The 288358-nt window shown below is 40.7% G+C and overlaps 3 protein-coding genes across 17 annotated transcripts; 2 read left to right on the plus strand and 1 right to left on the minus strand.

The window, feature by feature from the left end:
• Window positions 1–82485: 82485 nt before the first annotated feature.
• On the plus strand, window positions 82486–147822 carry ARMC2 (armadillo repeat containing 2). 7 transcript variants are annotated; one of them, XR_008972626.1, is made up of 20 exons: window positions 82492–82559; window positions 87243–87464; window positions 88800–88872; window positions 91618–91786; window positions 93026–93233; window positions 96443–96493; window positions 106582–106652; window positions 109930–110022; window positions 111030–111205; window positions 112560–112662; window positions 115168–115388; window positions 119701–119846; window positions 122008–122107; window positions 134307–134628; window positions 136167–136289; window positions 138158–138271; window positions 139599–139731; window positions 141920–142077; window positions 146404–146632; window positions 147590–147822. XR_008972626.1 is itself a non-coding variant. In XM_057413146.1 (19 exons), the coding sequence occupies exons 2-19, from the start codon at window positions 87247–87249 to the stop codon at window positions 146538–146540; spliced, it is 2616 nt and encodes an 871-aa protein (XP_057269129.1). In that variant the 5' UTR covers window positions 82492–82559; window positions 87243–87246; the 3' UTR covers window positions 146541–146725. The 7 variants fall into 7 exon arrangements, 6 of the variants coding, with proteins under 6 accessions (XP_057269134.1, XP_057269129.1, XP_057269130.1 ...); XM_057413146.1 differs by lacking the exon at window positions 147590–147822 and having other exon boundaries at window positions 146404–146725; XM_057413147.1 differs by lacking the exon at window positions 147590–147822 and having other exon boundaries at window positions 111033–111205; window positions 146404–146725.
• A 1695-nt stretch (window positions 147823–149517) lies between these two features.
• SESN1 (sestrin 1) lies at window positions 149518–228420 on the minus strand. Of its 7 annotated transcripts, none has more exons than XM_057413155.1 (11): window positions 227875–228420; window positions 158672–158737; window positions 157559–157759; window positions 156329–156511; window positions 155347–155589; window positions 153956–154103; window positions 153009–153121; window positions 152582–152772; window positions 152188–152332; window positions 151019–151072; window positions 149518–150637 (listed from the first exon to the last, which is right to left on the minus strand). In XM_057413155.1, exons 1-11 carry the CDS (start codon window positions 228154–228156, stop codon window positions 150551–150553), a joined length of 1713 nt encoding a protein of 570 aa, XP_057269138.1. In that variant the 5' UTR covers window positions 228157–228420; the 3' UTR covers window positions 149518–150550. The 7 variants fall into 7 exon arrangements, with proteins under 7 accessions (XP_057269138.1, XP_057269145.1, XP_057269140.1 ...); XM_057413162.1 differs by lacking the exon at window positions 227875–228420 and adding an exon at window positions 165730–165751; XM_057413157.1 differs by lacking the exon at window positions 227875–228420 and adding an exon at window positions 165332–165563.
• A 10813-nt stretch (window positions 228421–239233) lies between these two features.
• CEP57L1 (centrosomal protein 57 like 1) lies at window positions 239234–252845 on the plus strand. 3 transcript variants are annotated; one of them, XM_057413230.1, is made up of 12 exons: window positions 239234–239434; window positions 240322–240449; window positions 241435–241579; window positions 243109–243288; window positions 243870–243991; window positions 244403–244519; window positions 244811–244885; window positions 246691–246789; window positions 247527–247604; window positions 247707–247936; window positions 250291–250435; window positions 252425–252845. In XM_057413230.1, exons 3-12 carry the CDS (start codon window positions 241438–241440, stop codon window positions 252575–252577), a joined length of 1341 nt encoding a protein of 446 aa, XP_057269213.1. In that variant the 5' UTR covers window positions 239234–239434; window positions 240322–240449; window positions 241435–241437; the 3' UTR covers window positions 252578–252845. The 3 variants fall into 3 exon arrangements, with proteins under 3 accessions (XP_057269213.1, XP_057269214.1, XP_057269212.1); XM_057413231.1 differs by lacking the exons at window positions 239234–239434; window positions 252425–252845 and adding an exon at window positions 251131–251285 and having other exon boundaries at window positions 240165–240449; XM_057413229.1 differs by lacking the exons at window positions 239234–239434; window positions 240322–240449 and having other exon boundaries at window positions 241393–241579.
• The last annotated feature ends 35513 nt before the right edge of the window (window positions 252846–288358 follow it).

Consider the following 288358-nt stretch of genomic DNA (forward strand, 5'->3'; position numbering starts at 1 on the left):
CCAGCCTTTCCAAGCCTCTGCTGTGAACAGCAGGCCTGGTGTCTGGGCAGCCTCTCATGTCACATTTGTTGTTTCAGTAGGAAATTCATACTTCACCAGCTCTTATTTTAAAATCTCTGTATGCTCCTCTTACTTAAGGCTATCCAGGCTTGTACACCACTGACTAGTTCATGGATGAATGTCCTAGAGAAAAGCCAGTACTTAGAAAGCAATTCATAAAAGACATAAAATAATAAACCCCCACACTTAGTCCTTTTACTCATTAAATGAAACCCATTGTCATTCACACTTCTCTTGAGAATCACACTTGCAATATCAAACTGTGTTATCAGCCTCAGTGTGCATCTGTTAAGCAGAATTTATGGTGAGGCTGTCTCATTTGTGCAGAAGTTTTGCTATGCGCTGTCACTCAGCCTAGCAGACTCCTATGGAAAAGCCACAATTTAAGTCAAAACTCTACTGTGCCTGAATGCTTATAAAATTACAGGGCCTTCCAGAGCTAGAAGATATTGAAGTCTCTTCCTAGGGAAGGCAGCTGCCCTTCAAGTGTCTGCTCTGAATCTTCTGCCCCTAGGACTACAGCTGGAAGGGGAAAGTAGCACAGGGGAAGAAGGTCGGGGTGGATGTACAGGGGGTCTTCACTTCGCAGCTGAGCTTGCTCTGCAGTCCAGGTAAGGTGGGCTACCTTCTTGTCACCAAAGGGTCAGTGCTAACTAGATTACCACAGAACAGGAGCGGTTATGTGGGAATGTACCCTGGAGTAATACAGGGTATTGCTTCCCTTTATCTCCTCAGTAACTAGTACTTCAGGGTGAGCACAATTCACTCTGTTTTTCACTAGAGGACATCCTGGGGACGAGTCATCTGCAGATAGTGCCCTGAATTGCTGGGGCTTGAGGGACTTGGCTGAATCTGTTGACACATTTCCAGCCTCTTAAAGCTCCTGCCTGGATAGCTTTGTTTTTCCAGAGCCCCTTCACCTGACCTTGCCAAAGCTGTGTTCCTTTCCTGAGACAGGGCCTCAGGGACAATGACATAATGTTTGCTGCTAGTGGGAGCCTCTCCTGGTTTGGTTTACCCACACAAATGCATGTGTGGGGAGCAGGGGGGCTGCTCCCAGCTTACCCGTCTCATGGCCCATGCATCTGAGTGGGCTTCTGTGATTCCCTGTGTGTACAGAGAGAATGTCAAGAGATCTGAACATACAGGAATGGCAAATAAGGTGTCACATGAAAAAGGCCTAACAAGATGCTGTCCTTTAAATGATAGGTTGCTGGGGGGGCTCCTGAGCCGCTCCTTCATGCCCTTCAATCATTCTTCGATCCATGTCTGAAGTCGCCAGTGTTTCTCATTGCTGTCAGCAATTGTCTGTCTTTGTAACTTTTGATCCCCGTGAGCCTTTCTTTGAAGTCTTTTACCCTTTTTCTTTTTTTCATTCTCTGACTCCTTCACATTCTCTGTTTTTCCAAGGCCACGTATTGAAATGTTTGTGGGGTCAGGAATGTCACTTGTGGATATGATTATTTTTAATGATGTTTTTATACAAGCAGGAAACCCAGGTAACAGTTCTCTGACAACAGCTCATTGCCAGTACAACTCACTCCATTCCAGCTACGCTGGCAAGAAGCACTCTTTATTTTGCTGCTTCAAGCTACCTCTGAGTCCGCAGGCACAGTTTGCTGGTCTGGCTGTGCCAGCCAGCTTTTCCTAACACAGGCTAAACCTTGAACATTGCTTCATGTGGAATAGCGAGGTTGCAGCCAATGTGAACTGGTGGCTGCGTTCAAAGGTCTGCTAAGGTCGGGAGACGCAGAGCTGAGAGTAAGTACAAATGGCTTGTGGACCTATTACCAAGTACAGCTGCTCAAAGGGACATGAGCGCACCACTTCAGAGCAAACCACTACAGCCAAAGGAACGGGTAAAAAAATGATTGCTCTTTTTAAAGTGTTCCTCTTTGTTCATGCTCTGCCGAGGCTTTCTGGGAGATAGGTATTGTGAAGTATGTTCATACAGCCTAGATGCAGCCTAGAACAACCACCTGCAGAGCTGGTTGTGGTGCCTGCCCTCTGTCAGTGCTGGTGCTTGGGAGCTGTCATACTTCCCTGGGCCTTAATCACTGAATAGTTTGGGTTGAAGTGGTCTTACAGTTCATCTGGTTCCAACCTCCCTCTGCAAAATAGAACTGAAAAACTCTTGCTAATTTTTCCTCTTGAAAGTTAACAGAATTTGAACATTTTATGCTGATCACCACATCCCTAAGCTGGCAAAGGACTTGTCTGTTTCTTCTCCTCTGTAATTGACAGTCCTCTGTGGACACATGTTCAGCATTTCAAGACTATCTTAAAGGTCAAATTTATGATGCGGGCAGATTGGATGAGCTCATGGTTGAGGAAAGACCACCTAAAGGTGACTTGTCTAACATACCTGTGCACACACACAGAGCACACGCACATGTCCCTTTGGTCTAGCTTTGTCACAGACATCACCCATGTGCCAAGAGTCTCAGGACGAAGATGTACCAGAAGCATTATCAGTGGGTTGAATTTGGCACCTGGAACATAAGATAATAGTGAGGGTCTGACCAAAGGCGATGTGTTCAGAAATGGATAGAGCAGAATTTCATTCTTCTGTTCCCCCCACCAAACTGCTGAAACACCTCATTTGTGTTTCTGCAGTTCACTCCCAACTCCAGTGTACCCAGGCATGAGTCTGTGCCGCACCAGAGAACATTTAGAGACCCCTACATCTCACTGCACATGTCTGTGTATCAGCAATGGCTGATGACTGTACCTGAAACAAACCCTGGGGACCCTTGCGCCCCACACATGGGACAGTCATCTGCAAATGATGGCGCATAACCCCCATGTACCCCCAGGCATGTACTCAGCTTCTTCACACAAAATTGATGTATGAAACTGTCATGGTTTAAACCCAGTCAGGTAATTCGTTCGCTCACTTCCCCAACTTTCTTGCCCTCCCCCTGCTCTTGGAGGGATGGAGAGGAGAATCAAAAGAATGCAACTCCCACGGGTTGAGATAAGAACAGTTTAGTAACTAAGGTATAACACAAATCACTACTGCTACCACCAATGATAATAATGATAAAGGAAATAACAAGGGAACAGAATACAGCACCTCACCATCCGCTGACCGATAACTCGCCCCCCAAGCCCGACCAAGCTCCGACCGATACCTCCTCCAACCCTGCAGTCTCCCAGCCCTTCCGGCTAACTCCCAGTTACATCCTGGGCATGACGTGCTGTGGTATGGAATAGCTCTTTGGTCAGTTTGGGTCAGGTGTCCTGTCTCTGCTTCCTCCCGGCTTCCCCTCCTCCCTGGCAGAGCATGAGGCTCACAAAGTCCTTGGCCAAACCAAAACATCTCTATCAGCTCTGTTCCCGAGCCAAAAGTCAAAACACTGCACTGAACCAGCTACCAAGGAGGAGAAACATGACTGCTACTGCTGAACCCAGGACAGAAACTCAAACTGTGATAAAGCTGTAGGCACAGGTGAAGGTGTGAACTGAGTAGGGGAGGTGCATAACTTCCCCCAGTTAAAATCAGTACTTTCAGTGTCATCCTCTCCACCCTATTTGGTAGCACGTTACAGAATGCACTCTCCTGTTGGGAAACGGTGATCAGCCGAAAGTCCCTTTCCCCTGGGGATTTCTCTGCTGTGTCCCACAGACTTTTTGGCTGAGTGCCACTTTCCAGCCCGTGCACCCTCCTCCTGCCGTAACCTCAAGTGGTGCCCACAGGAGAGGAATTTGGAGGCAGAAACTGGTTTTCCACCGAGACGCCTCAGCAATTATCGGTTCTCGCACACACGTTCCCAGAGCAGGACCTGCTCCCTATCTGCTCACCCATCCTCCTCCCAGGAGCCTAATCTCATGCCACACTTGTCCCCCTGGTCCCCGCAGGGCCAGCCCCACCCAGACCATGGAAACCCCAAAGCTGTCAGCAGCCTCTGCCTGCTGGGGGGTCATGCATCGCCACGGCTGGCAAGGGCCAGCAAGGCCCTTGTGTGGGGCAGGGAGTGACACCATGTGCTGGCACAGGGAGCTGGGAGGGAAAACCAGCCATCCAGTAGACAAGTGCTAAGGAGCGATGGACGCCCCAAGAGGGTGTGAGTGGCAGCACTGGAAAAGGTTCTGTGGGTGCTGAGCTAGAAACTGTCTGAGCTCCTGCTGCAGTGTTACAGCACTGGGGCAGCCCTGAAGGCTGGATCCAGCCTGAAGAAGAGCAGCAAGAGTGAGCAGGGTCAGCAAAAATGGGGACCTATTGGAGAAGGACGATTTTCTTTGTTAGAATAGGTTGAGAGGGGACACAAACTGCCCTTTACGTGGAAGATTGCTAACCAAAACCCTTCCTGCCCACTGAGGAGAGGACATGGCTGTGTTTAATCTCCAACAAATGTTCTCTTAGCTACAAGGGTAATTAGCACATTTCCTAGAAGTGTGAACTTTTCTCCATTAAGGGTGGTTTTGGGAGCAAAATGTTTCCCTGGAATTTCCTTGGGCCTGGCTCAGAGCAGGAGGATGCTCTCCTGAGGTCCCTTCTCACTCTATGCTCCTTGGAGTGTTAAAACAGCTTTAAAAATAAAACAAAAGCACAAAGGTGTCTGCCCTTTCCTACCTGAGGCACAGGTCTCTTTGTGCAGTAGAAAATTGCTCTCTTTCCTCCCGGTTTGAGTGTAGCAGCTATTGAGCAATGTTGTCCCAGTGTCTTGGCACATGAACCAGGGTGTGCCCCAGACCCTGAGAGGTATTGATGCAGTGAAACCGCCTGCTAGGTGTCTGCTGTTTGTTCCTTCTGCTCTCAAAAAGCGTCTCCCTTTGCCCCCAGGGAAGCTGTGTGTTGTCCTGATTTGTCCTCTAGGTGCCATAGATGTTGCTCTTGCCCATTCCTGGTGAGACTCAAAGGAGTGCTCTCTGCAAACCAGTGCAGAAAGCACTCCTCTTGAAGTACCACACGCTTTGACATCTGTCGGCCCGTCTTGTGGCTGGATGCCTGCAAGGCGAGGTCTGAAGGACCAGAAGTATAAATACAGGTGAAAAGGCAGATGTTTCTGCAGTGGTCAAGTTCATTTCAGAGTAGCCAGTTTCCCCTGCTGAGGGCATGTGTTGGCCTTCCCGGCAGGGACGAGAAACTCGATCAGAAAAAGATGTGAGCATCAAAGCCCCATTGACCATGAGCAGCAGAGCTGGCATAGGCAGAGATGTGGGATGCATGGCAGGAAGAAGCAGCTTTGGGTGAGCACTTGCTTATGAGTAAACCCAGGAGATGGAGAAAGTCACAGCCTGAAGCCATTTGGGGTGTCCCTGTTGCTGCTGCCAGGCCACCAAGGCTGGTGTCTGGGAGGAAGTCCCACTGGGGCTGGAGGAGCCAGACAGCCCATGCTGGCAACCATGGGCAAGACTTGGGCACCTGAGTGCTTGTGTGATGGGCTGTGCCGGAGGACAGTGGGGATGCTCATCGGTGGGATCAGCCTCCTCTCCTGCTGGCAAAGAAGAGCAGCCACTGCCTCCTTGCCCTGGAGGCAATAGAGCTGCTGGCAATGGAGCCAGCAGCCCCACACACATACCCACAACAGGGTCCCAGCATAGTCAGCCAGTAACTCATACTGGACTTGGGCTCCCAGACAGAAACAACAAACCACTGTGTGTTTGATGTTTACGTTAGATGTTTATTTTACAGTTCATTTCACAATCCGTTTCTCTTCTCCCTTTGCCAGGAGTTGATTTATGGTGCTGCAGATCCTATCTGCCTGCCCTGCCCAAAGCCTGGACTTGGAGAAAAACCTTGTAGGAAGGGTCTTTCTTTGTCATTGTTGCTGCTTTGTTTACAACTGCCTTTACCTGAGAGTTAGACTAGAGTGGTTTCTTCCAAATAGCCAGAAATTATTCTCGTACTTCCTTGTGCTTGTGTTGGTGTTTTGAGGGATGGGTGGCTCCGGGTCTCTGAAGAAAACAAGAGCAAAGCATCACGGGCAAGAGGCTGTCCTGAGCTCCCCTCTGGCTCATTTCTCCCCTGGCTGGACTGGTGAGGTGTTGAGGACTCCCGGCACGCTGTGGGACTGCAGACTCTGTGCCCCATCTGCTGTGCCCTCCCTATGACGAGAGGCCCTACCTGGCCATGGGACAAGGTCCTGGGCTGTCAGGATGGTCAGTGACTGCAGGAGATAGCTGGTCCCTGCCTGAGTCATAAGGGACTGTAGGGCTGCTGGGGTTAACTGGGATTACTTGCTCCATGGCACATTTAAATTTTGATTTTTGTGCTGCCATGTCTGAGTGGTCCTGAGGGAGGTGGTTTAGCCTCACTGGTTTAGTCAGGGCTTTTGCTCCACAGCTGAATGTCCAAAAGAGATGTGCTGCATTTTAGAGAGTGAATAAGAGATCAGACGTGAATATCTGGTGGGAAATCCCTGGGTAAAACTTGGCCTTGCTTACTGGCTGCGTGCTTTGGAGAAGGATTCACTGCTTCCTCGTACAGAGCTGGGTGCTCCCCATGAATAACTGGACCCAACCTAAAAGCAGAAGGAAGTGTATTTAAAAAAACAGAGGTGTGGTAACGACACTGTCGCGTTTTAAGTGCGTTGTGTAAGCCATGAGGTGTGCGTGGCTCCTGAAGAGCCTGCTCCCAGTCACGGCCAAAGCACTCCTTGAAAACAATGATAAAATCCTAAGAAGCTGACTGGCTACAGGGTTTGTTCCTGTTCCCCATGGAAATGATACTCACCTCAAGCAAATGTGTGTTTCTGTGTACTGAATTCTCATGTGATGGACACGGTGGCTTCTGTACAGCCAATGCAAAAGTTATGAAAGGAGATTTCTTTCCTTCCAGTTTTCCTTATCACCGCTGTTTGCCCTGACTATGGCAATGTGAACAGCTAGCAAGAAAACACAAGTTTCATGTACAGGGCACTGAGGATCTGTGATTGCCTAAATTAATAGCTAAAGAAGTGTCTCCCCACAAACTTGTTCAGCAATTCACACCTTTCAAATTGCAGTTGTACCAAGCGGGGGGTTTAATCTTAAGAAATTGCTTTCATGTCCAACTCGGTGCAAACTAGAGTCTAAAAGAAGGGAGCTGATTTGGCAATGCATGCTGTCGAGCTCTAGTTTGTTGGTCTGAATTTAGCCTATTCCTGCACTGATAACAGTTCTTAAAGGCAAGATAAAAATACCTTCTTTTTTTCTCCTTTCCTACAAAAAGCATATGTACTTTTCTTTAACCGTGGAATGATCCTTTCTTATCTGTAATAATTCTGAAGCCACTGGAGAATGATGTTGGAAATAGAGAAACGAAATGGTTTTGTGCGCTTTTGTGCACACGAGGATTAAGTACTTAAAAGGCAGATCCGCTACATTTCACCATTTTATATGTCAATAACACATCCAAACAGTACATTAAAGAATAACAATCCAACTCTGTGAGTATAAAAATTGACCCTAGATTGGCCAAAATTGTATCTGATGAGCCCAAATAGAACCTAAACCATTTGCATCAATACTGTGAAGCTAGCATTGGGTTTGGGGGTTTCTTTTCCTCTCATTGAAAATGAGCGGTTTAGGACAGGCGGCAAGGCTCACGCTGCTTGGCAGCCTGTGTGGAGACATTCCTAAAAGCCTGTAAGCAAGTCAGAGGTAGAACTGAAAAGCTGAGGGGCAGGAGCGCAACAGAGGGCAAGGACAATTTCTGCAGGGTGATCAGGAGGTGCATTTTGTAAGAGAGAAACCTTCTCCCTGGATAACTGTCATAGCGAGCACCCTTGAACCGCACCTTGTAGCCTCTGTCTTGCAACAGAAGTTATGCAGAGATTTTGTCTCCCTATCTGAACTGTTTCCCCTGCAAGAGGGCCATGAAACCTCAAGGGAAAGACCCAGCCCCTGGGCACTCCTGCTGACACCTCCTTGCCTGTCTGTTGTCCCCCACAGGGTACCCTGGCATTGCAGAGGTGCTGTGGGTACCCCAGCCTTGCAGCGTCACCACGGACAGCCCAACACTTCAGAGGTGCCATGGGTACCCTGACATTGCAGGGGTACCATGGGTGCTCCCCAGAATTGCCCGTAACTTCTCACGCCTGTGTAAACTCTGCCCAAGAGGCATTGGTGAAACATGGGCTTCCTCCTTGCAAGCCTGCCTTCATGAGGAGCAGAAGTGGAGAGGCTGTCCCTGTCACCTCCTGCCAGCCTTTACCCAACCAAACTCAAGATCCCAAGGGAAAAGACTTCACTGGTATTTTGCAACATCCTTCCTCTGGTTTCGCTGAACTTATTTCTTGGCCTGTTCTCTAAGGTCAGGCATAATATCACAAGGACACCCTGGTCCCATCCTCCTCTGCTTCTCAGGAGAAAATAAGAAGGGTTGCAAACAGATTTGAGAACACTTGTTTATATTATTTTGTAATTTCTTGGCAATCTTCAATGAAGTACAGCAGCCCATGAACTGAAAGTAACCCAAGGAAAGCAATTAGTAAAAGGCTTGAAGATTGAAACATGGCAAATGTAACTGCTGGAAACAATGGAGACATAGCTGCTGGGGTCTGGGTTTCTTTAGTTTGTAAGTCAAATTTAGTGCCCGGTCAGTGTGTCCAGCTCCCACGTCCTGAACAGTTTGGCTCCTGCAGCCCTGCTCCTTGCAGTAGGCTCTGTAGGTTTGGGTGTGCAGTTTTTTCCCACAACAGTTCTCGTGGTTCATGAGGAAGGGTTTGCTAGCACTTTATTCCACCACACCTCCCAGGAATGCAGTATATGATTAAGGCAAATCTGCAATGTATCTTTAGAGCAGTTCGTACTTAGCGGTGCAACGTGTGTAATATTTATGCAGATAAAGATTCCCCTAAATGTATGGGCTAGACACAGGACACGAGCGCAGGGCTCTCCCAGCATCACCATAGGAAGGTACCCAGCGTGACATCAACAGGGCAGCCAGCAGCCACATCCCAGGGAAGGGCAGCTTCGTGCTATATTGGCATCTCAGGGGTCTGCCACAGGGTAAACCATGAGAGCTGTGGACCACAGACATGCAGAGCAGATGTAATGGAGCAAACCGCTGGCATAAAAAGAGCTGCTGCTCTTTATTCGGCATCCAGAAATGGCCTCTGAAATCAGGAAGGGACGGATCAGAGATCTGTGGAGTGCTACTTTTTCTTGCTGATTGCAGGGGACTGCTCTAATAGGACTGCTGAATGTTGATGAGGGCTGTTATAGTGAGAGAAGCCAACTGATAGGATAAGACATGTATTTTTGTGTCCTGTTTCAAGCCATTTAATACCGTTAGGTGGGGGTGGGGTGAACAGGAGCAAAAGTTGGGTTAAAAGATGCCCTTTATATTAAAGGAACCTACCTGAACTCACTTCCTGTAGCTTAAATGAGAAACTGGGTTAAATTAGTTCTGATAAAGCATTAACGGCATGAGTTATCTTCACAGACAGGAAAAGTACAAATTTCTACCACAATTCTGCCCATGCACCCTTTTGGATTTGGGGTGGTTTTTTGTATGGCCTCCCATAGGACTGCACTTAAGGCTTTTCCCAAATAATAGCATCAATTGTAAGAAGCTGCATGAGGATTCTGCATTCCTGCTAACCCAGGGATGGGGATGCCAAACTTGATTCATTGTGGATGATTTGATTCACCTTTTATTGAGTCTGCGGAAGACTATTGAACCGACTCAGACACCCTTTCTGTGTTTCAAAGACCAGAGGTGTTTTTTTACCTGGTCCCTCCCTCCCTCCCCTTTCCCTCAGAGTGCAGAAAGCTGCACTTACAGGCAGCTTTCAAGGCTGTCAGCCCTCACTAACAGCCAGGACTTGTTGGGGCGCAGAGTGGAGGAGCTGAATTGCACTTGGACCAGAATGAAAGCCATTTCAAACGATGCCACTCAACCCCCTGGGGCTGGGACCTCCCCTCATCTCTGGATGTGCACGCTCAGAGGCCAGGATTCAGCCCTGTAGCCCATCATTCAGGTTGTAATCAGTTGCTCCTCTGCTGTGGGGAACAAATACTCATGCATGTGTGTGTGTGTATATATATATATATATATATATAAGTAGCTATCTCAAATATATATATATATATAACACATATATGTATTTCCATGTCCTCTGCCAGCACACTGACACCCCTGGTCATGCCTCCCTGCGCAAATCAGGAAAGGGTAACATTTGCATGAAAACTCTCAGGGACTGGGTGATCACAGAGATCCTCAGGTCCTGCCAAGCTTGACCAAAACCAGCCAATGGTTTCAAAAGGTTCTATACGGGGAGCATCTGAGCTTATGTGGCCTGAACCTGTAGAGAACCGAGCTCGAGCAAATCCTGAGCTGAAGATGAAATTTCTTCACTTGTCTCCTGTTCCAAGCAGCTCTTGAGAGGGGACCTGGGCTTTTCCATGGCCGTTTTTAAGCCCTCCGAGAAGCCTAACCTTGCAAGTACTTGAATATGCTTGCAAGCTGGTGTTTTCCCCCAAGAGGCTATGGTAGCATTAGCATGTGGCATTATCTAGTGAAGAGCATGCAGAGGCATTGCTGAAGGAGAAAGGCATCGTATGTGATTTCTTGTCGGTAAACCTCAGGGACTTCCATTAGAAGGCAGTGACTTGTTCTTAAAATGTTACTGTGCTGAGGTGGCTTCCTTTCGTAGGACTCATCTCCTGGCTCTGATGTACCTGGATCTGCCTTTGATCCTGGGTGTACTGGTGGGTGCTTCACGATGTCAGACTTGTCTCCGGAAGGAAAGGGCTGCCTCTGGCACTGCAGGCAGCTCTGCCCCCTACGATTTCAGGAGTTAGCTCATTTTTACACTACTGCACTATGTCTATGGGGGGGAGGAGGATTTTTCCTCCTTTAGGGGAGATTCTGGGACTTTCTGTGGCATGAGGGCTGGCAGCTTTCTGTCTTGGCTTGCAGGGTTGTTAGTGTTATTAATGGTCATAAAGTTATTGCACCCTTTCCTAATATCGGTTGACTTTGGATTTGGAGCCAGTGCTACCCTTTACATGTTAGCATTTCACAAGGACTTCAGATGTTGGCAGTGAGAGCCGCTATGAACTAATCTGGGCAGCAAGTTACGGTGCTGCTTCACTTAAGCTTTTCCACGTGTTAACTTGAGGATCAGCTTCTATGTGGCTCCACTGTGTGTAAATGTGAGAATTCATTTTTTCCCCTGCGCTTGTTGTGACTGAGCTTGAAAAATTGGTTCCTCTGGAAGCCACTCTAGTTTAGGTTTTGCTAAAGTGAACTTTTATTTCCAGACAAGTGGAGTACTGGGCTGAGATTAACCTTTGTGATTCATTCCTTCCGCTTGCAGCCACTTCTCCCTGTTGGCATGAGGCTGAGGTGACACGAAGTAGAGGTGATTCCCTTCAAAGAAAAAGCAAAGAGTTCTTCTAAGAAGGCCCAAAATACCTATGACCTGAAAGCTCCTTCAGGAATCAATTTATGGTGCACGTCTGGGGGAGGGAATATCAGGTAGATGTAACCCGTACATCTTCACCTGTGAATATCTCCTTTTGTGATCCTTCACCCAGAACTGTATTTTACTATTACAACTGAAGACATGTATTTAATTGCTGTGGTGCCTATAAGAAACTACAGGCTCCTCTGAAGTCCTCTGAAGCTGTGAAATGTTTCACAATGTCTGAAGAGGTAATTTGCATTGAGAATCAATATGCTAATTGTTGTGTCAACACTTACAGTTTTGGCGTGTTTCTCGGCTTCTTGTCCCAGGGTATACAGCCGCGTACAGTCCCAGCTCATCTGCAAGATGTAAGATGTGCCTTGGGCCTGCGGCAGTCACAAGATTTGTTAAAAGAGATGCAAACTGAAGAACACCGGCACAGTTTGTACTGTCTTATCCAGCCTAGCTTCATTCTGTCAGGGAACATCAATTAAATCAGATTAAGAAATTAGGGAGCTTTTGTCTAGCCAGTAAGTTAAATAAATATTGATTAAATAAAATGATCATTAAACAGATGAGTCGAAATAACTACCATACCAATCCGTGTGGTTTATATAACGTCAAGTGGTGTTGGATTACAAGTGTCAAATATGGGCCCAAAGATGTTCTCCTTTTTCATTGTATTTATTCTGGAGATGGTTGTGCCCTGAGTCAGGGACCAGGAATAGCCGTGCCGGGCACTGCGCTACCTCACAACAAAAAAGGTGAACTTTGCCTCTTGGCTTCTTCTGCATCCTGAAGGCTGTTTGGGACACTGGGGCAGGGCACACAGGAGGAGCAGGAGAAACAGGTGGACAGTACGGCTTTTAACATCGCGGCTCCCAGCATGGAACGGCATAAACACAGGATGCACGCTACGTGTGGCTGCGGTATGCCAGGCCGCAGAGTTTTTGCTGTATAATACTCTGTGACAGGGCTGAGAACCATCCAGGAGGTCAGCCAAAATGGTCCTGGGAGCAACCAGAAAACATCCGCTCTCTGCTAGACTTGTTAGCTGCTCAGTGGTAACCAATAACTAAGTTGCATAGGAAGAATTATAACGCTAACTTGGATTATGCTTCCAGCCTTTTTAAAGTGCCTGCTTTAAGGGCTATGTATACATGTGGAAGGCCACTGAAATGAAAAGGTGCTGTGGGTTGGGATAAGTAGCTATGTAGGGAGAATGTGTTTCTTTACCCACCCTCAGTGTCCCTGGCCACTGCAAGCTTTCTGGCAGATTGCTTTGCATCTGGTTGTTGCCCCCTCACCTGGGAAAAAGGCTGCTGGATTATTGCTTTTCCAGACAGCCGCTAACCCAGAAGCACACAACCAAGTCTGAGCCCTCACTGGGCTCAGAGATGCTTATCAAGCGCTGTTACACATCCCCACAGCAACAAAATGGCTCCCAAACCCACCATCTGTATGTCCTCCTTGGGATACACATGTATCTACTGTGGATCCCAGTCACGGAGGTGCAGAGACTGACTGGTGGTGGGGTGGGTGATGCTGGGTCAGTCACACACCCTCTCCAGGTTTGGTCCAGCACAAGAAGAATAGTTATTCATTCTCTCTACTGCAAAGGTAAAAAGCAGAAGCTAGGAAGGGGTTATGATCTATTGGTATTTACAAATAATTTTCAGATAAAATTTCTGTAAGTGTCTGTGATGAAGAACTAGGAAGAAAAGTGTTTGTAAACAGCGCTACTGCATGCCTCAGGCAACCTTCAAAGCCTTTGTTTTTATTCCCACAAGTAGCTCTAGTTTTACTGTACCAAGGCTGTCAAGGACCTTCAGAGCCTGATGACAGCCTTTTCATTTGAACAAGCACATTTTTGGATGGGTTTTCTCCTAAAAGGTGAGAGACGACACACATGCAGGGTAAAGCGAACCTAGAGATGTCCTGCCCTGCTGCTGGCTCATCTCCTGGGCTCTTTTCTGTTTTGTTTTGGGTTTGTTTTGCTAGCAAATTTCAGGGCTACATGTGTTAGGCTTATGTTCTAACACCTTCCCCAGTATTTTTGCTTTGAATGTCAGCTTTTCGTTTCCCATGCTAGCTACTATCAGATAACTGAGCTCAACAGAGGTTTCTTTCATTAGCTGTAACTTAGTAGAAGAGCACTGAACTCTGGGTGTTCCTGACAATTCCCACTCGAAACATCACAGTGCTTTCGCTTATTTACCTGCAGTAATTAACCTCAGCCTCCCCGTTCCCCCTGGTGAGCAGTTCTGCCTGCGGGACACTTCCAGCAGCCGCTCTTGCAGGTGGGCACAAAGGCTCACAAAGCAGAAATGCCTTCTGGCCCCAGGGGTGTCAATAGGTCTGCTCAGCTATGCCAAGTGTAGTCATGCATTTTAAGTTTCTTCCTGAACAGGGGTCTTGACTCTTGTGCCATTTTAATGGAACAAAGAGGTCGGATTATTTATAGGTCGGTCGCCTTTGTGTGCGTGCAGCTAGCGATGCCTTCAGTGCTCCAGTTCCTGGGACTCTTTTTCCCTCCGGCTCTTAAGTCTCAGCTATTCTCTCCTAATGCAATAACAGTAATTATCCTATCACTGGCCACTGCAGCACCCTCCATTAGCGCCCGCCTCACCTAGTGTGCAGCGCAGGCTGGGAGCCAGGTAAAGCCTGTGTAATTTATAGCTCATCAGAGAAGCCAACCAGCCCACGGTCTTCCTGTTTTGTAAAGAGACAGACCTATCACCTAGACACTGCTGTGATGGGTGCGCTCAGAAGGCAGGAAGATAAAAGTAGTGCACAAGCAAGCTCTGGCCCCATCTCTGTTTGTGTTCTCTGTTGTTTCATCCAGGCATGCAGTCAAGCAAAATCAATGCAACCAGAAGACAATATTGACGTGGTTTTTGCTCCCCAGTAGACCCATGACATTTCGCAATGTAATTGTTGTTTCATATTTGGCTGCTGAGCGCAGAACTAGAGACGTAGAGCTGGCCCTGCTAAGTTTTCATCTAAGGCCAGGATTCAGCACAAGGATGACCTCTTACATGTTTTATTTGATTGCTGTCCTATAGCATCCTATAGGGCATGCTGGATGGTGCACAGACTGACTTCACAGCTTCTTCAGGCCTTAGACATTTTGAGGGTACCTATAGCTGCTTTGGGCTGAAATTGCCACCTAATCCTCTGCTACATGGCTTGATCTCAAAATTGCAGAAAAGGGACCAAATGAGGGGAAAAACAAGCTGCTCTGAAGGGACAGGGCAGTTTGGCTCCCGTCTTTCTGCCACCAAACCGCTTGGCCTGGGGCACCCTGGGGCCATCTGAAAACAACACCCTGATTGTGTTTTTGCCTAACATCCTGCTTTTTTTTATGGCGAAATTCTATTTCACTCTCCTCACCTAGGAAAGTGCTGTGCCAGGCAAGGAGCTGCCTGTAGGGGACTTTTGTGCATCCAACCCCCCCTCGCCCCAAACCGAGCGTGGACACTCTGTTGAGTTGTTGGTGACTCGAACCATCAGCAGGCATCCTGACAGTCCAGCTTCCCATCTCAGGCACCAAAGAACTGCCAAAGATACTTTCAAAAATGTAACCAAAAAGAAAACCAGACTCTATAAATAAAAGGCTGGACGGGGCTTTGAGCAATCTGGTCTAGTAGAAGTTGTCCAGGCACATCACAGGGGGGTTGCAACTAGATATTATCTTTAAGGTCCCTTCCAACTGAAACCATTCTACGGTTCTATGAAATCCTCCCTCATGACAGCACTTGTGAAGTGTCTGCTCTTGGAAGGAAAAGTTATTTTTCTTTAGCTGCTAAGCCGACCCATTCAGCAGGATTTGGAGGGCAGAACTAATTGATGTGGTTAGATGAAATGAGAGCAGATCTTGAGAGAATCACTGCTGACGCAGATCCCAGCCTCATGCAGGCAAGGCCAGATAGTCCTTTATGCAGAGGATGCAACATGAACCTATCTGCACTGGAGAGATTGGTCAAGGAAAATCTTCTCCAACACCATTTGGGCTTGGTAGCTCTAGGCAGTGAGGAGTATTTTCCACCATGCCTTAGAATTCTTTGGGTTGATAACCATGCATTTTCCAGCATTAGAGTTCCTGGCAATGTTTCACTGAGAAGATCTTACACTTATGATAGTCACACATGGCCTCTGAAAGTCAGCAGGAGCAAAGCTGCAGGGTCAGAAATATACTTTGTCTTTGTTCCTTTAACTGCTGCTCGTGTTTTTGACTGAGATAAGAACTCTTGGAAATTATTCATGTCTTCATTCAGTGCTTTGGCGATCTGAGGAGACTGCATTACTTGATTATGCTTCAAGTTAGCACTGCTAGGGCACAAATATTCTTGGATTTGACAACCAACAAATGTCTTCATCAGTGAACTTGTACAAGGTGATGTTGTTTTGATGTGCAATTAAGTTACGAGGGATCTAGTCACAGAGCAGAGCTTTGAACTGAGTAGCTTTCACTGTTTGAAGCAAATAGGGGAATAAACACAAATACATTTGCATCTGAGACTGTTTGCCAGAGGGCAAACTGATCAAGTGGGTGATACTCCTCAGCAAAGCTGGCTCAAGTGAAGAAGGTGGAGGCATGAGTGCAGGGGAAGTACAGACATGCAGGTGAGGGGTCCCACACCCTGCCTGCTCACTCCATGTGTCCATGGATCTGAGTTCTCTGGTTAGTCCTGAGGAGCTTTGGGAAGGCTGTTAGGAAGACACAAGGGTTCACAGGTTGCAGAAATAGGACCAGATCATTTAGAGGCTAAGAAATGCCAGTGTAGCTGTCAAAAGCAAACCTGAGCTGACACTTGCAAAGTATTCCAGAGAAAAAAAAATGGGAAAAAAATTCTTCAAACCTTAATGTAAGAAAGCAAGAAAAATAGAGTCAGGCTGCTGCGCAGTAAATGAGATTAAAGATAATCTAGGCATGGACTACAATCAAAGGAGCATTTTACCTCTGTTCTCCTTTAAGGAAGACAAATCCTAGGGGCAAAAGCAGGCTGGTTAATGGGAACAGGGATATGGAAATGGAATTGCTACTGTGCTCAAAGAGCAGACTGCATTCCTCTTGGGGGGCAGGTCATGTCTGTCCAGGAGTTCTGGGAAGACCAGCGTGTGAGGTGGCTGGTCTAATAGCAACTATGCTCCTATACATCCACCAAGTCAGTGAGGGACCCCATGGCTGCAGAATATCCATTGCAATGCGTTTGGTTGTGCAGGGTTAAAAAATAATCCAGCCATCCATTGTCCTTGTAGCTCCGACCTCACTGGTATGCAGGGCTTTGGAACATGCCTTGAAGGTTAATTAAATATGCAAAGGCACATCAAAATGGGATGAAATGCAACTAAAGCTGCATCCTGCCAGACTAACCTGATGGTTCTCTTTGATAAAACAATTATTTTTCCAGACAGGTAATATCTGCCAGATTTCCTTTATCTCGACTACTATAATGTACTTGCTATGATGTCAAATGTGAAACTGATGTTGCTGGAGACAAAATAGATTAGCAGAGGAATTGCGTTGTTGGTAAGAAGAGGAGACAATGAGTGCTGAGGATGGAGATCTCAGGCCAGGAAGAGTTCTCTAGGAGAGCTCTTCAAACAGGAGTTCTGGGACCAGTTTTGTTTTAATGTTTGCATTAATGGCACACTCCTGACCCACGCGAGCATTGCTCTAATGAAATGTGCTGCACAAAGCTGTGACGCATTGCTGGCATGGAGGTGGTTTGCAGGCCAGGCAGAACGAGTGGGGCACCTCAAGAATGGCTGTAATAAAGGGAGGATGACATTCAAGTAAAAGACAAAGAGTCTTGGAGGTGAAAACCAGTGTCAGAGGTGACTTTTGTTATTAACAGGGAGTGAGTCAGTTGGGAAAATAATTGAGGGAAAAGAAAAATCAGCATTAAATAGTCACAGAAGAGTTGTGTGCTGCCAGCTTGATCCTTATGTTGCATCTATTTCCAGTTGAGATGAGAAAATATTAGTGCCAGCATACATGCCCCAGATCAACTCCCCTTACCTGCCCCTCCTTTTGGGAAAGATGCATTAGCAGCAGAGCAGCTGCAGAGGAGAGCTACAAGGGAGACCAGGGAACCAGAGACCCTCTCTTCCAGGATGCCACAGGAAGGTCCTGGAGCATATGTGTGTGGTGATGGGGATGGAGTTCAACAGAGCAAGTACTGTCCTGCAGTCTTGGGTTTAAGTATCCAAACACCACCTGCATGGGGCTACTGTCGCCTGAAGCCAGCCCACAGCCCTCGGCTAGCTGAGAGCACACTCACATTTTGTTTTGTTCGGATTAGGGGCAAAAGCAACCCCTTGGGGCAAGCGGCATAGGTTGGGTTGGGTAGAGGCTGGACCAGCTCAGTGGTCTCCCAGAGCTTTAGCGCCCCATGAAGCTGTGGTGCAACGTCTCACACTCTGCCTAGGGAGTTACCAGCCCTTCCGCCAGCACCTCGTGCTGCAGGCTGGCTCAGCCCGTGCCAGTGATGGCGTGCCATGAGGAACGGTTCCAGTTGCACGCAATTACTTTTGCTTTAATATTTTTCCCCAAAGCTTGGAAAAGCAACTGGAAGATGAATAAAAACAACGGCCTGTCTGCGCAATTCACAGCCAGAGCGATAAACTGCACATTGCTCTGCCCAGCAATTACCAGAAGTTTTTCTGCATGTGTTGTGGTGAAGGGAATTCTCAGGAGAGCCCCAGAGGAAGGCTGAACAGACAGGTATGAACAGAGTCCAACTGTCTGGCCATGCCTTAAGCCAGTCAGACATGGAGCAACCTGGGCCTGGAAGCTGCGTTGCCACCTTTGCTGAAGACGCTGTTGGAGAGATGCTGTTGCTGGGGCCTGTCAGATAAGGCCCAGCAAGTTGCTAAGAGTAATGGTTTCCACCTGAGTTTGTCACCCCAATGCTCAGGTCAGCAAAGGGAGCAGAGGTGCTTGGGGCTGTTGAGACTGGGCTGCGGGGCTGTGCCCTCTGTGGAGGGATTGCACGGCTACATTTCTGAACTTCTTTGGCTTCCCTAGGAGCTAATATTGTCTCTATTACTGATGCTTTTCTAAAGAGAGGGGTGAGAGGGAAAGCAGAATGTGAGAGCAGAGTAAATAAGAAAGAGAAGAGCTGGGTGCCCGTGCAAAACCGCAAGAATTGAAAGTGAAGGGTCTTAAAATTTGTGCAAGGCTCACCCAGCATCTGCAGGTTTGGCAAAGCAGCCAGGAGAGCTCCTGTTCCTCTTGTGAGAGCAGCCGGGAGCAGGGCAGGGCTTTCCCACCGGGAGCCCTGGCAGCCTGTTGATAAACACGTTGGTGTCGAGGAGCTAAGTCAAATACAATTATTAAACTGATTATTCATATTGCATTCTGCTCGCTGTGGGAAGATACTCCTTTTGGGGTTAGGTTTATGGGCCACACAGATTGTCACAGTGAATCTAATTAGCAAAAGAAATCCAAATGGAACAATGACTGGTAATTGTTGTTAATGATGCAAGCGTATTATACCAGCGAAAATGAAACTTTGGGTTGCAAGCGGCACTGAAAGGCAAATGAACATTGGCAGTTGTACGCTGTAAGTCCCTACCTCACTGATGTCAAGTGTGGTTAAGATGAGCTCCCACATACACAACAGCAGTGACTTGCCAAATGCTTCCCCGTGGCCACTGGAATAAAGTGATGCAGGAAATTAATGACCTGCAGAGTTTTTTTAGGAGAGGTGGTCTGGAACTGGTGAACCGGCTGAAAGCTATCCCCTGCTTTGCTTTCACCAAAGCAAACCTCAGCTGCTTCCAGAGCTGGATTGAAAAACAGGATCCTTTTCACTTGCACAGTCTCTGGATTGTGCCTCCTGCCTGGGAGTCAGACCATCCCAGGCTCCCCAGCTGTTGGTGCTGCTCTTGGCATGCCACTCCAGCTCCACCAAGCAAGTGTGGGGCGGGACGCCATCCAAATATTTTGGATTAAATTTGGATCGTGAATTATGCAATGCACAGAGACACACACACACAGAACCTACATTGTTCTGCTGCCGGAGGTGGGCATGCAGACCTCCCAGCCGTATGGCAAGCTGTGCGTCTGAATTCATTGGAAAGATGTGGTCGAGCGGCCCTCAACTAGAGTGCTGATGGCTGGTACTCTCAGTCTGCGGAAACTGCCATGCTTTAGCAGTCAGTGGAACTGGGACAGCTCATAGCAGTTGTGGATTTGATCCAGCACTGAGCTTCAGCTCTCACATGGGATGGCCCTGGTCCCATGCCTTGCTTCTCTCTTTCTAGCTTTCAGAATATTTTCGACTGGTCTTCAGTTAAAGTCCTATCTATTCCTCTGTTTTTTTGTGTATGATGGGTTTGTAAGAGGTGAATTGCATAGAAATGTTGTTGGGAAAGGTGGTTCAAGCTATATCATTTTGTTTTCAGATATTAAACACAAGTTAGCTGGATTTTTTTGGCAATACTATAAATGTAACTCTGATGGGAAGCCTGGACAGTTGAAACGCTTTCTGCTTATTCATCCTTCCAAATGTGTGTGGGCAAGACAACCTGGTACAGACAGAAATGCAGACTCCTCCTTACATTGTTTTACATTTTCTGTGGCATAAAAGAGGAGACTTATAAAAGCCAAGTGTGGGAAGGAAAGCGGAAGGAAGAATGTGAGAGTTTTAAGATCATGGCACCAGCTAAAACCTCTGTGCCTGCAGACCACTGCACCCTTGACCAGAATGTGCCAGCTGGCTGTTAAATATCACTTCATTGATGCAGTGTTGGAGCTTTGGAGATGAAGCTGAGCACTCAGCTAAAATGAAAATGCTTTCATTTAAAAAGAAACAAAAAGTTTATACTAACAGTTGTAGAACTTGAATAAAAACAAATAAAAGAGCTGGCAAAACCTAATGCAGATACTTTTGCTTGAAATAGCATTAAAGAGTGGTCTGAGACAGCTGGTTTCTTATAAAAAACTTCAAAATTTTAACAATAATTTTTATTTCTCTTAAATAGGTTTATCAGCATTTTTAAAAACAGAGAGAAAAGAAACCTTTCTTCTGTGCAGTCCTCCTCCTCCTGATGAAGGTTTGAGTCATTATAATGAGTCCATTGATAGGCATGCAGTTTTGCCAAGGACGCATAAGGTTAAAAATTGAAAAGCTGTGAAAGTACTCAGTACATGTAATATATATTAAAGACTTTTATTCGAGTTTTTCCAATGACTGGCATAGAAGCTTTTTTCATATATCCAAATTCATACATAGAAAAGTATTTTCCACAGCTAACAGTGTCATCATAACTTCTTTTTTGTCTCTTAAAAATAACGATGAGGTTTGACTTTTTCTATGCTTCTATTTTTACAGGAGCATAAATGGTGATTTTTTTTTTTCTATTTCTCTTTGCTATTCAGATGTGCCAAGGAATTAAAAAAAAAAAAAAAATTTGCCATTAAAAACAAAATTCCTACAGTGTCAGGCACCCCTTGTTTTAAACATCAGGAGTGGATTGTTTCTTTGTAAATTATTAGAATAAAAGAATGCATAAATCCAAATTCTCCATTTCTGAAGATTTTCAAAACTCACTTGAACAAAGCACTGAAGAGCCTGAACTAGTGTAGAAGCTGGTGCAGCTCCAAGCAGGGTGTTGTACCACATAAGTGCCAGAGGTCCATTCCAACCCAAACTATGCCATGATACTGAAATCAAATTTTTGCAAATTTCAGTATATTCCTTCTAGTCTTATTTGATTCCAGAGTTCTTCCAGTGAAGATCTGAATGCTTTTTTGTTGTCATCAAAACCTGGGTCAGAGTTCATTTATTTCTTCATTATTTTCAGTTACAATAAATAAACCTGTTACCTTTAACTGGAAGGCTAAGGAATGATTAAAAGTTACAAAGAAACCTCTTGGTATCCCTTTAACAAGACTGAACAAATGCTCAAGAGAAATCTTCACAAACCATTTTGCTAATTCATTTACAAGTGTTGTGTAAGATGGCATAACAGAACCAGCAAGATATCTCTGATCGTATTATAACCAAGCTTTATTCTGTAACAGCTTCAATATACTAACAAAAACCTTATGTCTTTATTGCCAAAAACCAGCACACTGTGTCTAACTTAAATTGCCTGGTGTTTTAAATATACTTTCACAGGCAAATCTCTGTAAAACAAGTTTCTCACATATATGCTTTGAAATTATCAATGAATGGAACATTTAAGAATACAAAAATGGGCAAAGTGTGACAGTATGGGCTCCCCAGTACAGAGCAAGACTTTTTTGCAATAACTTAACACACTATACCTCACATACAGTCCCTTAAATACCCAAGAAGATTGTCTTATTTATTCTAGAATCCATGAACCTGCACAGGTGGAATAGTTTATTTTGTTAAGCCATAATCTTCCAAGCCTTAGCATGGCAGCTGTGGGTTTTCAGGAACTAGAACTAACCCACCTGTGACTCTAGTGATGGAGAGTGGCTCTCAGTAGCACAAAGACTCAATATCAGAAGCTTAAAGGGCAAAAATGGCAGTTACATTTGTCGATTTAAACAGCATCATCACTTTTTTTCCTTGATGTACACTTGATGCTATTCTAAGGTGTTGTCCAATGTCAGTGTCTACTCCTCCTTTTTGTCCGCATTACTTCTTCTCCATTCATTTGCTTCCCAAAGGGTTGATGTTTTGTCTTGTCTATTAATACAGAACTAGAGGAGGCAGCAGCAGGAGGTGAAAAAACAGCAGCTATCCAGGTGGATGTGAGAAAATATTCTCCCAGCCTGTGAACATGGAAGCATGAGAGGAGATATGCATCAGAGCAGGATGAGGTTTACAGCATCCAAATTACACCTGTGCTGTTGGACATTCATTCACCTCCTGAAAAATACTGATGAAGAAAAAACCCAAAATGTTTTAACCTCATCTCCTTAGTGCAATAAACCTTCTTAACCTTACAAAATGTGATTATCAAAGAAGAAAGAATTCCACCTACTTTACTTATTATGTATAATTTACATACTACCCCATCCTTCCAGTGCATGTTAGTAATATTTAAAGGACACAGAAATATGATAATAACAAGTCCTATGCTGGCTGATATATTATGATATGAAATGCATCCCATTAGTCACTTTGTATCTGAAAGGCAGGAAAATATCTACCTAGCAACAGTGAGGCTTTTAGGATTAAAAAAAATATTTGGCAGGCAGTAGGCGTGTTAAACTACGCCAGGGAGAACTCAACCGGAGGCTTCTGAAGACAACAGGAGAATAAATAAGTTGCCACCAGTGTTGCCCACCACAGAGCTGGAAGACAGTTCAAAGCTCTCTGACCTGAAAGAGCAGAAGACAAGTGAAAGGCAGCCCAGTGGAAGCTGTGTGTGGAGATCTCTGGGAGGAAGCATTGCCCTCCAAAACTGCAGAGAAATGTAGCAGCAGACACTACAGCTCACCTGATCCCCACTGTCCCATTATGCAGGCCACAAAGATGCCACCTCAATTTTGTAGCTTAGAAAACAGATCCACTACCAGAAAGGCTCTATTAATTATGGTGGTAGTGAGAGAGATGGAGAGGTTCTTGCCAAGTCTTTTCTTTTTTACCTCTTACGTAAGAACATAGCTGGTGCAAGAGATGTTACCACTGGAAAACAGAGCAAGCAGAACACTTTCATTTTGGACACAAAGCAAGCCAGACAAAGGAAAGAAACTTTCCATGTTTGTTTATATCATTAACTACCCAGAGGGTTTTTTTTTCTGTAATTTATCCAGACACAGCAATGCTCTCAATGGGCCAGGCAAAACCTTTTTCCAAGAGGACCATGTTTCAATCACATTAAAATTTCCATTCAATTCCATTTTTTGGAGGAGGAGCTCTTTTAGCAGAACAGGAGTAAGCAACCAGCAACCTCCCTGCATAGCTCAAGAGCAGCACACTGAAAATAGGCAGCAATACTTCACTTCCCAGGTGCACCCAAGTCCAGGACCAGGGATTTCAGAAGGCAGCCAGGGAACTTCTACAGGCTTTGGGGAAGATCCGAAATCTTCTGTCTCAGAAGGATGTGTGCTTCAGCCTCACAGCACATTCACAGAAAGTCACCCTAAAATGAAGATTGGGAAATTGCTTTTCCACCTGTGAAGTGACACTGCTTTGATATCTGACCATGATGGGTAAAATGAGCAAATGAATACAAGTGAGCATAGTGAATGCACGTGACTCCTCAGTCTGGTTTCTGGAGGGAGCTGGTTTACTTACAGGACAATATTTCTGCTGCACAGAGAAGACCAGCATAGGAAGGAGGCCTGAGGAAGGACAAGGCTTGTCAGCCCCCACCTTGTTGAAGAGGCAGGCAGGCCACAGGAGTCAATGTTCCTGCCTTCTCCCTACGAGCCGTTACATGGACATTGCTGGACATCTCTGGCTGTTTGTCTGGAGGAATGGATCACATCCTCAGCTGGGACTCACCAACAAGATGTTTGCCTTATTTTATTAGTGGTGAGTGACAATATTTGTGTCAAAACTTCAGGAAAGACTATACACTGCCCAAGACAGCAGAAGGGTAGCTCTGAGCTGACTGTTCAGCAAAGAAACACCATCCGTGCCTCCTGCAGCTTGTCCCCCAAATGCCTTCCAGCACAAACAGCTCCGTGGTCTCCCATGAAGGGTGCCAGCAAGCACAACAGTGCTGGGCAGTGGAAAGAGGCTTGCTGCTGGTTATCTAAGAAGCCTTCAGACGCTTTGTTCCTTATTCCCACCTACTGGAGATGGTGCTGACGCTGATAAACTTCTGCCTGGAGTAAAAGTCTTCCCACCCTTTATGTTAAATGGAGCCCGCTTTACTCTAGTTTGGGGACAAGCCATAAGCCATAATTTGAGGACAGCTAAAATTGCTGTGAACTTCCCTTCTGCTTAGCTCAGTCTTTGTGTTTCCTATCATGAATTAGGTAGGGCAAACGCAGCCAGACAAAACAAGGGCTGAAACCTGCCATGAGAGCTCAGCCCCATCACACAACCAGTGCCTGAGGCTGGAATTCGATCATGGGGAAGCTAATAATAACAACACACAGCAAAGAACAGAGTACTTTGCTGCTGTTGCTGAAAGCATGAAAAATACCATCTTAATTTAGAGACTTATTATGGCATATTATGGCAGGGCATGCTGATAAATGTGGAGTGAGGTAGAAGTGCTACGCTACTGTATGTGCTCTTATTGCAATAATAACATAAAAAAAAAATAATAACCCAACATTCTGAAAATCACAGAATTTCACAGAATGGTTGAGGCTGGAAGGGACCACCAGGGGTCATCTAGTCCAACCTCCCTGCCCAAGCAGGGTCACCTTGAGCACATTGCTCAGGACTGTGTCCAGGCAGCTCATAAATATCTCCAGGCAAGGAGACTCCGCAACCTCTCTGAACAACCTTCTCCAATTATCAGTCACCCTCACAGCAAAGAGCTTCCTCATGTTCAGGTGGAACTTCCTGTGTTTTAGTTTATGCCAGTTGCCTCTCATCCTATTGCCTGGCATGACCAAGAGGAGGCTGACCAAAGCATAGTTTGAAAAAAAAGAAAGGATGTTCTACTGTTTATTCAACAATAAAAGCTAAAAGCTGTGATATACACAAAATATTCTCTCTTTAAAGTGACCAAAAATAAACTAAAATGAATCATTACTTTTCTGCCTCTGAAAACCTGTTAAATGTCCCTGTGGCCTGCAGAATATTCCACACAAGTACTTTAAATCTTTTTCAGATTTTTCATTGTACTTGACATGTCCTTTTTATCAAATTTCATTCTTAAAAAATAACAAAGCTCACAGTCAAAGAAACACGGGCACTTCAAAAGCCTGGTGGTACTCCATAGCTTTCATTTAGGACATTGCAGGCAGCTTGGTTAGGATGCAGTGCTTGCATAGGGGTACCAGAGGTGGGAGCACACATGTGGGGCCCACCACTTGCTCTTGTGCTGCTCTGGCTGGGAAAGCAGAGGTGGGCTGCAGACCTGCTGGGGAGTCTGCTGGTTAAAGGAAGATTTCAGATTCAGAAGGGCTGGAATTCTTTGCTCCTCGCTGCCCTCAGCTACCTACCAGACCAGAAACAGGAGAGATGGAGAAACTTAGGCATACCCTGGAGTTGCTGTTGGCTGATATCCCTCAGAACCATCACCTGTACTCTGTAGGCACAGGCACCCCAGTGCCAAGCTGTAATCAGGCTGTTCTTTGCTCTTCCACAGCATCTCCTGTAGCACCATGTAAACCACCATGGTACATGAGCAGGCTGCACCACCACCGCTACCAGAACAGTCAGAGCCTTCCACATGCATCCTTGGAGGTCACCTGTATTTCATTTAACAGGAGCTTATAATTACTATCCAGTAGGAGGGTTTCTTAGCAAAATACTAGATAAATCCTAAATTTGACTGGAAGGTGATCAGCCCTTTCTGTTTGCAGTTACTTGGTAGAGAGATTATTCTCAGGAGTTATAAACCATTCTCCAGCAAGGAAGGAATGTTTTGGATTTCCAGCATTAATGCTTGTAAGAAATCATTTGGCTGTCACTAACATTATGTAAATAGATGGTTCATGTTTATACTCTACAAAACGCATTTACAAGAAAAAGGCTGACTAATTCAGAGGTCACCTTGTAATTCAAGGTTAGTACTCAACAGGGGTGTTTTTAGCCCCCAAAGGCTAAATTAAAACATGCTGTAACCTACCTTTATGTAGTTACTGATATAAAGAGGGTGGAAGCAGTTTTGCTATCAAACATAATGCCACTCTCTAAGGAGTGAAATAAAACATCCCACAGAAGCTTTTGCACAAGGACATGCACATGAGGACTCCCTGACCTAGAAAGTGTGAAGTGCTCAAGTACATGAAAGTCACCTTTCAGTGACCTGTCACTGTCACGATCTTGATTTCACGGGAACACATTGAAATAAAAAGCCATTTAATCAACAAATCATCCTCTTCATTAGGAAGAGTAATTGGCCACAGGGAAAAAAAAGTGATCAGCATGATGATATTTGATTCTCTTTCAGATGTTTGGATACCCCAGTCACGGTGAAGGAGGTGCGGCCCATTGACTCCCCTAGACCCACAGTAGGTGGTGATATTGAAGATGGCTGCCAAATTTCTGAAAACTGTCAGGTGCCAACATTTGTACCAACATTTATTCTCCCTTCCAACCATTTGTTTGTCATGACTTGAAAATTACCTGGCGTTTACAGGCTCACTTCAAACTGAAATAAAAACTGAAGCCCACTCTTTATTAGCTTCTCAAGTAAAACTTGAAATTCACCCAGTATCTTCCTAAAATGTTTTGCCTGGAGAGAGTGGGAGCATTCACCTGAAAACCTGAGCAGAATGTCAGTGATTCGACTCAACTGCAGGGCAGCTGAGTACAGTGTTTCTGTTCAGCCCCATAAGCACTCTCCCAAAGAGTTTGAGGTATGAGGTCTGTCTGGCCCCATCTCTCAATCCGCCTACGTCTGAGAGATGTTTGGCCCAGGTCTGGGAATGCAGGTCAGGGAGATAAAAGCCCAAGAAGATGCGGTGTTTGTCAAGTGGTGGGACTGCAGCATGCAGGCAATGTGCCCCCATGCAGCCAGCCAGACCAGGAGCTTCCCGACTCCTCAGCCACTGAGCTATGGCCCTTTTGGGGTCATGTAGCCTCCCTCATAGATCCCAAACAACACGTCTAGCACTTGCTGCTGCAGAAGAAAACCTTTGGTTTATGAATGGAGGATTCAGTTGTGCAGCATTCTTCCGCAGAGCCAGCCAGCTCAGAGAGTTGATTTTTTCTGGCAAAATTGTTGTGATTATCTGAAGTAATCTGCTAACTTTGCAGAATAAAATACAAGTTGAATAATGAAATAAACAAATGTTTGCACTTCATTGCCCCAGTAACAACAGTAATACTCATATATCACAGTGGCTGACATGCATAACACAGACTACTAGTGCTGCAAGGAAATACAAACAGCTAACTATAGGATGTGTCTTCAATTCAGAGAAGACCAGGAAATAAAGAGGATTCATTTATTTAACTGCTGCAGGCAGGGACAGCATGGGCATAGGGTTGCTGTATATGGGGCTGGGTTTGCCATGCTGGTTGCATGCTCCCACCCAGGTCCAAAAGGCTCCCTGCCCCGCATGGGACTGGAAGGGCAGTGAGAGAATCAAGCATGTGTCTACAGCCTGTAGCCAGTGCAGGGTGGATGAGACAAATGAGTCTCCCAAATGAGTCTCTGGGTATTTGTGCTACCTGTAGATGCACCTTGCCCAAGGTAGAAATAACACCCGCGGCTCTCGGTTTAAGGAATTCTCTCTTATTTCCCGAATCCTCTTTTATTTCAGGCATTACATCCACATGGTACCTTTAAACCCAAAAGCTCCTAATTTTATTTACAAACTGGGCCATGACCAAAATGCAAAAGGATATATTTTAAATATAAGCCCAGACGAGAGGTGGTGATATGAGAAGTACTGCAGTTAGGTTCATTTCATGTGCAAAGCTTTAAAATCTAAAAATGGTGACCACACACTTTAGTAATGGGCTCAGTACTACCTGTAGGTCTGGCACAGTGTGCAGGGGTGTACTGACCCATCAGAGAGTGGGAATAATCAGGATTATTATAAGCTGACATTGAGTCTATGTAAGTTTGATCTATTGCATTGCATCTGTACCTGGATTCTGACCATGACTGTAGTGGTAACACGCCTTCTGAGAGGCAAGATATGCAGTCTGAAAAGAAAAAGCTTTAGGTTTTTGCATTAAGTGGAGGAATGGTTTTGAATGGATCAGCCAAGATAGCAATAATTGCCACAAGGCTTAATGTAGTTTGTGCAGAAAATGTTTCTCAATTGCTTATGGTTGATTGTCAGATGTAAGAGCAGACAAATCGAGCAGCTTGTGAAAATAATCTCAACATAGCTTCCAACAACAGAAGTTGAACTTTTTTGTTGCTAAGAAATGTGAAATTATAAAAAACAGTAATACCAGTTGCTGCAGAACCAACAAAAGCATAAAATATCATTAGATGCAATCATTCATTATGTATCATCTGATTAAAAGAACTTGCTAAGTAGCATTTTCCAAGGTTTGCCCTTAGATAAAATGATACATTTTGGCAGAAAAGGTCTTCTGTATTGACACGTACAAAGTGGAGCTCTTTGCAAATTGAGAAAACAGTTTTAAAAACTTTGCTGAAAAGAGCATATTTTCCCCGCTGTTCACTAGAGACTCGAGTCATATTAAAACACTTCCAAAGGCTTTCATTATCTGAAAAGGGACTGATCAGTTGTTCTTCTGGGCTTTTTCAATATGGTAATAACACAATGTTAGCAAGTTTGGAAAAAAAAACCAACCTAGAATGCAACCAAATTATTTGATTTCAAAACTACCTGTATCTGGAGATGCCAGCATTAACTTTGGGAGATGCTACTTTCCAAACAGAGAAACATGAAAAATAAGAATGAGTGATTGCTGCCAGCTAACTGTTGAAAACATATATATTGCATACATCCATAATAGATGATCATTTAATCTTCATTTAATCTTGAGGGTTCTGCATAGCTTTCAATCACTTAGGGGTTTTCTTCATCTCTCTAAATGTCAGAATTACCACCAGCAATCCAAGGCATGCCCTCACATGACAGTTTATCCCTACACCCCAAAGTTGAAAGTAAAATGTTTTCCAGCTAATAAAAGTTATTTTTGTCCAGTAGTTAAGAATTGGTCAATTGCCATTTTAAAATTCCTTAAGGATGAGAAAGACAGTGATGAAGGAAAGATGTTTTCAGTGACTGAATATTCCTTATCTTCATCTCATGCTGTGCTAAAAGTTTGACTGTTCTAATTTTAAAGCTATCTAATCTTTTATGTGCTAAAGCATATGAAATCATGCATTATCAGAAGTACGAATTACAAGAAGGGTTCATTTATTTGGTGTTATATATAACTTTTATCTAAAATGCATGTGGTTAAAAATTTTTCATTTAGTAATATTCATTAAGTCTGAAACTTTTCTTTCAGAGAACAAAATTGCTTTAACCTGGTTCAGATATTTTATCTGGGGGAAAAAAGTTACTTTTTTACAAAGTCTATAAGCATTAGTGAATGCTTTGATGCTTGACAGTGAGTTGGATGTGAATCCTGTGTATAAAGAATGTTCATTACTGGGAGATCCATTCAAGTGAGTGTACAGGCCTCAGGAGCCTCACACTGGGAAACAGTTACATATTCTTTCTTCAGAAATGCAAGTTTTTCAGCTTCTTAGAACATGTGGAATGTGTTATATTCATTTCACTGTTTCATCTGAGCGAGGCATGTATGAATATTTTGTTTGTATACACATGGTTGGAAAGGTTGCAGAAATTTATTAAAGGCAAACTCCACTTAGGTTGAGCTTACAATTTAAAGTGTTTTTAATTGTAGAAGAAGTAGTTTCATCAATTGATTTTTTAAAGCTGTGCTTAAATGCTAAAATGATGCTTATCAGTTTACCGATAAACTGAAGGTTAGCAGAGTGGAAAGCCGCACTTGAGAGCAGTGGACATTTCCACCTTGAAGAAAATCAGACAACACTTGAAAGGCAAAATGGCATTTCCCTGAAGTGTTGCTTAAAATAACATTCTGAACTCCTACCCAACCACCCTGCCCAGAAATGATGCTTTCAGGACAGATGATTTGTTCTACAATGAAAACACAGTTCAAGTCTGCACCCATGCTTTTAGTTAAGGCCTAGGACTTGGGAGTTTGGTTTTTGTTTTCAAGTGTCACTAAATCTTTCTCCCTGCCCCTCCACTGCTAGATTAATTATTTTCTGTGCAAAGGCCCTTCTTTCAAAGTCCTCCATTATTCTGTTTGACCATACTGGGGAACTTATCCAAGTCAACAGAAAGGCAGCCTTTATCACAGAGAGGCTGTTCATGAAGTGGATAGTTTCATACATTACTGGGGGAGAATTGCCTTAACGTTGCCTATTCATGCCAGGTGCATCCACTTACATGGCTCAAAACACTGCTACCACCACATCCTCCGCTGCCAAGACCATTATGTACTTTGAGTGATGGAGCAAGAAGCAGGACTTAGATCTTCTTTGCTGGGAAGTGCAGGGAGAGAGAAGTGATCTTTGTCTCAACCAGAAAAAACAAACCTGCTGTAGGGAGCCTTTTAACTCTCTGCAGGTCTGCAACTGTGAGAGCTTCGGAAGATGGGGAGGAAAACAACATGAGTTTAGAGTAAGACTCTGCTCTGCATCACTGCCCAGAGATACTGTAAAGAGGACAAAGGGAAACTGGGATATAAATAGAGAATGACATTTTCCTTGCATTGTCCACAATGAATACATTTGTACATGAACAAAATCGTTGGAACGAGACAACATGCATGCCTGATGTCGAAGAAAAGCCTGTTTGTGCTTAGTACATTGGAGACATTGTTCGAAAATAGTTCATCCTTTTGTAAATATTGCCTCGGTATTGGTGCCAGGGTCACTGCTGCTTTGCGCTAGCAGCTGAGTGACTATCAGTCATGCACATGCTGCTGGGAGAAATTTTAATACGGGCACCACATTTAAAAGGAGAAAATTATCCTCCTAAGGACTGTCCCATTCACTTGTAGCTAATACTCCCTGCTTTCCTCTGGTTCCTGTTTCTTCCAAACTTACTTGCCCTGGTTTTCCTTATACCTAAAGGGTCCCTGGGAAATAAAACTTGCTCTATTCCTCAGGTGCTGCTTGTATGTGCACAAAAAACAAATGTCCTTTCCAAACAAAACCCTGATCGGTGGAAGCTTTGCCTTTGTTTTTCATCTGTACTGATGCAGCTACAGCAGGTCCAGGCTATGCTCCCTCCTTGTGCAAAGCGGCTGATGTCAGCTGAGCGGCGCCGAGTTGAAGATCTTGGCTCTTTGGTTTGTTTGCTTGTTTTCTGGAAAGACATTTATGTGGCAATGCTTTATTTTTTCTCCAGAAGTTTTGAGAATCCAGCAAAACAAATACTTGCATCACATGCAAAACAAAACTTGTGAATTAATAAAATATGTTCTGCACTCACTGAAAGCCTCCTTGTATCCCTGAGCAGAAGGCAAATCTGATGAACAAAATACTTTTGTATTCATCCCCACACCCAGCTTTTTTGGCATGAAATATAGAAAAAAAACAACCCAGAGTTCATTAACATACTGAGATAATGGACCACAACTTGTCTTTAAGTATGCTTGTGCAGCTCCACTGTTACTAGTAAGAACAAACGGGTGCAAATGAGGCAGAAATTAACCATCAAATAAAAAAAACATCTTCCAGTGATGTATCACATCAAAACACTTGTGATCCCAATAAATCAGGCAGCCTCCCTTTAGTCAGTAGGAAAAAATGGGCTTTCTGGAGCACAACTCCCATGACCTACTTCAGATCCCTAGTTCAGGGTGAGATGACCTGGTGCTTATTTCTCTCACACAAATATAAGGGGAGTTCAGAGAAGAAGAGGCATGCTCTGTGGGTGTTTAAAGGTGAGTGTGGTGAATCCAAAGATTTTTGTTAACAGGTCTATATGAAGAGCTTTTAGCAGCAGCTATGGCCTTGGATGAATACTTAAATAAAATTGAGAATAATACTAAGAGAAGAACAGTTGCTACAGACAAGAATGTGCCTGTTGAGATTTCCAACAGACCATGGTTAGTCTGGCAGGTAATTCTTACTGCTAGGCTATGAGTTTAAAAAGCATTTAACGAATACGTTGGGTTTGGCAATCCAGGAATCATGCAGGTGGGAAGGACCACGACGGACCATGACGGATGGCAGAGTTAGTCTGGTCTTGGATGTGCCACCTGAGACCTGGTTTCAGAAAAGGCATTGGAAATGGAAAGGTTTTAACTGAATAGTCTTTGAGTGAACAGGTGACTCCTGGTTGTAGGTGGCCTTGGCCTCTTCTTAAACCCCAGCTATCCACACCCAATGGGGCTGGGTTAACAATAATACAAAACAGAATTTTATAGAATTTGATTCAAATAATATTATCATTTTTCATATTTTCTTGTTGTCCAAAAAGCGAAGTTAACACTCTTATATTAAATTTGCATACATTTTGTCTCATTTTAGATATGCCATGCTGCCCTCATTTCCCTGCTTGATTAGGAATGGGCTTTTATTTCCTGAAAACCACCTGCTCCAGAAAGGAAATGAATGTATTTGTAAACTGAAGATACTGTTCCACATCAACATAATCTGCAATATGAAACTACAGAAATTGCAGGACCCTCCAGTATTCCATACTCGCAGGCAAATACAGTTATCCCTGTGATACTGACAAATAAATCCTGGGAAAGTGAACTACTGACTTGCCCAGAAAGTAGTCAATGGAAGAGCTGAAAATTATACCTTTAAAAAGTGCTATGATGTTCAGGCAATTTTCAAAACGTTTCTCTGCCTTAAAGAAGGTATAGTTCAAGTTCAAATGAGATGTGGTAGGAGCTATTGTACCAGGCTTATGCAGCATCTGACGATAATGATGCCACACATCCTGAAGATTACTATATTCTGCCACTCTGCTTTTATCTCTGCAGCCATGCTGCAAGGTTAAAAAGTGGCACCCTTCAGATCAGGCCTCTAGATTTTGCAGTTGGCAGTGGGAGTTTCATTATGCTCCCAGACAGAACAGGGACATGGTGAGTATTTGTATTTCAGCAAGCATCGCACCCAGTTTGAAGTCGTGTTGCACTCACCCACCTTCACCTGGGCAAAAGGGCCAGGTGCTCAATCTGCTCCCAGTTGGTGGGACAGGGCTCAGGGGACACAAGTCCTGCTCTGCTGCTGGCCTGCTGTGTGATGGCAGACAGCTTCTCCAAGAGCTCTCTGGCAGGAAAAAGACCACGGCATAGATGGGCACCACAGGAACCTCAGTTTCTGAGGAAGTACATATGCTTCAGTTCAATGACTGCTTTTGTGCATTTGACCTCTGCCTGGGTTTACGGCTCAGATGTGCCCTTCTGGGCATCCACTGCTCAGGTAGACTTTGTCATATTACCACTTTCATTGCAGTTGCTTAACTGATTGCTGTTCCCTAAACCCAAGAAAAATAATCTATAGGTCAAGGATGAATGTCCAAAGACTCTAGTAATCAATTAATAGAAAATATATTTAATATCTAATAATAATGATTTACTGGAAATTAATCCACCATATGTTGCTTCAGGCTTTCCTGATAAATACCTTAATGCAGTCAATTTTCATGTCTTCTAATTCAGGTCTGCCAGGAGCTATTTGAAGTTTGCGGAATATTTGATAATTGTCTGCAAAACAGTTGCATCTGTTTAATTTTTGTTTTCCAGAAGCAATGCCATACACCACCACCCCCATATTCCCCCCCCCCCCCCCCCCCCCCGACAAAAACATACATGTGCTTTCACACGTATAAGCTTCAACTAACAATGGTGATAAGTATAGAGCTGGAAGAAAAGGAGACCACTAAAATTCATATTTTGTGTGTGTGTGTGTGGGGTCATTATTATTACAAAAACCCTTTCTACTTTCACTGCAGTAGCTGATGAATGGATTTTTTTCTTTTCTGTTCTAGATTGGTTATGAACTTTTCTGAACTAAGTTATTGAGAAGGCTACTCAAAGCTAACTACACTACCCAAACAGCTTGTGTTTGAGCTTTGAAACACCTTGGGTACTCATTTCAGTGTAGTTCCCTGCACGTTTTCCAGCACTGTAACGGGGCCAGGATTCCATCCTACCTGGGTCAATGGTTCAAAAAGTATAAGAAAATCTAGGGGTCAAAGGAAAACAAAATGTTCTTGTAGTAAAATTAGGTTGACTAGAAATGTGAATTTAAATGAGAACTAGAATCCATTTCTCTAGCCAATCACTGTTGTGATTGACTTTCATATATGATAGAATTCGGCAGACATTTAAAGTAAAATTTGCATATTTGTGTATTTGTATATTTTATTTGTATATTATTTAAGTAAAATTTGTATGTATATATATATAAAGGAGTAAAAAAGTTCCTCCATTCCAGCAGAAAACCACACATCAAAAAGTTTTAGAACCGTGGATCGATTACTCAAAGAAATAGAGGACCAAGTAGTCAAGGAGACAGTACACTAATGCTAAGTAGGCATAGTTCTCTTCCCTAGTTGTGCTCTGCAATGGGTACAGAGCCTTGACTTTGCACCATATTTCTGGTAAGAAGAAAGGAAGTTAATCTGTATCTTCACAGGACAGAATAATAACAAAACATTGTGATACAATAGAGTTATTTCAAAATACAGTTTCTCTCAGTATTGTGCGGTTTCTTCATAGACCGTAAATAGGGAGTTAAATATAAATATTCAAGAGAAAGTACTGTCAACAAAGGAACATCCTACACCTTCAGAGTGATTTAAAGTAAATGTATTAATAGGATTCTAGCAGTAGCCTATACTACAAAGTTTTACTACTGTCTAGATGACAATCTGACATCACAAATGCCATATATTATTAACTATAATTTGCTTTTATCACCCAGGTGCCCCACTTCAGACCAGGGACCTTTCCTCTAGGCACTGTAAAAAATCATTAGAAATGTGTCTGGAGAGATTAAGATGAGTATCTGGCTACATCTTAGCCCTGATTGCAAAAGAGCACACTGTCAAGCATCCTAATAACATATTTACTGATGTTCAATTAGATGCTAGAGAATAAAATTGATCACCATGCTTGAAAATATTTGCTGCTGCCTTAAAGTGGTGAAAAGTGTTACCATCCATCATTTATATGGCAGACCCACTGGCTGAGCACCAGTTCCCACAATCGCTCTTCATGCCTTGCAGAGGAGCTGGTAAGTGCGTCCAGTCCTGCTTCCCTGTCGTCTTCAGTTTTCCACATGTACCTGGGCAGCACTGATGGGGAAGGCTGTTGGAGTCAGAAACAAAAGCCTTTAAAAAAAAAATATCCCTTCCGTGTCCATTTGGTTAGTGACCGCAATGTTTTTTAACCAGTTCTCTCAAGTCAAGGCAAGCTCCATCTTGTCCTGAGCAGCTTTCTGCACATGATTACATTTCACATTTCCTGAGGACAGGTGACCCAGATCACAAATGATACTGTCTGGAAAGCAGATACTGATAATCCTGCATATGCACTTGCTACACCCTGCACCTGCATCTGCTTCTTTCCCAGCTGCATCCCTCCAGTGCCCCACAGGGTCATCCTGTGACCTTCGGAGATCCTCCTGTCTGTCTTGGAGAGTCTCACTTGTAAACTCCCATCTGTAGCTGAAACTCTTCCTAGTTCCTTAGTGTGCAGACATGGGCTTTAATTAATTTTCACTTGCTTTTATTAATGCATTGGACACCACCATCCACTTCCAGTCTTCTATACTGACACCGACTCCCAGCTCTTGCCTTGTTAGCAGGTTTCAACCCGTACAGCTGATACATGGATTGTGTTGTTGGTACAGGTCACTCATAAATATATTAAATAACCCTGATCTCTGAGGTACTCCTGGTTGCTTCATTTAGGAAACCATGTCAACAGTCTGCCATCACATCTCATCTGCCCAGTGTTTTCTGTGTGTGTCTAACAACCCCGCTCTCTCCTGCTTACTAATGATTTTTAGTGCAGCATTGTAACAACTGCTTTACCATTATTAATAGATTTGATCTAGGAGGACAAAAGAGGGAAAGAGAGGTGAAAATAAGGGTCAAACTATAATCAGATTATTCTACATACTCATATTCTACAGACTCATCATCATCACTCCTTAGCAGTGACTCATCTTCATCACTCCAGCAGTGCCAGGGCTACCCTCTTACATTGTCTCTTTTCTTCTTGGCCTTTCTGAAGGTAGGGGAGAACCCTGTGAACTGTTGTTTTCTTTTGGTACAGTGAGTTTTGTTTGTTTGTCTGATACTGGCTTTCTAACTTTGATTTTGTAATGTTTTCTAAACAAACACGTTGCTATACATTTATGTTAAAGGCAGCCAGGCCAAAGAAACATGTACAAGATTTGGATAAGTGTTACAAAAGTTTTAATAACACCATAATCAGGTTGGGTTTTTTAAAATGTTGTTCCTATCCCTTTCGTTGTAACTCCTAAGGTTTTGCTTGCTTTTGAACCACTGCCAAGCAGAACATTGATGCTTTTGTGGAAACGTCTATTACAGCCCCATGACACTGCTCCAGAAGGGTACAGCCAGCTGTGACCCCATCATTTCCCCCTGTGTATCACAGTGCAGTTGTCTACACTGAGATTCTGCTGTTATATGTTGCTTAGTCACCCAGCTTCATGGTGTATTCCCTTGTCCTGCCTTTGTGTTGACAGTAATCTCTGCAACTTTCATTCATGCCCCTTCTCAGAACATTTCTGAGCACACTGGTCGAGGAACTCTGCTATTTGTCTCCCATCACCATGAATAGTGAGCATTCAGTTCTGTCTTTTGGTTCCTCTCTTTTCATACGTCGTTTGTCCACATGAGAAGCTGCCTCTTTGCCCATGTAGCTTAATTTCTTTGAGAGCCTCTCCCCATACAGAGGGACTTGAAGCATTGCTTCCCTTCACAAAAGCTGCCTGTTTCTTGCCCTAAGTCACACTTACTCATTTGTTCACTAACTCTTTTCTTAACTAGTTCACCTGGCTTGGCCATCAGGCCTAATGGTCTGTAGTTACCCGTATCTTTCTCTAGAGCCATTGCTAAAAATTAGCACCACGTGAGCCAGTAAATTTTCCCTCCAACTCATTTTTTACATAGAAAATAGTGTTTTTACATATATAACCTGTCAGATAGGCATTCTTTTCTATTTATTTTCTTCATTTGGGTATAGCTTCAGCTTGTTAAAGAATGCCGTGTAACTTGTAGCAACGTTAACCAAGTTGTTTAGCTATGTTCACTTTCTTTTTAAGACTTTATAAACCCTCCAAGATATAACCAGCCCTTGGTGGACTGGTTAAGAAGTGAAGTGTGAAAATTCTGGAAGAGTAAATTGCAGGATTTAAAGGCTTTTATGTCTATGGTCTTCTCATCTGCATACTAAAGTCTCCAAGAAAATCCATGTTTCCCTACCATCTCTGTGAATGAGCTTTTCCGTGAATCCTTTAGATGGAGGTGAAATGGCAAAAAAAAAACAACAAAATCAAAAGCCACCACCAACAAAGGACATTTTTAAAAGCCACCAAACCCTACTTTTCTACATCAAGGAAATGAGTTGACCAAACCTGACTGGACTTCAGGAAATCATTTATTCATATGCTGCTTGGAAAGCAAAACAAACAAACGAAACCTAAGACACCAATTACTAAAATAACTCTTAATATGAATAAATGTTTGCAAAGTAGTTTTGAAGGGGAAGTCTCCAGCTAGAGAAAAGTAGATAGTGGACTTCCTTAAAGAATTATTCTAGACAGACCTTACTCCTTATTTTCACAGACTACCTTAACCTAGGAATGATCAACCAATGACACAAAGGTATTGTTTGCACAAAGTGGGGCTGGAATATCGAATAACAAAAGACTCTAAAGTGATTTGACATGATGGGCTTGACTCACTATCCTGGAACTCAGCATACACCAAATCTAGTAAAAGTTCTTCAGTATGGTATTTTCACTATAAACCTCAGTGATCAGGTTTCTACAGAAGTAAAATATATCAAATAAAATTAGTATATAAGAATACCACAATACAAATTTTATACAGCAAGTTCTGAGGGAAGACAAAAAAAAAGAAAGAAAAATAGGGTTTTGCTTATTTAATTAGAGACAGTCGTTGTGTTACTTAACTTCCAGAAACACAACCACTGAAATCCTCTAGATTCTTCTCTAAAAAGCGAAATTAAAATCTTATTTTTCCATGTTATTCAAGAGTGCCCCACAACTCTCAGAAATCCTGCTCTCCCGCTAGTTTCACAGGAACAACCTGCAAACTGCAGATTAACCTACAGGATCAATGGAAACAATATAATGTGTCACCGAGTCCATCTCCTCTGTTGATCCTGGAAAAATAGTTCAGAATTTGGTCTCTTGCTCCCAGAGCTGTCAAACGAAGCCAGTGCAGGACAGGGAGTCAGAAGTCCTGTGCAACTTTCTGAAGGCTTACCTGAAATAACACACCGTGTTGTGCCTGAGGTAACATAATACAAGAGACAACTCTGTTCCATGAGCCAAACTTGCTCACCTGTAAAGCCCTGTGCCGTATCATGTGCGTGTGCCAGCTCACGTCCGTAGTTGTGCAAAACATAGTGATTGCTGAACAAATCTGGACATGCCAGAAAATTCACGGGAAGCCCATGCCTTGAATGAAACTGATGACACCCTTATGAAAAAGCCTTTTGACAGCTCTGTCATGCAATACCAGTGTAACAGTGCAAGGGTCAAGGTCATAAACTAGGAACAAATAAAAAGAACTTGTGCTATCAGCATCCACAAAAAAAGGAAGTTGGGTGTTTCGCTCAGGCCTCAAGGCCGTGAGATGGTCATAGCAGGTAGCTCTGAATATCAAAATAAAAATTTATAAAAAGCAAAATATTAGTTGCTGTGTATCTGGCAGGGATGGGAAGGCATTAATGCCACCAGGAGAAGCCCTGGTGACGACTTATCTGGAGTATGGTATCTCCTTCTAACTCTGCACATTAAAAGAGATTTACTGAAATCGAAAAAGGTGCAAAGGAGGGTTAGAAGAATGGTGAGGAAAAAGCACCCTCATGTACAACAGGTACAGCACGGGTGTTTTGGCTGAACAGAAGCTGAGCAGGTTTCAGCAGTAACTCATGAAAGCTCAAGGGGTGACAGATTGGAAAGGACTTTACACTGGGAGGGAGAAATGGTGTTTATACTGAAGTCAGAGACCTCGCAGAACATAAAGGGTTCAGCTGGTCATGATACACATTATCTGAAATCTTTAACCATTCAGAGGAATGCAAAATGAGGAGCAACCTCATGACAAGGGTATCCTCAAGATGGAGCCTGGTATCTCTGCACAAAAGTTGAACAGTGCGACACAGCTGCCTGCAGTAGCTGGGATCAGGCCTGATGGCTGAGGCGGTCCTCTCGCCTACATCAAGGTCAGAGCTGACGAGGAAAAGCTCTGATTTTCAAAATGCATTATCAAATTTACACATTTGTCACCAGTCAGTTTATCACCACCTGCTATCTTCTATTCAGTAGTGTTACACAAGAGTATAAATTAACATGGAGTGCAATCCTCCTAATTATTACAGTTGGGGAACAAACGGGCTGTGCATATGCAAGTGTCTAATTAGTCATGTCGTGGTTGCATGTGTGTGGAAATACCCTGTTTAACTATGAAATCATGCTGCCTGCTTTGGCTTATACAATGATGTGTGTTGCTGTGACTCTTGCATAAGGAGAATTAAGCCTCCTGTTTTAATAATACTGCTCAATTCTGGGCCCTTAATCTTGCATCACAGTGAAACACAGTAGCAGCAACACATAATTGTATATTTTTCCAATTTTCCATTTTGTAAAATGGTAGCTCCTGACCTCTGCTAAATGTGTACAGTGGCCTACCTTGACATAATATTAATCTTAACTGAAAAGAGTTCCAGTGTAGCTGTAATAGTAAAAAATAATATGACCTTACCTACTCAGGAAATTCAGTTTTCAGCCTCTTTTCTCAGAACACCACTATCATCTTAATACATCACGTGTGTAGCCTCACAAGATCTGTTTGTTTTAGACCGAGATGACTTGGCCTTATTAGCTCCTTCTATCCCCTTCAGTTTTGGTGGGGTCCCAAGTGCCTCCTTGGCCGTATTACAAAAGGAAATTCCCATAAACTGTATAAAGCCCTAAAAAAGCTGAGGGCAAAACTGTGTGAATCTCTGCTCTCACAGACAGAGTTCTCCCCTCGTGCAGCGCTGCTGTGGGTTCAATGGCAGCTCTGCAAAGGGAAAGAGAAACACAGCCCACAGGTTTTGCTCACTCTCCGTGTCTGAAACCTCTCCCAGACTACCTGTTTTGTATTTGCTCCGTGTTTAAGGGAGTTTATTGCTGGGCTTTCCAGGACAGACTGATATCCCTGTAGTGCTTGTGTAATTTACAGTTAATGGGTGCCAAAACAAAAATGCAGTTTGGAGGATGGGGTGCAGTACAGGGTCATGTTCTCTAGTGAAATACTTGCCTTTCTGCTCAATTTGTAGGTGCACTTGCTCACTTCTGAATTGCCACTGCTTCAGTAAGATGAAAATCAGCACTGGACACATAAAAAATTATTTGCATGGTTTTAAAAATACCTGGATCTTTTCTCCAGATTATGACAATTCCTTTTGCTTATATACATAGCAATTCAGATTCCTCCTAATTACTAATTAATTTTAGGGTTGATTTTATCTGCTTTTCCCTCTCCAAACACACAGACGTGCATATACTTACGTACATGCACATACGCATACCCCATCAAAATTATTTCAGCCCAAGTATGAATGCCGTGAACCGAAAGTTTGGCATCCGTACTACAGTGAAAGCTGACTGCCACCTATGGGTAAGAGCTCATGTTAACATACTTAGGTAAAATTTTAATATTATTCTTTATCATTAATTCAATTTGTAATTATCTAGCAGGACAGAGTTTTGATTTGTTCGCTATATAGTTTGTCAACAACCACTGTGTATCCTCGGAAAGCTGGGTATTAAACCCAAATCTCTTACAAAGGAGCATCAGCTTTACGATGAGTAAAAAAAATGGGGTATGACGTTCCTATTTTTCTTATTCTAAATAAGGAATACACAGAAGTACCTTAATTCCCTGTGCAAATAAAAAAGACTCAGTGCTACACAGCAAGGTGCATTGTATTACATAATGCTGTATTTAATGATTACTATAAAGTTCAGCCATCTCAAGGTTTTAATATTTTGCTTGCTGCTTTCTTTTACTAAACACATACAAATAGCTTGGCTATGCAGCCTCATGAAAATGTGTAATAATCAGTATTTCATAGTAATTTACTATTCAAAATTTTTCATTTTTCAGAGTAAAATGAAAGCTAACTGGGGGAAGGAAGACAGTAGAAAAATACATGGCTTGATTATGTAAGCCTCAATTTTTCTGATTATCAGTCTATGTAGCATTTACTTAAAAAACTCAAAAGGAAGTACAAATTGAAAAGCCAAACTTATTGTATCAGAAATAAGTGTCCTGATTCAGCTTTCAGGTACTTAAAGGCAAACAGTCTGACAGTTCTGAATACTTGACTACCGAAGAGAAAAATGCTAGATTACAGCTGTTACAGCATAGTAAACTGCATTACAATGGACACTGCTATCTATTTTTCAGAAATGCCATAGGTAAAAATGCTGGAAGTCTAACAGATTAATGCCTATATTTCAGTTCGGAAAAAAATCATCTTGCTCCAGTAAACAGAAGCTCATTGTAGCCATTGTATTTCTCCTTTCTGGGACAGGGTCATAATATTTCTGAAGGAAAAGAGACAGAAATAAATTTACAAAAGGGAAAATAACATTAAAAAGCAACTAATACAAACTAAAATGAGTCTGATATTCATTTTTTTAAACCCCCTTTTTCAAGTAATCTTATTCTTGGGCCTTCTTATTCACACTCTATAAAATATGATAATCAGCCCATCTAAAAAATCTGAAGCAAATATTACACTAGTGCTTACCTTGTGCATTTTCACTAGGTTTATATTACTAAACTTATGCTACAGACTTATGAAATACTGTAAAAGCAGTCAGTAAATGACACTTCAGTATTAGAGGTTATCACATCAACATCTATGATTTCATGCTTGCTCCAATAGCATCGGTACCCTTTATAATCTATGTAATTCAGATGTTTATGGTAAAATATTGGTGCTTTGTAGACAAAAGCATCTTGTAGTTGAAGTAACTCTGCTTCACAGCAATATATTTGTGATGTATTTTCCTTCTTACGTCTGAACTGACATATTTTTAACACCACAAAAAATGGCATTCTCCAATTTACTTCCTTGTGTCCACTTTGGCTATTGAATCAAGCTGTCAACTGCCCAGTAGCATTTCCCATATTGAAAATAACCTTGTATTTTCAAACCACAGTTTAAAGTTAACCCATTTAGTCTCCTTGGATGGGAGCTTCATATTGTACAGAAATTACTCCTTATCATGTTTGATGAATCCAGCTTAAAATAAAACATGAGAACTGCATGAACATCTGTGACAAATGACTTGTCTCAGCCATTCTGCTCTTTCTTACTTAATCTCCCACTGGAGTACAATTTAGTAGGTATGCTGTTTTACAGTGCAGATCTCTTGCCACCACCATACTGCTTGCAAAAGAAATAAAAAAAAATATTTTCCATGTGTCATACTAAAACCTAAAGAGAACATAGTTGAACCTTTCAAAATAATTACAAGTATTTGTAACTATTACAAAAGGGGAATAAATAAGCTAATATGCTCAAATTTACAAAAGCAACAAAAAGGTAAAAAAAATGTAAAAATACAATAGAAGATCAATAAACTAATAGATCTACTAGTGCAATATGAATCAAACCCCTCCTTTCCTGGTGACACATCACTGAGCTACTACTTGTACACTTCTACAAGCATAAAATGAGAGAAAAAAAAAAATCTTATTTTTTCAGAATATCAGATTTTGAGATATTCCTGTTTCAGTATCTTTAAAACTGCGGCCTTGTTAAAGGACAGGGTACTTGGAAAGATCTGCATGATTTGGAAAACCGAGACAGGTTTCTCCTGATTTTTTTTTCCACCGATGAGCTGTGTTTGATAGAGGAAAAGTAAAAGAACAAAACCACAAATCACACAGTGCACCAAATTCTCTAAAGTGCTTGTTGTTAATTTTATGTCTTTACAAAAAAGACGGGGAAAATTCCACTTCCCAAGTAAATAAATACAGAACATCGTAACAACTTTAAAAGATGATTCTTTCTGTTCTATATAGACGTCTCATAAATTTCACTTCAATGCTGCTTATACTGTATCATGTATATTTTACTTTAAATAATAGTACTTAATGCCTATATGGATTTTTTTTAATCTAATAGCTTTTCTAGAATGGTCACAGATTTTCTACTATGCTATGTATTTTTTCAGTACTTATTCACATGCCTGCATTTTCCAATGGACGTTCACAATATTACTGCATTCTGGTCTATTCCACCGTGTTTTGACTCTGGAGAAGTGCGTTCAGATACTCATAATGTAATATGTTTATAGAAACAACTAAACAAAAAAACAGATTACCTTGCAATATACTGGAATGAATGGGACTTTCTTCTAATGGGGGGAAAACTATTTGTTCATAATAATTTAGTTTACAGTTGAGAGAGGGAGCAACGCACCTGGAACTGACTCACTGTAAACTCCAGAAATACAAGGAGCTTCACAAAAAGTCCATGGTTACCTTGTTTTTTAAGTAACCATGCAAGGCTGACATCTACTAACAGTAGCAAGGACTTGCATAACGAGGTCTTGAAGGAAGCACTATCCATGCTGGAGTGATTTAAAGAGAACGAAGGCACGTATTTCTTTATGATGCATTATGTAACAACACAGAGGGCAATCCGAGGCATTCAAAAAAATACAGGACCCACATTTCAGCTTATACTTGTTTGTCACATGAATATTTCCTAGTGCTTATACTCTGAGGCTTGTAAAACACCTAACTTAGGAACATTATCCAGTACAAATGAGTTTGAAATGATTTAATGACATATTTTGTGGTTTGCACATCTTTAGACAAATATAATAGGTCCCACAATTAATTTTCTTCAAACTTCTGCAAATCATGAAGTCTCAGATAAAATAAAATTATCAAAATCAGTGATAGCTGGACCTTCTGGTTCACATTAGTGTGAAGAGAAAACTGCTGCTGAGCTGACACATTGATAGATTACGAGTTCTGCTGAAAAACAGCTAAAAATGGTGATTCAATCTTGTCACTACTATATAAGAATAACAGAAGTGGAGATGGTACTCATGATATCATGTCTTTTATCAAAACCCTAAAGGGTTCTGGTACATCGGACACATTCTCTTCCTGAGAGCTTCTGGCTCTAAAAAATACCAGTGCAAGTAAATGAAAATAAATTGGCCTATTAAAAGAAAAAAAAAGGATTAGCTTGTGCACTAAATCTATTTAAACATGAAAATAAAGATCGGATTGTGAAAATACAATCGTTTAAGGGTTTTTTTCCTCTTCCTCCTTTTTTTTTTTTTCACAATAGAGCTACAGAGATATTGGCCTTGTAATGATGAAATGGAGAGCTAGGAGGATTATGAAACACAAGTAACATGAAGGGCAAATCTGACTGGAAGAGAGGGAGAATATTCCAGTTATTTAAAATTTAGCTAGATTAGCTCCTTAACTAACTTAAATCAACACAAAATCAGTAAGGTTATATAGGTTCACCCAAGACCCATCTAGCTTGTAAGATAATGCAGACCATCATCTCCTGTTAATAAACACAAACACATGGGGAGCATCATCTTTTCTAAACAGCTCCTTAATTTTTAGATATGCAAAACAGAACTTTTGAAAGAGGCATCTTAAGTACTTCTGCTATTCTAGGCCTGGTCCTCTGCTTGTGCTGAAGTCAGGTTTAAACACTGACTTCAGTCTGTCAGTGCTTGGTACTTCCCTGTGCTGCCTGCAAAGCACCACAGAAGAAGGCTCAAGATGGAGGGAACGGGGCCTTGGTGGTTTGTGCCTTCCTCCCACGGACATCACCAAATGCTCCTGGTGCTTACTTCCAATTCATCCAAGGAGTTCTGCAACAACAGAAGGCGAAACAAGGCTGCACAGTTCTCATCCTTCACTGAGAGGGGTAACAGGTAAGGAGAAGGAGGGAAGAGTAAGGGGGGGGGGGGGTGGTGGTGGTGTTGGGGGATGTGTTCTTATGACAAGCTTCCCTCTCCCAAAGGGAAAAACCTTGATACAAACTTCATCACATCACATAGGTAAGCACCTCAGATTGCTGGTAACTCGGTGGTTTTGTTTCAGGGAATGGTAAAGTACTCTTTTTACTTTTGCTTTTAGCAGGGCTTCTATAGTAAGTACTTGCAGCTTCTCCTACAATAATTAATGTTTCACGTTGCATAGGAATTTTTTATCTAAAAAAATCTACCCAGCAAAACTGTGACTTAAGCTTTGCTCTTAATTTGAGGATAAATGGGGAAGAGGGGAAGAAAAGCAGCAAGGCAGGAAGTTCATCACCTTGTTCTAAAACATAGGCAGAAACCGAGATTAAATCCAAGAGATGCCTCAATCCTGCTCTGTTTTGCCTGCAGTTCTTACACACACGTTTGCCTTTTGAGTATGCATGCCGACATCTTCAGGATATTCAGGCAACATATTAACACATTGTGGATAAGGGAAAGAAACAAGTCAGAAATATTTGGAGGGTGTGAAGCAGTAAACAGTAACCATGTAGAAATGTTTTAAGCAATCCCGTTACAGCTTGATGGCACAGTGGAAGCTCTTTTCAAGCTTGTAAGCTTGGCAGCAAAAGAAACGAGTTAATTTTTCAGATTTTGGAATGTAACTGAATTTTGGTTGCTCCACAGTGCTATGCAGCTCTTAAGCATAAATGCTGTTACAGATGAAAGTCTGCTTTTAGGACAGGCCCCGCAGTGACAGGCTGCGGCATGGCAGGGAGAGACCCAGGTAATTCTGGCGATGCTCGACCCAGCAGGTATCCAACTCGCCTCACTTAGGGATCTCATTTTCGTCACACTAATCTCGCCACCGCACAAGGCACAGGAGAAGAGGCTATTCCATCCCCCGTGCAGCGCCAGGCCCAATATCCGCATATTAATTTTTTATTTATTTATTTTCCCTCTCCAAACAGCACATCTACACAGCAGTCTTTACCTATTTGCCCGAGCCGTGGCTGCCACGCAACCTATCTTTGCGGGCGGCCGCAGACCCTGAGTTCACCGGAGCGTTGCCGAAGAGGAAACCCCCGTCCCCGGCTCCTGGCGAGCAGCTCTCCCTCGGCGGCGGCGGCGGGGCGGCGGGCAGCGTCCATTGCGGCTCGGCGGGGAGCAAACATCCACAGGCTCCGGCTGCGTGCGGGGCACCCAGCTCCTCTCCGTCTCTTTGCCTCCCACCCCTAACACCGCCACTACCATCACCAGGTGCTTTTCTCTCTCACACCGTCTTCATGCCTGTGCCGTCCATACCCGCCAAGCCCCCGCAGCCCGGCGAGTCCCCCGGCCCGTCTCTCCCTTTCTAAGCATTTCCCAGGGAAGCAGAGCAGCGGAGCGGACCTCCTCTCTGCCCGATGCCTGCCCTGCATTCCACCTCCCCTGGAGCCCTTAAAACAAAGGCGAAAATCGCTACTTTCCACGCTCCCCCCTCTCCCCGCCGCGCTACGCGGCTGGCTGCAGCAGCTAGCCTAGCAGGGATGAAAACCAAGGCGGGGGTTAAGGAAAGGAAGCGCACCCAGCCCGCCCCACGGCCGATCGCCATGCCCGGCCCGCGGCAGGATGCAGCACTACCCGCACACCTGACAGCGCTCCGCACCGCGATGTATTTCCCTCCCTTAGCGACAGGGGAGGTGCGCGGCGGCAGCGGCACTGCCATTGGCGGAGGGGAGAGGCACCGCGCGGCCATAGGCTGCCGCCGCCGCCAATGGGGTGCGCTGTATCCGGGAGGCAGGGGGCTGCGGTGCTATTTAAATCCATCTCGGTGATGTCAGCGCGGCCGGCGGTTGGCGGTGGCGCGGGGAGGTGCGGGGAGGGGGGAGCGGGGCGGTTGGCAGTGGAGTGGCGGGGGCCGCCGCGCCTGTCAGGCCGCGTTAAACACAGGGCGAGAGGTGAGCGGCCCTGCCGAAACATCCCCGCGATACGGGGTTCGGCAGCCCGCTGAGCCGGAGCAGTACGCTCGCTCCGTGGCTCTGAGCGCCTGGAGTGTGTGGGTTAATTTCGGGGTGTTGGCATGCGCACGCTGAGGCAGGGCACAGGCAGGTGGGCTTGCTAGTTGTGGAATTTTATGCGAAGCCACCTCTTAAAGAGGAGGCAAAAGGGCTGCTTTCTGCATTAAGAATACTTCTGCAACTGCTTGTGGGAGGGGTTACCTCGCAGTACCTTCCTACGCTGCTCTGATTCACGTCTAGGGCCTCCCCATGGATTGCAAAAGCAATTAAATGCGTTGAATTTCATCCTTTGCGCAGTGCCTTCAGGAAGACACGGCTTACCGCTTGGTGTGCTGGAGCTGCCTGGCTTTGACCCTGAGGGAGTGCCACAGAAGGTAAATCCCCAACGGGTGGCACAGGTTTAAAGGTGAATATTTGGTCCACAAAGCATGCCAATAGTAGGTACAAATATCTGGCTAATTTTCCTTCTGCATTTCTGATTGTAGTACAGCAGGTCATGTCCAAGTTATCAGATTAGCATTGACAAGTCCAAGGAGGGCTTTCAGATACTAAAACTTGATAGATGTTTCTGGCCACAAGTGGTCTGTTTTCTATTGTCTCCCCAGCACAGTAGTCAGATAGAGTCAAAATGTTGTAATGTTACAACAGAAGAAGATAAACGAACCCAAAATCCAAATGCACCAGTCTATCTTGGTAGAAAATGTAATTTGCTGTGCTCTTCAGTTTGCTGGGGACCTGTCCTGGAGCTCAACATGTTGAGCTGAATGAAGGCTGACAAGCGGGATTAAAGTCAACTTGTTTGACCTGAGGTATGTAGTCATCCTGCCTGCAGCCCAATGCCCAGTACCAACATGCAGGCATCTCCCATCGTACAGTGGTGTGTCACTCGTGATGGGAGTGCACACAAACATCAGATAACAGACTTCAAGTTTTTCTCAGTTTGCAGATGGATGTGTGCCATTACCATAGGTTTTGGTCTGTATCTGCAGGCGTTTTGGTTGCCAAAAGGTGTGTATTCAGTTATATGGCTGCAGAAGGACATACGGTGTGGTGATCTGTGGAGGTGGTTCCCTAAAAACAATGCTGGGATATGGTAAGCTGAACACGCAGGATTTTACTGATCTGCATGTTTCTGGTGTCAGGGAAGATTTATCATGAGGAAATTGGGACTGGAAACCAGGAAGAAGGAGGTTGCTGACAACCAGGGGACTGAAGGTCTCAACAGCTTCCCAGCAGGACAGGAGCAAACAATCTATGCTGTTTCGTGGTGGAGTTTCATAAACTCACAGTCACAATAAGTATGAGAAGGCAGATTTGACCTAGTACTTAGCAATTAAAGCTGGAGTGAGGAGCTGGTACCCCCAAGGAAGAATGAAAAGCCCTGACTAATGTGTGAAGGAGCTGCCATTGAAATGATGATTCATCATGGTGGCAGGATGTGGCAACAGAGGTAGCAGACATCAGAGGAAGGCTGACTGTGGAGGTAGCTTCTGAGTGGGGAGGGGAAGGCATGTCATAACTTTGGGTCCTCAAGGTGAATGTGATTTTCTTTTAAGGATGTTCTTTCACTGAGAGTCGGATGAAAGAATCGGAAAGCCCCTATCGGAAACTGATTCTGTGCCTTTTCAGTCCCGTTGGCATTTTCTTGCTTTGTCCAATTTGGAAAGCTGCTTGGAATAAAGACAACATCAGTACACTCAGTATGTTGTTCATGTATTGTATTTGTCTATTAATGCCACACTCCAGATTTTCTGAGTTGCTCGCAAGGGTCAGAAAGTATTTTTTTTGTTATTTTGATTGAAATTCATCTGAATCTGGCTGTGTTACTTCTAGGGTGAATTTAAGTGTCAGCTTCCTCTGAATTATCAGATCAGTATTAGCAAGAGATTAAAAGCTGGCCAGAGGTGTTTGTGGTGGACCTGCTCCGGACATGCTCACATGCTTGGAACTCAGTCTGGAGAAGAGAAGGCTCAGGGGACCTTAAAGCAGCCTTCCAGTACCTAAAGGGGCTAGCAAGAAACCTGAAGAGGAGCTTTTTCAAGAGCATGTATTGATAGGATAAGGGAGGAATGGCTTTAAACTGACAAAGGGCAGATTTAAATTAGATAGCAGGAAGAAGTTCTTCGCTCTGAGGGTGGTGAGGCACTGGCACAGGTTGCCCAGAGAAGTTGTGGATGCCTTATCTGCAGTGTTCAAGGACAGGTTGGATGGGGCTTTGAGCAACCTGGTCCAGTGGAAGGTGTCCCTGCCTGGGGCAGGGGGCTTGGAACTAGAGGATCTTTAGAGTCCCTTCCAGCCAAAAACCATTCTATGGTTCTATAATCTTATGATCAGATTTGTATTGAGAAGAAAATTTTTCACCCAAATGCAATTTAGGCCATTGGATTTTGGGTGAAAAAGGAAAGTGGGAGGCATTCGCTCTCCTCTGCAAGATGGAACGTGATTTGCCTTGTAAAGTGAATGTGAGTATTTTGCGACAGGAACTGCTGGAATGGACCTTGGCCATTTGGTCCTTGGCTTGGAGTGATACAAACCTGAAGTTTGTTTTGGGTTGTATTAATATATGTGAGTGGAAGAAGGAAGGTCACTGAATCTTTCTGGATTTCATAGCTATGGCATAAACTTACTGGGATAGAAAGGAATGTGAATAGTTCATCTGGCCCATCCTGTGATTTTACTACCATAAAGCAAGATGCAATCTCCTTATCTCTTTTCTGGTAAATATCCCAGTTATGCAAAGATCTTCAGGGACAGGGTTTTATAATCTCCTCAGGCATCTCTTCTAGTGCTCCACTTCCCTTAGCGTAGGACAGTTTTCTGTTGCCTCCAATTAGAAACTCCTTAGGTGCAGTTTAAGCCCATTACTTCTTGCTGTATCCATGTAGAGAACGGATCTTTCCCTTTTTACCATAGAATTTATGTATTTTGAAGACTGTGAGCATGTGTACCTTCAGTCTTCTCTCTTTTTTGCAGCTAACCAACTTCTTAATCTGTTCAATATTTGATCATCAGTAATTTTTTCTAGTTGTCTTCATGAGACCCTGGGAGACTGCAGTCCCTGATCCCTTCTCATTTTCAGTCCAATGTATCTGTTTAAGAAATGTCCGGAGAAAAAAGGCAAGTAGTGATGTCAACATTTCCTCATAGTCCTTTTTTTTTTTTTTTTTCTCCTAAACAACCATGCTGAATGAGCAACATTAGTGTCAGGTGAAATTTACAGCCTCTAGGAAAGGAGTACACACTGCAGAAGAAGATGGATGGATGGTGCTGAAGTGGTGACACCAGCTCGAAAGAGGGACATAAGGACAGCTGGCTGCTAAACGGATTTGTGCAGCTCCAATGAAAAAGAAAAAGCAAACCCCAGCAAAACCCAGACTTTAAGATGATTAAGGAGAGGGGATGCTGAATGATTAACAATAAAATGTTACTGTAAATGACACTCATTGGAAATTATGGTGTGTTACAGCACCTCAACTCCAGAGTTTCACAGAGTGTGCAAAGATTGCTGCTAAAGCTGAGTAAACTGAGGCACAGTGAAACTCGGAGACAAGTGAATGACTTGGAAGTTTAGACAAAGTGGAACTGGAAATCCCCTCCCAGTCTTGACACTGCTGCTTCCTGGCCAGTCTTTAGAAATCCTTTTTGTTTCAGGCTAGTGGTACATGATACTATGGTTTGTTTGTTGTGGTTTTTTGTTGCTAAGAACACATTTTGCACAAGGGTCTGTCTGTAATACTGTGTAGGTTTCAGCTGAATCATCATTGATAAAAATCTATTTTAAATGTTCTGGTCAGGCCTAGTGAAGCTTTTCAGTTTTTAAACGTGTTTCATGTCAAAAATCCCTCTGTTAAATAATTAGCAAGTGCTGTAAGCATTACTGCATATTTTATATTTCATCTGCCTGGAAGAAATGGACAGTTCTGTTGCTACAGTTTAACTGCAATTTATTTTGTGATACTCTCTCTGCTGGAAGAGAGATTTCATAGTTTGTTTGTTTTACATCTGATTATTCAAAGAATGGGGATGGACAGAAAACGTGTTTAACCACAACTTTTCTTCTACTTCAAGTCTCAGCAGACATTTGAGTTTATAAAGAAAAAATCTGAACAAGCTGAGAATGTGAAAACCAGACAGTGAGTGGTTCGACAGCACAGAGGATTGATGTGCTGGCTCTTATTTTCTTGGCTGGCTATTGGCTATATAGTTTATTTATTTTACCTTTGACATAGCCTTAGTCCACATTTCAGTGTAAATTTTTCTCACGTGGCAAAAAAAAAATAATCATCACTGCAGCTGCTATTGCATGAACTAGTCTTAGGTACCAATGGGCACTCCTTGTGTTTAAAATAAAGAATTTGGCACAAAAAGCTGTTCAGATTTAACTTTTTCCTCACAGAAATGGATTTACAAATGATTCCTTTTATGAAATAAAAGATAAGATCATCTTTGAATTAATTTTGATGATCGGGTCTTTGTTCCTAAGGTTCTTTGAAGAATAGTTTGTGTCAGAAGCATGTCCCTGGCTCTTCTGTGGGCAATTCTGTACGTCTAGGTGCTACACCATCAGGCCTTGCAAGCTACACAGGATGGTAACTGTCTCTTCTGTTTTCCTAGAGAGTTGTTTTGTCCTGCCTTCAAGACAAAGTTTTGTAATTGGCAGCACCATTCCTGAAGGAATAAAATGCTTCAATCTTTATGCGTGTTGGACCTAACAGCCCTCCTGGCAGTCAGTGGGAGGCTTCAGTATGCCAAAAAAAATGCAGACATGGGCTCTTCAGCCTGAAGAGATTGCCCTAGATTAGAGAGTACAGACAAATGTTGATTAAGTAAATGTGCCTACAACACATGAAAGTTCTCCTAGAGTATGAGCTAACTTCCAAACTTTCTACTCTGGTGTAGCACCAGTAGCTCAGAGCTCTAAGCAGTCCTCTGTTCAATTTCACAGCCAATGCTTAGGTAGCGGATCTACTTTGTTTTCTAAGATATGTGATATAGAAGGCCACATCAGCTTCTTCCACAGTGTTGCCTAGTGAGCACTTGCAACAGGCATCTTGTGAAGCCTTTGGAAAAAGTCTCTTCCAGCTTGCCAGAGACAAACATGTAGGATGCTGGTGACTGTCTGGGATTATAAAAAGGATGGTTGCACTAGTACTCAGTGGTCAGTTAAGGGCCAGAACAGGATAACGAGGATTGCAGGGAAACGATCAAGAACTTGAATAAAGCTAGTTCTCCGTTCTGGCAATCAAACGGGGGAAATGTGTGTTTTCTTGCAGCCCTGCTGAGGCTTGTAAAAGTTCTTCCATCTCTAAAATATTACTAAGACTGATGCCAATGAAAATAACACACAGAAACATTTTCAACTTTTATGCCACTCATTTGCAATTCAAGTATGGTGAACTCCTGTGTGCTGATGTGTAGGGAGCAGAATAGAACAGACCAATCTATGAAGTCTGAAGGGATTATTTACCATCACTGAGACTTGAAGGATTTTTAAATGTTATTGATCAGTATTCCTAAAACAGACTGAATTGTAGCTTTCCTGTTGTGATAAAACTGTATGACTAACATTTTGAGTATTTTGTCTATTAGTAGCTTGGGACCACATCTCAAAAGGCAGGGGACACCAAAGAAGGCAATAAAAATGTGTTCAAAATAGCCCAGGGAGGCATTTTATGTATTATTTCCTAGGTACAGTATTTCTAAGGCAGTATAAAATTTCATTATTTCATGAAACTTATCTATACATATGTAACAAAGTCTGGTTTATTAAGTATTGAGCTGTTTGGGCAACTACTCTTAGATTTGAGATGATCATTCTAGTAGGTAATGCTAATCTCCGCACAATTTTCCATAAAGAGCAGGGAACTTGAGAGGAATGGCCTTTTATAAACCCATATAATGAAGGGGGAAGCTTGTCAGCTGAATTTCATGTATATGGAGTATTTTTGTTTTTAAAAGCTAGCTCTCACATTTCAGAGTTGCGTTCCTTTTCTCCCCAGTCCTGAAGAACAGCCTATTCAGTAGCTAGCATGAAATTTTAAGTCTGGTGATGACTGTTCCAGTAAATACCAGCATGACATTAAATGGAAGTTCTTGCCTAAAATATCTGCAATAAAGCCTAGATCCTATAGATATATATATATGTATGTGTTGGTACTAGAGTATGATCTAGGCAGAGTTTAAGCACCACATTCCAAAAAAACAAATCCACTTAAACCACTTGTCACCTCTTCATCATCTGAGCATATGCAGACACCTACCATCTTTGTGACACTGTTTCAATCCTATGTGGAATGGCTTAATGAAGACAGATGCATTTTTAGCATACATGGAGTTTACAGAGTTCAGCACAGAGCTATTTCCAGTCAAGAATGCAAACCAGCAGAGATGGCTATTGTCCACCTCTTGTCTCATGGTCACCAATAGAGGCCTTGCTGAGGAAATGAGACTTTCAGCGCTCTCAGTCAATTCTTGCTTGCTAAATAAGAAATATCACCCTAGTGGCACAAGTGGAATCATGATAGAGCCTCTTACATAGTCTTCAGAGTTGATTTTCATTCTCTGCCATGCTTGCATGGGACTTTTCTATAACCACTTAAAATGCTCTATTTCTCTGGTTTCTGTGAAATTCCTGGTTTGGAGTAAGAAAAGGGGTAATTTTAACACAAGAACTGAACTCTGACTTCTGAGTAGACAGACAGAGTGCTATTACCTTAGGTCTTTAATTTCTGAGATAAAAAATATACACCTTCTCTCTGGTACACATACTCCAACTTCTCTTGCATCCTTTGAATAATTATTCTGTTAGGAGTTGTAAGTTACACAGTGCTTTTCAATTTATACAATTCAGCATGCAGATCTGCGTATCAAATTTATGGGCTGAAATGGAATCACCAGCCATTCACAAGGCAACACCTGTAAGAAGAAGCACGCACAGGGCATTTCTTGTCCTGAGCAACACAGAACACTGAGCAGCTACTGGGTTAACTTGTTAATGCAAATCTAAAGCCCCTGGTGTGAATCCGGTATTACTTATCTGTTTAAGAGCTGTGTCCGTGTGTTTGGTTGGTATCATGTTTTGGTTTTGTTTTTCCAAGGGAATCGTAACTCATTTGCACAAACAATTCTAGTCCATAATGAATATACATACTAGGATTTATAACAGATAAATTAAAGGATATGTGCTCAAGAGACAGCAAAGCATGCAGCAGTAGAAAGGATAAGAAGTACCCTTTTCATGTTGTCTGATAAGAATGATCACTTAGAGCAGAATATAATTTTCATTTCTAAGTTATCCAAATACCCGCATTAAAAAAGGAAGACAAAGAGAGAAAACAGGCATTTATGGACACACTGGTCTCACAAATGCTTTGGTATCCTGCTTTTGTACAATGCATTCGATATCTGGTAGGTAACATACAGCACCAAAGTGCACAGCATTCATAAAGATGTCATTAAAGAATGTGACAGTCTAGGCTACAGGATAAAATAAGAAAAAGCATGGTCCCACTTAATCATTTGCTTGAATCTTGCATGACTTTTTCCAGGGTAAATAAAATAAAGACTGTTAAGCAGAAACCGTGTCTGATGGCAAGTCAGCTGCTGCTCAAAAAAAAGAAATGAAGCTCTGCATGGTGTCCTCAAAAACATGAGAGCCAGGAAGAAGTTGTCATCTGCTGCAGAGAGCTGAGGGCACATGTTACTCTTTAATTTAGGTAAATTTAATTTACCAGTAAATCAGCTATGATAAGATGTTGGGGAGAGATAACCATGTTGTAGGTGTGGGTGGTAATAACATGCACAGCAAAACAAGCTGGTTGGGTATGTGGAGAAACGTGTTGCTGGAAAATCTTGTAAGACTTCATACTAGCTGCAGTATCGTATATTAACTTGTGTCACATGCTGTTGATCAGGCAGAATTCAAATGCTAACTTCTATTTTCTGCTAACCCTAACTTCTACTTTCTGCCTGTTATGACTATGCAGTGCTGTTTCATGGCAATTCAGAGGTTATTTGAAGGACTCTGAGGAAGGGAGTCTGAATGGCATGCAGCACTGGAATGGACACAGCAACAGCTGGAAGGTGCAAGGATTCATAGGAGCAGAAGGCAATGGAGAGAGGCAGAAGTGAACAAGATTGGACTGCAAAGATGGAACAGAAGTATATCATTATGGTATAGTTTAAGACCCTACCTAGGGATGCTAGGACCTGTGGGAAGCTGTAGTTTATCAGTGCTCTTTGCTTAGCATGGCAGACCTGCTTATCTAATCATTTTCTGTAGTATTTCTAGAATATAAGTAATGTGCAAGCTGTACTGCAATGTGGACACAGCAATACAGGCAGTTCAGCTGCTGGGATCTGCAAATGCTGATGCCTGTGATCCCCCTGATTTGGTATGTGGCTGGCAGGACAGGAGGAAGCTTAGTAAAGGAGAACCATGGTATACTTGGTTCTGTAGTTCAAACAGCTATAGCTGTCAAACAATAGTGTTGCTTGTTTGGGAGTTAGCTTGAGTTAAAGCTTTTCAGACCTGCTTGCCTAGGGCAAGCCTCCAGGGTGGAATGCTCTTAGGAATTTGCAGCTTAAAGCTCCTTGGCAGCAGTTGCCATTTTTCAGCTTCTATGGCAGTGGAGCAGGTTCCTGAGAGTCAGAAGGGAAATCTCGGAGAGTATTTGTGAGAAATCTGGGAGATGTGTGTGGGGATGGGGAGGGAATCTGGGAGAAGCCAGAAGGGTGTTGTGTGTCTGTGGCAGACGTGGTAGGATGGGGAGACTGTACTCAGACTCTTTTCCACTTCTCAGCCTGCCCTGTTTCTTCCTCCCAGGGGTGGCTCCTCATGTTCTTGGAGTTTCAGATTGTTTCCAAAGTCTATAACTGTCTCCTTCCCACCTTATAGCTGCCTTCCTCTACCAACTCAATTCTGCCTAGAAAAAAAAAACTCCTCATGGCTTTGTTGTAGCCTCTATTCTCTGCTGATAAGAGGACGATGCTGGTGTGACTCCTGTTACAAAACAAAGAGGGGGCAGAAGGTGGGTGAAGATTATTTAGGCCAGAATAGCAGGTTCTATCTCCCATAGCACAGGCAAAGGCAGTTTTCAGCTGCCCCTACCTTGTCTTGGACTACTGAGCTGACATCACTCAAGCAGTCATGCTGATGTTAAAGGCCCACAGTTTGACCTTCATTATGTTGTTACGTAGTTGTAAGGGATGTAGCTTTTGTTAGGTAAAGCATGACAGGGGAAGTTTTATGAAGAAAGCATAACTGGTGGAAATAACAGAACTAACCTAATACAATAATACTTGCCCAGTGACTTGCTACACCCATCATCAAGCAACACTTTAGAGCACATTACCAACCAGTAAAGATCAGCCAACTTGGATGGTGGTCTCTACGTCAGCCTGAAGGACAATAACACAGCCCTGCCTTCAAGGACACCTGACCATGGAGGACTTTCAGGAACATCTGAGACCAAGCTCATATAGTTGGAACCAGCACACTTAGCACTACCCCTCCTGACTGGTGACAACCACCAGTCCTGTCAGCAAAGAAAGGGGAAGCAGAGATAACCACTTTTCTGTAAATTTGTAGTGCTCTTTGCATTATTAATCACTCTTTCACAGAAGTAATGAATATCCACACTCCTTCACGCACATCCAGTTATATATAATAATTAAAGCATGCATTTAGCTCATCCTGACCTAAACCACAAGATGCCAAAGTGTTTTGAGTCAGTTTAAGCCTGCCTTGTAAGTTTCTAAACCAAGATCAATTAATGGTATGTATTTCCTGCACACTCTCTCCAAGCTCCTCTCCCAGTGTCTGCCCTTCAAAGTTTGTTTTCCCAGTGCAGTGATAATCAGACAGGATCATAGCTCAGTGGGGAGTGATCTGGTGGGCACAGTATTCTCTTTTGTCTCTACACCTTCGAGTGGATGTAGAGGTTACATGTATGCAACTTTGTGTCTAGCTAAAATGAGCAAGGCTAACTGAGTCTGTATGGATGGAGTAAAAACATTTTCCTCTTTATTCCAGATCTGATTTCTACCCAAAATAATTTCTTGGCCAGTTGACCTATCCACCCCACTGTCCTCTGTTTCCTCACATAAATAAACCACAGTTCTCTGTGTTTCTTGCAAGCTATGCTGGCTTAGATGACTAATCATCTCTTTATTCAGGTGTTGCCTTTGGTCTCCTCAGGGTCCTCATATCCCTGCAGTGTGTAAAACTGGCTGATTCTTCCCCTAAGTTATCCCTAAAATAGTTCAGTCTTCTCAAATAATTTAAACTTATCTGGACCTTTTCCATCACATAGCTTTACTAAGGAAAGACAGTTTCAATGGTATGAGAAGCCTTTGGTTCCCTCTCCTGGTTTTCAAGGTAGCTGGTTCCTATCTTAGCCAATGCTTGCATACTGCTTTCCCTATATGAGTTTCAACTCATGCTCCAAAATGCTTTCTTCCTCACTAGTCTTGAAGTCTAAGTAGTCCTTCACAAGCATGTATAGTAGACCACTTTAAACGTTATCTTTTTTTGCAGACACTCTCCAAATCTGCCTGTCACGATAGGAATCTAGTTGCAGACATTCTGGGATTTATAATTACCATCATAGCCACTCCTTCATAAATACCATCTCTCTCTCTCTCTGCATTCACCTCTAGTTTTCCTAATAATTAGATTGCAAAATCTCTGTGACCAAGAATGTTGTCATTTTGCTCAGTATTTAGAGAAACATCTAATGCCATTGGCTTATCATTCATGACTGAATTCCTAGATATTACAGAAATACATATATTTTTTACTTTATGTATTCATTTTAAAATAACGTGATTTTAGAGAGTATTTTAAGAGATTTTAATAGAATATTCCTGAGAGAAAAATCAAACTTACTGATTCAGGATTCTATTCATCAGAATTTTTCTCCATTGCTCAAATTGCCATGGAGTCCCTCCTCTTACATTGTAAAACCAGCACTTTTAGTGTTTATCTGGACCCTCACCTAAGACCATAAACTGGATCAACCTTCACTGCAGGAATGCTGTGATACCAGGGCAGAGCAGTTTCAAAACCTCAGTAACTCTGTATTCTTTCAGGTACTTAAAGTAATAGATTTTCTTAGCTGTATAATCTCACCAGATTCTTAAAGAACACCATCTGGCTGGGCCATCACAAAGTCCAAGAATACCCTCCCCCTCCCAAAAAATGCAAGATTTTTTTTGTGGCATAATCATTGAATGTATTTTTACAATTAAGGAATTTAATAAGGTATTTGAAGATGAAAGACAAGACAATTAAGAAAACAGATTGTGGGATTTTCCTCTCTGGAAATATTTGAAAATCCCAGACGTGATTGGAATGTGGAACTTGAGCAATGCTTGTCCTTTGTTCCCCCAGCTCAGGAGTACCATTCTTAGAATCTTAGAATCATAGAAGAGTTAGGGTTGGAAAGGACCTTAAGATCATCTAGGTCCACCCCCCCTGCCATGGTCAGGGACACCTCACACTAAACCATGCCACCCAAGGCCTCATCCAACCTGGCCTTGAACACTGCCAGGGATGAAGCATTCACAACTTCCCTGGGCAGCCCATTCCAGTGCCTCATCAGCCTTACAGTGAAGAACTTCCTCCTTATATCCAATCTAAACATCCCCTGTTTAAGTTTTAACCCGTTACCCCTTATCCTGTCACTACAGTCCCTAATGAAGAGTCCCTCACAGTATCCTTATAGGCCCCCTTCAGATATGAGGTCTCCATGTAGCTTTCTCTTCTCCAGGCTGAACAGCCCCAACTTTCTCAGCCTCTCTTCCTACGGGAGGTGCTCCAGTCCCCTGATCATCCTCGTGGCCCTTCTCTGGACTTGTTCCAACAGTTCCATGTCCTTTTTATGTTGAGGACACCAGAACTGCACACAATACTCCAAGTGAGGTCTCACAAGAGCAGAGTAGAGGGGCAGGATCACCTCCTTGGTCCTTCTGATCACGCTCCTTTTGATGCAGCCCAGGATATGGTTGGCTTTCTGGGCTGTGAGCGCACACTGAAGCTGGCTCATGTTCATTTTCTCATTGACCAACACCCCCAAGTCCTTCTCTGCAGGGCTGCTCTGAATCACTTCTTTGCCCAACCTGTAGCTGTGCCTGCGATTGCTCCGACCCAGGTGTAGTTCTTCCAGCACTAGAGCCAAAATCACAATACAGATCTCTGGATGTACCATGGGAATAACAGGGCAGGATACAGAAATTAAATTTTTACTTTTGACCAAGTCCCACTCTGTTTAGTGCTTTCCTGAATTAGGACCATTACTAGCAGTAGGTTTGATGATAAAGATGACCTTTCTCATCAACCTTCTTTCTACTGAACTATGGCTTTCCTGTATCCTGCAAGCCTGTAAGTCACAGCCCAAGCTTTAGTCATGCTGCATCAGCGGCCTGGCTTATATTAATAGATGAGAAAAGAGCTCAATGTGTAGAGGAACCTAAGGCTCCATTAAAGTCTTATTGTGTGTTACTGCACATTTAAGATGATCTGCAATGCTCATCTGGATGAGATATTCTACATCCTACATATGTGTTGGCTTGTTTTACCAACGAAAACCCATTTTATTTTTGTGTACTCTCATTATTTTCCATCAAAGAAATTTTGTTAGTATACTTAAGTTTCTGATAAGGTAAGAGACAAAATCTGTGGGTCAGTAACTGTTTGAAAGCTATGCAGAAATGGATAAAAGTACAATATTTTATCTTTTCGCCACAGAGATTTGTTACAGTTTCACTGGTGCTGGTCTTTTTTTACTAATTGATATTGAAAAGGTGAAGAATATGGTGAGGTTGACACTAAGTTCTTTAGATACTAAAATAAAATCCAGCTGTAAAGTGTTGCAGAAGGACCCCACAGAAAAGTTGAATGAAAAAAGAGCTGACAAAATTAGGTTTATTTAAGAAAATCCCAACTTTTCAATAGACCAATGGTTTCTAAACTGACATTTGCCATTCAAGAAAGAGGCCGTGGAATCATTTTGACCAGTTTGATTAAAATAGTCACAGTTGAAAGGCAAACCCCAAAGAAAGAAATCAAGAATAAACAGAAAATATTGATATAGCACTGTACTTTTCCCTCTCTCTTACTTCTCTAGGTTACAAGACAGAGCAAGAGGAATGATCAAAGGTGTGGAACTTTTCCATATGAGGAATGAAAAGTAAGCAGACTAAGATGTTTCTGTTTGGAGAAAGGGTAACTGAGGGGCTACTATGAAATAAACCTATGAAAATGGTGACTGGTATTAGGGCAGTCAGGGAGCAATCATGTATGGCTTCTCACAACAGAAGAACTGAGTGGAGTCTATAGAATTCTCATTTGGCAGGTTCAAAACACAAGGAAGTAACTTTTCCTGTAATGTACAATTGGATGTAGAATACATATACTGTTATGGTAACAAAAATGGGAATGGGTTAAAAAAGGAGTCCGAGCAATCTAAGAGGCCTATCAAAGACTATTATACAGTGGTCTAGAAAGAAATCCCTGGCTTGGTATTATTGGGAGCTACAGAATATGCCCTAGAAAGAATCAATTTAGACGTCTAATAAGCTTTTCATAAGCACCTACAATTAGCCACAGCGGGAAAGAGGGAACCAAGCTACAAAGACCTTTGGTCTGTCCAAGTACAGACATCTCAACTTTTATTTTTCAAACAGAATAAATGAATTTAATGAGGCTTCTAATATCAACCACATAATGTGAGGTTAGCATAGGTAAAGGATATTTCAGATATTATATTTAGCTCCATATTGCCTTGATAACAGCAATGGTATATCCAAAGGGCATTACTGGGCATCCTTCAAGGGGCACTGGTCATATGCCACGAAGGCAACAAGCCTACATATGAGTCCAGAGCTCTTTCTCCTGGTAAACACCATGCCATATGTTTTTATCAGGCACTAATTTGGAGGAGAATTAATCTTTATATAGTTATGATGTTAGAGTGCCCTAGTTATGTCAAAGTAGAGAGCTGGGGGCTCCTTTATTTATACAAATATTGCTGAACATTTAATTTCAGATTCTCAATTTGATGGATAATAAAAAATGACTACCCACCAAACCTGTAGCATTAAATGGAGACTGTATTTTTGACAGATCATCAGAGAGGGGTTAATACTACTGGAATTGATTTGTTTCTCTGCAATGCCTCCTTAAAAACAGCTTCCTCTGAAAGCATTTTTCTATTTTATTGAGAAAAGGAAATATGATATTAGAAATCAATGGTTTTAAAGGGTAATTTAAAGAAATCTAATCTTGGCAGATGCTGAAATATTTTCAATTTACAACAAACAGTATTTCTGTCATCCATTCAGCTTTTTAAAATTAGACCATTACTCCTTGATAAGTTAATTACAAAACAGAAAGAGACTCAACCAATATAAAAAAAGTATTAATGAAAGTATAGAGCACACATCTAAAAGCTGCTTTTACTGATTTATTGTTGAAATTTTATTTTTTATATGAAAGACCTTGTCTCCAATGTCTTAAGTCATAGGAAAAAATGCTCAATTTTTCACCCAATCACAACTAATTTTTTACACTGGTACACTGATGGACTATTGTTTTCCTGTGCTACCATCCATTATAAAAAGTGACAGCATCATAATTGAAATTATTTAAAATATGGTGCATTTAGATAATGTGCTACTTCGGTATAAATATGACTACATAGGAAATGCTGCTACTGGAAATTGCTAGGATGACTACCAAAATGGAATTATTGCTCAGCAGGCCATATTCCTCTGGGGGTAGGAAATGAAAAATATCAGAAATTCCTTCAAAATGCAAAATGAGAAAAGAATAGAAGGAACATTTTTTGTTGTGTCTAAGGCCTGGTCATCTTTAGTCAAATTTTTACACCAGATATCCAGTATCAAATGCTACAGTTGTGCACTGCACAGGCACTTAGGCTCCATGCAGAAATGGAAAACATAGAAACTGTTTCAACTGGGTTGAAGTATCTCCAGGCCTATCAGCTGAATCCTGGTCTCATTGAAATCCTTGACAAGCCTTTCAGTCCAATGAAGTTACAATTTCACCCCAAGGATTTTGGGTAAACACAAGAAAAAAAAATCACACACACAAAAAAGAAAAATTAAAAAAAAATGCATTGGGTAATCCACTTCATAAAATCTGCCCAAGGATGTCTCTGTAACTGCGCTGCATGGCTGCATTTTCTGCTTCTTATAGTAAGAACCAGCCAAAGTGCCCAGTGGAAATCCTTCCTGGTTATGTCTGAGGTCCCAAGTGTTCCTGATCCAAAGTCATGGCAGGTATCAGTCTAATAATTTAACAGTATGAATAGTGGCAAACCAGAATCCAGACTAAATGCCCTGCCTCTGATTAGTTTATCAGTATAGAAATTGTACCACAGAGTGACCTGGCTTCGCAACCTTTTTGGGAGCCCATCACTTGGCAATGAGTGATGACTGGTAAACCCACTTCAACTAAAATACTGTTTAGCCTCAAACAAGTGGAATAAAATATAATGGAAGAGGAAAAGGTGTTAAGCCTTAACTAAAATATCGATACATATCTTCCTTACCCCAAAATGTTAGTGTCCTAAAGTGAAGAGGCAGGTTTAGCCTTTTCAGATACTGTACAGTTTCATATAAACACCACTCCCATAACATAGATTGGTTATCTCTGCCATTATTTTCTGTAGTTCCACAACAGCTGGCACATATAACAGAGGCTGATAATATCACCTTGCAGCTATTTAATTGCATACATAGTCCCATAACAGCCTCCTGACATTTCATGAGGAATGATCTTAGCTCCAGTCAGTGTTTAATTTTCCGGCCCATATTTCAGCAAAATGTATTTCAGCCCAATATATCAATCTCTGAGTGCTGCCACGCTGCACATCTTTCCATCTTGACCAAAGCCAGATCTACAACATCATCTACATCAGGTTGCTGATTTTATTTTCAACACTTACAATGGCTCAGTTGGTCAAGAAGTGCTCAGAGTTTCACGTAGACAAGGCTGTGTGACCCCAACAAGGGCAAGCCAAGATCGTGATAATGGCGGCTGCTGCTGCTGCATTGGCTGTGTTATAGTTAGAACAGACTGGAATGGAATGGACAAGACTAGAGTAACTATTTCAGTTGGAAGGAACCTACAGTGATCATTGAGTCCAACTACCTAATCAATTCAGGGTTGACCAAAAGTTTAAACATGTTATTAAGGGCATTGTCCAAATGCCTTTTAAACACTGGCAAGCTTGGGGCATCAATTGCCTTTCTAGGAAGCCTATTCCACTGTTTGACCACACTGTCACAGAGAAATGCTTCCTAATGTCAAGTTTGACCTTCCCCTGGTGCAGCTTTGGGCCATTCCCATGCATTTTATCACTGGGTACCAGGAGAAGAGCTCAGCACCTCCCTCTCCACTTCCCCTCCTCAGGAGGCTGTAGAGAGCAATGAGGTTGCCCCTCAACCTCCTTTTCTCCAAACTAGACAAGCCCAAAGTCCTCAGCTGCTCCTCATAGGACATTCCTTCCAGACCTGTCACCAGCTTTGTTGCTCATCTCTGGATGCATTTTGACTACCTTCACCTCCTCCTTTATTGGTGGGGCCAGAAATGCACACAATATTCCAGGTGAGGCCATACCAACACTGAAGGCAGTGGGATAATCTATTTTGACTGGCTGCTTATACTGTGTTTGATGCCTGTCAAGATGTGGTTTGCTCTCTTGGCTGCCAGGGCACACTGCTGCCCCATATTGAGCCTGCTGTCGACCAGCAATCCCAAATCCCTTTCTGCAGGGCTTCTTCCCAGACACTCTGCTCCCATTTTATACCTGTGCCCGGCATTACTCCATCCTAGATAGAGTATGGCATTTGGACTTGTTAAATTTCATCTCATTAAACATAGCCCAGTGTTCCAATTTATCTAGATCCCTTTGCAAGGCTCCTTGACAAGAGAGTCAACAGCACATCCCAGTTTGGTACTATCGGCAAACTTGCTAATGGTGCATTCATGCATTCAAACACCTGCATCCAGATCACTGATAAATATAATGAACAGAACTAACCATGGAACTGAACCCTGAAAAATACCACTGGTGACTGATCACTAGTCAGATGTAGCCCCACTAAATTCCACACCAGGTAACATCAAAAGAAATTTTAAAGAAAAAATGTTTGCAATTTCTATACTTCAAAGACAGAAAAAAAAAAAAGCATAGGATACAGTAAAAAAAACCCCTTCAGTATATACTGTGGTGATAATTTTTTAACTACATGTGAAGTCTCCTTTACACAAGGTTTTATATATTACTCCTCACATCAGTACTATCTCAGACATAACCACCACCTAAAAAATGCAATATTACTCACCTTCCTAAACATGGAGCAAAATTGAGGCAGACAATGGCCTTCATCTCTATCCCCCTCTCCCTTTTGATGAACAGCAATACAGGTACCGCTGTAAAGTTTGTAACTTTATACTGTTAAATGAGAATAAACAAGGGAAGCAATTATGTCCACTATAAGGAAGTATATGAGTATAATGTCCAGAATCATCTCCAGATCCAGGATTTATCTTAGATACAAGGAAGAAATTCTTTATTGTGAGGGTGCTGAGGCACTGGAACAGGTTGCCCAGAGAAGTGGTGAATGCTCCATCCCTGGCAGTGTTCAAGGCCAGGTTGGACAGAGCATTTGGCAACATGGTCTAGACAAGGTGTCCCTGCCCATGGCAGTGGATCTAGATGATCTTAAGGTCCTATCCAACCCTAACCATTCTGTGATTCTATGATTGACAGTCTGACCATTTCTTTAAAAGTTGTATAGTAGGTGAACATCTTTTACCATGTTCTCCTGTAGTCATGCAGGTAACTAAGTAGCATATCCCAGGTGAGTCCAGGGAGCCCTTAAAATTAACTCCCTGAGCCTCACAATGGTGCTGTAATTTCGTTTCTTATTAGTTTTATTTGTTTATTGCGGACACAAAGTAATAATGTTTACCCCTCCTACCTAGAGAGAAAACCTGTCTGGTGATATTTATTTTCACCTTACAAAGTGACGCAGTCTAAGTACCCTGAAGAACAGGCATGTTAGCTCTGCAGTTTTGATTTGGCCTTCTTCCAGGTTAGACCATTTCTTAAACATCACTAATTACCACTGTAGAACATTTTGTATTTTGATATAAATGAAATCACTTTATTTAAGTGCAAACTTTAATTTTCACAGAGGAAAAATGGAAGTCAGAAGTTCTGCATGAAAAATAAATATAAGCTATACTGAAAATTGAACTTCGAATCATTATCCATTCATTCACATTAATGTGCAAAATAGGGAAATTACTGTTAGCATGATGGCAGAGTTCTGAACCCAGGTTTCAGTTCTGTCACCTCCTTATGGCTTTTCAGCAGGAGTTTCTTGAGTTGCTCCACCATGTTAGGGCAATGTGTAAGGTCAAGTGGGGAGTGTCACTGAAGACCCGTCTTAGGGATTGTGTCTGGCCTGGGAGAATGCAGTCTCCCAAGTTAAGTCCATTATCATAGACTGCATTTGACTCTTGTGGTATTTATCATAGTTATTCATGCACAAACTCAAAAGGTCAAGTGACTCTCACGACATTCTCAGCTTTCATTTGAAGAAAAATGTGTCCCTAGCCTTGTACTTGTGTCCCTAGCCTTGTACTTCTGAAGAAAAGATACAAAGGTTTAAGGAGTAGAAGAATACTTAAAAAACAAACATCAAAAGACACAATAAACATGAAGAATTTTTTATCTGAAATTATGATCTGGGGGACAAATTCATGATTTTTGAATGTCAGGGATAGGAAAGATTAGAATGGACAATAGCCCTGATGGACAGGGTAGAGCAGTTGACATAATCTTACCTGGACTTGTGCAAAGCGTTCAACACTGTCCCGCATGACATCCTTGTATCCAAATTGGAGAGACATCAATTTGACAGTTGGACCACTCGGTGGATAAAGAACTGGCTGGATGGCCGCACACAAAGAGTTGCGGTCAATGGCTCAATGTCTGGCTGGAGACCAGTAACGAGTGGTGTTCTTCAGGGATTGATGTTGGGACCGGTCTTGTTCAACACCTTTGTCGCTGACATGGACAGTGGGATTGAGTGCGCCCTCAGCAAGTTTGCCAATGACACCAAGCTGTGTGGTTTGGTTGATACGCTGGAGGGAAGGAATGCCATCCAGAGGGAGCTTGACACACTTGTGAGGTGGGCTGATGCCAAACTCATGGAGTTTAACCATGACGAGTGCAAGGTCCTACACCTGAGTCGGAGCAATCCCAGGCACAGCTACAGGTTGGTCAGAGAAGAGATTCAGAGCAGCCCTGCAGAGAAGGTCTTGGGGGTGTTGGTCGATGAGAAAATGAACATGAAGCAGGTTCAGTGTGTGCTTGCAGCCCAGGAAGCCAACTGTATCCTGGGCTGCATCAAAAGGAGTGTGACCGGAAGGACCAAGGAGGTGATCCTGCCCCTCTACTCTGCTCTCGTGAGACCTCACCTGGAGTAATGTGGGCAGTTCTGATGTCCTCAACATAAAAAGGACATGGAACTGTTGGAACAAGTCCAGAGAAGGGCCACGAGGATGATCAGGGGACTGGAGCACATCCTGTATGAAGACAGGCTGAGGAAGTTGGGGCTGTTCAGCCTGGAGAAGAGAAGGCTGCGTGGAGACCTCATAGCAGCCTTCCAGTATCTGAAGGGGGCCTATAGGGATGCTGGGGAGGGACTCTTCATTAGGGACTGTAGTGATAGGACAAGGGGTAATGGGTTAAAACTTAAACAGGGGAAGTTTAGATTGGATATAAGGAGGAAGTTCTTTCCTGTCAGGGTGGTGAGGCACTGGAATGGGTTGCCCAGGGAGGTTGTGAATGCTCCATCTTTGGCAGTGTTCAAGGCCAAGTTGGACAGAACCTTGGGTGACCTGGGTTAGTGTGAGGTGTCCCTGCCCATGGCAGGGGGGTTGGAACTAGATGATCTTAAGGTCCTTTCCAACCCCAACTATTCTATGATTCTATGACAGAAAAAGGTGGGCAGGAGTCTTCCAAAATACTATTTGCCACATGTTTAAATCATGGGATGATATTTTATTGCTGTTGATGAAAAAGAAAATAAGAAACCAGTCAAGGCAAGAAGAAGAATCCATGCAGTATTGTAGGCTATGATCTTTCTGGTTGTTATCTCTCTTTAGTCAGTCAGAATTTTACTTACCAGTAACTTGACCCTTGTTGCAAAGTACATCCACAAAAGCCACACCTGTTCATGTAGCACAGAATTTCTCTTCCACAAGGGCCTTGAGACCTGCTTCAGGGCTGGCACCTCCTACCAACTGAATGTGTTTATTTTTAAAATGAAACCAGATTTTACATAAAATATGATGGGGCTCTGCTGACTACAGTTTGATTAACAACGATCATTGTTAATTAATGATGATTAACAATAGCCAGGCCTGAAATGGGGGAGGAATCGCTCTGCTGCCTGCACGGTCTGCAATAACCCAGAGGATCTCTGTCTGCCAGCCTTTGCTGGAGGAAGGTTTCAATCCTCACATCCAACTGGAATGAAGGTGACACAGTGGGGAATCAAAACTGTGGTTGCACATCCCACTTCTGGCTTTGAATTATTGCATTGGCATTCAAGAGATGGGACAGTCTTCATCTTCTACTGTATGTATTCTAATAAATCCTTACTGTGTGATGATGGGGGGTATTACTATTATTTAATTTTTTAATTCCTGTGCTTGTGGGGTTTTTTGTTTTGTTTTTTTTTGGGTTTTTTTTGTTTGTTTGTTTGTTGTTTGTTTGGTTTTGGTTTTGTTTTTGTTTTTTAATAGAGTCCACATTTAATTTGCAGTTTGAACTTCCTGGGACTACAAAATGTATTATTTTATTAGCACTTGACATCGCTGCTAGAGTAGGAAGAGAGAACTTCTCTATTGAACTTGATGGCTCCAAAATTCCCTTTTGATTAGCTAGCCAGTGGTCAGATTTTCAAGAGAAGGGCACAGTTGCTTCAGAAATGATGTCTATTGGTTTTTCATAAATATCGTTCATAAGCCTGACAGGAAAAACCTCAATATCTGGGAAGAACTGTCTTCTAAAATTCCAAAAATTAGAAAATTTGCTCTAAGTGACCAATACATTCTTATTTTTCACCTTGAACCCAGCTGTGGTTTAGCTTCATTTGTTTGCTTCATCTGTAATGCCCTGGAGTCCAGTCATGGCTAGTTCTTCACAATGTCAGATGATGTATTAACACACTAGCAGAATGATGCTTCATCCCAGAGATGACATAGAATTGCTGTTAAACACAGTCCTAAAGATGACTAGACACCTGAGGAAGTAGAAGTGTTGGTCAATATACTACATCACCATAAAACATGATAGGCTGGCTTTAGCTTGGCAGTAAGTTATCTTTTGTCACATATTTGTAGTTTCACCTGTAAGGTATTTCCATCGCATATTTCTTAATGTTATGTTGTTCTGCTTGTATCACAGCTGAAGACTGTTAAGAAGCATTTATAAGCCTACTGAACAAAACTTCTTGTATTTTTCCCTTGTGTGGGCTTGCTCCAGGAGCAGTGAGTATAGAGCTGAAAGGAAGAAAAGCAGTGTTTAAAAAAGTGGTGGGATAAAGAAGTTAGCTAAAAGAAATACCAGAGATTTAAACCCCTCCCACCTAGAAATGCTGTTTCTTGTACCTTCAGTTTCCTCTGCTTCTCACAGTCTAGCCTACCAGATATGCTTGCCTTTCAAAGTTACGTTGGTTTTGGAATGAAGGTGTCAGCAGCTGCAAGACCCCAGAGGGTGTGATTATCTTATTTCCTGTCTGTTGACTATGTTTAAACATATGCCAAACTGGAAAGGTAATATTTCTAGTGTGACTCTGGAGTACACTTAATGATAGTCTTGTTAGTGACTGACCTCCTGTACCTACAGAGATTAAACATCTTGGACAAATTTTCATTGCTTGAATCTGCGCCAAATCCTTTTAATGCGTGAAGGACTTGATCTCTTTTAAACCAGCAGTATAGAGCAAACAAGGTTCTGTCATTTGATGCCCAGAGACCTGCTTGATTTTTGCAGTAAAGAAACAGAAATTCATAATCATTGTGGGAATAGCAAAAGAACATGTATCTGCACACATCTTTGTTGATAATCTAATCTGATTGCAAAGTGCATCCTGCCTGGGCCAGGCTGAGTGACAGTGCAGCAGGCAGTGGCACCACAGTCATGCTACCTTGCATAATGAAAATACTTTATCTGAGTTCAATCTGTCTATGCATCAGAAGCATAACCTCAGCTTTCAAAATAAGGGATATACTTTTAAAGTATTTATACTGTGGAAATTAAAGTAAATTAGACCATGTTGTAGTGTTGGTTTTAGCAACTTGCACTTACTCTATTTCCATCAAATTTAGACTTAAATGTAGCTGAAAAACCTTACTAGATCTATAACAGGGCTATTTTTAGGGCCCTTTTTATGCAACACTGACTTAGCATTTCATGGCATCTGCCAATGCTGGCCTTTCTGATTATATTGAACCTTGCTGAATGGGAATTTTTGTATCATTTATGAGCACTTCTTTGCTCTGCCTGTATTCTGTATGTTCTTCTCGGGGATGATGACAGGTGATGTCTCAAAAGATGAGTAAACCTCCACTACATACCGTCTGCCTACAGTAAGTTCTCTAGATGTTCTACATGAGGTTCTCCAGGAAAATTCATCATGGCATGTTACCTACTTTATTTATCCATGCCACCTGATACACCTACTATAAATAGCTGACTTAGATGACTGAGTCTTTTCCTCTCACATGTGTCAGTCTGCAGAATTCTGTAACTGATTTTACAAAACTGAAGACTCATAAGATCAGTGGGCTGCATTCCACTACTAACAAAATACAAAATTGTATCCTCTAGGAATATTGTGATGATTTAAAAAATCCTAAGGATAAACGTCATTTAGAAGGAAAAAGAAAGGGGAGGGATTCCATCCCCCTTTCACACTTATTTCCTCTTCTTCACCATATTTCCTTTTATCACTTCTATACTTAGGTAATCTTTCTGTCACAAAATTAATTTTGTGCATCTTTTTTTTTTTCTTCTTTACTTTTGCGTAGTTGTTGTGGCTTAACCCAGCAGGCAGCTAAAAACCACACAGCCACTCACTTCTTCCCCTCTCATTGGGATGGGGGACAGAATTGGGGAAAAAAAGTAAAGTTTGTGGGTTGAGATAAAGGCAGTCTAATGGGACAGAAAACGAAGGGGGAGGGAAATAATAATAGAATTAGAATATATTCTATATAGAATATAGAACACATAGAATATAGAAACAAGTGATGCACAATGCAATTGCTCACCTCCTGCTGACTGTCACCCCCAGCCAGTCCCTGAGCAGCAGCCCCTGCCTGGCTTTACCAGACTGTATATGCTGAGCATGACACCACATGGTATGGAATATCTCTTTGGTCAGTTAGGGTCAGCTGTCCTAGCTGAGTCTCCTCCCAGCTTCTTGTGCCCTCCAGCCTACCTGCTGGCAGGGCAGCATGAGAAGCTGAAAAGTTCCTGACCCCTGCTTAGCAACAACTAGAAGACTGGTGTGTTATCAACATTGTTCTCATCCTAAATCCAAAACACAGCACTGTACCAGCTACTAAAAAGAAAATTAACTATCCCAGCCAAAACCAGCCCAATATTCTATGTTACATTACCACTATGTGAGAGACTATTTCTACTTATTTCCAGGTATTTTCTGTATTTTTATTATTAATGAGAATGAAAATGGAACCAAATTCAGCATCAACCAATGGCTGATCAGCGATCTTAGCACTGGTGGTAAGAATGGGCACATAACAATTCAATTTTGAAGGAGAGGTTGACTATTACAAAATTTTGTGCACACCCTGGACTTTCCTAGATACCTTAAGTAGAAAAAGTAGATGACTGAATGTAACCTAGCTTCTCACCACTAGAATGGTTTTCCTTACATTATGACTGAAGGCTGTGCTGACAGGAGGCCACATTAAAGCTTGCAAAACCTGAGCTTGTGGTTTAACATTGGCAGTCAATCCCCTGCACACTATGACAGAAATGATGGCCCAGATTGTAGTTTGCTGGGCAGATATGCATAGGGACAAGGACAAAATTAAAAATAATTCACCCAACCCTTCCTTTCTGTGCTCAGGGGCAGGCTGTAGAACACAAGAAGTGTTGAAAAACAGTGGCTGTAAAAATCCAAACCAGCCCAACCTATCTTTGGAGGTGGTGCTGAGCAGGCCAGCAGGGTGCAAAAGGAGGTGGGCTTGGCACAAGTATGAAGAGAGCACATGTACAACAGTCACAAGGTCATGCAAATACTACTCAAATACCTATGAATATCTGAGCTTCAGCTGCTGCCAGAAAGGGTTTTTCGTCACTGTAATTCTACAGGTAGAATTATATTTTCACATATAAGATAGAATCATGCCCCACATGGAGGTTCATGTTTCAAGATAACAAAGAATGTCTTCTTCCTTAGTTCATTTATCATGGAATAGAAGTGTCCACTCAGGGAGCTTTACATTCATAAATATATTGCTAGATTTTTACTGGTTCATTTTCAGTGTAGGCAAGTCCTAAAACCACTAGTTGATAAGAAAACTTGAGGAAGAACAGGAATTGATGCTGAGATGTCCTGGGGATGTTACCTTCTTACGTAGAATCCATTGCTGTGTAGGGATGAATCTGGACATTACACAAAATACTGTCAGCAATGAAACACAGTGTTTAGCAATTTAGGAAAGACATGCGAGGCAATAGAAAAGAATCCAGAAAAGCAATAAAAATGGTAGACACATGGTTGTGTGTTTCACAAACACTGAGCTCTCTTAAAATAACACGGAAGGAAGAAAGAAAAGCCAGAAAATTATATATCAGCAGTACTATTTCTAAAAATAATGGTTTTCAAACTTTTCCATGAGGCATTAACAGCTCTTTAAGGGATAATCTTTATTGCTTTGTAATGTACAAAGCAATAAACAGCTGCCTAGATTGATTAATAGCCAAAGCAAAGTTGAGGCATGTAATCAATCTAAAAAGCCATTTATTGTGAGTATACTACAAAGCAATAGAGATTATTGCTGTTGCACAACAAACCATAACAGAGAAACACACACACACACACACACACACACACACACACGAAGCGAAAACAGTTGTTTTCTGTTCAAGGCTCACAGTGCTACACTGCCTCTTTTCTCAGCTTTCAAATGCCAATCCCTTTGAATAAGGCAGGCAACTGGCCTTACAGCAAGCAATCTGCAGGCAAAACTAATACCCTAAGAACTTCAGTGTTACCTGAGGGAGAAATAATATTTGGGTTTTTTTTTAGTTTCTATAATTAGAAATACAAAATTCCACATGTATTAATCTTGTCCTCAGAACTGGTACTGCTATCCGTATTACCAAGTAAAACAAAGAACTGGCTCACCAATTGAAAAAATACTTAAATTTATGCTAACGCAGAGCTTGTTTAGAAATGAAGGCTGTTTACTTTTGCTTTTTTTTATGAATGGCTACTAAATCACTTCAAAGTTTTCAAGAAATACTGAATGGGACAAGTGGGTCTGAGCTCCAGCTATTTCGGGCAACTGCCTCACCCCATTCTTTTTACACAACTTTAATACAGCTCTTAATATATTTCAGGTTTTGCCTCCTCCAGTGTTCCAGGGAGGCTGTTTCAGAATTCTATGTCTCCAGTGGTTTTAAACCTTTAAAAAATTTTGCTTTTACAGGTCAGATAATGCCTATTTGTTCCTGAATCAACACTGTCTTCTAGCGTAAACTGGTCTTTATCTTCTTTAAAGGGATTATACAGAGAGAGCCTCTCACCCTTCACTTTGGCAGAAAAAACTGTGCCACTGTAGCCTCATGCCACAGCAGGCTTGTGTCTTGATCATTCTCATCTAGCACCCATCCTTGTCTTAATTCCTCTCACCTGAACACAGATGATCTAGATGGCACTGACTTCCAGAGGGGCTCTCAGCACTGCCTTCTCCAGCCATGCTCACCTACTGGAAATAATCTTACCCAGTAAACCTAAGGTTCAAATTCGCCTTTTTCACATTCCCTTAGCATATGAAGCCAGTGGTCAAATTGCACTTCCAGGCACAACTTGCATATTTCTGTTTCTGAACTGACGACCTTGCAACTTATAACAGAAATTTGTGTTAGTTCACAAGGGCACACACTTGCTATTTACACTATTAAGTTTCATTCCATTTCTATTACTCTAGTTCTCAAGGTTATTCAGGTTTTCCCGTATCACATTGCCATCCCCTTCCATACTAATCATGTCTCCCATTTTCTTGTCATCAGCAGATTTCATTAGAAAACTCCTTCTTCCTATTTTAAGGTAATGAATAAGAATACACCAGTATCCTTGAGCATAGTAAAATATCATTCAATGCCAGGTATCACAATAGCAGGAAGTGCATTCTTCAATTTCACATTTGCAGGAAATACAATTCAGCTGAGTGAAAAATTAGATTTCATATCCTAGTAGATGTAAACTTTCCAACCTCTTGCCTTTGCAAATGTGAACTATTTCATACCTGAAATACTACCTTAAATTTAATAACACCTACTTAAAATATCAGAATAAGAATTTTCGTAATTCTAAGTATGGGATATTGTATTCCATAATTCCATACCTCTTTACAGCTAAAATTTGGACTGTACAAATTGTACCCATGGTGTAGTGATCACTTTGCTGGTTTCTAAGCATGTAACTCTGGTACTTAAAATATTTGTTTTAAAGTTATTTATACCTTAGCAGTCAATTTTACCCTCTAGCCACTTTCATATTTAATTTCTTTTCACATTCATACTATTCCAGCAAATAACAGCCTTCCTGGAGCAGACGATCCCCACACTTAATATCACATTCTCTGTGAATTCCTGTTCTATGTGGGTCTGAAAGATCACATGTCCTCATTTTCCCACTTTGGGCTGCCATACCATTCTTCTCACAGGGTACACTGGGCCCAGATTCATGACCTTCTTAGCCCTTCTCTACTTCTTATCACTTTTTCCAGCTGGAGAGTTCACTATCAGCAAAATCAATGAAAATCTCTCAATAATGATCAGCGATATTTCTTTTTTCCTGTTAGCATTTTATTTGCAAAATGATTGTCACTGCTGTACATGATCTTTTGTCAAAAATGTTGAAGTTCCACTTACAGCAGCCAAACTGATGTTTGTACTTGTCTCACTACATGTGTCTAGTGCTACATTTGTGTTGCTGATCAATTTAAAAAGAGTGGAAGAGTATTTTTTTTTTCCAACAGAGTGTAGACAGAGTCCTGTTATCATTTAGCAGAAAATGACCTAGAGTGGTGCCAAGCTGACAACAATCGAGGTCCGTGTCCGTCTCCCCCCCCCCCCCCCCCCGCCCCCGCACCGGGGCTCTCCCCTTCCCCGCTCCCGGAGGAACGGGGAGGAGGATCGAGAGAGTGCAACTCCTACGGGTTGAGACAAGAACAGTCCAGCAACAAATCACCACCGCTACTATCAGCTAAAACAATGATAAGGGAAAATAACAAGGGAAGAGAATACGATACCACCGGCCAAGAAAGCGAGTTCCACCCGGAAGCCCCTGTCCTTCCGGGTAACTCCCAGTTACCCCCCACCCCGGGCATGACGTGCTGTGGTATGGAATACCTCCCCGGCTAGCCCGGGTCAGGCGCCCCGTCTCTGCTTCCTCACGGCTTCCCCTCCTCCCTGGCAGAGCATGAGCCTCACAGAGTCCTTGGTCAGGGTAAACATCACTTAGCAACAACCGAAAACATCGGCTTCACCAGCACTGTTCTCAAGCTAGAAGTCAAAACACAGCACTGCACCAGTTAACACAAAGGAAAAACATGACTGCTACTGCTGAACCCAGGACAGCATAGCACTGCAGAGATGGGACTGCTGGTGGTAAGGCAGGAGTAAGCCAAGTAAGACAGATGGATGCACAGCAGCCTAGTGAGAAGCGCTGTGTAACATCAGTGTAACTGGACCTATGAGGAAGAAGACCCCTGCAGATCAACGGTTGAATATCAAGAGTTTGTCCTAGCAGAACTTCTGGCAGTAAAACTGCATTGTTCGAACAAGGCCAGCAGCAGAAGCATACAGAGGAGATACGGGTTACAACCTGCACTGGCCTGGGTGTTGGTGAGAAGAAGGGCAGCTGGGCTCTCCCCTTACCTCTTGCACTGCTGTCACTGTGCAAGCAGCCACCGGGATGCCTGCTCATGAGGTGCCCTGAGGCTGTGTACCACTGTTACTGCTGCTTCTGGCCTTGTTTGAACTAGAAAGTTTTACTGGCAGAAGTTCTGCTGGCATGTGCTACCAACATAGCTGTTTCGGCAGGATGTGTTCACATTTGGCTGGTTTTTCAAGATGCAGTATGTCCTCGGAGCATCGGGCTTTTATCAGCAAAAGAAGTCTGGCATTATGGGAGGCTAGCCCTGAATACCTTGTGTCATGTTTGGTAGATTGCCTTCTGTTAATTTATTGCCGCATACTGTGGAGCAGCCATTGTATACTGTGAGGTACAATGTCACATCACAAAGTCTGTGTCAATACTGGGTCAGATTTTAAAAAACTTCTATCTTTCGCAATAACCTATTTTTGTATGTATTGTTCTTCCACATTGCAGATTTCTCACTGCCAGAAACCTGGAGTATATCAAACAGCAGAGCTCTTTTGTTCATTTAGGGCAGATGAAAGGATTGTTTCATATCTAAAGAGCAACCTAAAATATTGGGTACTGTGGACAAGTGCAACATAGAGACAATGAATGGTAGCTAACTATTTGCAGTAAGTATTTGCTAAACTACAAGAACAAATTGTAGTTTTCAGTCATACTGTGAACAATTTCAGAGTTGAATGTCAAGTTTGTGTTAACCTCATAACTCATTCACCCTAAGTCACGAGCTCTTTGAAAGGAGACAGTGGAGGAATAGGTGGTGCCAGCTTTTCGAAAAGCTGTTCCGATCTGGGCATTTTGGCATTATTTTGGCTGCTCAGTCTCCAGTGAGCTACACAAAATTAAGTATTTCCTGCTGCATGGTCTTTTCGTGCTGGGCAATGTACTGGAAATATGAGATACACCTGACACAATCAGCTTTGCTAACTGTGGTGGAACAGCAAATAAGGTTTGTGTCCAATTTGGTCCCACCTTGTTTTGAATACAAAAAATGAAAGCAGTGCTTTTCCATGGTGATCTCTAGACAGTATGTTACATGAATGTTGTTTGGGAGAAAGCCCATACTTCTCTCCCCATCTACACTGTTGTCATTAACAGAGTTACAAAGCCATCAACTCTGGCAACAGAGATGAGGCAGCTCTGGTTGGAAAGGTGTTTGTAAAAACAAAACCCCTGTAACTGAAAAAAAAAACAAACCAGAAATAGCCACCCAACCAGAAAAATCTAATTTAGTGGTCTCCTACAAAAAACAATGAAAGGTCTCAGCAAGTACCTTTTTTTTGCTGAGCAAAGTTTCATCCCCTTGCCTGAATTCAGCACAAAGCAGTGCTTTAGTGCTTTTTTTCCAATGACATTTCCAAATATTACACACAAATGCATTCCTTCTATCATATATGTAGAACAGATAGATGGAAAATACATAGAGCTTGGAGACCATATGCATGCATGGAACCCAGCGGCCTGAACTGCATAACCACATGTGTAATGTGAGTTCCCAAACAATGAGTCTGACATGTTATGGACATGCAGCACCTCTGGTCTGCAGGCAGTCTGTATACATACAGTAAGTAAATGTGTTCTGGACAGGTCCAGTTTATCACATATTCACAGATACTCTGCTTAGCACATGCAAAGAAGGTCTGGCAGGACTGTATGCACTGTGCTGCACATGGACTGAGACTGCTGTTTTAGATTTCCTGGATGTAAGTCAGGAGTTCAAATTTCTATAGTGCTATTTATTCACTCATTTGGTTCCACTGTCTCTAAAAATCATCTAAAGTAATTTGGGTTTCTTCCAATGATAATGCATGTTATTGGTTTAAAGCAATATGATGAATGTGCTCACTCACTGCTTTGCAGTAGCTTTGTTTATGCTCTGTGAAAGTTTTGGTTTCGACTTTGACTTTTGGCAAATACTGATATTTCAGTACTCTTAATATACTCTTAATATTTGCTCCCCCAGCAGTTGGTCAATACAGTTTGATAAGAGAATGTGGCAGGAGGAAAAGTCAAAGAACGCCTATGCTAAAGAAATCTTGAGAAAGTAAGATCGCTATGTTAATACACCAGCCCTATTACAGTGAATTCCCTTCCTCAATTAGCTATGTGTGTTCAGTGAGCTCCCTAAGGGGTTCTGTATCTCAGTAGTTTTGACTCCATCCCCGTCTGTTCCTCAAAATCTCTTTTGATTAAGCCAGTTCTTGGCATCCTTCATAGGCTTATGTGAATGATAAGAACAGTATACCAGCTCAGTATGTTCCCTGCAATGAACACACAACCATCAAAAGGTGTATATAACAAACCAGTCCTAAAAGAAACACCTTGGACCTCTAAACTTAAGGTTGTGTCCTGCGAGAAAATAAACTGCCTTTTCTTCTTTACCTGGCATTGGGCCTTATCTCTGCTTTTACACTTTATATTGGATTGTGGCCTCCATGAGCTTCACATTTTCCTTCCATACCTATTTTTTATTGTTTCCCCAAGCATCCCTTCCAGGTCTGCCTGTAGAAATTTGGGTTTTAGATTGAGTAGCAGCACCAAAGTTATGTGGAATCCTGTCTGTCTAGTCCAGTCAAAAGGCAGACCAGAAGAAAAGCAGGCATTCTGCTAACATGCCAGGGATTTCCAGTCACTCACAGAGGCAGCAGAATTAACAGGAATTCAATGAAAGCAGTCATTGATGTAGGGACAATTGCATAGTGGGTGTGCGGTTGGTAGATTGCTTACAATGCTTAGTTGGTACAAGAAGTCCTTGCATGCTGTGTGTCAGCACAAACGTACCAACTGAAGGGTATTTCACTTAGGAAGCCGGCACAACTACATCGGGAAATCTTGGGGGGGGGGACTGAACAGTGAGGATGAAGGGAATCAAGAGCTGGTCAGAGTGAAGGTAAGGTGCAGAGTTTGCAGGATGCTGGCACAGTGACCACATCACACTGAGCAATGCAAGCCAGACATGTCAATTTCCAAAATCTTAAATTTCAGCCAAATCCAAATAAGATTTTAAGGAATAAAAAAAAAAAAAAAAAAAAAAAAAAAAAAGAAATCTATCACACAATATTTAAGGTTGGAAGGGACCTCTGGAGATCATCTAATCCAACCCCCTTGCTCAAAGCAGTCAACTAGAGCAGGTCACTTAGGGAGTTTTTCAACCAGATTTTGAATACCTCCAAAGATGGAGACCTCTATGAGCAACCTGTTCCAGTGTTTGACCACCCTTACCATAGAAATTTGTTCTGTTTAAATGGAGTTTCTTGTATTTCCATTTGTGCCTACTGCCTCCTGTCCTATCACTGGGCACCACCAAGAAGTCTGACTCCATCTTCGTTGCACCCTTCAGATACTTATACACACAGGTAAGATCCCATCCAGAGCCTTCTTTTCTGAGCTAAACAGTCCCAGCTCTTTCGGCCTTTCCTCATACTAAAGACAGTCCAGTCCTTTAGTCGTCTTCGTGGTCCTTCACTGGGCTTACTCCGGCATGTCTGTGTCTTTGTTGTACTGGTAAGCCCACGACTGGATCCAGTACTCCAGCTGTGTCCTCATCAGTGCTGCACAAAAAAAAGGATCAGTTCCTTCCACCTGCTGGCAATGGTCTTCCTAATGCAGCCCAGGAAGCTGTTGGCCACCTTTGAACATTGCTGGCTTGTGTTCAACTTGGCGTCAACTGGGAAACCCAGGTCTTTTTCCGCCAAGCTCCTTTCCAGCCAATTGGCCCTTCATGTGTACTGGTGCATGGGGTTATTCCTCCCCAGGTGCAGGGCATTACATTTCCCTTTGCTGAGGTTCTGAAGATCCCTCTTGGCCCAGTTTTCCAGCCTGCCAAGGTCCCTCTGAACGGCAGCTCAACAATCTGGGGTAACAGCTACTCCACCCAGTTTTGCATCATAAGCAATCTTGCTGAGGGTGCACACTGCTGATGACCGGCCTCCAGCTGCATTTCGTGCTGCTAATCTCAACCCTTTGAGCTCTGCAGTTTGGCCCAATTTCATTCAGCTCACTACCCACTTAAATGGACAATACTCCACCAGTTTGTCTGTGAGGATTTAATGGGAGACAGTCAAAAGCCTTACCTAATATAAACAGCATATACCGCTCTCCCATAACCCACCAACTGGTCATCTCATCATATACCAGTGCTCTTTTCCTGTCACAGATTTCCCTGCTGCAAGTAGTGGAGATCTTCATAAACCTGTCTGATTGAAACTTATTAGGCCATCTAGTACAGGAGCTGTTTCTAACTGCCATAAAATGAACTACTTCACCTGCCTTTGTAATGAGCTATGAGTGATATGAAACACAGAGTTTATTTAACAGCATGTACCAGATGGTTTATGCAAAGCTGAACATGACAGGAACGTTTTTGTCCAGATTGGGGGTGGGACTGTTGTTTCATTTTGAAAAAAGAGGAAAGAAATAGGGAGAAATGGGGATTGCACTGCCATTTGTGTTGATGAAATTGCACTGGAGGCTGCTCTTACAGGTCAGCAGCAAGAAGCAGCAAGTATAAATGAACACTTGGCAGGCAAAGTGTTTAACACTGTTAACTAATTCTGAATTGCACTGAAATATAGGCCTTGTATGCTTAGATATCCAAATAAGTTTCATTTTGAGACAGATTTAAGTTCGCTAAACTGAAAATAGAGACTGGATAGCAGCACAAAATCCCTTTCATGATTTTCAAATCTGAAAAATAATCTGAATGAATATGACATAACTGAGTACTTTGTGTTATTTCATTAGTTAGACAGAACTGCTCAGAACACACTGCTTTCACATCAGCAATCTCTTGAGCTAACACTGCTTGCCTAGACCAAATCAGTTTATGTGTTTTGATGATACTTCCATTCTAAAGCAGTGTTATTGCAAACAAGGAGATTTAATTAAGTACCTGGATTTAAAATAGGTGCCAAGAGAGTTCATGCAATAAAAAGCCCATGAGAAAAGGGATTTAAGTGAGAAAGTTGTAACAGTTGAGACATAGCAGAGAAGCTGCAGAAAAAAAAATATTTGCTATAATTGCTAAAGCTCAGAAAATGAATAAAAAATTAACTCTTCAATTTGATGACCTAGAAAATAGAGGAGAAATAATGTGCATATGAAAAGGATTAAAGAAGATGCCAAGAAGGAAGGCTTAGTGGGTTTAACTGGGTGGATTTAAAATTTGTTTAAAGTATGATGAGATGATAACAGTTAAAAGAGCTCCAAACTGGCTTTACCAGGAAATAGATCTACACATTTTTCTGTGAAACTTTGCTTGTATTACCTCAATAGAAGAAAGGTTCAGAAGAAAACAACAGAGAATGAGCTGTGACTGATCTGAAAATAGCGTGCATGCACATGAACACACATTCTCTTGGCTTTTGAGGAAGAATGTACAAAGAAAAGCAAGTACAATACTAACAGGGTTTTCATTACTTCTGAGGTATTGAGGTATTGAACTTGGCTGCAGAAGAAAGAGGGCTAGATGTCTAATAATTAGAGATAATGTAGAAGCTAGCAGAGATAATGGCATGTGTTATGTAAACTGGGTAGGGTTACTGCTATCATAATGCCTGTCAAAATCAAAAGAGGAACTGTAAGAGGACATTTTTCTAGAAGAAAGGGGCATAACAGATGTATAACAGCATTTAGAAAGACAAATTAAATTTAAAACATTCATGCAGTTCTTGTCTAACAAACATGAGGAAGTAAAAGTTATGATGTTTGTAAGCAATTAGCAAAAGGAACTTCAAATCAGAAATATATGTATATTTACATATAAATATATACACAAGATGAATTTATTCTGAGAGTGCTTTCAGATATATCTTAAGTATGTTATAAAGGAACCACAGAAGAAGGTTGTTCAGATGGAGCTGTATTTGTTGTGGTTTTCTACTATTCACAAAAGGCAATAACCACCCTCCTATAGCAGTTTTTAGATACATTTCGAAATGCATTCAGAGATGGTGAACAAAGACTGTCCTTGTCAGTCATGAACAACTCACTTGCTACAACAGACCCATCTTGCTTGTTGCTACACGTCTGGAGATTTCCTGACACAGGCCACGATCACATTCCCCATCCCTGTGGTGGAAGGCATGCAAGGGAGCAGTTCAGCAAGTGTCTGGTGCACCTGGGCAATGGAGGCCAAATCCTGGAGGTGGCTGCATCTTTGGTAGGACCTTGCCCAGAAGGCACCTTGGGGGAGACACTGCAGGTGACCCCCTTGTGCCATACCAACAAAGTTCTCCAGCCTGTGGGACTGATTTGGGTGGAACACTGCTACGAACATTGTGAAAATGGCCTCCCAGAGAACAGAAGGGGAGCAGGAGATGCGATAGCACTTGCGGCCTGGTAGGAAGCCATCAGGATGAGGGATCTGGCCCTCAATGCCTGATCAGCGGACCCAGGGAAGAGGTTTTGTGCCAGCTGCTACACTGTACCCAGCTCATAGAATGGCTTGTGTTGGAAGGGACTTTAAAGATCATCTAGTTTCAATCCCCTGCCATGAGCAGGGGCAGCTTTCACTAGAGCTGGTTGCTCAAAAGTTCCTTCCAACCTGGCCTTGAACACTGCCAGGGGTGGGGCAGCCACAGCTTCTTTGGGCAACCTGTGCCAGTGCCTCACTGTCCCCCGGTTTTGTTTTACTGTGATAAACTTTCAACGTCACTGTGTACACTCCATAAATCACACCCCAGAAAGAGGGTATCATGACAGGCCACATTCAGCATTTCAGAGAAACTGTTGTCATCCTTAACCTGGGCCTTTGCCACCTGCTTCTACACCCCAAACGTGAGCCAGGACAGGACAGGACAGGGGAAGTGCCCTCCACCTGAAAGCCATCGTTCCACAGGTCAAGGCTGCAGCAGGACCGCTCGCACATCCAACGGTGACAACCACAGCGACACCGCTTCAAGGCCAGCACAACTCCACGCAACCCGCCCTGGCCTGCACCGAGCTGCGCATGCGCACGCGCCTTCAGGTGCCTGCGCAGGCGCCCTCGCGTCTCCGGACTCCCCGACCCCGGCCCTGCAGGTGTGGCTAAGGGGAGCGAGCGGCACTTACTGGTACCGGCGCCGCGGGAAGGCCGCGGTCTCTCTCGGCGGAGGTGAGTGAGGGACTCGCTCGGCCCCGGCGCGCCGCCGGGTAGGGCCGTTCTTCGCCCTCGGCTCGGCGGCCATGGTGTGTACTGTTGCCATGGGAACAGCGAGTGCTGGTGCCACCGGGCGCGTCGAGGCGGGTGAGGGGTAGCAGGGTCCCGCCGCTGGGGAGGACGTGTCGGCGGGACCGTTAGGCAGCAGGTTCCGCGGCCAGCGCTCGGTGCCGGCGGCAACCCTGGCCTGCAGTGCGCTGCCCTGCCCTGCCCGCCAGTAATGCTCGTCCTCGGGGGTGCCCCCTCGCCGCTGGGCGCCGAGGCCCCGGCTAGGGCGTGCGGCAAGTAGGCCGGAGGAGGAGAACCTGCGTTCCGTTTACCGGCAGCTTGCTATCCACCGCGTCGGGGAGAGTTGTTTGCCGGCCTTGGTTTGGTTACTCCGCAAAGCCCCAGTCAGCTTGAGCTCCACGGTGCTGCTTACTTGGAACATGGTATCTAAGGGCCGAAAACCTTGCTCTGTTTACTGGGGGCTGTAGGCTCAATTTCTCATTACTTTGTCCTCATTTCTTTTGATAGTGATTTCTCTGCTGCAAAATTTCACCATACTGAAAGCGTGACTGGTAGCTCACTGATGTTTAAAATTGTGTCTAATAATACCCATTCTTAGTTCACTCTTACTAAACCTGTGTTTGGGTGCTAACTTTTCTAGTGATTTGCTTGGGAAGACAAAAGCTGGGTTCAGATGTTGGTGAGCAGAGTGTTCAGGGCTCGAGTGCAGGGTTTCTCCTCAGTGTACATAGTGATTGCAAGTATACCCATTCTGTGCAGTAGCAATTAAGTGACACTGGTTTTGCGATGGGAGATAGGATGGCAGAGTCAGTGTGGTGCCACATAAAGCCGTGCTTCTTTCATGTGCTGGTGGGCCCCAGGTAAGTGTTCAATGGGTGCAGCATCTCACTAGGACTAATTCCATGTTCTCTCATCCTGTACCCCTTTCTACTGCTTTCAAGTCTTCCTGTACAGTGAAAACCAGTCCTCTGGAGTAAACAACTGGGGAAGAAAAGACAAGAACTTAAGTATGGGTTTTCTGACACTGTTGTAATATTCTGCCTTCCAGTTGAGTCAGAGAAGAGCCGTTCATGTGCACGAGTTAAAAGGTACCTGAGGAACAGTGACAGCAGTGGGTGACAAGATCTGTGTGTACCAGTTATGCTGTTCCCATTGACACTGTGACATTCCCTTTATCTGTCCCTGCTATGACTGGGGAGCAAAATGGGAACAATAATGGGTTTTCAAGAAGAGCACTAATAATTAGAATTATTTCTGATTTGTAATTGGGATACTTTATTTATTTAAAGGATAGAGTTTGGGAAAAAAAAACAGAAATTCTTGCAAATAGATACAAAGGTAGAACTAGGCTTGTATAAACAATGAAAGCCAAGGGTAAAACCAGATTGTAACACTGGGCAGCCAGTTCAGTAGTTTCCCTTCCACTCTTGTGCTGCTTCTTCATCCTGTACTTCTACTTTCTGCTTGTTGTACTCGTTTGTTGCACCTTAATTTAAAATGGTCTTTGGCATTGTGATTGAATGATTCGGGTCCTTATGCTCATCAAAGTCAAGAAAGCTTCTGGTGACTGGAGGGTTTTTCCTGTATGGACAGATCTAGGTGGTAGTTTTCTAGGAGCAGAACTGGTGTGATATAGCTGAAGGGGCTTCCTCAAAGCTTCTGGGGTGTGGGACGCTGGAGAGCAGATGAAGCTTCTTTCTTGAGGGCTGCTGCAGCAGAGCAATTGCTTGATGCTTGAATGAGTCAGCCTTAGGCCTACAAGAAAGATGCAGAAGGACTTACGAGAGCAAGTAGGAATAGAACAAGGGATAACGGTTCTAAATTGAAAAAGGGTAGATTTAGATTAGTTATTAGGGTGAAATTCTTTATTGTGAGGGTGGTGAGGCACTGGCACAGGTTGCTCAGAGAAGCTGTGGCTGCTCCATCCCTGACAGTGTTCAAGGCCAGGCTGGGTGGGGCTTTGAGCAAGCTGGTCTAGTGGAAGGTGTCCCTGCTCATGGCAGGGGGTTGCAACTATTTGAGCTTTAAGTTGCATTCGAGCCCAAACCATTCTGTGGTTTCAAAACAGTACAGATTTTCTTTCTCTAGCTGTCTTTTGAGAAAGAGACAGTGGTTGCACAGTGATGGCAGAGCAGCCAGACTCATTCAGATAAAAAAAATTACTTACGGATCCTTCATGTCTGCAAGAAAGAGTAAGCTTTCTTGCCCTATCATGTACATCTACACACACATTTTGTGACACTGCTGACTTGTTATTCTGTGTTCTGTTACATTTTCTGGCTAATAATTATGGGATATCTATTAATGATATATTTGTATCGTATCACTACTTCAATTCCGAGCGTGTCTAATACCCCTTTACGCCGAAATGACGAGGTGTTAATGCTCTCATCGGTTCGGCGCTGTCTCAAGCTCTGCTCGGTGCCGCCCCCAAGTGACAGCTCCCGCCCCACTCTGCTCTCGGTGTCGGGAGCCGGAGGCTGTTCTCCGCCAGCGCCGGGGAAGGCCGCTCCGCGCCTCTCCACTCAAGTATCAATGCAGCAGTGGGCTCAGTCCAGCATCCGAACTAAGCCATAGGTTCCCTTTGCGACTTTAATTGTTAAAACTTTGGTTTTAATGGATTGGAAGGGTGACTAACAGTGCCCAAATAGAAGGACTTCACTAATTAAGCTCATAGCAAAGCTCTCGTGACAGTTAAATAGGTAAGAGATGAAAGCTTCAACAAAAAGTTATTATAATGGAAGCTTGATCTTAACTGTGGCAAATAAATGTACTTCTAGGATAGAAAATTTGCAGTGGATAGCAGAATTAACAAAACCTTATGCTGATTGTATCAGTGATGTGTCAGAAACACATCCTATGTCTCAGGTTGTTTCTTAGTTTAACTGTTAGGTACATATATGTAAATCCCATAAAAATATATGTTTCAGTGTCAGAGCACAGAGATTTTAAGAACAGGGTCCTTCAGAGATTAAATGTAAGATAGTTGATTACTTGAGAAGATTTATTTTAAATTTTAGCAAGGTGGATGGAAATACATAGACCAGAAAATAATATTTGTAAGTTAATTTAAATTTATGCTTTGTAGAATCATGTTAACTATGGTTTAGTGTTTATTCATAGCTGTTGTTTCTACATCTGCTTGATACTAATAGTGTCACATATATGGCCTATGCAGAAGACCTTTCACGTAAAGGTTGAAATCTTGACTCCCGGTAGCTGGGAGAATAGGGAATAGAAACCTACCTTCCCTGTTCGGTGAGGAATGGCTGTGTAATTGCTCCAGACAGACTGCTGCAGTGGAATTCCTTACTTAGCTCTTCTGAATCATGTTGTAACAGAGAGAAGAGTGTGGAGCATAGGGAGCCAAATTCAGTCACAGAGATGTATTAATGGTAATCAGAAAGATTAAAAACACTTGACAGGCTCAGGCTCCTGATCTGTTCCTGTGTTTTGTAATTGTGCACCTTTTAGTGAGAGAGGTTGGTGCACTGCTTCTTAGCTTCCAATTTTATCTTGTGTAGTTCAGCTGAAGGTGTTCGGTTGTGTATTAATTGAAGAAACTGTGCCAGAATGTACAGGCTCTCAAAGAAAATAGGAGAGGCAATTGGACATGTGAAAATGCAGAACAAGAAGAAGTGAACGAAGAAACTAGAGAAATAGGATTTTTTATTTTTTTTTTCCTCCATAGTTTAGAAATAACTGAGATATTGGTGTCTGATCTACTGTCGGTTCATTGTCATAAATTATGTGAGAGAATAGAAATTACCAGATGGTCTGAGTCACAGACAGTGCAGAGACATATTTTTCTTTTTAGGTAAGTTTGAAAAGCACAAGAGGAATTTTGAATGGTTTAAGGCTCATGATGAATTTTCTGTAAAATGACAAGGATGGTATCTGCAGAGAACTGCACCAAGATAGTGATTGATTTTGGAGGGCTCCGGGGACAATGAAGCAAGTATTTCACTGCCCACTGCATTTGCTAGAAGATGCAGCAGGACAGAACACTGATTGAAAGTTTGGGTTGACAATTTATCTTATTTTAGTGTTAAGTTCATTTGCATGTGCTTGAGGGTAGGTTGGGGAGGCATTTCTTTCAGATTGGATTGCTTATTCTTCCTTGTCTCTGCTTATTGGTTGCTGATAACTGTGCTTCTGTTACTGAGAATAATACCTCTTTGATTTATTAGGAAACATCTTGGCCAGGTCAATAACTTATATTTGATTTCCTAAGTTCATTGGACAGGAAGTGTCTCTTTACAGCGTATTACTGAATTCGTGTTGTGGCTATGATGGTTTATAAGTAATCAGGTGTTAAGAAACAGATTTTCTGTAGTATTGGAAAGTACTGCATTTGGCCCAAAAAGCACTGTGGTACTGAGTGTGGTGTACTTCAGCTTCCTCTAAAAAATTGAAGGTCCTCCATGTCAGATGCTTTCTGCTCTTCAGTGTTTTCCTACAGAACTGAGAAATAGTGCAGGACTGTCTAGAATTTTGCTATAGTAGCCTTTTTAACTACACTGTGGGAACATGACCTTTGATGAATTAATAGTTTGTCATTTTGAAGTAGCATTATATTCGGTGCCTTCCATATATGCTGTAGTGTTCTTCCTGTGCACTACTTTGCAGAGGAATGCAAGCTTCAAAGAATAAAAATACAGAAGAGGCAGAACCATTCTACAAGCTTTCAGTGCCAAAGGAGAAGACTAGTTCTGAGATTATAAGTGAAGCCAGAAATTTTCTACGAACACTGAGAACTCGGAGACCATTTACACCTACAGAAGAACAAAGGAGACTTTTTGGATCTGGATCCTCACGAGCTCCTCAAAATAGACCCCCTTCAGTTTTTAGGTACTGTGGCTTTTAAGATTTTTTTTTTTCCAAATATGCTTTAACAACAAGAGATTTGATTCTGTAATTATGTTTCCGGTGAATTTTTTCCCCTGTATTAATTCATATTGCTAATCCTTCGCCACCTTCTAATGATCCTTACTGTTGGTGTTAATCTACATGTCCAGGAAGTTCCTGTGGATTAGAGATACCAGAGGCAGACTTTACAGTAGTTTTGTATGTAAAGAGTAGTATAGGAAAGTAGTACCTCACTTTTTTCTTAAGACAATGTAGGCTTTTCATATATATGCTTCAGTTTTTTCCCTGTGAAAAAAAAAGAAACTGAGAAAGCTTGCTTGTTTCCACATAAACTGTATGCTAGATCTTTTTTTTCAGAGCTTTCTCAGGTATTTTTAGTCATAAATTGTAGGTCTTGAAGTTTGAAATGCTCATTTTTAATCATAATTTATACTACTTCAGAATTATTTGTGTGGCATTTTGTTAAGTACTATAATTCACAGAGCTCAATAAATATGTCTCATGTGACAAAAGAGAAAAAAGTTGTATATTGGGCTTTTAAAATCCATTTTCCCAGTTAGTTTTTTAGCTCCTGTATATGCCAATTCTGTAGTGACTGTAGGGAGGAGATAGGAACTGTATTCATAATGTTAGGTGTCAGGCATGCCAGAAAGGGTACTGAAACGTGTTGGAAAAGCCGTACAAGTAAGTCAGTGTCCATGCTGTTTTCATGGCAGCATGACTTCAGGCACACAATGTATTGGATACTCCTTACTGCATCATGTTGTGTCCTCAGAGGAGGCGAGAGCCTGAGAGTGACTTGATGTTTGTTGGTGACCAGGTAATGAGATCCCTCCGGCTGCCATCCATGATTATTCTGCCTGTGCTTCTCATGTGTACAGGAAGGAGCATGCTTGTGCCTACACAAACGTGTGATTTCTGCCCTGTGGTGTTCTGCAGCTTGTGTCAGATACCTTGGGCACTAACCACAGTTAGTTTGTGGGTGGGTTTAGGCTTGTATGTTGTAGATGTGTATGAAGTAAGCTGTGTGATGGCAGGTGTGCAAGCGATCTTTTAATTCTTCTCTCTTGGTGCTGCTGGATTCCCACATATCAAAGTTAAATAGAATTCATGGAAAAAGAGTGATAAAGTGCTCTGTCAGTCTTCCTTTCTTCTTCCTTTTCACCATATTCATTGGAAAATACAAGAAGCAAGTAATAAAATACAAACAAAAAAATAAAAACCAACCAACCAAAAAACCCCACCAGATCCAAAATCCCCAAAACACAAAATGTTGGCTCTGCTTTATTCATATTATGTTTAATTTCTTTACACTAGTCTTCATGCATCCAGTTTTGATTTGGCTGAATCAAGACCACTGTCTGGTGTTCGTCTTAGCCCACTGAAACATGTAAGTACTTGTTCCAGAGTTTGAGGATTACAGGTGAGAGAAAACGAGACAAATAGAGAACTCTCAACTAGTTTATTAATATAGGAAAATATAGAGATAGTAAAGGATACGGTCAAGGATACTTCTGATGTTTGGTTATCTTACGAACCCCAAGGACCCTGTTAAGACGATCAGGAAACCAGCTCAGAGAATCGTCATTGCAGTGCGAGGAGACAGGCTCAACCTTAGCGGCTGTCCCTGCGGAGGCAACATTGACCTGGGTGGTATGAAGTTCTGCCTCCCCCACATCGCATGAGGCTCGGGCTTTTATACTGACAAAAATGCACTCTTGTTCTGACGCAGGGGGCCAGCCTAAGATGGAAGAAGTGTCCAGCAATATCTAGAAAGGTCTCCAAGGGTCGAGACATTTCCAGGGATTTCTAAAGTGGAACTTTCCGGGTAGGAACCAAAGCTGGCCTTTCCAGGGAGCAGCCAAAGCAGGACTCTCCGGGGAGGAGCCAAAGTGGACAAACAGTACTCTTCTATCTTTGTGTGTTTCACGATGGACCATTACCTATTGTCCCTGACACAGTACTCTAGAAATAACTCGGGAAATACTGACATAAAAATACATTAATTTGTAGCGTAAGGAAAAGATACAGTTTAAATAGGTTGGGAGGAGTGGAAGGCTGTTGTAATGTTAGTCTGAGACTTCAAAAGTCAGTTTTGACTTTTTTTCCCCCAAAAGAAATCTGAAAATAATTAAAAACTATTTAAATATCTCTGTATTGCGTTATATTTCTAAGTGACATCAACAAGAATCAGAAGATGGATACTTGAGTCAGCTTTCTTTGTGTAAGATTACTGAAATAGAAAAAGGTCATGAGCATCAACATGAGCCAGCAACGTACCCTTGCTATTAAAAAGATGGCTAATGGTATTCTGGGCTGCATTAGGAGGAGTGTTGCCAGTGAGTTGCCACACCTGGAGTGCTGGATTCAATTCTGGGCTCCCCATTAAAAGAGAGACATATAGCTACTGGAGAAAATCCAATGAAGGGCCACAAAGACAATGAGAAAAGATGATGAAAGGCCTGGACCGAGGCTGGGAAAGCTGGCAACATACAGCCTGGAAAAGAGAAGGCACAGGGGGATCTTATCCATGTATATCCAAAGGGAGAGTGCAAAAAAAACAACCAACAAAAAATGGAGGGGGGAAGGGGAACAGAGGTAGTGTTTTTTTTCAATGCCAGAACCAGGGGCACGAACTGAAACACAGGAGGTACCCTTCAAACTTCAGGAAACACTTTTTCCGCCATGCGGGTGACAAAGCACTGACACAGGTTGCTCAGAGATCTTCAAATCTTCCTGGATGTGGTCCTGAGCGATGGGCTCTGGGTGTCCTACCTGAGCAGGGGGGTTGGGCAAGGTAACATTCAGAAATCCCTTCCCGTCTCAACTATGCTGTGGTTCTGTGATCAATGACTTGAAAGTAACTAGATTGATTGTGCTTTCTATTTGACTTACACATCTATAAAAGGTAATGATTGTAGTATATTTAAAAACAAATAGAAGTACTTGTAAAATTTTTCCCCCTCTGTGAAAAATTTGTTTTTTTTTTTCCAATTTATAAACATATCTTCTGTTTCAATTTTTTTCTATTTAATATTTAAATATGAGATTGAGTCATGATCATTTGTTTAGTACCTGAGAGACCAGAGCGTGCTAAAACAGGTAAGTATGCTTGCTGCATATATTGTTTCTTCAAGATAATATTCTTTAGGAGATTAGGGAGGGGAAATCTAAGAAATGTTATATTTCAATAATTTTGATAAGGTAACATGTTTATGTGAATCAAACTTAAAAATTATGACCATACTTAGATTAAATGTATCTGCAGTTGTATTTAATAACTGGTGTTAAGTTTTCATTTATCTTGTGCATGATAGTGGAAGAGTATCTGTTAATACCAATGCAAAACCTGCCTTTTCTACTTTACCAATGGAGAGAAGTTAGTACATTGTAAATGAAAAGCTTGTGTTAGTCACGGTGGCTGTTTGCTCACCTTTTTCTCACCTGTTTGCTAATGGGGAGAGCTCTGGAGGATTGGACTGGAGACTTTTGAATGGATCCTTTATTGTAAGGAAATTGGTAGACAGCCTTGATCTTAGAGGGCAATGTCTTCATTTAGGGCACAAGAAGTGTTCTGTACCACAGGTTCAGGGCCTTGCCACATCCTCAAATGCAAGGTACTGACATAAATAAAGCTGGAACTTGCATGTGTCTGGATCTGCATGATTTGTTTTAGTGTGATAGGAAGTGGTACATGTGATATGAACGCATTTGAAGTGTTTTTGAAATACTTGTTTAATGCTCAAAACTGAATCATGAAGAACAAATATGCCTCTAGAATTGGTCTTTGGCACAACATTTTTTAGTTTTTTTTTTTTTTACAAATAATCATACTGCAGATGATGCTAAATGAGTATTTATGAGGAAAATAAATGATCCTGAGTTTCAGTTGCTCTACTCAGTCTAGTTTTTGTTTGTTTTCTGCCCCTTCCTGAATATTTGCTTTTTAATGGCTTTCTGTGGTGATAAAAGGTAGTGGAATCTATATGAAAATTTATTAATGAGCAAATCTATGGACTTCTATCTATCCTATTCTGAATTTAATTTTTTTGTGTAAATAATTTGCATTTTTTGCTTATATGAAAGTGAAATTATCTGTGCTTTTATTAAAACATTGTCTTTATCTTTGCCACAGAAACCGGTATTAGTCACTTCTGCAAAAGATGAAGATTCTTCCATTTCCTTTCCAAAAACTCTTGCTGATGCTGCAGAGATCAGAAAAGTCAGCAATGCTCGGGCACACTTATTTAGAAGAACTTCTTGGGGAAACTTCCTTTTGGCTAAAACGGTGCCTCCTGATCAGAGTAAGAACATTTTAATATATATTATTTCCTAGAAAAATAACTGTGTGATGGGTTTTAATATTGTTACTTACATGAATTATTCTATTAAATGACCTGCATGTCCTTTCAGAGTAAATTTAAAAATTACTTACCTGGCTTTAAGGCAGTTTTGAAAATATGATTTAATAAATTATACTGGCTTTCACTTCTGAAAGTGAGTTGAAAGCTACACGTGCCTTTTTTTTCCTACAGGTTTCTAAGTAATGGAATTTTTACTGGAAGTTTTCTTCAATGGGTAAAATTAACATTAACTGCTGAAATGTTTAAAGAGATAATGAGATGGCATCCTCTAAGGAGATTCCCTGATGGATTATTGAGTATAAAGGAGGAGTAAAAAGAAATTATATGTCTTGACACACTTCCAACTACATTGCATTTGTTGTTAAGAGTTTCATTAGTGGAGACTTAATAAAGGTCACAAAACATGGACTTTAAAAGTAATTTTTTGCAGATGGAAATGTCTTGACATCTCCGTTTCCTGCACATTGGCTCATTGTAAAACATGTTGGAAATCTGTTTTTAATGAAGACTTATTTGTAATGATGACAATTCTTACATGGCTTGGGATTGTTACTTTACATGATAAACTGAATATCTCACTTTTTACCTTACTGCAAAATAAGTCTTACACAAAAAGTACTAAATTTTACCTCATTATTGTGTACATATTCTATAGATGTGTATTTAGTAGTTTATGCAGTTTATCGTAGATGTAGTTTAATCCATTAGCCTGGATAAGTTGATGTTACTGTTTATGTAAGGTTTTTTGGGCATGTTCTTGTCACGTGTAGATACCAAGGTGCAATATTAACAGCTACTTTTTGAGTGAGTTCCTTCATAATATTTAGATCCTGAAATATAATCACTTTTTTCACATGGTACAATCCACTTATCTCTAAAAGGAAAATAAAAAAAAATGATTAAAGATAAAAATGTTAAAACACAAAATGGAATGCCTATGGCAGAGGGGTTGGAACTAGATGATCTTAAGGTCCTTTCCAACCCTAACTATTCTATGATTCTATGGAAAGACTTAATGACTTTATACTTCGCTCTAATTATTCTTAAGCTTTCTCACTTTTTAAACTGATACAAGCACGTTTAATGTAACATGCCAAACAGCAGTTCATTTTAGCTCTGTCTTGTGTATTTATTGTGTATGAATACTTCTACAAAATGTATTCTCTTTGGCTATTTCAGAGGAAGAGAAGCTAGATTCTGAACAACCAGCTATGATGAATAATCTTTGCAGGACTAATAATGACTGCTTAGCAGAGCAAAGGTCAAACACACCATGGAATGGTGAAAGCAGACAATTAATTTGTAATGAGCATGTCAGCGGATTGGAGAGTAGAGACTTCTTAAAAGGGACAGCTGGAAAACTTTTGTTTCAAATGAGAGGAGAAAGGTCAGTATTGATTGAGTATATTAATGTGCGCCTTCCACACAACCCTCTTCCTATATATTTAACTTTTTAAGTATCAAAATGTTTAAAATTGATGGAATTTGAAGGTAGCACTATTCATGCATTACAACAAAACTATGTTTAGGTTATTAATAAAAAAAAAATCTTTACACTTCTGTTCTTAAGAAGTTTCTACACTCAAAAGACTTGATTTGTCCAAAAATTGCTGGTAGTAAGTTGCATGATGTGAAATAACTTTGTTTGATCATTAACGTTGCGAAACTAAATTGTCTCATAATTGCATATAGAATGCTCAAGTTTAAATTCAGTGTGCTTGCTTTTACAGTTCAAGCCTCTTTTTTAAAGGTATATACACTTTTCCTTTAGCTCCACAGATGAGTAGAGCTGTGTTTTCAGTTCTAGTATTGGGGAAATACGTGATCATACACAAAAATCAGGCTTAAACTCATTGCCAATACAGACAGATTTTTTTTTTTTTTGGCTTTGAATTTTTTTAGTTCAATTTTATTTTTATGACCAAACAGGCATAAGAGATTGATGAGATGCATGCACATGCCTGATTCTGAACCTAGATCAATACATCCATTCTGTAATTCATAACTGAGTCTTTTTTTTTTCCCTTTTTTTTTTTTTCCCCCCTTTTTTTTTTTTTCCCCTCTTTTGATTCAGATCTGAATTCTCGCACAGGAAGAAATAGCCCGTGGCACTATGTTCAGCAGGTGTATCAGTTGCTGCATTATTAGTTGAATGAACAACTGTTTTGTGCTAATAACATAGACAGAACTAAGAGTCTACAACAAAGAATAAATGACAGTTTATTTTCAAAACGCATCCTATAAACACTTGGTCAATGTTAAATGTAAATATTTGCCCACAGATATTTTCTTTCTAGAATGTATATATGCTTAGGAAAAACTTATTTACCTGGGCATTTTAAACACCTTTGATATTAATGAGTAGATTCTTAGCTTTATAAAATGAAATGCCTTTCATTTGCTAGCTTGTTGATAGTATCGTATAGCTTAGAGGATGTTGTCCATTGAGGCTGTTATAGCAAATGATACATAGCAGAGCTATCATAGCACTCTTCTTGTATATTAAACTGAAAGAGGATTTAAGAAAAGACTGGAGACTTGTAGGAGCAAAGAAATAGTTTCATGAGTATGGAGGGAGGGAAAATGAGACAATAAACCCAGCAATGAAAAACGTGGGTGAAGGACATGTTTCTCTACTGACATATTCTTAGGAACAGGCGGAGAAAAAAAGAGAAAGGCCTATTAGCAAAAAGACTGCTTGTTGCAACATGAGGTTTTCTAGGACATTTTCTGTTCTCTTTCTCTGTGTAAGAGGAGTTTTAGAAAATATGAGTGGAAAGGGGAAAATGATGTATTTTCAATTTTATATTCTTCAAGTACCGTTATGCATATTTGAAGAATATTTTGTCAAGCTTAGTTTTGCATAACTTCTGTTGGCTTAATTTCTTTTTGACCTGTTTACTTACTTTTCAGACTCTTAAGATGATAGCTAAAATAATAATGATTCTAACCATAAAAGATGGATTGTTAATGCATGTAGCATATTATGTCCATGTTTGAACTAGGAAGAATACTTCTGTAAGTAGGTGGATCTCCCTTCAATTAGTTCTCAAATTACTGGCCTTAAGATAATATTTTCCAATCCTGTTCTGACTAGTTTTCTCAAAATAGAAGAGCAACGTACTATTCTTCCCTCTTCTTGTGCTGTATGCAAGATCTATGTTTTTGAATGGTGCTTTACCTTCTCCTGCAAGTTGTGCATGCTTTCTGTGGACTTGAGACGGAGATTATTTTTGTCAGTGTTGCCTGTGCTGCTTTATACCCTTGTGCCAAATATCACTAGCAACATTTAGGTGTTCATATGGCTTAGACTACCAGACATACCTGCAGTGCTGCAGTATGCACAAAAATAAACAAAATGCTTTCCCTTTAGACAAAAATCCTTCATCTGTATCAGCCCAAGTATTTAATGCCATCGTATGATGGAATGGCTCTAGGTAATCTCAACTGCCCTCATACATTCTAGCTCATTGCTAAGACTTATGCCAATAGACACGTTGGTTTGGTATTCACATATGATACTAGTCAGGCAGATGCTGATCTGTATCCTTTTCTGAGTTCAGAGATGCCATTTGTCATCTGACAGGGTAGTTGAAGGATACCACAAACCTATCCTTCAGTATAGTTCACTGAGTTTGGTCTCGTAGGAGTTGTATATAAAAGGTTCCAGTACCACAGAGGTGTTATTGCAGTAACAGTTTCGTCATTCTTTCTCAATATAACATATTTACAGGTACTGGATGATTGCTCTGATTAGGTTGCTTCTATGTCATAAATACTTGAGGCATCTTGTATGAAATTTAAAGATATTTCTATTTAAAGTACATTGTATTCAGGAGTAATAGAATGAAGGCTTAAAGGAATGTGAAAACTTGCATCACCTGGAGTCCTGTCATTCTCCATATGAAGCAGTTGTCAGGCTCAGTTCTGTATCCTAGTGATTTAAAATCCTTGCAGGAATTAAGAAAGAGAATTACAGAAATAGTACACTTCATGCAAGAGAAAGTGCATGAGGCTCCTTACTTCCCTTTCCCCACAGTTCCTATATATGTACCAAAATAACTTTTCCAATAAAGCTGTTGGTTTTTTTTATTTTTTTTTTTTCTGATGGAACTGTAGAGCATGCCAAAATAGCATAGTGATTCTTGACTTTAATGCTATTACTATTATTTCAAAAAGAACAGAAGGGAAGTATTCCACAAAGTGACTTGCTCCATCTGGGATTCTTTTGTCGTCCCAAGGACTGATGAAGAGATGAACAGTGCTGATGAAATCGCTACTGCTTTATAAAGATACTGGGGAGTGAGGGGAAGAGAGAAGGAGAAGAGAAAAAGACCTTTTGAGGAAAAGAGTTGTGCGTCATTTTGCCTGCAATTCTGTTTTTCAAATAGCCATCTAATTAGAATAGGTAGATTAATTGAAGTAGTTTGGATTTATTGACATGTTGCCTCAGGAAAGCAAGGAGCAATTTCTGACAACCATAAGGAACCTAAGTTTTGTTTATATCTTCATCCAGCCATTGTGCCTTGCCATCTATTGTGATTGCTATAGAAATGAAAGTTCTAAAATGTTTTCTGCATTCATATATTTCAACAGAAGTGTCAGCAGTGATGGCAAATTTGCTGATGAAGAGCAACAGTTTCCCTGGTGAGAAAAAATGAATTTTATTCTTTTTTTTTTTTTTTCCTCTTCCAACTTTTCAATGTTCTGAAAGCTTAGATGTCGTTGCAGGACTCCTTAGAAACATAGGTGCCTTTGGTGAGGAAAAGCTTGGTAGCAAACAGTTGATTCCCAAGCAGCCTGCTCTACGCTTTCTCTAAAGTGGTTTCTATAAATACCTGCCAAAGGATTAGAAGGTGCTGTAAAGACAAGTGCAAGGTCCTACACCTGGGTTGGAGCAATCCCAGGCACAGCTACAGGTTGGGCAGAGAAGTGATTCAGAGCAGCCCTGTGGAGAAGGACTTGGGGGTGTTGGTCAATGAGAAAATGAACATGAGCAGACAGTGTGCGCTTGCAGCCCAGAAAGCCAACCATATCCTGGGCTGCATCAAAAGGAGCATGACCAGCAGGTCGAAGGAGGTGATCCTGCCCCTCTACTTTGCTCTCGTGAGACCTCACGTGGAGTATTGTGTGCAGTTCTGGTGTCCTCAACATAAAAAGGAGATGGAACTGTTGGAACAAGTCCAGAGGAGGGCCACGAGGATGGTCAGGGGACTGGAGCACCTCCTGTATGAAGACAGGCTGAGAAAGTTGGGGCTGTTCAGCCTGGAGAAGAGAAGGCTGCATGGAGACCTCATAGCAGCCTTGCGGTATCTGAAGGGGGCCTATAGGGATGCTGGGGAGGGACTCTTCACTGGGGACTGTAGTGATAGGACAAGGGGTAATGGGTTAAAATTTAAACAGGGGAAGTTTAGATTGGATATAAGGAGGAAATTCTTTCCTGTTAGGGTGGTGAGGCACTGGAATGGGTTGCCCAGGGAGGCTGTGAATGCTTCATCCCTGGCAGTGTTCAAGACCAGGTTGGACGAGGCCTTGGGTGGCATGGTTTAGTGTGAGGTGTCCCTGCCCATGGCAGGGGGGTTGGAACTAGATGATCTTAAGGTCCTTTCCAACCCTAACTATTCTATGATTCTGTGCCCTTTTTTCTTTCACCATTGCTGTCCATGTTAAATGTCTGTTTGACAGATTCCTTGAGAGGTATTCATTAACTGCTTCCATAGGGCTAGTTTCTCTTTTTTTTTTTTGTGCCTTTTATAATTTTGGAATGGTTCCATAGAAAATGAGAAAAGCAGGGGACAAGTGATTACTGGAAATCACTTCTGTCTGATTGCTTAAATGAGCTTCACATCTGTGCCCGAAATATTCATTCATCCTCTCCTCAAAGAAAAGGATTCCTATGGAGGAGGTAGATCCCTTTCCTGAAGGGAACACCCATTCTGTTTTGCTCTGAAATGAATGACATGGTGTGGACATCAGTTTGTTGTGTGGTTTAGTCGATATTGCTGCAGATTCTCCAGACTTCTTTCAGGATTTGTCTTATTATGTATATTCACAATTTTTGGAGTTCTCATAAAGACATGGAAATGGGACATTAATCTACTCCTAACTAATCTTCTTCTATTTCTGCCTCAGTTCCACTAGCTATTGAGGCCACTAATTTAAGAAAGAAACAATTGAGTGGTGGCAAAGCTGTCACAGGTAGAGCCTTCTGCATTGTTTTCCAAGGACGTATGACACCTGTTCTAAGAAGGTGCTTATGTAGGGTTGGGAATCACTGAGAGAAAATTGGGAATGAAGAATTTTTTTTTCATAACTTTCTTTAGATTTCTGAAGAAAAGAGCGATAGGTAGCTGTTATCTCTGGTCTCTTCACTTGTGAAATAGTGGAGTTTAGGCTCACTTCTATTGCCTATGACAAAGGGAGTCTCTCCACTGTAGTCATTAATTTCAGGATGAGGTCATTGGTCTCCAAGTGTGGGAGATCTAGGTCTTGAGAGCCCTTATTGCCAATTGAATGGCAATTGTAGAATGGGAAAGTGTGCCTTGCAAGGGGTAAAGAAGGAATGCCAATTCAGTCTAGGTAGAGTAATGATGGATTTAGATTGAATTTTTGTTTAGAATGAGAATGCGTATTCAGGTTAAGAAGATGAAGATGCTGTGATTTTCAGACTCAAATATATTTAGGCTAGTATTTACGTGTTTTTTATCGTTAGAATTAGGCTGTCAGTTTTCTGCTTGCTTAGAGATACTCTGCCACAAGTAGATATTGTTACTATTTTCTGTATTAGGCAGAAGATGCAAAGAAGAAAAAGGATAAGGATATAGGTTTTTCATCAACCTCTATTATTCTTTTAAGCCATACTATTTAACATGTGCATGAAGTTCTTCATCAACAGCCTGTATAAATAGAATTCTATATTCTTTTTATCACTGGAGCTGTCATAGGTAATGGGCTATGCCCATGATTGTGTTTATAGAGAAATTGTTATTTGCTCATCTTTAGGATGACTCAGAGTGTAGTTGGACTATTTGTCAACATATTTTTGCAAATTATGTTGCCTTTCTACTATTTATCCTTTCTCGTATCAGTGGTATCAGTCTCGGTTATAGTTTTCACTCCCTTTGTTTTTGTCTTTTCTGGTGATGTTACTTATGATATAATCCTCTATAATTCCTGAAGTAATTTCAGGACATCTATATTATCAGTTTTTAAACTATTTGCATGCTTTTGAAAAACTGAGAAACAGGACTGACTAGAGGTTTGTGTAATTGGTTTAATACTTTAATTCATATTTCTTTAGCTGCCTGCAAGTAATTTAGTATGTATCTGTTGTTTTCTAAAAGGAAAATAGTTAACACCCCCCCTCCCCCCCTCAAAAAAAAATAATCAAGCTGTCTGAGAAAATCAATTGCAGCCTCTCTTACTTGTTCCAGCTCTATCTCTGACTCTTCTCCTTTGCCTTGGGTCCTTCCACCATCCTATCCCCTGCTGCTGACTCAGGATCTGCTGCATCCTGCCCTTATTCCCAGGATCACCATTAGTTTCTTTTAACTTTCCCTGGAGATGTCATTCTTCTTTTTGAGATGAAGCTGCTGAGTCTGGCTATGCCCTGATAAACTTGATTATGCCTAATGCATCTTTGTACTGTGCTCCTGCCAAGAGATGTGATGGGCAGGTCATGAGACCACAGTTGTGAATAATTTAGAAAAATTACAACTGACAGTATATAAGCAACCCGTTGTCTCATACACCAGAGGGTTGTGCAGCCATCCAGAAGGACCTCAATAGGCTGGAGAAATGGATTGACAGGAACCTGATGCAGTTTAACAAGGGCAAGTGCAAAGTCCTGCACCTGTGGAGGAACACCCCCAGGCCCCAGTATATACTGGGAGACATCAATCTGGGAGGTAGCTTTGGGGAAAAAGGCATCAGGGTCCTAGTGGTCACCAAGTTCATAGAACAGCTCAGGCTGGAAGGGACCTCAGAAGATCATCTGGTCCAATCTGTTGTGGAAAAGGGAGCCTAGATGAGATTATCTAGCACCTTGTTCATTTACAGCTTGAAAGTTTCCACCATATGTGGAGTGCTGGGTCCAGTTCTGGATTCCCCAGTGCAATAGAGATACAGAGCAGCTGGAGAGAGTCCAGTTACAATGGAGTCCTTCATATGAGGAAAGGCTGGGAGAGGTGGGACTGTTTAATTTGAATAAGAAAAGGCTTGGAAGGCATCTTATTAATGAATATAAATACCTGAAGGGAGGGTGCATTATGACACCCTCATTAATTGTGTGGCAAGAGCTTTTCCTTCTCTCCCATGGCAGGCACTCAAAAGAATTAAAAATAGCTGTTTACCTGTTAATATTCCTTTTAGAGACATTGGTTGAGACTTCCACTTTCATAAGTACTTTCCTTTTGGCTTTTCCCTTTGTAGTCCATACAGAGTTTGGGAATCCTTGATTGAAAGGAAAACACGCAACTGCTTAAATAGCTAAATTATTCTTATCAATAGAAGGTATGCTATCCTGGATACTGCTGTCATTAAAAATAAACTCAGATTACAGTGTAGATATAGTCACTATAAATATACATGTCAGTAACATCTCAAAGAACAGTCTTTCTAAATGGCATATCTGTTTTGTGATTATACATAGTCGAGGGACTGAACTCTGATCTAGTCTGAAAGAACACCTTTGTGCTTAGTAGTCCCTTGATACATCCACCTTGCCTGAGCCAGGCCCCCAGGATCTTCTTAGCATTGGTCTAAATCTCTTCTTGATTTTTTGGGTGTAGATGCATCATGTCTGGCTTTCCAGTGCACACAACGTATGTTTGTAAAATCAGATGTTCAGTGCTTGTATTTATGTATAAACAGTCTGCATCTTTTATATATTGCAGTGTCTAGGCTGTTTTTAGAGCCTTGTGAGAAGTTAGAAATTGCTCTCCTGGATGTTTGAAGACCTGAAAACATTGATATATCAATGGTCCAAAATAAAGTTTGTAAAAATTTGAGTCACGTTTTCGGGTTTTACATCAACTAGAAGAAAGGAATTACGTGGGGGCTAAAGGGGGTGGAATGAAGAAAAATACATTGGGGAGAAATTAAGTGACCTGGGGGGGGGGGAATAGGAGAAAGTAGAGTGGGGGAATGCATCAAAGTGAAAAATGTGAAGGCAGAAACTGAAAGAAAACTGAAGGCAGGGCAGCCCAACAGCATGCTCTATTTGCTGGGGGCATCTCAGAAGCTGTTAGAAGGCACTGAGAAAGGTGGACTTTCAGCATGACCTGTTACGGCCTTTATATGTTTTTGTTACATAAATGGCTAGTGTACTTTTAGATAAAGTATCATTGGTTTTGTTTGCCTTGTCAAAATAAAGACGAAAAATAAAAGGGCTCTAAGGACAAACAATGAAACTATTAGGGGCTTAGATTTGCTTATGAGTAAGTAACTTGGGAGATTAGAATTGTGGTTCTATAGATACAGAAAATGCTCTGCAGTTATGAATGTGCTGAAATTGTATTCGCATAATTACAGCTTTCTGACTTAGAAAAAGAGCGTCAAAGAAATAAAAGGAAATTGAGAGACAATAAACTCAAATGCCTTAGAAATTTATTTAAAAATAAGCTGAATCCCACCCCAAACCAAATATTACTTTACTTTCGAAAATGCTACCAAAAGTTAGCAATGAGGCCAGCATTTTATCGAGAATGGATGATAAGAGATCTTTCACGTGGTGGCAACACAGACTAAGGCTTCTTATCAGGAAGTAACTTCTGAAGAGGTTTTTCTGTGAGTGTCTGTACTTTCCAGTCTTATTCTGATACAGTAAAAAGAGGTAGCTGAAGACAGGCTTTTGGACTAATTAGACTATGCTCTGTTTTGTATTTGAAAAAAAGTTTCTAAATGTAAGCTTTAGTATTATTGTAGTTTAAGTAGGTGACTCCTTCAGGAGGCAGCGTGCTGTGTGTTTTTTCCAACTGTCTTCCAAGTTAACCTTTTCTGGTTTAAGTGTTGCTGACATTTGAGATTTACTGCTATTTGGAAAATTTTGTGTGAAACTGACTGAGAGAAAATGGTGTTTTTGTTAGTCAGCCTTCATGAAGTCCTTGGATGTTAAGCCTAATATTCGTTTTATTTCTGTCAGTGGAAAGCAGTTTGGTGCTTCTGATGTCTTCACCTCCTTCTCACCCCCCAAAGAAGTTGCTTTAGTCATGTAAAAATTGCCATCAAAAGATGCCTATAAATGCAAACACAGGCGCAGAGCACCTTATTATCTTTTGTATCACAACATTGGTAATTAATTTTCATTTTCTATTTAAAAGTGGAGAGGAAATCTATTTCCAGACATCAGCTATTTTCTACTGTATGTGGCTTCCTCATGGTATTTACTCAGGGCACGCTGTGTACCATCTGCATGTGAGTAGTACTCTGCCTTTGTAAGAGTCTGCTCCAGTTTACATAGGATAGTCCTAGTTCCTATTTCTCCTTTGATAGAGAGTCCACACGTTCGGTTTATGTGGGTGCAAGAGGGTCGTAATCTCTGGAGAAGCAAAATCATGTGAGATCTTAGTACTTGCAGAAGTAGATAGTATGGGGCTTATGAACTTTTCCATACCTACTGCCGTGACCTGCTCATTCCCCATTACTCCTACTCTTCTCTTTGAAAACTAACCCCATATTCTTCATCATTTATTGCCCTGTCTCCATTAACTGTGCTCCCGTGTTCTTCTCCCACTTCCATATTTCCAAATTTTGCTTCCCAGAGTTGTAAGAATATGTAGGTATTACAAGAACTACCATGAGTTCTCTTTTCTTTCTAGTTAAGCTTTGCTACCTCACTGATCAAAAGTGCTTGCTCGAGACAGTTCTGCAGAAAAGCATTAACTTGTTAGCATTAGGCTTTGTGTCCCTCTTAACTGGTAACTAAATAATCCATGGGGCACCAGGGCTACATCTGTACTAATAATTAATAAAAATTAAACAAAGGAGTTAGTTTCTGGCTTGGTGGCCACCTGCTGTGTCATGGGTTATGTTACAATGAAAGTGTTTTTAACCCCCTCCCTACCACACAGAGGTAGGAATGTCCCTGCCTCTCTCTGCTTGTCTGTGCCCTATGCCCAAGCATTTGTCAAGGAAAGTACTACTTTCTTGGGCCCAAACCGTAGCAAGGACCATGTGAAGGGTCTAACTGTATGTAAGGCTGTGTGGTCCAAAATTCAGGCGCACTGCCAGACCCTGCTTTACAAGTAAAGAGGTAGCCAGGTTCTCAGATATTTAAGGCTCTGCATTGTGAGGGAAGAGCCCGAACACCGTTCTTCTGTTGGGATCTTACACTGATGTTTGTGAATCAGACCTTGCTGTTGTGTGCAGCTTCTACAAGACAAATAGCCCAACTCTTTGCCTCTGCAATGCAATTGTAATTTTCTCTGGAATACCACTGAAGGTGAGAGTTTGCAGATTTACTATTAACATGAGGCTCATGGCAGAAACAGCTGAAGGTCGAAACACACAGTTTCTGAGGGAGTGCTGCTTTCACTTAATTGTATGTTCTTTCACCAGGGAAAAATACTGAACGAATGTATTTGGTCTGGCTGAAATGGAGTTAATTTTCCACATAGCAGCCTTCATAGTGCTGTACTTTGTATTGGTAGCTAGAAGGGTGTTGGTGACACACCAGTGTTATGGCACAGCATTAAGGCTGTCTCTCCAGCTTTCCTCCCTCACCAGTAAGTTGGGAGGTGGGCAAGATCTTGGCGGGGGACATAGGCAGGACAGCTGACCCAAACTGACCAAAGGGATTTTCCATACCGTACCATGTCTTAAGCAATAAGAGAGAGAGACAGGAGGAGGAGTAGGGATATTTATTATTATATTGCTTGTCTTCCAGAGCAACCTGAACTCCTAATTCCCAGGAAGTGGCTGGATATTGCCTTCTGATGGGAAGTAGAGAACAAATATTTTGTTTTCCTTCACTTCCATGTGCTGCCTTTATCTTTACCCATGAGTTTTTTTTCCACCTTATTTTCTCCCCATTGTCCTGCTGAGGAGGGCCGTAATAAGAGTTGCTTGGTGGGCACCTGGAGTCCAGCCAAGGTCAACCCAGCACAGCACTCTGCTGCAGCACTGGCTCACCCTCTTTTGGGAAGTCCTCATGGTCTGTGTCCATTCAGGAAAGCAGTGTTCCACACAGGGGCTACTATGATCTCCCTTATATGAGAAGGATAGAGATGATCCAGTTGCCAAGTTCTTCTTCCTCTGTAAATCATCAGAGCCTCTGTCTGTTGATTTCTTGATGAGTCCCTATCAGATGATCAGATTTCTGCCAATTGACTTTGTTTCCAAGGCAACCACTCTCTTGACAAGCCAGTTCCCTTCAATAGTAGGTAACTTATTTTTTAGAGTAGGTTGATTACATTTTAACTGCATAGTTCTTAACAAGATATTGGTGCTTAAGTTTCAGCCTTGCACGCAAGTGAAAAGATAACAAGCAAAAGCCTCTGTAGCTAAAATGGAGTTGGCACCATAATAAAAGATATGTAGAGGGATTTTATTACCTTCACAAAACTCATAAATAGTACATAATTCCTAAAGATAAGCCTGCTCACTGGTCATTTGCATTTTCGGTTGTGTTCAGTATATTCTGTTTTTTTGAAAATAATGAGAGTTTCAGTTAAGCTGTTTAACTTAGGAGGATGCTTCCTGAAAGTTCAGATAGTTTTGTAAATACCAGCAATCTGCTTTCCTACTCGCATAGGCCTCTAAACTGGGTGATACTGGTATTTAAAAGAGATAATAGGTTCCAACCAACTTTTTTTTTTTTTTTTTACACAGTTCAGACTTTGACGTGGTCTTGCCCTTCATCTCATGTATGCGGTGTTTCTCTCTGATAAGTGTTCAGGTTACCACATCCTTTGCTTCTGTCTTTTCTACTCATCTACTTTTGTTTCCTGCAAAACTTGTAGGATTGTCTTTGTTGAGGTTTCTTAGATTCAGCCTTTGGGTTTATATTTTGCAGGAAGATGTCCTTGCAGGCAGGATATAGTTACAAAGCTCTTTTTTTCTGAGGAAAGCAAACTCAAACATCTATATTCATATAGGTAGATAGCGCCATCATGCCTATGTAAAATTATGAATAATCTGATTTTGTAATATATCTGGGTTAGCATGAGGTGACTGAATTTGTTTTTCTCTTGCTTATCTAGTGTCCTTTCAGGTTGTAGTCTTGATTTCAGGGATGGATGAACCTTGTACAATAATTACTTAAACATCTGAAGTTTGTAGGACAGGTTATTTGCATAAATGGAAGCAAATTTTGATTTATATTAATAGGCTGAACTTTGTTTAATGTGTGCTATAGAAATCCTCTTTCTTACAAATGTCAGTCTATTATTTTTTTTACTATTTTTTTTTAAGCATTGCTTCCCCAGCAAGGTAGAAATTGCCATGTATGAACTGAAATAATCTCCAGGTAGTTTGTGTAGGCATTTGGATTTTGGAATGCTTAAATTCTTGTGTTGTAAAAAGAAAGCATTATTCACTGTTAGTGATGTTCATGAAGCAAGTGATCCTTTGTAATGTGATTGCTTGGGAAATTTTTGACTGATCATAGTGAGCTATCCAGTCCCTTTTGTAGCGAAGTGATCTTATAAGAGCTTTGTCTTTTATTCTGTCTCCATCTGTTGATAGGATGACTTACATCTTCTGTCTGGACTGGCAGACAGGATTTAGGCGCCAATCCAGCAAACCACTTAAACAACAGTTTAGCTTTAAGCCTTATAGAAACTAAACAGGTAAAAAAAAACAAACAAACAAACAAACCACAAACACCAAAACTGAAAAAAAAAACCTCACTGCTAGCGCACAGCTGTTATCTTTAGAAGGAAATTTAGGAGTTTAGGTTTTATTGGTACATGAACTATAAATAGAATAAAAAGGGTTAAACATACACTGAGAATAGAAAAGGTAGATTAAGGGTCTTTAGTACAGAATTTAAAGGAGGAAAGATCCCTGTTTAATAGCAATGACAGTCTTTATCTGGTGTATTTCTTTAGGTCAGTGCTGCTGGAGTGTGTACCTAGGCAAATAGAATAGGTTTATCACAGATATATGTGGTAAGTTTCCTCTGGCCCAACCAGCAAGAATTACACACTGTTGCTTTACAAAGAAATGACAACATACCTTTTTCTTGTACTAACAGAATTAGTGACCACTACTCAACAGTACTTCACAGGCAAACCTGGATATTCTAATGTTTCCGTGAAAGGTTGCTGAAGTGTTTCTTTGCAAATTATTCTCATAATATCTTTCAGAAGTGTTAATTCTATCAGAAGAAATCACCGTCCTTGTGAATGGATGAACTTGCAAGTTTTAAGCTAGTTGAATTTATATTCATTTAATAAACTGATGATAAACCAAAAATTTGTTCTTAATTTAGTTTAGTTCAGCTTTCAGATTTATTGTACAAGTGCAAATGCTTTAGGTTTTGTGTTCTATAATAGTGACCTCTTGTGGTGAAAATATGTCAGGTTTTCTGGTAAGCTTTCTGTAATATATACTGGAGGAAGTTGTATTTATTATCATTTTTAATGAGTAGATAACCTACTAACGTAGTAAAATAACGTATAATCTTCTAAAATTAGTTGCTAATATGCAGATCTCATACTGAGTGCATATGAAGGAAGAAGCATTTTGAGCACTGTATTCTAATATACATTGTGTGTCTCTACTGTATCTTTTAGTGAGCAGATGAAAAAGCCAGGCACAAGTCCGTCATGGCCAAGAAGTACAGGCTGGAAGGGAAGAGAAACGGGTACTTCATAAGGCATTTCAATCTCCAGTTGAAAAAATATGTGAATTACAGTGAAATAGAAAGATCTTTTTCTTCCGTATTTACTGAGCAATATTTTGGGTTTTCTCGGTGTATGTGTTTTTTTTAGCATTATTGGAAAAGAGAAACAGTATTCAAGAGATCTTGACTCAAAATTGGTTGCTTTTTTCCCCTCTTATTTTACTCATATGTAGACTTAAGAATTTGCCAGTCTGTTAACACCTTGTTTGCCCACTGCTTTTTGTAAACTGGCGTAGTTGCACAGAAACTAGTGAAGTCATGCCAGGCAATATTGTTTGAAGATACAGATTCTGCATTGCCCTGTAGGGATGCATTTTGCTGATTTTACACAACAGATTTTAATTAATTTTTCTTCATAGCTAGCACATTTCATACATGGCAAGTGCCTATTTGAGAGTCTGGTATGGAAAGCTGAAGTTTCTGCTCTGCTATTATTATGCTTTATTACTATTCTTCTAGAACTAAGAAGATGCATTATTCTGGATCATTCTGGCAAAGGCTGAGAATATTTACATGTCATGGGAGTTAGTATTCTGTGGGGCTGTATTTTCTCTCTTTATAGGTCTTTTAATTTATTTGTGCTGTTTTATTGGTGCTATTGAAAATATAATATGTATTATTAGGATTGTTTCTTTTTTATAACATTACGTAGCTTCCTTAGTTTGTGCATACCTCATCTTTAATCCCAGAATAAACGGTGGGATAGCAGTGGGAATTCTCAATCATTTCTTCTCTATAGTTGGGTCCTGGGAGAGCGTTCATTTTCAGATTATTTCTATTTTCTGATATGATTTATGTTTATACTTTCACATTTTAAAGAGGAGGTAGACTGGTTTAATATAGATATATTCATAGCCACTCAGTATTCCGTGAAAAGGCTAAACGTGGTAAGTCAGGCAGTACACAGCTTTTGAAAGCTCAGTGTTGCTAAGGCTCTTGTATTTACATGCTAAAAACAGCAACCAATAAATGTAGACTGATTAGTGACTTTTTTTTTTTTTTTGACCAGAATGCAAAGCTGTGGTTAAGACCTTTGAAACACTGAGACAATGAACTTCAACTTGCTGAATTCTTTTGCTTGAGTATTTTTGCTGTTGAGTTGTGATTCACTCAATTAGAAAGTTCAGGGCAGCTTCTGCAATATTTTAAATACAGCTAATGCTGTAACTTTTCATCAGCACCTTAAAAATCTCCCAGGACTGAGCCATGTGCAAGTTTACAATTTCTTAATGTTGCCTTTTTTCATATTTTCAATGTATTTTCTGATTATTCTTATTGCTGGGATTAATATTTTTTAGTAAAAGCTGATTATGTTTATTTTCCTAATTACAACAAAAGCCGTTACAACTTTTAGGTTGCTATATTTTTCTGATGAATGTGAGACAAGTGCAGCAGTGGCACAAAAAAATCAGTTCTTTTAGTTCTGAACTAAAAATTGAATGGCTTTGTTTGGGTTTTTTTGTTTGTTTGGTTGTTTTTTTTATTTTTTTATCTAGTAAGGAGTGTGGTCATATGTGCAAATGCATACGTGAGTTATTCTATTTCTTGCTTAGTAAAGTTAAGCATGTGTGTACTTAGAAAGTGAGTCCCATCTTTCAGTTTGAGAGGTAGCTACAAATTGGAAAGAAAATAAATAATTGAGTCAATATGTGGGTTTTGTGGCAGGAAGGAACAGAGCAAACTATTCTAGTGTTCTCACTTCAGCTGTGCTCTTATATTATCCAGAGCAGAACTTTCACTTCATTGTCAATGCTGTGTAGTGTTTTATTAATTAAGCTACTCATTGATCTGAATACGAGTATTAACTCTCAATCTAGAAAATGGAAAAGGTCTGCAAAATAAGTAATATTACCTAATAACATGTACACTAATATGTATATATGCACCAACCAATAATTATAGTTATTGTAATAACATACTTACCTAGTTATTACTTATGAAACAGCAGCATTTTTGTATAATCTGATGAAATAGATACAACTGATAGATTAATTCTGTGTAAAATATAAGTAGACAGTTAAAGTTAATAAGGATTAAGTTAATACAGTCTGGATTTTTTATTTTTTTTAAGAACAAGTTTTCAAATAGGAAGGTTTTAATTGTTTCAGTATTCCAAGAAATAACTCAGTAATTTTTTCAAGTTCTGAGGCTGTTCTCATGATGCAAACCTCTGAATGTCAGTGTTCTCATGCAGTACAGTATTTTTTATGTTAATGGTTATATTAAGAATTTACATTGTCATTTAAATACAAGAGCTAGTAATGAACAGTAGGAGACGCTTTCTTCTGACAAATCTGTCACTTAATGTATTCTATATTAACTATATTCTAGTCTTAATGGTTTTCTTCGTGTTATTTAGTGGAGCTGTGTGACTCTTGCTTCCCTATTCAAAAAACAAACAAAAAACCAAACCCCATTTATAACAACAACTTTGGTTGCCTGCAAGATAAGGAGCTTAACCTAATCCTGAACTCCAAAAATATGCCTGCGTACACCTTGTAAGCACTTGTTAGATCCTTTAAAACTCGAGTTGTACGGAAACTCTGGCTCCGCAGTGGGCCAATGGGCAACACCAGGATTCTGCCACTTCACATAGTGCCATGTGAATGTGAAAAGCATGTTCAGCAAATTGAAATAATTCCCAGTGATTACGAGGGAAACATGCATTTTACAAAATTTAGCTAAGAAGTTCTCAAAACTAATTGCATGAAGTGATTAGAATTTTAACAGGATGTAATAACTAAGAAGATTGTTTTTTCTCTAACTGACCAGAGTCTCAGTTAGTGAAGCTTAATGTAACATTGTGCATGTGTCCTAGATAAAAATGTGCGATCCTGGAGGATTGCCTGTACTACAAATGTCTTCTAACACAGAATAAGTTGTCATGTGGACACAGAGCTGAAAAGTAGGAAGACATGTTGATGTAAAAGTAGTCATTACCTTCTAATTCAGCAATCAAATGAAACAACGTCAGTAAACAAAACCAGATCTGGCTTTACAGTACAGCTTTACATATCGCAACATTTATCCATCTAGTTTTGTTAGAAACTTGTTTTTGAGAAAAGGCAAATAAAAACAAAAGCTTGAAGAGGTAGGATAATCTAGACTATAGCAAAAATGTGACTTTTTTGATTATTTCTTTTTTCTGACTGATGAGTAAAGTATTTGTAGCTATTCGTTTTTGTAGAAGTTGAAACCTTTGCTGAATATGTGCTTTTGTTTTGAATGTATTTTGTAGGCTTACAAGTTGAAATGGGAATAAAAGAATCACAAGAGGAAGAAATCTTTTGGCATTTAAAGATTCTACCAATTCTTCATGAACTGGAAAAAGGTAGGTAACTGTTGTTGAAAAGGTGTATTTTCTGTACTATTTCCTGTAGGAAACATGGGACTTATTTGCGTTTACTACAAAAGAATAGCAGTAGTTGAACTATGTAGCTGTTTATGCTTTCATATGTTCTGTGACTTTAAAGTCTAAAACTGGCCTGGGCACCTCTCTCTGGTTGGCCTTGGTTGAGCAGGGGGTTGGACTGGATGACCTCAGATATCCCTTCCAACCTCAACCATTCAGTGATTCTATAAAAAAAATAAAATATAGTACTGGTTTAGAGAAGATCTTGTCTTGTAAGAAAAGAAAGAAAAAAACCCTGCCCCAAATCTCTTGAATTTTAAAAATAGGCAAGACTTTTTCTTTTTCCTGTAAAGCGAACATGTACGTGATTGCATGGTGTTGAGATGCAGATTTGTAATAATTTACAGCAGGTTTTATTTTTGTATTTTTTAAATAGTGTCTGAGGGACTCTGGTAAAGAGGTAGATGACTTTCTTATCAATAGCCAAACAGTCCACTCAGATAGATCTTGCACTTCTACTATTCATTGGAAAGTTCTAATAAATTATTACGTTCACTTTTTCTTAATCTCAGCAAGGGTTCACCTATTAGCTTATGCATGTAGGCAGAAAAATATTCCTTAACTGCTGCTTTTTCACATGACATGTTTGGTGGAGCTCTTTAAAGAATATGTTCAGTAACAGTTTCCTGATAGATATTTAGTCAGTGTGATTATTAAGCATTAAAGGTGAGTTTCATTTTAGGTTTATGTATCATTTTGCCATTGTGATTTCTTGGCTCAAGTTTTTTCTTTTTGTAAGAGCAGAAAAAACATGTTTCTGAGAATCACATCATTTTAAGAGATTCATTGGGTGCCTTATTTTTGTTGATGTGCCACCCATTCTTTCTTTTGTTCTTCTGTTTCTTTGTCTATTGAGATGTTCTGAAAAAGGTTGTACTGATATTTATTTTTTTATTTTTGTCTCCCTTCCCATTCCCTTCAAATAGAAGACAATGTAGAAAATCTTTGTCTGGCTTGCACCAAGCTCTATCAAGCCCTGGATGAAGAAAATATGCTTGGAAAAAGATTTAAAAGAAGAAATATGCTTCTGAAGATATTATATAAACTTGTAGACATTGATTCAGACCCACTTTGCCTAAAGCTGGCAAAGATTATTCTGTCTGTAAGTGTTTCTAAATGTTGTTAGAATAGGAAGTTCAAAATCATGAACTACAATTTGCATTTAATTTTCACTTCATACTTTTAAACTGTGTCTATAAACTAATCCTTTCCTAAGCACAATTTCTTGCCACACAGATACTAGGCTCCTAGTCATCCAGATCAACACTTGTTGGACCCTATTTTTTGCAAAGACATTGCATCTGTGGGAGGAAGGATATACATAAAATAGAATAACTGGTGCATATTGGTAGACATATTGCTTAGGCATGGAAAAGGGACAGTGTCCTAAGCCAGGATATGCATGCAGGGATTTAAACAAAACAATAATTAAAAAAATTACACATGAAAATGAATCATAGAGTCATAGAATGGTTTTGATTGGAAAGGACCTTAAAGATCACCTAGTCCCAACCCCCTGCGATGGGCAGGGACACCTTCCACTAGACCAGGTTGCTCAATGCCACATCCAGCCTGGCCTTGAACAATTCCAGGAATGAAGCTTAGTTTTTTAATAGCATCTTGACCATATTGAACATGTTTATTTGAACATGACAAAATTGTTCTTTCAGAAAGAAGGTATAATTATCTATTTTCTCTAGTATTTCCTCTTAAAACTCTCAGTTAATTGGTACTCTTGAACCTATTGGTTCAGCTTCTAAGTATGTGTGGACAGTCCCTGGTGAAAGGATACTAGCTAGCACAATATGTGTGTGTGTGTTGGGGGGAGGGTATGTGTTTCCTCTAAAGGTATATATGTTATTTTTATCAGAAAATATAAATTTAGATACCACATAGATGTCAAGTGGTGCTTATTAAAAAAAAAAAGTACTGTCACAGACATTTTTCTGTGGTATGTTTTAAAATCATCAACAAGATAAAAAATTGTCCTTTTCATGATCTCTCAACAACCATTAGTACATCATAATACCGTATTTTCTGAGGTTTGAGAACAACTTTGATTATGACATGTGTTGTTGCACTGGAGTTCCTTATGCATGTCCATAGATACGAAACCAGTGAATATGTGCAGAATTTCTTTGTAAGAATGAATTACAGAAAAAAATCTACAAGTTATTGATATACTGCAGAGAATACATTAAAAGTTTTATATCATCTGTTATTTTAAAGTCAGCCAGCACAGTTTGCTAAAGAGATCTTAAACTAGCTAGGTTTCAGAGTCCTTTAATTCTGCAAACTTGACAGTTTGGCTGAGTGTGCTGTCAGGGTTTCGGTTGGAATTTAGTAGTTCTGTGAGAATGCAAGTTTGCCATGGTGTCTGAACTTGTAAAATGTTATGGTACTTTTTTGTATGTAGATCTTGGTTGTGATTTTTATGTGCTTTACATTCTTTACAGATGAAAGTGGATGGAAAAAATCTTCTCAGTGTTTGCAAGCTTGCATTTAAAATTTGCAGGAATGAAGAAAATGATTACATCATTCAAAATGATGGTTTGTTGGGTATGTATTCTGTTCTTGTATATAAGTTAGGTGTTGGAATGCAGTAGTCAGATCTTTCAAGAAACATTCTCAGAGTTAACTTAGTCATGCATTAAAAGTTGCTTACTAGGTCAAACTAACAGTCCATCTAGTCCAGTATTCTGTGTCTAATGATGGGGACAGTTAGGGAGAGTGTGGAAGCCCACGTATTTTCTTTGATCCATTTCCCTTGTACTATCATAGCATCTAGAATTGTTATGTTGTATTAGGGACATTAGATGGTGCATCCTTGCCTAATCCTTCTGAGCTTCTGTTTATAGACCTCTTGTTCATTAATTTGCCTAATTCCTTTTTGAACTTTCTGCTTCTGTCTGTCTCTACAATCTCATAGAGCAGTAAGTTTCAGAAGTTCTCTGTCTGCTGTTTCAAACCTATCTACTTTTAATTATGCCCTTGCTTGTAGCTTTGCATGATTTAGAAGAGTTTCTACAGTCAGCTGACCTTCCACCTTCATGATTTGGTAACCTGCACTCTTATCGCATATCTTTGCCTTCTCCTTTTCAGACTTGGGTATCTCAGCCTTTTAGCTGTCTCTTTGAAAGAATATTGTGTCATTCTCTTGGTTGTTTTAGTAGCCCTTTTCTGTAACTTCTCCAACTCCAGCAGATCCTTCTTGAGATGTACAGAACAAAGCTGTCCACAGAAGTCAATGTGTCTGCACCAATTTTTATACAAGTGAAATAATGCTGTCTGTGGTGTTGTCCATCATCGGGAAGGGTATTGAGAACAATCGTTGCCTTTTTAGCTGCCTCTGCATGTTTACCTGATGGTTTGGGAGAATTGGCAACAGTGGCTTTAAGATCTCTTTTGTTATTGTAATTGCATTTGTATCATACACACACACCTTACAAATAGCAGGAAAATGACAGTCTATGAATGATACTCAGTATCAATTGGTGGTCATTCCTTTCATTAAAACTTCACTATGTTTTATTAATGTAGGCTTTGATTTTGCAAATAATCTTTTTTTTTTTTTTTGTAGCATGTGCATAAGTTAAAGCATATGCGTATATCTGCTTAAATAGATGAGAGTATTCACGGTCTTAAGAGTTTAGTATATAAGTGTTGTCAGAGATAAAGACCAGATAAACCTTTCCAGCAGTAAGATCCACAGGAAAGGACTTGGAGAGAAGAGAACAGCCCAGGTTGCTCAACTGACTTTGAATACTGAGAACTACAATTTTGTAGAGATGAGCATCATACAAAAATCTGAACGAGCTGAGTGGCTGTCTGTTTAAGCGCTGGGTTTTTTGATCTCATTTCCATGTTTACTCACTTTTCTTTCACTTGCTCATCTTTCCCTGAATTTTAAAACTAGTGAAGGAAAGATGCTTTTGGTAGGTGTTTTCTTGTTTGTTTATTCAGTCTGCATTTTTGACCCACCTTATCCAGGCTGAAGACATGGACCTCATCATAATCTGGGTTGTCATCATAATCAAGATTCCTTATATTCAGTTTATTTTTGTTTCTCTGGCCCTGTGAACCATTTATGTGCATCTGGAGCAGCTTGAGAAGAAGAAAGAAATTAACTGTTTGTTCTAAAATAAACAACTACTGTTCAAGACCCAATTTGATACTGAGCAGAACAGGAACCTGATTTCTCACATTGCCACAGCCCAATTGATTTAGCTGACCACTAGGCATTTGATGAAAGTGGGAGTTGGAGCAAGAGCCTAGAGTGTGTGTACGTCAACCATATACACCCATGTACTTGGAGAAAGTTTCAGCTTGAGTTGAGACTGAAAAAACTTTAGAAATCTGTTCAGTTTAATGAGGTGGGAAAATGTTATTCAGCTGAATGGAACACAGGAAGCAGAATTAAATATCAATCAGTTACTAGAAATTCAAAATTAAAAAATGGGATAGGATTACTTATTGAAGATACCAAATTCAGAATGTCTGTTTGACTGTGAAAGATACATTGAGCTTATGCTAACAGCTGTTAATTTTAACATTTCAAATATCTGACAGTGGTAGCATAAAGCAAAACCTTTACAGTAACTTTACCTACATAGAAAGTAAATCTAAAAAGGATATGAACAGACTTCAGATGTGAGATTTGAGGTAGGCACCTATGCTTTTTAGTGCTTCATTTGAGATGTTGAAGACATTTGATTTTTAAGAAAGTAGTAGAATAAACCTCTCAAGAATGTCTGAAGTTTAGTACACAAAATTACACACACACACTCGCTTTTGCAAATCTTGACCGAGATTTTCAGTGATTACTCCTATGTGTGTAGCATAGCAGTGCAGGTTCTTGAAGCCTGAGAGAGCAAAAGTCAGGCCCATTGTCTTGTTTGTCAGTAATGGTTTCCTGGTTTCAATCCAAATGCCCAAGTTTTCTGGCCCACTTATTAGAAATGTAACAGTTCAGTCTGAGTTTTTTTTCCAGTTATAAATCTCTTCAGTAACTTGACTGTATCAAATATTAATATTAGGCTTTCTGAACAATTATTTTCCTTTTAGATTGTTTGTTGGAGGTTCTGAGAACTGAAGATCTACAAAAAAACAATGAAGCTCTCTTGTATTGCATGGGAGCTATAAAATTCATGTCTGGAAATGCAGTACTCCTTAATGAAATGGTGAAAAAAGGAGCTGTTGAAATGTTGCTGCAATTAATGAAGCAGATTAATAATATAAAAGAAAATGACAGATATTTCTCCAACTTGGGGCACCTATTAGTACAGGTTAGCATTTACTTTTATTTCTAAAAGTACACACTTAAAAAGTAAATTCAAAATTTAATTAAAGGTGGTAAGATAACCCTGTGTGCCACAGACAGAGTTGTACCTGTATTTGAATAGTCTTTAAGAAGCTTATATGAAGTTGTTCATGACCTAAATTTAATTATCATAGATATTTTTGTGTAGTCAATTTAAAGGCTTTAGAAATTCTGAAGTTAACAAATATTTTTATGTACATAATAAACCAGTTTCTTCTTATTACTTTATAGTGCTGTTAATATTCAGGATATTATAGTAAACAGATAAAAATGTGTTCCCTGTCTAAATTCTTTAAACTGAAATAGTAAATACAAACTGGTTTTACAATACTTTGGGAGGTGACAAAACACTTTTTATTACAAGAATAATATATTTCAAAGAATGCATAGGAAAATATAACTGTTTCTCTGACAAAGTGTTTTTGAAGAACTGATTTAAGGAAAAGGTATGTGTAAAAGCCAACACTTTTTGAATCATTTTGAAGGCAGCAAGCTCAAAACTGTCTTTTCACATATAAGATACCTTGATGAGGTAGTGGATGCGATGTAGCTAAATCTTAAGGTATGTCTAGGATGCAGGGTTTTTTTTGTATTTGTCAAGGATTTGGCAGGTAGGTTTCTGGCATTTGTTGTTGAAATAGTTGAAGTAAAGAACAGTGAATGATGTAATTGTAAAGTTTTGGGGGACTTCCTAGGAAAACACACTGAACAATTTACTGAGGTCATGTTTACATTCAATTTCTCTACTAATTATGCCAGGTTTTTTTTTCATTCTCTGCTAACTTGCAAGGGGTTTTATGCTACTTGAAATTATATGAGAAAACAGCTTACGTCATCAAGTTACTATTACTGGTTTTTGTCTATTTATTTTAGTGGAGCTATGAGGTGTGTCTCTCGAGGATAGTCATAAACCAAACAAACTGGGATATGCTAGAAAGTGTTGAATGAAATGGGAGATGCTAGAAAACGCTGAATGAAATGATGTGGCTTAGTACGTACGTTTGGCTAAGAAAGTCCCAAAGTGGCAAATTGCTGAAGAATGGAAGAATATGTGATGAGACTGGAAATTTTGTGCTTGTCATGTTCCTGTTTTCTTTCCTATGTGGTCCTGTCATCATTAAATTCCTATATAAATCACAAAATTATCTTTTATACACTTCTGTCTTTAGAATTGGCAATGTTAACTTTCTTGTGGCACTGTGAATTCTCCAAACAGTTCTTCCCCTGAAAAATGGTAGATTGAGATTAGGAATAAGTTCTTTACTGTGAGGGTTGTGAGGCACTGGCACACATTGGCCAGAGAAGTTGTGGCTGCCCCATCCCTCACAGTGTTCAAGGCCAGATTGGATGGAGCTTTGAGCAACCTGGTCTAGTGGAGGGTGTCCCTGCCCATGGGAAGGGGGTTGGAACGAGATGATCTTTCAGGTCCTTTCCAACCCTAATCATTTCATGATTCTATGATTTATAAAATCATCTATAGTAGTGCAGATATTTAATTTTTCTTCTTCCTGTGAGGAAAGCAGTACTTCCTGCTGCTATGTGACTTTTTCGTATCAGTTTCTTTAACAAATTTACATTAATGTGCACTATTTCTTACATGTGAGTTAATTGTTCAGTTCTTATAGACAGGCATGGGAATAGTTCTGTCTTCAGGTATATAGTATTGAAGAAGGTTTTGTCTGTGATTTATGTTTTCTGAATAAAGGGAATTTTTGTGGCATACTTTAATTTGTAGCGAAAGATCAAATATCCAGTGGCATACAGAAAATAATGAATAAATACAAGTCTTCAGGAATAAAGAGAAAATTATATTGGAGGAGAAAACACCTTAAATAGTCATAGTGGTCTCTGAGAGAGGCTCTGCCATCTTTTAATGCTGGTGAGTGAAGGAGCTCAGTTAACTGGTACCAACTTTCTGTTCTTTAACTGCATAATTGCACAATCACCAGATGGCAGTGTTACACATAATCTTGCCAGGTCCTTTTTGTGGGAACAAACTGATTTCTTCAGTGTTACTGAACAGATTTTATGTAGAAATTCCACAATACAAGAATAAAAATATTTGTAATAATAATAATTATTTTTCCTTAAGAGAGGACATGAAACCAAGGTCATTTTTGACTCATGTTATGTTGCTTCACTTAATAGTCTGATTATATTTGTATGAAATATGGTAATGCTTATTCAAAAGCCAAGGCTTTTGAAGTGTTGCTGACAAGACTTAACAAGTATTCCATGTTCTTTAATTGAAAAGCGCTTAAATGTCTTCTCCTTTAAAAATAGCATTTGTCTGCTGTGAAATTTTTCTGTTTGGGTGAATTTGATCTTTTGCATGGCAACATAAGGATTAGGGCTGGTGAGGATTACTAGAGCCAATTGTTATGCATTTCTTCCTGAATCATGGCATCTGCTTGAAGGAATCAGAGTATCTCTGGAATTCACTTGCTGTCTGGCTAGTTTCTATTAGTTTCTTAATGTGTACTCTTCAAATTTTACTCGCGTACTAGCTGTTCTGTTGAATTTCATTGTCTTGCACATTTAAATGTATACATTATTTTGCATTGCTTTTCCTTTCCAACTTTTTATTGCAAAGTTTAGCTAGACCTCAACAAGTATCATCCTAAGATGAATGTGAACGTCTTGTATGTATGTGAGCACTGAATGGAGTCTTCTGTGTCTATTCCATTTGGCAGGAGTTCGTCCATTAAAACTTCTGAATAGCGAAGTATATATTGGAACATTTTTATTTTAAAATATTTCCCCAGTATTGTGTTGATTTTTGAAGCATTATGACTTGTGTTATGCTTGTGAATGCATATCTAGAAATGTATTTTTTACAGTTGTTCAGTTAAAATAACAAGAAACTCCAGGTGTCTTTGTAAAGTATGCGCAATATGAAGCAAATGGCTTCCACTGATTCAATTTCTGTTTATTCTGAAGATAATATGCATTTCATATTTAATTCTAAAGCTAAATCCATTTACGTATCATGGTCACATTATATCACATTTTTTTTCCCCCTCTGTACCTTGCTTCTCTCATTTTGACACTGTCCCTTCTCCCGTTCTTCCATCACAGAACATTGAGCAGTAACTGAAGACGTATACAGTTTTGTCAAATTTGTTGAAGCAGGACAGTGAATATTTAAACAGTTTGAGAATGGGCTGAGTAGTGCATAGAATCCTATGAGCAAAAGCTCCTCAAACACAGCAACTTAACCTGCTCTTTGCCAGATTTTTCCTTTGAAATTAACAATTACATGTAACTGGACAGGAGGTCCAATTCAGTGATAAAATACTTAATTTCCAGAGGGGTTTTTGTGATAACAAAAAATTTAAACAGCTTTTGCGTCTTCACATTATAGTAAATTCTGGTTTAGATCAACCATTAACTTGCATGTTGTTGCCTGTCTGACCTTGGCATTTGAATACCCTTACCTTGGAAGGGTAACATTTAAAAATATGCAATAGATTATTCATTTTGCATATATCTAGCCTACAAGCGATTAGATATTTAATGCTTAAAATGCCTTGAAATAGAACAATATCGTCTGAAAATATTTTGTTTTCTCCAAAATAAACTTGAGGACTTTAGCTTTTCATTTTTACTGTTCAAATAGTAGATTTGTTTTGATTAATTTCTAAAATTTTAGATCACAGTAAATATTGTTGCCTTTTAAAATAAATTTACCTTAGTTTTCAACTTAGTTATTATCAAAATATATATATTATCAAATATATAATATATAGTTATGTATGCTATATATAACTGATATATATAAAGCTGATATATATATCATATATAATATGATATTATATCTCATATGATATATATATACACACAATGTATATATTATCAAAATATATACAAAGGATTACTTTGTAAGACTTAAATGTAAATTTGCAAATTTGGACATTATGCAAAAAGTCACTTTATGGACAACATTTAACCTAATTTCCAATTGGTATATGCTCATATAGATGCATACAAGATTTTTAAACGTATGGAAGATCATGTTTCCCTCAGAGAAGGAGGCTACATGCAGGCAAAGACCAGTATCAAGCTTTCATTTTCAAGCACTTAATATACACAATTTTGTTACTCACACATTTCCTGTTACAATTTATTGGTAGATACGTCCCTGCAGAATGTCAGCAGAGCATTCAGACTGCCTTAGACATTACGCGTTAGACGTGAGCTTTATTAAATTTTCGGAACAGCATGGATTCTGCTGTAAGCGGCTGTGATTAATATATCTTCAAATATTGTGTTTGCAGCTGACAGCTACCTTGCGAAACTTGGCTGACTTGGCTCCGGCGAGACGCCAGCTCATTCGCAGTGGTGCAGTCTCTGAGCTCTGTGTGGCGCTAGAGCAGCGCTTGAGGGATAAGGATGTGTGCACCTACCTTGTCAGGATATTCAGGTATGTGTAGAACGCAGTCCTATTTCTTCATGCAGTCAAATTGGTGTTACTGCTTCGAGTGACCCCGCTAAAATTGGGAGATTTACATTGAATTGTTTTCTTAAAAACTCCGTATAGATTTTTTTTTAATGATTTTGTACAATAATTGTGTCTTTATTAATACTGATAGAATTGTTTAATTATAGCCATACAAACTTGAATTCGTTGTCCCTGTGAAAAATGTTTTGTTGTATTGTGTCATTCTTTGATCCTATAAATTCTGATCAAGATTTTTAAGGTACCATTTCTTATATTTTAAAGCTGCAAAAATTTTATGTTAGGCCATGTTTAATAAAAATGAGATCAATTACACAAGCTTAAATGGCATCAGGGACTGTGTTTTATGAAATAAAATGCAAAAGAGAGAAAATGTGACCAGTGTTCATTGTTTTGAGCTGTCAGAGTGTGTTTGAGATTAATCTGTGGGATCAGGGCTTGAGTGTGCTCCCATTTTATGAGCAGCTCAGTGGCTGCTTCCCAAGATGTGTTTTTTAGAGGGAGATCAGTAGGAGTGAATCAGCCCAAGAGATCCTTTTGTAGTCTGAATAGATTCTCAGTCAAAAATCTTCTAGCAACCAAGTACCAGCTTGCAATATCCAATGGTAAATGAACTTGCAAACAATGTAAGGATTTTGAAGAAGTTGTGAAAGTAGCTGTTAGTAAGTTCAGGAGGAGCTGGGTTATAAGCACAATTTATGAATGCTCTTCTGGATGAAGTGTTTAACATTGCTGCTTTGTTACTGTATTGAGTCATGTTACCTGTGGCTCCATGCTCATTGAGATTCTGCTATGGACTGCTTTTCCTGTTCAGCCCCTCCAAATTATCCGTCACATTCTCCTTGCTAGATGAGATTGGGTTGTGCTTGGAAGAGCAGCTACATAAAGGAGTGTCATTCCTTCTTCCTCTCCACAGCTAAAACCAGGCAAATTTTGTCCTTTGCTGTTTGTGCTACCTGTAAAGCATGTCAATTGCTTTCACAGTTCCAAACTGCATTGTCCACATCTGTCTCTCTAATTTTGTTCCTAAAAATAAGTTGAGTTCTGGCAATTACACCACTTTGAGCATATTTACTTCTTCTAAGGAGAGAGCATTTCTTTTACTTAGAAAATGCCATGGAAAGTGGGGTAATGGGTCTGTAATTGTAATTGATATTGATATTTATACTGTAATTCTGACAAGGACATTTATTTGATCTAGAATTCAATATGGAGCGAAAGTTATTTGTCTTATTTAAAGTTTCCTACTGTTTCACTATTTTTTTCTTAAGTTGAGGGAACTGCATGCTCCAAGGATACAAATTAGCCATAAAATCAGTGTAATTAGGTTCCTGGAAATTGCAGTCACATTACAAAAAATACTGTACTGTACAGAGCACAGATTTGAGTTCTGTTTTGTCTTCTAGTAATACAGAATGATTATTCTTTTCTCCCAGTCAGTTTACGTAGCTTCTTTGCAGAGAATATGTTCAATCTATTCAAATGATTCATTTCTCCAAGTCTGTAGGTCTTGCTGTAATTGGTTGTAATTGAACATCAGCACAGTTATTGGCTGGTTTTGACTTCATGGGAAGTAAGAAGTTGTCCTAGTTTGTTCTGTCATTGCAATATTTCTGGTATGACCAAAGCATGTCCAATTCTCTGGTTTTGTAATGGTCAAGGTGAGCAGTGTAGGACAGCAGCAGCTGTTAGGGAATGCACAGAGATAAAATTGCAACTGCACAAAGGCACGTTCTTCATAGTTGCTGGTGAGAGATGTGTTCTGTCAGTGCTGAGCTCCACGAGGTGTGCATTAGGAAGGGACCCTTTATTTCCTCTCTTGTCTGACTTTCTATGTCATCTTGAAATTACAGTTCTGCCATTTAACACTAAGAAGTGCTATTGTTAGCATACTGTGCCCGTATGGCAAGCAGGTTGGGAAGCTTCTTATGTTCACTTCTTCCTGTAATTAACTGTGGCATGAGTAACTAGACTTCTCTCCTAGAAGTCAGAGTGTTGGCATTCATTTCATTTGTTGGAAAATACAGCTCTGAGAGTCAAAAGCAGAGTAATTTTTTCTAAAAGGATCTTTTGTGGAAAAAAAAGTGCTTTCATTCACGTCTGTTATATTTTTGTATCTTTGTAGCAAACTTTCTTCCTACAATGATTTCTGCACAGCTTTAGCAGACTGCTCCAGATGTTATGTCTTATTTTTAGCCCTACTAAACAAACACCAGAAACAGCAGGTCAGTTTTTAAATCTCTTGATTTGTATATATTAATCCTTGGATGTGTCTGTGTATTATTGTGTATAAGCTTGTTTTCAGTGACCTACTTCTATGCATTTAACAAATAAAAATTTTAAATGGTTGACAGCATTTTTAAGTAGTAAATAATTGAAATGAAATAATTTAGATTAAAATCCAAAGCAATACAGAGGACAGATAGTTGATTAACTTGTCTATCCTTTGCATGTGTAGAAAGCAAATTGTTTATTTGAGTATTTAATAATAGGAAATTATTGGGATTTCTCCTGCCCTCCTTCTCTGCAAAATGAGTGTGGATTTTTCAGAGTTAAGCAGTCTGAAAATAGAGGAAAATTTTTTCCTTGATAACTGCATAAGGTATCAGAATGTATCATCTACCAGGGAAAACCATATGCCTAGGATAGCGCATTTGAAACATTCACCTAGAAATAAATGTTTAAATTTTGACCTTCAGGGGTCAGATGTTGCTGTATTGTCCTGGTGTACCAATGATCTTTTCCTGTGTTTACTGGAGCACCAGGCTCAGGGGGTTTGGTGCAGGATCACAGTTTTAAAGACCGCCACATAGGTAAGAGTCATGTTCCCCATGTATGGTAAATTACTTAGCTCTATTGCCAGGTAAGATTTAAGAAGAAAATAATTTTTATGTAAAGCATAGATGTTCAAAGGTGGAATGAGGTTTCAAAACATAGAACATTAAATTATATTCAGGTTAGTCTTAACAGTAAGGAACTTTCTTGGCTGCTCCAGCATCTGAATTAGCTTGAGGACTTATCCTATACAATTTCTCCCAGGGTTAGTAATTCCTGAAGAACTGTTGAAAGGAGGTCTTCCGTGCTGCTATTGTTAAAGGCAGAAGGTAACCAGATCAGCTACACTGAACAATCTGTTCTCTCTCTTGCCAAATACAAAAATAATTTCTCCCTTTCCTGTTTACCTGCATCCCTGGGTTTGGTGGTAACACTCATGGAAAAGGAACAAAGATGAAGTTGGTTCTGTTCTTCTAAATGCCCGTTGATTAACATTTCTTCAGCGTATCTGAGTGTTTCTAGGTTCAGGCTGCTCTTGGATTGTATGGTCTTCAAAGACACTTTAGTTAAAAATGCTGTGTAAATGCTATGTAAATAATATGAGAAATATCAAAGGTGTGATATTTTACTAGCTTTATAGTTATTTTTCCTTGTGAGTGCTGCATTAAAAACTCAACAAATGATGAACTGGGAATAAACAGCTTAAATTGGATTAAATCTTTCTCTCAATCTTCATCTGTAATTTTAAGGGGAAGTTTACTAGGCCTCTGAGATAACAGTTTTGTGTTACAACAAATTGTAGGCTCAAACATAAATTCAAATAATTTGTTGCCAGGGAGTGCTGAGAATTTAGCTTCTCATTTGTCTACTTTATTAAGTGGTCCTAAAATACATCATTCTTCACTAGATTAGCATTGTTTTTTGTGTTAAACTGTCAGTTGTTTTATCAAAATAGAAGTTAGTAAAGAAATAGCACGTGTTAAAAAAAACCTTAGTTATTATGTTGTGATGATTATATGTGCAGTCTTCAGAATAATTGTTTCTTGCTGCAGTTTTTAAACAAGCATGCAACTGTCAGTTGTCAGCTTAGTGAAGCCCTGCAGAAACAAGAAGAGGGGCATGGATAATGTAATGCGCCACTTTTTTCTGGAGCATATAATAAACACTACCTGTGAGGAGTGCAAATGTTTTTCCTGAGGTGTAGTTGGCACTGCTAATCTTTCTTTTAAAATGATGACAGCTAGTGAGTTATAGCATGAGTTGGGATGTGTTGAAAGGAAAACAAGTAACAGCAGTGTGAGTAAAATTGTCTGCTGGGGAAGAAGCAAAGAGGAGGATAAATCAGTATTATTAACTCAAAGCATTAAAAATCCTCAGGACTAAGAACCAATATGTTAAGAAAGGAAGTCTGTTTTCTGTATTTTCAGGTTGCAGAGTTTATGGGATCAGGTTTTTTTACTAGCAGTCATGGCAGCAGAAATCTAGTGGGGAAAAAAAAGAAAATGAGCATTCAGACTTTCTCATAAGTGTGACTTTAAAAATAAGCATTAAAGCTTGTGAAAATAAAACTGTGAGCACTGGAAATAGGATTAATGACTTGCTCCCATACCACTCACTAAATTCCACAGCTGCCACCCAAATAGTGTCTGTTTTTCTCACCACACTGCAGTTTCAGCTCTATTCTTTTTTTTTTTTTTTCTCAGCTCATTTTTCTCTTGGGTAAAAGAGTCAAAAGGGAGAGTAGTAATTTAACTCTGAGAGACTTTTCTGGGGAAATGGAGTTGGCAAGACTTACTAAATTCATGTGTAATTCCTTGGGTAAGGAAGGATTGGAAAAGCTGGATCTGCAAGGTAGGACTTGAGTATTCAGCAGTGCTTGTCTACACATCTGAAGTACGTATTCTGTTGGACTTCACTTGTCAACTTGTGGTTGGTTTTGTGGCTTACATGTGTGGAATAATAAAAAACCCCTTAGTAGTTGCCACATGCTGTGAAACCTGTCAGAGGTGTTCTTGTAAAGCCTCTACCTTGAGGATGAGCTTTGCATGCTTCTGTTTCTAGTCAGCATTGTAGACTTTTGTCCATCTCCAGAAATATTTTAACGAGATGCTGTTCCCCTTTCCCAGTTCATAATCATTTCTAAGCTTTTCAGATAAGCTATATAAAGGATGACTTCCCCAGGCTGTGGTTAATGTTATAAGTCACAAGGAAGCCATGCTTTGGGAGCAGGGAGATTGCCTAAATAGGGCAGTAGCTTCTGACACTACCCAAGCTTAGGTGGCCTTCTGTGGCCCTGCCAGCTTCAGTGTAATCTTTTATCAGTGTACAGTTAGGAATCTGTTTTCAATCCTAAGTGCATAAACACAGGGTATGCTACTAATATTTGCATAGAGGAAATCTTGTCCCTGTTGTATACAAAAGCCCCTTTATTCTTTAGCATAGCCTACTTTTTAATTAGGAAACGTTTGTAAATATCTGACAATGCTGGATGCAACAACTGCCTGTTCAGCAAAAGAATAATCACATTAGGTCACATGACAGATTCATCCAGCCTACTATTCATACTCAGCAGTGGTGGAAATCAGGTGCCTAAAGAACAGTAAAAACAGAGCAAGCACATGTGGAACTTCTTGTGTGTACTTAACCAAACCTCCAGCTCTTTCCAGTTTGGAAACTTCCTCAGCCAGCTGTAGATATGTGTGTATGCAATAAACCTTGGTTGACTTCCATGAAATTTGACAGTCTCTCCTCTGCCCCAAATAAATTTCTAACATGTTAACCATCCCTTGGCAAGGAGTTGTCATAGCAACTGTCCATTGCACAAATAATTCCTTTTGCTTGTTTTGAATTTGGCCTTTACTATCTTTATTCAGTGCCCTCAGGTATTGAAAAATTGGTAAATATTTAATCCCATCATTCACTTCACAGCACCCTTGACTTTCTAGACCTTTATCATATCCTCTCTGAGTTACCTCTTCTCCAGGCTGAAGAGCCCTTGCTTAGTTAAGAGTCCTTGCTTCCATAGTACTGTCTGATACAGAGGTTATTCCATACCATTGTGCATCTGTGTTGCTTTTCTCAGAACCTTTTGCAGTCCTGATTCCTGTATCTTTGTTTTTGAGATGAGGTAACCAGAACATGGCAATTAAGATGTGGCCATATCATAGATTTACATGCCTTCACAAGTTTATTTCCCAATAATTCCCAGTATTTTATTTGCTTTCTTGATCTCCTGTGAGCATTAAACCCCCATGTGGAATCTGTCATTATCCTGAGATTGCTCTCCAGGAGGTTATGGTTGGTTCAAAGGCTGTAATTTTATAAATGAAGGTATGTCTACTCTGTGTTTTTGCACATGCATCATTTCATGTTTATCTGCATTTAAATTTCATCTGCTGGTTTATTACCAGTTGACTACAAATCCTTTTTCTGCTCTTCATTCAGCCTTCATCTTTGCTGCTTTGAATATCTTAACATCAGCAGCAAACTCTCCCATGAAAAATAATTTTTCCTTCTGAAAGCAGACACACCACAAGTGCTTTCATGAAGGAGAATATCATAGAGTCACAGAATGGGTTAAAGCTCATTTAGTTCCAACCCTGTTGCCCTGGGCAGGGGCACTTTCCACTAGACCAGGTTGCTCAAAGCCCCATCCAACCTTGCCTTGAACCCTGCCAGTAATGGGGTAGCCACAGATTCTCTGGGCAACCTGTGCCAGTGTCTCACCACCCTCATACTGAAGAACTTCTTCCTAATATCTAGTAGAAATCTACCCTCTGTCAGTTTAAAGACATTCCCCCTTGTCTTATCACTACATGCCCTTGTGGAAAGTCCCTCTTCAGGTTCCTTGTAGGTCCCCTTTAGGTACTGGAAGCTGCTCTAAGGTCTCCCTGGAGCCTTCTCTTTTCCAGGCTGAACAAGCCCAACCTCTCTCAGCCTGTCTTCATAGGAGAGGTGCTCTAGCCATCAGAGCAGCTTAGTGGCCCTCCTCTGGACTTGCTCCAACAGGTCCACGTCCTCCTATGTTCGGGGCCTCAGAGCTGAATGCAGTGCTCCAGGTGGGGTCTCATGAGAAAGGCACAGAGTGGACGAATAACCTCCTTTGACCTTCTGGTCACACTCCTTTTGATGTAGCCCAGGACATGGTTGGCTTTCTGGGTGGCAGACTCACATTGCCGGCTCATGTTGAGCTTCTCGTCAACCAACACCCCCAAGTCCTTCCCCTTAGGACTGTTCTCAGTCCGTTCTCTGTACAGCCTGTATTTGTGCTTGGCCCACCTCTCAAGCATGTCAAGGTCCCTCTGGATGGCATCCCTCCCCTCTAGCATGTCAACTGCACCACACAGCTTGGTGTCATTGGTAAACTTGCTGAGGGTGCCCTTGATCCCAATGTCCATGTCAGTGACAAAGATGTTAAACGGTGCCGGTCTCAGGTACCAACCCCTGCGGAATGCTTGGTGTCATCAGCAAACTTGCTGAGGGCGCACTCAATCCCACTGTCCATGTCAGCGACAAAGATGTTGAACAAGACCGGTCCCAACACCGATCCCTGAGGGACCCCACTCATTACTGGTCTCCTGTTGGACATTGAGCCATTGACCACAACTCTTTGCATGTGGCCATCCAGCCAGTTCTTTATCGACCGAGTGGTCCATCCATCAAATTGATGTCTCTCCAATTTAGAGACAAGGATGTCTTGTGGGACAGTGTCGAACGCTTTGCACAAGTCCAGGTAGATGACATCAACTGCTCTATCCCTGTCCATCAGTTCTGTAGCCCCATCATAGAAGGCCACCAAATTGGTCAGGCAGGATTTCCCCTTAGTGGCTGTCACCAGGCACCTTGTTGTTTTTCATGTGCCTTAGCATGCCTTCCAGGAGAATCTGCTCCAAGATTTTGCCAGGCACAGAGGTGAGACTGACTGGTCTGGAGTTCCCCGGGTCATGCATTTTCCCCTTCTTGAAAATGGGGGTTATATTTCCCTTTTTCCAGTCATCGGGAACTTCACCTGACTGCCATGATTTCTCAACTGTGATGGTCAGTGGCTTAGTAACTTAATTCGCCAGCTCCCTCAGGACCCGTGGATGGATCTCATCAGGTCCCATGGACTTGTGCACATTCAGGTTTTTAAGATGGTCTCGAGCTAGATCCTTTCCTACAGTGGGCCCAAGGCCTTCATTCTCACAGTCCCTGCATCTGCCTTCCAAGACTTGGATGGTACTGTCAGAGCCTTTGCCAGTGAAGACTGGGGAAAAGAAGTCATTGAGAACCTCAGCCTTCTCCAAATCCAGGGTAGCCAGTTCTCCCAAGAGCTTCCAGAGGGGGCCTACCTTGTCCCTAGTCTGTCTTTTATTCGCTACATACCTATAGAATCCCTTCCTTATCAGATATGAATGGAGCCTTTTTTAATTACTGTTATTTTTGTTGGGGGTGGTGGTGATGTTTCTGTATCCATAGTTTGCCTTTAAAGAAATGGTCATCATTGCTGATGCAAGTGTTCTTTGTGTTTCGGTTACTTATTTTCCCCCTCTGTGCCATCCCTCATTTGGGCTCAGGACAGCTGTTTGTGTGACAGAGTGATACATCATGCCACAGAACTGATCCAGCTTCCAGTAACTTTAAAACTGGAAAAAAACCCAATCCCAGTCCTTTGCTGAATAATCACATGCCTTGCTTTCCAGTCTAGTTTGTTGAACAGCCCCACAAATAGTTCCTTCTTCACAAATACTGAGGAAACAATATGGGAGAGGAACCAAGCTGTGAATGGAGGGTGGGTGCTATTTATGCCACCAGTTCTGCTGAAATGCTTGTCAAGATAACCTTATGAATGACTTACATAGGTAATGTGTTCTTTTCTCTTGTGTTTACAAATACGTATTTTCAGTTGCATTCCTCCTTGCCCAATATTATAATAGTGCCTTGGACAGTGAAGAAAAAGCTATGAAGGGAATATAGTAATTGACCATTAAAGATGATCATAAAAATACCAGATTTTTCTCTTCTGTTGTGTGTATGCACATGCATAGTAATAACTCATCATTCAGTCTCTCTGAATTAACTTTTTTTCAAAAGGAATTAGCCATTTTAGGATAAATATTCTGACAACTCTGAAGGAATTTCCCTGCTGCTAAGTCTGAATAAACACAGAAGGTCACTTTTTCCCTATAGAATGATTTATGACAGTATGCTGAGCTGATGGTGTATTTGCACCTTCCTAATATTTTGATTGTGGGGGTTTTGTTGTTTTGGGTTGGTTGGTTGGCTTGTTTTTTGTTGTTGGTTTTTGGGGTTTGTTTTGTGTGTATGAAACAAAAGGCAAAGGTGGAAAGGAAAATTCAGAGTATGTGATGTGTACTCTGAATATAAAATGATCAGGAATGCAGAACTCAAAGTTTGTAGTCAAGCAGCCTTCACTGGCATATATCATAAGAAACCTGCTGTTCTGATGTATCAAAAGATACAAGAAAATTAATGTAATTACCAGATAGGTAAACATTAGAATATCAAATAAAAATAAATAGATATTAGTGCTTGGTATGACAGATGCTTTCACTAAAATATTTTGTCTTAGTTTTCTGGTATTAATTTCTACAAAACGTGTAGAAAGATTTGGAACAGCTCTGTAAAGAGTTAAAATAATTGTGTTAAAAAGACCCCAAGGTTTGAGCAAATTAATTTATCAATGACAAAAGTCAGACCATTAGCAAGCTGTCTATTAGCAGAATGCACAAGGTAGACGTTTCTATTAGTAGACCATTCTATAGGAAAAAAGGGAAAAAGAGAGAGTGGCTGAAGCTGTGCAAATTTAAACTAGCAATAAGAATAATGATTTTAATGAGGAAGATCAGTAATCACTCGAGCAATACTATGGGGAGATAACAGTTTCCAACTTCTTTTTCAATTTGTGATTTCTGAAATGTGTTTTTAGAGAATGTATATTGCTTTTCTTCAAATGTTGTTTTGGTGACAGTTTGCTTGCTTTTCTTCATCTCCTCAAACAAACGTAAGTGCAAGAAGTTCTTCATTGGTAAAAATCACTAAGTGCCGTTGAACCCTTTTCTGAAAAGTCTAACTAAACAGATTATATTTTGAGGGTGTATGAAATTATAGGGTAGGGTCCTAATTGTGGTATGTGATACACCAAGCTATAACTATATTCTAGAAATGGCCTCTTCTCAAATTCATTCAGATTTGCAGGGGAGAGAGTACTTTACTGGCAAAGTACTCCCTGCTATCACTGTGGACAAGCTTCTCTCTGCTCCTTATTTCAGGTCCCTCAGTCAAGAACGTCATTCGTTTTTGATACTTCCAATGTATTCTATGCCCTGCTCCACCCCTCCTCTTTTCTTCTTGAAACTGAGTTTCATTTTGACTCATTTGTTATTTCTGGACTTGACCAGGAATTTTCACAGCCAGTTTGTCACTTCAAGATGAATCCTAACTGTGTTTGTAAGAGATTAGCTCCAGGATGCCATAACTACTGTTATTTTGTCTGTAAGCAGACTATCAGATCCTGCAAAGAAAACTCTCAAATTTTCTTTCCGAGGTACACAATAAAGCAGAAATACAAGTTTGAAAATGAAGTGTAAATTAGATTTGAATGAGAAGCAGTTCATACTGAATTTTGGCTACCTCCATTGAAGGTTGTGTAACACAGGAAACACAATTCATTTGGAGATGGAGATTCAATAGGAACTCAGCTGCTGGCATATGAATATTTTTCTTTTTCACACTACTCCTCCCCTCTTGAGGGTCCAGCCACCCTAACAACTAACAACGGACTAACAATTAACCAGACTAACAACAGGTACTTGGCTAACTTGTACAAATTCTAGAATGGACTCCCTTCTCTTATTTCTCTTGTTTTAGTTAGAAATTACTGACCTAATTGGCTTTCCTTTCCTGCTGAGAAGCAAACCTGTATTATTTGTATCTCTGTTCATCATGCTTTACACTGAAAGGCAGGTACACTTTCAATTGCCAATATAAACTGCTGTCAAGTTCTGTGACTCAGCAAGTACACTGGGTACCTTAGCTACTTAGGCAGTGCAAGGAACTGATTTTTAAAGTAGATAAGCAAAGAAGTCTTTCATTTCAGTGATCAAATGTATATGTTCCAGTTGTCAGAAACATAGGAATTAAATGCTGATGAAATACATGGTGCCATTACCACTTTAAAAACAAAAATATCACAGTGGCTTCACAGGTTGGAAGCAAAGAAAAAAATTAGTTCTCCTTCTCAAGCTCTTCTTGACTTGTTTCTTCAAATTTGTATAAGTGAAACTATGTGGTCTCATATATAACCTTCCAGTCAGGTTTGGGCGCACACTTTGGACAGCATGTCTCGCATGACTGCCTCCTTATAAAAAGATGAAATGGCTGAGTGTAATTCCTATCTTTAATCTAATTTGTCTTTAATGCTCTACATGTTAAAACCCCCAAATTATATAAATTAATGTGATAAATGTCAGTTGTCTGTAAGTATGCAAGAATGTCTGAAATTCCATATGCAGTTAATATTCCAAACATTTAGAGATGTATAATAATCTCATTTATTGTACTGATTTGTTTCATTATGTACAGAAAGGCCTATAGGCCTTGTACGGGTTTAGTCTTGCAAGCAGTTTCAGAATACCGTTCATCTTTACATGTATTCCTTTACACAGCAATTCTAAGCTGGTGTTTCTTACTCTTGTAGTGCTTACTAATGGGCATTAAAAAAAAAAAATAGCCAAAATAATACAAGACTTTAAGTATTATACTACTCAGGAGAAGTTTCTCTTTGACTCTGCAAGTTAAATTTTCACTGCAAGATAATGAAGCTTTGGTAATGTGCTATTAAAATTGGATGTGCTTAGCTAAAAAGAAGTACTTTGTAAGTTTGTTTTGCTAGCCTGTAGGTGGAAAGCACAGTTGAGATCACACTTCTCAAAATATCAGTTGATTACTGTACAGTACCTGTTTGTCTGTTTTCTGATTGGGTAGAGCTGTTGCTGGGTTGATACTGTTTTGACCAAAATTAGAAAGTCAATATAAACGAGTCAAACTAGACTGCCTGCTCTTTTCAGTTCTTTCTTCTGATTCATCAGTTGTTTGTTTCAAATTCTTACATCCTTTGTGAATTGGGGGTTGTGCCAGCAAAGGTGAAAGCTGTTAGTGGTTAGTCAGTAAGAATGTTCATAGAAATTTGTGTCGATGACATTTAGATGCTAGCAAAAATATGGTTCCTAGTAAAAATAATATAAAAGTGGGTCCTGTGGAATGACCGTATTAAATACAGGAAAGTGAGAAACTTTTCCTTACTTAGGCGACTCCCTGCTTCTCATATTCAGGGATGGCATTCATCTTCTTGACCCTGTGATTTGGAGAAAACTCCAGGAACAAACTCGCCAACAAAGTTTTCAAGTTGACAAGCAGCTATTCTTTATTGCAGCGCCGGGAGACACGGGGGATAGCTCCTTCTAACATGTGTCACTGTATTGCCACACAAGCCATCATGATATAGTCAGTGGGCACACATATATATTCATAAGGCTACGTATGAATCACATCGTTTTCCAGAAAGTTTCCCACATGCGTACACAAATGTGGTGGTGGTCTCTGAGGGTCGTTTACTTCTTCCAACAATCTTCATGGCTTCTGGCAGCCTTTGAAGCACCAGCTTAATTAACATTACAGACATAGTAATTATCCTGTTCGACTTATCAGTTAGTTTAACTGCTCCCATCCTGGACATCTGCTAGTCCCAGATACTCCCCATCCCCAGGTCCTGTTTTTCTATCCTGTTTTTCTTACACTTTTTGTACTAATGTCTTAAGGGCCTAAAACTATGTCAACTGGAACAGTTTATCTTCAAGCATCTCAGTTATTTTCCATTACAAAGCCATCAAACTTAACGTTACTTAGAACTGATTACATTCTGTGCTTTTGTGCCTCCTTGTCTCACCTAAGAGGATGTTATTGCCGATGTCTTGTGGCAGAGGCTTAAGACCTGAAACTTATTGATAAAGGCATGTATGAAAGAAGGATTCACTGCTGACACATCTCTTTTTTCCTTCAATATTAGTATCTATACTTCAACAAGTTAGGCTGTGCCTGGTTAAGTTACATTGTTAATACCAGGGAGGATTAGAAAATCTGTCGATATAATTATATTTGAAGAAAACCAGCATGTGAATTGTTTAGTGAAATTTTAGGTTAGTGCAAGTACAGCACTTTAGCATCTGAGAGTAGATGGCCGTGCTGTACTTGAAGAAATGTTACTTTACCTGTACTGTTAAAATAAAGCTATGGACTTTTCTTTTGGGAAATGAGCAAGTTTTGATGCAAGTGACAGAGCAAATGTTTATACTTACAAGTTTACAAATGTTTATAAACTTATAAGTTTATACTTAGGTCAGTTCAGACTTCAAAATTTCATTTTTTTCTTCTGTACAGGTGGGTAAGAAAAAGATGGGCATGTTGTTGAATACTGTTTCTCAGTATTCATGTACCAAATGAAGCAGCAAGAGATGTAATTGTGTATTCCACTGAAGGGCAGAGATAGAAAGTGCTTTAAGAGAGCAGCTTGGTTAAATCATTAGATCGAGATACCATACAAAAATAGAAATAGGTCTCATTTAGCAATTGTAAGAATAAAAGGGTAGCAAGAACACATAAAATCATCATCAGAAAAAAAAAGTACAAAATGAGATGCAACTTGAAAGGGACATAGAAAGAAACACAAAAGCTTTGTATGGTACATTAATTGAGAGAAGAAAATAAGGAAATAATTGCTGCAGTGTTCAGATGGTTATTGATAGATGCCACTGTGAATAGTGAAGTGTGGAATGCCTTTTTTTGCTTCTTTTTCTGAAGGGGTTAAGTATGATCAAATGGTTAATCTCTACTTCAGCCTGAGTTCTTTTATCACTACAAAATGAGCTGGAGCAGAATTAAGTGTCTTCAAACCAGCTAGGCCTGATGAAATTTACCCTTTGATGCTATAAAAGTACAGAAAGGGTAATGTCTCTGGGATTCTTGTAAAGTTGTGTAGGATTGCAAGTTTGTAGGGCTCCTGTCTTTAAAAGAGGAGAGAGGAGAAATTGGGGTCCAACAAACCAGTCAATTTAGATTACATTTCTGGTAAAAATCTGGAACAAATAATTCAGCTATCTGTAAGACTTAACAAGGAAAATGAGTAAGAGCTAACATGGATTTAATAAATCAAGGGGAAGCAGTTTAACCTCTACAGTGAGTAACAGGACTAGAGAAGAGAAGGTCATGGTCTTTGGCCATCCCAACTGTCACTTGCTTACTTGAAAGATTAATAAGGTCTGGCACATATTATTATTCTAGTTATATAAAGTGCTGGTTTAAGATGTTTTAGGATTACTGTGGGCTTGGTAAAAATAGATGACCTATGCTAAGTATATCCCATTAGTATCTACACCAATTCTATATTAGTTCTGTCAGATGTTTTTGGTTTCTTCTGTAAACCAGTTAATGAAAAATAGCATAAAAATTATTTCTAGTTGCTGTATTTGGCATTCCTTCACTTGTTCTGGACTTGTTACTAAGTGAATTGTGAAGCAAATTAAGTAGTATCTTCTTTTTAAGCAGCTAATAGCTTCTGATGTGCTCTGTGTAATATGGTTTGTTTTATTGCAGGATTTGGTTATCCGTATTCTCTTCATTCTTGGTAATTTAACAGCAAAGAATGACCAGCCCCGTGAGCAATTTTTTCAAGAAAAAGGAAGCATTAACACCTTGATATCATTATTCCAAACCTACCATGAACTTGATGTGAATACACAGAAATGGTACCAAGGAAAAGGAAGGGAAGAAAAAAAACAACCAAAGCATCCTTCAGAAGCAGAAGATGTTCTGATAAAACTGATAAGAGTGCTGGCCAATGTCTCTGTTCATCCCAGCATAGGAGCAGCTCTGGCAGTTGCCCATCACGTTGTAGAATTGCTTGTTACAGTACTAGGTAATAAAATCTATGTTGTGTTTGTAACCTTTGTTCAGTCTGTAAGAAGAGTTTAGAATTTTTCTACTTGACCTTCTTGGATCACTTTTCACTATGGATCAACGCACAAATTGATCCATAACTAAATTGTTTCCATTGCTAAATAACAAAGTCAATCTGCTGATATTCATAACCTGTTTTATGTAGAAAGCCTGTTTGAGACAGTGGAGGCATTGCTGCTTTGCTACTGACTTTTCAGTTTCTGGGGAAAGATGTTGTAGAAGTGTTCAATTTTGTGATTAGATTTGCAGATACGATCATTAAGGAGGAGAAAACAAATTTTACTTTAAATGCACCTCTCAGAGTTCATATGTAAGGGAAGTCTGTTCTTAACAGGTGCTACATCGATGTGTTTGGTAATGGGTTTGGTTTTTTTTAGGTTTGCAGGTTTTGTGACTGTTCTGGATTAAGTATTCTTTTTGTTCCCTGTACCCATAACTTTCAGCCTCTTCTTATTTTTTTCTTCTTTTTCAAATTTCCAACCTTTATCTTCTTTCAGAAGAAAATGGCCCTTTCCCCACAAACGGAGGCTTAGAACTGCCGTTCCTTTACCACTTACTGATCCCATTGTAAATCTAATTACAGGCTAGGACTGTGTAGCCTTTTCTCCCCATAGTTTAGCAGTGACAAGATACATCACAAATAACTTAGTGTATTTTAGGATGAGATGTGAGCATTAAATATTATGTAAAGACAATCAACCTTATTATATGCTAGCTCACAAGTCTTAACCACCAGACATGGCGAGTTAAAGAAGGCAGATTTACAATTTTGTGTGTTCTGTCTTAATCCATGTAGGAGCTTCCTGCATTGGAACTGTGTTAATCATTGTGTAAGTGCTTTTGAGCCTCAAAGCTTCTCTCTGACACCCTCCCCTCTTCTTGAGCACTGTATTGGTTTACTACCAAATGTTCTCTCTGCCTATGAACTTAACCTTCTTTTTATTTCCTTCACTCTTGGTTTCTGAGGCCAGAAACCTCAGATAAATTGGTATACATGACTTTCAGACTTGCTGATGTAGTCTTTATACTGGTTAACATTCTGTTAGGAACTCTGAGAGAAAGAATCTTTCAAAAACTGATATTTTTTTTTCTCCAATTTTTCATTGACACTTCAGTATAGTCCTTAGTATTGTCTGTGACTATCACACAGGCCTATTTCTGCATGTGGATTCTCCTCAGTTCCATCTTAAAATAGCAAATAGAATCTGTAAAATGTCTTAACTAAGTAGATTCTAAACCATGTTGCCTCAGTCACAATGATTTCTGCAGATTAAGAGTTGGAAAGAGTGACTTTATATTGCCATTTTTGGATCAGCTCTTCCTATTAGCTTCTGCCATGTTACTGCAAAACAGAATAGTTGTCTGTAATAGTGGCCCTGTAAACTATGATTTAGCTTGCTTCTGAGATTAAGCTAATTCTAAGCTAAGTTAGACTCATCTCTGTGTATCTGCATATGCGTATGTTCATGTTTGTTGGGTTTTTTTTTTCACTCTCAGAATACAAGTCAGTTGATGAGTGTGAGGAGTTGGTCATCAATGCTGCAATAACAATCAACAATTTATCCTACTACAAAGTGAAGAGTTCTGCTGTTCAAGACAAAAAGCTACACATTGCTGAAAGTAAGGACTTTTAAATTAGTACTTTATGTATAGGTTTTTGAAAGTGAAAATATTTTGACAGTACAGGAAATAAAGACGCTGCTAGTGTTTTGTGGTATCATATTGCATGAATATCAACTTTATAGGGCTAAACTCTTCCCATAATGATTTTTCATTCTTTTGGAGCATAGTTCTATGACTTGTCTGAAAATAGCTTAAGTTGTTGACAAAACCCCTTCTTCCTGAAAGGAATTTGCCATATTGTTTTCTGTTTAGCAATTTTTGCTAGGCTTGTTCAAAACCCATATGCCTGTGCCAAAATAAACATGTTGCTTTTTACTTCTTATCAGAGTATAGTAAAAGTTTTGGGGTTTTTTTCTTCTTAGTATCTTCTAGACCTGCAAAATCTGATTTATGTCTATTTCTGGCTTATAAATCCATTGGCAGTACAGGAGTTGTGTTATTCTCTCCCCTCTGACAGTAGTAGACAACAGTCGTATTTTAGTGATGTGTAGGAACTGCATCTGAGTTCTGGGACTCGTGTTACTGTTATACAGAAGGTAGAGTCTATGTCTTGCATATCTTTCTCTCTAAATAGACAAAACATGGGGGAGAGATGGAGCCTGGAATTTGCACAACAGGTAGCATGAAGAGTAGAAAAAAAATATTCTGTCAACCTAGTGCCCTGACTGGTAGACATCAGATTCTCTTTAGGTAACATTCTGCTGTTCTGTCATGAGTCATTTTATCACCCCTAAGCCAACTGTCTCTCATTGCTAGTTGGAGAAATGTGGAAACAAATGACTTCTCTGCCTGTCTCATGTGCTCTCCCTCTCCTGTTTTTATTGTTAGCCTGTGGAAACAGCCCCCTCACTTTTCTCTGCCTGAACTGAGGAGAGAGAAAGCCTGTTGATGGGAGACCAGCAGGCTTCCTCCTCCAGGAGACATTTTGAGAATGCTTGCTGTTTGATACAAATGGTGGATCCCAAAGAGAAAAAAGGAACCATTTCAGATGTCTCTTTAAGACAAGTTCAAGGCATGTTCAGTATTGCAACATTCAAAGATGGAAATAACGGGAGCGAAGCCAATGTCTTTTCCTAGGATTTTTCTTTCTCTCACTTTTCTATGGTAGAAGAGTTAAAGGTTGACTGATTTGAGTCATTCACACTATAAACTGGTTTCAGTGGTTCACTTCATGCTCATAGGAGACTGATAAATGTAACTCCTCTGACACTGCTCCTTTGCTGTGCATCAAAAACCTACATGATAGTAGCTGTTTCTAGGAAGTACTGAAGGTCTTATTCTATCTACTGAAGACATATGAAGACATACACTAGTCATATGTGTAACCACTAAGCAGAAAACCAGCAAGCAAGTAAATGCTTCAGACCAGGGGCAATATTAAGCAGCTCTGTTCAGAGAAAATGTATTTGCTTGTTATAGGAGCATTGAGCTAAAATCAGAGAGTAATTTGAGTTTTAGGAGACATTGCACCATAAGACCATCTGTTCAGGATCTAAATCAATTCTCTTATATATTACAACATTTTTTTTCTTCTTTGTCTTCCTGGATTTTCACATAAGCCCACTCAAAACTGTATAGCAAAACTGGCTCCCATTATTACCACTGTGTGTAGGCTTGTCTTCATAACTCACCATTTGTTCCTTTGCGTTTAGCCCCATATTGCAGCTCTTTGTCTAATCTTCAAAGCCCTACACAATTTAGCTCTTGTTCTACCGTCAGCTCACCCCCTTCACTGCAACCAGGCGATACATAACTGTTCCCATTTATTGCTGTTACTGTTTGTGTTTTGTATTTATTGATAAAAAGCCAAGCACATGTTTGTGATATACAACTAATTTTTTTTTTATTTCTCGGCAAACCAATAGTGCTTTTAAGGCTGTTAATGAGCAACAGTATGGATGGAGTTGTGGAGGCTGTCAGAGCATTTGGCAATCTTTCCCAGTATCATGAGATCTGTGACTTCATCATACAGAAAAAGAGTGAGTTACTTTTGCACTTGTAGGAGTCCTGTTTTTAAATGTCCATAGTTCTAAAAAAGGGAAGATTGTTAATAAGCTGTCTTAGTTCAAGGGTAGAAGCAATCTTCTCTGATACTTTGCAAATCAGGCAAATGTTAGAATCCAATCACAGTCATTATAAACACCATTTTATTTCAGTTTCATTAGAACGGAAATAGTGGAGGAGGAAAAATCCGCCATGGTGCCCTTTCTCCTTCAGTTTTTCAAATCCTACAGGTTAGTAGTGGTATGATATAAATGAAAATCCAACTAAATTCTCATTTAGGCTCATAATCACAGTTCAACAGCTTGTTAGCACTTCGTAATATGCATTTAAGATGTTGAACTGTCTCAACAAAGAGATCTATTTGCCTCTGGGTGGAGTAGGATACAAGTCTTCTCAAGCCTCTTTGCTTTTGAGTATCTGAGGAGCTTTGGGAAAAATGGCAACTGCTTGCTATCCACAGAGGGTGCGTCATAAGTTTAATTAAACACCAGTTCAATGTAAATGTTTTTGTATCTACATACCTGTCAGTGCTGAAATTGAGGTGATACACAACTCCTTCTTTGAAGGGTGGACGTATTACTGACTTTGGAGGAGAAGGTATTTGCAAAGGGCAAATTGACAATAACTGGTTGCTGATGAGCTCTCAGGCAAAGAACTAAGTTTTCCAACTAGGACTGTGGTATCAATGTGCCAAGCTGAAGAACAGCTGAGAGGCTGCCTCTCCATTAGGCAAGACTGACTCCCTTGCTGGTGTTGTCTTCCACTGCCTCCTGAGTTCAGTGTCAGCAAGTGCTGCAAGATGCTGCATGTCCAGTGTCTGATTCTTGCCTGTCACCTGCAGGAGCTCCAGGCTGCAGCACTTCCAGCTGGGCTTGGTGCAGTGTAGGGCAACCTGGCCACTTGCAGAGGTGAGAATGTCCCTCTGGGAGTACCAAATGCCGAATCCCAGCAGTTTCTGCTGACTGGAATTGAAAGGAGGGTCATACTTTTAAGAAATAAGCTGTAATTAATTTTGTCAATTTAACCTCTTCTGATTGTGTTTTCACATTGTGTCAGTGTATTTTTATAACTATATGACTCTGTATGTGTTGTATTGAAGGTAACTGGTGTTCAGCATGATGAAATAATCATGGCTGTTACAGTGGGTTGTGTGCCTACTCTACAAATGTCACAGTAGTATGCTACAAGGTTAAATTTTTGGGTAGGGCACCCTGCATTTGACTGCTTTCTGAGTATACATGTTTAATAAGGATGTTGTAATGCCATCTTTCCAGTAATACTGTCTCCTCCTTTACAATACAGTACACAAGTTCATGATTGCTTTGCTTGATGCCAAAAAGCAAGATGTCTGTTTTTCTGCCTGTGGAGTTCTGCTCAATCTCACAGTAGATAAGAACAAACGAGCATTTCTGATGGAGGAAGGAGGAATTGGAAAGTAAGTTCCTGATTATGTTTATGAAAAAGGCAATTTTGACTAGTTTGGCTGAAGAGTTTCAATCAGATTCTTTTTTTTACTGGGGCAAATAACTTCTAATACGGACGTATACTAAATAAATCGTCAGCATCTAACACTCTTCAAGAGCCTTTCATCTTTTTTCCTATGTTTTTTTTTCAAAAGTATTAGAATGGTTTAGCCTACGCAGAGCCAAACCCCATAGAATAAATCTCCCAATAATCCTCCTGATTGATACAGCAGAGGAGAGTACCATACAACAAAGCAACTAAGGCATGGCTCATGCTTGACTTAACTGGATCCTATGTGGGCTACAGTTAATAGGCACCATTAATGTGTATCATCTGTTGTAAGCGTGAAGATTACTTCAGGAACTAGGATATACCATATGGTCACTGGCAATTTTTGTAACTACTTAGTATAGTAGGGAAAACTATCTGATGTAGCCATGCTCAGCAGAATAACTCAAGGTTAAGGCGCTTGTATTATAAGAGGTATTAGGTCTTGAAAACCCACTGTGGATGGAACACTTGTGGCCTTGATGTTCAGATAATAGCGGATCCAGCTTAATTGGAGCAACGTGAATGATCATGTCTCTGTGCTTGTAAAGTAGTTGATACAACTTACGTTTATGCAACCATATGCCTAACTTTGAAATGCTTTCTTGTTCATACATCATATAATTACTTTTTATTACAATATAAACTATGCATAGTATGCTCATCCTCCCTTCCCATGTTCTAGTTACCAGGTCAAATATAAAGCTGAAAAAGAAGAATAAAAATGCTAGAGGCAAATGAATAATAAATGTGAGAGATTTATATTCTGCAGAATAGAGAATTTTCTGTACTCTCTCTGAAGATTCGTGAAGCAGGAAGGCGGAAAAAGAAACATTACGAAATAAATCTAGAGAATTTGGAAGTGATTGTTAAGGAGGTCACCCTGACTATGCCAAACTCGCTCTGTGGATTTTTGAAAATGAGGTTATTGTATTAATATATGGTGGCCCTAATAAAACATGGAATTAGTCTCATCAGAGAGTTAAACTTAAAAAAAAAGTAATAGGGCAAATCCATTTGGCTTTTCATTGTATGCCTCCCGGTCTTCCACAGTGACTGCCTTCAGAGAGGAGAGAAAGAGCAAACCTCTTTTGGTTGCTTTTCAATTACTGCTATTTTCATCCATACCCGAATGTAATAGTTATTCCGTGTTCCCTTTACTAATCACCAGATTATAAATCTCACAGTGAAGTAGAAAGAGAAGGTCATAGGGTTGGGGAAGAGAGCAGCAGTGAAGGGATACTATTATGAGAGGTCACTAGGGACAGCAAGTGAAAACATTTACTTCTGCTGCCCTGGGACTTGTGAACACTGCTGTTTGGTAATGGGAATTCTGGATAGCTGGTGCAGGCAGAAAAGTTACAGCTTCATTTCAGAGTCCTGCTTATCATCTAGCCTGCATTTGGTACTTGCAAGGAAATGAGACTGGGAGAAAGGTCAAGAACCTAATGGTCCTTAATAAAACTGGCATTCCCAGTGGAGGGGAGGAGCACATGTTGAGGAAATACAATAAAGGGCAAGATCTGCAGAACAGTCAGGCTTCACTGAATGTTAAAGGTAATTCTGGGAGTCATGGAAGTAGTAAATTCCTTTGGATTTGTCTTCTGGTCAGATCCTCTGATGTGTAATAAACTGGATATTCTGACCAAAGCTTTTTCTGCATTCATACTGTCTGTTGCAGATGAATTCTTGGCACCTCATGAGGTTCGGCTCCCATTGCAGTCTCTGCTCTACTGGTAGCCATGGATTTGGGACGGTTACAGATAGTCATGAAATCTGATAGAATTTTAGTGTCTTTGAAATGGTTACATTTGTGATGTGTGTGATTGGAATTGCTCAGTTGGGTTAAAATGTTCTGGGGGGTAGACAGATGCAGGCAGGCAAATGCACATATGTGTAGACAAAAAGCACGTTCACATCCCTAGGGAACTAGACTAAATGGAAAGGAGAAGTTACTGAGGGAGAAAGTAGCATCTTAAGTTTATTAATAGAGAATTTTCCTGCAAACTTTCGTGGAGTCTGCATACATTTTTAGACTACCAGATTTTGAAGGGCTTAGAGGAAAACTACATGGAGCAAAACACTGGGTTTGTTTTTTTTTATACCAACAGGTTAGTTGACTGTTTACAAGACTTTGGGCCATCAGATTGGCAGCTGGCTTGTTTGATATGCAAAACCCTGTGGAACTATAGTGAAAGCACCACAAGTTCGGCCTCATGCTTTGGAGAAGATACTGAGACGTTGCTGGTGCTGCTCACATCACTCATAGGTGAGATTCATAATCTTGGTCTCTTTTCCTTAATAAAGGAAATAAAGAGCAAAATCAAGGCAGTATTCATTTGGGTGGGAAGTCTGTCATGCAGCTTTAAGTGGTTGGCTGGTGTCGACTATCCAGCAGTACACTGGTTCATTGCAATTCAGCACATTCCCCCAGAACTTACGGATTGCCAAGGTGGAATTGGCTGTTGTCACTCCCCGCTATAGTTTGTCTAGTTAGCATGCTGCTAATGCTTGTCACCAGCTGCCTTTTTGCCTGCTTGAGCCAACTATCCCATAAACCTTCAGTGCAAAAGATACTTTTCACTGGATGTGTGGGCCCTTCTGGCCTCAAAGCACTGCAGGTATTGACAGAAGCGGGGGCTCAGCTGTGATGCACCTGGTTACCGCACAGCATGCACAGGGAATGTGGCTTTTCCCCTCAGCCTAAGGGCTCAGTGGTAAAACAGGTTGAGCTTTGCTGCTCAGCCCCTTGGCTGCCCTCCTTTCCCATCATCATCTCCTTGTGGGGAAGGACAACATCTTGAGAATGTCTCATCTGCTCCCTAAAGCAAGGGAGGCTGTGCCTCTTTACAGACACAGGCTGGAAGGTGCCGACAAGTGAATGTTAAGACCCTGATTTGCTTACGCACGTGGATCTTTTCATCTGCACATTTGTGTTTGCTTCAAATTTTACAGAGTTTAATTGCTATGTAATAGTTCTATATAGTCACTATATACGCAATTTTTCTCCTTTATGAGCGCTGCTTTGGGTATGATTTTATTTTGGGTAGGTCAGTTGCAATTATCTTTTAGAACAAGATCTTTAAAATGTAAATGAAATTGAAGCGAACCTTAACTAATTTTGATTTTATTTTAATTGGAAATTTAATGAAGATGTATGTATGCTTGCTGTGGAGAAGGCTGTGTGTTAGTCAGACCCAGACAGAAAGGGAAATCCCAGTGGTCTGGTTTGGTTCTAGACAATCAGAAAAGTGGGTGGATTTGTGCGGCCAGAATTACTGTTATTCTTGTAATCTTTCCTTGCATTACATTCGTTGCTTTGATGGAACGTATCTTAATGTGACCAGTAATTCCATCTATTTATCTGAAAATCCTGTGTTTCAAGATCATTAGTGCACTTTTTAACATTCTGAAACAGAACTGCACACCTTACAGCCACAGTCATGCTTGAATTTTCTGGCATGCAGCAAAAAATATATGCCTTTGTCTGGGAAAGTTCTTACTTATTTTTCTCTCTGCATTTAACACTGCTTATTCCAGCAGTTAATTTGATTGCAGAATCTAGGCTGGGTAGTAATTGGAAGTCTCATTAACTGGTACAGCTTTAGTGAACTGGAAGTTCATGTAGAATTGCAGTTGCAATTGTAATGCAACCGTAATGACAATTAATTAAAAGTAGGTCACAATTAAATGAGAAGGCAAGTCTGTCTTCACACTGCTCTGAAGAATAGCTGTAGAAAAAGTGCATCTTACTACATCTGGTTCTTCTATGTGTTAAGAGCCAACAAATTTTAGTAATAGCAGCTGATTTAATATTGTCCTACATCTTCCTCCTCCCATTGTATCAAGTAACAGCCTTGAACTGTCTTTGCTCTGATTCTATCATTCAGGAAGCAGGAGGCAACTGCTGACAGTCAGTGGACTGTACTTAAGCATCAGCACACCCTTAGGAAACGGAAAAAGTGGAGCATGGCACAGCAGACACCTCACTTCACCTGCTGTGCTTGGCCTCATCCCCTTTGTTTTCCTTTCCCCTACCTGGCACAAGATGACAAAAGATACGAGGGAGCCAAAAGGGAGTGGAAAATAGCTTCAAAAGATGTTGGGCCCAAGAAAGGCAGGAAAAAAGGCACCCTTTGTTTTTCTTTTTTCCTGTCTGGTCCCAGCAGCTGAGATGCTGTGGCACTGCTTTCCAGTGGCACTATCATTTGCCTTCTTTCAGCTGCCTTTGAGTTTCACAGCTGCAGGCTGGTGTTTCCAGGCCCCTGGCAGCAGCTTTGCTTTGCCCCTGTCCCTCAGGAGTGGCAGTGGAGATGAGCTCTGTCTTGAGAACATTATTCTCTTCGGTTGTTCAGCGAAATCTCCTTTCTACCTCTCTTTTTTCCAGACCTTTCTTCTGTCCACCTGTACTTGCACTAGCAGTTCAAGGGGTTTATTTTGGAATCTCAGTACACATGAACTCCTACATGGCAGGATACCGACTTCCAGGGCTTCCTGGCCCCTGTCTTGCCAGAGTTACAGGGATGGGTAGCCCTAGCAGGCAGCATGTACTCTGGCTTTGTGCTTCCCTCATAGCGTGCAGACCCCGTGTGCTTGTCTCGCTCCTGGGCTCACAGCCAGTTCATATGCTGTTTGGCCAGTACCCAATTTTGCTAGTTTGGAGGAGGGTCGTGGGAAAATTAAATTATCTGAGGATGCACAGCTTAGATGTGGGGCACTGGGCCTCACCTATCCCGTCTTACTTTCATTCTACTTTAGGAGATAGACATACTGTTTTGGTTCCACACTTCAGCTTTTGAACTGGTTCTGACCCGTGTTCTGGTAGACTAGAATTCCTCACCTCAGTGATTCCATAAACATTCAATGTAATTCAAAGTAATGTCTTTTGCCCCATGTTAGAAGATAGTTACTTTGGCTAGAACAATCATTTCAGGAGTAGGCAAAGCAATTCTCCCTGAAAACAAAACCCATAATCCTTTATCTTCCTCTTCTTCCTCTCACTTCTCTGCTGCTGAGATTCATTTTAGGTATGTTGGGTGGTGCCATTAAATGGGACCAGAGGTACTGGAGCACAAGTTGCAATAAGAAAAATTCCAATTAAATATTAGCAAAAAGAAGTTTCCACCATGGCAGGGGCCAAGCACTGTTACTTGCTGCCCCGAAAGGCTGTGGAATCTTTGTCCTCAGAGGTTACTCAGTACTCAACAGTACGTAGACCAGAGCAACCTGATCTATGGTGGCTCTGGTACAGAGGATAATTTGGGTTGGACAGGACCAATGATATATCAAATATAGATTTCATATCTGAGGTTGGATTTTATCTCTGATTACAGGGTTTCTTCCTGCAGAGGTAAGACATGTCTTCTTTCTTGAAATACTTTTTTTTGCCTCTTTTTCACAGAAATCCTCTATATGGCATCTTCTCCTTATGCAGAACCCCTTTTGGAACCTACCTCACAATCAGCATCTCTTTAATTTTGTTCATTTAGAAACACTGTAGTGGCATAGAAGTCATGTATTGTTTGCAGTTACTGGTAACTGTCTGTGGAATGGAGCCCATCTCTATGCCAAAGTAACATCATTTCTTCCTTCATAGCTGTGGCAGCTCAGGCCATGTGCTCTGCATAGGCACCTTGGCATTTGCTTAAATGGGGATAATTGCTGTTTGAGCATCTGTCTTCTACACAAAGTTTGACTTAAACTTGGAGCTGAAGATTCCCGTATTTTATCTTCAGAGTTGTCTTTTACCTGCTCTCAGTGTGCAGTGAGCTCCCTTTACAGCATTATTTCTTGAACAGATTCACAGTCTAGAACAAAGGTAAGTCACACTGCCCCTTGGGTGCAGGGTTGTATCTTCATTTTAGGTACATTTATGGCCTTAAGGTTGTCAAATAGCCTTCTCCTAAACTGTATGAAAACATTTGTTCAGCGTTATCAGTCAGGAGCAAGCTCCGGGTTGCCGACTGGTTTCTTCTTTTCAGGAAGGGTTTGTTTCTGTGTTTCATCCAATACCAGGTGAAATGGATGTGGAATAACGAGTGATGACCTCCTGTCATTCCTAACATGGCTTATCCCTTAAGAGTATCCTACTACTTTAATTATGAAGTTTGTGAGGAAGAGAGGGCATCAGTGATACAGTAACCAGTGTGGTTAAGTTTTTTAAGTATAATAGTAAATACAATTTCAAAGCCTTAATAAACCAGATTAGCAGAGCAATTTGTGATAAGAAAAACATAGTTGTAGTCAGATGAACTGATCGCTTACATTAGCAAAATTGCTGTGGGTGATGTTAAAACTCCGGTAGTTTCCAGGCTGACAGCCACAGTAAATGCTTGATCCTGGGGATACAGTTTAGCTACACCTGTGAGGTGTGAGAATAATAAGAACTTGCAGCCTCCTTTTTAGCGTGTTACTGACCTTAGCATCCTTTAAATCAAGTCCCTCAGATAGTGATGCTTAGTTTGTCTTCCACATGGAGTTGTCTTGAATCCACCAACGTAACAGAAATGCTAAGTTGTAATGTGCTGTGGCCATAAAATACATAGTTGGGTATATTTTTACTCAGAACTGCTGATGATATTTTCTTTGATTACAGATGCAGAACTAGCGCTGGATTACAGCCTCGATGGAGATGTAAGGGACTACCACAAACTGTATTGGGAAAGAGAGTTCAAGCCTGTGGCAGAAAAACTTCTTGATAGAATTCAGAATCATCAGTCCTTCCAGCTGTGACTGGCTACTACTCCATTTTAATCAGTCATATTTTTTTTGGTGCTATAGATTGACCAGCTTTACATTTCTAATATACCTGTACTTTGCCATTGGTAAGTGTGTTGGACAGCGTAGCAATTTAATTTTTAAGAAGTCAGTAAAGCCTGGCATTTATATACTGGATCCTACCTGTTGAGAAGCTTGCATCCAGTTTTTGCATGTGTAATTACTTTTTACAAGGTATTTAAGCTGATGAAGCAGCTGTTCAGTGTGATCTACTAATTGCATAGTTTCTTGGCTGGGAAAATGAAATGAAACTATTTGCTGAACGTTTCATTTTTAAAAGGTAAATTACCACTGAGCGGTACCAGTGGGCCTCTGTGGTACCAAAAATGCTGTGCACTGTAAAAGTGTGTTACATGCTTGGAATCGCAGCTTGCCTACAGGCTTTGACACATTTTTACTTTCTATGAATTCTCCAGCAAGAGTAACCCAAATGCTATTGGGGCACTCTGCTCTTAAATCCTGAGCTTCGTTCTCCAGATCAAGTGCTATCCATGGCCAGGGGGAAAGCTGCTTCCTTTTTTTTGCAAAATCCCCCTTTCTCTACCTGATACCGTGTGGCTCGGGTATCTTAGCTCCTGCCTTGGTGTTTGTGGGATGTAGGTCCAGCTGTGTTGGAAAGAGGTTTTTCTGAATTGGGACTTCAAGCCTTAAGGCAAAACACCCCTGTCCTTGATGTAAGTGGGGATTTTTAGGTAGTCTGGTGTGTTGCTTCCCACCTTCCCAGGCCTGTGTGCCTGTACTGGTCAGACTGTCTTGGCCAGTCATCTCGCCTGGGCTTATGTTTCCATCCACAGGGCACGAAAAGGCTTTGCATCCTTCACGTTCCTTCTGACTGATGCTGTCTTACTGCTCAGTTTTCATCCTTTCAGAGTGTAGAAGTCCCTGCTTGTTGCTTGTGTAATTGTGTTGCTCAGCAGGTGCATCACTGGCCTCAAGCATTAACAGCCTGACTGGCTAGAGAAAGCTTCACGGATCTGACCCATTTGCCTCTTTTCTGACCACAGATCACTAAGAACAAACCACTGAGCAGGGGCTGCTGGGCTCCTGGCTGTGATCCTGAGGGTCAGCAGCCTCGTGTTGTGCTGTGTGTGTCAGGAGTGCAAGTCTTCCCCTGGCAATGCCCTCAGAGAGGCTGGAGGAATTGGTTTGAGGCAGCGATTTGGAGCTCCCTCAGTGGCACTGCTGTACCTTTGACATTGCTCTGCTTCCAGGTGAGGAGATGAAGCAAGGAGGCTGGGAAACACAACTGTGGTAGAAGGGCAGGGAAACTTTCTTCGTAGTTTAGATCCCTGCTTCTCAGGGACTTCTTTGCTGTTGATGGGACAGGGGAGGAGAGATTTCATGGTCCTGGTTTTGGGAGTGGTGCAGAGGCTCTGTAAGAGCTGCTTGGTAGTCATCAGGGCTTATAGCCTGCAGGGGAGGGCAGCCCACACCAGTGGCCAAAGCAGTGCTGTGGCTTCTCCCTCCTGCCCTTCTGTCACACACAGCTGCTGCTGTCTGCAGTGATCACCACTCATGAAGCATCTGGCAACTCAACCCTTTCTTGTTTAAAGACTAACCCCACTGACTTTGGTTGCCACTGTACTTAACAGCTTTGGCTTGGTCTCTTTTGCTTAGCACCACAAATGCCTCAGCATGGAAAATGCCCAACCATCTTCAGGCCCCTTCTCCAAAGTAAGTAGCATGGTGTGTAGTTAGGGTTGGCTGCAGGTTGTGGTTACTGCTGCGGTTGAAAATGTGACCGTATGAAGCCACTGGCACACACATGCTGCAGTGTTCGCTGCTTGAGAAGGCAGAGTGTGTCTGCAGGTACCTGCATTTGCCTGGATAGCACAGGACAGAAACAGCCAGTTCAGGCTTCTCAGAAAATTTCCTGTCAACCTTTGACCACCCCCAAAAAGCAACCGGAGAATCAGGTGTTTCAGAAACTCCACCTACAGACTGGAGAGACACTGTGTCCTTAGGCAGGCAGAGCTTAGCTTTATGCTGTGGCCTTACACAGGAAAGTTTTGCTCTGGCTGTGGAACATTAAAAATCCTGTATTTTTAGTTAAGAGGAAACAGCAGATGCTTCCTGTTAGTCACATTTTTTGACAGTTTATTAATCTTTCTCCCCTAGATCTTTTTAGATATTTTAGCTTCTTGGACTGTAAACTTAAAACTGTTCTCAGAATGTTCTGTATTCAGAGCAACCAGTCTGAGCTCACTGAGAAGCAGGCCAAGGGACAGGAATCTTTATTTCATTCTGCTGGTGGACTTGGGAAAATCTGTTTCTTTCCTGCCCTATGGATAACACTCCTTACTGTAAGCAGGTGGGGTTTCTACACTTAGAGGGTAACCCCCATCACAGCCAGCAGTAGGAGTGTGTCCAAAAGGCTTTGTCACTCACCTGTGGCAAACCCTCCTCCTGCTGCCTGTTACCTCTTGCCATAAAATCCTCAGTCTAGCTGTGCAGACCTGGTTGTCCTTCCAATGGCAGATGCCCTTCTGGCACCAGGCTATGGAAATCAGCAGCCAAAGATGGAGCTAAGTTCACTACAAGAGGATTTTAAAATCACTTTAATTCAATTCTTAAAATAGTATTTAGAGCTGGTTATTGAAAATAGGTGACTATATAAATATACAGATGTAATCTCTGCCTATTACCCGGGAGGAAAGAGAAAACCCAGTATGACAGAGTATTCCTCTACACAGGGTGGAGGACTATGGGAAGCATGGAAACACTATAGTATAGATTTAGGTCTTCACTGAAATTATGTTCTTTTTAAACTGGGTTTTCTCCCATCATTTTAGACTCAACTGCAAAAAATATCCTTTTGCCATTTTCAGTATGTTTCCTCAGTTACCAACAGTTTACAATGTCTCCGAACAGTTTCTGAGCATACCAGCAAGAACGGAAGTGCAAAGTTCAACCACGCAGAAACGCCAGGAGAAAAAGTTGTTACCTTTATTTAAAAAATACCAGTAATACTGACAAATTTAAAAAGCAATTCACACTCATACAAAAGTATTCATGTGTTCTCCAAAACCCACGGTGTATTAAACGTCAGCATTGTAATCGTGTTTTGATTTGCTAAAAATAGATGGGTTTAGCCTAGTTATTTAAGCAACTGCAAAAATCAGTAAGACCAGCATTGGGCACATAATACATTAGGACTGTTTGGCAGCCTAGAACACATTCCCACACCTGTCCTAGCTCCTCCTTGGTTCATCCTTGACAAACAGGATGAGGAGCCACTCGACACTTAGCGCAGTTCCATCTCGAGAGAGCTCTGAGGACACGAGTCCCGTGCTTCCCACAGGAAGCCCATTGCACTTTGGAGCTCACCACATTATGCTGGGCAGCTGTCCCTTAGCACTTTAAGGCTAAACTATTTGAGAAAACTGACTGCTGTCTTTCAAATGATCAGTGTGGACAGAAGAGGTTTCGTTCTGATTAAAGAAGAAATCTAAATAACAAGGCTTTTTGAAACCACACAAAACGAAGGCTCAGACAATAGCAGTGCTCACTTTCACTTGTAGCTTAACTGGAACAGCCCGGGGCTGTTCACTTCACCAGCACAAATAGCAGCATCAAGATTTTTCTAAAATTATTCTCATAGGGAAAGCAAATGTCATCAAGTCCCACTTTGTTCACGCTCCAACTCCCACTGTATTTGCCTTAACACAAGATCTATGCATCTATCGTTTGCTATATTGCCACAAGTTCACAGGGAGTCCTGTGCTGTCTAAAGCCAAAATATCAGGAGCAGGCAGCACTGCCACACACCCCTGTTTTTTCAACTGCCAAGCGTTCACTGCCGAGCAGCAGCAGTGATATTCCAAACACGGAAATAGCTGAAACTAAAGGAGTTATGGCACAATGGGCTTCATAACTTAGAGCTACCATTGGTCCTGAGGCTTCATATCTTCCTCCACCACGCTGCAGCTGCAGAACATTCCAACATCAACAGGCAGCCGGAGATATCAGGTCATATAGCGAGTAATAGCTCTCAGAGCATAAAGTAGTTCGGCTTGCATCCGAGCTTCTACCAGAAGCAAATTTACATGGACCTTTAGGAAAGAAAACAAGCTGCACTTTAACGGTGTGCTCACAGTGAAAGGACGGCTTTGGGGCTGTGGGTTTCCTATTAGCAGCAGCAGTGGGGCAGCGCTTTGTGTTTTGGCTACCCAGATTAGTTCTATCTGTAAAGCTTGCTGAGGGAGCAAAGACTGAGCAAACATTTCTGTATCGGGTCACAGAGACCCTTAAGCGAGGCAGGGTCACAGGAAGAGGCAGTCCCCTTTAACAGACCAACTGGTTTAGCTGGAAAGAACAGAGCAGCTTTCAAACACACAAGCCCTTCTGCAGCAGCAGATTGTGCACAGCTTGGAAATAATTGGTCAAATTTAGCTAAAAAGTTAATCAATTATAGGCAAAAGGGTAGTTGGTACCTGTGGAGCAGAGGGGGTTGTTAACAAAGGAGGAGGTGGTAAGGTCGTTTGCCCCTGTGGGACAGAGAGAAACACACAGGTAATTATCACCTGAACAGGATGGAGTGGTGAGCTGAGTTGAAGCACAAGATAACATGCCATAAAATTATTGTCTTTATTGAGACAGCAGCTGTTGGAGGTAAGTTCCCCAGCTCATCTCCTCCATGTCTTTACTGTATTTCTTTGAGGATGAGATCAGAAACCATGTGGGGAAGAAGGTGAAGAATACTGTCTCACTGACAGCAGGTCAGCTGTGAGTTTGTTGTGGCATGGAATGGCTGCGTGTGCTGCCTTCCATGAGGATGGATGGTGATGGCATTCAGTGACACGTACGTGTATGATCTTTGGATTTTGATGGCTTTCCAAAGTTTGGGGCTTTAAACACGGATTTGTGTGCTTGAAAAGCTTTCAGTCTAACCAAAGCAAACATATAGTATTTCACTTGAACAACCTTAAATCAGCGTGGTTATAATACCCTATTACTACCAGGTACCTCTAAACTATTTTCACAAGTTTAGCAAGAAATAGAGCCTGCAATGATATGAGCACTGATTAAGGCACATGTATGTCTCAGCACTTATCAGCATTCATTTTTAAGCGGGGCTTTTCTTCCAAAGAAGAGCTGGAGGATATGAACTTGATGGAGCTGATGTCCAAGAGTTAACAGCACAACATATTTCTGGGAGGTGCAATTCAGACTGTAACCCAGCAGCAGGACTTTAGGCTTTAACATGAAGTAACAGCTTGGGGCCATTCAGACTAAAAACAACCATTGGACTGCAAGGACCCTGGGCCAGGATGGTGGCTGCTCTGGGTCTGAGAGCCTCACCTCACCTTGCAGCCTCTCTGGGGCACAGGAGCTGCCAGCCAACAGCCAAGGGGAACGCTGTGCCACTTAACATGTTTATCCTCCCATACAGTTCAGAGCTTGTGCAGTCTGTGTCAGCTGTTCACTAGCAAATATGCAGTAGGAAATAAATTATTTCGGCCTAGGAAGTACTATAGCTCCTGAAGAATTTACTGGATGTGAGCAGAATCCCATTAACACCAGCTAAAAGCCTCAATGCTACTTGGGTGGCTGTGGCTGTTAAGTGTGGCAAGTGGACCTATGGCCCATATGCAAACCGTACCTTCTCAGAGTGTTCAAACTGCCTCCAGAAGCTATCATACATTCTTTTTGTGGTCTTTTCAGGAGTGCAAACCACAGTCTTGATATAAACTTTAAAGCTGCGGTCCAACAACTGATTAATTTCACCATAGTCATAATCATCGTATCTGTTCAGAAAGAAAGAAAAACACTTTCATTTTCGAGGCCAAGTTATTTCACTTGCAGTGGTTTTAAGTTCCTATGGCAAAATAAATTACTGTGTAATTTGTACCTCTGTCCCTCTCCCACAGACAAAATTATGTTTAAAAATACCTGCATCTTTGCTATAAATAACTTTGCTTCAATCTGATAAAGAACAAAAGGCCAGCGCTAACAAGTCTGATGTGTTTGCTTAGAACAAAAGCAGTAAAACTGACCTTATTCCAAACATACAATGAATATAGTTCCAAATAGCTCGTCGTAGCATTGAGGTATCCACATCTTTGTGCATGGCCATGGTGTTGTAAGTCAGATTATAAGCAATGTGAAACTTCTCATCAAGTAGTTGTCCCACATCTGGGTAAAGACGATTAACCAAGGAATAGCCGTGGTCTTCCCAGGAATAATCCTTAGAATAAGTAAAAATGGAGAATGGAGCATTTCAGGAATTAACTTGTGCACACCCAGCGCTTTACTGCGATTTATCTTGGGGCAGGTGATCTATGGGGGGTGTTCATTTGCTTGCTTTGGGCCTTTGCATCCGTGGGGCGCTAAGTTACAGCCTAGCAATGTCCAAGTTTGGCATCTGGCACAACAAACTGATAGCACCCTAAGCCTCCTGAGAGCAACCCCCAGCCTTGTTACCTGAACACGAAAGGTGGGCACATGCATCCCGTGTCTGGAGAAGTCTTTGTAACCATAGCTGGTGTCCTCAAAGTGGCGAGACACGTCTCTTGCAGGTGCTGATTCTTCATCTTCTGTCAATTCAAACAGAATTTCACACAATTTCAGTAAGAACAGACTGGACGTGTACTAGCAGAACTCTTGCAGAAGAATGGGGGTCTCTGTGCTTTTCAACTAAACTCACAGTTTCCCTGGACTACCTGTATTAAAAGCTTTTGTTACAGCTCAGTGTCACTGCAGCTCTGGGTTTTAGAGGCAACTCCAGGAAAAACACTGATTCTTTCTTATAGACAAACACCTCTTTCCCCCTTCTTCTGTCTGCCATTCTTCATCCTGTCCCCTGTGTCTAGGGGACGCTTTGCTCCTAGCTCAAGAGGTCTGTGCAAATGTCAAGGGAAAATCTGTTTTACTAAGCTCTTGTTCCAAAACAGAGACCTCTAAGACTTCCACACCAAGTTTATTTCAGAGGGAACTGCTGAAGACTGAACAACCCTAAACTTGTGAGAGATTAAGTACTGTCTCACAGTTGTCTGGAAAGCAACCTTTCACATGCTCTAATAGCTGCTTGTTTGTAAGGGCTTCTTTTTACGATGTCTTGTGATATGTTTAAATCCCTTGCAATCTCTCTCTCTCTCTCTCAAGATTCTATTTCTGTTGGAAATTTCTATTAAACATAATATTGGCCAGTGGGTGTTACGGTGTTTTTGAGAGAGGCCAAAAATCTTGGCACTGCTTTGCTCTGAGGCATTCTTGAAAGAAAACAAGGCACCCCCAACCTTCATCCCTTCAAAGAAATAGTGGTGATTTTGACACATTTAATTCCCTCCCCCCCCCCCCCCCCTTTTGTGGTAGTATTTCTTCAAGTGATTTGGGAAAGTACATACACACACACACTACAGCTGTTCTACCTGAAGAACAGACGAACATGCTCTCTCTCTTCTCCCTTTCAAAACGCGTAGCCATCTCTTCCTGGCTGGCTTCCTCTTCATCTCTACACTCCTGTAGCTGCTTCATTTTCTCCATTAGAGCTTCAACTTCACAGACAGACTCTGTAGACTTGAAAAGGAGTGAGAAGCATTTTATTTCCATGTCACAAGAACTGTGACAGAAATCATCAAGAAATCAGATTAAAACACAACTTACATCCTTTATTTACATCTTCAAGTACTGAGTTCCTGAGGAAAACAATTCTCAAAAGAAATCTGTACTGACCCAATGTTCACATTTAGTCATTATCTTTTCTCAATTAGATCCCTGGTATTTTTTAGCATATTTTTAGCTTCACAGCTTTTGGGAACAAGTGGTTCTCACACTAAAATTAATTTCTCTTACTTCATCTAAATGTTTAATAACTGAAAACCAAGCAGCTGTAACAGAAATTCTGATAGAGGAAGTAACCACAATTTACTGCCCAACTGAATTTTCCCTCCTCTCTGCTCACAAAGAAACATACTGAAGGAAAAAGGAAGAGTGAGCGTAAAGGCAGATTTAACAAAGCCTCAAAGGAAAGCTAGTGCAAGATAACTGTATTTCACAAGAGCTGTTTCAACACCACGACACACTGTTAATTCAACATCTGGTCTTGTAAAAAATCCATCAACACATAGCAAAGTTATCTCCAGTCTGTACACTTCTGCCCCTTTCCCCTCTGACTTTTGCAGTTTGCTCCTTCAGAGAAGCAGCAAGCTCCAGCAAATAACATTTAAATGCCACCCACAGCACTGCAGTGACCTCTCACAGCAGGGAACCTGCACTGAAAACACCCTGTTACTGCTGTTCTTCAGCCAACGCTTGGTTCACATCATGCTCTTCACTAAGTGGAAGCAAGTATGTATCAGCGAGCACAACTACTGTAGGCAGGAAATACTCATTTAGAGACAGAGAATTTGGCACGGTCTGTGGTGTGATGTATCACAAAAAACCTCACGGCAGCTAAGTCAAAGACTGGGATCAAAGGGAGAGCCAACTTTCCCCAGCACCCATGGAAAAAGCACTCTTGGCCACTGCTGCTCAGGATATGTATCATAAACTGGCTGAGATCTGGAGTGGAGTATGATGACAAGAGACCAAAAAAATAGACAACTTAGAGATTATGTCTTTGTCTGGCCCTTTGGTAATTCCCCCTAGTTTAGCAGTGTCATTGCAGCTTCTCCTAAACATCTTTCTTCTGGCTGGCACTCATGTGGATTAGGTTCATCAACCCCACTCTCACTGAACACTGACAGGCACCCTCCATGTATTAACTTTACAAAGAAACTGCTGCTACTGAACAAGACTGCTTGTGCAGACAGGTACTTACTGGAATACTTCCAGTTGGGCTGGCATGAATTTCATCCACCCCGTGGTAACCATTTGTAATATCACACATGCAGTAGTTACTGACAGAAGGGGACCTGAAAGTGTGACCCCCTTCACAGTCGATCTCTGGGCTGATTCCACAACCAAATGTGAAAGAAGCAAGGGAGTGGTAATGTGTGAGGAGAACAACTGCATGGATGAGCTCTGCCAGGGACCAGCTGTTCTCTTCGGTCTTCAAAAGTTGCTTTAAAATTAACACAAATCAAGTATTAAAGTCATTCAAATGATTCCACCTTAATGCAGTTTATCAACACAGTTCTTTACTAGGTAGAATTATTCTTCCAATGTACACACATGCTTCCTAACCCTCTGCTGCCAGTGGCGTGCTCAGTGCCCTCACCAGGAGACCTGCTAGCCGTAGACTCGTGGTTGAGCCACAAAGGAAATGGCTTCTCTGCCCTCTCTGGCCTTCAGCTATTCAATCAGTTGGGGTTTTCACTTTGCAGCATATGGTTTGTACTGAGGCCAGACTGACTGACATCAGAAACTTCACACCTCTGGTGGAAGATGTAACCACAACAGTTGCATGTTTCTTCAACTGGCCTTTACCGTCTCAGCAAACCCTGGCAACTCCTTGTGCACCAGCTGTGTAAAAGCTCAGCACCAGGGCTGGGCTCCCTCCATCATGTCCCTGTGGGTGGTGGAATGCTCTATATTTGACAAGAAGCTTCAAGCCCCAACTTCCCCTTCAGGCAGGAAAGAGTGGGAGGTTTGGGGCCTTCTGGTGGAGCTCATGCCCTCCCCCCGGCCCAGCACCCTGCCTCACATGAGCTGTACAAGGGCACAATTAACACACAGTGATACAACACTGAAAGCCAGTAACACAGAACATCTTTCACCCTAACTGGTTCTTAACCCTAAGAATCTGTGATTGCATTACTGATAACTAAGGGTATGCTCCCGTTACTCCATGGAAGATTTACCTCAATGTGTTCCTTGGTGATAAGCCAGGGTCGGTGAGCCAACATTTTGTTCAATTCTCCTAAATTTTGCAGTTTTTGAGGTGCATTTTCTAGACCATTCAACCATTTAGGGTCTCCACCGACATGAAGGAAGTCATTCACATGGAGGTTAACAAGGTAAGAGCACTGGTGTCGTGCTGCAGCCTAGAAAGGAAAAGGCAGTTGTGATACTGAAAACAATTACTGTAAGTTGGTGCTTTATGACAAATACCGTAAGTCATTGTTTCCTCAAAATATTCAAGAGTAAGACTTGCAGTGATCAAAGGTTGAAGTAAGAACAAGCTGAGATTAACAAATCAGCCTGTTTGATTACTGTTCTCACAACATAATTATTCCTCATTCTCACACATTATAACTATGCTGGCTACAGATGCAACATGCTTGCATCCAGGGAGAAGCACAGACATAGCTTTATGGTGTGACCTGAAGTAAGCAATCCATACTGCACAGTACTGCCCAGTGGGGAAGAAGCAAGGCTGCCTCCAGGTGAATCTTCACCAGCAAAAACAAAAGCAGGTTTCAGAACACATATAAGCAAGAAAGACACAGGGCAGCTTTTCAGCAAACAGCAGACCCAGTAGCATTTATTCAAAAAGAAACAGAATCACAGAATCCTAGAACGGTTTGTGGTGAAAGGACTTTAAAGGTCATCTATTCCAAACCCCTGCCATGGGCAGGGACACCTCCCACTAGACCACTTTCCTCCTCATATTAGGACACAGCCCAAGATTTTAATTCAGCTTCAGTGAGCAAAGACCACTGAACTGGCAGACTGGAAGTTATGAAATCAACCACTTCTGGCAGAAAACTTGCTTAGAATGTAGATTCAGAAACAGATGATGGGATGGACTGTCTAGTTAGAGGGAGGTGTCTTTGACAGGACACACACACAAACAAGCCTTTCTGAAAAAGATTCGGAGATACTAAGGAAATCAAAATGAAACAGTTGTCTTATTTTTTAACAGATTTGTTTCCCCCCATTTCTCACAGTCCAATAAAAACTATGAACAAAAAGTACTGCTCTTATGAAACAATCTGTAAACCAGACACAAACAAACCTACTCTGCTTTTCCCCTTAGCTCCTGATGAAATGCCTCTCCAACTAGAAACTGCAAAACACAGTAATCATTGCTATTAAACAAGACCAGACTGTTGCCAAAGCGGGTCTTGCTCCTTTCTGTTCCAGCATACCATTATCCCGATGTAGTGTCGGTAATGAAGCGGGAGCGGGCCATCCATTTGCAGCAGATAGTGCTGAGTTTTTAGAAAGCTCTCAAGATACTGGGGGTGGAAAACCATCACCAAGGTAACGTTGTCCAACCGGCCCAGAGCAGCGAAAGAATCCGCAAACAGCGCGTGCATTGTGGCGTCTTCGTTTCCCACCTGGATTGTCTGAGTGAACAGAAAGAGCAATCAGTAATGCTGTCGAAGAAGTACCAGAAAAATAGCAAACACATATATTAGCCACAGCATCCCAGAGATCCTGGTGAAAGAAACTGTGTTATAAATCTGTTAATGGCATTAAATCAGTGCGCATAATGCAAGTCACATAAAATCCCTTTATTACCTCTCATTTAGGAGATCACAGGTGGTTTTATCAGCAAAAGGAGGTTTTTGGCTTTACACTTTTACAGCACTGACTTCTCATTTTTAACTGTTTCAACTTCACCTTCTTCAGTGCCCCTATTTGACCTAACTTAGTTTATTATAACAACGAAAAGCTAACTGAATAATCATTTTTACTATGGGGAAAAGAAGGAAAGAAGTAAAAAAGCTAAGACGCCAAGAGAGAGAAATAAAAGGAAATTGAAAGTTTAGGCTCTAAAATTCCTAGAAAACCACAAGCATATTACTAATGTTTCCCCTGCTCCAAATTCTCTTACCAGATGATCCCAGGAGAAGCACCAGAAACACTCAGCCACAACACTGACACTTCTCAGATTATGCAGAACAGTAGAGGCAGCTCAAGATAAAGCAGCCCCAGAGCAGGGGGCAGATGCTTTGTAGACCAGTAGGAAACTACATCCAGGTGTTCACAAGGAAACAGACACTTAAAGCAAACAGTATTGGGTTTCTTATGCTAGATAGCAGTGTTAAAGGAGTCATAACTTTTCCAAAAGTCCCCAGGGCTCTCACTGCTTCTGTACACTGGAACCATGGCCAAGTCTCACCAGGACTGAATGTGATCACAGCTCAAAATCTTTGACAGCTCAGCAGCTGTCCTGAAAGCAAGTGTGGGTTACTACTAAAAGGGTGTTCCTTAAAAGCATAAAGTTCACTGTGTACTTGAAAACATTACCACACCTCCTTCTCCGGGATAAATCTGCTTGGTCCGTGTCCCAGTGGTCTAGGAATTCTTATTCCAAGTTCCTAGAAAAGAAAATTACACCATCTCAGCATTTAGTTATAAACAGCTTTTAGCTGTGGCTGCTAGAAGGAAAAGAGTTCTGCAGTCAGAGCTGGGCTTATCTGGGTACTAGTGGTACTCTTACACGGGTACTTCTAGTAGTACCATTTGTACAAATACAAATCATGTTTTATACAAGTGCTTTATAATTAGCCACACTTGTTTACGGTGTACTCCCCACTCCAGCAACAAAAACCGCAACAACAAAGGCCCTGCCAACCGAAGCAAACACACACAAATTCATATGCACACTACAGCCTGGTTCACAGAAAATTCTGCATCAAGCATATTTTGGCAGAGTGTCCAGGACAAGGAGTTCAGTACACAGCCGTCTGCTGTGTGGTTATGCCACTGATACAAAACGAGACTGGTGTGTGTGTGTGTGTGTACATCCGCAGTACACCAGCACAAAACACTCTGTGCATCTGTCAGGAAATGGAACAGCTGTAACCCTAATCAGATTTCTTTTTCCCAACCTCAAAGAGCTCTTAAACTGCTGAAAGTACCTGATCTACATTTGCATCTGCTTCTTTTCAAGACAGGATAAAAAGCTATTCACACTGGGAAGGAGGAAGAGGGTTTTGCTCAATCAGAACAGCAGCAGCCGTGCTATGGACAAGTTGCCTTGCTGATGAGAGGAAGGCTGAATACGATACCTGTCCAGCAAGTTTTCTACTTGCCCTCTCCTTCGGCTATATGAAGCTTTCTGCCAGGCCTACAGCACCCTGGGCCCTTCCTGTAGCCAAGGAGCAAACTGCATAAAAGACAAAGACTTGGGTGCATTTGTGTCCCACCTGTTAAACCATTCTGTTTGGAAGGGTGAGTGCCATGGGCTCAAGAGCAGCTTCTGCATTTGGCACAATCAGCCCTCACAGAAGACCCAGCAGGGTCCATGGGGCATGTACCAAAGCAGAACATGGCCTCACCTTGCATAGTCACGTGTGCCCACTTCCCCATCACCACAGAGGCTCACTCCTTCATATGCACAGCACTCGCTGCAAGCCAGCGCTACTGTGGGGACTGGTCCCCAGGCAGCGGCATGGCTTCCCCAGGAAAGATGGGAGCTCCCAATGGGGCAGGCTGATGGCACAGTGCTCTTAAAGATGGATGGAGACCTGGGATTAAAGCTGAGGATGGAGCTAAGTGCCGAAACACTAGGCTATACGTAAGTATCCCTGACTGTTAGTTTATCTGTTCTTCTCTCTTCCCTGGACACCTTTTAAAACCTCTCCATTGCCAACGTTCCATAGCCCCACACATCATCTTCTGATGATACCAACTCCTCCCAGGTTCTCAACTGGGTTTAGGTTAATAAATGCCTTGTGTGGAGCATTGAGCCAGTTCAGGCCATGTAGGGCAGAGGGACTCCTTCAGCTGCTTTAGGCCTCAAGAACAAACCAAGTCCCTAAACGCTGACTGCAGTTTTTAACTTTGCTACATAGGCAAAGGCTGTTGTAACAAGCAATACCAGCTGCACTCACTATTGCACTTTTTCTGTCTTAGCTGAGGTTTCTATTTGCACGAGTTCATTGTACGAGAAGCAGTTTTATTAATTAGTTACTGTTCCCTGAACTTTCCCCTAAGATTAAAAACCAGCTTCAGAGAGCCAGAAACAATCACAGCAGATCTAAGGCAAAACTGCTGAAGCCCATCAGTCTGTCAGTCTCCTTAAATCCTAAGTGAGATGCCTTCATTTCTCAAGTCTTACTTGGATAAAGTGAGATCAAAGGGCAGCTCTCACTGCTTGTCTTTTCAGATTCTCCCTGGGACAATAATGTTTGTGATGTAGCTTTATCCTGCTGAGGGTCCCAACATCCACAAACAGATTCTGCCTGCCAGTTAAGTCTCTAGCAATGTCACTCACAGGATGGATTTTTCATCTTAAAACCACCCTCTCTCCTCAAAGGCCTAGCACAGTTCTTATCTCGCCTACAAGTACACCAGCAAATTAGAGTAACATCTTACGTCCAAATGACAGCAAGGGAAAAAAGTTTGTACGCATCATTCAACTTAGCAGATATCTGCAGTTGTCTCCAAATCAAGCTCTCCAACAGAAATACCTTGAAGTTTAATTCTTGAACACCATGTTACAATCTTCTCCTTTCCCAGAACAATTATAGGAAGAAAAAAACCAAACCAAACCAACAGCAGAAGACTTAAGAACCTGGGATCAGTAGGCTGCTGCTGTGTTTTGCCTCACAATCTAAAATACATCGGTACCAATACACTTCACAGTTTTTACAACCTTGCAGAAGTCAAACTACTCCGATTACACTGCATCTAACAGGTTACATTACTGAAGTAACCAAACCCTCTCTGCAAAGCAACTTAAAGAGTTTTTTAAGGATTAAGTTCCATCTCCCTCATGGCACCAGCCTAGCACCCAAGATGCCCGTGTTCAAGTCTCCGTTTTGACATAGACCTTGCCAGGGATCTGTGAAGATGAGCCTCAGTTTCCCATCTCCAAAATGTTTCTTCCAGAGGGTGCTGAGAACACATTCTTATTGTGAGGCCCATGGTTACCACAGTCATGAGAGCTGTATAAAATCTGACCTATTGGAAATTGTCTGAAAATTGTTATTCTTCACTTACAAGCTGTGGCAGACCTTTTGACAACTGCTTCCCCTCTTTTTCAGAAGCAGCATTTAATCAAATTCTCCTAGTACTGGAGAAATAGCAGGCATCTGTGGGTGCTCACAGTATCCCAAGAATTCAAATACTATATAGACATAATACTCAAAACAGCGCTAGAAGTATCTTCCCTTAATTTCGAACATATTTCTATGCTCCACGTTGTCCTTCACTAACCAATCCATCTTCCAAATACACTCAAGAATCACCACTCTCCAGCTTTCCCTCTCAAAGGCAATACCCAGCCACACCACCAGGCCTCTCTCCAGCACCTTCCCCATGAAGAAGCACCTGGGACACCAACAAGAACTTGGCAAAGCAGCTGGGGGGGACTGGGATGAGCAGCAGTTGTGAGCAAACAGAATTTATTTTGGTTATTAAAGAAGCACCTTCCATGTGATTCCAGACCAGCGAGTCGGACACCAAAGTGACCTACTTAGTGCCACGTTTTCTGCATCAAAATTCTCCTGGCTTTATACCTTCCCCTTGTTACCTTGCCATTCCACTTCCATTCGGCCTAGAAACTGCAGCTGGATACGGCTCAAAGCTCAGCAGAAAGCAAACCACACACGAGGTGACAACAACAACGACAACAACAACATCAGAGGCACTCCATCTTCAAAGCCAGAACATAAAACTCAGATGGCTGCAAAGCTGAGCACCAAGGGTAGAAGAGATTCCACTTTTCAACACCCAGAAGTTCTCAGCTAATAGAGGAAGCTGGACCTCACCAGCCGCCGATCAACTTCACTGCCCACTTCCCAGAGGTACCTTGACAGAGAAGCAAGACTTTAGCCATGCAAATGTATCACTGTGCTGGCAGAGACCCTCAGGAATCACAGAAAAGCCTCCTCTTTGCTCTTCTGTGATGTAACTTTTATTTCTCTACAGCCACTATTATTATCTCCATGGGTCCTATGGTCATCAGATACCTACAGTCATCAGATAACTACAGTTTCTGAATCTATACATCCCTCGTCACTGCCATATCTGAGCACCATGCATTTAATTCATGCAACAATCCTGAGGTAGAGCAAGAGTATTACCTCCCATTAAAAAAAAACACACCCGAGAAACATAAACACTACATGTCTATCAGAGGCTGCTACAGAAGACTGGTGGCTTGAGCTGAGCTCTCTCAAGTCATGGGCTAATGCCCTAACCACCAGACTGTGTGTCTTCTCAGAGACTTCTCAGCCAGGAAATATGCTTTATGAAAATCTGCACCAAGAAACATCTCTTGAGAGCCGAGACAGAAGAGTTAATGAGACGAGCCTGCAAACTTCCTTATGTACTTCCCAGTCACCACTCTGTCCCACCAGCCTGGCCCTCTTACAGTACATCCAACTTCACAACGACAACCAGACCGGAAATCTGTACTGCATACACATATGTGCTCAGAGAAGACCACTCTAAAACCACAAAGACGTACAAACTCACTCTACTTACTTACAGCTGTTCTGTATCTTAAGACTCTGTCAATCAAGCCCACTTTCAGGTAACTTTTTTAAGTGCCTTGAAAAGAGCAGGATTCCCATGGAATTTAAGTAACAGTTGAACTGCAAACACTTAGAAGAGCTCACCTCTGCAAGTGACAGAATACCATCTGCTTTGGTTCTGAACCTCTTCAAAATGTAAGTGAAGAAAACAAAAAAAAGGCACTTCTAAACAGACACCCAATATCAGAAATTCCACCTAGAAACACTGGAGCCGAGTTAAGCAACACAGCAAGATGCAGGATCTCTAGATCAGCAACAGCTCCCTACCCCAGGCACAGCTCTTGCTCCATGGGGCACCTAAACTGCTTTTTCAGATCCCTGTTCCTCTCCTCTGCTGGCTCCTGGCAGCCAGAGCTCTTCCCACAAAGCCTCTCCCAAACTCTGAGTTGTGTCAGATGAGCATGGGGACTTGTACCAAACTGTTACTTTTCAGTCATTTGGGACTCACGAGCTGAGCAGTAGCTATGAACCACAACCTTCAGACTGCTTCCCTGGTGTTAGCACAGTGAGTCATTTTGCTCCCCTCAAGTACAGTCAGTACCAATATCAAATGTTATCTCCCAGAGAAACTTATTTACATACTTACTTAAGCCTCCTCTAAGTGCAAAAGAACATTTTATCATAGACAAGCCACAGGCAAAGTGAAAATACAATTATCAATTCACTTCACTAAACCACATTTGGATTAACATCTTCATCTGAATCATCTGCGTCCCCATTAAGAATTAAATAATGCTAGAGCCAAACAAAATTATATGAAAATCATGCCCTTATGCAATATAAAACAATCTAAAGGACAGAAACAGAGAAGGGAAATTAGTTTGAGGTGACCTTCTTTGGAGGTAACATTTTCCCAGACAAGCAGTGATCATTTTACATAATCTAAGTGCATTCCTGCTCAAGCTTAGGGTTAAGAAGGGCACAATGAGCTGTGGCTTAAAAACTCCTCCAATATAATCTCCTAGTAGAATAAACTCCCCCCCCCAAAAAATGTGCCAGCACTGAAAATTCAGCTTAGTGTATACTACAATGAATCTGAAGCTGACATTAAAAATACCCACTTAGAGCTTTATATGCTTGTAAAATAAAATGTCCCAAACCATCCAAGGCAAGCTTTGGCACTTACCAGTCTAAGAGGCCTTGTGCTGCTGCTGCTTCACTCACTGTGTCTGGTTGCTATTTCCCCTTTAAAGGTCACCAACAGCAAAACCTCACTGTGGTGGCACAGACAGGCTACAGATTTGGACTTTTCTTGTTTAGAATCTCAGCGACAAGTGATTCATCACCAAACTGATACACACTCAGCTCAAAAGCTGTATCTTCAGTTATGCTGAAGGCTCAGCCTATCATTCAGCTGAAGCACTGGACATGTCCACACTTGCACTGATTTTAAAAAGTGAGAGCAAGTACTCCCTCTCTGTTACAAAGCGCTTTGTTCCACAGACCTACTGCTTTTCACCAAGATCAGAACACAACAAGCATTGAACTGTTGCTGTTTCACATAGAGTACATTATTCTTACATGAATGTAAATACATAAATTACTCCAATTTAAATACCGGTAAGTGTACTTTCTCTGAGTATCTCAAAGTCCTTTGAAATATCAGGTTTTAAAAACACCCCCAATCAGTCTGTGTGACTTGATTCAAGACAGAAATCGAGGCGACTGTGTGCCCTCAGTCACACACCCTGTTCACAATGGCAGGAATAAAAGCAAAGCCCAGGCTCCTCAAACTCCAGCACCTCCTCTCTGGCCAGCTTCTGACACCGGGCAGTAAGAGCAGGTCCAACTGGAGCAGTCTCAAGTGCTACCTATTCTTCCTTAGCAGTAATAGCTCTTCCTGAAGTGGTTTTGTGACACAACTGCCTAACACCACAACCCAATTTACTTTTGATATGAGCTCACTGAAACCAAGAGGGTGAATTTCAATGATTGGTGCTTGGCTTTTCTATATGCCAATTCTGTAATGTGCATTATGACAGAAAAAGTATTAAAGGGGAAGGGACTTAGAAGGCACATGTGCAATGTCCCTGCCATCAACACTGTTTAAATGCCAATAAATCAGTGACACAGAAGAAAACAAGTTTAAACATGACAGTTACAGTATGCGTTATGTAGACTGCACTGCTGGGTTATGTCAAAGCAAAGCTATTTGTATCTAAGAGTACCAGATCTATACAAACAAGAAAAACAGGATTTAAAAATATCCTTTAAAAGAAAAATCTTAACGTGGTGACACTAAGAAACTTGGAAAAAAGATCCAAATCAGCACTTTAGTTCCTGTCCAAAATGCTACCGACTTGCCTTTGTTCGCAATTACAGCAAGCTCTTACCAGAAACACAACACCGGCCCCACTGTTTCAAAAGGATAACCCAAGTCTGTACAAGAATGAAATAAATACCGGGCAATTCATAGGCAAAAAGTACTTGGATAAGCCTAAAACCCCAGCAGACACCCCACCATCGCACACACTGGCGGCGCACAGCCCTTCTGGGACCAGGTGGCAGTGGGGAGGCTAACGACAGCATCCGCACTGGTACTGCAGGCAGCAGCTGGATGTCCCCTAGGAGGGAGCTACAAAGGACCTATAGATCCCTCCAAGTCACCGCCTGTAGCAACGAACGTCCTCAGGGGTCGAGCGAGGAGCCCGCAAGGAAGCGCTCCCCCTGCCTCCCCAGCTCTCTGCAGGGGGCCCCCCACCCCATTTCCCAGCAGGGATCTCTCCGTGGGGATGAATCCGGACAGCGGGACCGACCGACTACCCCGGGGGGGGTCCAGCCATGCAGGGGTGCCCCGCGGCCCGGCCCCTCTCCTCCCTCAGTACCTGGTGCTGGGGGCCCGACCTCGCCTCCCTCACGCCAGCGCTGCGGGGCGAGGGCCGGGCACGCTCCCCTCGCACCGGGCACGCTCCCCTCGCACCCCACGGCAGCTCTACCTCACGGCCCGGCACCGCCGGCACGGAACGGGCCGGGCCGGGCCGGGCCGGGCCGGGCCCTCCCCTCCCCGCCCCACGGCCCGGCCTCCTGCCCACCCCCCGGGCGGAGCGGCATGCAGGGCACTGCCCCGACGGGGCGGAGTGGAGCGCAGCGCCGGTGGGGTGGGACCTACGTTCTCCCGGCTGCCCCCTTTTCCAGCTGCGGGAACCCCAACGCGTTTCCCGGACAGGAGAATAAGCCCCGGCTCAGAGCCGGCCGGAGGGCAGGGCTGAGGAGAGGGGTAACTCTCCCCCCATGGAGTCCCGCTCTCCTCCGCTCCCCTGCCCTCCCCGCACGGAGCAAATCCTCGGACAACCTTTCCCCCTCTCCCCTGTTCCTTATGCAAGAGTTTCTACCTTCTCTTTAAGCAACAACGTAATTACGGGTTTTAAACTGAGAAATCGCAGGAGGTTAACATTTTGTAGCTATCTGTGTGACTAAGTGCGCTGCTGCAGACATTTGGCCTCCTGCCCGTTCCCAAGATCATAACAGTCCTGGGCAAACATATGTTTTGCAATCTCATCAGCAAAACACTCGGGCTTTGTTTGCAGCAGGCTGTACTCCTCTCGCTGACCCCCCAGGGCTGTAAACTCTGCCAGATGCCTTACATCCCCCTCCTCTTTTTGCTCTGGGGTTTTATGTCACCAATTATTCCAAAAGAAACAAGTCCCTGAGCTGCCCTGTGTGATTCTGCTGTTTTGGGGTTTTTTCCCTTCCTCAGCAATCTAAGATTTATAAAGCTACATTTTGTTAGATCACTTTCCTTCAAATATTTTGAATGAAAATAAACTACGATAGACCACAAGATGAGAACTTAGGTTGCACTTTTGATGGGAGTACAGCTCTGAACCCCTGAACACACTCATCTGGGGGAGGAAGGCCTCTGTCTACAATTCAGGCATCTCATTTTGAAGTCCTACCACACTATCTAACAACCAAGCAGGGACATTCATGACGCTGAACTTTACACTTCCGTTAAATGTAAAACTGAACACTGAAAAATTGTTTACAGGCTGTTCCTATTACGGGTGTAAGAACCTTGCGGTGAAGTGCAGAAAACACCGAGGACAGTGCTTTCAGGTGAATGTGGCAACATGACTTGAGGCAGCAGTTCTGCACATTTCTAATGCTAAAGCATTAAAAGCTTCCTTTCCTCTCCACTTTCTAAATACCACCACCAACCACTCTGGGCTATTAACTTGGTGAGCCAAGGGCTAGTCTAATTCTGAAGGCTTAGCAGCAGCTATGAGGTTAAATTAGCTAGAGATGCCCAGGTACCACAGCTCCTTATCTGGGGCCTTGGCTTTAAGCTGGTAAGTCTTTCCAGAAGAAATGAAGTGTGCTTTACACCTACTTGCACTTCATCAAATGCTTACCAGAAGCATGGAAAAAGAAGAAGAATGTGATACTGGCAAGGAAGGTTGCACTTTGTGAGGTAATAAAATAAACTAATGAAGAACACTGTTTCATTCCCACCAACTACTTCCTTACTTCAGGCCAAGACATAACAAAACTAGAAGGAATGGGCTCCTCTTGCTACACAGAACTGGCAAAGAACTGGCTTGCGCTCTGAAAAACTGTTGAAAAAGAGTAACTCCCTGGAAGCTGAAATGCAAGATGCCGCCTCACCACAAGCAGTCTTCCCAGATGTCGGCTGAAAGGTCCCCCCCTTCCATGAACTCGTTAACACCTTTGGAAGGAAGGGGCAGGGGAGGGGGGGCAGCACTCTTGCAGTTCCCAGAAGTGTTTTTCCCTACTGTGGTGGCTTGCCCTGCCTAGATATTAGCTTTGGAAGCCTGTTTATGTTAACATTTGTTGCTATACAAAGAACCTTGGCAGATACAGATTTTTCTCTGACATGTTCCAAGGGAAATTCTCTTGCATTAACCAACTCAAAAGCAGAAGGTAGAAAATCATACCATGTTCTTTGCCTGCTGCATCAGGATAAATGAAGGCAGTGACAGCACGTCAGAAAAAGCATGTACAAAGGGGAAGAGGAAGTTGCACAGCCATAGCAAACAAATAATAATGCTCTTAAAAGCTCTCCCATATGGCCTGAGTACACAAGCTCTGCTCAGGCCCCAGGTGTTTCTCTGCCTTAGCAGAATCTCATCACCCCACTCCATTGCGTGTTCTCCACCCCAGCCCTCACACCACTACTTCCAAGGTGCAACTCCTTCAAGTGGGAGAACATGCAAAACTGAGCTACGTGCTCATCTGTAAATCAGTACACAACTGGAGACTGAAATTATTTCCTCTTAGGGGCTAGTAAGACAAGCTACAGGAGCACCTTCATGAGGGAATATGGTCTGACACCTGCACAAAGCTCACTTGGGTACTAAGAAGTGCAGACCCCAGTGCAGCCAGGAGATATGGGGAGAGACCTACGGTACTGTTTGCCTAACTTGAGTGTTTTCCTGGGGAAACACAACATCATGTTTGACCATGTATCGATGCAAGTAAACACGGATCTAGTAAAATGCTCATAAGGGAAACAAACAGCAGCAAATGTTTAGCATGAAAATATCAATAGATAGATACCAAATCTCCTTTCACCCAGAGTGTAGGATAGATACACATAAAGTCATCTAAAGCAAACACCACCTAAACCATGGAAATGTACTTTCATAGCAAGCACTTCCATAAAAGCTGCTTGCATAAAGGGATGACATTTAACATCTGTGCAATCCAAGTGAAGTCATCAGAAATGCAGTTTTTCCTTATTGCTACAGTTAAAGAAACATCCTGGTGAAACTAAAAGAAGACCAACCAGTTACAATGTGAAAAGCCTGATCCTGCATAATCATATGTCTGTACTTAGCCACTGTAACTGGAACAGTTCCATTTCAGTCCAATTGGGTGTTTTTTTTCAGTCAAGTTCAGCACAAACAAATGACTCTGAAGAACTGGCAAGCCAAGGTCTTAAATTCTTTCCATAGGAAAGCTATCCAAGCAGGAGCACTCAAAATGCCTGTTACTGCAATGTCCTGGACATCAAATTAATATCCCAGCAGATGATCAGACAATCCTTTCCCAGGAACATTTACAAGTAAAACCAGATAATTCTTTGGGGCTCTGAGCTACCCGATTTGCATTAGTTCGTAGGACTAGATTTCTCTCTTGTGGTTTCATAGGGTAGTGCCAGCTGTGGCAAGATGCAGCAAGCTCAGCAAAATGGATGTAAATACCAGCATTCACATCCAAATGTTTTTGAACACCCCCCCCCCCCCGCCCCGTGATGAGGGCCCCTAAGGGCTGCTGGGGCATAGTGTCTCCCAGGGCAACTAGACCTCCAGCTGAAGAGGTTACTCATACTAATCTGGGTGTCAATGCCCCTCGGGGAGAACAGGTCTCTCTCCTAAGACCTGTCCACCCAGCTGCTGCAAGCAGCACTCCGTATTGCACAGTCAGAGTAAGCAATTGGAGGGCTATTTTGGGTTGGGGTTTTTTGATTGTTTGGGTTTTTGTTTTTTTTTTTTTTGACTTATTTTGACACACAGAGGTTAGGCATTGCTAACAATGACCAGATCTCAAGGGACGTAACTCCTAGCAAAGCAGCAGCAATAAAAGCATAGGGGCAAGAATCAATTCAACCAGAACAGATCAAGCAGTTCCACTTAGTATGTTGCCTTAGTGAAGTCATCAGGTGTTTCAGTAGTGACTAAGCAGCCCCACGCTGGCCACTGTGAACATTTCCCTGTGGATTCCTTTTGTTCCAAGCTGTCCACAGCCACTACCCTTTTCATCATAAATTTCAAATGTATCTCCTAATCTTTCCTGTACTATACACCTGTTATTTCTAAAACAGTAAAAATGTTTATCATGATAACAATATGGCAGGTACAGCAATCAAACCGTTCATTACAGTGATGAAAGAATTTAAATTAACTAGAACGTATCATCCTAGTATGCAAGGTCAGTATTTCAAAGCATTCTTGATTTAACCTTAACAATCTGATCTGTCAGTCTTCAAAAAACTCATTCTATTATTAGAATTAGTACATAATTCTGGGAGGAGGATAAACTGTATTCTTTGTACACTTAAAATTCTTGCTGTATGTGTCAAAAAGGATCAGCACTTAGGAAGGGCATTGCACCTGATACCTTTATAATAATAACAAAACCAAGTTGTTTAGCAGGATGGAGGGCTGACAACTGGCCACATCAGGAAATGAGTTTAAACCAATATACAGAAGTTTTCCTTTTATAGTCTCTTGGATTGCAAGGCTGGCTAAGACTGAACATTTTACAATATTTAGAGACTATATTGCCAGTTCTTTGAACATTATCTATCCTTGAAATGCTATTTTTCTGTTTCTAGGTCTTTCTTACGAGCTGCTTTCTTAATGGCCACACCTTCAGCTTTAACGGGCAAAATGACTTCCAAGTAATTAAGGTGGTTTGTGGATAATTACACATCAGGTCATTCCTAGCCCACTGTATCCCCACTGAAGGAGACAGCATCTTTTCTCTCAAAGCTGCAAGAGGCTGTAAAACTCGGTTGTTACATCTGAGCTGTTCTCATAGCTGACTTCATCTTGCCAAGCAAGCTCCAAGAACTCCAGTGGCTTTATCTGTTTCCTGAACTATCTGCTTCATCACTCAGGATTCATCCCCCCAAACAGTCATTCTTCTGGTAACTTCTGCCTTTAAGACTCCTACAGCTCACCCCCACCTCTAAACCACATGCTGTTTTGTTTCTTCTCTCCCTAAAGCTTGCGCAAATTTAACATTCCCTTCTGCAGTTATTAGCTAGGAGAAGTACAAAGTTTAATTTAAGGAGCTGTAAGAGGCTGAGATCTTGAGATTATTCATGCTTTGGCTAGGACACGAAAACGGACTTATGGTTTCTGAGACTACTACAAATAGGTAGATGAAAGATGCATATCTAAAGCTTAGTAGATTGAAAGAATGTTTTACAAGATTATTCTCAATCCTTTTTATAAGGGTACACAGCTCCTCCTAGGCTGATAAACAGCAGCTAAACTATGGAAGTTGTTTGTCTGGCACACTGTCAATCGCCAGTATTAGAGAAGTGGATTCTTCTGCTAGGGTTCTGAGGTGGCCCCCAAGCTCACACACTATGCAGGAATACCCTGGTTAACAACACCCCCCAGACCCAGCTCTCTCAGAATGAACATCCACATTTAGTAGTTTCAAAACTGACCATGGTAACTCACAGGTACCTTCTGATCTTTTGGTATCTAGAACATGTATGGAGAGGGGATCAGTTGTCCAGCTGCAGATTGCCACTCTCTGGAGAACAGAACATTTGCAGGCTGCCAGTCACTTTGCAGTCTCCCTCAGTATTAAATAAACATTAAGGATAAAGAAAACTGGTTTAACCTTATTAAAAGAGTATATTTGGAGTTCAGTCAAGAAAAATAAAATTTAACATAGCTCATAGGTGTCTAAAACTGCTTTGGCCTAAAGAGATCTCCCCTCTTCCCTTCAGTTAGCAAACTGCTAACACCAATGCCGAAGGTATTTTGCACAGCTCCTTGGAGCTGGGATCGCTTTTACTATCTTTTCTCAGGCCCTCTCTCCCCAGGATGAATACTGAAAAGTGACAAATACCCTTTATCAGCTGAGTGAAATTTCACTTTTGGGAACTTCCTGCAACTCCTAGTCCTCATAATTGGTTCAGTTAAGAGCAATGAGACAATGAAGTACCTTACTTTCTATGTTGCCTGGAATGCTGTCTGACTGTGCTTCACCCCTGCTGTGCAAAGATGCTGTTGGAAGGCCTTTCCTACAGGGATGGAGGCTGTCTTACCGTTCTGGGCAATCCACTGCAAACAAAACCTTTTACACAATGCAAGTATCTGCCTTCATGGGAAGGGAAGGCCAGCTGAATCATCTCTATGTGAGTTTAAGGCTTCTGGTCTTTTTAAACTGCATTTGACCTTGGAAACAATCTTTGCATATAAAGAGATGAAAAAGCAATGAAATGCATCTCCTTACTAGCTTCTGAACAGAAATCTGACACAACAGCAAGCACACAGGGAAACAAATGCCTTTAGCAGTACTGGTGTGTTAACACGTGGCTTACTGGAACTGGGCAAAACCATCATATTTGAAAAATCATGGCACTCAGGTAAAGTTCCCAATGACTGGAAAAAGGGAAATATAACCCCCATTTTCAAGAAGGGGAAAATGCATGACCCGGGGAACTCCAGACCCCTCAGTCTCACCTCTGTGCCTGGCAAAATCTTGGAGCAGATTCTCCTGGAAGGCATGCTAAGGCACATGAAAAACAAGGTGCTTGGTGACAGCCAGCATGGCTTCACTAAGGGGAAATCCTGCCTGACCAATTTGGTGGCCTTCTATGATGGGGCTACAGAACTGATGGACAGGGGTAGAGCAGTTGATGTCATCTACCTGGACTTGTGCAACACGTTTGACACTGTCCCACACGACATCCTTGTCTCTAAATTGGAGAGACATCAATCTGATGGATGGACCACTCGGTGGATAAAGAACTGGCTGGATGGCCGCACGCAAAGAGTTGTGGTCAATGGCTCAATGTCCGGCTGGAGACCGGTAACGTGTGGCATCCCTCAGGGATTGGTGTTGGGATGGGTCTTGTTCAACACTGTCTTGTTGGTTCAATGCTGTCTTGTTGCTGACATGGGCAGTGGGATTGAGTGCACCCTCAGCAAGTTTGCCGATGACACCAAGCTGTGTGGTTCGGCTGAAATGCTGGAGGGAAGGAATGCCATCCAGAGGGACCTTGACATGCTTGTGAGGTGGGCTGATGCCAACCTCATGAAGTTTAACCATGCCGAGTGCAAGGTCCTACACCTGGTTCGCAGCAATCCCAGGCACAGCTACAGGTTGGTCAGAGAAGAGATTCAGAGCAGCCCTGCGGAGAAGGACTTGGGGGTGTTGGTCGATGAGAAAATGAATATGAGCTGGCTTCAGTGTGCGCTCACAGCCCAGAAAGCCAACTGTATCCTGGGCTGCATCAAAAGGAGTGTGACCAGCAGGTTGAAGGAGGTGATCCTGCCCCTTTACTCTGCTCTTGTGAGACCTCACCTGGAGTATTGTGTGCAGTTCTGGTGTCCTCAACATAAAAAGGACATGGAACTGTTGGAACAAGTCCAGAGGAGGGCCACGAGGATGATCAGGGGACTGGAGCACCTCCCGTATGAAGAGAGGCTGAGAAAGTTGGGGCTGTTCAGCCTGGAGAAGAGAAGGCTGCGTGGAGACCTCATAGCAGCCTTCCAGTATCTGAAGGGGGCCTATAGGGATGCTGGGGAGGGACTCTTCATTAGGGACTGTAGTGATAGGACAAGGGATAATGGGTTAAAATTTAAACAGGGGAAGTTTAGATTGGATATAAGGAGGAAGTTCTTTACTGTAAGGGTGGTGAGACACTGGAATGGGTTGCCCAAAGAAGCTGTGTACTCCATCCCTGGCGGTGTTGAAGGACAGGTTGGACAGAGCCTTGGGTGACACGGTTTAATGTGAGGTGTCCCTGCCCATGGCAGGGGGGTTGGAAGTAGATGATTTTAAGGTCCTTTCCAACCCTAACTGTTCTATGATTCCCTGACAGCAAATGATCCAGAGCTGCATTGCAGTGAGTTACACTGAGAATGCAGGAAATGCTGGACAAGTGTCCTGTGGAGAATTTGCAACTAAAACCTACTTTCACTCTCTGGCACAGACATCCAACCCAGAAGCTGTTCTCGTCACTAAAAGCATTTTGTGATCTTTACCCTTAAGGGCTCAGGTATATTTCTAGAAAATTTATTGAAACTCTGACCTGAGGTTCAGGCCTGACTTGGTTTTGTATGTACAATAAAGAAAAAGCTTATTTCTGCAGAGCCTTCACCAAGGAACAAACTAGCAACTTATAAAATGCTTTGTTAGACTTCAAGTCAGCCTATAATTTCACATACATACACAGTACAGCCAAAACCTAAGCAACTTTTTCTTTGAATAATTGTTTTCCCCATGAAAAGAAGAACAGAATGCAACAAAGGCATGGCATGTCATTTAATGCACTTAAAGAAGACTCACAGCTATTTTTCTAAAGCTTGCTTCTTATAGTGAGATAAAATCAAGTGAAATATTACTAAATTAACATGAGAAATACCACTAGATATCCATGAATCTTTATATCAATTACTGCAGTTTGGAGAACTGTTTTGTGGCTTTCTTCTTACACTTGCACTTTCAAGCACATGCTCAGCGTGCCTCAGAGCAGCAGACAAGGGGAAAAAAGAAAAGAAAAATCAGTTTTTTGTTTTTTTTTCCTGTTTTCACAGTCTAGCTGTGACCCAAATAATAGATGTTAGTTATCTGAGTTTGTGAGTTGTGGAAAACCAACAATGTTGTTGTTTTATTAGGGGAAGATATCCAAATACCTATAAAGCTCTATTACCCTTCTGTAATGACCTATCTTGATGGCAAGTTTGCAAGTTCCTTGAGAGAATCTCTCTCCATAGCTGTTTAATATATAGAGCCAAGAATAATAATATCATAGGATTTATCAACTCCTCTAGACCATTATCTTGGCAAAAAGTTAAGTACAACAGTAAGTAACATCCTAGAAGAGTAAACCACATCATTGATTTAATAATAGCAGTTAAGAAAACAGATCATCCTCTAGGTACTATTATTCAACACCTGATTGTTATAAATTAAGGAGATAATAACAGATCTGCCATTTTTGTATCAAATCTGTTTTTTTTTTTTTACTTTTATATTCCAGCCCATGCAGACCTCTGCTTGACAAGAAGCATTAAAACTTTCCCTATACCTCCCAAAAAACCCCCCACCAACAACATGCTAATCATGTATTTTTTTGCCATTTTGGGGGAGTTATTACTAGTGTTTTAAGTTCTGACAGTGCTGTATTCTTCATTCTTCCTGATTTGAGAAGTTGACGTGGCTAAGACATTTTGACCCAAATCAGCCTTTGCTTTCTAAAACAGCCTTGTTTGGTTTTTTTTCTGAAAAAAGCCTTGCTTTCCTGCTGATGCAAATTCTAAAAGATCTGGTCTTCTGTTAAGCAATCAAGACCACTTCCTAGACTGGGTTTTACTATTTTAACACTCACATTAATATGCCATTTCTTTCTGTAAGTCGAAAGGACACTGACACGCACCCAGGGGTACATCAGGAAGCAAAGCCCCTCTGCCCATCATGGGCCACCCCTGCCTTGTGATCAGCAGCAGTGGTAGCCTACACCTGCTCGTACAAGCCCCAGGGTGAGCACAGCAAGCTGTAGTGCCACTAGCAACACGTGCTTCAAGGACATTGTACATGTGCCCGTACATTTAACACAGCACAACTTCTGCATCCTCCCAAGTCCTGAAGTAGCTCGGAGCTTGGAGAGCTCCCTCAACACCACTGGGATAAACTGGCCTGCCTTCAAGCTGCCTGCAGCTCCACTTCCTTATCCTCCAACCCCCACTGCCAGCCTGGTGCTTTTCCACTGGCCACAGAGGCGTTGGGTCTCTGCAGAACAACTGTAAAATTGCAGGGAGATCTCTGCAGGTGAGCTGCTGGGGATCTCAACAAACTCACAAACTTTTCTGCACTTTGTAATGCTGCTGTCTGCAATGGTGACCTCCAGACAGTGGAACTGCTAATACCTTCCCCCACCTACCTTCTCAAAAGTATATTTGCTAGAGAAACTAAGTCTAAACAGGCTTGAAACCAATTCTGGCACTTTCTGCTCAAATACTGTTAAGTGTCTGTGTTTGTTTTGATTTTTTTTTAAAGTTAACCACAATATTGGAATTTAGCCTTAATCTACTGTTTGTTAACAATCAGAATTTTAAATCAACCACTTGCTATTGTGAGAGAGGAAAGGCCACCTACTGCTGCTAGACCACCCTGACTACTTACTGTACAGCATTTTAAACATGGAATACTTCAGAAGTCCTGGGAAAGGCCAGCACTGTATGTGTAGCCCCTCAGATTCAAACGTGCCGAAACCACATACAAAATACTCACACAGCAGACATGCTGCAGAAGACACAATGCTCTCAGATTTCCATAGCAGAAGCAATATTTTGCAATCAAGCTAGCATTAAATCCTGATTCACAGCAGTTTTCAAATGTCAGTAACAAAGTGCAATAAACAAAAAATGCACACAAACTACAGTAAACACGCAGAAATTTTACTAAGTATTAAAATAGGGATAATGTCCTTAAATAAGGGGTTTGGTGCTTTCAGTTGACATTTGAGCTTATAAATCTGTTTTACCAGATATAAAGCTATAGCAAACACCTTCTCCTTTTGTCAGTAAAGCTACAAATCCATACCTGTCCCTCTGTTTCTCACCAGTGAGACAATTACTCTCTAACTGCTTAGCAGGGATTCCAAAGTCAGCAAAACAAGGCAACAGATGAAAACTTGGGCAGAACTGGGCAACATTTTCACTACTAATGTAAATGCAAGAATGATCACTGCAGCCTGTAAACTGAACTACTAGCAAAACACTCTGGTTCATTTGCTGACATGCCTTAATTACTAACAGCAGCAAAGAGGATGATTTCTGTTTATCAGGGTGTGTTTGAGAAGTCTTTTTGAGAAATCCTCCTCTTGAGAGAGACTACCACAAAAATAATTCATTCTATTATTTTTGTAAATGTAAAGATAAATTTAATTATATCTTAATGTGAAATGTGACTTCAAAGAAATGTGCACGTACTGTCACGCTCTTCTAAAGCTGGCAGGGCTGAGGCTTAACCAAGTTTGGATCACAGCCACCAAGGGCCAGAGACCAAACCGTAGAGTCTGGAGTTGTCAAGGATCACTGCACAATGGCTAAAAGCCACCAAGACTGGGATGAGTCCAGAATAAAGCATTTTGGTGAGCTTAGAGCTGAGGATCACAGAGAAACCAGAGCTAGGATATGCATTAGGATTTGAAGCCGTGAAGACAGGCAGGACATGATTTGGGCATGGGGCTAGGGAGAGAGAGGACTCCTGAGTATCATCTGTCTAGATTTAAACTTAAGCCTGGTGGGAGTCATTTTGTTCAGGCAAGGCATTTGCATGTCCACAGCCAGCAGGTGAAGTTTAGAGCTGCACTAATCAGGATCCAGAAAGGGAGGTTCAGCTATGGCAAGTGAGAGGGGGTCCCTGGGCCCTTCTTGTTGTTTCCAAGAGGCTGATTCTCTGCTCTGTAAAAATAAGTAAATAAAACCCTGTGACCCTGAATTTATATTTCAGTATCATCTGTATTCTTTCTTTCACGTGCAAGGGCCACGTTTTCTACAGTAAATTTGTTCTCAGGGCTATAGAAGATTAATAGAGCATTACACACACAGGCAGGCACTTTCTTAATAGCTGTCCTGCATTAATTATTTTGTTGAAATACAATCAAGAGATTGCTGGGAGGGAATGTTTTATACTAGGGTCACTTGAGACTTCAGGTTGTTCCTGGCAGCACGTTGTGCTGGCTGAGGGGAATGGTCCTGTAGAAGCAACCAAAATTCATCAAGCTGACCTCAACAGGAAAGAAAGATAACCCCCACATAAACTTGTACAGCAAATAGGTTAGGGGTGGAGGACTGTGCCCTGTTTCACATGACAAATGTGAACAGCAACTGGACAAATTCTTCTAACGATTCTGAACCTTTCTAAAACACAGCTGCTCTGAGGGGCACACAGTAGAAAGTAGCTAGTAGGCAAGCTAGGGAGTTGATTCACAGGGAGAAACTCAATAAAAGAAATCACTCTCAATAAAAGAAATCACTCTCAATAAAAGAAATCACTCTCAATAAAAGAAATCACTCTCAATAAAAGAAATCACTCTCAATAAAAGAAATCACTGGATAGGGCCTCCACATTTCTGGATGGGAATGTGGGCATAGCATACATACATGGTGTTAAATCAACAAATTTTGAAGAAACATGAAAAGTAACTGTGGTGCATCCAGAGCACATCTCACTGGGCTGTGACCTCCCAAGTATCGCATGTATAATAGCTCTGAATCTGCCCCAAACAGATCAGACACCTGTGTGTACACACACAGGATTCGTTTGACAGAGACTCTGTAGCTAGCCACCAGAAGCCCCAGATGACCACATTCTTTTTTTCCCTTGTCTATACAGTCTTCCAGGAGCAGAGGAGAGGGCAGGGGTGGAAGGGACAGGAATGTGTGTGGGTAATGACAGCACTATTTATGTAGTCCTAAAACCAGACTAACTCTCTGCATGGGTACTCACTGATTAAAATAAGACAACTGCCTGCTCTGCCTCGTAACAAGACAGACATTCACATAAAACAAAACACACATTTAGATTTTTGGCTCTATATTCTTGCCTCTGAATTGTTGCTCTACATATCAACAAATGAGCCTTTGTTTTAAGAAAGCCTTACCGGCCACAAGTTTCCCAAAACAGGGACACTACATTCTCAAGCACTGACAGGCCTGCCTGGTAATAAGCAACAAGCATGTATGGGATAGAGGGCACAAATCCAGGTCTGAGTATAAAGGAATCACAAGCATACTCTCCAAGAGAGAGAGTGAATTAAGAAGGCATCTGGACACAAAAATGACAGAGGAGTACTGGCCACAGTTATCCTACACCCCTGCCATGCTGCCTTGCGTGCCTGTTGACATTTATGTGGCTACTAAAAAAGAGAGAACAACCACAAACAAGTCACAATGCAAAACTTTTTCTAAAAGCACAACACTAAGGAACATTGGACGCAGAGATGTCCAAGCCAGTCTTAAAGCAATCAGCTTATGTTGAGAGTTACTGGCTAACAATTCTTAGTCAACGATAGCTGAAAACATGCTCGATCCCAAGCACCTACAGCATGGGAACCACTGCAGCCTATTTAAAAGTCAGTAATATCATCAAGAGGTGTAGTAGAAAGAGAAGTCTGAACTTTGCAAGTACATGTCTTTTCTGCTCCTCTTTAGAACAAACTCTCTTGATGGGAGTTGTCTAATTTAGCATCATTGAATTTGAGTATCCTACTAAATTCTCAACTGAACTATGTATGGTTAAAACTTTTATTTTTGTAAAAGACAAGAATATAACTTCTTTTTTTGTGATCAGTTTGTTGACAGAATAAAGCAACAACACTTTACAGTATAGTTTTCAAACAGCAAATAAAACCTCTGACAGCAAATTTATTTTGTTTTCCCTGTCTAGCAAATTATCAACTAAATGTTAATGGCATTTATCCTGCTATTTTGGTCACTATCAGATTTGAAGGAATACAGCTGCATCCAGTTTTTCCCGTACGTTTTATACAAGTCTCTCCCTGAACATGTTTTCCTCCTCTCCTCACACAAAACTTCCACCAACTGCTGGAGAAGCCATGCAATTGCATTTGACACTAATGTGAACTTCCTGATCAGACCATCTACAACCTTCAGCCCATGTTCCCAGTTGTCTCAGGGGGCAAAGGGAGTGGGCAGCTGCTCATAAAGTTTGCAACTAACAGTATATTGTGAAAAGAACATGAAGGCAGCTAGAGTCAACAACTGAGATTTGAAGATTTAAGGGAACTGCCCAGAGAAACAAGCACATATTTTTAGCCTGGTAACAACCTCGATCATTACATAAGTGTATCATTACCCTGGAAAGCACACAGTTCTTGTGGTGGAAGGGTGCTTCATCTTCATGGCTTGCTGCTTACATGCAACAGTTTACATCAAGCAGGGGATCCTATCTTAGGTGCCTTTAAACCAGCTTGAAAACTTATTAAAACAGTGTTGCAATTAATGTGAAAAGTGCCGGGGAAAGACCCAGAAAGAAATTTTGCAAGGTTTTCAGTTAACTTCTAAGTGACACTTCTAAGGATCAAGCTCATCTGTTCCATATTGAGAAACTGTTTTCCAGCCCTTTTTTTCTCTGCCCAGTATTTTTGCAAAATGGCTAGTACACAGCCAAACACAGGTGGGAGACTCTGAAGAATGCACACTAAAAGACATTTCAGCAGGATTCTGGGTTCATGACCTATTTTAAATAAAGGAAATCTGCTTAAATATTAATCAAATGCAGATACTGAAACTCTTTACATTCAGATTACATCGACCAATATGCCTATTCCTTAATACGCGTGTACAGGTAAGGCTTGTACACGAAGTTCTTTCCTGACAGGAAGCCTGTTCAGCAAATACAGTCACAAAACTCAGAACACAAAAGCCAGTTACTGAAGGCAATACCTAAAAAAATGAGACTGTACAGAGAACAGCTGGGCTTTTAGATGCAGATCAGTGCACACTAATCACAATTCAGTCACCAGCTGACTTCCTTCTTCCAAGCTCGGGCTCCCTCCTCCCTACAACATTGCCCCTTAATTTCTATCACTGTTCTACCTTCCCCACTATTACCTGTCTATTTCAGTTTGAAGAACCAGACATTACTGTAGAGTGAATCTGATTTTCTTATTACCCTATCTTAAAAATTACTTACTGTTAGCCTGGCTGGGCTGTAATTAACGTAATAGCGCTCTGGATCTGTACAGCAGCTCTGCCTGCTTGTCTGACTCTAGACACTAGTACTGTGAGCACCGGTGATTCTTAGTGGTGCCATGCGCAGAACAGAGGATGTTCTCCCTGGAGAACATGTACTAGTTCCAGCAAAGACCTTCTTTTACAGTATGCAAAAGTCTAATTTCTTCTAAGTTACAGGTTACTGCTATTTCCAAAAGACCTCTAGCTCTGCAAGAAAGGATGGATGGCTTTGCTGACGGCTTGCTATCAAAGCCACTTGCAGACTGAAAATGTCTGAACTTCCCCAGGAAATACAAAGTCTGGCAGAAGTTATTGGGGCTTGATCTTATTACGAACCTGAAACTTGCACGAGTTCACTGAGTGTAGACTGAGTTTCAACTAGCACCACACCGCAACTTCCTTCTACCTCTGAAGAACTCGGAGGGTAGAGGTTGAAAACTCTCTCCGTACATCATACCCAGTAAAAGAAAACAGGCTGCACTCCAGGCTAGTACCTGACAGCTGGACCCACTGGTCATTAAGGACAGGGGAGTGCAAAGCTAGAAAAAGCAGTTCCTGGAAATGAAGGATGGAAACCAGAGGCTTAGGTGAGGAAAGTAAGAAATAACATCTGGGGCTAACGACTCCTAGGGAAAAGCATCCCTCTACTTGTCTGGCTTAGGGACAGCCCCTTTAGTACAGGGACTCACCCAGGACTGCAGCTTTATACATTGCTGTGTAGTGCATCAGCAACGAGCAGAAACCACATCTCTCAGACTAAAAGCCATTTTCAAGGGGTGAGGTTTGGTATGGGATTCAACTTAATTTCAAACAGTGAAAGTTTATACAGTCACTTCATGGAAAACATGGGTTACCCAAGTCAGTGTCCAGACTGCAACAAAATCCTTCCCAAAGGCCTGAGAGCTTTGCTGTATAACCTCTGCAGAGTGGTTCAATTCTTAGAATTGAACTTTCAAGTTTTAGTATTAAGCAGAGCTGCTAGCAAACAGAACACACAAAATTGATGTGAAAATAAAATGGTAGCCTATCTATTCCTTCCACTGCAGCTACTTTGTTTTCTCTTTTTGGACAAACACTAACCCAAACTTGGGACAATTCCAGCTGGTTTTGCCAGTGGATCATACAGCAGCAGTTAAATAGAAAAACTAGTCTCCAGTGTAACTCTATGGACCTTATTACAATTTCCTTCTAAAATCAGCAGCATTATTTAGAGACAACCTTATATGTTATTAAATCTATAGCGTCTGAGAAGGAAAATCCAGATGCCTGCCTTTATTTTTCCTCTCCAGAAAAAGTACAATAAATTACAAAAAGCATCTATTTTTCACCCAGATTTTTCAGAATTGACTTTGCAATTAACACTACAGGCCAGTGATAAAAGACGTAGGAGCACCTGTTTACACCATTTAACAAAACCAGTCATATCCCAAAGTAAAGAAGGACTCAAAGTCTTTCAGCAGACAAGCAATAGTGGACAGCTGGCAACACGAAGAGAGTTAATGAATATAGCAGCATTCAGCAGCAATTTCAAAACTGTCTGCTTGGGTAAGGCTGAGTTATTAAAAAAATCTCCATTTATAAACAGTGTTGATGGGATTTAAGCAGCCTGTGTAAGAAGGATTAAAAGTCAATTGAAAAGCCCTGTACAGATAAGAAAGCAAAAAGAAACTGTGCCCTTGAATTCTGTACATACTGTTTAAGCTTATCTCTGTTTCAGTCTCTTGGCACACAGCACGGGTAAAACAGGCTGCCTTATGCACAGCTGGTGAGGTGGGCTCTGTGTTAGAGGTATTCAATGCTTGTACAGTGCTTTATGCTATATTGTTCCTTGCTCCCCACCTCCCTCTTTAAAGCTGTACACATTTATCCTCCCCACCAGGTACAGCTAGCAGATATCAAGTAGAGAAATAAATTGTAAGAGTCTGTCCAGGCATGCTATCACAATTAGGTGTTTTCTCTCCTTTATGTAACAGATAATCTTGCTATTCTCTGTTAAACTTTTATAACTGTACACCTTCAATATAACTACTGTAAATATTGACAGTGGGAAGGCAAGTGGGGATTTCTGGGAGGAGGAGGATCTGGTGGGAGATGAGAACTAGGCTTTAAGGGTTTTTTTCTTCTTGCCTCCAAAGTATCCTGGAACATTCTGCTTTACACAAAAGTTATGGTTTCTAATTTATATATCACTTCTTACAATAAGACAACAGACAAACACACAACTAGCTCTTTTCATTCATTAATCCCTCCCCTATCCTTTCCCATCTTCCCATCATCCAAACTCCAGCCTATTCTGGTAACCTAAATTGCCTATTTCTGATGTGCCTTTTGTAAGACAGCCAAAGCTAAAGAGCATTCAAGGTGAAAATGTACAATACCACATCTTGTCTTGGTTTCCCTAGCCAGTAACATAGCCTAACATTTGATTTGCTTCCCTTAGTCCTGTCCAGGACACAAGAAGAGCTTTATGAAAAAGCTCTGTAAGAATCTGGGCCATTGATTTGAACAAGGACTATTTAGACTTGACACACAGCACCAAAGAGAACTGCTCAACAATACAGCTCTGGGAGAAGTATTGCCATTTCAGTGCAGGGCGAGGGAGCAAAGCTGGACAGCTTCTGGGACCTGAGGTTATCTCTTGGTGCAGTCCTCCACCGCACTGCACCAGCCTGTCAGAGCTAGTTCAGGTGTGTTCAACAGAGCACCACAAAACATGTTGTAAATGTACTCTGATTACTTATCTGTGATATTTATCAGCCTATGCTTTTTCCAAGGGATCGCACAAACTATTACATAAACATAACCAGAGTATTACTTGCAGAAGGGGACAGCTATTCCACTGGGAAGTAGAGTTATAGTTAAGAAACAAACAAACAAGCCACAGATATTTGGGAGTACATTCCCTCCATGCAAATTTAGGGTGGTAATGAAGAACATCAATACACAATAGCCCTAAGGAGATTCAAATAGCTAATCAGCTTGCTTGCTGTTTTTGTATAAACCATAAAAAAAACACACAAATGCTGTAGGACATACACTTTCCTAACTCTTATGGCTGCAAAGTTAATCTTTAAAATGCAGTTTTACTGTAAGTCAGCACAACCCCATTTCCACTAGTCTGCTAGAGCATGAAACTGCCATGATAGCAAAATTCTCGCTCTCCCTTGCCTTCATGTAAATGAGGAAGCTAAAGCCCTAGTACAAATATTGTTTGATGAATATCTCCAAGAGATTTCATCATACAGTTGTTACCTGGTTACTGTATGCTCTCTGTATTAATGAGTTCTACTCCTTGTATTTTGCAAATATGGTTTTACGTCCTGCAGAGTAAGAAGGATATTGTCATTCAAAACACGGTCATGTCTACTCATTTTGCAGCAATGTTTTCATTGTCCAGTTATTACTCTGGATGATATACCCAGGGAATCCCCACCAAGGACATAGAAATAAACATAGCAAAACCAATCCCTCCTTAAAGCTCACAATTCTTCTATACAGCTCCTACTGCTGAAAAAGGGGGAGTTTCTTCGTACTTACTTCTGTTTGGGCTGCAAAGTCAGCATACATAAGATAGCTGGGTCTCCCTATTTATTAGTGCCCCAACCTGTTTATATGACAACAAAAAGGCCTGGATTGCCATTCTAGAAGGGCTATGAAAGATGAGGTGAACCTTAAAAACTGAAAAAAACCCACCTTGTATCTGAATACACTCAGGCAGCTGCCTTACTGAAACTCCTTAAGAGTATTAGTCACAGGTCCCCTGCCTCAGTGCACGTAGTTAGAGAATTATGATCTAAAAAAGTGCAGTTTGGCTTCCTCACTGTAACCTCATGATGTTATTTGGGCATATTTATGAACAGCCAGATCTCCATGCAGCAGAGCTGCTAATAGCATGGAACGTACCAATCACACTGCAAAGCAAGTGATCTCACCTTGGCAGCTTGTGTAAACACATCACAGCCACACAAATATGACAAGCTTCTGAGTGTACTTAAGGTTATTCTATGAAGAATATTTATTGTGTTGCCTTGAAACATATAAATAGGGCTTTGGGGGGGTTTCTCCTCCCCTACCTCCCCACAAATTTTCTGTAAAGAAAATTTACAGAAACAACAAAAAATCCTTCAAAGAAGGGGTTTGCTATTGCACTAATTTAGCATACCATACTTTGAAGAATAACTTTTCTAACCAGTATGTCCCAACCCAGAAATATTGTTTTCTAAATACCTGTTTCCATTAGGAAGTATTCTGCTGCTATACGCAAGAACTGACAGCAATTCAGAGTGTCCTGTTTGAATAAATGTACACTGCTGGAACAGGATGGATTCTCTCCATGAATACATTTTGGAGAAGTACTCTTTAAAGCTCCTTGGACATGCCAGTGAAACCAAATGTAAGTTCTGACAGAAAAAAAAGTTCAGACACTTTGAAGGAAGTTATTGGTATTTGTGTACCTTATTCCTTAACCCAATAGATACTACTTGTTGGCAAACTGAGAGGAAAATTAAGTCTTTGGTTATTTGCAAGGTCTATCAGAAAGTGACTAAAACCCAAGAATGGGTAGATTCAGTTCTAGTGGTCTCACACAGAAACAGCTAAATTCCACTTCTGCCCAAATTACAAGAGGGTAAATCCTATTCACCTGCATTTAGTCTCCACTATACTATGTCTTCCATTAATAATACTTAAGAGCAGACATAATTTGTGTGGAGCAGCGTTCTAGAACAGAAGTTCCACAGAAATAAATACAAAGATCACTGAATATGAAATTTCTGGCTTGCAAAATATTTACCAAATAAACCTGTAAATAAGGTTTATTTTTAAATAATGTATTTCATTAGATCAACTAATGCAGCTGCAAAACTACAGGGGACAAGCTCTACTTCAGATCAGGCTTAAAAGCTTATCTACTTTTATTAACTGTAGGAGCTCATCTAAGAAAAGCCACTACCTCTCCCCACAAGTCTGATTTGCTGTTATCACAGATACAACTCTATTTTTATTCAACAAGAAAGAACGAGTTTAGAACACTTGCTAAGAGGTTTTAGTTGTTTTTTCTCCCTACAAAAACAGCAATTCTTTCAGAGCAGGAGAAGAAATACTGGTCAGACAATTAATTCTAGACATGCATTCTCAGCATTAAACGGGATTTCAGAGAAAAACTCTGTAGTAGCCAAGTGATAAAGAGGTTTAGCCAACAGCTTTGCTATTTTTCAGATAACTTTGTAAAGTGAGCAGCTATTTCATTTCAATACATAGTCATTGTAGTTACGAATATAACCCCTATTTCCCCTTTTATTTGTCAATCAGTGGTAGGTTTCTTCTCTGTTAAACTGGCTGTTCATTCATCATTATGGCTCAGTTTGAGGCAATGATCAGGAACTTCAATCTACATGGAATAATTTCCCATGCAGATGAAGTATTAGAAAGACATTTTTCCCTACTTACAAGTTTATAATCTCATTTGAAAGCAGCAGAAAGAAAACATCATGCTAGAGCAGATACCACAGTGGGAAACCCAGTCAATGACAACTTCTAGGAGCTGCGATAACATAATAGCAATAAATGAAAACCTAGGGAAAAAGACTGAAATCTGTTGTTTGTCAAATTATATGAATTAGTACACTAATCCATGAAGGCAAAATGCCTACATATGTAATCAAATGCAATGTGAAATCCCACTCTACAAATATCTGATATTTATATTATTATTATTATTGTCCTCTTTAAATATGTTAATCTTATTTATAAAGCACTGTACTGAAGCTCAGAGCTTACTTTACCAGGAGAGGCAATTCTAAAGTCTAAGAGAGTTCTTTTACATCTGCTTTAAAATATATTTGTGTTCAAGCAGCATTATTTGATTGCCTTTGCACTATATCTCAGTGATTCCATATGAAATCTACTAAGCCCATTTAACAAAGGAGTTTTTAAAACATTTTATACCATTTTACAGCTGGGCTTGCAAATTCGTCCAGGTCCAAAAGTCTAAAGTGCAAATCTACAGAGTGAAGTCCTACACTTACTGTGCCAGTGCAAAAACGTGTCTGAACACAAGCCAGCTCCAGCGCAGGAACTGTATCACCATGACACTGTTTTCACCATTTCAGAGCTAATAAACCCTGCCTCTTAATGTGAGAAACAGGTCTGTGCCTCCTGGAAGACACTCAATCATTATGAAGGTCAACTTACATCCAGATACATACTTGTAGTATCACTCTGCTCAGATCAGTAACAACCATACAAAACTAGAAATTATATCGGATTTCAAGCAGCTAAAATGGCTTTGCTGATGCTGCTTAATCCTGGATCACCACCTGATTCATTCTTACTCTACTAGAGAGTTCACAAACTAACAAGAATCAAAAGCGAGCATTCATGCAAATTGGTATGCTCAGCAGATAACTATACGGAGAGATGAGACAAGATCCGTTGAGAAAGCAGTCTTTTTCTAGCCTCAGCTATATACAGTATTTGTAGTTAAAACTGCTACCAGTTATTTAAAATGGATTTGGTTAAACTGTCACAAACTATGTGTGTACCTTTTTAAACACTGTTTACAAACGGCTTAACGAAGAGATAAAACCAAATCAATATGAAGCTTTTATAAGCCAGTGTACATTAATTTACATCAGGATTCAAACCAGCCTGTTTATCACTGATGAGCTGGGTTATGTATGGAACAGCATTTGTAAAACAGACTACTGACAAAGCTATGCAAATGGCTGCTGTTGTTCTCGCAGTACTGTCAACTCAGCTTGGGAACAGCTACTGCTGTGGTTTCCTTGTGAAAGTCTAAGCACTTTACAATCTGATAAGAGACACTGTAGGAGTATATATTATAATAAAGACAGAAATTCAGTTTCAACTCTTCTTCCTCATACATACATTAGGATGACAAAAGCTCCGTATGACGTATGTGCAAGTTATTCTGCGCTTTAAACATGAAAACTGCAAGTCTGAAGCTTAAGTATTTGAACTTGACACTGCCTCTAAGCACTGGATGAGCCAAGCATGATTTCAAATTTTGGCCCTTTCCAGCTTCAGACAAGATATTTATAAAAAGTTTAGCTTCCAAATTAGCAAATTTAAATATGCATAATCCAAATATCTGCATGTTACTTACCTGTAATTCAGAATTAGGTACAGGTCTCTGTAACAGCATTCAAAAAATTCTGCTGGATTACTGATGTCAACTTACTGTTGAAATTCTGATTTCATGCAGAGTATAAATGGCAGAGGAGAGAGTGGAAACTCAAGAATCACTCACTCAGCCCTTACTTGGGCATCCACAAAGTTTGCATGCTGGAGACACAGCCTTCTTTACTTCTCAAATAAAACAAAAAACACATTACATGAACTGTAATAATATGGTTTCAGAGAGATGCATAAGCAAAGCATGAAGGGGAAGTGGCTCTCTCCACTGTGTGTCTTCAGGTACAGGGAGAAAGTTCTGGAATTGACAAATCATAAACCTCAAAACCAAAGAAACCTGCTTGCTGTATAGGCTGTGTGATAACAGCTAAAAATGACAGATTTTGGTATATTCTGTAACTAGCCTCTGGAAATGCTGTCTACAATAACACCTGTATAACATGAATACTTCAATGCATGTCATTTTTCAAAACAATAATTGGCAGAGAGACACTGGTTATATTACTCCAAAAACGTATGCTACATGGCTTAATGAGACTAGCAAAAAAAAATTTAAATAGATCTGCAACAGTCTTTAAAGTAGTCAAGAAAGCCTGTGTGATGCACTGCTCCTCCCCTTTCCAGAACAACGGCAGAGGTAAAGGATGCTTTATTTGCTAAGCTTGGAAATTCAGGTCTTGTCTACCTGAGACACTGGAGAATGAGCACAGCTACACTGCAATTTTAAGCAAATAAAACTCTGGTCATAAAATACAGTGTGTATCGCCAAGCTTGGCATGACTCATTCCTTTTGAAACTGTGCCTTAATATCTAAAAGGCCCTTCCACTCAGCTTGTTTCCAGGAATACCATCTTTTTTATACACCTGCCTAATAGCTTACAAGTAGGTTTTGTTTTCAATGAGAGAAGACAAAGCTCTAGCATAGGTCTGCCTTTCAAGGCAAGCTCCTTCCAGCCATATGACACAGACATAAAAGAGTAATCATCTCTGGTTTAAATGGTAGCCTTGTTGACAAGGCAGTTTACTCCAGACTCTTTGGTCCTCTAGTCCAGTCTTAGGCCATATGATTTGACTGCTAGAGAATAATAATCATCTTCATAAGCACAAAGAGAAAAACTAAAATAAAGAGTGGCTACAAAAGGATTTCATTCTGGATTAAAAGGGGATTTACAGAAAAGGAAGGAGAAAAGAATCACTGGTAAGCTGCGCTTATCTTCTGTTAAGAAAAGATTATTTTCTTTTTTCCTTTGTGTCACAGAATCACAGAATGGTTTGGGTTGGAAGGGACCTTAAAGATTATCTAGTTCCAAACCCCATGCCATGGGCAGGGACACCTTCCACTAGACCAGGTTGTTCAAAGCCGCATCCAACCTGGCCTTGAACACTGCGAGGGACAGGACAGCCACAGGTTCTCTGGAACAGCCACAGCTGTTCCACTACCTCACCAGTAAAGAGCTAGTTAATAAATAGAAAAATATTACAAAGATTAATTAGATTACAAAGATTACAAAGATTACAGTTTTATTGAGAGTTTAAATTAGCATGACACAACCATTCTTTTACAAGGGAACTTTCTTCCTGACTTTGAAAAGGACATTTCTCTTTTCATTTTCAACTTAATCAACAAAAATTTAGCTGTTTTTCAAATTCTGAACATTCAGCTTTTCAAAGATGTCTGAACATCCCCCTCACACACACAGACACAAACCCCTACATCTTGAAATAGCTTGAAAGATTCACATTAATTAATTTGATTACAAATTACTGGGACTTCGGTAAATAATTCACAGCTATTTCATAAACAGAGGGACTAGTGCCCTGCTTAAATGCTATTCATAAATTCAGAAGACCTTCTTCCACAAAAATGGCTAAAAATGCTTGTAGTATTTTAGAGATCCGGCTTTAAATGTTTTGTGTTAACCGTAACAGAACATGTCAGTATGTGTGTACACAATATGCATGTTTTAAATAAAAGCATTTTCCTGACAAGGAAACTGGTCTCAGCTACAAAAGCCATAGCAGACTTCCTGCTCTTTCATTAGCCCTAAATGAGAAGTCAAGGCAAATAAAAAAAAGAGTGCACGTTGCTGCTTCTCCAGGAAAACATTGGTACAAGCCAGTTAAAGAGTTCAAGTATCAAGGCCAAGCTAACCTGGTATTATCTTAATAAAAATCCTTGTCTTATGGATCTTATGCCCATATTCCAATTAGAAACAACATTATCCTTGCCTGCTTATCGTATGTCTATATTGTTAACAGTCAAAAATAACTTGAATTATTTGGTACAGCTGCTGTTTCCATTAACATATGCAATTAGGACCTAACAAGATGTTGTGACATAGGCAACACATGGACATATGGCTATATCATGGAAAACCCACTTACATAGCACTGAAAAAGGAAAGACTGCCAAAAACTCAAATTCAGAAGGTCCAGTATTTCAGCATCTATTGTCCTTCTAACCTGGGATTAAAATCAAGTATTTTGAAATTCGGAAATGAGATAATAAGTGGAATGGAAAATAACAAAAAGGTAACAGCATTCATACAAAACCATCTGAATTTCCTTTTCTAACCCTCACAGCTCAACATCAACACAAACTGTCAGACCAGAAGACAAAGTCAGGCTAGAGAGAACTGATTTTTTTAATTGGCTGGGAATCTTAAATTTCACCTTAAATATATAAAGAATTGACTGAAGTGGCAAGTGTTAATTTTCAAGAAGCACCCAAAGAAACACAGTATTTTTATTTAAAGAAGGAAATAAAAAGGGAACCAGTTCAGCCAGCTGAATTTCAATTCCTGAAAAAAAAATGGAACAACAAAAAAAAAACCCCACAACTAAAAATTCGGCAAAACAGCTTGTAAGAGCCTGGACAATAATTGCAACTGAAAGAAAGCCAAAAATTAGTTTGACATGTATGTTGAGAACAGATCCTCAACAAATTTTTCTGCCTTCCTTTTCTCAACAGGAAGATGCTAGTATATGTTACAAGTATGACCATAACTCTTTTTCATGAAACTACAGCACAATGAACACAAAATTGTCGAATGCTAAATGGGTCACTGCCACCATGACAGAACATAGCACATGGGATTCCATAGCAAATGCCCGCTAAATGTGGTTCTACATAGAATGGCAACTTGAATTATAGAATCAAGAGAATGCTTAAATTTATGAACCCGTAATACAAAGCCTGTTAAGGACTGAGGGAACCTGAGAGGACATACTTGCACTTCTAAAGGTTCTTGAAAAATTAGGGAAATGTTCTAAAATCACCTAAAATAGAGAACACAGTTCTTAGGGAAGATATTTAAGTTGTTACTCTCTGGTAGAAATTATGAACTATACAAAGATAGGAAAGGGTAACAAGATGGAAGAGACATCTGGCTTTGAAAAGAATTAAGGTTATAAAGGCTTATGGCATCATGAGGTCAACATGAAACAAACAAACAATCAACAAAACTTTAATGTGATTCATGTACAGTAATTTAGCTTGCAAGATAGAGGAAGCAAACCTCTCTGCTCTACTCTGCAGGAACACCCCATCATTGGTCAACACATATCAAAGGTATCAACTGAATGCTGTCCTCTGCATTCTCACCAACAAAAATGGTCAGATGCTCAGAAAAGATAACTTGAAAGACTAGGAAAAGGGAGTAAAGCATCCCTGTCAGTGTTCAAGGCCAAGCTGGATGGGGCCTTTAACAACCTGATCTAATGGGAGGTGTCCCTGGTCATGGCAGGGGGTTGGAAGTAGATGATCTTAAGGTCCTCTCCAACCCCAACCATTCTAGGATTCTACAATTTTTTTCTAAGCAAAAACAGCACAATGACATTTGATCTAAGGAGGAGGAGACTGAGAAGAAATATTGATTCTTGACTGCTGCTAGTCTTTAAAACAAGCAGATAAACTCATGCACAGCTTAGATGTAATAATTGGTTCTTCCCCGCTGAATCTTGATAGATGTAACAGATCTCTAAAGATTCTATCCTATTCTGTGGGTTCTATATAGCTAGCTATAACACACATAAGGACAAAATAAATAATCAACATGTCCATATGGGAAAGTAATTTGGAAATCACTGTCTCCAAAGAGAACATTTGGGAACTGCAAATCAGGCTCTACTGTGCATTTATAGTGCCTAGAAGGGTAATTTGATCTAAAATGCATAAAAGTAGGAATATCAGGTAGAACAATCACCTTTCCTATATACACTATGTTGATCTGATTTTTTAAGAATAGGATAACTTTTCTGGTGTTAAAACTATCTGGAAGTACTGAAAAGATTTTTATGGCTCCTGTTTGCTTGATAAAGAAAAGGGGCCCCTTAATACACAGGTTAAAAACCTCAGTCTAGGCAAATTCTGAAAGTTTAGAGATTACTTCATTTTTTTCACATATATGGACATACATATATATATATACGTACATACCCCTAAGACTAATTAAGATGTCTGAAAAGGAGAAAAGATTGGGGGAAAAAAAATAATAGATTTTTTTAGGTTCATAGATCAGCTCATAGAAAACTACAATGAACGGAGACTGACATTACACAAATGTATCTTGCAGGGATATCATTTCCTATCAGCAAGAGCAATTGAACTCTGAAAGCTCTTACTACAAGAAATGGACATCACTGCTTCAATTTTTTAAGGTTAGATATTTTTCAGAAAGGTATTCTTATATTCAGCTTTGGGGAGAAAAACGAAACTCCATATCCTCCATATACAAAACATCGAATCAGATTATCACAATTCTCTAACATGGCTTAGCAGCCTTAAAACATCTTTCCCTCAGCTATTCCATTAGATATTTCCTAGTCTATGCGTTTTGCAGCAGAAGAGAACCAGAGGAACTGAATGCAAAAGTGACCTGATGCAGAAATAGGCAGAAAGAATACTTCAGGGTACCTCAAAGGCAATAGCCATATAAAAATCATTCCTTAAATTCCACAAAGAAAGGAACTTTTAAGACTTGGAAAGTAGAAAACTCAAAAGGCCAAGAGAAAAGACGCAAGGAGAAAAACGAACATAGTGGGAAGAAGATGCCCACTGTCCATCTGGGAAGAAATGCTGAGTTTCCTCCTGAAAAGGCTCAGGGCACAAAATATGTGCAAAAAGAAATTAAACTTATCTGGTCCCAAAGACTATGGAAAAAAAAAATATTTCATTTTTCCTAAAAGCTGCCTGACATGTTTCATGTTAATTGTACCTGAGGCTTTCTGTTGTTCCTCCATAAGCTCAAACTTGCCTGATAAAGCAGTTCCAAAGTCACTTTGCTTTTGGGAATGTCACAAAAAGCAAGCAGGCATTTTATTGTTATTGCTGTACTGACTAATCCATGTCTAAGCCTACCCTGTACATTACATATAGTCAGCATTTACATTCTAATTACCGTACAAGCTGTTCCAAAGGAATCTTTCCCTTCCCTATAGTAACAACCAGGAAATAAATTTCCAGTAACAGACTATGTTTCCAAGTGTGGTTATTCGTCATGACAATTTAACCTTCAGGCCATCCTAACAAGTACTGCTAGAACAAATTCTCCCAGCAATGCATCAAGTCGTACTCCAAAACACTGTCAAGGCTGCTACTGGATCCTCAGCAGAACACTTCAGCAATGTAACTAATTCATGCTGCCTATCTGCTAAAGAAAATTTAATATTGCTAGCACAGCTGGACCTTTTCTGTGACTGCAAAATAGCATATCTAACATTACAACTTACAGGTCCCAGGCTTAAGGTCTCAATATTTTTGCCACTATGTTGTCATAAAAAATTAATAATAATGACATTTTGTATGTCAAAATAAATTATAAAGTGATTGGAAAACAGAACCTAAGTTAAATATAACTAATTTTTAAAAATTAAGACATTACTTGTAGAAAGGATTCCTTAAAATCTAATAACATGAGAGATTAAGCTGCAAACATGTATATGACTCCAGAGTACCCAGACATTTACTTACAGAACAGAAGAGGGGAACCTTAGCACTTTTTTGCTGTTTTGCAAGACATGTCAGAGTAAGCTGAGAGAGACAGAATACATACACTCATACTCTATAGCCATGAATAAATATATTTGTGATGTTAAAAGAAATCAAGCCATATATACACTTAAATTAAATTACAGTTAGATTAGATGTGTACTGAAGCTTGGACAGAATACTCAGAAGGGAGTCCTAATGGATGATGACATGGGGAGCAGAGTGCCCCCAAACATAAGAATGAAAGGATGTTATAATATAGGGTTATCAAGCTTTCAGAGACTGCTAAGAGATGCAGGGGAATGCAGGAGGGACGTACAAAGATAAGGAGTCACAGACAGCATTAAGTGTGGTACATGTTAGATGAGAAACCAGCTACGGAAAGAACTTTGTGATCTGGGGCTGAAGTCACATGCAAGAAAATAACAGGAGATCCCAAATTTCTTCAGAGTAAAATTGTGATTTCATAATACCAGCCAGGGCTATGATTGTCTTACATCAATCTCAGTAATAAAATATTTAGGATTTGGAATCGTATGCATATCTACCACATCTTTCTAAAAGAGTGCTATAAATCCACAGAACAGAGGGTGATATGGAAAGGTGCCCTTCAAAAAAAACAGGCCTAGAGCAGCTCAATCCTGAAGTCCCGTTTCTCCCTGAATAAAATTCTAAGTTCATGGAACTCAGAAAATATAAAAGAAAAACTTGTTCTATATGTGATATGGAGATAACAGAATGTGAAGGAGTTTAAAAATGTGAAGAAATACATATATATATGTATAAAAATGTAAGAAATTATGGCACATATTACTGACCTGAATTAATGAAGAGAATGAAAATGTCATCAGCCAGGCATACAAGAAAAGAACAAGCTGACTATGCTAAAGCACTCCTGGAGCTGAGCCATCTAACAAACACGGGAAACATTCTGGGAGATAAAACGCTCCACCAAGCATTCTGAGACAAAGGGTTTGTTTATAAGATGGGGATTTTTCCCAGTATTTTAAGGTAGGTTCTGCTCCTCTTTTCAATGTTTTGGTTACTTTACAGCCACTTCAACAGCTTTCAATTTAATATTATGAATTTCTAAAACTGCAAGATTATCAAAACCTCTAAAATTCTGCTTTTAAATGTTCATAACACTTTAATTGAACTTCAGATGTCTTATAGACAGTGCGTCCTACGCAGAACAACAGTGTAGTATCACTAAAGCAGAAGCCTGAGTGATAGTACAGCATGTGACATTAAAAGAAAAGCATCATTTTATAATGTATTTTGGATAATTGCTTTTAATGTAGATACTTAACATCAGTTCATATTAACTGGACTCCAATTAAATGCTGTAAACATTCTTATTTTATTTTTAAGCTGAAGGTTGAATTTTAAATTCTTGCTAATTTATTATCCAGGGGATGCATTAGCAGCAATACCTCCTTACTGAGCTAAGACATACACATATTACGGGGTATTTGTCAGCATATTACAAGTATTTGTCAGCTGAACAGGCCAACCAGGACTTGTCTGCTTTGGTCAAGACTTAATTTTCACATGGAAGCTAAGAACATATGCAACCTACCTAGGAAGAACAACTCTGAACTTTGCAAAACAGTCAGGCTATGGGTTTATTTTTTACCCCAGCATCTGTACCAATGCCAACACTGCATACGTGTTCCCTAGTCAAACTACTTCAACCAGCCAATGTAAAATTCCTGGGAGATCAAATACTCAGTCCTCCAGAATCCAGAGCAGGTTTGAGTTTTTTACTTAACATAAAATTCATGTTGCAATGCTGTTATTCTAGGAAGCAAACTAACATTTCACATACTTTTCCTAATACTGAGCCTGTGGACAAAGAAGCAGTACTGTATTGTACTGTATAATAGTGTATAGGCTTGTATTTTAATTGCTAGTGCAAAACCGTTCAGCCTACCATTTATTGATTCATAGTGCTCTGACAGTCCTAGGAAAGGTTGTAACATATTCATATTTCTGATTTTCATATGTAAATTAGATTTTTAAAATAGGGTTTAATTACAGCTTAAATTCCCCCTCCTTCCCCATGATGAAGAGATACAGTCACACAGCTTTTACTGTAGGATAAAGCTGATGAAAGTGATTAAAATAGAACTTGCTGTACAGTTGCTCAGAACCATGTTCTTGTTTTCTGCAGCTTCAGCATTTCCAGAACTTGCAGGAAGGCATAAATAGACTACAACAATGAAACAGAGCTCCACCAGAGAGCTGAGACAATGTACGCAAATACAGGAACTTCCCTTTTTCAGCTTTTGATAGTCCCTAACCCATATAATATCCTGCATCATAAAGTTTAGAAGATATAATTTGGACAGGGGAAAATGCTAAACTTGCCCTTGACTAAAATTTTAGTTTATATCCTAGAATTTAACTGGGCAGTGACTGTGGTGAGGATCACATTTCCTATGTAATTGAAGAGAATGTCAAAACTCAAGGGGACATAATTCAGGTTGCATGAGTGATTTCAAACACAAACAGTACCCTGTATAAAACCCCACTAAGTTGCAGTCCTGGAAACTGTGACACAATGCTGCTGCCCCATGGTACAGGGATAACTTTATTCAAAACAGAAGTTTCTTTACACATCACAGGCTCTTAGACGCCAGAAGTTCTGGTGAACAGCAATTTTATACCCATATTCTAACTTTAATTTTTCCCCCTTTTCACCTCCAGGGGAAAGGAAAACCTACCATGACTACACAACTAGAGTGCAGATTTGTGGACAGAGCCCAGTTTTACCCCCCTACACCTCCACTCTCACAACTAATCTGACAGCTGCCTCCTATTCCTAGGCAATACCCACAACTGCTGCAGTGCAAAGTTTTCATGGGCATGTGACTGCACAAAGGGAAATCCTTCTTTTTAATATTTATACCCCAGAGAAATCTGAGTGGTAGTCATGGTAAAAAAAACCAAAAGGTCTCTTGTGTAGTTCAACTGCTGCCTTCAAATATCAAAAAATCTGCTGAAAAAAAACTGACATTCTCTCAAAGTCATAACAATCCTTTCCAAGGAAAGGTTAAGGCATATCTATAGAGATTTTGCATATAATATTACCTCAGCAATACAAAGCAATGCTAATTTAGAAAGAGATACAGGTATAGCTATAACCCCCCAAATTTATAGTAACAAGAAGACAAAAGTACTTCTATTGCTACAGTTTATAGCTGTGGATAAAATGGAGAATTTGTGATACTGAAATTTTAGACTGACAGAAACATTTCTGAGCATTATAAATAAAATAGGTAAAAATATAGGTAAAAATGGTTAAAAAGGGGGGGGGGGGGGCCAAAACCCGAGAAGCCCTAGAAGCTGCAAAACCACTGAAACCTACCTTGATGCAAGGTGATTTCCATCTTCTATTTGATCTATAAGCCAGCCAACCAACCCAATTTACTGAATCATGCACTTTTTCCTCTAAATCAAACCCTACTCAGTGCTTTCTCCAGCCCTGATTTAGTGGCCTCAAACATTAGATTAGTCACTTGTAATCTATCTTTTTGCTTCAAGTCTTTCTTTACTCTTAAGTACACTTACTTCGGGGGATTTCATTCTTTTCCTTCAGTTTTTCAATGCAGAGAGGTTACAGCCACCTGCCTGCATAAGTAAAAACAGAGAAGTGGAGGTTTATGCTACAGTGTTTGGAGTTTTTACAGTGACTGAACAAACTGTTTACATATATTTGCCTTAGTTTCCACTTGAAGCAGAATGGTGTAACTCAGTCCAATCCCTCTGTGCAAGAGTCAATTATTTATCAGCTTCCTCTTGGCAAAGATTACTTTCACCTCTTATTTTAAGGCACTGAGGGTACCAAGGTGTTTCCTGCTTTGTCATTTATCAGAGCAGGCTTATGATTTATTTTAACAAGAAACAAAAGGCCTATCACAGAAAGTGTAATGCCCCACATTACAGGGAATATAATTCTAATAACTACCAAGGCAAGCTTCTAACTCTGAATGTTCTCCTACCAAAGCAAGAGCTGTTAATGCATGCTTATCCACAGCACTGTACAGACTGCTGGTATATTCAGGCATTACTTCCCCCCTGTCCATTCTCCCCAGTTGGAATGTTCACAGTATTATGAATAAGTTACACCTAACCCCACAGAGATAACTCAGTTTTATTTTTGTGTGTATACACTCAGATGTGCACACACATGTACAAACACTCCATGCCATGTTACTAAAACTCTGGGTTTCTCCTGTCAGGTCTCACCTTCTAACAGGTGTGTACATGCTGTTCCAAAAGCTAGCCTGAAGAAATAACTCTTCTATGGCTTCCACCTCCATTTCTAGATTAAGATTCCTCATTGTAAGAAATAGCACTGGCTAATGAAGCCAATGCTTTGGTTAAGCTTTGAAATTGGTACCACACATCTACTATGAAGTCACTAAAGATTTGATAAAATCTGTTTCTTTATTTAGCTTTTAGTTGCTGACACAACAGATATCTTCCTGATTCCTCCAGGAGACATGTAATTAAATTCCAGAATTCATTAAATGTTTGTACACTGCCTATTCCCTGGGCTGCATGACAAAAGATCCTGAACAAGTGAGCATAATTGAAGCTAAACATTTCCCTCATTCAAGGATAAAATTGTGGCCTCTATCTTCTAGAAAAAATCCCAACTTTTTAAAAAAATTCACCTTTTCCTTGAAGATTTAAAAGAAGAAACTTACACACAGGAGGCCTTTGCGCTTTTCTCCTCTTAATTTTATCTTTATTATTTGTAAATTACTGCACCCTCTCAGCATAAGAAATTAATCAGTTCTCTGAGCTACCCGACCAATCCACGTTTTGTTTCTCCCAGACAAGCATCTGTACCTGCCCTTCCCATCTGCTGTTCTTACTCTTGAGTTAGCTTACCATATCAAGCACTGCAACTTCCTTTACAGTTTCACTAGACAATAGACGGGTGCTTTCCTGAATGAGGATGCCTTCCGTCTTTTCTATCACTCCACCATCTTTTCCTCATGACTAAACTGAGGTGATAAGATGAAACACATCAAACAGAGGCTTGTTCATCTCTTTTGTTTAAACGTAAGTTACGCATGCCAGTTTTTCCAAGATTAAAATTAAGATATTAAAAAATTAAGACAAACGCAAAGACAAGCCAAGAGCAAGGACTCCAAATATATATACATACACATCTATATAAAAAATATATAATATATAAAAACATATATATGCTACATTTGTTCTAAAGCAGACTAGGGAGAAGGCCGTTTGAGTCAACACGAACACATTCCTACAAACCACTGTAACCACTGTTAAAGATTTACTTGGTTTTGCCTGTGTGCAGCATTACTCAATTGGCCATTTCCATTTCATTTAATAACATAAATGTGATGAAATGCTACAGAACCCAGTGTTGTCAATGCATAACACATTTTAGTCATATGTGTATTGCCCAGGTTAGAAAAACCTGTAAATGTAAGAATCTTAAATGAAAAAAGAAATGACTCTGTAGTATATGAATCCCATAGGCTGAAGAACCAGAAGGAAATAAAACCTACAAGTCTCACTGTTTTGGGAGGCTGCTGGGAGCCAAGACCAGACTAAGAGGTCAGACTGAGGAACAGAGAGGTTTCCCTACAGCAGAGTCAACAGCTTCAAAACCAAACCACTTAAACGTTTTATCACAGTGATCTGACATTAAAATGGAAGACTTAAAATAATTTTCTTAGACTAGAGTAAAACAAATGTAAGTAATTCCTGGTTTTCTTGCATCTATGGACATGGCCAAAATCTGACATGTATTTCCTGGGGAAGGAAAAAACCCTTTTAAAAGAAAGCGTCTCATTTTGCCTCCAATGCTCATTTTGCTACCACCCAGTAATGCCACCGAGAGCTCTTTATTCTTCCAAATGAGGAGGAGTCACAGAAATACTGTTCCTGTTCTCAACACTACTGATTTAATAATGTGCCATACCACTACTTCACTATTCTATTCCACCCTGGCTCTCTGTTTAGTTTAAACGTTTTCCCTCCTTCTGGTCGTCCTTGCCCCACTCCTCTGTTCACCGTTCTTGTTATTCTATTTTTTTATTTTATTTTTTTAACTAAAATACACCTGGATTAATTGCTATGATGCTTCTTTATTTCATGCTTTGTCTGCTATTTGACCAAGAATGGAACAGACAGATCTGAGTAGTAAACACAGAGCACAGTCCACCACATTATGTAAACCAAGAATTTGTTTTCCCTTACGTGCCTGTGCTGCACTTGACAGTACAAAACGCTGTGATCCAATCACACTTTTTGACACCCTCTGCTACCAGCTTCCAGTTTTATTAACCAACTTAGTATCAGCAAATATTTTCTGAGGTTAAGAAAGTGTCACTTAAAATAGCAAAATAAGAACTTTGAGAATTTCCTCACTAGCTTTTTAAAGCCTAGAAAGAAATCTTAAAGCATAGATGCATACTTTAAGCTTACCAAGGCCTAGGTCATGCAAACATAATGCTGGCAAATTAATGAAGCCCTAAATAGTTTTATCAGCAGTAAAACATAGTTATAAAAAGTTCTTCTCAAGAGTCCCTACAGCTTACATGAAAAAAAACTAGGGATGGGGTAAGCAGCAAGAGAAGCCCCTTTCTTTAAGCCAGTCTTCAGGAACCTCTGCATCAGCTAACAAGCTTCCCCCCTTCACACAGCTATCTTTAATTACACTAACTTAAGGATATATTCCACTCACCAGTGAGCATAAAAGAAATAAGGTTGCTAGCTCTCTCATTCCTATCCAACAGGAAAAATACTTTCTCTATGGCAAAAGTCACTTCTCACTTCTGCTAGTTACATAGCTTATAATTAGCAACAACAACAAATTAGAAATCACAAATACCATTCCCATTCTACTCCTCCATTTGTAGCTGCTGAATTAAATATTTATTTACTTTTTAAGCTTCTGAGGAAACCTATTCTCAGTCACTTTTCGGGGTTAAGAATTTAAACAAAGACACTTGTGCATCACAGAATTTAGAATCTCTTTAATGGTAATTCCTCCATAAGCGCAGGTGTTACTTCCTCATCACTTCACTCCAAAGAGCAAGGAATTTTAATGGGATAGTGGAAGCTTATAAAACCATCACTGAGGGTGCAAATATTTAAGAACAGAATGTTCACTACTGGTTAAGCAGCACCAGTAATGTAACAAGGCTAATCTTTTGAAAATCTTAAAATGTTGACTCTATTTAGATGAGGAAAATATAGGTACTTAACCAAAAGCTGATTGGTAATTTAAATATTACCAATTACTGCCTTTATCCATATTTAATATAACAGAAGCAAAACTAGTTATTCAGGGTGGATGGTGGGGGCACTGAACTTGGGTTTAAAGAGCTTTCTGGCTGTCAGTTTCTCTTGTCTCTAATCTTCCCTCTGATCCATTGCTGTTCTCATTCTCCTATGTATCTTTCCTCTTCCTCCTGAAGACAATAACCCCTATGGTCAATGTTCCTGTATTTTGTGCTTGCTCAAACCCTTGTTACTTGATAAACCCCACAAGTTCCTGCTTCACAAACTAGCTTTTCACAGCCTTCTGGTTCTGCATGCACCTCATCTGAACCACAACAAAAATCCTACCTACTTTCCATGTAATTTTCTTCCTTGTTTGGTTTTTTTTTTTTTTTTTGAGAAGTAGGTTAATGAGTTCTGATGTATTCAGTTATGGCAGATACTTTGTCAGCTGGAACATTCACTGCAGTTTATCAAATCTCTCTTAATACAGTTATGGTCTGAAGTTACTGTAACAAAGGACTTCACAGGGGTTTAAGTCCTTAATTTATTATTTTTGGGGGGGGGGGAGGGGAGGGAAGCAGCAGCAGCCACAGCTCACTAAAACATGATCAGGAATGGTAACTTGGTATTCGCAGGAACAATGAAAGACATTATTGCAAGTGTAAACAAAATTTTACAGAACAGACATAAAAACAGTTTTAAATGAATAACTGCTTTCAGTATAAGCTGAAGTCAGTACATTATGAAATCTGAAAAACAACTTTCAGCTCTAGTTAAGACACAGGAAAGTTCTTCAATACCATACATACCCACCCAGAAAAATACAAAACAGATCTAGACAACTCACACAGGCCGCACTGTACTCGGAAGAAAAAAACAAAAACACCCCCAAAATAACTGCCCCGAACTCAGTCTACTCATTTAGCTCAAGCATTTGTTACAAAGAGGTTAACTGTGCTCATTCAAGTTTATTTGGATATTAAATGCAAGATAAAAGATCTCTAGATGAAACGTAAAAAGATCGTATCTTATTTTTAGGAGATAAACAGATTCGAGAGGTGTGTTCCAGCTCAGCCAATCCCGAGGCTGTTGTGCAGCTCTGCCACCTCTCTAAGCCCAATCGCAGCTCCGAAGGGAAACTCGGCTCTGCTGTTTGCCTCAGCAGTGCTGATGATGAATGGCTGCTTCGGGGTAGAGATCAAGCTGTGTGGTAAATCTTTCTGTTTGTTCCATTTGCCTTTCTATTTTAAACAGCTGCAGTGGTCTGTCTGGCACCCTACATTAAGTACATGTGAATTTCATAAGAGAAAACATTTATGTAAGTGAAAACATGGCTTTAATTTGTCCTCTCATTCTCAAACTGAACAGTGGAACTTCCGTAAGCAGCTGTGGAAATTTACTATTATTTTGTATGCGCCTTCCAGAAAAGGTATAGCACAACATAACTTGATTGTACAGTTTTTGAAAGGTCAGCTTTGCAGTGATAGCAGGTTTTAAGATGATGGCGTTCTCCACCTTTCTTCCTCCTGCCACTGTGACTTTGCAATATGACTTTTAAGATGGCAGGAGAAATAACATGCAAGCAGAGTATGTTTATTAGAATATGCCCTTCAAATATACAAAGACCTAACATACAAGCCTTGCTTATCTTCCGGCTGTGCTAGCATAACGTATGCCAACTGAGCCTGGCACCAAAGTTCACCATTTTAAAGGAATGCTTTACACTAAAACCTGCTACTAATTTCTAAATTGAAGAGACTAGCAAACACCCAGAGACAAGCAATGGGGTTTTTCTTTTGCTTTGAAACACCATTCTTGACTTAAGCCCAGAATTTCTGGCCAGATTACAGTTTGGCCAAATCCTGCTTTCTCTTATACTTCCAGTATGTTGTTCTTTGTATCCTGACATCTCAAAGCTAGCTAACGTTTCAATGGCCAACAAAAAAAAGCTCAGTGCCTTGATGGAAATTACTCATACTCTAGTTCTCTCCCCCAACTTCCATTGTTTCTTTGAAAGCTTGAACATGTTTAGCCACTTCTGAATTAAGGCAAATTAAAAGTGAATGAAAGTAAATTAAAAGTGAAATGCCAATAAATTAAAATGAAAAGGGAAATAGCAGCACTGTAGGTTGCCTGTTCATAATATCAAAAGAAATTATTACATCTCTTATTTGACATAACTTCCACCAAATTCCATTTATCTCTAACTTTGTTCTGTTTTCTTAAGCGCAGTAGTATATAAAACTTCTCTGGAAGTACTGCAGTGTCAAGTAAACATTTCTCTAACTTCATCCAAGCAGCTTTTCACATAACTTAAAATTAAAGTTTCAAGAGTGTTAATTCCATTTTACAGATAAGCAAGCTGAAATAGGGCTATTAATTCATCCAAGATCACACAGCAAATCGGTGAGTGACAGGGCCAGGAACAGAACTCATCTGTACTCCCAGGCCAGTCCCAGAACTGTTATGCCCATTTCAGTATTACTAAAGAAGCAGAAGGTACATTTCTGGGGAGAAAAGCCAGGGGAAGGTTTCTTAGTAAGGAGTCTGGAAGAAGCCAGTGAGAACACCGATGTGCGAAGTCCTTGAGAGATCAAAGTCTCCATTATACTTCCAGTCCCTTTTTACAACAAACCAACACGCTGAAGTATCTTTCAACAGGAAACATGAATGGGAATGTAATACCAAGCCCTCAGAAGTTAAGATACGATCTTAAAGGCTACCTACAATGGCTTTGATTACCAGAATTTGCAGCTGACAAGTTCATAGATTCACTGTAAAATTTTGCCAATACAATGACTGAACAACAAAATAACCACAACCCCAGTGCTAATCTCTTAGGAAGAAATCAAAATCATTTCATTAGAGAATTGTCTGTTTGTACAGCTTATATTACAGTAGCATGTAAGTTTCATTTGGAAAGTATTTTAATCTTTAAATCAGTTTTAAGATTGTTCAAGGAATTTAGCACCTTCAAGAAGAATTCCAGGACAGGGATTGTGTTCTGTGTTCAGACAGGCAAACTAGACATTTTGAATGATATTCTAATGGTAAGACAAAACACAGTTAAGTCATGCTAACAAGGGGTTTTCGTTTGGTTCACCAGTAAGCATTGGAGAAATAGTGCAAAAAAGCTCTGCACAAGCATCTTGAATAAAACACGTCAAAGTAACCTAGAAGGAAAACAAACAAAAAACCAAAACACACACAACTAAAAATGCACTACTATATTTGTCTGCTTTCAGCCCTTAGAGCTGTGTTGTCATGCTCTGTCAAGGAGCTGCAACTAAATTGTGACTTCATTCTGTCATTTTGGATTTCAGACAGTTAAACTCTGTTTGCTTTATTTCCTCACACACACACCCCCACTCCCCTGTCCTGCCTCAGCAATACCTCTTCTGTTATGCTACCATGCGTCAGAGGGATGTGTTACTGCAGCCACGCATCCTGTATGATGCAAGTATGTGCAATCTGGAAGGACTGTTATTGATATAGGCCCAGTATGTTATGTGCTTTATAGGCACACAAAGTTAGACAGATTCTGTCTGAACAGTCAACACAAAAATCAATAGCCTCATATAGGAAGTACCAGTAACAGCTGAATAGATGTTTAAAAAACAATGTGTTGATTTCATGACACATCAGTTGGCAGCATGAAATACTGTAGGAAAATAGTAAGATGATGGCAGAGTTGTAAAGAACAGCAGTGAGAAGACTTGATGAGAGACAAGGGAACAGAAAGACTGAGGATATTCTAACTATGGTAGTCATCAAGTACAGGCATGAATTTGATCTATGCACAGACTGCTAAGATCGAAAATGGAGTCTGCAAATCAAAAATAAGAGATGGTCTACCTCAAAGAAAATTAATATGGAAAACATTGATAAGTTCAATGGTGCAAAGTGCAAAAAAGGGCTACAAAAAGAATACCATGCAAGTGTAATTAACATGGACATACAGCATTTGCACACAGTCACTGGTTAAAAATGTGCAGTTAACCTAGGTATAAAGACATTTTTTGCATGGATTTTACCATCCAAGGTGCTTTCATTTCCAGATTCTGCCAGTTTGACATTTGCAGGCTCCACTCTCCCCTAATGATTGCTGGCTGTACAGCTTAGTGAAATGATCAATAGCTAACTGCCAAGTATTCTTATGCCTTAGCAGGATAAATGCTACTTCTGTCCAATAATATGATTTTATTTGGCAGTTGATACAAAATGGGCATTAGGGTTATGATTCACTACTTGGTTGTCTTAACACTGAATGAATGTCTTTCTCCCTGACATTTTGTAATTGGACTATTAAAAGGCTAAAACAGGCAAAAAGGTTTCAAAAAAAGTCCTCTACAGAAATCTGCGTATTTCATGGGGCACTTTTCAAGGACAAGAACACCAAACAATCAGCCAGAGGTGTCTCAATTCTAAAGCAACATTTATTACATTACTAGCAGCTATACTTTTTCCTCATACCTTTTCCTGCTGACCCATTTAAACTCCCATGAAACTCTAACTTAGTGAAAAATGCTGCTTAGTTTTTAGTATATTCTCAAAGCTTTATGTTCTCACAACCTTCACAGAGTACAGAATTTTCTGAAAGGGGAAACCTAAGGGTACCAGCGAAAGAGAGGTAACACTGAACAAGCTTCCAAAAAACTTCCTAACTTCACATGCTACTGTGTTGATCCCCTCTTTCTCGCTCCAGAAACAGTAAATAGACTTGCTCAGCTCTATCTTCATAGAAGCCAGTAGGATGCATTACAATCCCTGCTTGATTCTGGGCGCTATTCCATCAGCACTGTTGGACAAGGCTCCAAACTCACATGAAGCAATGAGCCCAAAAGCCTCTGTCCTCCAAAAGGCTGGATCTTGAGCCAGAAGTGCAAACTGCTAGACTGTCATAAACTGAAAACAGCATCTCAAATTCTCCTACCCTAAGTAAGAAAAGGAATTATTAAAAGCAATTGGAATTCAGAGCATGGACCATCTCCTCATTCCGTGAAACCCTATGCCAGAGTTAAATGTCTGGTTTCCCCTTCAGCTTATAACATAATTCTTCTAAAAGTTAAGGCTTATAAGCCAGCATTCAGACAATATAAACTGTAGGAGCCCAGAGAGCTTTTTACTCTTTCTTTATATCTCTGCTATTTCTGGACTCTCTTTGGTCCAGGCAGAGGTCTAACTACAGTCACTTAAGTCACTATAGATCACCCTTTACCCAAACAACTGGGTCTAATAACAAGGCCTGACTGAGCAAGATCTTAGGCCCACAGTGAAACAAGCCAATGTGGGAATAGTTTAACAAATGTACATTGTCTAGGCTGGGGAGATTCCCAGATTTCCAGCAGGGAGAAATCAAGCAGTGGATCGTTACACAAGCACAATGTCGTTAGATTCTACTTTGCACAGACTGCTGTGCTCCCTGGTTCCACACGCTAGGTGTAAAAACCCACAAGCAAAGGACTGAACGGAGTCTGTCCTTCCTTTCAAGGATACTAATAACTTAATCTTAAAAAAGAAAGCTACTGGGTTTTGTTTTCCTCTGGTTTTGTTGCTTGTTTCTCCATTTGATATTTGAAGATTAAAACTTTACAGAAGAGGGAAGGACTCACCGCAAAGGAAGCCTGCTAACCTGACAACAGGCCAGCCTTCAGTTTTATGCTAGCTATTCCCGAAACAAAAAAACCTACACTATTTTGAAGTTCTGTATTTATAACTCTAGGCTTATGAACATTCATAAAGCTTTTACAACGAGGAGGTCACTAAACAGTCACCCCAGGAATTGTGTAACTAATTCATGTCACTTGGGGGAGGTGAGGGAAACTACTAGCCCAGTCTTGTGGGAAATCAGGGAAAGAAGCAGCCATCATCTGCCACCTTCTTTAATCTACTGCCAACAGATTAAACCAATAATTATCTACAGCACCACTTGATGTTTGGCATTTGCTACATTTCCTTCCTCTTCAGAAATCTTTAAGAAAAAGTTTTGAAAGTGATGGAATATATGCCTTAGCATGGAGGCATGTTTTAACACAGAAGGCAAAGTAAATAAGAGCTGTTACCAGAGTGAGTTTACACAACTGCAAACAATCAATTTACCACAGTCTTCTGAGTTAAATCTTGTCACTGCAGCCACAACAACTGACAGTATGCTCCCTGCTTGACGTGTTTTACACAGTAAATCTGACAAGTCAGTTTTTACAGATGAGCTACTCGGAAGTGCATGGTAATTTAGTTCACGTGCAGTCATGTGAAGTTACCCTAAAATCAGAAGGCTTGAGTACGAAGTGTTGCAGCATACCCTGTGAGTCAGGCCACAGATTTTCACAGTACTGTTCACAGAATCTCTGGCATTTCAGGATGCTCATGGCCATCCACTATGAACAAGATTCAGCTGTACACAGATTTATGTTTGAATGAAGTTATGTTACACAGAGTTGAAGCACACTGTCACTCAAGAAGCATCTCCTATTGTTTGATATAATTAGGGGATAAGAAACAAGAAGGCATCTGCACATTTAATATATGTTATTATGCCATCTAGTTGCATGTCTGCTAGAGGCTTACTTCATTTGGCCTGAATACAAACTTGGAAGAACTTCAGGTTCTTTTAATGGTAATGATCTAGTTCCTGTACAGTACGGTCAAGTAAAAAAGCCTGGCATAGGAAAACTTAAATAGCAACAAGAATACACATTTCTTTTCAATAAGAATTTAAGCTTCACTCTATTAAAAATCAACACCGCCTACAGTACTTGCTGACACTATTTTGCTCTTCCTCCAGACTGTTCTGCTGGTTCTGTAAGCCTGTTAGCTGCAGCAGTGCAGGTTACACACATCTTGTTGCACCTGGGTTTTGAAAGCAAGTTGCAAATCCACCTGAGACCAATTATTTACTGTCCAAAGAGCCAAACTTTACTATGAAGTCTTACATTTTAAAGAACTATTTTTCTTTTCCTTCAATGTCAATTTATAATAACATTTTTCTCCAAAACTAGAGAAAACTCTCAAAAAAAAATATTCAAGAGATACACAGTTCTACTTCAAACCTTCACTAAGTGCTTGTAGAGCTATTTAAGTATAAAGGAACAATGAAACCACAGTGCCCTCAAGTGTGGGGGGATGTGAACTGGAAGAAGGCTGGAGATTACTGGGAAGAGAAAAGCTCTCAAACCTTCAGAAGGGACCCTGACTGAAGCAAAACCTGCTTACTTGAACAAGGGAACACCACAAAGGTAGTTTAATTATCTAGTGTAGTAGCCTTTAAATGGTATTTAAAGGAAGAAATACCTTAGTGGAAGGTCAAATTTTACACTGTAGAAATAAGTCCAGTGATGCTCAAGACAACACCCCTTCAGTGCCTGCATCTCTTGGCAAAGATCACACTTTGGTCTATCAACAAGAAACACACAAGTTGTATTTATTTTAGTATATAACAATTGAGGTGGATGACACACCTTAACTAGCACTCACAAAAACCTGTAGGTCAAGTTGGAAGCCACCTAAATTAGCCACCACCACCCACCAGAAGGCACCTGCTTCTGTTCAAGACCACAACCTCAAGACCAGAGACTGGCTTTCTCACCTCAGCTATTAGATCACTTAAACAAGATAGAGGCCAAGTTCAACTCATTAATAAGCCTGAGGTGATTTCAGCTTCCCCTCCCTAAACAAAGTTAAGCTATTTAATGATGGCAACACTGTCAGCACTTCCAACTGCACTAGTCCTGCTTTAGATATAATCCTCAAGGTGTTCACTGGCCCAGAAGCGAGTGCAAAAGCTAGTCCAATTCTCTCGTCTTGGGAGCCCAGGCATGCAAGAGGCATGACTTTGAATCACCTCAGGCAGAAAAGGTGCTGAACCTAGAGTCCTCACTCCTTGGGAATGCTCTAACCACTATGCTATTACTCAGGAGTGGGAGGGGTAGCTATGGTTTGTTTTGTGCAAAGCCCATCTGATAGTTCTTCAATAAACACTCTGCGAGAACACCATGTTCTGAGAGCTCTGAGAGGAGATAGAGAGGGAAACATTTAATCTCTGGATCCAGAGCAAGTTTGAGCATAGGTGTGGAACTGTTGCCCACTTTCAAAACTCAAATGCTCTTACACATGGCTGAACATCTGATGGAGTTGTGCCTAGCTGCTCACTTTACTTACACGGTTAGAAGTATCCTGAGTTTTGAAGATCTGAGTTGGGACATAAACACAAGCTTTCTGAATTCAGCTACAGTCTTTGGGCTGCAGAATTGTCTTTCAGCAACTCAGTGAAAACCAGGACCTTTGCCTTGATGAGTAATTACCATACAGGACAAAGGAATCCCCATGTTGCTGACTGTAAGTGCCACAAATCTTAAGGTATCTTATTCCATTAAAAAACAAACCAACCCTGTATTATAAAAGCATCAAGTTTGGAAAGCATACCATTCTGATGCTAGGAACTACCAGAAGTTGAGTCTGCCTAGATGATTCCAGCTTTCAAGTTTACATTCTGTTATTATGGGGAAATCTTCTGTTGGGGTTACCTTTTCGTACAATTCCACCTGTTGCAGAACCTCACCTCTTATTGTTACCATGAGCTATGTACCACAGACAAAGCAGGGACAAATCAGTCAATGAAAACACTGCACATTAAGGTCACAATCATGATCTAAATGTACACCAACTGGCTGAATTACCATTCAGATTATTTTAGGAGGCTATACAATGCACATCCAGAGCTGTAAGAAGTATTACAGTATAACATATGAAAATGCCTCAAAGATATAAGCTGTCTAACTCTTTCAGTTGCATATATATAGTAAGGGAATTGAAGCAATTTGAAGAGTATTTTCATCTAAGATGCCACAAGCTCCAACACTTCCCCCTCTTTCCTCCCCTTCTTTAATTCAAAACACCACCTGTGTTCGGCTACATTAGAGCCTGGTAGTAAAACTTGGAGCATATATGCAGTCTGGTGGGGCACTGCTACCGCCACGGCTTAATTGAGTAGAGCACCCTTCTACCTGCAGCAGGAGAGAAGCTAAAATGCAGCACAGCAGCCAACAAGTTTCACTGTGCAAGGTCCCTTTTAGCATGCCTGAGAAAGTCCTTTGTAATGGACCACAGTCACAGAGCAAATAATGTAGTTTCTTCTAGCAAGCATGAACTGCTAATGGCAAAGAATTATCTTTTCCACTATCTTTCTTTATAATAGGAGACAATAAACAGTATTTAAATAGGTTTTTCCAAAACTCAGCGTGGACAATGCAGCAGTTTTACTCTGCTTGTAATAGGGGAAAAAAAAAAAAAAATCTAGCAAACAGCAACACTACCACACAACACATGATTTGATTTTACACGTAATAGAGTTCAGCAGAAAAACTGATTTTATTCTAGAGATAGCTTAAACTCATTCACTGGTTAAGTTCTGCTTAATATGAACTAAAAAGTCCCAAAACATTAAATGTCAGCTCACTCCCTCAACTAGAATCTATGCTTTTGTAATCTCTCAGTTTAAAGTATTAGTTAGCTGCCATATGCTAATCTAAAACTGTTCATTGGTAAACTCATTATTAAAGTTAGGAGTTATGCCCCTAAATTCTCAGAGAATTTCATTTCCCCCTCTTACTAGATCGCTCGGAAAAAGAAAACAATGATTATGGCTATTACTGTCTTCTAGTACCTATGCTAATATTTTCTGACTCTATCAGGACAGAACAACATTCTATCATGTTGCCATGGCCAGCAACATAAGACACCATCATACATACTCAGAAGACTGATTTTCTTCACAAATGTCTTTTTGAGTCTAACGGTTTCAACTATTTAGAATGTCACTATGGTTGGGAAGGAGGGTTATTTTGTTTGGTTTTGGGGGATCTTTTATTTGTTTTATAATACATGGGAATGCATGTCTCCTGTGTTCAGAAGAGGTGAATTCCTGCTGTTATGTGCATTATTTCATTTTTGTTTTTAAAATACATATTGATGCAATATCTAATAACACTACAGAGATAAATTTAGGAAGTTTCCATCAAAGACAAATTCCTTATAAAACAGAGCTACTGAGAGTCAGGAATTAAAATAGAAATAGGCATGCAATCTGAATATAACAGTGAGCATTCATAACTACAAATATATTAAGTGCTACAATGATCTGGTTCTCCTACTATCACAAACTTCTTATTCACACATTACACCTCTTTTCCCTTCCCCACAACTGTATCACTCATCACTGCTTTCATAATTAGGTAGAGAAGTCACTCAGTTACAATTATGTAATTCTTAAATAAAACTAGTAATATATCATCACCAACAAAAAAATAACCTGATGCCCCATCTCAAGAAGCTTTGAGGTTGCTATTCTGTAACGAAAAATAGTACAACATAGTAAGTTAAGAATGAAAGTTTCTTTCTTCAAAAGTTTTAGAATAATCTAGATTCACAGTGACATTAATTTAAACAAATCAAAAACTGAAAATAAAACTGAGACATGAAGTCTCCCCCAAGTGTTCCTTCAAATTCATTACATCTTTCTGCAGTGGGTGCATCAGCTTCAGTTCACTTAGATCCCCTACACATTAAAACAAACCTATGTTAGAAACAAAAGGATCTGGATACTATCCAAAGAAAATGGTTTTCTCCAGTATAGCCTGGGATCTAAAAAACTGCTAGTCCTTTCTCCAAGAAGCATGGCAGAGCTGAGCTGTAGCAGGTTGTCATCTCAAGACTGCTATCGAACCCTTTACATGTGGAATTCTGTGAAGCATGTTCAAGTGAGCAGAAGTTTGCTTAAGCTAAATTAACTAAGCACTGGCATGGATTTTTTATCTATTCACTGCTATAGTAACTGGCACATCTCGTAGCCCACAATCAGTGAGCCAATTTGGTCCTGAAAACACTGCACCTGCATTCACATGACATTACATTTAACCTCCTACGTCCTGCTAAAAGGTACCCCACCACACAAATAAATACACTGTGCTTCCAGGCTCATTATGGCATATTCAGAACCTTCTTCCTACATCTTCTGTACTCACAATGTAACTTCACAGATTAAGAGACAACTGTGACTGTCAGCTTGGCAAAGAGATCGCAAAACTTATGGCCACAAAAGGTCCAGGAAACCTGTAAGAGGAAACACAATTGTTCATAATAAAAGGAAGTACTAATAATATTTTGAAATGGAATCATGCAGCAGGGTATCAAGATGCTTTTGGACAGACCAGCTAGCACAGAGCCTCAATCCCGCAAACACGTATATGCTTGACTTTACCACACAAGCAGTCCTGTTAATTCAGGGCTGTTCCCAGTAAAAAATACATTAAGCAGTTGTGATTTTTTTCAGGATAATGTGAAAATTGTCTGTTGTACACAACATTTTTATGAAGTACCTGTTGGTTTATGAAGAAATATGTTGGTTTATTTTTCATCCATAGTTCTTTGATCATCAGATGGTAATAACATAACTACCCATAATAAACTGTTTCCACTGCAAATGTGAGAGTAGGTGGCCAAACAACTATTGCTAAAACAACAAATCCAGGTAAAAATTAAAATCTCTATGTAAAATAAAAAAAAGGCAATTCACAACAAAGTTATAATTAAATACATATGCTTAATATCATAGTAAGGGATATAGGGATCGAAACCTTTCATCTGAATAAAGAAAAAATGCTTTGCCCTCCTGGTACAAGAAAATCCTGAGCTATTTCTATAGCACAATATAACATTTTTTTCCTCTCTCCAAAAAAAGATCCCAGCAGCTGAACTTTAAACAAGCCATATAAACATAGAATCATAGAACAGTCAGGGTTGGAAAGGACCTTAAGATCATCTAGTTCCAATCCCCCTGACATGGGCAGGGACACCTCACACTAAATCATGCCACCCAAGGCTTCATCCAACCTGACCTTGAACCCTGCCATGGATGGAGCATTCACAACCTCCCTGGGCAACCCATTCCAGTGCCTCACCACCCTTACAGTAAAGAATTTCTTCCTTATTTCCAATCTAAACTTCCCCTGTTTAAGTTTGAACCCATTACCCCTTGTCCTATCACTACAGTCCCCAATGAAGAGTCCCTCCCCAGCATCCTTATAGGCCCCCTTCAGATACTAGTTTTCTGAAGTTCATGTATTTAGAAGTGTTCTAAAAAAGAAATAGGAGATAAATACTGAACATTATAATTGGCAAAATAATTTTAGCATGTTTCAATCTTCACCAAAATCAGCTCACCTAATTTAAAAATTAATTTACAACTACTTAGTTGGGTAAAATCCTTCATCCCACCTCATTGTGCCTTAGAAACTTCCTCATCACTTTGGCTTTAATATAAAGCACTTTTGCACTGAGGAAAATTAATTTCACTTTAGAGAAAAGCATGAAATTTATACTGCTTGAGAATATCAACTTCGTCTATTCAACTGCCCTCTCAAGTCAGTGATGTGAGAGGGGCAAAGCACAGATTAGAATACAAGACCTTCATGCTCATAGTTTCTGGCTATTCTAAGCCTATTTTTCTCTTGCAGTCTTCACAGGACTTTTACTTGTTACTGAGAAGACCTTCCCATGCAAGCACTTTGTCAAAAGCAACATGTTTTCACATAAAACCAGTTTTTATTGATCATCTTTGAAACAACCAAGCAAACACTTATATCCCAGCAAATTCTAAACTTCACTTTCTAAAATAACACCAAAGAAATAGCTGAAATACCATGGTTAGTTGAGCCTGGCTAGAAACTAGGTGCCCACCAAAGCCACTGTATCACTCCTGTCCTCAGCTGGACAGGGGAGAGAAAATGTAACAAAAGGCTCAGGGATCAAGATAAGGACAGCAGGAGATCACTCAACAATTAGCGTCAGAGGCAAAACAAGACTTGACTTGGGGAAATTACAATCAAATCAGAGTAGGATAATGAGACAGTGAAACCAAATCTTAAAACACCTTCTCCCTCTCCCTCCCCTCCTTCTTCCCAGACTCAATTTCACTCTCAATTTCTCAACTCCTCCCCTGCAGTGGTGTAGGGGGACAGGGAATGAGGGTTGTCATCAGTTCATCACAGGTTGTCTCTGCTACTCCTCTCACTCCTTCTCTGCTCCAGCATGGGGTCCCTCCCATAGCAGACAGTCCTCCATGAACTTCATCAACATAGTCCTTCCCATGAGCTGCAGTTCTTCATGAACTGCTCCAGTGTGCGCCCCTTACACAGGATGCTTCCCTTCAGTAATGGTCTGCTCCAGTGTGGATCCCCCACAGGGTCACAAATCCTGCAGCAAATCTGCTCCAGTGTGGACTCCTCTCTCCATGGAGCCACAGGTCCTGCCAGGAGCCTGCTCTAGCATGGGCTTCCCACAGGGTCACAGCCTCCTTCAGGCATCCCCCTGCTCCAGTGTGGGGTCCTCCAAGGGATGCAGGTTGAGATCTGCTCCCTCGTGAACCTCCATGGACTGCAGGGGCACAGCCTGCCTCAGCATGGTCTGCAGGGGAATCTCTGCTCTGGCACCTCCTGCCCTTCTTCTGCACTGACCCTGGGGTCTGCAGGGCTGTTGCTCTCACATTTTCTCACTACAGCTGCTCAAGGCTTTTTTCCCCTTCTTAACTCTGTTATCCCAGAGGCCTTATTACCGTCGCTCACGGGCTTGGCCTTGGCCAGCAGCAGGTTGGTGTTGGAGCCATATGGCATTGGCTCTGTTGGACATGGGGGAAAATCTAGCAGCTTCTCCCAGAAGCCACCCCTGTAGTCATGTCGTCTCCCTTCCCCCTTCCCCACTACCAAAACCTTGCCACACAAACCAAATTCAAATACAGAGAAAGGGGTACAGGGGAATCAATTCAATAACCAGCCCCACACATCTCCTAGATTTACTTCCACCATGATAGAAATAAGAAACTGTTTTAAGACATTTCTAGAGCTTTATAATTTGCTCCAGTAAGAATTAAGAATTCACTAGAATTTAGAGTTTTTTCTTAGATCACCTGCCTCTAGTTCTATTGTCTATTCTGTTATTTGTAAACAAATATTCAAATATTATATAGAGGAACTATTTAAAGATTAGTATTAATTTTTCTGCTGAAGTTATGGAAATACTCACATGATGATACATTTGTATATTTGTATACCTGATGGTATCTCCTCATAGCTGCCTAAGCCAACTACATATAAAGCAAAAAAAAAAAACAAACAAACCAAAAGCCCCACACCCCCCCCCCCCCCCAATAAACAAACAAACAACTGAGGTTTTTTGTAATTAAATTAAAGTCTTTTGGAAAAAATATAGCATACCCAGTTAGTCCTAACAGAACTGGCAACAAATGAACTATTTTCAGTGGCAGCAAGTGACAGAGGATGTGTCTTGATTCTAAATTTGCCAAGCTCTAGACAGCAAAGCCCACTGTGCTTGATCCTTATAGTTCCATTCAGTTTAGCACCACTGCAGCCAAGGTGAGACTGTAACATCCAAGGGACTAATTCACAGCTTAAACATGCTTGGCAAATCTAGAAAATGTTTTGCAGTAACTCAGAAGAAAATATCTTTCTCCCTCACCTATCCCTCCACAATAACAAGTTATTTAGCAAGTGCACCAAGACAAATTTTAAGCCATTGCAGACAATGCCAAGTACCAGCATGGCCAGACAGATTTCTGCTTTGGCTGGACTGCTAATGCGTGAGGGACTGGATGAACACAACAAAGGTCACCCTAACAGATTACAACTCTGGCATCTGACCCATTTGATCTCCCACCAAGGTACCTTTCTGGCAGCTTCTGTGTGCAAATATGAAATAAGAGATGTAAGGTGTTGCTACTGCAGAATCTCCACATAGAGACTAGACTTCTTCACACAGGACAGAACCGTACAGGTTATATTAGTGAAGGATGATCTGGATTGCACCCAAGCAATGTCTTCAGCACAAGGCTTTCACTGAAACATATTGTTTCAGATGTCCCATGACTGCAACTCTGAATACAGTGCAAATGCTGTTACAACTGCCAACTGAAACAGGCCATTATAAACTAGGGTTAAACGGGACTAGCACTGAAGAGTCAGTTGTCATTGCTGCAATGATGGATTTGCAGCAGTATTCTGGTTTATCAGTAAGAGGTAAGCACTGAGGCATCTAGGTAACAGGTACAGAATAACAAAGGTCCCAAACACTCCCTAGACAACACACCGTTTAGTCCTGAAATTAAGATGAGATGTTACAAGGATTTAGGGATATGTCTACATTTTGCCCATTTACTTCAGAGAAAGATTCGCAGGTTGCATAATAAGCATTTACAAGAACTCAGAAATTTCTGATGAGCTGCAATGAAATGAGCTGTTTCAATCAACCTGAAAAAGCTAAAGTCTTATTTCTGAGGTGTGGGCACTGAACAGTCCACTTCAAAGGCCCATTTTGTCCAAATTCTTCCTCCACAGTCATGCAAGTCTACAATTAAAGTAAATTTTTAACTGTTAAGTTTTCTCAGGAAGAAAAAAAGCATTTTTGACCAGTATTTTACCTTAATGCCATTTCTGTTTATTTAAATAACACTGCTACTGAAGTATATATGCCACCACAGATCTATTTGGAAGTCTACCAATATTAAAAATTAAAACCCATGAATCTTTCCTTTGTGACTGAACACATTAACTGGAATGACTTTGTGCCTTGCTTCATATGTTAAGTTACTTCTTAAAACAAAACAATTCCTCCATCTGGTCTGCCCCCTCCATAAAATCTGATGCTATATCTCAGAAGACACGTTTATTCCTGAAGTCAGGATTTTGAAGTCCTGAAGTCAGACAATTTGAAAGTGTACACCTATAGAAATCCTCAGTTTCCCAACCCCATCAAGAACAGGTTCAGAAGTTGATATTAAAATCTGAATTTATTATTTGTAAATTGCTTTGGATTTTTAACCTCAAGGACATCTTTCAAAGTATTTTTTTAGAAACTATTTTTTGAAGGAACAGCAAGTCATTCAGCTTCCACATGAGATTTTCAGAAGAATCTTTTTAATCATCTTACCATGATTAATCTTCATGCATGAAGATTTATTACTATCGGAACTAATTTTGAGACATGTAGCTACCCTACCCCAGAAGATCTGAGATACAGGAATCATACATCTCCACAAAACACACAAATCTGTGAGAGACATTGCATTGCTGAACCCTCTAAAGCAGACCTCTGGCTCTGAGAGGAGGAACATAGGTGTAAGCCACATACATAGAAAGCACAGCACAGCCTATCACTATAAAATTAATTTTTGCGCTAGAAGCACCATGAAGTAGCCATATTTTCCACTGGTCCTAAACGTAATGAATGATTTTCACCCTGAATTCAGAGTCTATGAAGACTGCACTTCCCCCAAGTCTCTTGTAGCACTGTGAGCAAACATACTAGCTAAGTCTAGAAGTAGAAAAAAACACAAAACAACCTATGCTTCAGTATCAGGTATTCATTTAATGCATAAGCAATAACAAGTTAACTACTACCTTTAGAATCTAAAATTTCAAGATATTTTACACTGTGAAATACAATCAGTACTTTCTGCATTAAAAAACATTGCTTTTATTCCTAGTGAAACCTTATCCAAATACTTGAATCCTTTAACAGAAATATCGGACACCAAGTAATGAAAGAAAGAGAAGCATTTGACCTTCTGGATCTACACATACTCTTCTTCTGACAGATTCCACAAAATATCAGCCAAGCAGAGTTGCCATGTTCTGAATAGTTAGAAAAGCAGAACACTAGAAGCCAAGATACCAGTATGTCTCCTAAAAGCCAGACAAAAACATTTCCATTTGGCTTCTTTTCCTCCACCCTGAACAGAACAGTAGCAATAAAAACATCAGAATAAAGCTTTTCTTATAGAACATTATTTAAATATTAATTTATAGGTAAATATAAGCAACTTTTATAAACATAGCTTTTTTTTTTTTTAAAAAAAAAGGTAATTCAGGTAAAGTTACAATGCTTTAAAATCCTTTTTTGTAACACAAATAGGAAGGACAAAATGGACACATATGAAGTTAGGTCAAACCATTTTTGATAAGGACTTATTTTCATAACATGATGAGCTCCAGAAATCCTTGCATGCATAGCAGCTGCCAGTTATTTAGTACTGTTAAACAGACATAAGTTGGCATTCAGCATTGATTTGAAATTCAGAGAAATAGAAAGTTTTTCTTAAACTTTTTTTTCTCTTCAGGCTTTCTACATGGAAATCAGCGCAAATCTAGATTAGAACTAAAACTGAAATAAATGGAAAATCCAAACAAACAGTTTAATCTAAGTGGAATGTGCTGTTGGCAAACTGGCTGCATTTTAAAGCTAAAACTTTTGTTGCCCCAAAACACCCAGGAACAGTGGAGGCTCAGCAACAAGCTGCAATGGAAAAAAGTCTTTCAGAAAAGAGGTTCCCCTCCTCCTCAAAAAAAAAAAAAAGTGCACAGGAAAGGCTTTTGAGTGCCAAGTAAGTTTCCATTTTCAACGTTGTTCCTCCTTTGAACAAATATCGTATTATTCCATGCTTACTCTATATGAGCTAAGGAATCCTTGACTAAAACACCTATTTTGGAAGAACAACTGTTTAATCAAATAGCAATTAAATAGCAAGCAAGAATATCCCAGGCAGAACTAAGAGGCTGTTACTTTGAAGCTCAAAAGAGGCTCACAGAGCCAAACAGATATTGACAAAGACAAAAGACCTGCAACTGCAAAAAATTTTATTACTGACTCCAGAAAGCATAGAAAAGTGAAGTTACAGTTTAAAATTCATTTACAGTAAAAAACAACCCCATGTTTTCAGAAGCACTTTGCTTTCCTTTAGCACTATGACTGGATTGAAAGTAAATTCTTATAGTTGCACAGAAGGAAGACTTACATCAGATTACATAAGTAGCAGTATGTGTTCTAGCATCACCTCTATTTTTAAAATACCAGCCCGGTATATTTTTGGGTAAGATTCAGGCACTAATACACAACACTGGGTGATACTTTTGACCCAAAACGACTTGAAAGAACAAGCTTGGTTTCTACATAATGCTGGAGTAAGGAAAATGGTTAATTGTTTACTAGGTTTAAATATAACTAAACCAGTTCACCTTCCCAACCCAGCTTTTGGCAGCAATCTAACATAAGCTTTCCAGAAGAAAACACAAAGAAAAAAAATGAAGTCAAAGTAATTGGAAACATCATGAAAGTGGTAAACAAGAAAAAAAAAAAAACACTTAACTTTTTGGATTTAATTCATGTATACAGCTCCAAGTGAAGATTTCCATGTTTCACTTGATTTCTGGAGAGAGAGCTAAGCTTCCCCCTTTCCTCCCCCCTTAAACTGTAAACAACTTACTGGAATAGAAAACCATACTGACAGCAAACCATATTTTTGGAAATTTAAACACTCAGTATCCACGGGAAAATATACTCAAGCTTTCAAAACTGTTTTTCTGTCCCACAATGGTATATTCAGTACTTTTCCACTATGTTTATTTTAAAAGGAGAAACCCTGACCTGGAGAAAATGTCAAGAGTATGATGACAAAACAGCAAGTATTTCTTCAATGATCACTTCGCACTTGTCACAGTAGGACAGTATAATTTTCTTTTAAACAATGTGTTTTGGTCAAGCTAATGGAAGATGTATTTTACACTACCTAGAATTCCTTTTTTTTTTTTTTTTTTTTACTTAATATTGGGCTTATTGCATGCTAATTTCTAAACCCTTCCAAATTCTTAGTGGTTTTCACTTTGAACTTCTAAAGATGCATAAAATTTCCCCTTATGTTAGCAAAAAGCATCCAAATGCATGGCCCAAAAGGAAGACAGTTATTTATATACTAAATAGGAAAAACAAATAGTGAGATTTTATTTTTTTTTTTTAGAAAATAGAAAAACATTGGTTTTTTTGGCAACTGAAAGCAGAGCAGAACTTTTATCAAAATCGATGCAGAGAGGGGAAAAAACCCTGCTACCCATACGCCATTATTATCAGAGTGAGAAAAATAATTTAAGATAAGGGACTAAATTGACACTGCAATACATGAGACTGGAAGGGATCATCTCCAGCTACAAGTTTGAAAGAACAGCCAACTTTTAGAATTACCTCTAGAAAGAGAGGCAGAATAAAATAATCTAAACCAGAGCTGGTGTGATTCAGCAACTGTTAGATCAGAACAGATGCTGTTATTTACAAAATGCATTCAAGCTGAAGCATTTCTTGTTTCTGTAGATTTCTAGATATTAGCTCCTATGGAAAAAAAAAAAATCAGGAAACAAACCTTTTGTTTTCATGTAAGCCACTAATGCACATCCTACAGCTGCTTACCACATTAATAAACAGTAAGAGATTAGGAAATGTTTGTGTTCCATTTCTTCAGTTTAAAACATTTCTATGAAGTAAAAAATAAAAATCAATGCAGCCACATTATCAAATGTGTGCTTCATTCTTTGTTTCTTTTAAAAGTAAAAATTCTAGTTATGATGTTCTCAAAAATCAATCATCAGAATCACATAAACCCATAAATTATGTTACCCCAAATAACCATAAGAAAATGTTGACTAAGCAATGCTCATTTCCATACACGAATGGCATACAGCTAGCATGGAAATTTATGGAAAGGCTCCAAACACAGAACCGGCATTAGGAGCGACTCAGCTATCTTACTACACATAATTTTAAGAACCCTCTGTTTTCAAGCAACCCTTTATTCCAACCAAAATGTTCTCAAGGTCAAGCAATTCTGCAGTTGACAAGCTCAATGAAAGAAATTTTCCCTTCATCTCTCTCAACTAACAGACTGAAACCTTCAGAAAGGTGTAGTGACAGAACAAGGGGTAATGGGTTAAAACTTAAACAGGGGAAGTTTAGGTTGGATATAAGAAGGAAATTCTTTCCTGTTAGGGTGGTGAGGCACTGGAATAGGTTTCCCAGGGAGGTTGTGAATGCTCCATCCCTGGCAGTGTTCAAGGCCAGGCTGGACAAGGCCCTGGGTGATATGATTTAGCGTAAGGTGTCCCGGCCCACGGCAGGGGGGTTGGAACTAGATGATCTTAGGGTCCTTTCCAACCCTAACGATTCTATGACTCTATGATTCTAAGTAGGCTGAAGGAGGGAGCAGACAGATAGGGAAATCTAAAGACTACTGACAACTCAAGTTTGTCTTTTTTTTTAAAAATATGTTCACAACCCTGCTCAGAACATTCCCTGACATGTCAAGATTAAGTCTTCTTCCTTAACTTCTCCAGCCAGCCTCACCCCAACACATGTGATATTGACCCATCATCAAAACATGTTTACAATAAATACTGCAGAGAAGCAATTATTTTTGTAGTCTGGCAGAAGCTTTAAATAAGACTGATCACTTAAGCGCATCATGTCATCACATCGGTAGCTCTCCTAATATTAAGAATAAGAGTATCTGAACAACAACAAAAAAACCACCGTAACAAATTTTTTTAAATTGGCAATCTCTCAATGACGTGTGGCCTTTGAAGGGAGCACCCTACACTACTTAATAAACCCATTCCACCTAATGGCTCGAAGAGACAGAACACACTTCTGCTCTGAAGTGACCTCACAATAAGGAAGAAAAAATAAAAGAGAGGTCTTTATTCACTTTACATAACATTGCTATGGGAAGCAGAAAAGAATTCGCTATTTGCATTGCGTAAGGAGACTAGTCAACTTCCAGATGGATCAGATTCGCCACCACCAGTGAGAACAGCATACTGGAATTCATAGGCTTGAATAGACTATAAATTTCATCTGAGACACACGATGACTGATCAACAGTAGGCATCACAGGGGAACATCACTGTCACACATTAGGACCCAGTCAAATTAACTCAGAAAAATCCCCCAACCTAACAGATCTGCCTAGTTACAGATTCCTAGTTCACTAAAGAAAGTTACTTCCGTTGTGCAGGAAAGCTAAAAAGACAGTTAGGAGGTCATTTATCACAGATTATGCCAAAAGCAGGCTAAAGATCTGGAAAGTTAGCCAGACTCCTATAATACTGGACTAATCAAAATAAACCATTTGAGAGTAAGGACCCTATCTGAGTTTCATTCTTATTGCTCTTAAAAAGCATGCACCACAGAGCTCACACGTGGAGCATAGATAAAGCAAAGAGAAACTAAACTCCATTGTGAGAAAATCTAGCAATGAAACAGAAAAGTAACTTCTATTTTATCCTTTATGGACATGCACAAGCGAATTACTACCTCCTCTCCTCATAGAGGCTTTATTTGTCCCACACACTGTGGTGGAGGAAGAGGACAGGATGTTTGCTCTGGCTGTGACTTCCCATGTCACATTTTAACATGTCTTCCTATCCTTTCTGGATGCTCATTTAATTTAAAACCATACAAGTATTTTGCCAGAATTACAAAAGGTAAGGGTATTCCACTCCATGTCCCCTGGCAAACAAGCCGAGGTCACAGGTAGTACCCAAAGGTCATAATAATAATTGGCTGCTGACATGACCCCTCTTGTTACTCGCCATACAGCCCTCTGCAAACTATGGGATTCTGTTACATTTATCCACTAGACCAGCAGGCCTAAGAAAACAAGAGGGTACTCAAAGTCCTCCCCAGCCCACCTGCTGCTTTTCAGAAAGAGACAGCAGTTATAGAACACAGGTTCCAGTGCTACATATTGGGTAAATACAGTCTCAAGAGATCAAAGGGAAAGAAAGCACTTAGTCCTTCCAAGCAGTTATCAACACAAAACACAGGAAAAGAGGCTGGAAGGAAATATCATCCAGTCAGCGATGTTCTGCCTTTCCCAGGGAGAGATCAAATAAGCATATCACTCCTGCCTGATGTTTATGAACAGTTTAGACAAGGATTCTAGTGATGAACATGACTGGATAGCCTATGCCATTGCCTTACTATCCTAAGCCATGAAATTTTGCTACAAATGTCTAACCCAAGTCTTGCTGGAATTCAGATCAATATTCATTCTAGTTTCTTTCCTTTTTGCAGCAGTCTTTTCATCCCCTCCATCCCCCATTTATTTGGAACATAATATGTTAGCCTCTTTTTTAGCTGACCATACCACCACCACTTTTCTTCAGACTTCCTTCAGAAAAAAAAACAGAGGTCTAGAAGATGTGATCCAAGCTCTCATTAACCATTAACTTCAAATTCTATGGCTGCTCTCCAGTATTCTTACTCTCCCTCCCAGCTTGTAATCTGCAATTCAACAAGTGCAAACCTTTGTTAATCAAGATCATGCTGGACAAGACCTTGTAGAGTCTGTACCAAGCACTTGTTACCTGACCTTGTTTACTCTCTGAGGATAGTTTTCCAGCTAAGTTTGCTCGCTGCACAGTAGTTTCTAGATCATAATTTCTTAGCTTGTTAATGAGAATACTGTGTGAACATTGAGGACCCCAGTATATCAAAATATTAATGTTATAGCATCTCTCTGTACCACAAGGCCTGTTACTCCACCATAGAAATAAAAGAAATGCTGGATTTAAAATAATGTATCTTGAATATGTCTGTTCTGGCTGTTGCTCAACTTCTTTTTCTAGGCACTAAAAGAGTGTTTCATCACTGCTCCAGTATTTTTCTTTGCGCTAAAGTTAAAAAACATCAGTTTCTTCTTCATCCCATGCCTTTTATCCCATACTGAAGAGGTATGCACCATTATTCTTTTTGCGTCTGCTACTTCACTATCTTGAAATTGCTATCCACTATATGAGATTGCTTCAGATAGTTGTTTTGGGGTTTGGGGTTTTTTGTTTGTTTGTCTGTTTTATTTTTCTGTTTGGTTCTTGTTTGGTTTTTTTTTTAAGCACCTCATAACGAGTTTCATCAGGCCCTAACAGACTGAAAATCTTGTTTATCCAAGCAACCCACAGGTTTTTCCCCCCCTTGCCTAGGAGAGTATCATGACTGTTAACTACAATGGCTGGATTAATCATTTCAGAGAACATTTTAATCACCTCAGCATTGTCCGTTAATCCATTAACATGTGGATCTTTTATTTCTTGCTTTTTTCCAATATCCCTTTTAGCTACACCTCATTATTTGACTGTTCCAGTTTTGTTCATGCATCTTCATACACTTTGTGTGCATCTTCAGCCAAACACTGGTTCCCATTTCCTGTATGTTTCTAGTGTTTATGTCAATTAAGAGATCAATAGAGAGCAACAGTCTTTTTCATTACTAATTTTTCCCCCCAGTGAAAGTGTCTGGTACTATTACAGTACTTCTCAAAGAGGTTGAGACCAGTTTCTTTCTTCCTTATATTTGGCCCCAGTCAAGCTTTCCATGCCAAATTCTGAGCTTTTTGACATTTGTGGGTTTTATTTTACTGATCTGTCATCTTTCTTTTTCCTATGCAGTTTAGCATCCTGTCAATCCTGCAGAACCTGTCTTCCATCTATGCATTCTCTTTGTTAACCTAAAAGACTATTTTTATCAATTTACTCACTTCAGCAGAGCAGTATGATCTGCTCAGCCTTTACCAAAAGACATTGGATAGTTATGAGATTTTAAGTAGCAGATCTCAAACTATCAATGATTCTTCTCCAGCTACTGACATACACCATGTATTTATATTCCAGTCATATACATCTACTTGATCTGATTGAGGCTGCTCAGAATATTTTTAATGAACACATGTTAAGACCTTCCGCTGCTGTTCATTTCCCATATATGTGTTAATGTGCAGACACTTAGCATGCTAGGTGGAATGGCCTGCTGTTCTGCAAGGTCATAAACAATATGCTATAAATGCGTGCAAAATACCACATGTGCTAGAAGTTATCAAAAAGCTATGATATATATTTGGGGGTTTAGCTCAAAAAAATACTCAAAGTATTTTCATATGCAAACATTCAAACTCTTTTCACTTGGTTAAAGCATTGCTGTTGAAGTATCTATATAGATATGTGGTCCTCAGCAACCTCACTGTTATTAATAAAAGCAGGAAAGTTTCAATTAGGAACAAGAGGGCTTGGGACTAGTTTGCTGATACTGTCTTTGTAATAATTCTTACAAAAACAACTTGTCGAATCTAACTGAGAGATATATTTTCTTAGGGTAAGAAAAATATTATTATATATATAGCCTGCAATAAGAAACTCATTATCCTCAATACAGGTCAAAACAATGGGAATTTACATTAAGCAATAATTTATTTTTATAGATTTTTATACTATGGTAGTATTGGAAGTAATACCAGGCATTACTATTTGTTAATAATGGCATTAATACTACTATTTATTAACAGCAAAGAAGTTGCACACTTAGGATTCCACCATATTCCAGAGGAATTTTTCTCCAAAAAAAGAGACCACAGCAAAGACAGGCTTAGAGGTATGCTGTGCTGACAGAGGCTGCCACCAAGCCTGCAGCTTACACCAGCCACATAAGGCATTGTACCACCTTGCTCCAGACACAAAGCTGCAAAAACACCAGCAGCATAGTTGCTCATGCAATATTATTTATTTAGCTCAACAGACAAGAGGGCAGTAGCCCCAGAAAGAAACAGTAGCCCCAGAAACAGCTGTCAGACCACATGGAAAATTCAGTTTTTTAATTTCCTCACTGACCTATCCTGGATGCAGGGCAGAAAGATGAAGAAAGCACATTTTACAGTTCTCCATTTCATAGGATGTGGGGTGTCAGTCTAAGCACAGATGACCACTCCGAGTTGGACCATCCCACAGGACAGAGGAGGAGGGCACGACCAGTTCCTAGGAGAATCTTTGGGTTCAGAGTTGTCTCTCCTGCTCTGGCCTCTATGTCATTGAATAACTTGGAAGACAGTAAGGTTTAGACATAATGGTACATATTGCTATGAACTTGAAGATTGTTTTGTATTCCAAAACAGGGAGATAAGGTAGAACAAGTCAGTCCTTTAAGTACTCATACTGTGCTGAATAGAATTTCACATTTTTATAATGTTACTAAGCTATTTACCTTTAGAATCACTGCTGAAGGCCATGTGTTCTGTGCGATAATTATATTTAATTTAATAGTTTGCTTTATCCACCATCTTCATTGCAGAGATCTGAATAAAATTCCTCTTGGCCATGAAATCAACAGAAAACCATTTCACGCCTGACAGTAGTCCACAGCATCCAAAATGGAATACTTGGATGGGATTATTTCTTCCACAAATACGGATCCAAAGATTACAATGAAAATTTTCGTTTATGAGTACAGCTATAAAAACTAAAACTTGCCACTCTATATTCAAAGAATACACAATACTTCTCTCTTAGATCTACTCCCTAAAGAGAAAAGTTACAAAAGCAGTTTTTAAAGATTTTTCTTAAGGTAATGATGTATTTCATTTTATTTTGCTTAACTTGTTGTTAAACCTTTATTGCAGTTGGTGTGTACACAATTGGTTTTATATTTATTATATCTTTGCCATTTAGTTTCATTAATCAAACCAGGTATGACCATGGGATTTGAAATTGCTGTATCAAGATGGACTTCTTTACTGCCAGAACTTTTTGACCTATTTTAAAAAAAAAGCTAGTAACAAAGTTCCTAAACAAGCCTAATAGTTGAACATGCCAGTAACTTCATATATAAAAACCTGAAAAGGGAGTCATTAGATCATGTATTCTGACCTCCTCCAAGAGTTATGTGAGAGATCACCACCTGCTCGGCCTTTGAATAGGCTCTGATGACTTGTGCCTGATAAGGACAAGTCTTCCCTTAGCAGTCTGTTCCACTGACTCATTCTCACTGGTAATGGGCTCACTTCTCAGTTGAACCCTTAATAGGGAAGATGCTGATGCAAAAGTGCCAGATTAAGTTTTCAACTTAAAGTTTTTGTTTGCTTCTTCTTCTTTTGGTCTTTTTGTTCTGTTGGCTTGGGCTTTTTAAAGAAACGCAGTACAGCTGTCAAGACTTTCACACAAACCATATATTGTGTTTATAGCTTCTACTGGCAAAATCTGCTTTGAGGAAAATGCCCCAATACAGCCCAAACTGTATAAAATAAATTAAATTATACTGTACATATCATATTGCACACTACTGAAAAGTTAGGCTGTTTATTTTGTCTTTCTCAGCTTCAAAAATCCAAACCTGATTTTCAGATTTTCTCTGAACCACTTCAAAGTAGGACAGACCAAATATGAATCTATCCATCTCAAGTTCCTTTAAAATACTTATATACATGTATTCTTATATATATTAGTATATCTAATGTTTTATATTTAATACATATTTGTGTACATTGTATATAATATATTCATAATGGTTTTATATATTTTATTTTTCCCTTAGATTCCCCTGTATTAAACCTGCTAATATTCAGGGAGAAAAAGTACAACAGTGGGAATCAGTTAACTCTGAGAACAGCCCTATGTATCCACTTGTGATTAAGAGATACCAGAATTTCCTTTTCCTACTCTGCAGTAAGTGGTATTGTTGGCAGTGTTGGGGACCCGTTGATACAAGCCGTTCATCAGAATTTCAAAACCGGCACAAAAACTTTAGGTGAGCAAGAGAGCTACAATGCAAGTAACTATAATTAGACTGTAACAGTGGAAGAGTACAAAGTAACATTTATTTTTGTTAGCATAAAAGGTCAGTAAATGTAATCCTCTATTGGACAGACAGCCTACAAGCTATAAACAAAATATTTTTGATATTACCGACTCCAGTGGAGAAAATATTTATTAATAAACAACAAAAAGGGAATTTTGACACGCTCTGCCTTAACAGTCTGTAAGTTGACACAGCTTTTAAAAGCTAGAAAACTTCCCATACCGATTTACATTTGTAATTGACCACCTCGAACGTTTATACCCAAATCTTTCCTGCTTTTGTCTTAAAGCAAACTGGTCACATCACAACACTGGTCATACAGACCAAAACTAGAGCACTACAGTTCTTATTTTAGCGCTCCCTTCGGGATGCCCCAAAGACCAGCTACTTTCCAGCCTTTCATCGCTAAATCCTCTCCGCGGGATTACACTCAAAAACTTGACGCTTCCCCTCCGCTTTTTAATGTTTTTCCAAATGTTTCTTCGCGAAGGAAGGAGAAGAGAAGGGGGGCATTTAGAATGTATTACTGCACGAATAAATCTGACCAGCCTGGGTCAGACGCCAACCTCTTTGCACAGCTGAAAGCCAAGAGTGCCCAGTCCCACGGCGGACGTGGGGTTTGTCATGCTTACCTGCACCCTGCTGAGGATCGCCTCGCTCTTCTCTCTCACGTCGGGGAAGGGGCAGCGCTTGGAGAGCATGAGCAGGCGGGCCAGCACCTCGCTCAGCCCGTCGCGGGCGGCGGGAACCAGGAGCCCGTCGGCGGCCCGGGTAGGCGGCACCGCCGCCACAGGAGCGATGGTCTCGCTACGGCGGAGAACGTCTTGCCCGATGGTGTCCAAGGCGGCGCCGCGGGTGGCAGCGTCGCGGCTGCACAGCCCGTCCCAGCGCACCTCACCTTCCCGCTCCTCCATGGGGCCGCCGGGCTGCTTCCCCAACGCCTTCTCAGCAGCCCCGACGCGGCCGCTCCATGGCGGTCTCCCGGCAGCAGCCAACCTGCCCACAGAGACGACAAACACGGCGGCGAAAGGAGAGACCTCTGCCTGCACCGCATAGGAGCAGAGCGGGAGGGAACTCCGTCAGCCCCGGCCGGCGCCCGCGCCAACCGCCGGCCACCGACGCCGGGGCTGCCGAGCGAACAACGCCGCTGGCGCTTCACCTCTCCCGGCGGGGAGCGGGGCAGCCACCACCCCGCGGGGCCGGCGGCTCCTCCTTCCCGCCCCAGGCATGGAGGGAAGGGGACGGCCCCAGCCCTGCCTCTCCGCCGCGGGGCGGCCCCCTCAAACCTCCCCACCGGGGCCGGACCGCCACAGACCCCCAACAAACCCCTCACCCGGAGCGGGGAGGGGGCAGAGAGGGATGGCCAGGAACACACATGACGGATGTGACCACCCGCCAACCACCTTTCAGCACTCGCTGCCGGCAGCCCAATCGCAGCGGGGAGCAGCCGCTCCGGAAGGGGGTGTTGGGATGTGTAGTCCGGCCAAAGGGCGGCCCTGCGCCCGACGTGGAGAACTACGCGTCCCGGCGGGCAGTGCGCAGCGGGCCCGACCCGACCCGAAGCTGCCACCGGCTCCCGGTGTCAGCGCTTGAGGGTGCCGAGGGAGGGTAGGAGAGAGCGGTCGCCGCCGTTTCCGCAGAGGCGGTGTCCGTGGTGGTGCTTCGTTTTGTGTGTGTTGCACCGCAACAGGTGATCGAGAGGAGATATCTGGCCGGCAGCAGCCAGGAGTAAAGCAGTGCCGGTGGTGGGCTTGCCTCAGAAATTTGCATTGGCAAAAACTTCAGCAGACGCGTGGTTCGAGCCACTGCAGAGCCTTGTCAGGTGTGGGCTTCAGCAGAAGCCTTTGGTGTAGCCTAAGTAAACATGCTGTGGAGCTCTCATCCATGTATATTAATCCATGAAGGGGGTTGCAAAGAGAATGAAGCTAGGCTTTTGTCCCTGACAGGACCAGAAGCAGTGGGCACAAGCTGAAACACAGGAGGTTCCCTCTGAACTAAAGCAAACAGTTTAAACAGTTTTTCTGCTGTGAGGATGACTGAACCCTGTGTGAACCATGAACAGTTGCCTAGAGAGGTTGTGGAGTCTCCATCCTTGGGGATATTCGGAAGTCTATGCCCTGGACATGGCCCTGGGCAACCAGCTGTAGGTGGCTTGAGCAGGGAGGTTGGACCAGATTGCCCTCAGAGGTCCCTGCCAACCTCAGCCGTTCTATGATTAAGTAATCTACCACCAAACAGTTGGTGTTTCCCTTGCTTTTCCTGCAGGGTAAAAAGGTGCTTTTTTGATAAGGTTAATTTTCAGCCAAATCACTTCCTTGATCCAATTCACCTCAGCAGAGAGGAGAAGGAAACAAAGGCAAAACCACCTGTTTGCAGCTGTCACATGAAAGCAATCATAAACCCATAATTCTGAGTATACTGAAACGCAAAAGAATGCTTGCAAGGAAATTGGAAACAGAAATTAGGCCTACAGGATCTTGCAGAATTCTTTCAGACATCTCAGGTACACATTTCCTGCTCTAAAATTTAAATCTCAAAACTGAAGTTAGATGGAGAAGCAGCAACTCACATACCACTAAATGACACGTTTCTGAGTCCAGGAACAGCACCTGGACAGACTCACCAACACCACCCATGAACAGCTTTAAAGAATCTGGTTTCTTCATCTGACATTCGTTTGTTTTTTTTTTTTCTGGCACTGTTCCTCTAAAGCTTGAAAAATAAGTGTCATTCTGTCATTACCTGAACCTTTCAAGGAAGAACAATCTCTTTTTTCCATAAAATCTTTTCTACGAGTAGTCTGCATTGCCCTTGTTTGGCAGCATGGACAGGCCTGGACTGCTTCGTGCAGCTGCTTCCTGTAGGCCTTTGGCACCCTTGTGAACAACATATCTACTGAAATCATCACTACCTCTAATAAATGTGAGTCTTGACTTCTCTAAGCACTCAAGGCCTCCACCCATCGTAACTGATGGGTTCAAAGAAAATAATTCTGCCAGTGCCTTTTATGTTTTTACATCAGCTACGATTTCAGTTTCCTGTCCCGTTCTGTCGTCACTCGTCATGGTCTCCTAGTTTTCCTGTGAATAGGCATGTCATGTGTGCTTGCTTTATTTGTATGTTAATCTTGGTCTTCAGAAGTTGGATAGATCTTTTTCGCATGATAAGTTTGCACTTGTGGGGTGTCTCTGGCAATGGCTGCGTACATCTGAGATAAATAAGGTCAACTAGAATCATAACTGAAGCACTGGTATTAGACTTTGGTACAGCTAAATTCCCACACTGAATGCTAAGATTGATTGAAAGTCACGGCAGAGCCTTTTATCTTTTAGAAGTTGTTTTTTCCACAGGCTGCAAATGAACTCTGGCTACAGGAAACAGATTGTGAAACTGGCTCCAAGGCCTAAGCTTCAGATTTCAGCCCTTTGTTTTATAGATTTTAATGTAGTACTTGGTAATGGAGATGGAGGTGGCTTTATTTTTTCCAAACAAAATCTCTGCAGTTTTCCAATACCAGGTCAAGCTTCTGTATGTGCTGCAAGAAATGTGGAAATCAAGGTCAAAGGCTACCAGTAGAATTAATCAGAGCCTGAAGTTAGGGGAATGTGTTTGTTTGATTTGTGTGTTCGCTGACTGAGGTTAATATGCTTGTTTTTGATCCCTAAAGAATGGATAACAGAAAGGCAGAATTATGAAGGAAACAATCTGGCAACTCATCCAGAATTACTGCATTTGAGTTTCTAAAATGATAAGCTGACAAAAAACAAATTTGCGGCTGTTTTAAACCTCAGTATTTCCTTCCTTGATGATTTATCAACTTCCCTTTTTTTTTAACTAGATAAGAACTTCTACAGCCATATGCAACAGCAGAATTATTTCTTGATAATGCAATACATAATAGTTGTATCTTTTCTAAAATATAACATCTGAATTATATTTACTTTTTAAAATGTTTTCCAGTTTCTGTATGTCACAAAACAGCACTTTACTGCAGAATACACTTAGTCAATTACTGGAGAACTAGTAAGAGCACAGTGAAACTTGTGCAGCTTAGAAGGAACTGCTTTTTAAATTAGATACCTTCAGCTGCTTTCATTTACACCTAGTTTTGTTGAGGCTTGTTTCATTCCAACCAGTAAATACGAATAAATACCTCTTCTAAAAATTCACCCTCCCCTCTTAGATCTGCGTTTTGGCATGTTGCCACAACAAGTGGGCACTCCATGGTGTTTAGTGCATTTTTTCTTCATAGCAGCCCTCTGAAGAAGCAAAGTTCTGTGACTCCTGTTTTGCAGAGAGACACCAGAAAGCCAGAGGCTACTCCTCTACTGTCTTTGAAGCCAGGCCCAAGCTTGGTGTCAAGCCCAGACTCATGTATCATCCCACAGATTGGCCTCAATGGTTGAGCAAGCTACAGCATACGATGTGGGAGAAAGCATGGCCTTGGTTTACTTCTGAGCACATGTTTGTACATCTACCATGTGTTCTGGCCTATTGTGCCAGAACCCTGCCTCCTTAGATGTCACAAATGGAGCAGGGATGGGCAAGTTTAGTCACTGGCTTCTTTTTAGGAGACCAAATTTTTCTAGCAGAAAGACTATAAAATAATTTTATGCTGAAGGGTGGGTTGCTTTGGGAAGAGCTGAGTTATCATGTACCAGAACTACAGGTCACTTAAAGTCCTGCTGTAGTTTGCCAAATCTCTGACTATACACCATTTAACTGTATAAATATATCCTAAAAAGACTAAGGGCTAGACTCCAGAAGAGAGTATGGGTAAACTAAAAAATCAGATCCGAAAACTCCACTGAGCAGCCACGTAAACTCTTAGTCTGTTTCTGGATAGAAAATAAGCTGGGCATCTCGGCACCTTTGTGCCCATTTGTGGTGTGGGAACTAGGTAGAGCAGTTCCAGAAGAGGTCCAACTGAGAGGAACGTCTCTGAGCTCAACAACTCAGGTTCTTCTGTTATAGCCACAGATGGCTTCAGTGCTCAGCCATATTTGGTAGAATGCACATCATCAGTGCAGTAACTCAGTGATGATAGAATTGGCTTTTGGCTCAAAGGGATTTACATCAACAACTTCTAACTCCCTGGAGAGTGTCCCAGGTGCTCAGAAGGACTGCAGAATGGAAGAGGAGCATTCATCACCTCAACTGTTGAAGTTGTGTCCCTATTAGAAAGGATGGCAAATGTATGACACTGGTGTGAGATAGAAGGAAGGAGACACAGGGAACTGTAGGCATTTACTCCTGGTTTCTGGTAGTTATTCCCAAGCCAGTGCTGGTTTTTGTCCAGGAACCCTTTACTACAAAAGTGTATAAGTAAAATCCAGGACACTTTCAACAATTAAAGTAGGGGAGAGAGACACATCCTTGTTTTACTCTGTCTTTTGCCTCAGATGCTTTCTCCTTGTCCTAGACTCTCACATGCCTTTCTGAACAGGGTCGTAACTTCAGATGAAAAGGTGGTGACTCCCTGTTTCCTTCCTGCTCGTCTTCCTCCCTGTCTAGTATGGTGGTCAGGGATGCAGCATGAATGCTTCCCAGGAACTCCCACTTCCTGGCACATGCTTTAACCATGGGGTAACAGCATAGGGAAGATGGACACTATTTCCTCCAGCTACACTTTAAAGGAAAATGAACATTGCTTATTGGAAATTTTTATCTGCTGACAGCCCAGCAGGCCTTTTAAACACCTTTGGCAGTCTGGCTGTTAATACAAACCTTGGTGATTTCCAGTAATAACACAAAGAAAAATGCTGTGACCAGCAGCCACATGAAATGAAGTTGTATACCAGAGAAGCTAGAGGAGATACAGGGACTCTATTCATTGTTCTGAAGAACAGATTTTGGTGCTCACTGCTAGAAGAAGACTCAAAATTCTGAGTCCCAAGAGGAAAAAGGTGCCAAGTGCTAGTGTAGGACTTCACACACATCAAAATTGATAGTTTCCCACACAGCTTTTGTTAACTTCTCACTGTGCATGCTGCTTGTTTTGGCCATATACCTGCACTTCTTTTATATAAAGGGAATGTAAGCCTATCACTACCAAACTCAGGATTCATCAATGAGGCTGGAAGGCTCAGGCATCCTGGAGCATCAGTCCTAGTCCCATCTCTTGGTGATTTATTAAGGTCACACAGACTAGCAAGAATTTAAGTCAAGTCCCTAGAGATTCACTAAATTACCTTGCAGTCAGAAACTGTACATCTAGTTAATAGGGGAGGAATCTCTCTTAAATAATTTAAATCAGTTTTACATCTGCAACACTGTGCAGGAGTTCATAGCATCTTATTCGGATTTTCTTTGCATCTCTGAAGTCATGGAAGTTTAAATATACAGATTACATGAAACAGGGATTCTATTGCATGGCTCTGAACATTGTAAGTTTTCTCAGACAATTTAGGGCAGAAGGAGTGATAGACCATTTCTGAGTACTCGTATACCATATGGTATACAAACTATTTGACATTAATACTTAAGTTATTGTGCCTGTTCAGGATGCACAATGTAGATGTGTTGGAGTTGCTGTGAATATTCTAAGTCATGTAAACAGATTAAATTATTTTAAATTATTCTTCAACAAAACAGGTCTCCAAAATAAGACTGTGGACTCACTCTGACTCAGATCTCCTTGCAAATTTTCTGCATCTTTAAAGACTCATTTGTTGATGAGAAGAGGTGACTTTGGGAATCATTTCTTGCCAGCAGTGAAACATCTTTTCCTTGTTATTACTTTTTTCTTTTTTCTCATTCTTAGGTTGCCTGCTGTATAAATGCAGAATGGAGTTCTTGTTCCCCACCAGATGCCTACCTATCAGCAGCACAGAAATGAATATATGAAAAAAAAAAATGCAGGGGTGGTAGTAGGTAAAAAGAGACAAATCCTATGTATAATTACTCTCTTCATGTTTCTCTACTTGTCCCTGCCATGCTCTTCTAGTTATCTGGCTAAAAAATCTACCTTCTACTCCATCTTCATGGAGTAGGAGTTAAAGGATGTTGGATGAAGAGACTGACACTTTCTCTGAAAAAGTATTGGTAAAAACAAAAGTTTACTTTGAAAATAAGTTCCAAGGACACAGTGAGGACACAATCTGTCTATTTCATATGCCTAGAGGGCAAGTTGCAATCTTCAGAACTATCTTTCAGTGATCCCATTAAATATTTGAGACATAAAAGGTGAAAATTGTCATGCAGTAGAAGTGATTACTGTGAATGAGTCGGTACCCTACCTCATGTTATTTCTTTGCTACGATTGTCATTTCAACACACTCTTACATTTGCCCACCTTACCCTAATATGTCTTTTTTGCATTTGCCCCTCTAATCTCTAACTATTCTGCCTGTGCATAGATACACAGTATTCTATTCTGAAGATACCCTTGAAAACCTTCCCTTTCCACAACAGCAAAGGCTTTCTTTTTTTTTTTAAGCAAAGGTCAAAAACCAGAGCCAGTAATTTCCTCCTGCCTTCCAGTCAATCAGGACACTACATACTCTGCTTTGCTCTCTAGAAAGCTGTAAGAGCTGCTTCCAGTCTAATGAGCAAAAGCAGATTTTTTGAGAAATGACCAAGCTAAGCAAACTACATATGGAAGAGCATGATGGCATCATCAGCAGAAAATAACAGTGGGGAGAAAATATAATTTTTTACATTCTTCATGTAGAGTACTGAGGAGAGCAACTTCAGTTTCTACATCAGTCAGTGTACTATGAGCAAACAGCATCTGTTGAAACTGGGTTCTAAGTTTGAAGGGAAAACACTTGATAGTTATTGTCATGTGGGAAAAATAATTGGATCTTTTTACTTCGTAAAAAAAAAAAACAAAAAAGAAAAAAAACAGACAACTTTTTGTGCTGGAAGAGGGAGCAGGAGAAAAAGAATACCAAAGGGAGAAGAGCAAGCAACAAAGCTATAGGATGATGTAAGTACAATGAAGAGGGAGGTGATGAGGGAGTAAAAGTAACTATAACACGGGGGTGGATAAAAGGAGAAGATACAAGGAAGAGTACTACAAGGGAAGGAAGAAAGTATGTTAGTGGCCACTGATAGCATTTGGTTTTGTATTTCGTGCTTATTACAAAAAGATTATATTTAATTACTTTGGACTGATTAAAGACTTAGAAAGGTAAATATTTTGATAACACTAGCTTTCATGCTAATTTAGCAACTGTTACTAGATAGGAATTTGTGGTCTTGCTCCTCTGAATGCTAAGTTCAGTTATCATTTGCTCATCCAGGTTAAAGAAGTTTGCAACAACTCTGTTTCCCCACAGAGTATTGAATCTGAGTTTATCATGCACTTATGAATGAAAGCCCAATTTAATGAGGAATTGGGTCTGCTGTGCTCATTAAAGAAAACAGCAAAGCTCTAATGACATTATGACCCAAGTTTGCTTTATTCCTAAAAATCTTGTCTTTAAAAAAAATCTGTTTTTTTCCCACCTGGTTATTTCTTTGCTGTGTTCCTAAAGTACTTAGAAAGAAAATGAAACGACTTACTTACACAACTCTTTTTTCTTTTCTTTTATCTCTAGCAATAACAAACTAGAGAAAAATCAGTATGGATGCTTATAAGGTCTCACACAATGAAATAAAAGCCTTAGGAAATTTTTTCTTCATTGAAATACCAGGTTTTATCATACTTCACAGTAAATACAGTGTCATGAAAAAACACAATATAATTTATTTTCCTTTTTTTCCAAGACTGAAAAAAAAATATATTATATGAAAGTTCTCCATTTGAATTGAAATTCAGGAATTAATAGGTTTTGTTATGGTAGTACCAAAGAAGAAACCAATCATTTAACCTTTATATATCCAGTTCTGAGACTCTCAGTTTGTATGTCACAGTTTGTACAGCAGACTAATTCCCATGGATTTGCCTGTGTCAGTTTTTAAAAAAACTTCCAAGTTCCTTGATTTCTCTAACAAATTTTATTCATTTTTTCTAAACTTATTTAAAGTGGGACTTGACAGAACTTAAAAACACATTAAAATGCTTTATTGGTTCAGTGAGGTTTCACTTCCTATTAGTTTTGCAGCTGTCACCATTTTGTTTCTAACCCTCTTAGATTAAAGAAGGCATAGGAGTACCTGTTACTGAGATAATGTCCTGAGCAAGGTCGTATGTTTCAGGCTGATTAAAGCAGTTGTGTCAGGATGCTACAGACTGGGTGTTCCCAAAACAACAATGCAGTTTGCCTACAACATTATTTATTTCTTTTGTGGAAAGGCTGTTCTTTGGCGGGAGTAAGGCTGAAAGAGAGTTGCAGCACAGCTAGTACAGCTGACCAAGCTTTTTTCCTGGTTCTCAAAGGAAAATGAAAGGGTAAAAAGCAGACCAATTTGGATTGTGTCATGAAAATGGCCTCTCACATAACCTTTCACCAGCAAGGCTTGGCTTGAATAGACAAAGCAGCAGCCAGCATTCTGGGAGTTTCTTGGTATAGCCTGTGTTGGGGCAAGTCTTAAAAATTTCTCTTATGTCAGATAAACAGTGAATCATTCCTTGATTCATCTGAAACTTTGTTTTCAGTTATGAAAAAAAACACTATAAATCGTGCATGCCCAGTGGGTCAGGTCAAAAGATTGATATCTTTGTATTGCTTTCTGAAAAATCATTTGATCCGTTTTTTTCTTTTTCCTTTTTGAAGGTGCTCTGACAACACCTTTTTGGTTCTAAAAGGTTGCCCTCACAGTGATTTTGAATGAACCAGGGTCTCTGTGAGATAACAAACATTCAAGAATTTAGTGAAAGCATCCCTTACATTATCACATTATTGCTGTAGTATATCTTTTGGGAAACTGTTAAGCCAGAATTATTCCCTGAATCTACAATAGTTCACAGTGGAAAAAAAATTTTCCATATGCTGCTTTACAATATGGGACATAACTATATATGTAGCAAAATGTTTCTGAATTTTTTAACCTCAGAGAAATTTTTTTTGAAACTTTTGATGATGTGGCTAGAAATAGAGGGAAGGAATGTAAAGGAAGGGAGGAGGAGGATGAGGAAGTCACAGCTAGCCTTTCTGTAACATTTAGGATTTCAGTGGTGTTCAGTAACTTCCACTGTTGACATGCTTACTTGTGCTAGACAGCAGTAACTAAAATGTCAATTGATTTTTACAGCAACCTGATCCAGTACTCTGGCATTCAATGCAGGCCACATTCAGCAAAAAAAATATAAACAGTGTAAAGGTAAATCACATTAGTACTTACACGACCATGATGAAATGGGAAATTCTGTTTGTCTTAAGGTACCAAACTCCAGCTTACTTGCTCTCCTCTGGGGCATTAAAGTCACATATACAGGTATGGATCTGATTTTGGAATTGCTTCCTACCAGCCTTTGTGCAAGCTCGCTCCCCACCTGCAGGGGATGGTGAGCCAACAGGCAGAAGTGATCCCACTGAAGGGACCAGTGCTGCTCATGCTCACATCCCAGGGGTGAGCACACCAGCTGCAGCAAGGTAGGAGGTAGGCAGTGTAATTGCATTAGTGAAGTGCTTTTACAGAGCAGTTTGCTGTGCCTGGCACCATACACAGGGTTGCAGCTGTGTGGCCCTGCGCTCCAGGAGCCTCCTCGGTCAGGCTTGGAGTCAAGCAAAGGTGGCTTTGCCAGACTGATGGTTAATGGCAAGCCCATGGTCAGTATTGAGTTGCCCCATGCTTGTTGCTGCATAGGTATGTACTTTGTGGGTTTCTGTGTAAATAACACTGGACATCTGAGCATCACCACTGCATCCACCAGCACAGACCAGGTCAGTTCTGGTTAAAAAATCCAAAGGGCCAATGCTGATTCAGATGCGACCTGCACAGTGCAAGTGCTTCACCCGACTCACCACAGCAGTGCAGGCTACTGGGGTGGGAGAGGAATATTTCTTCCTTCTTTACCTCCAACCCCCTCTGCCGTAAGTGGGGTATTTTGCCAGCCTCTGTTTAATATGCATACTTCTACCTTGGCTGTTCCCCAGGCTCAAGTGAGTGCACTAATTTCCTCAACGAAGGACTTGTCTAAACAACGTGGTTTGGCTGCTTTAACAGGTGTTGTTCAAGTGCTAAATTCCCCTAAGCCTCATACAAGCCTTAGTACAAACATCACTATTGGGGAAGCAATATTTGCTTTAAAGCACCTCTCTAGGGCTGTGTACCATCATCCACAGTAGCATGGAATAAAAGAGTGGTAGGTTAAGCTGGCAATGGATTTGGGCTGTGTAACCCCTTTTAGAAAACAAACTTGTCTGTGATGGTTTTATAGAAACTTAAATACTTGTGAGGGAAAAAGTTGATGGCAGGACAGTTGACGTCCAGACATACGTCAAGCTACTTAATTATTTCCTGATAGGTTTCTTGTCCTAGTGGTCTGAAAGTGTCCAGGATGTTTGGTGATGTCTTGCTGATGTACAGTGACTTGGTCCTTTTCCTGGCCCATGTCCTTTCCTGCAGACTGCAGTGTTGTAGACATTACTCCTGTGCAGGGTGGTTGTTATAAACTATATTTACTGGCTAAGATATTAAAAGATTCATCTCCACCAGAGCACATCTACTAGAGTAATAACGCTGACAGAGCCCCTAAGCACTATAGCAACCATTCCCTCAGCCTCTGCATCTGAGAAAGCTGTGGCAAAGCAAGGCATCTGTAACTATGTCCACAGCAAGGGTTCTGGAAACACAGGTGTCTTGGTCATGCACTGCTGTATTCTTTCATGCCCCTTGCTAAGCCTGTGCTCTTCGGAATAGCTTGAGAAGCTCCAGCTGCGGGGTGCATATTACCCTCTACTATGCTGGCAAATTTGTTTTTTTTTATACTGAAGTCTACACTATATTAGCTGGATAATTATCACCAGGGCTGGTGAGCTGGCCTCTTTCACTTTCCTCTGGCTTCACTTGCAGAACAAAAGGGGTTTGCTTCCCTTTCTCCTGGATAGAATGTCCCCCATGCCCCCCCCCCCCCCCCCCCCCTTTCTGTTACTGATCTTGACCACAAACTCTAAAACTTTCTGGTGCTTTATTCCCTCCCTCTCTTATTCATTATTTGCTTTGGATCACCGCCCTCCTTACAACTGTCCACAGACTCATCTCCTTGGAAACAGCAGAAGTTGTTTATGTGAAAGTCATAGGGAAACTAAAGCAGCTGCAGGTGTGCAAGGGAGCCGTGTTCCACTGGAGGGTATAGGAAAGGTGGGTCTCCACTTATTCTGACTGACAAAAGGTTAGATGGCTGAGGAAAACCCACCTTCTTCCTCAGGAGTTTCCCAAGTTGCCTTCCTCTGTTCACAGAAGTGGTGCAAAGCTCATTGCATGCACATGTGTGCATTTATATGGACCCTTTTTTGATCGTTTTTCATCACCAACGTGTAGGGGTTGAGAAGCAGTGGAAATTTGGTGAGTCTTGCTATTTATTATTTTGTGGAACACCATGTTGGTGCACCATACCGTGCCAGGCCCATCTCCTCTCCTGTCTTGACCCTGTAACCCCCTCTGCGGCCACAGGACTTTCCCATCCATACCTTGTGATTTCTGCTGCTCCCTGCTTTGTGCCCTCCACTGCCACTGCCACCTGTGCTGTTGGAAATGGCTGGTACACTTGCCCAGCCTAGCGGGCTGTTACCGATCGGCTGTCCATGTGCGGTGTTTCCCAGTCCTCCAGGACAGAGCTGTGCAGGCCTGTGAACAGCCTGTGTGGGCACAGATGTGGCAGGGTCACCAGCTGGTACCTTTTGCCAGTGATGGTGGCATGCCTGGCTGCCTGCAGTTGCAGGCAAGCAGCCTGGGCTTGGGCAGGAAGACAGCAGGGCCCCATGGGGAGAAGGTCTGTTGTGCAAGGATAGCCTGGGCAGCTCCCCTTTTGTGGGTCTGGGTGGGCCGTGCTGATGCTGGGGGGGCCATCCTGAGCTGTGGGATTTGCCCTGGGAGTGTTAGTCCCTGAGTAAAGAAAACCCTGGCGAAGAGATGCCCATGTCAACATCTCTGTGATGACAGCTTGGAGGAGGAAGGAAGGATTTCTGTGTAGCTTTGGTTGTGGGGATGGTGGTGTGGACAGGTGATATTTGTTCTCCCTTACACAGCCTCTGAAACAGTGCTGGAAGAGCTGTTCCTGGAAACTTTTTTCTGTTATCAGAAACTTTTTTCCCTGCCCACCCAATATGAATGGCTTTTCCTGCGGTGTGCTTCATCAGCAGGTTCCAGTCTTGCTGTGGGTTTCTTTCTCCTGTTACTAGATACCTCCTTTGGGTGACTTTCTTGAGAACTACTGTCTGTAAATAGCCTTGCCCACATGGGAAACCTGTTCCAGTTGCATGCCTAGTATTTTAAGCTTGAGGGATACCATAGTTATATCATTGGACCTTCAAATAAATTGGTTTTCTATAAGCTGAAGCTGTATATAACTCTTAATTTCTTACACTGTATCAAGTGAAATGCTTGGTATTACTAGGTACCTGCTGTGTGATTTAAAATGTACTTTAACTTCCTAGAGGTTGTATTAAACTAAAGCACTTTCTGCACTTTCACTGTCCATGTCTTGAGTGTCAGAAAAATCACTATGTGACAGGGTGTAATCTATCTTTAAATGTGAATCTGATAAAATAAAGATTGTAAAAAGAGAATTGAAAACTAGGACTTAATACATACACTTAATAACAGGGAGAATGTTGGGGATATTGCATGTTAAATATCCTTTTGTTATCTCAACACTAAATGTGGAGAACTGTATCTTTATTATGTATTATATGTAAAAAGATAGGCAGTAGAGCAGTAAGAAGGCTGCAAAAGAAAACAGGCTGTAAAACTTGGAATGCTTGCTCTGCAGGGACTACTGAATGGGAGATACTGAAGTTTATAAAATAGGTAATATAAAATGTTAATCCTTGGCTTTTAAAACGACAAAGATCAGTAGAAATTATTAGAAAGCACCAAGAAACATCTTGGAAAATTTTGGGTGGTTGAGGAGAGATATGTTTAATGTTATGAAAGGCATCATTTTGGAACTGTATTAAAATGCAGGATTCATCTGAGCATCTGTGTTGTTTTTTTTTGGGGGGGGGTGGTGTTAAGTATTATTTGATTGCACATGATCTGGTTTGATATGAACAGGGCCAGGGACAGCACAGTGACATACTTTGAAAACTGCTACATAGTCTGTTAAAGATCTAATAGCCTTAAATAGCTTTGGTTTACAGGCTATGGGTTCCGAATCAAAGAACAGTTTCATCGGAAGCTTTCTTCAGCCACCAGATAGGATGCTTCCTGCAGGCTTTGCTTGTATAGAATCACAAAAGTTGGCAGCTGTTGGTGGTGACAGGCCTTCTATCTTCAATAACCAAGGTAAAGCCAAAACATGTCCTTAAAGTGTTCTTTTTAATTGTTTCATGTGAAATCTCTTGAGAAAACTCCCCATTCTGTTTTACTTAGTTCAATGACTTACTGCAATTATCAGACTGACATTGAGACAGGATGTATATGTGTCCTGCGGGAGTAGTCTCCCTGAAGTCATATGTCTGGAATGGAAACTACTGCAAGTCTTCTAACATCCTCATAAACTTTGGCTTTGAAAATTGTTTAACTTAGAGTTGTCAGACTTCCTCTAAAAGCAAAGGAAAATGCTTCAAACTCAGCAGAAAAAAAAAAAAAAAGATCATTCATATGGTAGTTCACTGACTTGAAATTGGCTTTGTGTAGTGCTATTAGACTCCCTCTAGCTTAAAATCACTTCTAAGGGTATTTGTGTGGTATGACTCCTTGGGAGAGCTTTTGAATGACACAGACTTCCAGGAAAGTTAGCAGCATGAAATGTAGTCTGTATGAAATATGGGTCTGTTATGGTTGTCATGTGCCTTAATGGGTGATTACTCTCTGGAGCTTACCAGAAAATGCTTGGTGGTTTAGCATATCTGGAGAGCTTCATGAATCACAAGGATACCATGCTTGGGTTTGCTGTCATGGACAACTTTGCAGTATTGCACAGCCTATGTGTGTGCATGTGTTCATTGCTCTTCACTTGAAGAAGATGTGACTTACGTAGTAATCTTTTGTCATACAGAGCTTGGGCTTTTTGGATTAAAATGGTCAATTTAATGCTATGCAGCTAAGTGCTTAAGTAAGGAAAAGTTTGGCATGCCAATAGAAAAATGGAAAAAGATCTTTTTGCTCTCTGGTTTCTGCTTTCTTTTTAAAAAAAAAATTAATTATAATGGGGCTATGATAAGCTGATGAGAGTTGTTATGGAGCTAGCAATATTTGCTGGGTATTCCTTTACTGAGAAAATTGGTACTGGGAAACTATTAAGAATTATAAGTCATAAAAGAAGCTTGAGTTGGTATAGTATGTGTCTTAAACTTACGATGGTGTGTGTACCTTTTTGAGAACTAGTAGACTTTTCCCGTAGCTGAAATTGGTTTAAAGAGTCATCAAATACAAGAAACTAGACATTGAATCATTAGCTTTTGAAACAGTAAGCTTTTAAAATGCATCATCTACTAAAATGCTCCTTTGTATCTGATTTCCCCCCTGACCCAAGTCTGTTTTAGTTTTTTCAGTCTGTCCCCACCAGTTGCATTACACCAAAACTTGTGACCTAACTTGGATACCTGTGTTCTCTGTATCTGTGTAAACAGAAGTCCAAGGGTTTGTTACACTCAGTTTGCCACAATATTTTTTGTGCTGCTGTCATTTGGAGTGAAAATAGTTTTGCTCATAGGACCTGTGCTTTACACCTCAGTTATGCAGTAAACATACCCATTTTCTCCCTGTGTTAGTGTACTGCTCTGTATGTGTTAGTGTACTGCTTGGGAATATAATTCATTTTATGAGTGATCCTGGGAAGATCACTCATAAAATGAAGTACTGTTTGCTAGCTCTAGTGGCAGCCATGAAAACTCTTCACGAAAAGATGCACCGTCTACAGTTGGAGAAGTCAAAAGCTGAAGATAATCTGTGCAGCCTCTCCATAGCAGCTGCTCAGTATAAGAAGGCAGTAGAGCATGAATCCTACAAAAAGGACACAGCACATGAAGAACTGATGCAACAGAGGAAAGGTATTTCTCTTGGGTGATAAGGTGTAGCTACAGCAACTCCAAGACTGCATAATCCAGGGAGTGTTTGTTTTGACAGACTTCTAAGTAATGCACTCCCCCCCCTTTTTTTTTTCTTCAGAATTGGGGAGGGGCAAGAACTTGATATCTCAATAAAGCTGAAACATTTTTTTGCATATATTAACCAAGTATTGCATAACCCATAAAGCTATTTTAAACCATAAATAGAGTTCAGGTGGCATGTTTAACTCCTACAATAAGCAGGCAGCTGCTTATGTGTATTACACTGCTAACTTGAGAAAAGTGAGGAGAAGGGAAGAAACCAGATTCTGGTTGGATATCTGCTGATATAAATCAAAGTAACTGCAGTGCTCACACCTTTGGAATCCAAATTAGGAACTAGCTCTGGAAAAACATTTTGATTCTCATCAATATATATAATGTGTTTTAAACACATGACTTGTTCAGACTAACAAAACTTTTCTTGCATATTTTGAAGACAGAGAATTCCTCAATGAGATGACAGACTGGCTAACTGTGTAACTCCCATTGCTGTACTGAGTGTCTTTTGTTTCTCCTCGTAGATATAAGTGTGCAGTTAAATGCAGCACAATCCCGCTGCTCCCTGCTGGAGAAACAGCTGGATTACATGAAGAAAATGGTCTCCAGTGCAGAACTGGAAAATAAAATGGTTTTGGAACAACAGGTGAAGCCCTTTAACATGCTAACAAAGTAGTAATATAGTTTTAAAGTGTAGAAATGTGTAAGATCTGAACTTCTTCCTAGACGTATTTTTTCCTCAGCTCTGATCAGCGTGTTACCAAACAGAAGCAGTTTACTGTCTGACTGGTTGATGACAACCGTTTAATGAATTGTATGAAAAGACTCCCTAGGTGGAACTCCTAATGAGCAAAACCATGCTAATACTTGCACATTTGGTAGACAAAAAGGCTGCTGGAAATTTGAGTCTTCTTTGCCTGGTGTTTTTCATCACTTAGCAATTTAAGAAAAATGAAATTTAAACTAGTTAAACACCTTAGGGTAGTGTGTTTGGGTTTTTGCTGCCTGAAACAATTTGAGTCAGCTGCCAACTCCATTATTGCTTACTTTTTTCTAGGCCCAGCTTCAGAAAGAGGAAGATCAGAACCTGTTGAAACTGTATGCAAAACTTGAAAAGCTTGAAATGCTAGAAAAAGAGTGCCTTAAGCTTACTGCTACTCAGAGAATTGCAGAAGTAAGCATGCATGGAATGACAGTCTGAAAGTCATTCATTTGATATAATTTGTATGTCATACTTTTAATAGAACTAAGTTTTGCAAGAGTTTCCTCTGTTAAAGCTAAAGATCATAAAGCATACCTGACTGAATGCCATGCTGGCTTCATTTGCATGAGTATTTTTTCAATCTGGGCTTTAAAAATTCCTACAGTCCTGTTTTATCCCAGATTACAATTGCAACCTACTTCAGACTTCTGATTCAGCATGGCAAACTGAAGTGTGACTAATCATTCTTGCCTTCAAATGCAGGACAAGATCAAACGCTTAGAAGAAACGCTTTGTGAAGAGCATCAGCGTAAGCTAGTACAAGACAAAACTGCTGAGGTAGACTGAAAAGGTTTTATTTTATCTTATTTTTTATGACTGAAGAATTCTATTGTCTGCCTAAAATACCCTTTTTAATTACATTAAACTGAACATGTTTATTACCCAGGCAGAACTCCTGGAATACTACCTAAACTACTTATAAACTACATAGTATAAAGCTTGCTAGGTGAATTGTGTATCCCAGTCAAGAAGGATTATACTTGGTTTTGTATTAATAATACAGTTCATCAGCCTAAAAGCTGTTGTAAGTGATCTAGGTAGAAAATTAGTTTCTAGAGAATCTGCAACTAAATCATGTAACCTTAACTTAGAGTAACTAGAAAGTGGTCATATAAGAAACATTATAACCCAAGCAAGGTTAGTTATTCTGTTTGTTTTCCTCTTTCTGCTCAGATCTGCTGAAATATAATATATTGGACTGTACATGGAAAAGTCTTTAATCAGTGATTCTGTTACATTGTTCATTAAGTGAGAGCTTGAATAATTCATTATTCTGTAAGGCTGTAAACAGTTTGTTGGACCACCATCTGAGAGAGGAATATTTGCCAAAGAAGGCAAAACCTTTGTTAAAGGGACAAAGTAGTAGTATCCCAAAACTCACTTCACTGAGAAGTACCAGCCATTTTAAAAAGAGAGCAGTTGTGGTGGCATTCTCGGAGGTAGAAGGGGATGGTGCAAAGCTGAAGAATTATATTGGAAGAACATAGCCATAAGCAGAGCTGACAGGTTAAATTAATTTGTCACTGTTGTCAGTTTTTATACCTCATCCAAGGATGATGGGCTTTCATCGGTCCAGAAAGCTTGAAATAAATTGCAGATCGTAGCGCAGGTATCTGACCACCTCCAGAATTCAAAAGAATGACATAGCTGAAAACTTGCAGGTTTTGGGCTTCCAGCTTCAGCTGCTTGCTGATGCAGAGCAGGAGGCCTAGCATGGAGATTTTATCTTCTGAGAAATATAGTAAGAATGACTTTCACAGATCAGATAGTCTGACTTGAACAGTAGTATAAACATTTGCTCAAGAAAGGACTTTGGTGTAGTAAACCAAGTCCGAAACTAGTATTAGTACCATCTTAGTTCACTCTAGGATAGATTTTGGTCTGTTGGATCTGGGTTGGGAAACATAGTGTGTTGGATGGTTCACTTCCTTCTGATGACAGAAAAGCCAGAATTACCTCATTTTTGTGATGGACCTCCAGCATTGTTTCGCTGGAACTGTTACACATGCCAAAACAAAGTCCTAGTCCTATGTTTGATTGGGAATAGCCGTTATCCTGTTTATCATGGGACTTTGTGTCAGCTAAACTAGAGAGCAATTTTAGGATTGTCCAGCAGGTTTGACATCAGTGTCACGCAGATGTGCTCAGTTCTCTCTGTCCCTAGGTTGTAAGATCCAAATGTTCATATTATTTGGATTTTATGATCAGATCCCCAGCATGTGGCAGGATTGGCTTATCTCAGTTGGTTGTCACAGTGGAAAAATACAGCTGCTGCAGCTGCATTTAAAATTGAGGCCTTCTAAGATAGAGCAGAAGATCTGCCTGATACCCTGCCACCCTAGTAATCTGTTCAGTTTTTAATGCAAGATCTGCCTGATACCCTGCCATTTTAGTAATCTGTTCAGTTTTTAAGTGTATTTTGTGTCTTCTTAGCAGGGCAGTTAATAGTGCCCTTAACTGGTTCTTATCATCTCATCCATGAGAACCTTAATTGGTTCTCATCTGTGAAAGAGGGAATTAATTAAACCATGTGGTTTCATACTTCTAATATTATATTTTTCCTTTGTTGCTTATTCCCACAGCTCCAAACAGGATTTGAGATGAACAGAATTTTGTTGTCTTCAGTGACATCTCAAAATGAACCTAAAAAGGAAAACATGAAGAAGAAAAAAATTAAGAAGGTGACATGGAAGTTTTTTTTACCATACTGTTGCTGATAGTATCTGACTCATACAGATATTGGAGTTTGTGAAAAATGCTGATGTAAGAGGCACTTGGTGTGTTTGCTGCACTTTACTCCATTTCCAAAGGAAAACAGTGCTGAATACCTCTTTGGTTTTGTTTGGTTGTTTTTTCCCTTTGATAATTAAGATGGTCCTAGGGCTGGTAGGTAGCACCTCACTGGAAAACTTTGCCTTACCAGAATGACAGTAACCTCTGTTACACTCTCAGATGGCCACCCCCATGTCCTGTCTTGGCTACCTTTCAGTTTATCTGGCAAGATTAGTTTCCAAAGCAATTTTAACTAGGCATCTTAAGATGGTATGTTTTGAGAGGATTGCTGAAGTCAAGAGCATTCATTTTGTAACACATGTTACAAGTCAGTCAAAATTTTGCAACTGTGGTTTTGCAAAATTAAGTAAGCAATGTTCAATTTCTTTTATGTCAACCTAATCGTCAAAATATCTGCTAAATGCATCTGGAGTAAAGTTTTCTTGTCTTGGCTGTTGAAAAGTACTACTCTTTCCACTTACAGGTGGGAAATTATTCTTTAAACCAGAGGGAAACAAAGGTGATACATTTCACTGCTTGTTTATTTGAATTTTACTTACTAGGGGAAAGAAAAAAAGAAAAAAAGTTCAAGCTGTTTGGTCAGCAGTTTGGAATTTCTTGTGTTACTTTTTCTATCTTATGGCAGAGAAATCCTACAGTGAAGAAAATGCACCTTTCTCAATTACATGTAAGGGCTGGTGAACTACCTTTTGTAGCTGGGAAGGTGAGTGAAACCAAATCTCGCTAAATTAGCACCTGCAGTTTGAATAAGTCACTTTACTGTAATTGTTAATCACTTATGCAAACCTAATAATTCTGCTTTAAGTCTGTCAGCTCCAGCCATTCTGTTAGTGCAAACGTTCAAAGTGTGTTGCACATTATGAAGTATCACAATCCATGTATCTCATCACGAAGCCAAGGAGGAGCTACATCTGGGATTTCAGGACACACAGCCCTTTCAGAATCTGTATCCTCTTGTTCCACATCAGCTATTGCCACCAGAAGCCTTTCTGACCTTCTGTTGGCCATGCAAGATGAGCTGGGCCAAATGAGCTTGTGAGTACTCATCCCTAATGTTATGAGTAAAAGTGACTTCAGTGGTAGCCCTGTGAAGCTACAGGTGTGTGTCGTGGTTTAAGCCCAGCCGTAAATCAGACTACGCAGTCTCTCTCTCACTCCCCCCCTTCCCCCCACCCCTGCTCCCGGAGGGATGGGGAGGAGAATCAAAAGAATGTAACTCCCATGGGTTGAGATAAGAACAGCCCAGTAACTAAGGTATAACACAAACCACTGCTGCTGCCACCAGTGATAATAATGATAAGGGAAATAACAAGGGAAGAGAATACAACCGCTCAGCACCCGCCGACCAGTACCCAGCCCGACCCTGGCAGTGATCTAACCCTTCCAGGTAACTGCCCCCAGTTCTACATCCTGGGCATGACGTGCTGTGGTATGGAATACCTCTTTGGCTAGTTTGGGTCAGGTGTCCTGTCTCTGCTTCCTCCCAGCTTCGCCTCCTCCCTGGCAGAGCGTGAGACTCACAAAGTCCTTAGTCAGACTAAACATGACTTAGCAACAATTAAAAACATTGGTGTTATCAGCGCTGTTCCCAGGCTGAAAGTCAAAACCACAGCACTGCATCAGCTACTAAGAAGGAGAAAAATGACTGCTACTGCTGAACCCAGGACAGTGTGCTATAATTGAACCTGGCCTGTTTTAAGTATAGGACTACTTGTTGACAGAGTGGCCTGAGCAGCCCTGACTGGTAGGATTTTTCTCATTCAAAAAATTCTTTCTTTCCTGGTGTTTAACTGATCCTGTGAGCAAGCGACACGCTCTTCAGCTGGGTTTTTCTGCTTCCACATCCTGTACTTAACCAAGCCATTACTGATGTAACAGCTGCAGCAAACGAAAAGTCTTTCAAGCTTGTGCTTTTCAGAAATTTTGAACATATTCTGAGACCTACGGAGTTGACCAAGAATGTTTTCCTGGAGAAGGTTGCAAAGGTGATGTTAACATTGAGTAGGCCTGCAGCATGCAGTCAGTCTGGGTGGTAGAATAGGTTAGTTCAGCTGTGGCAGGATGAGGCTTGTTACACAACGTGTATCACACAGTATCACAGTATGCCAGAGACTGGAAGGGACCTCAAAAGATCACCTAGTCCAATCCCCCTGCTGGAGCAGGAACACCTAGATAAGGTTACACCTAGTGTAGGCTACTCCTTTGTACTCACTCTTTCTGTATTCTCTCCATATGTGGGTACCTGATGGGTTTTTGTTGATGAGACAGTCTGACGTTCATACTCTTTCCTTCTTGATAGCAGAAGAACTTGCCAGTCCTGTAAGGGGGTTGTGGAAGAAGAACACTCTCCTGCCAGAAAATGGGCAGGGTGTGGAAGAAGCTTACTCATTAGATGGGAGTGTATACATCTTTCTAGCCATAGAAGTAAATGTGGATTACAACAGCATCTTCTGAGGCATTTTCTTAGGCATCTTCCCATTAATGCAGGCTTGTAGGCCAAAGCTATATAGCTGGTCATAGGAGACATGTCAACATTATGAGCTGTGGTTTGAACAGAGGAGGATGTGTTGGTTAAACCAGTTAGAGTGTCCACACTGATTTGAAGTCCTTGAGGTGGCAAAATTTAAACTGGCAACCAATCTTTTCTTCAAAAAGCGATGTTCAGCTTACTCATGGTAACACAAGGACAGGCATTATGGTTTTTATTGCAACAACCAGTTGCTTCAATTAACCTGTCAAGGAGCAGCACTTAACTCAGAAAGCAGAAAAGAAGCTGTGACCTTTATAAAAAGATTATCTAAAGGAGTATCTCTGTTTTTTACTACTTCAAACATCTAGGTATCATGGATATAATTGTGTATACACAATTTCTTTTAATTAAGCTGGTTAATTAAGCTGATTAAATTTATTAACCAGCACACTTCACTGCAAATCTTTTTGAGAAGAATATTTTGATTTGAATAATCTGTCAGGAAAAACTATAATTTAAATGTACTAGTTTAAACAATACTTTTCTGTATTAAATTAAGCTTTTGAAGTCTGGACTAAATTGGACAGGAAGTGAAAATACCATACTGCATAGCTGTTGTTCACTTTCCAAATTCTCATTTTGCATACTGTTTCACATGTAGTTATTTTGGCTTGGCAAGAGGGAGGAATAAGATGCACATCAGCTACAAATGTGGAATAAGCAAACTAGTGGAAAAACTTTTCCTTTTCTGGTGTGAATATATTCCACATTAATGTGTATTGTATGAGAGGGTACATCATGCTAAATTGATGTACTTTGGAGAAAATGGCTAGCAACTCCTGGAATACACTGAAAATATTGGAAGAAGTCTCAGAGACCATATCATGAATACTTTGTGTGCTATTCTTGTCTTTAATAGTGAGCATCAAGAACTTCTGAAGCAGATACAGGAGACTCAAGACTCCAAAGTTCGTCAACACCTAGAACAGGAGCTGGATTGCCTTGTAAAACAAATGGAGATTAAAGGAAAACAAATATTCAAGCTGAAAAAGCATGAGGCTACTGTAAGAATAAAATATAAACTCTGGGTAGTAATACACTAGTAATACAGTAGTGCTACAATTTTGCCTCCTGTTGTCATTAACTAGAGTGTCACTGAAATGCTTAAGCCAGGGTGTTCAGTATGTGTGTTTATAATTAGGCAGCTAGCTCAGTGTTCTTGTATCTCCAATTCCTTCTTTTGATCAAGAAAAAATGCTTACAGATGGCAGCGAGGAATATATGCCAGAGGGAAAGATTTCTGCCCTGTGTCAGTTCTGTCAGGGTTGCTCAGTCTGTGAGTTCTGCTCACTGCATTAAGATAAAATGTTGAGATTTCATTCCTTTGTCTCATGTCACTTTGGGGAATGAGAAAATAGAAGCTATAGGTCCCATACAAACTGTATTAAATGTCTTTTATATTACTGAAATAATGAAGCTTTTTATTAACCAAATAGTCTGTTGACCACAGCTACTCCAAAATCATAGCCAGACAAGTCTTCCAGTTTTAACTCCTAATCTGTATGTGTTCTATCAATATGTGTTTTAGAGCCATAGAGACATAAAGTCATAGAGCTTTTCATGCATGCCCATATAAAATCACACTTCTGTAGATGAACAGCTCAAACCCTTTTGTAGCAATTTGGTGTGGAACGTATGATAAAAATGCAATCCCTAGTTCTGGCTGACAGTTTTCTGTTCTTCCATCTTATGTTTCCAGATAAACAGACTCACCTAAGAACTTTGCTTATACAGGAAACAAAACAAAACTCAGAGTGAGACCTTAGAAAAGGGAGAGGTGATAGTTAATTTAAATCTGACCAGTTTTATTCACATTCATTCTGTGATAGATTTTACTTACTCAAATCTTTTACTGTCCACATAACTGCAAGAACAGACATGTTAAAGTAGAATTGTCAGAATTGCATGTTAGCAATATGGACCAAGAACACTGACTGTTGCATCTTCACTACCTCTCTTGGCAATATCAACTGTTTTTTTGACAAATCTTTGGTATTCTTGAGGAACCAACAATTATGGTGTTATTCCTTGCCTCAGAATCTTTCTGATTTCATCCTCCAGGAACCTTAGACAATGGACAAACAACTGCACCTTTGTTTATTCCTTTTGTATATCTTCATGGCTACAGTCTGCCTTCCTTTTCAAATGATGAAAAGAGGAATAGCACATAAAACGTGGTGCAGCCTTGTTGTCATCCTTGCCTATTATCAGCCTGCAGATCTGCTGGCAAGTTATCTTTGCCCTTGTCAGACCATACACCTTACGGTCATGATGTAAATAGCACATTCTTTGTCTTTGTCTGATTATTGTTCATCATGCCTGGTTATCGATTCATATTTCAGCTTTTAGAAGCTGTCGCACTAAAAATGCCATAGTCATCTCTGTGTTTCACAGTTAATAATATGTTCTAGAATGCAATACAAGTTAATTATTTTTAGAAATTTACTTTAAGCACAAATTGGCATGTGGAATGCTTCCAGCCTAATTTTATCCTTGGGAGTGACCTTTTTATGCCAAGTGCAAGTCAAGACGTATTATCTGTCATTAAAAAAACATTCTTCATCAATCAACTCTGTTTATTTTGTTTTCCAGTTTTGTTATGAGGCTTTGAAGTAGGCTGCTTAGATACAGTAACCAGTAACAAACAGTGTACATTTTATAGGTTGGTTGGGGAAGAGGTTGGTTAGGGTTGTACAATCTGAAATGGAAAAAGACCATTGTAAATATAAATTGTTGACCGATGAAGTTCCATCTCTCTCAAGCAAGCATTTTTACCTTAGGGAGTTCAACAATCTATTAAGTGTGGGTGAGGTCAGTTTTCTGTAGTGCTTTCTGTTACAGGGAGACAACTGTGTGCAAGATTAGTAGGTTTCAATTTTCTTTTTTTTAATATTCCTTAGACATCTTTAGTTTGGAGTTTAGAAGTTCAGTAAATTCTACAGCTGTAGGTCTTCTGAGTATGTAATATTCTGATCAGTAATCTTTCTTCCTAGGTGCAGAAATTAAAGAGAGAAACTCAGAAATTGAAGCAAGGGGCAGCTCAGGTCAAACTGAAGTGTCCTGGGCAGAAAAGCAGAAGCTCTCTTCAGCTGCTAAAAAATGTACAGAAACTTCAGTCAAAACTGAAAAAAGATGGTATCATGTAGTAACAATAGTTTTGAAGTTTACTGTGGTTTAAGTTTTTAATTTCACAAAACACCTTTAAAAAATGAAATAGATATAGCGTAGATATAGATACACATTCCAAACTGCCTACTCACTAACAGGCCAGTTTGTTCACCTCAGAATTAACTTTCATGCAGAGTAGCTATAACTCAACTACACTGACTTGTAATAAAAGTGTTTTAATGGATTAATGAAATGCTTACTTGTTAACTTGTATAATAAAATTTTATACTTTTTTTACACTTAGAATAGTATGCCATCTTTGGTGTCTCATTCCCATGCTGCCAAGGGGATACTCAGAGCTCACTTTTTGAGAATGACTTGGGCTACTGATTCTGTTCAAATAAAAACAGTAGTTTTCCTTTTCCCTAAAAACTGAAGATTCAGATCATTGCAACTGAGGCAGAAGAAGAGGTATTGTCTCTTATTTATATATATTTTCATTATAATTAACGTTATTACTCTGTAAATGTTATTGACAGTTTTAGGGACAGGTAGAGACTGGCATTCCATGACTTGGTTAAATCATAAAAACATGACAGTGTTCTTGATAAGAGCATGGAAGGGGCCACAACCAAAAGCTTGGGTGCTTGTCTTCAGAACCTGTTTCTATCACAATAGAAAATAATTGAGCTGTCACAAAGGAGACCTTGAACTTCTACCAGTACATGTTTTGGAATCTACATACTTAATATAAATGCCAGACGAATTTTTATGCAAATGATGAGTCTGCTCGTTTCCATTCCCCTCTATGTACGTATGGTAAAAGACATAACAGTGACTTCAAATCAACACTGGTTATTTAGTTGCAGTAAATTTTTGTCTTGAGGCTACTGACTGGCACTAATTTTCCTGGGTGTTTGCATATGTGAGAAAAAAATAGGTTCTTGGGGATATGAGTGAAGTTCTGCTGCAAGAACAAGAGAGAGAATGTGGTGGTAAGAATAAAAATTGAGTCATGCTCTGTTACCAAGGTTTTGAATAAAGGCTAGTAACGATTATGGTCCTAATGGGCAATTGGGCCTTTGGATAGGTAAGTTTTGCTCTGCCACCTTTCAAGACAAAGGATGAAAAAAAGAATAAAATCAGAAAATTAATTCAAATTTAGAATAGACTGTTACAGTCTTTGACAGGAGTTGGTTTTGTGAGCATTCAGGGGTGAGGGGTGGAGTTTATATGCCCTAAGCATCTTCAGCAGAACTGTGGAAGACCATGTTGTTCAGCTGATACTTAGGGATGTGTTTCCTTCACCTTGTGAAATTGTATAGACATCCTTCTTACTTATGGATTATCTCTGGCGGAGAAGAGCATATTTTATGCTTAAAAGCGCTTAAACACAGTTCTGTGAATGGTATTTTCCTGGTATAGATAGCATTTCTAAGGTAGGTTTACACATTTCTGGACACTGGAATCACTGATACCAGGGACAAAAGAAAAGTAAGCATTTCTGCTATTAACATTTTCAGATTGTAGGTATTCTGCTGCCACGAGATAAGCCTTTGCAATTCCAAGGGGTGGTTAAAGAATCTCTGAACCTCTGTGCCTGTGTGTGAGAGAGCGAGCAAGAAGGGCCTTACCGAGCCCTAAGGAGCATAAAACATTTCATCCAGAGGTCCATCCTTCATCAGGCATTGGACTGAGAGAGAAAAATTGCCAGCAATTTGCCCCAAATGCATAAAACCAGGTGGAATGACTTTGTGTGGGGGCAGTGGCAGGAGTGAGAGCAAGAAGTGCATCTGGCTTGTAGCTATGCAACTTCTGTAGGTTGGGTTTGCTATAGGGACAGCTGGGCCGGGCCTGTCAGGGAGCTGGCACGTCAATCACCTGCTCCTTCTATGCTTTGACCTATTTGGTTGGGTTTTTCTTGTTGACTATAGAAACTCAGGGAGAAGAGGCCATTTTGGAGCTAGAGCTGGAGAAGGAGGGCCCTGGTTTCCCTCTTGGACAAGGGGCTGTGGTGGAAGGCAAACAGCTTTGGGTTGGTCAACCAGGTACCGGATGGGGAAGTGCTTAAATGATGGAAGCACTGAGTAGTCTACTCTTCAAAATGTGTATGCTGACAGCGACTGTCCAGTCCCAGAATAAAACTGCTGTTTGCCTTTCTGTGGGGCAAGTTGCTGGAGGGAAAGAGAAAGAGCTGGATCTGGGCCTGTCTGCAGGTGGGCATTTTGCATCTTTGCCTGCTTTGGAGTGGGATGGGGAGCTGAAAAAGCTGGGTTGCTCAGAGCCAAAAGCTGTGATTTGAGAGGGAAAAATATGAATGAATGATACGTGAGCTCACAGAAACTGACGGGCACATCACTTGTATTTCAATTTGGAAGGTTTCACTGTATTTTGATAATTCTCTTGTGCTTTTTTTCCTGGAGCTTGTCTTTCTTTAGCGCATGTGTTTTTAAACACTAAAGTAAAGCAGATGCACTTCGGCGTGGGCTGAGAGAGTCAAACTGGATACAGAGGAAGTGCATCCCAAACAAGTTTTCTTGCTTGAAGAAGCACAGAAAATCTGTTTTCAGATTGTATGTTGGGTGTGTGAGGCGCAGGGTAGGAGATCAGCTTGTGTATGTATGTATGTATTTATTTATTCATTTATTGGAATATTCATAGTTTGAAGCAATTGTCAATCACATAAAGTAAGTCTTCAAAGGAATACACAGCAATCAATAATTCTGCAGAAACCTCAGTGATGAATTTAAGCTTGTGCACAAGTGTTGGCAAAGTTCAGCTCCACAGGAATTAGGCAGGCACATCACAGTGAGTTTTGCTGAGATCTGCTTCACGTCTTATGCTCCAAAAAAGTTTTGTCCTGGAACTGCATAAATGTACATTTGGAGAAAGCACAGTGGGTAAAGGAGGCTTCTTCACAAGAACAGTATGTTTTGGCTTAATAAGTGCTTGCTCTGCTCTTTTACAGATCCTCATTTTGATTTATATCCTGCATGATTTTGTTTGTCTTTTCAGATGAAACCGCATAGTTCTTTTTTTTCTTTTCTTGTCTTTTTTTTTTTTTAATGAATATTTTGAATCTAGCTATACAGGACAGTGGTCAAAAACACACAGTGATTCCAAAAAAAGACTAATTGGTTTATTTACTGAAAATCCAGGTGCTTTCATGCTCTCATGCAAAATTGCCACAACAGGTTTTGTTAAAACTTGAATCTAGGGTCATATTTTATGGCTAGACAGTAAGAAAATTGGACAAAATAGGTAGGTCAAACAGTACAATTAAAAATACAGACCAGCAAATTGTATCCAATAATAGTTCACTTTTCTGCTGCTAATCAAATATGCTAGCACAAATTAATGGCTTGTTACTTAAGCATGCTTGAAAGACTTTGTTCTAGTAAAAAAGGCATTCAGTTTGAGAGTGTGTTACAATCTTCTAACCAGCAAAGCTGGAGGTTGGACAGAGCTATAAATCCAGTGTGTTCTGGGAATAGAAGCTGTCAAAAACACTCCCAGCAAAATAATCAGAGCAGGATCTTGCTGAGATTTGGACATTGGCTAACGTAACTAAGTGCAGATGTTTGTGTGGACTGAAAGACATTCTCAGAATTAAGAGTCCTGTACAAACACATGGTGATTTTTATAGCAGAAAAAAAAACAAGGAAGTGGGGATAATAAAACTTATGCTCATATTTCTGATAAAGCATTTTGTTTTCTTCAGCTTGCCTTTACTGATGTGGTCAAGGTTACCTGTGCCACATCCTCGGCCGAGATCTGTTGAAGCTTCTGTGAGTCGCTTGGGTTGTGGCTCTGGTGCTTACCTGAAGGTCTCCATGGGTTCTCGGTGTGGGTACCATAGTCTCTCTTCCATCAGCGGAAAGGAGTAAGCATTTCTGAAAGTGTTAGCCTAAGGTAACAGCTAAAACAGGTCAGGTGAATCTTATCCTAAATGCCTGGTTTTCTCTACCAAATACAAAGGGAGTCCGGGGATACTGGTGAGCTTGAATGAATATATCTATACTGTACAAAGAGTTTGGCCAGACGAATTCTGAAGAAATGTGGCTCTGAAGAAATCTCGCCTCTGATTTCTGGGAATCCTGAGTTAGCTCTTCAAAATCTTCTGAGGTATTGGGTAAGTCCTGGGCTGCTGACAGCCTGGCAATCCTGTGCACCGCCCTGCGTGCAACCATTTTTCCTCCTGTTTTTCTGCTGGCTTCTCATGCTTACTGTAAATTCCCTGTGATGAGTAGTCTGACTGATCCAAAACTAGAATATTGGGGTTTCGGTGCTGTATGGTTCAGGAAGACATAGACTACTATAGGATTTTATTTTGCTCATACTTGAGATGACTTCTGTTTGTAATTTGGATTTATTTATGGGCAGCTTTACTCTTTTGCCAAAAGTTTTGCTCTATACCCACAAATAGTAATTTATATTCCCACTGCATCATTCTGCTACCCTCAGTTTACTTCTTTGTCCTCAAAAAGCTAAGTAATTGCCATTAGTTTTACAGCCATATCTGAATTATTTTAATCCCTACTCCACTGCCTGCATAGTGACATAATTTCTTTTCTCTTGGTTTCTTCTTATTTATAGAACTAAAAAAACTGCCTGCTCTTTATTTTCCTCAACAATTTTTAATTTACTTGGTGCTTCTTGTTTTAATTCTGGGCTTCCTGGCCTTCTGGTTTCATTTTTTTTTTTTCCCTCTTTTTGTTTTGTTTTTTTTTTCTGCTGTGGTTCTCTGCCTACTCTTGATGACTTTTTGGTTGGCTCCAGAATCCTCACTTCCAGCATCTTCCCCCTGCTTTTATTTTGAGGGTAAGTAAGTTCCAGCTCGCTTTTTATCATCGATTTAAAGATTCTCCAGATTTGTCAGTGTTAAAATCCTTGAGGTATTAGTTGCATTTGACTTTTCTAATTACTTTTATTAATTTCCCTAAATTAGGGCCTTCTGGATGTTAACACTTTACATTCAGGTCTGGTTTTGTTCTTCCATTCTAACCCAGATTATAATCACTTCTCTAATATTCTCACCACTTACCAAAACTGAAATATCACTTAGGTTCAGTAACTAATTGTGCAGCAGAGCAGACTTTTTTTTTCTAGTACTAATCTAGTAAAAATGTTTAGCTTCATTCTCCAAAGTAAGTAAATCTAGTGCACATAGATTCCCTTTGACCTTTGAATGGGGCTAGCCATTCATAAATGTCAATTCGTTAAAATACCAGACTATCCTATTACCTTTACCATAAATTTGGCTTTTCCAAATCATTCCATATCCTGCTGCCAAGGTGTGGTTGCTATTCTGGCTTGTTTATATTATGCCCACAGTGTCAGATTTCATGTCTTACATTGTTAGTTTAAGCTGTTTATAGTGTATGAATATACTGGCTGCTTATCATTGATTTCACCCAGATCCCTGTTTGCATTGAGTAAAATCTTCTAGATTTATTTTTTTAGATAATACTTCCTCATTTTAGCCAGCCAGTCCTCTGCTGTTTCTTTATATTCCTCTTTATTTGAATTTCCTGTTTTTCTGAGCTGTGAAATTCAGGTGCAGTGATCTGAATTCTCCAGTTCCTTCCCTCAGTCGCCTAATTTACAGCTGTTATTATCAGCAAGGCCAGTCCCATGACAAGAGACAAAATTTGCCTAAGACCTTGGGATACAATCCACCAAGAAGAGCCCCCAAACACTTCATCCTATACTGCTGTATTCAGTCTTTTGACCATCTCCTGTTATTTGTCAAGTCAAACCTGTGACTGGACGAACAGCTGTTATCTTTCAGTGTTCTGTCATGAAAACAAAAAGGAGAAATTATGTGCCCACAGCAGCCAAACAGAGTCTGCAAACCGCTGAGAAATAGATCTTACAGATGGTTGCTCTGTGATTGATTAAAAATGAAATAGCCCATTCTTCCCCTTTGCTTCCAAGAAAGAAACCCCAAATCCTTCCACAATGGTTTGCTTCTTCCCTTAGAAAGGCAATTTCCTTCTTCTTTTTTTTTCTTTCTAATTGATTCTGCCCCTCATGGACAGGTGAATAGAGTAACTGTAATTCCAGATGTTGGGAAGAAAGCATGGTTATTTTAGAAATTCTCACAAAGCAAGTGTTTCCCATTAGATCTAATTTGATACAGTAGTTTATTTGCAGACAGTACATTTATCAAAAAGTGGCATTTCTTGCATATTCTTTAATTCCTTTTATTCTGGTCAACTTCAAATAATAGCTGCAGGTGAGAGGAATGGGGAGAAAATTGATTCTGAGTGTCAGCTTATTTTGTTTCAGAAAAAAAAGTGAAGGCAAGTTTTCAGTTCTTCTGTGAAAAGTTTTATTCAGCACATCAAAATTAATTATTAATTACCTAAACTTCCTGAAGTGTCCTTATGAAACAGGATGAAGAAAGGAGGAGATGGCATGTGTTAGTTGAATGCAGGAGTATACTTGAAAATATTTGGCTAGAAGCATTTTTCTTCTATTTTCCTCAGGCTGGCTGCCAAAATGGGGAAAATCACGTTCACTCAGTTCTGTTCCTGATATTAAAAGAAAAGTCTTCTTGTTAAAGGAGATGCTGAATAAACAATTCCTTAATGAAGTTGCCACATACTATATATATTGTCTATATAGGGAATTTGTGCTTTCTGCATGGACAGTTCTCCAGGACCAGAATTCACAAGTGATTTGCTCTTGAGAAAGGAGCTTCTTTTCAACTGATTTGTCTTGTGGTCTACCAAACTGAAATAACACAAAATGGATGAAGTATAACAAATCTTTTGTACTGAGAAGGTCCAGCAGCTGGAACAAGAACTAGCTGCACAGCTGGCACAGATGAAAGCAGAAATAGGCGACAACAGGATACTGCTGAAGGGAATACCAAGTAGGGCATACAGGTAACAAGAATTTTCTAAGGAGTGAAGGAGAGAGTCAGATTACAGCAATACTTTGCATCTCATTTTTTTTTGTCATGATACAAAAGTCATGTGTCTATATAACTGTTCAATTTCAAGACCTGAATGCACACATGGGAGCCAGAAATAGTAGCTTTTTCATTGTGTATTTACCACAGAATTATGGTTGAAATGAAAGAGAATGTCAAAACAAACTAAACTGATTTCATGTTCTATATTGTAAGCAAAACTTTAAACGTCCCTAGCATGTCAAGTATTCCTTCTTACAGTGAGGAGGAAGTAGCTTCAAACATAACGCTGGGATATATAAACACAATGATCACATATAAGACAGATGCTCTTGCTTTCCTCAGTGATGGTGAGACGCAAGCTAGCTATGACAATGTACCCAGGTTTGGCATTAGGCTTCAAGGAAGCTGTAGACTACTTGAAGAATATGCAGGGGAAAACAGGTGACAAACACTTGAGTAGAACACTTAAAAAGGGAAAGAGCTGAACTTATTATGTCTCCAGTCCATTTTCTGTAGCTAAGTCTTCAGACACATGCACAAGAGATTGCTGTAAAGATGAAGGGAATAAGCTTCTGTTTGTACTTATGAACATGACAAAAAATAATGGGCTAAAACTCAAGCTTTCCAAAGATGGTATAAGTTAAACACTGATAGCCAGAATAGGAGGTTGCTGAATATCCATGATGGCCATCCATCTTTATGAACAGAACAGACAAATATCTTTAAGGAACAAATTTACTTTTTTCCTGTCTTAGAGCAGTGGAAGTGGTAGTTGATCACAAAACCCCTCCCAGTCTTACCTCTTTAGGGCTCTGAAGTGTTCCAGCAGTTTCCTGTGTATTGCTTTTGGACAAGACTTTGGAGCCCTTTTTTTTGACAGCTGCATTTTCACTGATGTTTTTAATTTTCATGCATTCATTTTATTCAGTTACATAAAGACTATGAACTGTATCCTTCCTGTAAACATATTGATCATAGAATCCGAGAATATCCTGAGTTGGAAGGGACCCATAAGAATCATTGAGTCCAACTCCCTGTTCCTCACGGGACTAGCTGAAACTAAACCATGTGCAGAAGAGCATCACCCAGACGCTCCTTAAACTCTGACAGGCTTGGAACTGTGACCGCTATCCTGGTGAGCTTGTTCTAGTGACCAGCCACCCTTTCAGTGAAGAACCTTTTCCTGTTGTTCAGTGTTGATGCATGAGAATCAAAAACTAGTTCTCCTCCAGAAGTTTACTCCACCCTTCCTTCTGTGATACTGGCCTATTAGGAAGTTAATTAAATTGTGAAGGATGCTTGTCAAGGAACTCCACTGCATAGTTACGGGTTGTAGTATGTGTCCACAGAATTGACAAGCATCCAAATGAACTTTTTAAGGGCTTTTTATGAAAAGTAGAGGTGGAGGAAAACAGTTTGCCAAAAAATGTCTGCCAATTAAATAAATTCTGCTGCTGTAATATACAATTTTCATACCATTAAATTTGCTTACTGGTGGCTTCACCATCTGTTGGGCCTGTCAAATGTTTGATTTATACCAGCTTGTAACATGCTGCTGAGCATTTTTTGTTCCTGCAGTTCTGTTGCAGTTCCCAAGGATGCATCTTATATCAGAAAAGAAAGGGAGGTAATACTAAAGAAAGGCTTACAAGTAGGTAGCGAAAATGTGTGTTGGCTTAAGTCTATTTGCTCTTCACTAAGTAGTAACTGAAAATTAAAATCAGAGAAAGTGATTTGTTTGGAGGAATCTGGGCTTGTTAAGACAGAACGGAAGGGGTCATGATGTTGTTTGCCTGGTAGTAAAATAGCAATAGCATAATTTCTATTTAAATAATAATGTGTCCCTGGCTCTGCAGCATTTGTTTTTATTGTTTGTTTGCACCTCCCAATTAAATTCAAAGCCTGAACATTTTCCTGTATTTACCACTTGGTTTTTAATGTATTTTTGTATGTATAGATATATAGCTCCTGAAAAAGAGATTTATTCAGCACGTGCTCCGTTTGCAGGCGACAAAAGCAAAACCTCTTGTTATTCAGGCTGATGTCATGCAGAGGGAGTTAGAGAGCTGCTGGAGAAGAGAGCATGCAGTAGCAAAGTTGCCGCTCCACCAGGTAGTTGCTCCAGCTTGCTGCGAGGATCCGGCAGCTTTTCTCTGGCCTGCAGGTTGCACTGTGCGCACTTGAAAATAAAAACAGTATGAAACTCCTTCCTTAAAAGGGGCACGAAGATGTTAGTGCTTGTGGCTGCCTTATACGATGTGAAAATTTCTTCTCTTTCTTTAAAGGACGGGAATCTAAGCCAGGTCAGGTGGGCTGGGGCAAGAATTCCCTGAAGCTTTTGTGCTGTTCTAGTCTGTCTGTGTTGTGGGTTACTTTCATTTTTAAACTGGAGCTCAAATTTCTAGGGCCAGTGGACTGAATTCTGCCATTTTCATTGTAGTAACTGCTTTTTTTTTTTTTAATTCCCACAATAATATTTTTCACTGGGACAATTTAGGGGAAGTACCCTTCATGGATAAATATAACAGCACAGTGGTATTTGGTGTCTGATTAGGCGTTGTTTCGGTGTTATTCTGTGGTGGCATATAGATTCCATGATCTATATACTGCTTAAGTTTCCCCTGATGCTAAGGTTTACAAATGTGTGATTTGCTGGTTATTTCTGATTTTATTCAAGCATTTTACAGACAGAATTACTCAGCTAGTCCAGAGTAAATATTTGCACATGCTTAGGTTGCAGAGCTTTTGTATGCACAGCAGTGCTATGAAACACCTTTATTCTCTCTATCAGGTGGGAACCAAAACCTAGGATCTAGCACATACATATCTAGCACAGTATCTGTTCATGAAAAAGCGATATGTGAGCAATGGCTTTTTTTTTCCACCCAAGTATGATTTATCTCCAGACATTCACTCTCAGCTGTCTGCTTTCCATCAGTATTAGCTGCTCAGAGAGATTTACTGTTTGGACTGAAATTCTCTTTTCCTCACTGGGTTGGAAATGCCATTTGTAAGCATTTAGGAAGGAAATAAGCCTTTGAGATTATGCTCAAAACTAGAATTCCTCGTGCAGTGGGAATGCAAACACCTTCTAGCCAGTAAGGGAAGAAGATGCAGAAATGCAAAACCTGACAGTGTCTCCTTTATATACGTAAACAGGAACAAGTTAGTCACATCATGGAGGAATACAGTGATACAGTTCAGAGGGCTGCAAGACCTTCAGCAGCAAGGGAAAGTTTCCTGACAGGAAAGAAAAATCCAGTGAACGTAGAGACACAGGAAGATCGAATGATTGACACCCAGTGCTTAGTGTGTTGCCTGCACTCTCTGGAGATCATTCACCATTTTCTCCAAGTAAAACAAGAATTTTTTGAACAGTGAAATATATTTTGAAACATTCAAGTCTTGGATAAGAAAATAAAGCTAGGAAGATAAAATTCAATGTCAAAGAAATCTAAGGTTTGTAGATAACGAACTAAATTGCATACATATGACTTTCAATTCTTTCAGCAGGTTGATTTTACTTGAAATTACATAATACAATGGCAATACTGAATTTAGGTAAGTGGAATAATGAGATCCCTGGGTACAGTGTAGATAGTGTTGGGCTGCTTTGATTTGAGGAGATCCAGGAGGAGAAAGAGAAAGCTTGAAGAGACCTTTTTTGTGTGTGTTATTACTGTGATGATGGTTTGATAGAGCAGGACACTGTCAAGGAGCTGAGTCATCTCAGTGAATAGTCTACAGACTTGAGTATTTGTTTAAGTGTCTCCTTTTGAAATCTGAATACTTACTTATTTTATCTAGTTTCTGTAGTTATTCTGTCAGTACTACAAGTCATTGGCAGTGAATAAACATCTGGAATTATACATAATGGATAACTGTGGTTTGTTTTTTCTCTTCTGTGTCTTATTTTATTACTAAATTTGCAGCTGAACTGTTTGTACGCTTTCTAGGTGACTGAGAATAATAGGTATGTTCTTAACTCCAGGTTCTCCAGCATTTGCCTATTTCTCACAAAATGAATGTGGCTGATAAGAAACACCCTGATGTGGCCCAAGACAACTGGGACAAATTAAGTGCTTTTGATAAGAATTCAGATATTTTTAATATTGATGTGCTTGCCCTGTTCAAGAGCTTTAGGAAGAAATGGTGAGAAATTATCAGCTTTCCTTTAAAACCAGAGGTCCTACAGATAATGCACCTGTTGATGTATAATCTGTGAGAAAGGTTAGAAGTGAAAAAGTTGCCATCTTTGTTTTGTATTTGTTTTGCTTAAGAAATTTGGAGTGTGGTTTTTAAAGTCAGCAAAGAATCCTGGAAATCTGGTGTGCAAATTCCAGAGTGTGGAGCCCTGAATCTGCAGCAGTCACTGCTCTGGCCTTACTGAGCCCTCTGCTGCAGAAACAGGGAGTTCAGAAGGATACTTCTGGGATCGACTCAGTGGAGAATGCAGGATATTGACAGTTATGCCAAACCCTGAAACTCATCCTTCCAACTTTCTGCAAGAATATTACTTAAAATATTTTTGTGGGTAGCCTGATTCTGGAGAAATTAAGGAGAGAGAACTATTGTTTTAAGACTTAAACTGACGTATCTCTAGAAAAATCTCCTTGTGGTTACTTTCAAGTTCTCCTTCATTTTGAAGGAAGGGAGTGATGTTGTTTATGTAGTTACCCATCTGAGTGGCACTTAGCAGGCAAGGCAGCATTCCTGATGCAGAGTGTTTAAATCCTGTGATTTAACCCATGCTTCTCAGAATGGGAATGGTGTAGAACTGTGGGAGCTCACAGGATTGTTTCTGGAAAAGAACAGAACAACCCCTCTCTCCTAGGAACTAGGCAGGATGTGCACCTCCTCCTTGCAGTTGAGAAGGGCTGGCTAGGGTAGAGGAGCTGTGATTTGTCTTCCCTGTCTCCTTTCTCCAGTGGAAACCTCTACCACAAGGGATGTGCCTGTGGGTCTGCACAGGGGAGCAAGGCACAGCCCTGGCCTGGAGCTGCACTGCGCAACCACCAGTGGCAATGGATTGAGAACAGTGCTAGAGAAGGTACAGATTACCTGGGATAGATAAGGGGTCTTTAGCCCTTAGTGATCTAACTTAGTTCTAACTGGTCTAAGTGTGCTGGTGCAGCCCTCTTTCACTCCTAAGGTTCAAGGGCATGCCATGATGGTGAGATGCAGTCCCAGAGGTACAGCGCTACCTCTGTAAGAGGTACCTCTGAAAGGAGGGTTAAACTCTTCCCTCCAAACAAAGCCCCTTGAACAGGCCATGTTTCTCTTATATGAGCAGGGTGGGAGAGGGAGGGATGATCCATGATTTTAGATACCATGGGCTAATAATGTACAGAAAAGGACACAGACCTACAGTGTTACAGAGTTCAACTGTGCCATTTGTTTTGCCATGGAGTAGACACTTACTGGTATTAAAAAGCAACTCAGAAGTGCTCTAGTTCATTTTGATCTTCAGTATCTAGTTATCTAATATTTGAGGAACAGTATCATATTACCATCATAAGCTTTATTCATCTGCTATCCAGATCTAAGCTTCATAGATGAAACAGCAGATGATTAAACAAGACATTAAAAAACAAAGCTGAAGTAAAGCATGGAATAAAAACACAGATGGCCCCTTATTGCTGAAACACTGAGATAATAAATTAGATTATATGTAGCTCCATTAAACCCTAGGAGTTTTCCTGAACTTTAGCAAACTGTAACTTACATGTTAGGATCTTTGTGTGTATCAGCAGTACCTACCAGTACTGGGTAAAGCAGAATCAGTTGACACCTATTTGGACTTGAAAAAATCTTTGGGAAAGTAGTAGCAGAAAAAGTGCTGCTGTTTGTTATGGCTTGGCCTAAGACAAAACCCAACCAACCAACTAAACACCCAGTGTTAAATATACCTGTCAAAGAGTTGAAACGAGGGAAGATGGTAAGACTTACAGAAACACAGCAGTTTTTGCTCTTCAAGGATGAAGGAATACTGATATCCTACAAAGCCTTGAGCAAGCCTGAGATGAGGTAAAGAAGAAGGAGAAAACATTTCAGTTCTTCTAAAAATGGGTTCTATGTTGCCAACAGACTTTTCAACACTGATACCGGGCCAAACTCGGCCATCCCCAGTACACTCTTGTTTCAGAAGTTTGTGATAGCAGCATCATGCCAGAATCAGATACTGGAGGAGTGATAACCCTGAAATAGTAACATACTTGAAGTTCTTTTGGTATGTGAAGATTGGGGAGGTGTGTGTGTGAGAAGAATGTTGTACACCCCTGAGCCAGGACGCTGTTCAGGCAGTAGAATTTGTTAGCTGGCGTCCTTTCCGTAGTAGAAGATAGGCACTCCTCCAAGAACCATGGAGGTGCCCTGGCCTGCAACACCTGTTAGTCTTTGGGGGTCTGGGGTAGAACATTTATAAAAGAGAAATTAAAATAATAAAAATCTATACAATATGTTTTCCTCCCAACCCTTTCATTCTGTGACAGATTTGTTCAGGACAAAAAAAGAGGAATTAGGGTAGTTGGAATTAGATGATCTTTAACTTTCCAGCATTAACTATTCTATGATTCTATGATTAGGTGGATGCAAAGCAAAGGGCACTGACAGCATTGCTTACAGTTATCTTACAGTCATGTTGCTTAGTGTTGATGTTCTCCAGCTGGTCTGATTGTGATTTTTGCAGAATCCTGCCACAAGGACACTGGATTCACTTTGCCTGACCACAGCACTGAAATCGAGGAGCTGAAACCTCAGTTCCAGCTTCTGCTTTCTCACTTTGGTAGTGACTATGACCTTAAGGATCTCAAGAACTCAGCTGATGAGACGCAACTTTTTATCCTGGTAACTGAAATGTACTTCTCAGTACTGAAAACAAGCAAACAAATAAATAAACAAAACATCGTTAGAAGCATGGAAGGAAGTTCCATTTATTACAAGTCAGTGTTTTGCGTCATGGAAAACTAAGATTGTTAGTCCATTTTTGCTCTTGACAGGAAGCAGCAGAAAGGCTCAGCTTGCTCCCACTAAACTACAGTTAACTGCTGATGTTCATCACATTTTCAGCATCATGGCTCTGAGTCTGTACCTTTGTTCTCCCAGCTGTCACTCCTGCTTTCCATGTGTTTTTCTCGAGTTTTCCTGCCCTCCTTTGGTGTCTCCCTGAGCTGTGGTCCTTCCACCAGAGGTCGGCTGCGACACACTGTTATCTCCCAGGACCTCACCTTGCCTGTAGCTCAGGGGTTACCAGCAGGGAGACTCTGGTTTTTGTCTTTTCTGTCATCCAAAAGGCAAGCCAATAGAAAAGCTCCAGCCTGTGTCCAGCGCTCAAAAGAGACGCCTAACTATTAAACAGGAGTTACCTACTGCTTTTTAAAACATGTGGCTTGCCTTGCAAATTGGGCCTGAGGTGGTCAGCGGAAAAGGACAAAGGCTAGGTTGCATAAACTGCTCTGTAAGTCTTTTATCAAATTAACATTCGACTAGTCCATCCAAGATAAGCACAGGCAGATGTGTTTACACAACTAGGCAATAATGTATATGACCTTCATGATCAGCTGGCAGTGGTATACTAATTCTTGACCACGATTTTCAAAGTACATCTTCTAAGCTAATACTATTCACCACTGATGATAAATTTGCCATTGACTTTGACTGAAGGACAGCGTTTTTGAAAATCCTGGTCTTCTTTTTGGAAACCTCAGAGTTAACAGCGGGGAGTTTCATCATGTCTGCTGCAAAGGAAAGAAAACACAGGACCAGAGTGTCTCCTTTGTCACTCCATTTATTTATTTATTTGTTTGTTTGTTTCTTTTTGGCTGATAATATGCAGTATTACTTTGCTCTAGGATTTAATATCCAGCTTGGGACATGTATAGCAGGACCATCTCCTTTATGCTTTAGGTCGTCTGAAAATTTAGAAACTTCTGCAAACAGCAGATGATGAGAACGTTTCCGGTTTATGACACTGAGGTTTCTCAGTCAGAGAACTGGGACATGCTAAATCCTGCCAGGGCTTTTAAGAAGAAAGCCAACTGGGTCCCTTTTCTAAAGGTAATTATGAGGAAATTTCCTTTTTCAGTTGTGTTAGTCCTAACCAGTACCAAGATACATATCAGTTTAAATTGTTTCTTTTGACAGAGTGATGTTTTTTTAATAATTCAAGCCATATTAAACTACTATATTTCTGTATAGTCAAGAGCTGCTTTTCATGTCTGTTGAAAATATAAAATGAATGAATTGCACTCTTGCCTCCTATACCACAAACGTGTAGTGATATTAGTAAGTTTTGTGGTTACTTTTATGTCAACCAGATTAAGCCTAAAGTAGATCCCTGGCAGCAAAGCTTTTGGTAAAATTGAAACAATGGAAAAAAGTGGATAATCTTATGGACCTTCATTCAAAATTTGTAGAAGTAATACAACTTAAAGTGATTTAATTTAATATTGTTTTAATTTATTTATTGGACTTGAAATAGAAATTGAAATCTCTAGAGACAGGTTGCCTCAGGTTTATGTATCATGTGTATTTGCCTGAATTCATTACAGATCCATTACTAAGGTGCTATGAAGATCCTCCCACACTTCTCAGTTCAGCGGTTTCAAAAGACAGCTTGAACACTTGCATAAATATCCAAAAGTTCTGAAGTTCAACTAAGTCAGATGAACATAAGCCCCAGAATTTGTGCCCAAGGGATTGCTCAGAACAGAGTTTTTTATAATGTGGCCTGTGCTCAAAAAACAAGGAATGATACTCCAGTAGTGAGGTACAAGTCTAAACCTTGGTAGGGCACAGTGTTCCCTAGGGAGAAATTACTGAACGTCTATAGTTTGGTTCTAGCTTTACAGGTTCTCTTGGTCCTGGTGATGTATTGACATTTGTGGCCATTTTGAGGATGTCCTGCAGGACAGCTCTGTCTAGTCTGCCTGCCATCTAGTCTCCTTGGAAGTGTAAAGGTGCATTCACAGTTCAGACCTGCTTTGCATCTGCAATGAGCCTGAAGCATCCCTAACAACTCACATCATTGTCTTGCAAATGGTGATCCTTTATGAAGAGCAGCATTCATTTGTCCTAGTTGCATTTTATTCACTGAATGTACCCTGGAGGGCTGACTTGCCTGTGCCCAGGGACCTTTGCTTATTCATGCCTGCTGCAGATGCATGAATGAACTTCAGGGTCTGATGGGCTGGTCAGGTGGACGGGGGTCTTGGAACATTTTCCCAGTGAAATTTGAGCAGGTCTGGTATCCTCACCTATAAAACTGGTATAATACGTGTTCTTGTCTTCTCAAGGATGAGGAAAACTAATGCAATTAAGATGGTGAACTCCTGCTGTGGGACTGGGCTTGTATAGATATCTCAGCCAGTTAGACTAATGTGGCAATCAGAGAATGAGATTACTGCATCTCATTCCCCAGGTGAACCTGAAGCACTACAAACAATAAGGAGACCTTGTAGTTCAGCTCCCAGTCTTACACAGGAACCAGAAAATAAATCTGTTTTATGACGCTGTGGAGGAGTTGTGCCCCTATCTGCCCTCTTCTACCAATAATCACACTCCTGCCAAATGGAAAGTCCTTGGCAAGCTTTCTTCCTCTAGTACCTGAGCAGTTTTGGGAACACCAGAGCAACTTAAGCGGTGTCTCCAGCTCACGTGAGACTATTTCATTACTGAAATGTCACTGGGCATCTTGGTCTTCTCTCCCCAGGGAACCACTGCTGCAGTCCATACAATTACCTCTGTCCTCAGGTTTAAAGAACCCCTGCTGTCTAGAAATGGAGTAGTGGGCATGTCACAGAGCCATAGATGATGCTGTGACTGTGTTCAAGTTCTGTGCAACCCTTGATTTAGGACCCTTACAGGGGTTGCTGCCTTCACTGGGGGCGCTAGCTGGAGAGGGGAGGAAGCTTCCCATCTGCATGGGGACTGGGGCAGAACAGGGGAGAAGGTGTCAAAAAAGCAACCAAGGCAATATGAAAACACCCAGCAAAAGGCAGAAGCAGTGCCAGCTCAGCAGGGTAGAGCCCTCGGTGCTGTAGCCATGGTCCACATGTGGGGGTGGTGCCTGCTCTGTTGCTGAGCTGTCTCAGGATTACTTAGGATCCCATCAGCCTCTTGTATCCTCATCAGGCAGGTACTTACTTTGCCTACACCTGAAGCTGACCTCAGTGAAATGGCAACAAGAGAGTCTTTGTAAGCAGTTTTGGTTGGGCTGAAGGCAGGAGGACCATAAGGCTGTGCTGGTGCAAACTATTGTGGCTTGGGAAAGGGAAAACAGAAGATCCTGGCTTCCCAAACAATTCTTCCACAAGCCTCTTCCCACTTCCTGACTTCTGATTTTGTGTTTCAGTGTCTAATAAGCCTAACAATGACTTTAAGGAGGAGAGGTACTTGGCAGTGAAATGCCAGGTAGTAAAGGTGTTTAGTAGAGAAGCAGTATGGATCAGAAATTGTTGACTCCCAACCAGTGAATGAAGAAAATGCTTGGGAAATTTGTAATTTACATTTTCATTGAAGGCTCCTTGCTTCCATGCCCTCCCATCTTCTTCTTTTTTTTTCTTTCCCTCCTGTGTTAAGCAAGGCTCCATTTGTTTTGACTTTTTAACATCTTTGTTCAAAACAGATTGTAGATGTAAAACTCATGGTCTTAATCCTCTTAGAATTCCTATCAATGATTTGCTAGAATTCATGTCAACAGAATTTTACTGATGCCAGTCATTGCTGAAGCATGACCATGTTCTTCAAATTATACTTCTGATACAAGCAGCAATTAAAGAAAAATCCTGCAAGATTAATGTGTTTTTCAAAACTTACTTTTGTACTACTACTGATGTTGTTTAACCTGCTTTTTGGCAGTACTCTGTATATATTTAGTTTCCCAAGCTCCTATTTAACATTCGTTATTTAGTTTTGTGGGTCTCACAAAGCATTTGAGAGAGAACTCTTTTAAAATCACAGAAAACAGAAAGTGGATGTGTAGACTTTGCAGCTGAAGTTGGCTTTACAATATTTTAGATAATTGAATGGATATGATTTTGATGATACTCTCAGAAAGATCAGCCACTTACGGGGTGATTTTGTGGGTTTGGGTTGGGTTTTTTTGTTTTGACTTTTTTTGTAGAAAAATTTAGGACTGAAATAAGCTTTCTTTTATGATCCCTCTTTTCAGACCTTTTCCCCATGCCAGATATTTCACAAAGAAACCATTCTTTCAAATCTTGCCACAGCATGCAATCTTTGTGGAAAGCTTGGGTGAAAGCCATCATCACCACTAACAAAAGGAAAAATGGCTTTGCAGCCATTGCCCTGAGACAATGATAAAAAGATCATTCTCCCTGTTTTTTTCCATAGTGGCTTCTCACCAAATGCAGTATGTTTGAGTTTGGTCAAAAACCAGGTACATCTCATTGAGGGTGAGGGGTAACAGGAGAGAGGGGATTACCCAGCACTCACACTCCTCCATAAATCTCAGGAAAAAAGCACTTTTGTATTCTTTCTTATCTGGTGTATTTTCTCCATATGCTGTGACAGGCAAGTCCATTTCTACATTATAACCTTGGAGAAGGGTCAGCAGACAATTTTCCCAAATAAAAGAAGTAATGAGCAGTGCTGAAGAGGCTCCCTCCTTCACAAGATGCTCTGAATTGACCTTGACACTGTGGGATGGGGGCTGGCACACTGACTTGTTATCCTTGTGAATCTTCTGTCTGTATTTGATGTGGCTTAAAAAAAGGTCTCAGACATAGAAAGAGTGATGGAGGGTATCCAGAAACATGCGGCAGCAGCGTTTGAACCACATCCTCTGTGGTCAAGTTCTACCATTTCTTCTCAGGCCTCTGCTACAGTCATGTCTGGAAGGAGATCTATGCTTGCACTGAGCTCCACCAGGTACTTAGAAAGGGAAATGATGAATAATGGTCAACTAACACGTCTAGCAGGCATTTGTCAGCTCTGATCGAGGGCTATAGAGGGCTCCTCTAGCAGTTTTCTGTTTGGATACCAGTGTTCCCCCTTTTCAAAATCCAGTCTTCTGCTACTGCTGCTAAGCAGGAGCTGCCAAGCTGCAACATATGGTTGCATTCCCAAGCCAGATGTGCAATGTCCTCTTCTCCTCAGTACTCACTAGCTGCTGTGCAGCCACTGGTCCAGTCATAGCACAAACAGCATGAGATTGCACCTACCTAAAAAATAACATGCATACATGCCTGCAGCAGGGCTGGGGTGTGGATTTGGCCACAGGAAATAGGAGTGTGCCTTAGTATTTATTGTAGAGTAAATTAGCTATATTAGGGAATGGGTTAGCATGTGTGTATGGAGGGGAGGAAGGATGGCAGGATACCTTGGTTGCTGAAGGCTTGTGGACCTGACAGCAGAAGTCTGCTTTGTGTAGGGGATGTTCCTCTTCTTGGAGAGGAAGTAGCATTCGCGGGCATGGCCTCATAGAGGTTCAGAAGCTGTGAAAGTGGAAGTTGTGAGACATCTTCAAGTTTTGGAGAGGAAAAAGAAGAACCCACAAATGGCCTAGCTGGCAGGTTAGTGAATGAGAAGTAGGATCTATGTCACTGGTATCTGGGGAATTTGTAGTAACTGTGGCATGCCTTACATGGTGAGCTTGATGACTAATCTTCTGAATCTGAAGCTACCCCTTTGATGAAGATGGACTTTGATTCCCTATTTCTTTATCGTCCTTCTGACTCAGAATTCGTTCACAGTTGCTGCTTCGATGAATATAAAAGCACTACACACAGAGCTGTTACATCTCAGGAGTTTCTGTACCTACAGCCAATCTTCATTTGGCTCACTCTACCCATGCATGCCTGCCTGCACCAGTGGGCCCTGGTGGCAAGTGAAGAAAGGACTGAAAAATCTCCTTGCTCCACTTGTTTTTTAAAGAGGAAAGGTCTTAGCTACTGGGGCTGGATGCAGTCGTAACATGAATGAGAAGGTTTTGTACCCCTGCACTTGGCCAGGACCAAATAGGGCAGCAAGTAATACAGAAGCAGTGGAAGGAGAACAAAGGGAGAGAGATAGCACTTAGTCTGTCCTCATTCCCTCTTTCCTGCTGAATAATCTGCCCCAAGCCTGACACTAGTTCTGTGTTCAAAAATAAACCCACATTTTTCTGTCAGGAAAATCTCCCATATGTAAAAACATACAGTTTTCCTACCTCAAGCTGACCCTGACCAAGAAATATTTTATTACGTAATGAAAACTTCAGGAAATAAAACCAACATTGGGTCGACTCATGCCAGCTACATGGTGATTAATTTAAAAAAAGAAAGACAACAAGATTGCACAGTACATCTTCTGTCAAGTACACTGAGCCCACGACTGGGTTGGGAAAGAAATACCTATTTGGAGGCAATGCAAGGGATGTGACTGATCTCAGTTTTGAAACAGGTTAGTCACGATGGTGACTGAAAAACTAGAATTAGATCCTTCACAAAAAAAGAAAAAAGTGCTATCCAGGTATCAATGTTTTCAACATAAAAATTGAGCTGCTACCCACAAATGTGACATCACTTTTTTCCCCATTTCATTCGCATTTTTCAGACAGCATTGTCTGTATCTTTTTAAATTAGAAATTTGAAGTGGAAATGCTTCATCCGATATAGTCCATATACTTATTATGGTATTTAATAAAGATGTACAATTAATGCTGTTGATTCAGGAATATATATGAAGACAGGCTGAGGAAGTTAGGGCTGTTCAGCCTATAAAAGAGAAGGCTGCATGGAGACCTCATAGCAGCCTTCCAGTATCTGAAGGGGGCCTATAGGGATGACGGAGAGGGACTCTTCATTAGGGACTGTAGCGATAGGACAAGGGGTAACGGGTTAAAACTTAAACAGGGGAAGTTTAGATTGGATATAAGGAGGAAATTCTTTCCTGTTAGGGTGGTGAGGCACTGGAATGGGTTTCCCAGGGAGGTTGTGAATGCTCCATCCCTGGCAGTGTTCAAGACAAGGTTGGACGAGGCCTTGGGTGATATGATTTTGCGTAAGGTGTCCCTGCCCACGGCAGGGGGGTTGGAACTAAATGATCTTAAGGTCCTTTCCAACCCTAATTATTCTATGATTCTATGATATATGTTAATCCTGTTTGACCTCACATTATTTTAAATAAAAGAGGCAGAAGCATCTAGTTTTTCTAAAATTTAAGAAATTAGACTTTTGGAGTCAATGAACACAGGATGAGTAAGGATGATCATGTTCAGTAAGGATAGAGAAATCTGTTAACAGACAATCTATCATTGCAAGGATTCTGTAAATAATTCATTGTTTGACGGTTTGACAAATCAGATTTGTTTGGCTTGAAGGAATTTTTGGAGATGATACACTCACGTCAACTTGAAAATTTATAGAACAGCCAACGTAGTCCTGAGTTTATCTGTGTCACTTCTATGAGTAGCTTTGTTAGGATGTCTCGTGTTAAACAGGATAAATTTGACAAGCACCAATTTGTGAAGATACATTATTAGGTTTTTCTCTAATCAGAAAACAACAATGCCAAAATCAATGCTATAAAACCATTACCACACTGAAAAGAATTCCAACTTATGCCATCCAAGTTCAAATGAAGTGGTAAAATAAATTGGGAAAGAGAAGCAGGTTAAGAGGACAAATTTTTCTTACATACTTGACTGACTGAGAAAATTAATTGGATAAAGCCTAGTGTCCTGGGTTCAGCAGTAGCAGTCATGTTTCTCCTCCTTGGTAGCTGGTGCAGTGCAGTGTTTTGACTTTCGGCTCGGGAACAGAGCTGATAGAGATGTTTTGGTTTGGCCAAGGACTTTGTGAGCCTCATGCTCTGCCAGGGAGGAGGGGAAGCTGGGAGGAAGCAGAGACAGGACACCTGACCCAAACTGAGCAAAGAGGTATTCCATACCACAGCACATCATGCCCAGGATGTAACTGGGAGTTAGCCGGAAGGGCTGGGAGACTGCAGGGTTGGAGGAGGTATCGGTCGGAGCTTGGTCGGGGCTGGGGGGGCGAGTTATCGGTTGGCTGGTGCTGAGGTGTTGTATTCTCTTCCCTTGTTATTTCCTTTATCATTATTATCATTGGTGGTAGCAGTAGTGATTTGTGTTATACCTTAGTTACTAAACTGTTCTTATCTCAACCCGTGGGAGTTGCATTCTTTTGATTCTCCTCTCCATCCCTCCGAGAGCAGGGGGAGGGCAAGAAAGGGGGGGGAAGTGAGCGAACGAATTACCTGACTGGGTTTAAACCACGACACCTAGAAATCACTGTCCATAATGTTCCACGATTAGTAAATACTGTGTGACTCATAATGATCTTCTCATTGACACTGGTATTAATGCCAGTTTAATTTCACTGATGTTGCTGAAGTAACTCCTGATGCATGTGAGAAAGCCTTGATGGAGTTGGTAACATGGCAGGTGTAGCAGTTCCCCTGCTTGCTGCTCTCCTGCAACTCTTTGTATTACATTGTTGAGTGTGCTGGAAAGGAGTGAGAAAAAAACCCACAGACAATCAATTAATGCATTTAATTTTATTAATGTTAGCTAGAACATTTAATATATGCTTGTTTTGGGGTAGTTACGTACACATCACATTAAAGCTTTTCCATAGCCTAGTCTGATGTTACTTCTTTGTTGCCACCCTATCATTTTGCTTCATGCTCAGCCTGTGATCTGCTGGAGCCCAGAAACCAGTTTTTCGTTTAGGGCAGGAGGATAAAGGATGGACTAGGAAGTCAGACATGTCACTGGCCATAGTTGGGTCGAGATTTTGATGAAAGAGATGTTCTGAGTTTCTTTGGAAAGTTTTCTCAATCTGACCCTTGCCACAGTTTTGTCAATGAAACGGGGAGAGCTCTTTCATACAGCCCAGGACTTTGTGAAACACTAAGGATTGGAAAGCAATCAATTATTATGGAGTTATATGTCACAATGATTTCACTTCTGGATGGAGCATGAATTTCATCCAGTATGGCACTTCCTTGCCTTTATTTTCCTTTTGTTACGATAAAGCCTATGCATAAAGCTGTCAAATAAGAATCATATGTGCACTTACCACACCAATTTTTAACAACATGTATTGGAACTAGGAACTAACTATCGAGGATGATAACAGCTGTGGCTCACAGTGGGGAGGATGTAAGAAATATCAGCTCAGATCAGACTCTGGCGTCCTTCAGAAATAAGACTGAAAGAGGGTAAAAAATTGTTAATATGTATATATATATATATATATATATATGAATGTATTTAAGAAAACCTGAAAGAAGGAAGAAAAATTGTATCAACCTACTGTTTCTCTGACAGAAGCAGTAAGGCCATCCTTTTCCATTATTCCACACCACAGGTTTCCATGACAGTCAGTCCTGTAGGCAACAGCAGCCTTCTCTTGGACCACAGACATAGCAAAACTGTCTCCTGTAGAAAGGTTTAGAAATCTCCTCAAGTAGCAAAAATGTAATTACATTTTTCCTGTCTGGATAAAGGTGTAGTTATATGGGCAGCTTGCAGCTGCTAGGATTAGAGAAGTGCACGGTGACTGCCCACAGGGAGCATGTGGTGAGGAGAGAAGCATACCTGTCCCTTCTTTTCTTATGTTACCTGAGACTCCAGGAGCTAAAGGTAAAAAAAACTCAACATAAAATTTGCAGAGATCAGAGTTAAATTTTTTTAAGATGGGAGGTGTTGTTCAACTGAAAATGCAACTGTCCATTTGCTCTGGTTTGGTTAAGAGAATGTGCCTGGGGATCCTTTATTACTTCAGGTCTGTGAAGACTGACCATCAGGACCACTGGTCACCTAATTCCCAGTACAGAAAACATGTCCTGGGTTGGTGCTGCCAAAGGAGGCGCTGGTGTTTCTGATGGCCTGAGTTCTTAGCCATATATTCACTACACACCAGCTGACTACAAGGTGAGGTACCACCTAAGTCATCCAAAATGTGTGCTTCAACAGTAGTACATAATCCATTTCTCTCTTCCATGCACTGTGTCGTGATCAAATGCTGAGCCATCTGAGGGATTCAGGGTAGCTTGTTCCTCAGAATCAGGTATCTTGCCCTAACAGGCTAAATACCTGTACCTAACAGTGGCCTGCAACATTCTAAGAAACTTCAGGTACAAGGAAATACCATGTCAATAAGGCCTGCCACATAGTCATCTACCTAGGTGCCACTGGCTGTGCTTAAACTAGGACCTTTGTGAGTATGGGACCATCACATAGAGTAGATGTGATGTGAGAAATTGAAGGCATTTTGCAATTTATGGCAATGCTTGTTTCAGTAACAAGACTTCCCTCCCACTCCAAAAAAAGACAACAACAACATCAACAGAAGAAAAAAACCTTCATGTCCCTAAACATGAAAAAATCTAAACCTCTTTGGAAATAAATAAAATGTGTGGGGAGAACATGGATACTTGTAAGGTGTCTTTAGTTTTATTTCTAATACGGCCACATTTATCCTTTAAAAAATATAATCAATGTTCCTAAATCTAATCAGTGTTCCTAAATGAAAAGCTACTTGGAACTAGAAACTGTGATCTTCCACTAAAGGAATGTTGAACTGGGTGGTCCAGAATCTTTCAATTTTCAAGTCAGGAGTAATTTCAAAACGTCTGGTTTCCAGTGGGAGGCGTCAGATTTCCGGGAAGAAGGCGTTGTGACAAAGTCTCCTTCTGAATGGTATACCTTCATTTTCATTCCCCTTTTTTCCTGCTGCAGAAGAAAGGATGTAAAGAGCAGTTCTGACCTTCCATCTAAGCATTCTCTGGAGATTAGCTGTGAAACACTTTGGAGAGCCCCTAGCTATCAGAGAGACATCATTTCACAGTAGCCTCTCTGTCCCCTGGACCAATACATATATATATATGTACACACTTGAACTTCAACTAGATAAATATTTACTAATCCTATTACAGTTTAAATGGCAACAAATTTAGAAGCTGGGGCAATAGTATTTCCTTAACAACAGTTTCTAATGTGTTGGGGTTTGTTATTGTTGTTGGTTTTTCTTAACATACTGCACAGACTGTCTTTCAAGAACTGAAATAATAATTGAGCCATTTTACTAGCAAGCTGAGACCTATCTAACATACTTGTTGGCATGTGCTATAAACCTGAAATGGATGGCATTGTTTTAAAAATATTTTTAGCATCCAATCTATGCCCCAGACTGGAGGAGTGTTATGAAACCCTCGACACTGTAAGCTATGAGCCAGTGTGATGGCTCAGGACACAAGGTATCTGAAACAGATTCTGAGGCAGTGTTGCACCCTCCCTAGCAAACTGCTTGCAATAGACATCATCAGAGGTGTGAGTTTCAATGACAGAAGGCCCTGCAAAACAATGCATTATGTGAAATCAAAACTCTTTTCTGTCCTCTGTTGAGACTCAGCTTGGAAGAAAGTAGGTAGTAAATGTAGGTGCATAAGTGTTGCTTTATAACCCAGAAGGGATTTGTTAAGCCCCAGTCAACCTGAGCAGAGCTGGAGGAGCAAAGCCAAAATCTACAGGCAAAAATCATAGCACATAAATATCTGGTTACTTGCTTTGTTGCTACAGACATATAACTGGGCATTGATATTTTGTTATAGGCATAAGTAGTATTCAGAAGGCTTGGGTAGTCTCTTTAATATATGACTCCCAAAGCAAACATGACAGGGAGAAAGTCTTCATTTCTTTTTGGTCTTGTTTTTGCTCCCTTCTGCAGAGTGCAGTAGCCTTTACTGAGATTTTTAGGAGAGTGACAGAACAGAAAACACTAGGAAAAAAACATTCAAGAGCTTGAAAGTGGAGATATTTCAATGAATTTTCTCCTTAAGGATGTTTAAAACCACTAAAACATAACCTTCTACCTACTATGGTGAAGTCAGCCTAGTATTTGCTCAGCTATTTACCTAAATCAAGTTGAATTTAATTATCTTACAAAGGGCTTTGATTTAACCTTTAGCAAATTCTGCACCCCACCACTAAAAGCGGTGAAACAAACAGCCTGTTCAGAAGCATAAGGGAAGAACAGAGACTGCAGAACACCTCATTGAAAAAAGATCCAACATAATGCTGAAATTAGGTGTATATTTTGCAGGGCTGCCTCATTAACTTTATGGTAAAGAATGATTTCTGATCAGCATAGATATGTGAAGCAATAGGCAAGCTGTTCTTCCCACTGCGTTTAAATTTGACTAAGATTTCTATGACTAAAGTGAATACCTTTTTCTTTCCTCCATTCTTTCTTTTAAGAGAATTTGAGACAGCCAGGTGCTAGCGGGTAAATGTGGGTAGCACTGGGGATCTTGTAAGGACAGGTATTAGGAAAGTCAGTAAAAGGAGGAAGTTCCCAATACACAGTGCATCCTTATTTGGCACTGAAGTGAGAACAAAGGTTCATTACATACCAGGAAATAGTAAAACCAAACAGTGGAAAAAGAGAAGCTTGTATTTGCTTGCCAGCTTCTTACAAAAGGAACCATTTCTAAAGGCTTTTATGACTGTACCCCTATACCAAGTGATTGTTTACACCAGGGGTTTAACTTCTGTAATTATACACCTAGAGACAGATGTATGGAATTCATTTTGTGGCACTGGTAGTCACGACACAGAATGTTCTGGAATCTAACGTCACTTCTGCTGACTGCAGTACTGGATTCTTGCCTGGGGTGTCACCAAGCTAACCAGTGACTCATGGCTAAGGTAGATGATTCTCTTCTAAAAATGCTGATGGTTTTCTTTTTTTCTTGAAAAGTAAGGTCATTGCTAAACTATTCTATTGAACAAGTGCTGACGTCACAGCCATTCAGGACTTCAGTCAATGGGTGTTCCTTTTAATTGGTGCTGAAGTCTTTGTGCGTGTGAGCTTATCTCTAAATCCTGGAAGTGTAATTTGCAAGTGTAACCAAGAAGGCTTTAAAAAACATGTTGACATAGTATTGAAATATCAGAGTTTAAGACAGCTTTTGCCAAATTTAAGCTAAACTAGAAAAAGGAAAAAAAGTTCTACCTTAGTTCAAGAGCTAATCTCATTTTCATGCCTTCGTGGTGGTTTTTGTGGATTTATATTCCTGAAAGAAAAGCCAGGCACAACAGAAATTTCGTACAGTTTATCTAACTCTATAATAGTATAAATAAACCTACAGTGTAGGTGTTATCTGTAGAAAAAAAATAGTATTTTGGCAATATTCTATTTTAGTGTTCTTTGCTAATGATAAAATACCATGTTCCTAGGCCGGGGCCCCCCTAGATATGTTCATTATACAGAACTGCAGTCCTTGCAGAGCTGACGGCTTGTATCTCTGTGTCTCTTTTTCATGGCATAGGTCCACAGCACTTAGTTCATGGAGTCTGCAGAGGTGGAAAATCATGGTAACTTTCATACAAGTAAAGATGGATTTATTTGCACACAGGACCAGCAAGACATTTATGTAATGTATGATGTGACTTTAGAGGACTTGAAGGAGCTTGAGAACCAGCTGCTGCTTGTGGCCAGCCAGTACAATGAGAAAGATACAAGTAACATATTTGCAGGTCCAAAAGACTTGTGATAACTTGGTTTGAAAGTAGGCCAATCCTATGACTTCTTGAATGGTTGCTGTCTTTCTTCAAGACCAAATGGTGACTGGATTTTGGGGACCTTTCTTTATCCTCCTAGTTAGCTAAGTGATAAATGTGTTTCAAGGACCTAACTGAGCATGTGGAATTGTTTGTCACATGTTATTAATGTCACAGTTTTTCACTTCTTCGGGGTCACAGACATCAAAGTCATCCCGGAGGGGAAAATAACACAGAAGGGACATTTACTGATTTAGTTAAGTAATATAATGAGCAAGCACATCTTCAAGGCACAGAGAGAAATTCAGAAAAGAAAAAGGTTAATTGTTTCTGAATGTCTTTTAATTAATGTATTGCACTGCTTTTCTCCAGAACTAAATTTACCTCTGACCACTTTGAAACTTTTGTCTGTTTTAAATAAGACATGGGAAAATATTTGATGTTCTAGATTCTAGACTTCCTTTTTCTCCTGCTACATTTTCTTTTTTTTAGTAGTAAGAACTGAGCTGAGGCAGACTGTATTACACATTTCTAAAAACAGCAGCTGTACTTCTAGAATAGTGAAGAGGAAGAAGCTAGTAATTGTAGAAATCAGTGATTAAATCAGCACAAACACCTGTGGTATCCAGAGAATTGCACAAAATATCTCTTACAGCACTGGAATTACTTTCTGTATGGCTAGGATAATGTTTCTGATGTTTTAGTATGCTTCCCTAAAATTGAATGTTCTGACAATAGAATGCAGGGCTGAGTTGAGGACTAAGATGACCAAAAATCTTTACAACCCCCCGAATGCCTAAATGCTTGCTAAGACCTCCTCTGAAGTAACTTGAAGGTCTCATTGCAGACCTTCTGGATCATCTTTCTGGATCATCTTTCATGTGAGGAGAGACTGAGAGAGCTGGGACTGCTCTGCCTGGAGAAGGCTCAGGAGGGACCTAATCAACGTGTATAAATAGCTGGTGGGAGGGAATGAAGAAGACAGAGGGACTGAAGATGACCAGAGGCACTGGGCGCAAACTGAAACACATGAAAATCCATCTGAACACAATAAAACATTTTATTTTACTGCAAAGGTGGTCAAACACTGCCACAGGTTGCCAAGAGGTCTGTGGAGATATACTGAAAATCTGACTGGAGAGTCTGAGGCAACTCATCCTATGTGACCTTGCTTTAGAGCAGGGGGTTTGACTAGAGGTCTTCCAGAGATCCCTTTCAACATCAGCCATTCTGTGATTCTGTCATTACAGGAGGCAGACTACTGAATGAGTCTGGTATAACAGTCCTTGTGTTTATAAGCCACTAAATTATTACCCTTGCGCATTACACTTGAGGACTGATCATATATAACCTGTCCAGTTTCCTCATGCTCCTTCTTGTTATGGCCTCTTTCTGTGCGCCATGAACCCAAGCACTTCTAATGCTGACTTCTCAGTGATCATGGACTTCAAATTAACTCCCTTGTTCAGCTTTTGAAAAATAAGATACTTAAACTCTGGAGCTGAAGAGTAGCTGCTGAACCTCATGGCCGATTTTTAACTCTAGCTCCAAACATTTCAGATTCACACTACTTGATTAATCACTTATTTTCAACATTTTCTCAGTTTAGACAGTGTTACAACCAAGAAGCCAAAAGTATGACTTTAATGATTTCTTATGGGCTGTTAGTGTAGTGATCTTTCTGCCTTTCTTCACAGTCATTTTTAAATTATGAAGACTGACTTTTCTAATAGCAAGCCGTCTGAAAAGAAAGCCCACCCTGGGGTCAGTACTCTGCCCTGCTGTATCTCTTTATAAAATGTATCTTTGGGTAGCCTGTGCTGCTTTTCTTTGATCTGAGAGTGAAGGTGAGGACGTCAAGATTATCCAAACATGATTTGGTGCAGTGAAAAGATAAGTTTCTCTTCACTTTCCTCCCTTTTTTTTTGTTTTTTTTTCTTTTTTTTTTGTGCTTTCTCTGGCTTTATCTCTTGATGCAGGTCTTTTGAACTCCAGCCTCTCAAGGAATATTTATTGTGCTTGTTCTTTGCCTTGCAGAGTACTCTGGCTCCCTCCAAAGCTTATGGGACTTGAAATATTATCCTGGTCTAATGTTCCCTGGTAAGCAAAAACCAGAGCCCTCTGCTGTAAATAGAATTACCACAAACCCTGGGACTCTAAGCATGTGGAAACCCCTCTGATATTGGCATCTGCTTGTTTCCTGCTTTTTTTTCTCATCTTAGGCAATGTAACTTGTGAGCAATTCAGTGGCAGCAACCTTCTTGGCTGGGCATGTGCCTCTATGGATCGATGTGCTGTGCTGCTTTACCTCTGGACCTGTGAAGCTGCTCTCTTGGAAAAGAAAAGCCAGGTACAGAAGCTTTTCTTGGTCTGAAACTGGTGATTTACAATCCATTCATGTCAGGTTGTGTGAAGTTCCCTTTCATTTCCCATTGTGTATACACATGGATTCCAGAGCCATCAACTGTGGTTGGTGGTATGGGTTTCAGATGCTTTGGGAGCCTGGTGCTGGGCTGGGTGCTGTGAGTTGCATCCAAAGGACCACATGGTACGGCCTTTGCAGAAAGGGAGCAGACATTTTCTGGTCAGACAGCAGCCTCTGTAGCTGCTGTGCCAGGGGTTGGGAGCATTTCTGCAAGGTCTCAGGGAGAGTCCCCCGCCACTGGAAAGGATGATTTGGAAAGACAAGGCCATCTCACTCTTGTAAGACCCCACCTGGAGCACTGCATTCAGCTCTGGGGTCCCCACCATAAGAAGGATGTGAACCTTGTTGGAGCAAATCCAGAGGAGGGCCACAAAGATGATCGGGGGCTGGAACACCTCTCCTGTGAAGACAGGCTGAGAGAGCTGGGGTTGTTCAGCCTGGAGAAGGCTCAGGGGAGACCTTAGAGCAGCCTTCCAGTACTTAAAGGGGGCCTACAGGAAAGCTGGAGAAGGACTTCTTGCAAGGGCATGTAGTGACAGGACAAAGAGAAATGGCTTTAAACTGAAAGAGGGTAGATTTAGATGAGATGTGAGGAAGTTATTCTGGTGAGGCACTGGCACAAGTTGCCCAGAGAAGCTGTGGCTGCCCCATCCCTGGCAGTGTTCAAGGCCAGATTGGGCGGGGCTTTGAGCAACCTGGTCTAGTGGAAGGTGTCCCTGCCCATGACAGGGGGTTGGAACGAGATGAGCTTTAAGGTCCCTTCCAACCCAAAACATTCTGTGATTCTATATCTCCAAAGCAAAACTGCAGAGTGCTTTTTGCCCCTACTTGCATGCCAAGGAATGGAGCACATGCAGACTAGGTAGAATCAGGTCCAGCCCAGAGATGTCTGGGCCACCAGGAAGTCCAAGATGCAAATATTTTCTGAGGTCCTGTCTGTCCCTGCTTTCTGGGGCTTGTGCAGGGAACTTTGGATTGCAATTATTGCATCTTTGTGAGCCCCAGGGAAGAGAGACTCAGACTGCAGCTGGCTAGGCCCCCCACTGTCAGAGGGAACCAGAGAAGTATTTTGTACGTTATTGCATGAAAATAAAATCAATTTCTTAATAAAACCTATATATATGATTATATATTACAAATTTATTTCTTGCTTGTTAGTTAATGTCTTTGAGAAAAAAATGCCATGATTTAGTATGGAGCTAAACAGCAAACAAACCAACACTGGAAATGCAAATCACATTAAGTGATTTGTAACTTTGTGATTCACAAGGGCCACTGCACATCCTGCGGGCTTTCCCCTTCCTGTCTCTGAATCTAGTCATGTGTCTGTATTTTTTGCCAATGAGACTTGAAAGCACACAGGGTTTCTGCTGAAAGACTTCAGCGTTGAAGGTTAGACAAGTTCAGCAAAGGGACCCAGAGGAGCCTGTAAGTGTATTTCTGTCAGAACCACCAGTCCCAAGGACAGTGCTGTGAGAGTCAGGAAGTGGAAAGGAGCAGGTAGTCCACTTCAGAAGCAAGAAGAAATGACACTAATTGAGGTTGCCTTCACACACTTGAAATGTTTTGTTCTCAGTCCTACAGCAAAACAGTGAAGCCCTCAGAACAGGAAGGGTAGAGAGTGTTAGGGAATCTCCTGTGTACCACTGAAGAGGCTTTAAATAGAAAAGCTTTTAGAATAAAATGGTTGTATGTAGTTTAGGAAATCTCCAAAGGCCACCCACCCATTTTCAGAGGGGCTTTGTGTTGCAGAGGTATATAAAGTACCATCTAATTGCATAGTTTAAATTTCTGCTCTCAGCCCAATAGACTTTGCTTTCTGTTGCTGTATGATCATCCAACCTCTGTGAATCTACCTTTTATTTTTTAGCAGAGGCCTTCTGTATAAGGAAACTTCCTTTCTTTTTGGAAGAAAAACTCCCACTGGAGAAGAATGAAACCCCTACGGCAACAATACATTAATTCTCTTCCAAAGCCATCAAAGAGTATATTCTGGAACTGCTCTCACAACCCAGCTCTCTAGGCAGGATTAAATGGACAGATGTGCTGTTGCTGGATGTCTTTCACTTTTAGCTGAAATTAAATGGAAATGGGTCTTGTTAGTTTTGTTTCCAGCTGGGACAGCGTTCTTTCTGAATGAGGAAACAGTACTCTGTTCAGCAGCTGAGACATCTTAGCTTAACCAATATAAAACTTGCTAATGGCCTATTGTTCAAGCACTATCCAAGTTTCCTCCAGAACAGTTCAGGTCAGGCAGGTCTGAATCAGGGAATTTGTCTGCTGAAATCTGAATTCTCAGCTACTGGGTTATATCCTAAGCCCTTCTGTATCTTCCTCTTCCACAGTTTTCTGGTCTCAGTATGGAAAGTAACATAGATGCTTTTCTACTTTAGTGTCTATGCAAAATAGCAGACCTAGATTTCATATTGACATGACCGATTTGTCCAGAAGCAAGAGCTCTGGATGTTCATATTTTCAATCCCCTAACTGCTACCTGACCACAAAGTACTACAATGTCATCTTGAGAATTCACGCCTGCTGTCATACTTAGAACATTTCATCTTCTGTCCTAAGCTGTGGGTATTTGAAATTAAATTTTTTGTTTAAATTAAAATTTACAGCTATTCTTGGTAGAAGAGCCTGAAGAGGGCATGTGCCTTTATACATCTTTAGTTATCTTAAATTAATTTGGAGTTTCTCCAAAAAATGTTAAGTAACTGTGACAGTCATTGCCAAATGAGATAACAGAGAGTCCTGGATGAGTCTGCAGCTTTCAGGTTGGGGGAAATGGGAGTTTTTCAATGATATCTAACCAGTATGTGTGCTGGAAAAGAAACAGAGAATAGATTAGTCATGGAAAGAAGCAGGTGTTTTTTAAGCAGTAATTACATTGCCTTGTTACTTAAAGAAAAAATATATAGAATGAAATCTTCATGCTTTAATAAAAGAAACCCAACATTAACTATCCGAGATTTTGGAAGAAATTTCTCCTGTGGGTGGTTTATTCTACGTTCTGTTCTTGAGCTTTCTGATGATGGTAATAGCCTGTGCAGAAACAAGATACCACATCAGCTCACTATTGGTTTGATACAGGTAGCAACCTTGGTCTTCAGAAATCTTTCTCCAGCAAAGAATGAATGCTTGGGTGAATAAACACTTCTAAATGTGCTTCTGAATATCAGTTCAGCTTCTAGATGTTTATACTTCAAAGCTTACTAACATGCTCTGGACCCAGAGGAAAGAAGTTGCTTTGGCCCAAGCAACTGACATAATGTATGATTTGGTCTCAAGCTTGAATATTTTGTCAGCATCTACAAAGATGAATGCATCCGTTTGCAGCTTCACCTCCAACTGCTGAGGGACACAGTAAACCAACAAGTAGGTTTTGAATTTATGGCATATCCATCTTTGGCAAGTGGGAGGTGAAATCCACAATGGGAAACTGATTAAAGCCTGCATGGGTTTAGAGTGGTAAGATGGGTTGATACTGATTTGTATGGATGTTTTGTAAACTGAAGTGTAAACTCAAGAGCAGAAAGCTATCAATTCCTCAGTATCAGAAATAAAATGTTGGAAAGATGGCAGAGCATTTGTCATGTTAAAGCTACATCTGTTATTGACACAATTAGAAATAGTTGAGAGATGTGGAAGATAAATAAAATTATAACTTTTTTTTTTCTGTAATGCAGTGGATAAGGAGCTAGCCCTGTTTAAAGTAAGAGAGAAGAGACTTTAAAGATAATATAAACAAAGCTTTTAGTTTAAAGTGCGCTTTGAAAAGCAGTGTATTTCAGATAGTTGTGAATTCCTGTGCTAATAATTAAAGCACAATATTTGAAATCCCCACATTTTTCCTCTGGCTTAGAAATCTGCCTCAGCTTTTCTCTGTTTCCTGCCACAGGGTATTTTGTTTCTCTGAGGTTTGAATTTCAGAGGCTGAAAGTCGGGAAGTTTAATTAGCTAACTTTTGTAATTGAGCTTTTAGCCCACAAATAGAAGTTCGGGGTTTGGTACAAGAGGCTACTGTTGTGCTGCTGTCACCACTAATGATACCATATTTCTAGCAATAGAAAATGTAGTGTTGTCAGCATCATTGGAGCTCTAATTTTTTTCTGAAGACATATGAAATATTCAAAATTATGTTAGCAGGAATAATTAATCTAGAGTGGGTACATATAGAATTAACTCGAGCATTTATATATCTGAATAAAATTTTTTGCAGCTTGTGTTTAAATGAAGAATAGTTGGGTTTGCCTTGACTTCTAGCTATGTATTAATTTTACTGGCTAATAACTTGTGTTTATTACTGAGATTTAGAAAGATACCCAGAAGGAATACCGCCACAAGATTTGTCGGGAAGGTCATAGAGAGATGGCATCAGTGAATTTTCACTTCCTGATAATGTAATTATTAAGCACCTCATCTCTCTTAACACTAGAGGATGGGTAAATGATAACAGTTTTATTTTTCTGGAGAGTAACTGTTTCTGTTCTAGTTTCTGTGATTGTTTGTATTGGGTTTGCGTATCAAGGCTTTAGTAGTGGAATAGCTACAGGAGCGGCTGCTGTGAAGAGTTGCTAGAAGTTTCCCCCATGTCTGATAGAGCCAGTGCCAGACAACTCCAACACAAACCTACTGCTGGTTCATCAGTGACAGTGGTAGTACCTCTGGGATAATGTATTTAAGGAGAAAAAAACATGTGCAACACCAGCAGCTGTCAGAAAAGAGGAGTATGTGAGAGCAACAACTCTGGAGACACCAAGCTCAGTGCATAAAAAGGGAGGAGGTGCTCCAGGTGCCAGAGCAGAGATTCCTCTGCAGACCATGGTGCAGACCATGCTGAGGTAGGCTGTCCCCCTGCAGCCCATGGAGGTCTACAGTGAAGCAGATATCCACTTGCAGACCACAGAGGACCCCACGCTGGAGGAGGGAAAGAGTGTGAGGCATCCTCCCCTGAGGAGGAAGGAGCAGCAGAGAAAAACTGCGAGCTGACCACAACCCTCATTCCCCATCCACCTGTGCCACTGGTGGGGAGGGAGGAGGCAGAGAATTTGGGCGTGAATTTGAGCCTGGGAAGAAGGGAGAAGTGACGGGAAGGTGTTTTAAGATTTAGTTTTATTTCTCATTATCCTACTCTGATTTGATTGGTAATGACTTAAGCTAACTTTCCCAAGTTGAGTCTGTTTTGCCCATGATAGTAACTGCTGAATGATCTCCCTGTCCTATGTCAACCCACAAGCATTTCATTATATTCTGTCTCCCATTCAGCTGAGGATAGCTTTGGTGGGCCCCTGGTGTTCAGCTGGGGTCAACCCACCACACTGATTGTAAAAATTTGGGGTCCAGTGCTTAAAACTAAGACTATCTGAAAAAATGACAGCCTTAAGGTGGATCAAGCAATACATAGAGATCTCATGCTACTCACATAGCCAGAAAAACAATTAAGGAACAAAGTAATTCCTGTTCCAACACCTTTACCCTGTCCTTCCATGACAACAGATTTGACAGTTGCATCTTGCAGTGCACTGGGACATTAATATTCCTGTGGGTACAGAAATTAAGCAGTAATGATGAAAATAGGCACTGAGGTTAGTATAGCTTGAGGCTTGCTGCACCAGTATTCTGACCAGGCTTTAGAATTTTCATTAGCCCCTGGAAAATCTGTTATTTTTTTGAGCACAGCTGCCTAGTTGGATGTGTGTGTACTGTGTTTCCACACATGGAATTCACACATACCTGCAGTACAGACCTGCCCCATGTTCCCCATCCTGCAGTTGTGCACCGATGTGGGGTGAAGCACTCACATAGCAGCTAACACACACTCAGAAGCCAAGAGCCCCTTGCTCTGGTGCCTTCTGTTTCCTGCCTCTGTCTGAAGCCCCTTGCCCTTACAGATGTTTTGATTTTGTATTGGTTATCTGAGTCCTTATTTTCAAGTGCAGGCA

The sequence above is a fragment of the Pezoporus wallicus genome, unplaced genomic scaffold (genome assembly GCF_028554395.1).
Source record: "Pezoporus wallicus isolate ANWC-B61680 ecotype Strahan unplaced genomic scaffold, APGP_CSIRO_Pwel_v1 contig_7505, whole genome shotgun sequence".
NCBI classification, from domain to species: Eukaryota; Metazoa; Chordata; class Aves; order Psittaciformes; family Psittacidae; genus Pezoporus; species Pezoporus wallicus.

Coding starts and splice junctions, on each gene's coding strand:
- CEP57L1 (XM_057413230.1), top strand. CDS start 241,438: ATGGGTTCCGAATCAAAGAACAGTTTCATCGGAAGCTTTCTTCAGCCA. Junction 246,790..247,526: donor AGAAGAAAAAAATTAAGAAG/GTGACATGGAAG, acceptor ATCTTATGGCAG/AGAAATCCTACAGTGAAGAA. Junction 247,605..247,706: donor TACCTTTTGTAGCTGGGAAG/GTGAGTGAAACC, acceptor TTCTGCTTTAAG/TCTGTCAGCTCCAGCCATTC.
- SESN1 (XM_057413155.1), bottom strand. CDS start 228,156: ATGGAGGAGCGGGAAGGTGAGGTGCGCTGGGACGGGCTGTGCAGCCGC. Junction 157,760..158,671: donor GATTTATCCCGGAGAAGGAG/GTGTGGTAATGT, acceptor CTGTTCACTCAG/ACAATCCAGGTGGGAAACGA. Junction 156,512..157,558: donor GACACTACATCGGGATAATG/GTATGCTGGAAC, acceptor TTTCCTTTCTAG/GCTGCAGCACGACACCAGTG.
- ARMC2 (XM_057413146.1), top strand. CDS start 87,247: ATGCAAGCTTCAAAGAATAAAAATACAGAAGAGGCAGAACCATTCTAC. Junction 93,234..96,442: donor TTTCAAATGAGAGGAGAAAG/GTCAGTATTGAT, acceptor ATATTTCAACAG/AAGTGTCAGCAGTGATGGCA. Junction 122,108..134,306: donor ACAAACACCAGAAACAGCAG/GTCAGTTTTTAA, acceptor GTTTTATTGCAG/GATTTGGTTATCCGTATTCT.